Source organism: Lissotriton helveticus, chromosome 12, assembly GCF_964261635.1.
Source record: "Lissotriton helveticus chromosome 12, aLisHel1.1, whole genome shotgun sequence".
Classification (NCBI taxonomy): domain Eukaryota; kingdom Metazoa; phylum Chordata; class Amphibia; order Caudata; family Salamandridae; genus Lissotriton; species Lissotriton helveticus.
This window is the reverse complement of record NC_136073.1, coordinates 143,838,002-144,081,794: the sequence shown is the minus strand read 5'-3', so window position 1 is coordinate 144,081,794 and position 243,793 is coordinate 143,838,002. Positions and strand designations below refer to the sequence as shown.

The window sequence follows — 243,793 nt, the reverse complement described above, 5'->3', positions numbered from 1 at the left end:
GATTGTTTGATTAAATCTGTTGTTCACCACTAATAAGGGTGTAACCTTGAGAAATATCTCCAAAACGTACTGAAACACGGCATGGATCCCCTAATGGTAGGTTTTTATCATTCATTATCACTGTGTAACCTAGATTACAAAATTCTGTGCAATTTTTGGGACCACTGAGTGATCTCTTTAGGTATCGGTAAGGTCTTTGATACCCTCAGCTTGCCTGATTTGCTGGAAGTGCTACAGCGGCTCAGCATAAATGGTCAGTTTCCTTTGATGGGTAAGTTTGCATTACAGGTACCCAAAGGTGTGAGTATGTATGGGGGACTTGTATCATCCCCTGTGCAGATTGGAAGAGAAACGCTGCAGGTGTGTCCAATCTCCCCTCTAATATTTGCTCTGACTATAGAGCCTCTGGCATGAAATCTGAGGGTGCAGGCATGGGACTGTGTGCTCTCGAAGAGCAGAGAATGGCAGATGGTTTCCTTGTATGCCAATGATTCCCTGATATACATACAGGAGTTATTGACCTCTGAACAAAACTTCACCCCAGTGATGGCAATACTTTAAGACTTTTGCAAGGCCTTTAGCAGCATAGTTAATTTGGATTAATCCTGCCTGTTTCCGTTGAGTGCCAGGGGCTCTGGCGGGCAGTGGGCTCAACCAAATACTGTACTGCCTTTGGCCACTGATACATTAAAAAACCTAGAAGGGCACATCTATCACAATGAACAGGATCTGTTTTAGTGGCAAGCTGTTACTTCGATCAGGATCTCTCTTACCTTTTGGAGAGTTTTACCATTATCCACGTTGGGCCACCTAGCAATCTCTGAAATGCTAATACTTCCTAGAATATTACATTTCTTCTCAGCGCTCCCCCTCACTCGGAAACTGCACTTTTTACACAAGTTGCACTCTCTATTATCGATGGGAACTTGGACTAATGGGAGTCGCAGGGTGAGAATGATGGACCTTTATCTCTCTGAGGATGAGAGAGGGCCTTGTTGCACCTGACTACGAGCTATATTATGCAGCAGCACAATTGCCATGGCCAATGAAATGGATAGTAGGGTCTGTCGACCCAGAGACCCGTAATATGTGTGCAAACTTCGATGGCCTGCTGCTGCTACAGGGGCTCTTTGGAGCGGCCGAGAAGTAAACCATCACCGATCTGCTGGGGCATATTATCAAGAAACAGCGTTAACATTATCGCCGCTTTAGCAGCAGAAAACTGCCACTAAAGCGGCGATAATGGGCTTGATAATACGCCGTAGAGAATTCCCTTAGAAGCCCATGTTCACACCAGAACATGGCTTCTATGGGAATTCACAAGGGCGTAAAAGCTAAAGCGGCGATAATGTTAACGCTGTTTCTTGATAATATGCCCCTGCTGTTTTGAGTGGCTCTGTGGTTCTAGAAGAAATACGTCTAGGGTGCCCCCAGAAAGTCAGAGTACACTCCAAAGTTGCCCCTTTAGTTCATTCCAGTGGTTGCCTTACATGATACTCGCATCTGGACCAGAGGCGCAACTAGAGCCACATTTCAGGAGGGCTACTAAGCATTTGGGGGGGTGGGGCTGATTCTTCCAGCAATATGCAGAGTGGAGATGCAGGGGCTCTAAGAAGGGGTGAAAACACAACAAAGCCTCGTTAGCAAGTAAATGGTCTTTTAAAGACCTGTGAAGTACTCAGGTGCGGCCATGTGTGTGCCCGGGAAGCTGTTGCAGCCAGGCTGACAAACACGACAGGGGGGGCTGAAGCCCTTTGAGCCCAATGGGCGCAACGCCTGATCTGGACTGAGGCGAACGTCACAACATGGGGATACCTGTTCCACAAAGGAACTTTGCAACCCTTTGCTGCTCTACAAGTATCCACCAAGTTGTTGCCGACGTCTTTTTATACTGATGAGTAACCTGTTCTGTTAGAGCTGGGAGACGGGAAATTGGGAACCAGCCACCTCAAAACCACTACAAGTGCTTTTGATACACGGTATTGACAGGCACGCTGTCACAGTATGATGCACAACTCTGCTGAACAACACTGTACAGTCATTGGGATGCCTTAGGGAATGGTGGAGTGGGCGCTAGACCCGAGTTTACCGGACCAGCAATGTTTGAAATGCATAGCGATGGGCAAAGGAGGTTCCAGGAATGCCAGACTGAGGTATGTCCAGTGTAACAACCTCCACCACACCTATTTAACCCCTATAGAATTAACTTCATGTGCCCAGGAACGGAAACAGGGTGTATCAGCTGTAGAGAAGCTGCGGCTGATTCCCTGCACACGGGATGGCGCTGCACACTGATAGTGGGATTCCGAGTGAGAGATTACCGGAAATGCACCCACGCTGAGATCGACGTGATGTCTGGTCCTCGTGATGAGGGGGCACTACCAGGAAAAACTGGAAACTGGATCGGGGACACACCCACCCTGATCAGTATCAACCTGGTAATGGCAGATCAGACATGGAAATGCGCATAACACGATGGGGGGTCCCCAGATGGGGTCCTTAGCACGAGGGAGGATGGGACTATGCAGTAGCCCATGACATGGTGTGTGGCTCCATGCTTAAGTGTCACTGGTCTTCTCACACACTCAATCCCTCCTACACCGCAGTGCACTCGAAGTGATATGGTTAGTGTTACAGTTGGGCACTCCAGCGGTTATTATGCAGACATATATAATGCATGCTTTACTATTGGTACTTATATATTTATGCTGTAGACTTTAGATGAAACCTAACCGACCCGGATGTGCATGCACTTGTCACAGAGTGATCCTACCGCATTGTTTGTTGATGTTACACAAACTTCAATAAAGAGATATGCAAAACCAAAGTCCATGTTAAGAAAAAAAAAACATTTTAATAAATATCTTTCAATGCAGTGATATATTTGTATGTACTAAGGGCAAACACTTCTGCGTGTTATAGAAAAAAACACTTTTTTGAACTTTGAAAAGTCAATCATATGTTCATGTTTTTTTCACGATTAACAAACAACACTTTTTTAGGCTCAGCCCCTGCGTCGGGCTCTGAGAGTCATGCCGACCTATGGCTCGGCTCTGCCTTTTAATTTACAGCCGCGCCCACATCTACCTGAGAGATCTTTATTCCACCTCCTTGGGTGGATAGGGGCCGGGTGTGTTTAAAGACGCCAGCGCAGCTGCTTTCTTTACAAAGGCAAGGAATTCAGCCCCTCTCACCCAGTACCGAAGAGCTGCTCCCGAGGACATGGCTGCCTACAAAATACAAGTGGTGACAGGCACGGCCCTCCATGCCAGGACCCTGGACTCCATCTCTATCACCCTGGTGGGGTCCCGCGGCCAGGGTGAAAAGCGCCTTCTCAATCACTTTGGCCATGATTTCCTTCCAGGAGCTGTAAGTAGACCGACGGGTTTGGGCGCGTGCGCAGGGAAGGATGGAGACAGTACAGTGTGCAATTTATAAAATATTGTTTATTGTAATCCTCATTAATTAGGGGGAGTAATGTGCTGCTTCGAAGCGCTAGGAACCAAAGCTGGAAATGGGTGCTATTACAACGGACCCACTCCAGTTTTTCTTAAATGTAAGGGTCTTTGTCATAGTGCACCGTGCCAATCACACAAAGGGGTATATTTACAAGCCCCTATCGCTACCATAACGTGACTGGGGCTTCACCTTATTTACAAGGCCTTAACGTGGCTTAACGCTGCCTTGTAAATAAGGCACCCTTTCACACTATACTTAGCGTGAAAGGGGAGGGCAATGGGTGTCGTGGTGGGCGCTCCACCACAATCGCCATTCATTTTTATGCTACCCCCTATTTACAAGGGTGGCGTAAATAGGAGACAGCGCCAAATTATGAGTAGAAATGCTTTCTTACTCCTCATTTTTTTCTGTTTCTATGTGTGCTGCATTGTGCAGCACACATAGAAGCAAAAACATGTCATTGAGTGTTTATGTGCAGGAAGGTGTCCCTTCCCGCACATGATATGCGAAAAAATCCTAGGACGTCTAGGTATATAGGTGTACAGATAAGACAGGCCAGTTATCAAGAAGGAACAGTAGGGGAGGATGAAAGAAGTTGTATAAAAAGTATATTTTTATTTTGTATATTTAAAAATCATATTAGAAATGACTGGGGGTCAAACCAATATGACGGGTATTAAAATAGCTTTGTCAAAATTCCATACAATAATCATAACGAGTTAACTATGCTTGTTTTATTATTGATGTGATTATCTGTATGCTTTTGTTAATATATTTCTCTATTTTTTGTACTATGAATTTTATGTTAACTCGTTATGATTATTGTATGGAATTTTGACAAAGCTATTTTAATACCCGTCATATTGGTTTGACCCCCAGTCATTTCTAATATGATTTTTAAATATACAAAATAAAAATATACTTTTTATACAACTTCGTTCATCCTCCCCTACTGTTCCTTCTTGATAACTGGCCTGTCTTATCTGTACACCTATATACCTAGACGTCCTAGGATTTTTTCGCATATGTTGTTACCCTGCCCTAGGAGTCTATAGATTGTTACTACCCAGGGGGTCCTTGCTATTTACAGTTCCTTCCCGCACATGAACAATACAAAAAATGACATTTTACAACTTCAATATGTGCTGCATTAAGCAGCACACATAAAAGTTACAAAACTCAATTTAAAGATTATTTATGTACAGGAAGAAACACCTTCCTGCACATAAACAATCTTCCTCTCAACTCAGACACCCTTGGACTATGGTGCAAGGGTGCCTGCGTTGGTGCGAGGCTGCTAAATTTAGCGCCAGAGCATGGGGAAACTCAGGGCTGCACCGTATTGTTGTAAATATGGTGCCGCCTTGCTTTTGTGAAGTGGTGGAGTGCGGCGTTAAGCCAAGGAGGCTAACGCCATGCTCCGCCACTTAATTGCAAATATGCCTGAAGTGCCTGCGATTAGGTGATATCCTCAGAGTCATCCTAAGGGTACTGAGGGCCTTGAGCAAGTAAAGCTCTGGGGCACAATGTTCAGAACAGTTTTAAATGTAATACTCCATTTCAACATGTTCAAGTCTTATTGTGGGGTACATTGGAGAGATGAGGAAGAACGAGCAGGACGGCGGATGGAATGTAGAGGTAGGCACGTTAGTGAGATGAGGTTGTGAGAGACAGGTAGGAAAGAGGTGCATTAAGACACATGAGGTAAACACAAAGAAATAGGGGTAGGTGCTTGGAGATGTAGAGAGAGTCAAAGAATGCTGAGGTCAAGTGTGGAGAAAAACCTGACACAGATAACTGAGGCAAAACAAGTGGGGTTGAAGTAAGAATTTCAGTCTGTGTGGGGGAGGGGGTAGCTATTGAGATGACAAAAGCGTGGATTTAGTGATTGGTAAAGTAGAGAGAGATGAGATACAACATAGACCTTGGGGGTGGGAGGGTGCAAACAGGTCAACCAATGTTGGAGCGGCTAATACTCCAATCAATGGAGCGTTTGCACCAGTCACCTATTATACCCAATATCAGACTTAGGGCCTGATTACGATCTTAGCGGACAGCGCTACTCCGTCACAAATGTAACGGATACCGTCCGCCGTATTACAATATCATTAAATCCTATGGAACTTGTAATATGGCGGGCGGGATATTCGTCAAGATTATGATAGAGTATCCCCTCTGCCAAGATTGTAATCAGGCCCTTATTCTCATGTCCATCCAAGCCTGGATCTGTTAAAAGTAGCATAAGGTTTCACAAGCATTTGCTCCCAAACTATAACTAGGCAAGACACAGCCATGCCTGAGCAAGGGGAGTGCTGGTGCCCAGTCTCGACATAGATACCATCCAGGAAAAAAATGCACAAGGAAGCGTTGAAGCATTTTCTTCATCGTTCTTACAATGCACCCTGAGAAACTGATCATATAGGTGTTTGCTTTAGGCACCAAAAGCATGTCTCTAGTTAGACATATTTCTATGTTCAGACTTCATATACCTGAGATACACCTCAGTGTGCTCATAGGTTATCTGTAAGACAGGCTTTTTCTGGTGAAATCTGTCAGAAGAAAATTATATTGAAGAACAACAGGGACTTCATCACCCACAACACACTGTATTTAACAAAACCTGGGATCAGGAAAGTGTACAGGCTTTGGAGGGCGAAGGCATTGGTCCTTGATCAAACCTGCTGATAGAATATATCATTATTTTGTTTAATTAGTGCCTAATATGAATGGGTTCAAAGCATTAAATAAAAACTAAAGAACATTTCTGTGGTTTGAGCTTCTCGAGGGTTAAGAAAGTGCTTTGCAGATGATAAAACAACACAATATCACTGCCTCTCTATTACATTCTGATGGGATCTAGCAACCTTTATCTTTTGAAATTAATGTGGTGAAGCAGCCCTGCTGTGCATTAGTAAAAGTGGTTATCTGATAACTGAGCCTTCCATCAGTCTTGATCTGTCCTCAGCCACTTTAAGTAGGCCTTTCCCACATTGATTTTACCTACTGAATTTTTCAGCCAGTAAAATTGAATTTGTTGATCTCAACACTGAGAAATTTGCATGTAAGCACACCAAACTTCTTATTATTCGCAATGGAATTCCACTCCGCACATTTCCGACCTGTGGCTCATATCTTTTATGTGCACCTTACAAGTGAGATGAAAAGGTAGGGAGAGCACAGCACCATAAGGCACTAGAAGTAATGAAAAAACCCAAAGCTGCCTTTTTCGGTGACCTCGGTGAGCAAATTCTAATGGGATCCATCTTCCCAATCTTTTACACTTGGCATACATTCTGTTAAAAAAAGAAAAAACCTATTCTAAAATGGATGATGCTGGCCTTCATCTTCCTCTGTCTGTAAAGCAAGGGAGGCGTTCTCTTCTGGTGAGCCAAGGGAGAGACAGCAAAAGAAGACATATGCCTTTCTTGCCAGGGTGCCTGCTACTTGAAAGAACTTTAAATGAGGGCAACTGGTTAATCAGGAAAAGCTGTTTCAGAACCAGTATATGGCTGTAAGGGATGGTTTTGGCTGACGAGACCTGGTTGTTAGTACCTTAATGCCGAACACCACACATATATGTCACGATATCTGGTGTTCATTGCAAAATATTGAGTGTAGCAACACACTGAAAAAGAAAATGTATGATCTTTGAATTTCACCTTTACGACTTAAGCCCTGATGAAGCTTGGGATTTAAGAGTGAAACGCGTTGGCTGTTTTGCTGTGTTTTATGCCATTCATCAGAAGAACAATAAAGAGTAAATCTAAAGATTTCGGGATTTCCTGTGTTTTTGGACTCTAGAGACTTTCATTCTTTGTTGCCTCTCCATATTGTAATCCTTTAGAAGTGTGGGGTTGGGACAGTGAATCCAGGGAGATGGGCAACATACCAATGTGACATGAGGGGAACTAATTGGTAGCTGCAGTGAAACAGCAAAATAGTAGGGTACTCCTTTGACCCCACTTCAGTGGCGACAGCATTTGCATTTTGCCTTGCGTGAGGATACGAACTAGAACAGATCATCAAAAGTAAAATGATTGTGTAACCGAGTATATTGGGATTAAGATTGGATGAAAATAAGAAAAAAAGAAAAGAATGACAAATGTTTTCTCATATGGGAAAAAAAAAAGGAAGCAAATGCACTTTGAAAAATGAGGCTGTCGCCACTGAAGTGGGGTCAAAGGAGTACCCTACTATTTTGCTGTTTATGTTTTACACGTGCAGTGTGGGCTGGGCACGTAAAAAAGTGAGCACGCCACTCAAGGAATCGATTTGGTTTAAAATAACAAGTTAATTATGGTTTAAATAAAAACGGTGTGCAACCCTTCTCTTATGTGGAGCTGCAGTGAAACACCTTAGGCTGTCCATTAGTTCCTTTTTTTAATTTATATTTTTATTTCAAGTATTTTATTAGTTTTATACAAATACAATAGCATTCTGTCACGGGGTTGGCCAAACGGTAGTATGTATGCAATGATTACAGATACTTCAAGGAAAGGTATCTGTTTTAGCTAATCCCCTCTTACATTGACTTGCTGAGAAGATTAGGCAAAGGCTGATAGAAAGAGAGAAAACAGGAAAGAAAGAGGAGAAAGCGAGATATGAGAGAGGTTCTTTGGCACTGAGACTAATAGGAGTTTTAGGCACGTGACCAATCTGACACCCCACCAGTTGGCCTATGATGGGAGTGGTGCAAGCCCCCGATGTCCCTTCGGCCCGTGGTGGTAACCTCCGCTTCGCTCCCCACCCCGCCTGCGGTGAGGGGAGGAGGGAGCCGGACTGGCTTGAAGGGGGTTCATAAGAGTCTAGGTATGTGTCGAGTGACCTCCAAATCCCTCTGGTTGCTTGTCTCTAGGGCTAATTCTGCAACGCAATGATATCCGCGCCTCTGAGGTACGTCACCCAGTTGAGCCAGCCCATTAGTAGTAAGACTAATCAATGGAGTCATTAGAGGTTTCCTGGTGCTAAAGAGTGATTCTGCTTGGGAGGTAATGTACATGTGTTATCAGCTGGCTATTCTGTAGTACATCCTTCTAATGAAAGCATAAATATAAAGGTCTACATTAGGTACAGTGTGATTGCATATTACTAAAAATACATATTTTTTTAAAAAGCTTGTTTGATCTTAAACACGGAGGGCCTCATTTATGAGACAATGGCGTAGCACGGTGCCACCAGCAATTTTGCTGCACCAAGCTATGTCATTGTCTAAGTGCAGGAATGCGCCTTATTTACAAAAATATGGCACATTCCTGTAGTCACCCCTGCAGCGGTGCAAAAATAATAGCCGTGTGCCAACTCAGATACCCTTGCACCTTGTGCAAAGGTGCCTGCATTGCAGAGAGGATTGTTTTTATGCAGGAAGGGACACCTTCCTGCACAACAACAATCATTAATGTTGTTTTATTCCTTCTATGTGTGCTGCAGAATGTAGTAAATATAGAAAGAGCAAAAAATTAGGAGAAATAAAATTAGTTCTCCTGGTTGTACCACCCTTACGCCTCCCCTGGGGAGCCATATGTTTTCTTCGTTGCCTCAGACTCACGATTACTTGTAAATCTGGGGCAGTGTCAAAAAGCCATTGGTGTTGTTGCTCTGAATGCTCCCGGCAACACCCATTGCATGCCCCTTTAATGCAGAAAACAGCATCAAAGGGGAGATATTTACAAGGATGCATTAAGCCACGCATGGAACAGGACACAGCACCACCGGAGCATCGCAAAAAGTGATGCTCTGGTGGCGCAGGACCATTATAAATAAGCCCCTAATAGTCTTATCTAGAGCTTGGTGCACAGGCTACTTTGTCACAAATGTCCGTCCGTCATATTACAGGTGCATTATAGTGATATGGCAGATGGGATATCAGTCTTTCGTTTGACAGGGTATCCCACCCACTAAAGTCTAAATAATGGCCCTAAATCTCTGCAGATTTTGCTGCAGCCTATTTTGTACTGTGTTCTAAAATTTTAAAACAATGATGCATATTCAGTGCGTTCAGTCGCAGGGTGGGAACTCATACATGTCACTGTTCCCCAGTATACCAAGCAGGATTTCGTTCTGTAAATATCGGGCATCACAAACTGATGTCTGCAGTCACCACATTAATCAACTGAACTTTCATAACATAAAATAATACATTTCCCGCAAGGTACTTTAAGTTGCATTTATTTTTCATTTATGGTGTGCGCATTTTATCTTATAATCTTATATGCATTTACCTAAAGGTGTTAGACCATTAGAGTAATGTTCTTTTTAGCCATGTCCCAAACTCTGTCACCTTCTCACTCTAGCACTTAGGATGAGAGCTCCTAGTCGAATTTGTTATGCACTTCAACCTTTGGATGAGGTGCTGAAATACTTTGTAAGAGGCTGTCATTGAGGTCCCATCTGTAGCACAGCCTAGCACAGCCCTCAAGAACACATTCACCCGTAGGTGTCCTGGCGCTGAATAACAGATGTTCATTGTTTCCCAACTCAATGGTACTCACTTTATCGACCTCAGATGGATGAAAGGCTGAGTGTACCCACCCGTATTTGAACCTGTGACCATGAGGTCGAACACAGGCCCCTGTAGTGGAACCATTTGTCCACTGAGCCACCAGACCCGGCATTTTTATTCTATTGCTGTTGTTTCTTTACTTGTATTGCCTTTTCTGTATTTCTTTGCACTGCCTTTTGTTTTTACTGTTCACTTCTGCACTTTACTCTCACTCCGGTTCCCTCCTTACGCCCTTGCCGCTGCTTGCTCCCAGCAGCCCTGCCCCTTCCAAATGCCTTTTTCCTGCCACCCACCTCCCAGCTGACCAGCCATCCCGCCTCCCCAACTCTACTTAATGGCAGCCACTGTGGAGCTGTGCTGACGGTGCGCCAAAGGCAAGCCCATCTGTGCCCGTTCGAGCATGAACCTCAACAGACCATTTTTGCTACGGCCCCCACTGCTACAATGCCAGCACCCTCTATGCACTCAATACCCAGACCTTCTACCGCCTGCCACCTTGCATCACCAAAGAACACCCAAGGCCGTTGACCTGCCGCAACTGTGTCTTTTCATGCCTCCGCACATCGGGTCCACCGACCACACAACCCTCAAGAGCCGGACCCGAACACCTCACCTGCATCCTACTGAGCACCTGCTCATTGAAAATAAATGCTGTGGAGATCTAGGTCCTTCTCAACTCCATTTCCCCAGATGCTACTTTCTTCATGGAAACCTGCATGAACCCCACCTCATGCCCAGACATCTAAAACGCCATCCTGGCGGCTACAAAATCATCCACTCATCCACAAGGACCGCGTCAACCGGCCAGGAGGAGGCATCGCTATCATACACAAAAACACCCTCCGCCTCACAACCAGCTTCAACACCACCCACCCGACATGGAACAAATCCACTTCCAGATCCAGACCAACCTGAAAGCTACCCTCTGTAGCACCCTCATCTACAGACCTCCCAGACCCACCCCCCTTCAGTGAAACCATAGCCAACTTCATCGCTCACCACGCTTTCGCCTCAATGGACTACATCCTCCTCGGTGTCCTCAATTTTCACCTGGACAATCTCGATGACCACAACACATCATCCCTACTAGAGAACCACATCACTATTGGACTCAAACAACTGGTCACCTCTCCAAACCCACTTAGCAGGATAAACTCTAGACTCCTTTTTCTACGCAAGCAACAACATCTTTGTCAGCCACACCTCGGAGTCACATTGGACCGACCACCACTGCATCCATTTCTTCTTCAGCAAACCCTTCGTATGCCACCACGCCCATCGCTATCCTCCCAGAAGCTGGAACAAGGTCACCAAAGACCAGCTCACCACCTCCCTTAGCAAAACCCCATCACTGACATCCACAGGTGCCAAAGCTTCAGCATGCAACCTCCACCGTTTAATCTCCAACTGCGCCAACACACTGGATCCCCTCGGGAAACCCTCAGGCAAGCAGCCCTCCAAGAAAACTAGCAGTGTTTTGATTTTAGCACTTTCTTGCACTCGTCTATCACTGCCTTTAGTGCTTGTTGTACTGCATGAATGACAGCTCTGTTTCACATACAGTACCTCATGTCCTGACATTATTAGCAACTATCTGGTTGATGACGAACAAACCTTCCTTAAGGCCTTCACTTTCTTCACAGGCATTCCACTAGCTGGAGTGGAGCTTTGACTCCACATACGCCAACTGCCTATTTCCACTTTGACTGAGGGACATGTGGCACCCAAGAGCAGGTTACAGGACCACAGCAAACTCTCCAGGAGATCACTCTCGGCTCTTAAGGTCATGGGATTTATGTATTCCCTTATCTCACACCTAAGACATGATGGAGTAGAGGACTCCCCCAGACAGATTTGTTTATTGCTGCATTCCTGTGAGCTGGGTAGGACACACTGGAGGAAGGGAGAGAGAGACTCACCCTAAACACTTTCAAAATGCGTGCTCTTGGATTCAAGTGATAGATCACAAGGAAGGGACTGAGCACATCTTGGGAGTGAGATGAGGCTGATAAGGGAATCACAACCGACTTCCCACTTCAGCTCTTTAAAGTTTTGATGCACATATCACTGTGGCGGACATCCAGGTGTGAACTCACTTTACTCTCATGGGATGTGTTGTGGGAGTATCAGCTTCATATTCTCTCCTGCTGTACCAGGCAGCTTTTCAAGAGGAAGAAAAGAGGGCAGTCAGTTCCACAGACAATTCAAAAGGAAAGACCTGGTCATTGTGCTTAATCCCCCTCAATAGGGAGGTCCTGTGAAGGACCCAAAATAAGCACAAGAAAAATCCCACACCTATTTAGAACAATAGAGTACCATTTAAGAAATTTGTCATAAAAAAACAATCCAATCAGTAGAACCAGGGAGATGCAATTTTAAAGATTTCAGGTAAGTAAAGCACCTAAAAGTACAAAGCGCCACTCGCGGATGTCTTGGCATGTGAGACCTGGTGAAAGTCACAAGCTCAGGTCAACTGTGATATCGCTTGGGCCGGACACAGGCACCAGGTTAGTCCCACTGAAAGAGTTAATTTCAAAAGTGAAGCCTAAAGAGTTATGTTAATGGTGGAAGGGCCTGTGAGGGGCAGGGACTGTCACAGGTGGTCATCAATGCAGCGTGAAGAGTAGCCCAGGTGTCTTTAGCACTTATGTCTGTAGCACAGAGATCCTGCTAGGCACTGCAGACATTCGTTTCTGGAGCATTGCATTGGTGGTCACCATGGGCTGTTGATGATGTAGTGTGAAGTGCAGATCTTGCATTGCAGGGTGTCACAGGTGGTTGTTGTGGCACGAAGTTGGTTCATTGGAACTTCACATTGGTGGGCGGCACAGGCAGAAAGATCTTGGCACAAACAGGTGCATTCACAGTCATAAAGAGCCCAAAACCTTAGCATCTCTCCTTTTCTCTGGCATAGAGCTCACCTGATTGCACACCTAGGGTGAATAACCGGAGGGACACCTCTTGGGGATCACAAACTCTCTACAGCACAAGCTATCAGGGCTTAGGCAGGTCCAGACAGCAGGCCAGCTGAGCAATTACAAATGGGCCTACGAAGTTACGATACAATCAGATGACCCTTTAATTCACTTCAGCCAAGGAATATTCCTGGGTGTAGTTCGCAGAGTTTTGCTATGCGGAATTCAGCAAAGTTACAAAAAACTCTGTGAAGTTCCGCGAGTGCAGTGCGAACTGCAGTTTGTGCTGGTATTCCTGCTGCTCGGGTAGAAATTCTAACCGAGAGGCAGCTCACCAACTTTCCGCTCGTGATCGAAACTTACCATTCGCGATCGCGAGCGGGGAAAAACTCTGCTGCACATCACGAAGCGGAGTTTCCTGCACTCCGCGAGCTCCGCAGTGTGCTAAGTGCAGAAAACTCTGCAAACTCTGCGAACGGAGCAAATTTCACCACCCAGGCCTAACAAGGATTAAGGGGACATGTCCAGTCTTCCTTCTCAGATAGGAAGCAGCTGAGTAGCAGGGCAGAAGGGTAGCAATTCATCTGACAGCTGAGCAGCACAGCAATCCTTCTGCAGTAGCCACAGGTCCAGAGGTGTTTTGAAGAGTGGGTTTGTGGGTCCTATTGAAATACCTGGTGTCATCTTCGAAGTAGGAGACGTTTCTAAATATTTCCTTTGGAAGTCCTTGAAGTGTCCTGACTCCACAGCCATGGCCACAAGTTTGCTACATGAACAATGCAGTGGTGACACGTCCTTTGTGTGAATGCCGGGCACAGCCTATTCAGTTGCCAATGGGGCTGTGCCCAACTCTGCTCCCCCATCATGCCAGTTAATTGGCCCAGCCAATATCTCCTAATCGCTTTATTATGCGGCTCCTTGGGAGGAAAAAACAAAGTCCAGCTTCAGCTACACCTAGTCATGTGACCAAGGAACAGGCTACAGTCACTATATAGGGCAGCAAAATACCAACTTTCTAATAGTGGCCTTTGAAAATTGTACCTTAAAATCCGACTTTACCACTAAAGCGGATTTTTAATCACAATTTCTCAGGCACCAGAAATGCGTACAAGTTCCAAATCAATTGTTACCACTTATTAAATGCAATAAGGAAACCCAGTGTTCTACTATAGAGATGTAGGCCTCACGGTAGTGAAAAACTAATTTAGGAATTTCTCACTACCAGGACATGTAAAACTTGAAAGTACATATCCAACATTTTAAATACACTGCACCCTGCCCTCTGGGTTGTGGAGGCCCTACCTTAGAGGTGAGTTATATGTGTATTAGAAAGGGGGTTTGGCTTGTCAGGTCGAAATTACAGTTATAAACTGCACACACAGGCTGCAATAGCAGTCCTGAGACATGTTTAAAAGCTACTTAAGTGTGTGGCACAATCAGTGCTGCAGACCCACTAGTAACATTTAATTTACAGCTTCTAGCTTCTGGGTATATGTAATAAGTCTCTAGTACAGTTGTACAAGTAAATTAAATGTGCCAATTGGGTGTAGCAGAATGTCACCATGTTTAGAAGAGAGAGCACAACCAAATTAGCACTGGTTAGCAGTGGTAAAGTGCACAGAGTCCTGAAAGGCAACAACAATGGAGTCAGTAAACAGTAGGGTAAAGGGAAAAGGTTGTGGATTACTGGCAGAAAGGGCCAAATCCAATAGAAGTTGGATGACATTTCTGATCATCTTTATCTTTCTTTAGAAATTAATTATCCCACATTTACTTTTTGGGAAGACTTGTCAACAGAATAAATTATTAAAATAATTGAGCTCAATCAATTCACCAGCTTTTTTGATTTATGTAACAAACCATAAAAGCATACTCATCATAAAATACAATAAAATACCATCAAATTAAAAACCTAAAAAGCTAAAGTACATATGATAAAACACACATGCCCGTAAGCCGAATAAAGCGAAGCAGGAGGCCGTGAATATGGAGTACAGGGCATGAATCAAACGAGAATATCAAAGAATGCCTAAGCTGTAATGAGTGTTTAAGAAAGGTGCCAACTCCAAGACATGATGAAATTATTGAGTTGAAAAAATCCAGAACGCCAGGTCCTGATGATACCACGCTGGACTACAATCCTGTCCCAGTTCTTGGGCAATATATCTGAAAAAACCAAATTCATGGAAGTGGAATCTCATCATTCCGCTTTACAAAAAGGGGAGCAGGAGTGATCTTAAGACTTACCTTCATATTGCCATTTTTAGATGTAATCAGAAAAGTTTTTACCAAGAAGTTGTAAACACTTGCAATTTCCTTGGGATGACTATATCCAATAATTTAACCTGGAGGAATCAGGTGGCAAATTATTAAAGCCACCTATGTTTTAATAGAACTTCCCCTTCCCTAATGTATGTATATATATATATATATATATATATATATATATATATATATATATATATATATATATATATATATATATATATATATATACATACATACATACATACATACATACATATATATATAGCCAGTAGGTATATATAGTTAGGACCTAGCTACCATAGGAAATCCGCAACATTCTATTGGGAATAACTTTGGCGCCGGTTGAGGAATTTGCGTGTAATTTTCCAAAATATATATATATACATACATACATATATATATATTCACTGAAAAAACCATAGGTTATAGACCATATATAGTTAGGAATTAGCATTTACAAAACCTTGAAAATTCACTGAAAAAACCATAGGTTATAGACCATATATAGTTAGGAATTAGCATTTAAAAAACCTTATTTTACTCACACAAAACCATTGAAATTCCATATATAGTTAGTTGCACTAACTATATATCGCGCACCCGCAATCCACTGCTGATCATGTCACATATTACATCATTCATGACATGGTCAGTGACATCACTGATGACATCACTGATGACAACATCCAGTGATTATGTGTTTCTGTAAAGTTTAAATATGTTTTACATATTGAAGAATGAGTGGATGTATAAGTGTCTGAATAAAGGTTTTAGTAGGTGCGTGATTGACTGTATGAGTGAGTGATTAAATGCGTCTTACTGAATGCACGGGTTAGTGACTAAACTGTCTAAAAGTGTGTATCACTATGTCTGTTGTTGTGCAAGCTGCTGCACGTGTTAATCAGTAGCTATATAAGTAGCTATATGGGTTATTGATTGGTTGCACAAGTATTTGTATGGGAGACTGAGTGTGTGTATGGCTGGCTGGGAGATGTGTGACTCTGTGCAGATCAATGTGTACTTGTATCAGTGATTCTATAAGAGAGTAACTATGTGTTAGTATATGTTTCAAAAATGTAAGGTGTTCTGTGTTTAACTGTATAGATGAGAAAATGGAAGTGTGATTGATTCTTTTCAGGACTGACTAGGTGTGTGAGTAACTCCATGGATGAGTGGCAGAGTGTGAGTGTCTGTATAGGTGTATGAGTGCATATGATAGTGTTGTAAAGATGAGTGATTGTATGTATGAATGATTGTATGAGTGAATGTGTGTGCAGACATAGGAATCAGTGAGTGCGTATGTAGTAACTAGTATTGGTGTGTCAATGGTTTCAAAAATGATACTCTCTATTTAACACTGGGTGTAACGGAGGTTATATTAGAGTGTGAGGAGATGCATTGTATTATCACATGAATGATATCATCAGTGATGTGATCATTGATGTCAAGTGAGATGTCATCAGTGATGTCATTTGAGATGTCATCAGTGATGTCATCAGTGATGTCACTGACCATGTCATGAATGATGTAATATGTGACATGATCAGCAGTGGATTGCGGGTGCGCGATATATAGTTAGTGCAACTAACTATATATGGAATTTCAATGGTTTTGTGTGAGTAAAATAAGGTTTTTTAAATGCTAATTCCTAACTATATATGGTCTATAACCTATGGTTTTTTCAGTGAATTTTCAAGGTTTTGTAAATGCTAATTCCTAACTATATATGGTCTATAACCTATGGTTTTTTCAGTGAATTTCATTGGTTTTTTAACAGCTAATATCTGTAGCTGTAAAATGTATTCTTCTTTAAATCCAAAAATATATTTTATATGTTTATTAATAACTTTTTTTTTTAATATTTTTTTTTCTTCGTTCCCGCTTCGCGAATCGGGAAGCTTCCCGTTAGCTGACCTTGATGCCGCGAAATAGACCGCGAGCCGGTAAACGTTTCTTTACCGCAACTGCCGCGTTAGAAAACAACATCGTGACGCCTCCCGTCCGCATGACGTTTCGCGTTGTCGCGTGATACGTCATATGACGTGCTACGTTAGCGAACTCGTACGCTTACCGAGTCGCAAAGCACAGGTTTCTGGAAGCAAACCGGGAGGCCCTGCAAAGCGCGTAACATACACACAGCAGGTCATGTGACTTGGTAATAACACTTTTCATTGGTTCATTTCACTTTCGGTTTCCTAATGATGTAAGACTAGGTCATATGATCTAAAATGAACACTTTTCATTGGTTGAGAACTATTTTTTTTCCCAAATGGTGAAAATCCCTCCTTCTTTCCTCACTCTGACTTTCATCATTGTGAGAGAAAGACCCTTTGTTACCAGTGAGCAATGGCTTCTTTACTAGCTTCAGCTGGTGCTTCCCCACCACCTCCACCACATCCAAGGAAGAGTGGACCACCTGCTAAAGTTATAATTCAGCAAGAAGAGGAAGAAGAGGAACAGGACGACCTAGATAATCTCCCTATTATGGCCAGAAGATCTGTTGTACCGGAAGTAACGGGACCAGAGGGCAGGGAGATGGTGCCAAATATACAAACGAGATTTCGTGAAGTAAAACAAGTCTGCGTACATTGCAGTGGATTCATTTGCTACGCAGAAAGTAGCATCACTCTGATCAACAGAGCTATTGACAATCATGCTCATGTTTGTCCGAAACTCCCCAAACAATAAATTCTTTTTTTTTGTTTTCTTGCTCCTGTTGAGCCCTTTACAATGAATCGTTTTCGTTGCCCCCTCCGAAAAAAAAACAAAAAAAATATAAAACTGTTCAGAAAAATTCAAAAAAAGTAAAAAAATGTTCATAAAAAAAATAAAAAAAATATAAAACAACAAAAACAATTTAAAAAAAAGTTCTTTTCAGAACTACCTCCCCGTTATTAAAAAATTGGTACAATATTTGCAACTGTGCCAACCTCTATTTCTCTTAGTTCGCTTCCCAGTTCGCTCCCCGGTACGCGAACCGGAAGCGAACCCAAAAAATTTTTTTTTAAAAAAGAACAGTAAGTATAAGGGAAGGAAACAGACACTTATGTTAAAAGAAAGACAGCTATAAGGGAGTAAACTAGAGATACTATTACCCGTAATCCACTGCTGATGATGTCACATATTACATCATTCATGACATGCTCAGTGACATCATCAGCAGAGGATTGCGGGTAACAGTATCCCTAGTTTATTCCCTATAGCTGTGTTTCTTTTAACATAACTGTCTGTTTCCTTCCCTTATACTTACTGTTCTTTTAAAAAAAAAATTTTTAGATCAGTCAGAAACAGTGAAAGTAATGAAATATAAAAGACTACGTAGAATATGAGCACTGTATGCAACAACTTTGACACTTACAGAAGCCTCACCTTCTCCATGCCTCCTACACAGTTCTACATGTACATCATAAATGCAAACAGAACAGAATTAATTATACATGTTAAATGGTTTATTTTTGCTGTTCTCAGAATGTATCAAATTTCACTAAAACAGTGACTTGAAGGTATTCATCATATAACAGCGGGGGAAAAAAAACACAATCAAAATGATTGTGTTTAAAAAACCCATACAACATTAGAAATCAGAATTCAGAACTCCTTAAAGTTAACTTACTTTCCATGACGGCCAAGGATGTCCTATGAACAGCTTACACTCTGTTGTGCTGTTATTACTTTCAACCCGCCACTTTCTGAAAGAAAACCTCCATCGTTTTCAAAAACATGTTACATACAATAAATGACTTCTTGCTCTCTACCACAAGATTCCACAAGGCCAAATCTTGTCAGAGCCATGTATAACTCTTGGATTTCTTGTTAGCCAATCCCGTCTTTTCGCATTTCCACAACTTTCAGAATTAAAATGTTGAAGATCATTTACACAATCCTGGACTAGTAATATCTTCCCCTTCTTGCTCAATCATGTTCTACATTTCCTATCACACTGATACTGCTTACTATGAAGCAGACTTACACTACCTTTATGACTAGTACAATTATTTAATTCTCTACATCACTTTTAATCACAAAGCAATGTAAAACAGTAGACAGCATTGCAGACTTACATTCCCTCTACTCCATGTTTTGATTCGCTGCTTCAATTAGCTTATAAAAAGAAATAGTTTTTCTGAACTCATTCAAAGTGCACATATTTCTCAATAACGTCCAGTGTTATGGTAAAAAGTTATGTCTCTGTACTACACTTATCTTCAAGGCCAAATAGTGTAGGAGCCATGAGAACTTCTTGAAATTCCTCAGAGCACATCCCGAGATTCTTTCCCTAAAATTTTGGTTTTAAAAACACCAGGTAAGAGTTTTTAAGGTCATATGGCAATTTTTTTGTGAAAATTAAAACAGAATCATTGCAGAATGACCAGCCATTTCTACACTTTAAATAAGCTGTATAATGTCCTGATGTTATTGAAGAACCATCATGATATATAATTGCTACAGTTACAAAAGTCCTTCCTGATATTGACAACTGTGAAGCCACAAAATTTTTAATTAAAGTTGTCAATTTTGTTCCATCAGGCCTACATCGTTGGAACATTAAAATGACATACTGGCCATATGTTCGTATAAATAATGTGGACATCATTTCAGATTTACATTGCCTACACTCCATATTGTGATCAGCTGCTTTTACTAGCTTATTAAAAGAGACTGATTTACTGTCTGGCAAAGTTAAATATATAAATCTTTCTGAGTCTACACTAGTACTACTTGATACCCTACAGTTCTCGCAGTCATGCTGCCATTGATAAGAAAGCCCAAACAGATGATCTACATCTACACCTTCAGCATACAATACATCAAGCATATACATTAAAAACTCCTGACAATCTTGCTGACTATTTTGAGAGAATTGTGTTTGGCCTGAACATCTGTCTAACAGATTTCGAATTTCAGACACACTTTCTATGTTTGTTCTATCAGTGCTACATTTCTCTAACACAGAATTTAACAAACTGCAAAATCTTTGATCAGAATTGACCACAATCTCTTCTTTTACATTTTGTAGAGAAAACAAAACATTAATCACTACATTAGCATAGCAGTTGACACCAGAACTGTTTTCAAATTGAAAACCAACAACATCTTCAACAGAATCCTTTTTGTTTCTGCTTATAATTTCAGGTTCATCGACTTTTCGTCTTTTTGCTACAACCTCCCCAGTATTGGTCACATTTCTTCGTTTCCGGCCTACCACACGTTTCTCAAACAAAGGATACTGAGGCAAATGTGGCGCATACTCTCTTCTCAACCTATTGTATTCCTTAACACAATCTAGATCCGCACAAATGTTTGTGACATCACACTCAATCAAGTACAATCCCGATAAAGTCCTAACTCGTGACAATGCCACATATGCCATACCCTCCTTGAACACAGAACTGCCAATATTCACCAATGCACAGTCTACACTTAAACCTTGCGATTTATGGATTGTCACCGCATATGCCAAGCAAACAGGAAACTGCTTACGACGAACATATAAGTCTTTTACAAGCAAAAATCTAGCAGAACAACGAGCAATTAGCTGTACTTCCTCAATGCCATCAAATTTAATTTTTAAAAATTCAATTCCATCTCTATTTCTGTATTTCACAAAATCAACAACATTACCCATTGATCCATTTACCAGACCTCTTTCAACATGTAAATTCCTTCTTAAAATTATACGGCAGTTCAAGCACACATTCAGAGTCTTTTCAAAACCCGCAGTTTTAGATATACTCTTCTCTAATGAATCCAATTTTGTTTTCAGATTCTCAGACAAAATAATTGTTGATCCCATATGCTCTACTCTGTCAATAGCTTCCAATTTCACAATCTCTTGCTTTTCTAAATGCAACATTTTGTTGTTGAATTTGGCACATTCTGCAAGAGTTGGCATCAAACATATTCCAGATTTTTTCTCAGTAACTTTCTGAAAAATATTCTCAGGCACAACATCTTCGTCTGGATATAAATTTGTCAGTAATCGTGCATGTAAAGCTTCTTTCCCATGCTCGGTCACTTTTCCAATTCTAACATCTTGTAGAATAGTCTTGTAAACTTCATCCTTTGCCTGACGCATATTTTCATGCAGTTCAGCATAATTGAAGTTTAACCATATATTGACGTTGCCAATACTCCCTAAGCACTTCCTGGTATCTTCATGCGTGAGCATTTTGAACACAGGTTGCCCTTTCACTGGTGTCAGCTGCAGAAGATCTCCGAAAACAATGATGTGTTTGCCACCAAATAACACATCATACTCTGTTTTGAGAACTTCTTGCATTCTCAAATGCACAAAGGCAAGCAAGACATTGGAAACCATGCTTACTTCGTCAATGATAAGAAGTTTCATTTTCCTCAAGACTCTTGAAACTTCAAAACAAGCATCTCCAGATAGCTTGTGATATTCTAATTTGTTGTCATGCTCCACTGGCAGCATCAGTAAACGATGTAAAGTAATCCCTTTAATGTTATGTGCTGCCAGTCCAGTTGGAGCGGTGACAACACAAGACAGCGATGACTCTGTCCTTTCCTGCAAATAACATGAAATTGCTTTAATAAGGAAACTTTTTCCAGTTACCGCTTCTCCACTCACGTACAGTCGGACAGGCTTCAACGACGTACATGAGCACTCTTTCTTGTCATGACTTAATCCATGATCAATTTGCATGGTAAGTTCGTCATATATTTTCCTCTGCTCAACGTTGAGTTGTCTTTCCAACTCTTCTAAGTTAACCGCATCCTCCTGAGCATGTGCCATGGCTCTTTCCACTTCATTCATAGCAGTGGCAGCTTCATTTTCGATAAGAGGTCCTCCTAGTGGATCCTGACTCAATGAAGCAGAACTCTGACTGTCCTGAGAACTGTCTCTGGCAATCTCGGCTGCAATCGTTGCTTCCTGCTCAATTTCCACATTCAACATTTCTACATATTTAGGAAAAGCAGGACATTCTATGGTCTCCTTGGCAGCATTGAATGAGTCTTCGTAACAAAGGAAATCTCCAAGCAGTTCCTCTTCTGCACGCCAAGGCTTAAAAAGTTGCAAAAGTGCTAAATAGAAAAACTCCTTTTTTTCAGGAGATTCGCCACTCAATTTTCGATGGTTTATCAAGTGGCATTTTCTTTGCTTGACCAGACATCCCTCACTTCCTATTACAGCATACACTCCTTTCTCAGTATCTTCTTTGATGTTCCTCTTGAATATGTAATTTTGCAGAACCTCATACAGACAAACATTCTCGAGGTGACTGCTTCGATTTGGATAATATGTATCCAACATGTTGCTCTTCAAAATGTCGGTACTGTTTGGCTCCTTTTCCGCCAAATACTCAATTTCCCGCACAGGTTTCAGAACTCGATTACGCGTTGCAGCAAGACCAACACTCGCCCAAACGATACTCCTGGACTTGGCATAGAGACTTGCTGAAGACAACCGGTCAGAACATTCGTAAGCTCCGATTTCTCGATGCGACAACATCTTCAGACTGAAACTGTACAACTTCTTGCTGAGGCTCTTTTCATGGGAAATGTCCTCCCACATATCCTTCAATTCTGTCTTCTCTTTTTTGGTGATGTAAGATGTCACATACCGAGCCACAGCCATACAGTTATCAGCCACAAACTGTATATCCATGTTAGCATTCCACATGGACAAAATCACCGGGTTGTAGTCGTTAATGTACTTAGACTCTTCGTTCCTCTTCAAATTGTATGTGTTTTTAGGTGATTTCTTCATCACATTATGTCGCAGCGAAGACATCAAACTGTTCACTCTTCCTTTAGAAATCACCGATCGTGGAAAGCCGAAACGACATTTGGTGTAGAACTTGTCTTTGTTCCGGAATTTACGACGACAGTACTTTCCACATCGATGGCTTTGGAAACGTAGAACTTTTTCTCTTAGGCTTTTTTTCTCCTTTGCGTTTGGAACAGCACACGTAGAATACTGTTCTATGAAACTCATCACTGAGTCGTCTGCATCCGTTCCAAATTTAGGTGCATCCTTGATCCACAGCAACATATGTATATGAGGGGCACCTCTTGCTTGGTACTCCTTCCTCCAGAAGAAATCCAACACCTCTCCAAGAGGTGGATTCTTCTTATTCATGATGAAAGACATCATACCTTCAAATCTATGATTGAAGTACCTACATACATTGACTGGATCCAAAGAGCACAGTTCTCCGGGTGTCTTGAATTCGATGTTTTCTACGTTAGCATTTGCCTCTCGTAGAAATTCAAGTAAGTCTTCCCAGCCATACTCAGCACAGCTCAAAGTGAGGAACCATGTGGGAGTTCCTAAGTTCCTTAGCATACATTTTAAATCACCATGACGACGGTACCAGTACTCATTAGTACCACGCTGACACGCCATGAGATTAATCAGGTGAGAATCCAAAATACTGTCTTGGACATTGACTTTATCCATAAAGTCACTTGCCGAGATGTTTTGCATGTGTATACCACTTTTCAAGATGTGGTTCACTGCATATGACAGTCCAGACAGATCGCTTTCAAACAGGAGATGAAACAAATAAGGAATGCATTGTCGAAACCTAGGATCTCCTGCATACAATCGCAAAGTCCGGTATTCAGAAGCAGGAATTTGATGAGGTCGCTCATCATATCTTCCTCCCTGACCTGTTGGAAAAAGCTGTGGGAAACACCGAGCTTCCAAACTTTCCTCCCAAACACTAATGGGACTCCCTTTCGCTTGTTTCATTTGAAACAACTCAATAGCATTCCCCATGACTTCCTTGGAATGCAAAGGATGAACACTATAATGTTCATATATTTCTTCACTAGTACAGGGTTCTACTTTCTCAATTTGACCAGCACACAAATCGTTATCCTCTTCCTCACTTACTTCCTCTTCTGCAACATATACATTTTTATAGTACTTATTATATTTTTTCAAATACAATGTTGCCCTTTTGACTTTCCTAACATCTACTAAATCTTGCCATATTTTCTTATTCTTTGTCGGAACCCCATTAACTAAGATAACAAGAGGTTCCTCTTCCACTTTTTCTACTCCAATTGTGTTAATGTTTTTCTTCAAATCTAGAGGCAAATAAACAACTCTTCCCTTTAATCCTCTCTGTAAATCTGATGGAGGCAATTTCCCTGTCTTTGGCTCCATTCTTACAATAGCCTGAAAGGGATGGATACTTTGAATCAAAATAGATTCATAAGTATTTAAATCCTTCAATTCAGAAGGAATCTCAACCAATTCCAGATTATTATGAACTGCTCTAGCAGGCATCTGGTTTTGATTTAATTTGTTACAACAATAAGTACACACACGTTGATCCAATCCCAAATCAAAACAATTTTCTACCATCAAGTATGTTGTAAAATCCTTCCATTCACTATTATTTTCCCTTTCACTTTTTCCATATAAATCCACTAACTTAGTCTGATTCTTATAATAAGTGCGTCGACAACACACACAAGTGAAATTTGGCCTCTCACTTGATTTCACCTCAAACGTCGCAATTTCCCTCTGGAAATTATCTGTACTGGAAACCTGTACACTATCTTCCACATTACTCTCTTCTTCTTGGTCAATTTCAACATTCTCCTCTTTACTTCCAAAGTAACAAAACTCAATTTCTTCACATATATTCTTCACATCTATTTCAGAACCATGCAAAAGAGCAGCGCATAATTGTTTAAGCATAATTGCTGGACTCTTAGCATAATACAACATTCTAACTAATTTCCTCACTTTATTATGATGCACTGCTAGCATCCTGAAATGATGAAAAACACTCTGGCATACTCTCCTGGAAAGACAAGCCAGTGAATGACCATGCAAACCTATCACTTCTCTCACTCTGCAAGGATCTAATTCTTGCAACAACTTCATTTTCTGCTTCAAACTGTTCTTACTAAATGACCGTATAAAATCACAAAGCAAATTGATGGAATCCTGTCGTACACTGCAAATACTACTACACTTCCGGGTGTACACAGGACCCTTAGGACGTCTCCCTAAAACCTCATTACCTAACACCTCTTCTATCTCTGTTCTCACAAGTTTTTCTTGTTCAACTGGACAACCATCTTTCACTTCATAAGCTCGACCACTGGTGTCAACTGCATGCACCAAATCATTATCCTGGAAATAGCTCTCCTCATTAAAAAATGCCTCAGAGCTTGAACTATGCATCCATTCTCCAGAAAAAACTTCACAAAAATTACTACGATTAACTATTCTCTTCCATCTACTATTTCTTTTGAAATCATAAATTACCTTGTTTAGCTTCCTAATTCTATTGATTGTCAAAATAAATAACTTACGTTTAATTTCAAATGCCTGATCAATAACTTTCTCAACTATTTTTTTTCTCTTATAAAAAACCACTTTCTGCTGACCTTTCTTAATATTTTTTAACAAATTCCCAATTATCCTGTTGCGGAACATTCGTTTACGAATATCCCTAAACTCTTGTTTCCTTCTACTTTCATGCATAGAGTTATCTCTTACTCTAGCAGTAACATTTCTCATTGGCCTTTCCTTACCATTTGAATTCTTTCTCCTTCTCTGGACTGAAACATTTTCTGTAGTAATATTTTTTTTACTACACATATTTCTTATGACTGTTTTTCGACTCTTACCCGGTGCTTTCTTGGTGACTTGACAAATCTTTTTGTTAGAGGACTGCTGCATTATTCCATGGTCCTGCTGTCTTTGACGTTTTGCAGCCTTTCTTACTCTTTCTTTGCTAGGCATCCTAAAATCTTGAAATAATCTGCAGTTGAATCTGTGGTAAAATATAATAAAAAATGTTATTAACCACTATTACCCAACAGTAAATTAATAACAGTCATCAAAAACTTAACACACTACTTAAGTATATAATATACTGAAGCCTATCTCCAATTTTTCACTGAACAAGACTCATCTCTTCTTAACCTTGGATAAACCTCACCTACTCTGTGTCCCCTGCACATAATTAAATGTAAAGGGGCAGATTTATATTAACTAGCACATCCCCAGGGATGCACCAGTTAACGTGCACCACTGCTCTGCCACCCACGGTGTGTCGCATTTACAATCAGATAGGACAAAGCTACATCAAAACCCTGCGCCTGCTTGAAGCAGGCATAGATCTTGACGCAGGTAGGCTGAAAGCTAAAGCAACAACTAAGTATCGTGTGCAGAAGTTACAAAAAAGGAAAAATGGCGTTTAAACCAGTAATGAGCCCATGCTAACGTAACACAGAGTAAAAATATCCAGGATCTACATCAGTTTGGGGTTCACGAACCTGGCAGGTACAAGGCACTGAGGCTTTCCACCGTGCATGTCTCATCCCAAATCATATGTTGTTTGTGAATGAAACAATTTCCCAGACCAAATGCTTTGGATTGGCTACTTCTAAAAAATTAAACACCCCTACTATCACGGAGTTAGAGGAATATGATGGTTGGAGTAATTTTACTCGTTGTCCATTAAAGATTTACAGGCCCTACTCCGTAATTCTTCCTTTAACATTTCCAGTATAAATCCAAAAGGTCGACTGCTTTGGCAACGTGCCTTATCCACGGTTTAATAACGCTGCCTTTTGCTTTATATAAGTTTTCAAATTGTATGAAATATATACCAATAGGTCGTTATTAACCTTTAGGTAGTGGTTTTCTTCATGAGGTCTGGTCGCTTCCATACACATACAGATTTTCAAAGATGATCAAGAACTTTATCTGAATGGAGAGGAATGCACTGAGACGCCAGATCATTCACTAATGTGTAGGCACATACAGTTACACGGTTCATGCAACAAACACCGACCAAATATGGCTTGCGTGTTGCAAGGCACACCAGTTCCTGCTATCATCCCCACGTTCAAGTTCTTGGAAAATGGTAGTTATTTGATGCTCAATAATGAAGATTGTTCTGGGTTAATTAAAAGTATTCATTTTATCGTAACAGTAAATGAACGGGTTATTTGCTGCAGAAATGTTCTATTTCCTCCCACACATGAACATAGGGAGTTTTCAATCTGGCCACAAATACCAACCTTGGGAGCACATTTCAACGGCATGGCAAGAATAAGAGCTCTTTTGTCTCAGAGAGAGGTGGCCTTGAGTTCGGCCCGTGAAACTTTCGTGCTTCACATAGCGAACACCCGTACAGAGGTGCAGACCCTTTTAAATACAGATTCGACTTTGCATTTCAGCAAGATTACCCATTCATTTCCATGCAGCAGGAGGCCCATAGGAATGAAGGTGCAATTTGCGATTAGCAATTACCTCATCGCAAATTACAAATTTTTCCGACGGTGCAGGGGTGTCTCAAGAACACCCTGCTGCACCCCTGAAAAAGAAATTTGGGGTCATATGGCGCACATAAATTTTGAAAACATTCCTTTACCTCAAAAACGATTTTCAACTCATAATTTGAAAACACTGCACATGGGGAAATGACTTAAAATGTCCTTAAGACACATAAAAGCATTTTTTGATTGCCTTTGCAGCATATTTCAGTCACCTTTAACATGCCTATGTAACGGAAACTTTCAAAATCTAAATTTGCCATGCACAGGTGGGAGCATATTTACAAGCAATTTGCTCCACAGACAAACCTCTTACATTGAAATGGGAAAAATAACATCAGAGACTCTCAATTACCTTATAAAGAAGCAGACACCATTATGTCCTTCTCATCAATATTAAAACCATTGCTTTTTCTCAAAAACGATTTACAAGTCATAATTTGAAAACACTCCACAACTCCTATGCACATAAAAGCCCTGTCAGTACTAATACTTCACATTTTCTCCAATTACAATTTCTCAAAGAAACAAAATCTATTTGTGAAACACTTGAGACAAAGCAACATTTGAAAAACACAACTTTCTTCATAATTTTCTCCTTAAAGCACACTATTTTCTATCTAAATTAAAGAAATTTTTTCTCACCTTAGCAAATACTTTGAGTTTCAAAACAGTCTCAGAAACACACCAATTTGTCTTCAGCAGAGCAAAAGGTATGCACTCCAGAGTCTGCAGCTATCAAAAGCACAGAAATGCTGTAATTCCTCACACAGATCTCTCATATCACCCAATCAAAACTCTTCCCTCACTTTTTTTCAAAGCAAAACCCTTCCCCCCTCTGCCCCCTCTCTGCTTTTTCTGCATAGCAACCACCTCTTGCAAGACCTCTCACACAACAATGTTGCAATTGAACTCTGAACTCTCAGTGCACCTGCATATCCAGAGCATTCTTTCATTTAATGATTTTTTCTTCGCCACTCAAAATACATCTTTCAACGAACTCATCCATGCACACTAACTTTCTGTTTTCAGCAATCAAAATCCACCAATCACTCTTACTGCTTCATTAACACAGAAACTCCTCAGTTTTTTTCATTTTACACTCTCATTTTTTCAACTGCCATTTCATTGCCACACTTCATCTGACTGCAGGAGAACCTTCTCTCGCCATGTTTTCTGTCTGGATTGTTGGACATAGCTACATCTATTGGGCTCAAAGGTACGCTGAAAACAGGAATTTACCTAACCTCAATTTACAAGATGTGGAAATTAAGTGGTTTGGCCACAGAGGATTAAAATGTCACCAATTGATACCATTGGTGAAAACCTTTATGCATTTGCCAAAACCTGACCTGTTAATTGTGCACTGTGGAGGTAATGATTTGGGCACTTTGACTGGGGTAGGTCTGGAAATGCTTTTAAAGGACACCTTTGAGCAATTGATGGCACTTTTTCCTCAGACTGCCTTGGTATATTCAAATATATGCCAAAGACAGAAATGGAGGTGGTCGAACCAATTTTGTCCACAAATTGAGAAATCGAGGAAGCATGTAAACAAATCTGTTTCAGCTTACATGAGAGACCATGGAATGGGCTCCCTGTACAACAATAACTTGCGTTACTACATGCAAGATATCTACAGAGCAGATGGAGTTCACTTCTCAGATGAGGGCAACAGAGTTTTCACTCTGAATTTAAGACTGTGCATTGGTACCTACTTATAAGTACCTAAATGTACCATAAACCCAAAAGCTCTTCTCAGAGCTACCCTACATCTGATCACTCACAATTATTATTTTACTCTAACTTTTTTCACTAATTTTCAAGAAAGTACGCTCCCCAGACCGCTTCCCGGTTCGCGAACCGGGCGCACTCCACGCAAAAAAACTAAAAACTAAAAAAACGGTATATTTTTTTTTTGCCCTGCGAGACCCTTTCAAAGCCTCCACATCAAACCTAGGGGGTCAGGGAGGATCTACTATGCCCCCTTATGGTCATTTGCCCCTTCGCTTTGGCCTCCTCTTGTCTCTCGATCCTACCGAGAGACAAGATGGCGGCCGCTACGGACTGTTTGGAATGTTGACAGACGCCGGAGAACCAATCAGCTTCGCAAACCTCCGTAACGCGAAAAGTACGCGAAGCGGAGCGCTGTTACAGATATATATCTTTTTTTGAACGTTAATTTCTCAAAATCCACTAGAGCACATATATTGAGACCTAGCAAAGGCACATCGGGCTACCAGTCCCTACAATTTTGCCAAGTTTCGTGCAAATCCATTCAGCCGTTCGATTATTATTATTATTTTTTTTTTTGCCCCGCGGGGCCCTTTTAAAACCTCCACATCAAACGTAGGGGGTCACCGAGGATCTACTATTCCCCCTTATGGTCATTTGCCCCTTCGCTTTGGCCTCCTCTTGTCTCTCGATCCTACCGAGAGACAAGATGGCGGCCGCTACGGACTGTTTGGAATGTTGACAGACGCTGGAGAACCAATCAGCTTCGCTTCACAAAGCTCCGTTGCGCGAAAAGTACGCGTCCTGGGCCGCTGCCAGGTCCGCTGTTACAGATATATATCTTTTTTTAAACGTTAATTTCTCAAAATCCACTGGAGCACATATATTGAGACCTACAAAAGGCACATCGGGCTACCAGTCCCTACAATTTTGCCAAGTTTCGTGCAAATCCATTCAGCCGTTCGGGCTAAAAGTGAGGCCAACCGCCCTATGGAAATTAACATGGGAAAAACGCGTTTTGGGACCCCCCTTTTTTCTCGGCCCCCCCTTGACGAACCCCCCCAAAATTTTCAGGGGCTGCTCAGAAACAAAATGTGCCATTTTCCTGAAAATTTCAGCCAATTCCGTCCACAAACGCCAAAGTTATTAGACATAGAATTTTCAAAAATCCCATAGAGAAAAAATCCTAACTATATATACCTACTGGCGACCGCCAGTAGGTAATATATATATATATATATATATATATATATATATATATATATATATATATATATATATATATATATATATATATATATATATATATATATATGTATTACCTACTGGCGATAGCCAGTAGGTATATATAGTTAGGACCTAGCTACCATAGGAAATCCGCAACATTCTATTGGGAATAACTTTGGCGCCGGTTGAGGAATTTGCGTGTAATTTTCCAAAATTTAGGCCAGCTCCGCTCCGCTTCTTCCCTGGAAGTTTCGGGGGGATTCGTCATGAGGGGGCCGAGAAAAAAGGGGGGTCCCGAAACGTGTTTTCCCCATGTTAATTTACAAAGGACGAATAGACAAGGCTACAGCCCGAACCGCTGAATGGAATTACACCAATCTTTGCAAATTTGTAGGGACTGGTACGCAGAAGTGCCTTTTCTATATTTGGTGAAAATTGCTCCAGTGGTTTTTACGAAAATTAACTTTAAAAAAATAGATATATCTGGGCGGAGCCTAACCACACATCTCATCGTGAGATCTGATTGGCTGTCAGCACTTCACCCAAGAAGTGTTGGCAGCCATCTTGGGAGCAATATACATGATAGCACCTCATTAAAAAGCATTGTAGTTAATAGAGGGTTTTAGGACTTTAGTTACATTATAAATCATTTGTTGATGGTACCATACTCATTTTAGGAATTGTGGTGTGTTCTAAGGTGATTTTACCATGTGAAAAAGCCTTCTGCTGGGATATCATGAATCATGTTTGAAAGAAAACTATTATCTCATGCTTTTCCCACAGTGGTTTGGAAGGGGATCTATAAGCTAAACTGAAAGCATATTTTCTGTAAATTCACATTATATTTCTCAGTCATGTGAGAATGAAGTCTGACATTCTCAGTAAAACATGTACATCTAACAAGGACAGAGACTGTCAGTTGATTCCTTTGTGTTCTACTGCAGCCTCCTAGAGTGTTCTAAAGAACAACTAGAGCGCTAACAGTCCTACTTATTACAAAGGTATAGCACACCTGAAGCCATCTTGATTGGAATAAAGTGGCAACTCTTAAAACATTTAATTTACAAAGGAACAAAATGAGGGGGTATATTTTGCCATAGAAAGTATGATTAGTGCTTCAGAAAGAAAAATTAGGGCACATTTTGAGTGACTTCTCAAATCCTCTTCTATTTCATCAAATAAATCTGACATGCAGTCTCCCAAGATGGCCACCAGAGACAAAAGAGCCCAAATGTAGCACAAATATCACCCAGATGTAGCCCAAGTGTAGCCCAATGACAGAATGTCCTAGAGTGATCTAAAGAACAACTAGAGCGCTAACAGTCTTACTTACGACAAAAGTATGGCACACCAGAAGCCATCTTGATTGGAATGAAGTGGTAAGTCTGAAAACATTTAATTTAAAAAGGAACAAAATGAGGGGGTACATTTTGCCATAGAAAGTATGATTAGTGCTTCAGAAAGAAAAATTAGGGCAAATTTTGAGTGACTTCTCAAATCCTCTTCTATTTCATTAAACAATTCTGACATGCAGTCTCCCAAGATGGCCACCGGAGACAAAAGAGCCCAAATGTAGCCCAAATATCACCCAGATGTAGCCCAAGTATAGCCCAGTGACAGAATGTCCCAGAGTGTTCTAAAGAACAACTAGAGCGCTAACAGTCTTACTTATGACAAAAGTATGGCACACCAGAAGCCATCTTGATTAGAATGAAGTGGTAAGTCTGAAAACATTTAATTTAAAAAGGAACAAAATGAGGGGGTTCATTTTGCCATAGAAAGTATGATTAGTGCTTCAGAAAGAAAAATTAGGGCACATTTTGAGTCACTTCTCAAATCCTCTTCTATTTCATTAAAAAAATTCTGACATGCAGACTGAAACATGCACTTTGAATACCAGCAGCAGACTTCCCTGGTGAGCAGTAGCTTTACTACAGTGATCTAATGAGCAACTAGAGTGCTAACATTCAGAATTTATGGCAAATGTGTGACACATCTGAATGCCTTCTTGATGGAACCAAAGTAAACAAACATTGAAAATGCAATAGATCTCGCCCTCATTTAAGTTAAAGCCATTCTGTTTGTAATGAGGTTGCTTTTTAGCTTTGCTTTTATTAGTGTTTTTAAAACTTTCATGTAACTAACATGCATATGTATGCATATATGTATATGTATGCATGCATTTATATTTGTATTTATATAGATATGCAGATTATATATGTTTATATATGAATGTATATATATATATATATATATATATATATATATATTCACTGAAAAAACCATAGGTTATAGACCATATATAGTTAGGAATTAGCATTTAAAAAACCTTATTTTACTCACACAAAACCATTGAAATTCCATATATAGTTAGTTGCACTAACTATATATTGCGCACCCGCAATCCACTGCTGATGATGTCACATATTACATCATTCATGACATGGTCAGTGACATCACTGATGACATCACTGATGACATCTCAAATGACATCACTGATGACATCACTGATGACAACATCCAGTGACTATGTTTCTGTAAAGTTAAAATATGTCTTACATATTGAAGAATGAGTGGATGTATAAGTGTCTGGACGAAGGATTTAGTAGGTGCATGACTGAATGTATGAGTGAGTGATTAAATGTGTCTCACTGAGTGCATGGCTTAGTGACTAAACTGTCTTAATTTGTGCATCATTATGTCTGTTGTTCTGTAAACTGCTGCATGTATTGATCAGTAGCAATATGAGTAACTATATGGGTTATTGATTGATTGCCCAAGTATTTGCATGGGAGACTGAGTGTGTGTGTGGCTGGATGGGAGGTGTGTGACTCTGTACAGATCAATGTGTACTTGTATCAATGATTGTATAAGAGAGTAAGTATGTGTTAGTATATGGTTGAAAACGTAAGGTGCTCTATGTTTAACTGTATAGAGTAGAAAATGGAAGTGTGATTGATTCTTTACAGGACTGACTAGGTGTGTGAGTAACTCCATGGATGAGTGGCAGAGTGTGAGTGTCTGTATAGGTGTATGAGTGCATATGATTGTGTTGTAAACATGAGTGATTGTATGTATGAATGATTGTATGGGTGAATGAGTGAATGTGTGTGTAGACGTAGGAATCAGTGAGTACGTATGTAGTAACTAGTATTGGTGTGTCAATGGTTTCAAAAATTATACTCTGTTTTTAACACTGGGTGAAACAGAGGTTATATTAAAATGTGAGGAGATGCATTGTATTGTCACATGAATGATATCATCAGTGATGTGATCATTGATGTCAAGTGAGATGTCATCAGTGATGTCATTTGAGATGTCATCAGTGATGTCATCAGTGATGTCACTGACCATGTCATGAATGATGTAATATGTGACATCATCAGCAGTGGATTGCGGGTGCGCAATATATAGTTAGTGCAACTAACTATATATGGAATTTCAATGGTTTTGTGTGAGTAAAATAAGGTTTTTTAAATGCTAATTCCTAACTATATATGGTCTATAACCTATGGTTTTTTCAGTGAATTTTCAAGGTTTTGTAAATGCTAATTCCTAACTATATATGGTCTATAACCTATGGTTTTTTCAGTGAATTTCAATGGTTTTTTAATAGCAAATATCATAAGCTGTCGAATGTCAAGTACGTGGTAAGAATTTTTTTTTTCGTGTTTATGCACACTGATCTGCTTTGATTGCTGCCCCCCACCCCTCATTTCTATTAGGAGTACTCTCTCTTTGCAGATAGTGAAGGGTAGTTAACGCAGCCCTTTCCCCCTTTGTAATCCGTCGTGCCTGCTTCTCTCTCCATTTGATTGATTGTTCTCTTTGGTTCATTCTCTATTTACAAACAAGCACAGAGTCGCAATACTCTGTTTAGTCTTTGCAGATAGCGAAAAATCGTGTAAAAAAACAAAAGGAATCGAGCAAAATCAGTAGGCCACTAATGGGATCTCTTTTGACCTCGCTAAAATAGAAACATTAGGAACAACCTGTTGAAAATAGCAATGCGTATGTATATAAGCGGCGTTCATTTGTGTTCACAGTACCCCTTGTTGATTGTTTCAATCGAGCATTGAATTGTTCGAAGTTAATTCTCTTAACGATCTTCTCTACCTGCAAACGAGGAAGAATAGGAATATTCTATCTCCCTTTGCAGATAGTGAAGGGTAGGTAACGCAAGCCTTTAACACGTCGTACCTATTTCATTCCTCATTGATTGATTGATTGTCCGAACATTGACTGTTTGGGAATTAGTTCTTTTTGGAGGTATTCCCTGTTTGCAAATAAACGTAGGAAAATCTTTGCAAGTAGTGAAAGGGTACGTAATGCGGACCGTTCTCCCCCGTTGTAATCTGTCATGCCTATCTACTCCCCACTGATTGATGCACCTTTTTCACCCGGACCATTTACTAGAGATACGTCATCTGGCCCGACCAGAGAGCACCCCTAGTGAAAAGGACATATGCAATAATAACGAAGTGATCACTGTATCCTGTTAACAGAAACTTTACCATGAAACAACCTGGAAAGAAAAAAATAGGAAAACGAAAATCAGTAGGCCACTGATGAACATGAACTTTTATTAAACAACGAACAAAGAAACGATAACATAACGTAATGATAAAACCTATTAATGTCCTAGAAACAAGAAAACGTTAAAATATGCCAGTGGTGAGAGACCAGAAAAACAGTAAGAGAAACCAAATCACCCCTCGCTGTCCCACCGCCTGCCACGCCAAAAAAATCGATAGACTAGGGAAAATGCAAGTCAGTAGAACATCCACCCCCACTCTGGAAACTTCCAAGGTGGGGCAGGGTTCCGGCTACGCCCAGCCGGGAGCAGCCCATATAAGGCAGGTCCTGCTGCCACGCCTCGGCCAGGAGATCCTAACGTAGGGTGTAGCCGGAGGAGAGGCCGAGACCAGCGGGACCCGGCCAGGGGATTGCCTTTACAACGCTGAACAGTTGCAGGGGGGGGGAATGTCTCCTCGACCCTCCCCTCTCTCTCCCAGTCCGGCCGCGGTGGCCCTTGAGAGTTGCAGGTAGTCCCGCCACATGCTCTTCCGGTCCGACCACCAACGGTCGGGGGGCCGAGGCCGACGGGATCCGGCTGCAGCCGATAAACCAAGAAACCCGTTCATGGGGCCAGAGCCAGGGGCGTCCGGCCGACATCCACCGGAAGCCCGGCCCGAAGACGGACGGGACACTTCTTTCTTTTATAATGGCTGCGACAACACTGGAGGGGGATGTCTTGCACATGCCTCCGACCCCCCCCTCGTCCTCATCGCCTGGTCCGGCCATAACAAATCTCAAGCGAGACGCCGTGGGGTGCACTGGGAGGGAGAGACGGTGCGAACAGGCCTCTCCCGCCTCCCCAGGTGGAGGCTTCCCAGCTGCACCCTCAGCGCTCCAGGCGGTGGCATCCTAACAACTACAGTGCTGCACAGTTTCGGAACGACCTAGATAACGGTTCTTCCACTGTGGCCATGCTGCAACGTCTCGCCCGGCAGGGTGGAGCCCGTCCGCTCATGTGACCCCGCGATCGCCGGTAGCTGCCGAACTCTCAAAATGGCGGTCGACCTGGCAAGAGCGGGCCCAACATAAAGAAATGGCCCGGTCACTGGTTGACTCCACCACCGTAGTCCTCCACGACCTTGAAGATTCTAGAGGAGCCGCGGGAGTCTCCGACCCCCGATGGGGAATGACTGCCATGATCGCCCGTGGAGTGACGAAACTGTATCCGCGGGACGTCGGCGCTCCCATGCTGGCGCCAGCCTCACTTTGAATTACTACAATCCTGCAGACCTTACTTCCGGTGAAAGCACAGTGTGACCCGGTAGGAAAAATTATTGCACCCCCTCCCCTTTTTGACTGATAGTTCAAACCACCGAACCTTTCCTTTGCCCTTTTAACGGAACTTTGGACTGCCTCCCCCTCTTTTACATTTTCTAGAGAAAACAAAACATTAACCACTACATTAGCATAGCAGTTGACACCAGAACTGTTTTCAAATTGAAAACCAACAACATCTTCAACAGAATCCTTTTTGTTTCTGCTGTGACCCTGCTACAGCACAGGCATTGTCCCCAGCAGTAATTCTGCAATGCCGGTAAGAATAGCTGTGGTGCCTACTGGACTCACTCACCCCCGCGGCGCCCCACGCCGTTTTTTGCTGGGCGGCAACTTACTAGACATCACTTTCGTGCCATCTAGATTTCAGCGCGTTCTGCTGCCTTGGAACTATTCGCACAACAGACCGCTACTGACAAGAATATTTCATTATTGGTGCTGTCAATTTCAATAAATCTATTGGATAATTAAAAAGAAATTGCCACGGTCTCTTCGTTGTTTAAATGTTTTTACTGTTTTTGTTTTGTTGTATATATTTATATGTTATTAAAGTTTTATATTCCTACTACTTTGTTGGAGTGCTATATATTTTTAATGTGACACATAATTGTAAAAACTTTGATGTACAAAGAGTCATTCCTGGAATCTTCCGCTTCAGGCTCGGTCCCCTCCCCAATCACAATACAGGATGGTTTTCAGATAGTAGGAACGCGTGTGCTGTGACGGATCACATCGGGTGTGGGCCTTGATCTACTATAACTCCTTTGAAGAGGGGTGATTCTTTACAGCTGGGGCCATAAACTACATCTGCAGGGCTAGCTGATAGCCTAGGACCGGCCTGGACATTCGGACACAGAGGAAGAGGAGTGTCAGAGGGTGCGGTAGTGAATAGGGCGAAAGGGAGGTGTCGGGCGGGCACAGAGTGTGATTCTCAGGGAAGAGCAGCGCAGATGGGGGAAGGTTTATTGCCCATGCATAAGACAGAGAGCGGTGGTGACCAGTGCCTGGGGGAGATGCTTACGAGGGTGAGGAGCCATGCTACGAATCGACAGCGTGCAGAGAGTGGGTCTGGTCAAGACATCTAAAATGGCTGCCGTGCACGACAAAAGTGTGGCATTTCAAAAAAGGCAAGATGGCGCAGACAATGTTTTTCAACACTTCCTCATTTCCTTCGAATCGAACGTTAACAGACGTTGGGGCATATTACCAAAGTTAAGCGATATTTATCGCTAACGATGCTTACCAACCAATTTTTTACCACTAAGCATCGTCAGAAATTATCGAAGATAAACCTTACTATTATCAAGGTTTATCGCAAATGCGATAATAAACGGCCGCAATGCATGAATATCGCTAAAAACTCAGCGATATTCATGCATTACCGAGCTAATACTCTTAGCCATGTTATCCACCTCCCATTGGATAACATGGCTAAGAACTGCTCAGGGCAGGTGTTACTTTTTGGAGATATTCGCGCTTAGCGCGAATATCTCCAAAAGTTGGTAATAGGAGATAGATATCTTGCATGTTGTAATGCAAGTTATTGTGGTATATGGAACTCATACCATAATCTCTCAGGAAAGCAGAAACTGATCCTTTTGGGACCGCCTAAAAAGGCCTAGGGGGTGAGGAGTACTCTACTTTGCCCCCTTTTCACGTTCCGAACTATTTTATTTTACTCTCTTCTGTAATTACACAAAATACCAGCGATAAGATGCATCGGAGACACACAGTGAGAGAAAGGAGGCCGGAGATGAAGAAGACATGTCAAATACACATTGGAGATAATATAGTGGCAGAAGGGAAGTAAATATGAGTAAACTTACCATGTAACATAAAAATGTTGCACTCTATACTATAAGTCTCATTTTATACTACAATCACTTCGCTACAACCTCATAAATTAAAAATAAAAATAAATAATGTCTCAAACAATTTTTGATTTCTAAATATAAATTTATTCTTCAGAATTTTCTAAATTTGAAACAACTAGTAACATGTCCTCATCAGTAATTTCCTCTTCAATCATCTCATCTGGAATCTCCTCATTAAAAGTCTGCAATGATGATTCTTGTAACTCTATGGTCTCCAAACACTCGATAAATTCGCCATCAAGAGATTGATCAAAAAAATCATTCAAGTCATCTCCTCCTTCTGACAATATTTCATTATTGGTGCTGTCCATTTCAATCAATGTAGTGGAATCATTCAAGTCATCTCCTCGTGACAATATTTCATTATTGGTGCTCTCAATTTCAATCAATGTAGTGGAATCATTCAAGTCATCTCCTCCTTGTGACAATATTTCATTATTGGTGCTGTCCATTTCAATCAATCTAATGGAATCATACAAGCCATCTCCTCCTTGTGACAATATTTCATTATTGGTGCTCTCAATTTCAATCAATGTAGTGGAATCATTCAAGTCATCTCCTTGTGACAATATTTCATTCTTGGTGCTGTCCATTTCAATCAATCTAATGGAATCATACAAGTCATGTCCTCCTTGTGACAATATTTCATTATTGGTGCTCTCAATTTCAATCAATGTAGTGGACAATTCAAAAGAAATTGCCACGGTCTCTTCATTGTGAGCCATTTTATTTTGAAATTGCTTGCTGTAAATTGCAGAAAAAAATAATCACTTTCATTTATCGTTTTTAGTAATACATAATATAAAACTAACTTCATCAAGTATTTAGTATAACAGAAGGACTGCAAATAAATAACAGAAAACATTTTTCAAATTATCTTCAAGTGTACAACATAGTTCCCCTTACAAATTAACAACTCACCTTTTTAAAAGTAGCAGAAGTGTTAGTACTGTGTAAATCAAACACCAGAAATTCACCACCAAAAATTCCTCACAAATGTACCTCAGACAGTAGTATCACAAAATGGCTGTGGTTTCCTCTCATTTGACATATATACATAACCAATTAACTTTCATCACACACAAATACAAAACCAAAGTAACATTTTAATTGGTTCTAAATTTCAACACTTTCAAATGTGTTTTCCCCATGCAATTTTCCATAGGACATTTACATACGTCTACAGCCTGAATGGCTGAACGGAATTACACCAAACTTGGCAAAATGGTACATCAAACCTAAGAGGTCAGGAAGGATCTACTATGCCCCCTTATGGTCATTTCCCCCTTCGCTTTGGCCTCCTCTTGTCTCTCAATCCTACCGAGGGACAAGATGGCGGCCGCTACGGACTGTTTGGAATGTTGACAGACGCCGGAGAACCAATCAGCTTCGCAAAGCTCCGTAACGCGAAAAGTACGCGAAGCGGAGCGCTGTTACAGATATATATCTTTTTTTCAACGTTAATTTCTCAAAATCCACTGGAGCACATATATTGAGACCTAGCAAAGGCACATCGGGCTACCAGTCCCTAATATTTTGCCAAGTTTCGTGCAAATCCATTCAGCCGTTCGATTATTATTATTTTTTTTTTTTTTTGCCCCGCGGGGCCCTTTTAAAACCTCCACATCAAACCTAGGGGGTCAGCGAGGATCTACTATGCCCCCTTATAGTTATTTCCCCCTTTGTTTTGACCTCCTCTTGTCTCTCGATCCTACCGAGAGACAAGATGGCGGCCGCTACGGACTGTTTGGAATGTTGACAGACGCCGGAGAACCAATCAGCTTCGCTTCACAAAGCTCCGTTGCGCGAAAAGTCCGCGAACCAGAGCGCTAACCGGTCCGCTGTTACAGATATATATCTTTTTTTAAACGTTAATTTCTCAAAATCCACTGGAGCACATATTTTGAGACCTACAAAAGGCACATCGGGCTACCAGTCCCTACAATTTTGCCAAGTTTCGTGCAAATCCATTCAGCCGTTCGGGCTAAAAGTGAGGCCAACCGCCCTATGGAAAACTCAATGTTAAAAACACGTTTTGGGACCCCCCTTTTTTCTCGGCCCCCACTGGACGAACCCCCCCCAAATTTTCAAGGGCTGCTCAGAAACAAAATGTGCCATTTTCCTGAAAATTTCAGCCGATTCCGTCCACAAACGCCAAAGTTATTAGACATAGAATTTTCAAAAAACCCATAGAGAAAAAATCCTAACTATATATACCTACTGGCGACCGCCAGTAGGTAATACATACATATATATAAATGCATATGCATATATATGCATATATATATGTGTATATGTGTGCGTGTAGAGAGAGGTAGAGAGGTAGAGGTGTAGAGGTAGAGAGGTAGAGGTAGAGAGGTAGAGACTAGTAGAGAGAGAAGTAGAGAGAGGACGAGAGGTAGAGAGTAGAGACAGAGTAATAGAGAGTAGAGAGTGAATAGTAGAGAGTGTTAGAGAGCAGTAGAGAGAGTAGCAGAGAGTGAGTAGTAGAGAGTAGTAGAGTGAATAGTAGAGTGAGTAGTAGAGAGTAGTAGAGAGTGAGTAGTAGAGAGTAGTAGAGAGTAAGCAGTAGAGTGAGTAGTAGAGAGTGAGTAGTAGAGAGTGAGTAGCAGAGAGAGAGAATAGTGGAGAGTAGTAGAGAGTGAGTAGTAGAGTGAGTAGTAGAGTGAGTAGTAGAGAGTAGTAGAGAGAGATTAGTAGAGAGTGAGTAGTAGAGAGTAGTAGAAAGTGAGTAGTAAAGTGAGCAGTGGAGAGTGAGTAGTAGAGAGTAGTAGAGAGAGAGTAGTAGAGAGTGAGTAGTAGAGAGTAGTAGAGAGCGAGAAGTAGAGAGTGAGTAGTAGAGAGTAGTAGAGAGTGAGTAGTAAAGAGTGAGTAGTAGAGAGAGAGTAGTAGAGAGTGAGTAGTAGAGAGTAGTAGAGAGTGAGTAGTAGAGAGTAGTAGATAGTGAGTAGTAGAGAGTAGTAGATAGTGAGTAGTAGGGAGTGAGTAGTAGAGAGAGAGTAGTAGAGAGTAGTAGAGTAGTAGAGAATGAGTAGTAGAGAGTGAGTATTAGAGAGTAGTGGAGTAGTAGAGAGTAAGTAGTAGAGAATAGTGGAGAATATTCCAAAGTTTGGCACAGCACCACTTGCACAATAAGTCCAATCAAATCATATCACTTAGAGTCCTTATTGGAACGCTGAATCTTGGTGTATATTCAAATGCTTTTATTTTCCTGAAGTTTATGTACCACAGCCAGCCAACGCGTTTCGTTCTGTACAACAGAACTTCTTCAGGGCGTTCTTATTTCCTTCAAGTTATGTCGATATCCTGTTGTCAGATAACTAGATATTTCTTCCAAATGTTAGACGAGACGTAAGTACATTCTTATTCAAAGTGACTAGGTATCAATTTTACCCACACAATTTGGGCAGACTTGAGTAATTTATAGCATCCTCGAAGTCAGTCTTTCAAAAATTCCAAAGTATAGGACATGATAATCCAAATCCAAATGTTTCTCAAGAAAAGTCATTTTCAATCGTTCGGAATATCGGTGTTTGGGCAGATATCTCCCAGGGACCCCCATTATGCAAGGGGAATTAGTCCCCCCTCTGCAAACACACCAGTGGCCTGCGTTGCAGAGAGGTGTAAAAAGGGGCATAGCCTCATTACACCTCTGTGCAATGCAGCCCCCTGGCGCATACTGGAGGTTCCAGGTGGGCTAGTTGGCCCCCAGGGACCCCTAGTATGCAAGGGGAATTAGTTCCTCCTCTTCAAACATGCACGGGGGCTGCGTTGCAGAGAGGTGCAAAAAAGGGTGTGGCCACATTACACCTCTCTGCAATGCAGCCCCCTGGCGCCTACTGGAGGCTCCTGGTGGGCTAGTTGGCCCTTAGGGACCCACAGTATGCAAGGGGAATTAGTTCCCCCTCTGCAAACGTGCCAAGGGGCTGTGTTGCAGAGAGGTGTAACAAGGAGCATAGCCTCCTTTCACCTCTGCAATGCAGCCCCCTGGTGCATACTGGAGGTTCCAGGTGGGCTAGTTGGCCCCCAGAGGCCCCCAGTATGCAAGGGGAATTAGTTCCCCCTCTTCAAACATGCACGGGGGCTGCGTTGCAGAGAGGTGTAAAAAGGGGCGTGGCTTCATTACACCTCTCTGCAATGCAGTCCCCTGGCGCATACTGGAGATTCCTGGTGGGCTTTCAGGTCTTATATAGTTAGGAATTAGCATTAACAAAACCTTTGAAATTCACTGAAAAAAACATAGGTTTCAGGCCTTATATAGTTAGTAATTAGCATTTAAAAAACCTCGCAAATTCACTGAAAAAAACATAGGTTTCAGGCCTTATATAGTTAGGAATTAGCATTTAAAAAACCTTTGAAATTCACTGAAAAAACCATAGGTTTCAGGCCTTATATAGTTAGGAATTAGCATTTAAAAAACCTTTAAAATTCACTCAAAAAACTATTAGTTTTAGGGCTGTTATAGTTTGCTGGACATTTCACTCATACAAAACCATTGAAATTGCTCCTATATAGTTAGTTGTACTAACTATATTTCGCGCACCCGCAATACACTGCTGATGATGTCACATATTACATCACTCATGACATGGTCAGTGACATCACTGATGACATCACTGATGACATCATCCACGTGACAATCACATACACCTTTTCATACACTAGTAAAATCTTTCATCACTCTTTGTAAAATACAGAGTATCATATTTGAATCCATTGTTACAGCAATACAAGTATCTAAAAACCCACTCAGTGATTCATAGATGTATACACACATCTAATCACTTACCTGTAGATTCACTCATACATGCTGTCAATGAACAATAGAACACTATCAAAAATACTTATACACCTAAATCGACATTACACACCAGCACACATCCTATTCACAGATGAAGTCATCCTACTCACTTATGCAAACAATGGATCATACTTACATATTTACTTAGCTACACACTTATACAAACACAACTTCATCTATGCATTTAGATAGTAAGTCATACTAAGGGCCCGATGTAGGTAATTTTATTTTACCACTTCTTAAATACCGAATGATACCGAATCGGTATTTAAGAAGTGGTAAAATAGAGGGGGGGGGGGGATGTAGGTAATACAGAATCAGTAAATACCGAATCGTTAAGATTCGGTATTTACCGATGCTGTAAATACCGATTCGGTAATGCCCATTGATTCCAATGGGCATTGAAGGCCATAGGAATCAATGGGCATTACCGAATCGATATTTACAGAATCGGTAAATACCGATTCCAGCAAGGGTGCAGGGGGTGTCACTTTGACACCCTCTAGCACCCCAAATACAGGCATGTGTGCCATGTGGCACACAGACATGCCCTTAGGGCATGTCTGTCTGTCACATGGCATAGGTGTGCATGCACACATGTGCATGCACACCTGGATTTGGTATTTTACCACCCAATTGGATTGGGTGGTAAAATACCGAATCTGAAAGGCCTGTAGCACTGGAAACAGTGCTACCTACATCAGGAATTTTCCGAATCGGAAAAATTACTTATTCGGTATTTTACAGAATCGGTAAATTTACCTAATCGGTAAATTTACCGATTCTGTAAAATATAGCCCCCTACATCTCAATCACCAAATACCGGTCGTTACCGACCAGTATTTGGTGACCTACATCGGGCCCTTATTGAATTATAAAATCATTATTGCAAGTATAAAGTTATCCATACAGTCACTCACACAATCATTGAGTCTTATGTATACTTATTTATATACAACAACTGACACATACACTGCCTTTTATTTTTCTAGTTTGTTGGACATGTACCATTGAGAAATATATTTGCTCATCACCACACCCATAAAGATATTCACTCACCCAAACAACTGTTAGAACATGTAGTTTTAACTTCATATATCTAGTGAATCAACTATTCACACATTTTTGGGCAGTCACACACCCCCCACCGAACCACACACACATTCACTCTCCCATACAAATACTCAGTTAACTAATCAATAACTAATATAGACTTTCACATAGCTAGTAACCAACTGGAGAACCAGTTTACACAACAACTGACAAAGTGATACAGATATTCAAACAGTATGGGGCTAGATGTAGGTAACTCTAATTTACCGACTCATAAATACCGAATTTTACCGATTCGGTATTTATGAATCGGTAGATGTATGAGTGAATCTACAGGTAAGTGATTAGATGTGTGTATACATCTATGAATCACTGAGTGGGTTTTTAGATACTTGTATTGCTGTAACAATGGATTCAAATATGATACTCTGTATTTTACAAAGAGTGATGAAAGATTTTACTAGTGTATGAAAAGGTGTATGGGATTGTCACGTGGATGATGTCATCAGTGATGTCATCAGTGATGTCACTGACCATGTCATGAGTGATGTAATATGTGACATAATCAGCAGTGGATTGCGGGTGCGCGAAATATAGTTAGTACAACTAACTATATAGGAGCAATTTCAATGGTTTTGTATGAGTGAAATGTCCAGCTAACTATAACGCCCCTAAAACTTATAGTTTTTTGAGTGAATTTCAAAGGTTTTTCAAAAGCTAATTCCTAACTATATAAGGCCTGAAACCTATGGTTTTTTCAGTGAATATATATATATATATATGTATATATTATCTACTGGCGGTCACCAGTACGTATATATAGTTAGGATTTTTTCTCTATGGGCTTTTTGAAAATTCTATGTCTAATAACTTTGGCGTTTGTGGACGGAATTGGCTGAGATTTTCAGGAAAATGGAACATTCTGTTTCTGAGCAGCCCCTGAAAATTTGGGGGGGGTTCGTCAAGGAGGGGCCGAGAAAAAAGGGGGGTCCCAAAACACGTTTTTCCCATGTTAATTTCCATAGGGCGGTTGGACTCACTTTTAGCTCGAACGGCTGAATGGATTTGCACGAAACTTGGCAAAATTGTAGGGACTGGTAGCCCGATGTGCCTTTGCTAGGTCTCAATATATGTGCTCCAGTGGATTTTGAGAAATTAACGTTCAAAAAAAGATATATATCTGTGACAGCGCTCCGGGCAGCGCTCCGCTTCGCGTACTTTTCGCGTTACGGAGCTTTGCGAAGCGAAGCTGATTGGTTCTCCGGCGTCTCTAAACATTCCAAACAGTCCGTAGCGGCCGCCATCTTGTCTCTCGGTAGGATCGAGAGACAAGAGGAGGCCAAAGCGAAGGGGCAAATGACCATAAGGGGGCATAGTAGATCCTCCCTGACCCCCTAGGTTTGATGTGGAGGTTTTAAAAGGGCCCCGCGAGGCAAAAAAAAAAAAAAAAAAAAAAATCGAACAGGTGAATGGATTTGCATGAAACTTGGCAAAAATTTAGGGACCGGTAGCCCGATGTGCCTTTGCTGGGTCTCAATATATGTGCTGCAGTGGATTTTGAGAAATTAACGTTCAAAAAAAGATATATATCTGTGACACCGTCCCGGGTAGCGCTCCATTTCGCGTACTTTTCGCGCTACGGAGCTTTGCGAAGCGAAGCTGATTGGCTCTCCGGTGTCTGTAAACATTCCAAACAGTACGGAGCGGCCGCCATCTTGTCTCTCGGTAGGATCGAGAGACAAGAGGAGGCCAAAGCGAAGGGGCAAATGACCATAAGGGGGCATAGTAGATCCTCCCTGACCCCATAGGTTTGATGTGGAGGCTTTAAAAGGGCTCCGCGGGGCAAAAAAAAAAAAAAAATCGTTTTTTTTGGTGGGGTGCGCCCGGTTAGCGTAACGGGAAGCGGACTGGGGAGCGTACTACAAGGAAACAAGAATTATTGACTTTTAACTTATTGTATGTTTATAGACTTTTTTAAACTTTTTTTTCTGCTGAGTGACGTCTCGGCCTATCTCCACGGGATGCAGTCCCTACCATCTCGGCGTTTAAGCCCAGGGGGACCGGTAGTGTGGGAGAGATAACGTCTGTTAACGTTCGATTCGAAGGAATCAGGAAGTGTTGAAAAACATTGTCTGCGCCATCTTGCCTTTTTTCAAATGCCACACTTTTGTCGTGCACGGCAGCCATTTTAGATGCCTTGACCAGACCCACTCTCTGCACGCTGTCGATCCTTAGCATGGCTCTCCACCCTCGCAAGCATCTCCCCCAGGCACTGGTCACCCCCGCTCTCTGTCTTATGCATGGGCAATAAACCTCCCCCCATCTGCGCTGCTCTTCCCTGAGAATCACACTCTGTGCCCGCCCGACACCTCCCTTTCGCCCTATTCACTACCGCACCCTCTGACACTCCTCTTCCTCTGTGTCCGATTGTCCAGGCCGGTCCCAGGCTATCAGGTAGCCCTGCAGATGTACTTTATGGCCCCAGCTGTAAAGAATCACCCCTCTTCAAAGGAGTTACAGTAGATCAAGGCCCCCACCCGATGAGATCCGTCACACCACACGCGTTCCTACTATCTGAAAACCATCCTGTATTGTGATTGGGGAGGGGACCGAGCCTGAAGCGGAAGATTCCAGGGATGCCTCTTTGTACATCAAAGTTTTTACAATTATGTGTCACATTAAAAATATATAGCACTCCAACAAAGTAGAAGGATTATAAAACTTTAATAACTTATAAATATAAACAACGCAACAAAAACAGTAAAAACATTTAAACATTTTTAGGAAAAAAGAAGGAACAATGGTCAGTAGCGGTCGGTTGTGCGAATAGTCCCAAGGCAGCACAACGTCCTGAGTTCTGGACGGCACCCAGGTGATGTTGTCTGGGTGCCGCACTGGTTTTGGGTATCCTACAATGCTGCTCCGAATAACGGTGTGGGGCGTCCCGGGGGGTGGCTCGTCAGTAGCGGTCTGTTGTGCGAATAGTCCCAAGGCAGCAGAACGCGCTGAGATGTGGATGGCACCCAGGTGATGTCAAGTAAGTTGCAGCACTGGTTTTGGTATCCCACAATGCTACTCCGAATAACGGCGTGGGGCGCCCCGGGGGGGTGGGGGGGGTGAGGCGGCGTGAACGGGCCTCCCCAGGTGGAGGCTCGTCTGCTGTAGTGGGGCGCCCCTTTACCGTTTCAGTTGCCATTCCGCCCGCTTTTGGTACACTGTGTCAAAATCCACCATTCAGCTGAGTTGCGCCCACTCTTGCGGTGCAGCGATAGGCGGCTGCCACAGGACTCTCAAAATGGCGGCAGGCTCTTTCCTTTTTGGGCCTGGTCCACTGAAATGGCCCTGGGACACCTTGGAAATCGGACGCTTGTCTGCTAAGTCTTGGACCCCATTCTCGAAAGCGTCCCCTCAGCCTTGAGGATTCTACAAAAGTCTTGGGGGCCCCCAACTCTTGCAGGCTTCCGGTGGGGAGCGGCTGCCATGATTGCTCGCGGAATGACCACGACGGAGCAACTAGATGGTGGTGCTCTCATGCTGACGCCAGCTTCAGTCTGAAACATCCAGAAACAAGGTGGGGCTTTCATCGTTTGGGAAAAAAAAAAAGTTTTCATCCAATGAAAAGTGTTATTTTTAGGTCATATGATCAAGCCTTCCATCATTAGGAAACCAAAAGTAAAATGAACCAATGAAAAGTTTTATAAACAAGTCACATGACCTGTTATGCGGCATAGGGTATAAAAAGCGTAGAAAATCCGTTGGCACGTGAGGCGGCGTCAGTAGCGGACCGATGTGCGAATAGGCCGAAGGCAGCACAACGCGCCAAGATCCGGATGGCACCGAGGTGGTGTCTAGCAAGTTGCCGCACTGGTGTGGCCATCCTACAATGCTGAAAGTCGGCGTGGGGCGCCCCGTTGGCCTGTGAGTTCGCGTCAGTAGCGGACCGATGTGCGAATAGGCCGAAGGCAGCACAACGCGCCAAGATCCGGATGGCACCGAGGTGGTGTCTAGCAAGTTGCCGCACTGGTGTGGCCATCCTACAATGCTGAAAGTCGGCGTGGGGCGCCCCGTTGGCCTGTGAGTTCGCGTCAGTAGCGGACCGATGTGCGAATAGGCCGAAGGCAGCACAACGCGCCAAGATCCGGATGGCACCGAGGTGCTGTCTAGCAAGTTGCCGCACTGGTGTGGCCATCCTACAATGCTGAAAGTCGGCGTGGGGCGCCCCGTTGGCCTGTGAGATGGCGTCAGTAGCGGACCGATGTGCGAATAGGCCGAAGGCAGCACAACGCGCCAAGATCCGGATGGCACCGAGGTGGTGTCTAGTAAGTTGCCGCACTGGTGTGGCCATCCTACAATGCTGAAAGTCGGCGTGGGGCGCCCCGTTGGCCTGTGAGATGGCGTCAGTAGCGGACCGATATGCGAATAGGGCCAAAGGCAGCGCAACGCGCCAAGATCCGGATGGCAACGAGGTGGTGCCTAGCAAGTTGCCGCACTGGTGTGGCCATCCTACAATGCTGCGCCGAAAGTCGGCGTGGGGCGCTCCGTTGGCCTGTGAGTTCGCGTCAGTCAGTGGGGGTTGTTTGAGGATCTGACTGCATTGGAAAGCAATGTGATGCTGTGCGTCGCCCCCAAGATGAAGGTTCCTCGGCTGCAGTGGGGCGCCCCTTGGTGTTTCACTCGCTATGCAGCTGAGTTGCGTGCGCACTTGCGGCGAATAGGCCGAAGGCAGCACAACAATATTTTCTGAATAGAAGACACCACAAGGCGCTGAGATTCGGTTGGCACCGAGGTGGTGTCTAGCAAGTTGCCGCACTGGTGTGGCCATCCTACAATCCTGCTCCGAATAACGGCGTGGGGTGCCCAAAGGGGGGGGGGGAGGCGGCGTGAACGGGCCTTCCCAGGTGGAGGCTCGTCTGCTGTAGTGGGGCGCCCCTTTACCGTTTCAGTTGCCATTCAGCTGAGTTTCGGCCGCTCTTGATGCTACAGCGACAGGCGGCTGCAACAGGACTCTCAAAATGGCGGCCTGTTCTTTGGATTTGGGCCTGGTCCACTAAAATGGCCCTGGGACACCTTAGATCTCGGACGCTCGAATTTTTTTTCCTTTCCTCTACATGCAAAAAAGGTAAATGCCCGGTACGTTACCTGCCTCATCTGCCACGATGTACTCTCCAGAGGAACCGAAAAAAAATATAGTTATGGTAACTATACCATGCATCGTCATATGGAGAGGTGGCACCGATTAATTATAGTGCTGCATAAAAGAGAGATTTGGAGGAGAACCCCCGACCTGCCAGTACATTCACCAAAGAAGTGGCACTGACAGCATCAGAGGCAAGGGAAATGGTCCCAAATATTTAGAAGAATTTTGGAAAGATTAAAATGACATGTTTAGATTGTGGCAAATTAATTTCATGTGGACAGATGAGTGTTACTCTAATAAATACAGCATATGAACATCATCATAGTCGATGGTTGGTAGAGACATTTTGACTATATCCTGGACCTGCCCGTCCTCGCCCAAAATGGCGCCGGAATAAATGGGACTCGTAACTCCTTGTTGTGTACTGGTTGCTGAACCTTGAAATCACGAGATACGTATGCAGTTTTGAAGCACATGGCGGGCGGGGACGAGAATTGATTGAATATTTCGACATCCCTATTGATATTAAGTTCTGATGTGTTATTGATTACTGTACTATTGAAAGTTCGAATTAACATCACCCATGGTATTTGCCCGCAAATGTATATCTAGATAATTTTATTGTAACTGGCTCTGTCGTATTTTAATTATAAAATGTACGTCCACCGATTCCGCAACTGTTAGACACCTTAGTTCTTGCAACCTAATGGCCTGCCCGTTACGTTCCTCTACAGTGTAAATGTCTACTTATCATATATGATTACAGTTTGCTCCGTGGCCGGCCCACGTGGTTATAGGCCCGTATTTGTATACTGACATTTTCACAATAAAGGTTTTTAAAAGAAAACATGGTAGTAGTATTTACATTGGTAAATTTTTTAATAATAGTCACTGTTTTAGAATCAGTAAAAGGCAAGTGAAATAAAGCAGTCCAATTACATGAAGGGTAAAAGGTATAATACGCAGGAACGCAGTAAAGATAAATGGTCAAGGGCTGTTGTGTTTCTACTTCTGCAACATAAAGTGATCGATAAGAATCTGATATTCAGGCGTATCGGCGACTAAGACAGCAGGCCGAGCCTCTTTTGCTCAACGGCTCCGTCATGGGACGAAGAAACGCCCTTTTTCTCGAAAAAGGAATATATTTTACTTGCAGGACAGTTGTAAATTTTCCGGGAAAGTACATTAGCCTGGAACATTATAACATATGTTTAAGAAAAAATAATGTTCGAAAGTAATAAAAAGCGTAATTTTTAGGTCATATGACCAAGCCTTTCATCATTAGAATAAGAAAAGTAAAATGAACCAATGAAAAGTTTTATTAACAAGTCACATGACCTGTTATGCTTACGTTACGCGCTGCGCGCCGCGCCCCAGATCGCTTCCGGGAAGCTGCGCTTCACGCACCGGAGCACTTCCGGATGCGCTAACGCGGCGCGTCATATGACGCATTACGCGACAACGCAGGTCCAGAATATAGTCAAAATGTCTCCACCAACCAGCGGTCGGAACACAACCCCTTTCAGCAGGCTAAATAGTTCTGTTAAATGACAACAGAAGGGACGGGCAACAAGAACCATCAGTCAAAGAGGGTAGGGCAAGTTCTTCTCTACCGGGTCACGTTGGGGCGCTACCGGAACTGATCGAATTGGTAGTCTACAGTGTTTCTGGATGTTTCAGACTGAAGCTGGCGTTAGCATGAGAGCACCACCATTTCGTAGCTCCGTCGTGGCCATTCCACGAGCAATCATGCTAGCCGCTCCCCACCAGAAGCCTGCGGGAGTCGGGGGCCCCCAAGACTTTTGTAGAATCTTGAAGGCTGAGGGGACGCTTTCGAGAATGGAGCCCAAGCTCTAGCAGACAAGCGTCCGAGTTCCAAGGTGTTGCAGGCCCATTTTAGTGGACCACGCCCAAATCTGAAGAGCCGGCCGCCATTTTGAGAGTCCTGTGGCAGCCGCCTATCGCTGCACCGCAAGAGCGGGAGCAACTCAAGTACATGGTGAGCGAGACGCTGTAGTCAAAAGAGCAGGCGGTAAACAGCTGAATAGCGGAAGAGGCACAGTGTAGCAAAAGCGGGCGGAATGGCAACTGAAACGTTAAAGGGGCGCCCCACTACAGCGTGTCTTTAGGTGAAACGGATTGTGGGACAAGGTCAAGAATGGAAGAGTCACCAAAAGGCAAAAAGTTCCGCTTGACCCTGGGAGCCGGCCACCTATGTCGGGGGCGATCTCAGGCCACACCAGGGCAACACGACTTGCGGAGGGGGCCGGAGCCAAGCGCCCCCTCCGAGTCCGCGCCATGACACCGTCCCTCGGGGGCCTCCGTCAAGCGGTTCAGGGTGGCACCGCATCACATTGTTTTCAAATGCAGTCACGTCCTCAAACAGCCCCCACTTACATTGAGAATAGTGAAGCTGTAGCAAGTGCAAATAGGCTTCAGACAGTGTTACAAGCACTCCTCAAAACTTTGAATTATCAGAGTGCATGAGTTTCATGCTCGATCGATTGAGCTAGCCGGATCGGGCAACAAAAAGTATAAAATAGTTATGTAAATAGTTATTTAATAAAATGTTTTACCCTGTTACTTTGCTGGTGTGTTGTATATATTTGTAATATTTGCATAGAGTTTATCGTTATTTTGGGCGGGGTGGGTGGCGGAGCCGAGCTGTCTTGCAGCCATCATGGTGTGGAGCTGAGTTCATCTCACTAGTTTCGTATTTCTCATGAGGGGTTGTTCCTAATGTTTCTATTTTAGCGAGGTCAAAAAGAGATCCCATTAGTGGCCTACTGATTTTGCTCGATTCCTTTTGTTTTTTAACACGATTTTTCACTATCTGCAAAGACTAAACAGAGTATTGCGACTCTGTGCTTGTTTGTAAATAGAGAATGAACCAAAGAGAAACAATTCTAAAACAGTAAATGCTTGGATAACAATCAATCAAATGGAGAGAGAAGCAGGCACGACGGATTACAACGGGGGCAAAGGCCTGCATTAACTACCCTTCACTATCTGCAAAGAGAGAGTACTCCTAATAGAAATGAGGGGGAGGGGGGCAGCATTCAAAGCAGATCAGTGTGCATAAACACGAAAATGTTTTTACTTACCACGTACTTGACATTCGACAGCTTATGATATTTGCTATTAAAAAAACATTGAAATTCACTGAAAAAACCATAGGTTATAGACCATATATAGTTAGGAATTAGCATTTACAAAACCTTGAAAATTCACTGAAAAAACCATAGGTTATAGACCATATATAGTTAGGGATTAGCATTTAAAAAACCTTATTTTACTCACACAAAACCATTGAAATTCCATATATAGTTAGTTGCACTAACTATATATCGCGCACCCGCAATCCACTGCTGATGATGTCACATATTACATCATTCATGACATGGTCAGTGACATCACTGATGACATCACTGATGACATCTCAAATGACATCACTGATGACATCACTGATGACATCTCAAATGACATCACTGATAACATCTCACATGACATCACTGATGACATCTCAAATGACATCACTGATGACATCACTGATGACATCTCATTTGACATCAATGACCACATCACTGATGATATCATTCATGTGACAATACAATGCATCTCCTCACACTTTAATATAACCTCTGTTACACCCAGTGTTAAATACAGAGTATAATTTTTTAAACCATTGACACACCAATACTAGTTACTACATACGCACTCAGTGATTCCTATGTTTACACACACATTCACTCATTTACCCATACAATCATTCATACATACAATCACTCATCTTTACAACACTATCATATGCACTCATACACCTATACAGACTCTCACACTCTGTCACTCATCCATGGAGTTACTCACACACCTAGTCAGTCCTGTAAAGAATCAATCACACTTCCATTTTCTAATCTATACAGTTAAACATAGAGCACCTTACATTTTGAAACATATACTAACACATACTTACTCTCTTATACAATCATTGATACAAGTACACATTGATCTGCACAGAGTCACACACCTCCCAGCCAGCCACACACACACTCAGTCTCCCATACAAATACTTGGGCAATCAATCAATAACCCATATAGTTACTCATATAGCTACTGATCAACACATGCAGCAGTTTACAGAACAACAGACATAATGATGCACAAATTAAGACAGTTTAGTCACTAACCCATGCACTCAGTGAGACACATTTAATCACTCACTCATACAGTCAGTCACGCACCTACTAAATCCTTCATCCAGACACTTCTACATCTACTCATTCTTCAATATGTAAAACATATTTAAACATTACAGAAACACACAGTCACTGGATGATGTCATCAGTGATGTCATTTGAGATGTCATCAGTGATGTCATCAGTGATGTCACTGACCATGTCATGAATGATGCAATATGTGACATCATCAGCAGTGGATTGCGGGTGCGCGATATATAGTTAGTGCAACTAACTATATATGGAATTTCAATGGTTTTGTGTGAGTAAAATAAGGTTTTTTAAATGCTAATCCCTAACTATATATGGTCTATAACCTATGGTTTTTTCAGTGAATTTTCAAGGTTTTGTAAATGCTAATTCCTAACTATATATGGTCTATAACCTATGGTTTTTTCAGTGAATATATATATATATGTACTCGCAACTTGCCTCGTCGCAGGGGGAGCGCGTTGGAGCTGGTGCCAGCAACTAGACCAAGGCAGGATCCCGTAATTATATTCACGCAAAGTTCAACAATTGATGGCACTCTACTCGAGAAATCTTTTAAACAGCATTTATTTTAGGCTGCGAAGACCTAAAATAAATGCTGTTTAAAAGATTTCTTGAGTAGAGTGCCATCAATTGTTGAACTTTGCGTGAATATATATATATATATATATATATATATATATATTTATATATATATATATATTCAAAAGCAAATGTCCCAAGATGAGAAGAGCACTTCAAAAAGCTGGTGCCGGCGGCAAGGTTCGGGACACCCTTGCAAGATACTTTTTCAGCAAAACTGTCTCCATAAAGAAACACGCCGCACACTACTCCGTTTATCAAGTATTTTGGTTTATTTTCTGTGGGTTTCCCACCACCTACGCGTTTCGGACATAGATCTGTCCCTGGTCACGGTACAAACATTAGTCCTTCATTACTTTTTAGGTTTTATACCTGTGGTCACCACCTGGCAATTAAGGTGCATTGTGGGCCCAGTAGTTTTGAGGAATAAAGTGACTCCAAACTGTGCGCTGCACCATGCCGGTTCCAAGCATTTCAACGACAAAAAAAATGTCAGGCAAACGTGGGGATGCGCCATGGGTGTTTCATTCTCTCCAAGCTATGCGAATCTCACCATGGGGTGGTGGGAGAAAAACATAGCTTGGAGAGAAGAAAACGAACCATACACCACGGATGTGGTTATATGGCTTAGATTTATAGATGACTTGTTCCTCCTTTGGAAAGGTTCAAAAAAGAAATTGCAAGAATATATTGCAATCCTCAATGACAACTCAGTAGGATTACAATTCACGTCAAACATTCAAAAGGAAGAAATAGACTTTCTGGACACTAAAGTGTATGTGAAGAACAACAAGCTTGAAACAACTGTATATAGAAAAGCAACGTCAACAAACAGCGTATTGCATGGAACTAGTTTTCATCCTATCTCCCTCAAGAAAAGCATCCCGTACGGGGAATTTTTAAGAATTGTTTATGGGGCAATACAATTGTATCTAAGCTCTTCAGTGTAGAGCTGGATTATTTCATAAGGCTATCACCCACATATCCAAAGGAAGAGCATCCCAATGTAGATGGCAAAACCAATGGAATGAGCTGAAGTGAGTTTAGGCAAAAATTGATCGGTCTGAGAGAGTGCGCAGGGCACTTCAGCAAGGGTTTCGGTATAATATCCAGCACTGTAGAGAAGATAGGCCATGAATGGCCTTGAATAAAGGTTTAATCAGAGGGATGGTGGGCTCAGGGTATTGTAAACGAGTGGAAAATTTGACAACATTGTCAACAGGATAACATCCCAGTTTGGAAATCCTGCTCACAGTCTGTCACACTACTCCAATCTGCCAGAGATCCGGCTAGTATTAATCAGTTGGTGAGGGTTGGTCCTCTTAGCCACTCATGGGTTCACCCCTTTTTCGATGGAGAGAAAGGAACTATTGTTAGGCAGATATGAACAATGTGCACCAGCTTTTTGCAGTCACTGAGAGTGAAGGGAGCCTAATAGGTCAAGTGGGCTAACCATTGCCCCATGTTATATGCTGGGATGCCCTGAAGCACAATGTGAATGACAATTTAACAGACAAATGAATCAAGGCAGCTGCCCTAATCCCCTTTACTAATGTATATGTATTAGTTATTTTGGAAAAACAATAGTCTAGCGAGACAGCTTAGATGTCTCATAAGCAGGCCTAAAAAGATAAGGGAGGGGAGGATCTTTGGTGCTGTCACTTTCTTGACCAGCCTCTATAAGGTAGCACAGCATTTATTTTGCCTGCAGAGTACTTCTGTTGTTTAGACTGTAGGAGGACAGCACAAAGAATAAGTGCACAGCAAAGACCTCAACAGAATATCATAAACTGCTGGTGCAAAAAAGAGGCAATGAGTACAGGAGATACTGTATGAACATAGCAAAGACTAAGGAGCATGGCAGGAGTACAACTGACTTATGCAACACAGACTGCAGGAGCAAGCAAAGCACTTGTCACAGGAGCTTGACATAGCTGCTGGAGCACAGCAAAGCCCAGGAGCATGGGATAAACAGTTGGAGCACAGCAGAGCCCATGAACACGGGAAAAACAACTGGAGCACATCAGAGCCCAGGAGCATGGGATGCACTGCTTGCACACAGCAGAGACCAGGAGCATGGGGATAAACAGCTGAAGCACAGCAGTGCCCAGGAGCATGGAGATAAACTGCAGGAGCATAGCAGAGATCAGGAGCATGGGATACACTTCTGGAGCTCAGCAGGGCACAGGAGCATGGGATAAACAGCCAGAGTACACCAAAGCCCAGGAGCATGGTGATGAACACTGAAGCACAGCGGAGAACAGGAGCATTGGATAAACTGCTGGAGCGCAGCACAGCCCAGGAACTTGGTATCAATGTCTGGAGCACAGCAGAGCCCAAGAGCATGGGATAGATACACTGCTGGAGCACACCAGAGATCAGGAGCATGGGATGTGGGCCACCACATGGATCCTTGAGCGTATTATCAGACTGGGTGGGATACACCACAGACTGATTGGTGGACAAGAGGTACTTTAGGAGTCTAACCTAGAATGCAGGATCACAAAACCGACTGTGGGAGTTAAAGAGAATCTGCAAAAGCACAGAAAAGACACAGAAGATGCTGCAGAATGGCAGCAGGAACAGCAAGGGCATGGCACAGACTGCAGGAGCACCGGACAATCTGACATGAGGAGCACAGCTAATAAAGAGACTTGAAGCAGAGATCAATGCAGAAGATTTCAGAAATCTTCAGGAGCATAGCTCTAGTGAAAGAAGGGGCAGAGGGACCGTCTACTGCAGGAAGTCAGTTCAATTCTTTTTCTTTGTTAAGTTAGATGAAAATAACACAAAACAGTGAATTAAATAGCAGCAAACATTATCAGTGTACAAAAAAGGTAAATATTAGTTACATGATGCAGCAGTGAAAACAACAACCTTTTCTTTACCTTTTCCCAATAAGTCCCTTTTTAATCACCTCTACAAGATTCCCTCTGTCCTCTCTGTGCGTTTTTCATTTATTTGGGTCTCGCTAGACACTCCTTTAGCTGTAGGCAGATCTTGTCTCACATAAAAAAAACATGAGCATTTTCCATACTATATGGTCTGGCCTATTGCATGAACAGAAGAATTCAGTATACTTTGCTGTCATTCATCCATCAGTTCAGACACTCAATCGCTCATCGTCCATGCTCCTTTTTCCTCATCCTGGCACTTATGTATCCCTTCGTTCCCCAATTGGTTAAATCTTGCATTCACCAAATCGCCTATGCAAAATACCGCACATTCTCAAGCCTTACAATCAATTCAGTCACTTACAGAATTTGGCAATACTTCTTTTATTACATGACAAAAAAGACCATACAAGAAACTGCACTTAGTACCTCTTTACCAAATTCTCCTCAATTTGTTTGTCATGCTCCCATTTAATAGCTGAATTTAAAATCTTTATTTACTTTTTATCTTGAAGTCTTCTAAAGAACAAAAAAAATCACTTATGTTGTCCATTGTTGCCCAAAAGACACTCTGTGGCATATTTACAAGGACTTAACACCGCCAGAACATCATGTTTTGAGACGTTCTGGTGATGTTTAGTCCTTTGCCTTATGTACAAGGTGGCGTTAAGCCACTTACATGGCATAATGCCACCTTTAACGTGAAAGGGTTTGGCAATGGGTGTTGCAGTAGGCGTTCCACCGCAACACCCGTTGCTTTTTGTTGCTGTCCCATATTTACATATTTACAAGTTATGGGGCAGTGCCAAAAATAAGACCAGGAAATTCCTGGTCTTAATCAGCCGATGCGAGGAGAAATGCTTTATTTCTCCTCTTATTTTGCTCTTTCCATATGTGCTGCATTCTGCAGCACACATAGAAACAGCAAAGCGTCAGTAAAGATTGTTTATTTGGAGGAAGGTGTCCCTTGCTGCACATAACCAATCACCCCTGCATTGCAGGCACCTTTGCAACATGGCACAAGTGAGCCTTATCTGGTGCTAGGCAGCATCTTTAGCACCAGCGCTAGGGGAATCGCAGGGTGCACCGCATTCTTGTAAAATACGGTGCATCCCTGCGTTTTGAAGCTGTTGGAGCATGGTGTTACCAATTTTGAATTAACACCACGCTCTGACAGCTTCTTGTAAATATGAGCCTATGTTCCCACCCACTAGGTGGATGAGGTTAATGTGTAAGGGGTGTGGCAGGTGGGGTGGTGGAGAGAAAAATAGGGTGAGATAGCATCCAAACCTCGAACTCTGTTCTAAAATAGAATTCCAGGTATCCAGAGTTAACCACATGGCTGACTCTAGGGCCAACCCCCTTGGCTGTTTGGGTGCAAGTCACGTGCAGCAGAGCTCCGTAAATAGGAATGATAAAGCAATGAAATTTGCTGAAAAGAACAGTTAAAACTGCGTTATGGTCCTGGCCCAAACTCATAAAATGACTGATTCTCCAGTTATGGTATTAGCACACATCATACCTCAAGGAATTCACCATTCTCAAAAACCTCACTATGCCAACAGCAAAGACACATAGGGGCATATTATCAAGACAGGCGATAAAATTAAAGCGGCGATGATGGGCTTGATAATATGTCCTTGTGAATTCCCATAACAGCCCAGGTTCTGGTGTTAACCTGGGCTGCTATGGGAATTCACAAGGGCATATAATCAAGCCCATTATTGCCGCTTTAGCGGCAGTTTCCTGCCGATAAAGCAGCGATAATTTTATCGCCTGTTCTTGATAATATGCCCCACAGTTATCAGGAGAGTAACCTGGCAGGCAGCCCGAGTTGTGAATCGTGTTGTGTGCGTTTGGACCACGACCACAGCTTGGCTTTGGACTGTGGTTATTCAGTGAACATCTACACGTCCAACTGATTTACAGAGCTGATTTTCAGCACCGTCAGCAAATAGTCTTATAACATAAGGGCCTCATTTATGCGTCAGTTTTGCGCTTCCGATGCGTCACTTTTTGTGATGCATCGGCGGCGTAAAACATGCCTCCTGTTGCGCACTATTTACAAAGTGACGCATCTAAGCAGATGCGTCACTTTGTAAACCCCTGCGCTACATTATACCTGCATCAGGTATAATGTATGCAGAGGCTGCGTTCCCCCGCAAAAAGCCTCGTAATAGTGACGCAGTGAAATCTATGAGATTTCACTGCGTCACTTTTAGGACGCTGTTGCGTCAAAATCTTGCGCCTGCCTCACAGCAGGCGTAAGACTGAAGCAAGTCCTTTCACATGGGGCTTTCCCCATGTGAAAGGACACATTGCTGGAGTTGTGTCACTTTTGTGACACACTCCAGCAATGCGTCACTTTTGCGCTTACAGATACGTCACTGAGAAGTGACGCATCGCTGCTTTCACGCAGCGATGCGTCATTTCTCATAAATGAGGCCCTAAGTTTCTATCTCAAGCACTTTTCATACATCACGGCTCTTACACCTTGTCGCAAGACTAGATGAAAGCACTTCTCATGTCACTCATGCATGACCCAAAAGCACTTCCCACATCATCTCAAAGAAGAACTTTCTTCCCAACCACACACACTTCAATGCATGTGATTTCCTTCTTGTCTGGGAGAGCACTTCGGCGCAGTGGTGCTGGAACAATTTTCCAAGTGGGGGTGCTGCCATCAACATTACATCAGTGAAGTCATAGGGAATGGAAAAAATGAAACCTACCACGCCCATTCAGCAGGAAAATGGTAAAGGAGGAGTATGTAGCCGGAGGTGCATTTTGGAGCATACTGTTGCAAATATTGTACTTAAGCAGGGTGTGGTAGCTCACTGTCATTTACAGACAGACATTATACATTTAAATAGCCATAAAATTTGCACTGACATGAAGTTTTATTTATCAAACCGTAGCACACAAACAATGTGTAGAATAATCGTTCTTCAGCAAATATTTGTCATTTCCACATTTCCAAGTAAAATGTTTTTATCCTAATAAAATCTTTGCTTCTGCCGCACTTCAGAATTACCAAAAAACTGCTTCATTTTGGCCTTCCCAACTACTGATGCATTTAAAAATATTTTTACTGTTCATTTACAGGTATTTAAACAAAAGAAACTGTCATCCCAAGCATTTCCTTTCATTTCCATGTACAGAGAGCAAGATTTTCAGATCGTTCACTTTACAAAGTGCTCTAACTATGTATGTTGTAAAAGTGCACATCAGCCTCCATATTAAAAGAATAAGCAGCAATTTGTCAAAAGACATAGATTGACATTTGACTTCTGTCTGTGAAGCACCACAAATGTGTCAAGATGAAAGTAACATTTATTGCTCGTTCACCTTCTGAACTCCAGCATGGTTATTTTGGAGATGCTGCAGCACAACCCCTCTACCCCCTCGCACCTCTACGCTTTGGTGCAGCATAAAGGGTTCAAAGGTGCTGCACAAATGAAATCAATCTAACAGTAATAGTAAAAAAAACTCTACAATAATACATTTACTTAAGAAATCTCTAAAATACTTTGCGGCTTGTCTGGTTGCAATTAAAGGGAATTGAATGTTGTAAGGCACAGACAAACTCTGCACAACACAAGGTATATGGTACACATTGTGAGGCTTGGCTAGGGAAACGGCCATTACAACGCGGCCGTTTCCACGAATACATTAACCACGCATGCATTACAACGCATGCGTGGTTAACACGAAAGCCTTTACCACGCTTACCTTTACTACGAGGTGTGTAGTAAAGGCATATGTGGTAAAGGTTCAAAATAAACATGGGGGGCTTGGGGGGGTCTCCCCCCCAAATAAAAACTTCACCTGAAATCGTCGTCGTTTAAGAGGAAATGGAAAGAAAATTCCGTTTCTTCTTAAGGACGTCACCACGCATGAATTAGAGGAAAAAGTTATGCGTTGATAAACCATTCCGTTGTAACGTATGCGTGGTAAAGGCATGCGTTACAACGGAATTAGTTGTAAGAACATACAACCGCTTGGCTAACTTTCAGAGGGAGAAAAATCACGAACTTGGCAAAACTGTGGAGACGCTAAAAAAGGCAAACTGCACACATTCCGGGCCATCCAAAGTGGCAAAAACACCCAACGCAGTGAAGCATATTTAGAAATAAATGTAAACGTGCACATCAAAATATTGATTTTAAATATTGATCACTGCAATAATCTCCAACTGGGCACACATGAATTACTATGTGTGACTGAAAAGTCCGGAAGTGTGACTGAAGCTCAAACCACAGATGGTACAGAAGGTCATTGAGATTAGCAAACTGATCCCAAAAACAATAGGAAATGTACTTCCTCCAAGGGTTACCACAGATTGGTTTATTACAGAAACTGATCTTTAAGTGACCTGTAATAGGAATGATGAGATTGTTAGCAAAGAACTTTAAGACAAGAACATAATTGTAGAAGAAAGACCTCTTACCAGCAATATCCGCTTTTGGTGAACAGATTTCTGAGATGTTCTTCTCCACCTTCCCAATCTACTGCCCAGATGAAGGCCACACCCGAAGCTGAAGGCAGGAGGATGCCTGCCTAGGTGCCTTAAATTTACATTACAGAAATGTTGGTGATAAAATGCATTGTGTACAATTGTTCCTCACCCAATCGGTCTGGATGTCAGTTCTACAAAATATGGCAATCTTTAGGTGAGCGAACTAAATGAGTCTGGATGGGCACTTTAGCCCACAAGAGAAATGGAGTAAAACCTAAATGGTGAAAAAAGTATGAGCGAAGTGCTTTCATTTTGTCATTACACTCACCCCCAAGAAGAGGGCAAAGCCAGGAGACTTGAGGGTATATGTACAAGCCTCTAGTGCCACCACAGTGTCAACTATAATGACGTTGTGGTGGCGATAGGAGTTGCGCCTCATGTACAAGGCAGCATTAAGCCACTTAACGTGGCTTAACGCTGCCTTATACTTAAGGCTCCCTTTCACGCTAAGGTTAGCGTAAAAGGGGTGGGCATTGGGTGTTGTGGTGGGCGTTCCACTGCAACACCCATTGATTTTGACACTGCTCTCTATTTACAAGTGTGGCATACATAGGAGGCAGCGCCAAAATTAAGACCGTGATTTGGCGAAACGAGAAGAAATGCATTGTGCATCACACATGGAAAAAGCAAAATGCCATGGTTTGGTGTTCCTTCCTGTACATAAACAAACTTTCATGTGAGCTGCATGATGCAGCACACATGAGAGTGACAGAATGGCATTTCTAGGAATGTTTATGTACACATAAACAATCCTCCCATGCATTCAGACACCCTTGCACTCTGGTGCAAAGGTGCTATACTTAGCTCCATTGCAGCGGAAAACGCAATCCTGCACCACAATCTTGTAAATATGGTGCAGGCCTGCGTTTCAGAAGTGGAGGAGAGCGGCATTAAGCCAAGGAGGCTGATGTCTCTCTCCCCCACTTCCTTGTACATATCTCCCTTGGTCTTCCGGGTGAACAGTACTGAGCACGAAGATCCAGCCAGTGTCTGTTTCTGTGTAAGTGTTGTCCACTTAGACAAACAGGTAGACATGTTGTGCTGATCATAACTCTTATTGGGACACTGGAGCCTAAAATCGACTCTTGGTAACATTGTGGAGTTGGCTCTGCCTGTTGTGTGCCCATGGGAGATATTAAACCAATTGCTGGGCATGCGTAAATTGTTCATGTGTTGCTGAGCATGTATAAGCTGGTCATTCATATTGCTTCCTCATCCGTCTTCCGGTCCCTTCCTTACACATGAGCAGCTCACCTGTTCCACAGAACCTATCACCTAGCTGAGGTCAAAACGCTTCCTCCAACATGGGGTTGCCTATCCAGCATGCATAAACGGGGAAACATATCATCAAGACAGCTTGTTCTTTTCATTCTGCGCTGCAGAACGATGCCTAATGAGGTCAGGGTAAGTCTTGATCATGCTTTCTTCTTCATATTTGCTTTGTTTTTTCTTACTGGACTTTCTTGAGCAGTCTTGCATTGTAGGGGTACACATTGCCCTGAGCAGCAGGCGTTGGCCCTGGTTTTTGGGCTGCAACGCTAAGTGTTATTTCATCCAAGGTTTCCCCGTGGGCGGCTTCGCTTCGAAGGGGTACTGCTTCCGGTGGATGTAGGCAGCTCCTTTGATGGTTGTAAGGCGATTTGCCTCAGGAGCGTGGCTGCATGTTTGGGGCAGGTTTTGTTGTTCACAGGTGCTTCCTGCTTCTCTGCAGTTCCCGCATGGTCTTGGGAGTTGTGGTAGTTGGTTCTGTTTAATATGGGTACGATGCAGGAGACCCATATTGGATTCTGCACAATGGGGTATGCCTAAAGTAGCAACGCGGGGTTACCTTTTGAATAATGAGGCTGTTAAAGCTGCTTTTCAGGCCAGAGAGATGTCTATAGAGGCGTGTCCTTTTTATTTTTTATTAACTTGTTTTTGCAGACTGCTGTAGCATCTGTGTGTTCCATTTTTTATGGTTCTATCTCTCCTGCAGCTCCTACGCGGGGCGATTCGTAGCGGTGGTTATTGTTTTGGGGCATATTTTCCAGCCAGCTCTAGCGGCTGGGGGTTGTGCTTACCTCTCTGCCACTCCTCCAAGCAAGTAAGAGGGGCAGGTGTTGATTGTTTATTGTATTGTATCTGCCTATTACATAACATGGCATGGGTGGAGTGCACATTCACCAGTGGGCGTCTTGTTGCCGGGTGGTGGATGTTTATAGTCGCCCAACTTGTGGCCTTCAGGCATAGGTGGGGGTAAAGAACAGGCCTCTGCGATGGATGCATCGGTCCACTGAGGCACCAGACCCAGCCTTTACTGCGCTGGGGGTAGGTATTGGTTTCTCTTTGTGCACCAATGCTCCTGTGCTGGAAGTTTAGGGTTATAAACAAACAATGGTCCGAAACCTATAGATTGAGATACACAGATCTAATCGGAGAATTGAGATATTATTCACAAGACAGTAGCACCTTTGATAAGTCTGCTGACTGCACAATAAAGACTAAATCTTTGGGAAAAGAACCTAACACCACAGTTTTGAAAAAATATATTCTTATTTAATTTTTATATATTCCAATTTTGGCATATTTTTGTCAATAAAAACAAACAGGTTGCCCCAAGATAGGAGAGTGCAAGAAAAAGGTGTGATTCAAGGGGGTGAACGAGTGAAATAGAAAGGAATTTACACAATAGTGAAAAAGAAAAAATTCAATACAATTTAAACAGTCAATCCTGCATATACATAGTTCAAAAAACAATTGCAGTGATGAACCTAGCCAGCAAATATAAATTCATTTAAATCATAGTTGACAACATTGCGGTATTCATGTTTCAATGTCCATAATTTTGCACAGCCTACAATGTTGAAGACACACTGGTCTAGGATATATGTAGTAAAATGTCGACGTTTCGACTCGACTTATTCCCAACCGGTGATTTAGACCTGGGGATGGCGAGTCTTCATCAGGACAATAAGCAAACAACGAGGCAACCAGGAATTATTAAATAACCCTAAAACAGAAAAGAGTTGCGAGTTATTGACCGTGGTGTTAAGGTGCAGCCTATCCCAAGGGGATATGGCAATTCCTCTTACCCCTAGTGGTAGAAGAACCGTTGATATTGATGATCGCTGCGTCTCAGACAGGGTTCCTGGAGAGACAACAGAGGGTCGGGGTAGAATCTAGAATATTCCAATACCCATGGTGCTTAGTCCCACCCATCAAGGTTGATATTTATTTGTTTACCTTGGAACGGTGTCAGGGTCCATATGATGAAGTCGTTATTTCTTATATGGACATGATAGGTGATGCCTAGGATTAATTTAAAACAACATCAGTCTATCCAATCTACACTGTCTCAAGTTAAATATTGAAACACAGGCATCTATTTACCTTGTAGATATATCAGGGTCCATGTAATGTAGTTGTGGTTTTCTTATATGGAATTGTAGTCGGTATCTATAATTAAATTGCAACAACATCAGTGTGCACCATATTCTATTGACTCGCAATTACCTATTTTTATGCCCTATGCGGTGTAGGTCAATTACCTTAATAATGTTAGTGCACAACCTCCACGACGAGTAAATAGGGCCGGTCGCTCCAATGAATGTGGGCGCACTATAAGGATGACAAAACATCATGGTAGAATCTGTCCTTAGTTGTTTATGGAAATAATGGGGTCTGATTTTTCTAAAACCAGAAGGGCTTACCTGGTTTCCGATTGAGTTGTTTTTTAAAACCGGTAGAGACGCTAATCCACTTCCATCCAACTGTTAGCTATATTATCAGAGACATAAATTAAGAATAAAGAAACCCAGGCTTACTAAGGTTGAATGACTGGATGTGCAAACACATCCTATTTTAATCGTTATGCACGTAGAATTGAACGAGTGCATACCTGCTGTGTACTGGCTTCAGCGTTTTCATCCGTGCCTCTCAGTGCTTCCGGATGTCTCTAACTTGTGGAGGTCACTTCCACTCGATATGGGGACACTGTGTTAGGAGACACAATATCCGAGGGACATATTTTGGAAACCGAGTATAACGCAATAACATGGTCATATTTCGGAAACTGAATCGTATCACGCATTTACATGGTGAAACGAGATTATTTAAAAGGATCATTCTTTTCATACCCGTCTTTGCGTTTCTGGAACCCTCTATCGCCGAGCCTCACGGTGCTTCGGGATACCAGCGGTGAATCCAGCAGTGTTTCCGCATTGGAAAATACCCAGCCTGCATAGCGCAGTCCGCACAGAAAGAGGACTGCTTTAAACAACGTGTGAAAATTCGGGGGGTCATAAATCATGACGGTTATTTGAAATTATTTCCAATTAAAGACTTATGGTCAAAGGAAGCAAATGTCCCATATATTTCGTAAATGAAACCCATGTTTTGAATTTACCGAGTTTGAATCAAAAAACGCCCAATGTTGGGTAGAAGTCATGGAAGGACTAGGGAACCGAGGTGGTAGAGGTAAAGGAGGGACAAAAATTTCGTGTCTGTTAGTGCCTGCAATGTACACTGAAAGTCTGTTTAACATGGAAAAATTTATATTCCACAGTACATACATGGCAAAACATAATACATAATTGACCATACCCAATAGCAGTAGTCATTACATCATATTTGGTATGTCCCACAATTGTGAATATAGATGACTGGATACAGTTATAAATTCACATTTCCAATAAAGACACTTGTTTATTCAATTCCTCCAATTCATTCAGACCCTTACTGACAGTATTAAGAGTGTGTATCCACTTACACTCTCTTCTGTTCAGAGTATTGTGTAGGTCACCACCTCTGGGGTTGGCCGTTATCTTTTCTATGACCCACCATCGAAGACTGCCCTCATGATGTTCAAATCTATGAAAGTGATCCACCAATGGTGCGCCCAGAGTCTTACATCTTATGCGGCTCATATGCTGTAGGATCCGACATTTGATTTTTTGTGTGGTCTGCCCCACATACATAAAGCCACAAGGGCATACAACCGCATATACCACCCAAGATGTATTACAATTGGTATGTTGGGTGAGTTTGTATGTTCGGTCATTGTGCTCAAATTTATCACATTCTCGTGTAAGAGGGCAGGCTTTACAGTTCCCACATTTTTTGTGGCCCTCTACTGGTGGAGCTCCCCAAATTGTAGGTTGAACTGAGAGTGATGTGTGTGGTAGAAGGGCTTTGACCAAGTGGTCACGGATATTTCTACCCTTGCGAAATGCATGTAGAGGTGGCGGAGTCCCACCCAATTCGCTGCTGATCAAATGCCAATGACGATTTATACACTTTTTTATGTTGTTACTCTTTGTGTTGAATGTTGTAACACATACAAGCCTATCTTCTTTGGGTTTATGGATAGTGCCAAGTAGATGCTCACGATGGTTGTGCCAAGCCCTTTTTCTCGCTTTTTTGAGCAGCCTGATGGGGTAGCCTCGGTCACTCAATCTTGACACCAATGCTGCTGATTCCTCAAGGTAATCATCCTTCCTGAAACAATTCCGTCGCAACCTCAGGAATTGTCCAAAAGGCAAATTGTCCCTGAGGTTGCGCGGGTGGTGGCTCGTGTATCTGAGAAGAGTGTTGCGCTCACTACTCTTTCTATAAAGTGTGGTATATAGTTTTCCCTCATCCGTTTTTATTGTTAAATCTAGAAAATTGATGGACATAGGGTCACATTCCAAGGTAAATTGAATGTTGGGGGAGCAGGTGTTGATCCAACTATGAAAATCCCTAAGTTTTAAGTCGTTGCCCCGCCAAATTAACAGAACGTCATCAATATACCTTACCCACAATAATATATTGTTAAGGTAAGGATTACATTGATTGTGAACGAATCTGTTTTCGTACTCGCTCATGTAAATGATAGCCAAATTTGGGGCAAAGCTTGCACCCATAGCCACACCGCTGGTTTGGATAAAATATTCATTCTGGAAAACAAAAAAGTTTTTAGACATTGCAATTTCCAGTAATTTAACAATGAAGTCCGTTGGTACTCTATGTGGGGCAGATCTCATATTGAGGGCACGTTCCATACATGACAACGCCTCATTTTGAGGGATGTTTGTGTACAAAGATGCGATATCCATCGCAGCCAATATACACGTATTATGATCATAGGCGAGTCCCTCCACCATTTGGATGGTATGTGTGGTGTCTCTCACATATGTTGGAGTGGCTATGGCTATGGGCTTCAAAAAAACATCAATATACTTGCATAGCGGTTCCAAGAGGGACCCACACCCTGATATTATAGGTCTTCCCGGGGGGTCATTTAGCCTCTTATGTACCTTGGGGAGCGTGTATATGGTTGGCATTCTAGGACTCTTGTTGTTTAAGAATTCATGCTCATGTTTATTAATGATGCCTTGTTCCAACGCTCCTTTTGTTAGTTTTTGGATCATGTCACTGATGGTCTTAGTTGGATCCTTCCTCAGGCGCACATAGTTGCCAGGTGTATCCAACTGTGTATATATTTCTGATTTATAACTTTCCAAATTTTGTACAACAATAGCACCGCCTTTATCGGCGGGTTTTATAACGATGTTATTATTGTCCTTAAGGGATTGTAATGCAGATTTTTCCTCCTTGCTTATGTTGTACGGGACATATTGTCTAGTACTTAGAATGGCATTAATGTCCCTTAGTACTACTTGTTCATAAGTTGTTATCTTATTGTCAATCAGATGTGTAGGGGGGTTAAATTTCGATGGCGGTCTTAACCCACTACCTGAGAAGGTTGGATTAAAAGGAATTTTCTGGAAATAATGTCTGAGGCGGATTTTACGAAAGAATTGTTGTAGTTCTACTCTAAGGTTAAAGTCATTGGGCATGTTAGTCGGAACAAAAGACAATCCTTTAGCTAAAATTTGCTGTTCCATTGGGGAAAGTTGGTAATCCGAGATATTAATTATGGGGTTATCTGGTTCATTTCTCACCATTTGTACTGCTGTCTCCTCGTGTTGATTTCCCCGTGGGAGTTCTGTTGGAACTGGGTTTGCTTCTTCCCTCGCCCTGTTCCCCTGTTCCATGGACGGGATCGCGACCCCCTGGGTCTTCCCCAGGGGCGGCCTCTTGTAGATGAACCCCACCATTGGTCCTCCTCTAAAAAAGGCTGTTGGTCTTGGTAGTTTTGATTGTGGGAGGGATTATTGGAGGCTGTGCCAGTGCTCGTACTGGGGCGTTCAGAATCACTGTCAGAGCCACTACCTAATGATGACCCGGAGAAGTTATTATATCTCCTAAAGCCACCTCTGCCCCTACTGGTCCAACCACCACGTTGGTCCCTCTCAAAATATCCCTCCTGGAGGTAGGGGTAAGTGGTTTTTTTGTCGTATGCTTTTATGTCCTTGGCAACCTTTTCTAACTTAACACCTTGAGTGTATATTTCGAAATCCTTGATTGTTTTTTCAAGCCTTTCTAAGGCTTCTTTAGCATTTACTAAAGCCTTATCGTCAATGATCTCCCTGCGGAGGTCTGCAATTTCCTTAGTGAGTCTCTCGACCTCCACCACAGCAGTCTCTATGCCCAACACCATCCAATGTCTGGAACACGTGTTGGACACAAAACTAAAGTTCTCCTTAAATTTGGGATTCTCAAGGAAAATTGCAGGCTCATTTTTTACCTGGAGACCAACAGGAATTACATTTGATCTTAAATATTTTGCCAAAGTGTGGCCATGCAATCTTGTTCTTATTAACTTTTTTTCTAATCTCTCCAACTTCGAGATTTTTTCGTTAAGGGAAAGATCACCAGAGACCGAACTTCCAGCTATAAGAGTACCCCCACCCTCTTCTTCCAATAGTTTGTCGATATAGTCTTCGCTATATGTGAGGGTTTCTTTTTCAGACATAGTCTGATGCAGATGTTATATATGAAGTCAGGTTTCCCTATAACTAGTTGTAACACATTTAACACAAAACTTAGGACAAAACTAATGTACATAAACAAAGACAACCCTCGCAGCCATGCTGCACAAAGGTAACCATTACAAGAATGGGGTAACCCTTAAGGTATGGACCTGGGTAACTAGAGATATAAACAAACAATGGTCCGAAACCTATAGATTGAGATACACAGATCTAATCGGAGAATTGAGATATTATTCACAAGACAGTAGCACCTTTGATAAGTCTGCTGACTGCACAATAAAGACTAAATCTTTGGGAAAAGAACCTAACACCACAGTTTTGAAAAAATATATTCTTATTTAATTTTTATATATTCCAATTTTGGCATATTTTTGTCAATAAAAACAAACAGGTTGCCCCAAGATAGGAGAGTGCAAGAAAAAGGTGTGATTCAAGGGGGTGAACGAGTGAAATAGAAAGGAATTTACACAATAGTGAAAAAGAAAAAATTCAATACAATTTAAACAGTCAATCCTGCATATACATAGTTCAAAAAACAATTGCAGTGATGAACCTAGCCAGCAAATATAAATTCATTTAAATCATAGTTGACAACATTGCGGTATTCATGTTTCAATGTCCATAATTTTGCACAGCCTACAATGTTGAAGACACACTGGTCTAGGATATATGTAGTAAAATGTCGACGTTTCGACTCGACTTATTCCCAACCGGTGATTTAGACCTGGGGATGGCGAGTCTTCATCAGGACAATAAGCAAACAACGAGGCAACCAGGAATTATTAAATAACCCTAAAACAGAAAAGAGTTGCGAGTTATTGACCGTGGTGTAAAGGTGCAGCCTATCCCAAGGGGATATGGCAATTCCTCTTACCCTTAGTGGTAGAAGAACCGTTGATATTGATGATCGCTGCGTCTCAGACAGGGTTCCTGGAGAGACAACAGAGGGTCGGGGTAGAATCTAGAATATTCCAATACCCATGGTGCTTAGTCCCACCCATCAAGGTTGATATTTATTTGTTTACCTTGGAACGGTGTCAGGGTCCATATGATGAAGTCGTTATTTCTTATATGGACATGATAGGTGATGCCTAGGATTAATTTAAAACAACATCAGTCTATCCAATCTACACTGTCTCAATTTAAATATTGAAACACAGGCATCTATTTACCTTGTAGATATATCAGGGTCCATGTAATGTAGTCGTGGTTTTCTTATATGGAATTGTAGTCGGTATCTATAATTAAATTGCAACAACATCAGTGTGCACCATATTCTATTGACTCGCAATTACCTATTTTTATGCCCTATGCGGTGTAGGTCAATTACCTTAATAATGTTAGTGCACAACCTCCACGACGAGTAAATAGGGCCGGTCGCTCCAATGAATGTGGGCGCACTATAAGGATGACAAAACATCATGGTAGAATCTGTCCTTAGTTGTTTATGGAAATAATGGGGTCTGATTTTTCTAAAACCAGAAGGGCTTACCTGGTTTCCGATTGAGTTGTTTTTTAAAACCGGTAGAGACGCTAATCCACTTCCATCCAACTGTTAGCTATATTATCAGAGACATAAATTAAGAATAAAGAAACCCAGGCTTACTAAGGTTGAATGACTGGATGTGCAAACACATCCTATTTTAATCGTTATGCACGTAGAATTGAACGAGTGCATACCTGCTGTGTACTGGCTTCAGCGTTTTCATCCGTGCCTCTCAGTGCTTCCGGATGTCTCTAACTTGTGGAGGTCACTTCCACTCGATATGGGGACACTGTGTTAGGAGGCACAATATCCGAGGGACATATTTTGGAAACCGAGTATAACGCAATAACATGGTCATATTTCGGAAACTGAATCGTATCACGCATTTACATGGTGAAACGAGATTATTTAAAAGGATCATTCTTTTCATACCCGTCTTTGCGTTTCTGGAACCCTCTATCGCCGAGCCTCACGGTGCTTCGGGATACCAGCGGTGAATCCAGCAGTGTTTCCGCATTGGAAAATACCCAGCCTGCATAGCGCAGTCCGCACAGAAAGAGGACTGCTTTAAACAACGTGTGAAAATTCGGGGGGTCATAAATCATGACGGTTATTTGAAATTATTTCCAATTAAAGACTTATGGTCAAAGGAAGCAAATGTCCCATATATTTCGTAAATGAAACCCATGTTTTGAATTTACCGAGTTTGAATCAAAAAACGCCCAATGTTGGGTAGAAGTCATGGAAGGACTAGGGAACCGAGGTGGTAGAGGTAAAGGAGGGACAACAATTTCGTGTCTGTTAGTGCCTGCAATGTACACTGAAAGTCTGTTTAACATGGAAAAATTTATAATCCACAGTACATACATGGCAAAACATAATACATAATTGACCATACCCAATAGCAGTAGTCATTACATCATATTTGGTATGTCCCACAATTGTGAATATAGATGACTGGATACAGTTATAAATTCACATTTCCAATAAAGACACTTGTTTATTCAATTCCTCCAATTCATTCAGACCCTTACTGACAGTATTAAGAGTGTGTATCCACTTACACTCTCTTCTGTTCAGAGTATTGTGTAGGTCACCACCTCTGGGGTTGGCCGTTATCTTTTCTATGACCCACCATCGAAGACTGCCCTCATGATGTTCAAATCTATGAAAGTGATCCACCAATGGTGCGCCCAGAGTCTTACATCTTATGCGGCTCATATGCTGTAGGATCCGACATTTGATTTTTTGTGTGGTCTGCCCCACATACATAAAGCCACAAGGGCATACAACCGCATATACCACCCAAGATGTATTACAATTGGTATGTTGGGTGAGTTTGTATGTTCGGTCATTGTGCTCAAATTTATCACATTCTCGTGTAAGAGGGCAGGCTTTACAGTTCCCACATTTTTTGTGGCCCTCTACTGGTGGAGCTCCCCAAATTGTAGGTTGAACTGAGAGTGATCTGTGTGGTAGAAGGGCTTTGACCAAGTGGTCACGGATATTTCTACCCTTGCGAAATGCATGTAGAGGTGGCGGAGTCCCACCCAATTCGCTGCTGATCAAATGCCAATGACGATTTATACACTTTTTTATGTTGTTACTCTTTGTGTTGAATGTTGTAACACATACAAGCCTATCTTCTTTGGGTTTATGGATAGTGCCAAGTAGATGCTCACGATGGTTGTGCCAAGCCCTTTTTCTCGCTTTTTTGAGCAGCCTGATGGGGTAGCCTCGGTCACTCAATCTTGACACCAATGCTGCTGATTCCTCAAGGTAATCATCCTTCCTGAAACAATTCCGTCGCAACCTCAGGAATTGTCCAAAAGGCAAATTGTCCCTGAGGTTGCGCGGGTGGTGGCTCATGTATCTGAGAAGAGTGTTGCGCTCACTACTCTTTCTATAAAGTGTGGTATATAGTTTTCCCTCATCCGTTTTTATTGTTAAATCTAGAAAATTGATGGACATAGGGTCACATTCCAAGGTAAATTGAATGTTGGGGGAGCAGGTGTTGATCCAACTATGAAAATCCCTAAGTTTTAAGTCGTTGCCCCGCCAAATTAACAGAACGTCATCAATATACCTTACCCACAATAATATATTGTTAAGGTAAGGATTACATTGATTGTGAACGAATCTGTTTTCGTACTCGCTCATGTAAATGATAGCCAAATTTGGGGCAAAGCTTGCACCCATAGCCACACCGCTGGTTTGGATAAAATATTCATTCTGGAAAACAAAAAAGTTTTTAGACATTGCAATTTCCAGTACTTTAACAATGAAGTCCGTTGGTACTCTATGTGGGGCAGATCTCATATTGAGGGCACGTTCCATACATGACAACGCCTCATTTTGAGGGATGTTTGTGTACAAAGATGCGATATCCATCGCAGCCAATATACACGTATTATGATCATAGGCAAGTCCCTCCACCATTTGGATGGTATGTGTGGTGTCTCTCACATATGTTGGAGTGGCTATGGCTATGGGCTTCAAAAAAACATCAATATACTTGCATAGCGGTTCCAAGAGGGACCCACACCCTGATATTATAGGTCTTCCCGGGGGGTCATTTAGCCTCTTATGTACCTTGGGGAGCGTGTATATGGTTGGCATTCTAGGACTCTTGTTGTTTAAGAATTCATGCTCATGTTTATTAATGATGCCTTGTTCCAACGCTCCTTTTGTTAGTTTTTGGATCATGTCACTGATGGTCTTAGTTGGATCCTTCCTCAGGCGCACATAGTTGCCAGGTGTATCCAACTGTGTATATATTTCTGATTTATAACTTTCCAAATTTTGTACAACAATAGCACCGCCTTTATCGGCGGGTTTTATAACGATGTTATTATTGTCCTTAAGGGATTGTAATGCAGATTTTTCCTCCTTGCTTATGTTGTACGGGACATATTGTCTAGTACTTAGAATGGCATTAATGTCCCTTAGTACTACTTGTTCATAAGTTGTTATCTTATTGTTAATCAGATGTGTAGGGGGGTTAAATTTCGATGGCGGTCTTAACCCACTACCTGAGAAGGTTGGATTAAAAGGAATTTTCTGGAAATAATGTCTGAGGCGGATTTTACGAAAGAATTGTTGTAGTTCTACTCTAAGGTTAAAGTCATTGGGCATGTTAGTCGGAACAAAAGACAATCCTTTAGCTAAAATTTGCTGTTCCATTGGGGAAAGTTGGTAATCCGAGATATTAATTATGGGGTTATCTGGTTCATTTCTCACCACTTGTACTGCTGTCTCCTCGTGTTGATTTCCCCGTGGGAGTTCTGTTGGAACTGGGTTTGCTTCTTCCCTCGCCCTGTTCCCCTGTTCCATGGACGGGATCGCGACCCCCTGGGTCTTCCCCAGGGGCGGCCTCTTGTAGATGAACCCCACCATTGGTCCTCCTCTAAAAAAGGCTGTTGGTCTTGGTAGTTTTGATTGTGGGAGGGATTATTGGAGGCTGTGCCAGTGCTCGTACTGGGGCGTTCAGAATCACTGTCAGAGCCACTACCTAATGATGACCCGGAGAAGTTATTATATCTCCTAAAGCCACCTCTGCCCCTACTGGTCCAACCACCACGTTGGTCCCTCTCAAAATATCCCTCCTGGAGGTAGGGGTAAGTGGTTTTTTTGTCGTATGCTTTTATGTCCTTGGCAACCTTTTCTAACTTAACACCTTGAGTGTATATTTCGAAATCCTTGATTGTTTTTTCAAGCCTTTCTAAGGCTTCTTTAGCATTTACTAAAGCCTTATCGTCAATGATCTCCCTGCGGAGGTCTGCAATTTCCTTAGTGAGTCTCTCGACCTCCACCACAGCAGTCTCTATGCCCAACACCATCCAATGTCTGGAACACGTGTTGGACACAAAACTAAAGTTCTCCTTAAATTTGGGATTCTCAAGGAAAATTGCAGGCTCATTTTTTACCTGGAGACCAACAGGAATTACATTTGATCTTAAATATTTTGCCAAAGTGTGGCCATGCAATCTTGTTCTTATTAACTTTTTTTCTAATCTCTCCAACTTCGAGATTTTTTCGTTAAGGGAAAGATCACCAGAGACCGAACTTCCAGCTATAAGAGTACCCCCACCCTCTTCTTCCAATAGTTTGTCGATATAGTCTTCGCTATATGTGAGGGTTTCTTTTTCAGACATAGTCTGATGCAGATGTTATATATGAAGTCAGGTTTCCCTATAACTAGTTGTAACACATTTAACACAAAACTTAGGACAAAACTAATGTACATAAACAAAGACAACCCTCGCAGCCATGCTGCACAAAGGTAACCATTACAAGAATGGGGTAACCCTTAAGGTATGGACCTGGGTAACTAGAGATATAAACAAACAATGGTCCGAAACCTATAGATTGAGATACACAGATCTAATCGGAGAATTGAGATATTATTCACAAGACAGTAGCACCTTTGATAAGTCTGCTGACTGCACAATAAAGACTAAATCTTTGGGAAAAGAACCTAACACCACAGTTTTGAAAAAATATATTCTTATTTAATTTTTATATATTCCAATTTTGGCATATTTTTGTCAATAAAAACAAACAGGTTGCCCCAAGATAGGAGAGTGCAAGAAAAAGGTGTGATTCAAGGGGGTGAACGAGTGAAATAGAAAGGAATTTACACAATAGTGAAAAAGAAAAAATTCAATACAATTTAAACAGTCAATCCTGCATATACATAGTTCAAAAAACAATTGCAGTGATGAACCTAGCCAGCAAATATAAATTCATTTAAATCATAGTTGACAACATTGCGGTATTCATGTTTCAATGTCCATAATTTTGCACAGCCTACAATGTTGAAGACACACTGGTCTAGGATATATGTAGTAAAATGTCGACGTTTCGACTCGACTTATTCCCAACCGGTGATTTAGACCTGGGGATGGCGAGTCTTCATCAGGACAATAAGCAAACAACGAGGCAACCAGGAATTATTAAATAACCCTAAAACAGAAAAGAGTTGCGAGTTATTGACCGTGGTGTAAAGGTGCAGCCTATCCCAAGGGGATATGGCAATTCCTCTTACCCTTAGTGGTAGAAGAACCGTTGATATTGATGATCGCTGCGTCTCAGACAGGGTTCCTGGAGAGACAACAGAGGGTCGGGGTAGAATCTAGAATATTCCAATACCCATGGTGCTTAGTCCCACCCATCAAGGTTGATATTTATTTGTTTACCTTGGAACGGTGTCAGGGTCCATATGATGAAGTCGTTATTTCTTATATGGACATGATAGGTGATGCCTAGGATTAATTTAAAACAACATCAGTCTATCCAATCTACACTGTCTCAAGTTAAATATTGAAACACAGGCATCTATTTACCTTGTAGATATATCAGGGTCCATGTAATGTAGTCGTGGTTTTCTTATATGGAATTGTAGTCGGTATCTATAATTAAATTGCAACAACATCAGTGTGCACCATATTCTATTGACTCGCAATTACCTATTTTTATGCCCTATGCGGTGTAGGTCAATTACCTTAATAATGTTAGTGCACAACCTCCACGACGAGTAAATAGGGCCGGTCGCTCCAATGAATGTGGGCGCACTATAAGGATGACAAAACATCATGGTAGAATCTGTCCTTAGTTGTTTATGGAAATAATGGGGTCTGATTTTTCTAAAACCAGAAGGGCTTACCTGGTTTCCGATTGAGTTGTTTTTTAAAACCGGTAGAGACGCTAATCCACTTCCATCCAACTGTTAGCTATATTATCAGAGACATAAATTAAGAATAAAGAAACCCAGGCTTACTAAGGTTGAATGACTGGATGTGCAAACACATCCTATTTTAATCGTTATGCACGTAGAATTGAACGAGTGCATACCTGCTGTGTACTGGCTTCAGCGTTTTCATCCGTGCCTCTCAGTGCTTCCGGATGTCTCTAACTTGTGGAGGTCACTTCCACTCGATATGGGGACACTGTGTTAGGAGACACAATATCCGAGGGACATATTTTGGAAACCGAGTCCACGGTCAATAACTCGCAACTCTTTTCTGTTTTAGGGTTATTTAATAATTCCTGGTTGCCTCGTTGTTTGCTTATTGTCCTGATGAAGACTCGCCATCCCCAGGTCTAAATCACCGGTTGGGAATAAGTCGAGTCGGAACGTCGACATTTTACTACATATATCCTAGACCAGTGTGTCTTCAACATTGTAGGCTGTGCAAAATTATGGACATTGAAACATGAATACCGCAATGTTGTCAACTATGATTTAAATGAATTTATATTTGCTGGCTAGGTTCATCACTGCAATTGTTTTTTGAACTATGTATATGCAGGATTGACTGTTTAAATTGTATTGAATTTTTTCTTTTTCACTATTGTGTAAATTCCTTTCTATTTCACTCGTTCACCCCCTTGAATCACACCTTTTTCTTGCACTCTCCTATCTTGGGGCAACCTGTTTGTTTTTATTGACAAAAATATGCCAAAATTGGAATATATAAAAATTAAATAAGAATATATTTTTTCAAAACTGTGGTGTTAGGTTCTTTTCCCAAAGATTTAGTCTTTATTGTGCAGTCAGCAGACTTATCAAAGGTGCTACTGTCTTGTGAATAATATCTCAATTCTCCGATTAGATCTGTGTATCTCAATCTATAGGTTTCGGACCATTGTTTGTTTATATCTCTAGTTACCCAGGTCCATACCTTAAGGGTTACCCCATTCTTGTAATGGTTACCTTTGTGCAGCATGGCTGCGAGGGTTGTCTTTGTTTATGTACATTAGTTTTGTCCTAAGTTTTGTGTTAAATGTGTTACAACTAGTTATAGGGAAACCTGACTTCATATATAACATCTGCATCAGACTATGTCTGAAAAAGAAACCCTCACATATAGCGAAGACTATATCGACAAACTATTGGAAGAAGAGGGTGGGGGTACTCTTATAGCTGGAAGTTCGGTCTCTGGTGATCTTTCCCTTAACGAAAAAATCTCGAAGTTGGAGAGATTAGAAAAAAAGTTAATAAGAACAAGATTGCATGGCCACACTTTGGCAAAATATTTAAGATCAAATGTAATTCCTGTTGGTCTCCAGGTAAAAAATGAGCCTGCAATTTTCCTTGAGAATCCCAAATTTAAGGAGAACTTTAGTTTTGTGTCCAACACGTGTTCCAGACATTGGATGGTGTTGGGCATAGAGACTGCTGTGGTGGAGGTCGAGAGACTCACTAAGGAAATTGCAGACCTCCGCAGGGAGATCATTGACGATAAGGCTTTAGTAAATGCTAAAGAAGCCTTAGAAAGGCTTGAAAAAACAATCAAGGATTTCGAAATATACACTCAAGGTGTTAAGTTAGAAAAGGTTGCCAAGGACATAAAAGCATACGACAAAAAAACCACTTACCCCTACCTCCAGGAGGGATATTTTGAGAGGGACCAACGTGGTGGTTGGACCAGTAGGGGCAGAGGTGGCTTTAGGAGATATAATAACTTCTCCGGGTCATCATTAGGTAGTGGCTCTGACAGTGATTCTGAACGCCCCAGTACGAGCACTGGCACAGCCTCCAATAATCCCTCCCACAATCAAAACTACCAAGACCAACAGCCTTTTTTAGAGGAGGACCAATGGTGGGGTTCATCTACAAGAGGCCGCCCCTGGGGAAGACCCAGGGGGTCGCGATCCCGTCCATGGAACAGGGGAACAGGGCGAGGGAAGAAGCAAACCCAGTTCCAACAGAACTCCCACGGGGAAATCAACACGAGGAGACAGCAGTACAAGTGGTGAGAAATGAACCAGATAACCCCATAATTAATATCTCGGATTACCAACTTTCCCCAATGGAACAGCAAATTTTAGCTAAAGGATTGTCTTTTGTTCCGACTAACATGCCTAATGACTTTAACCTTAGAGTAGAACTACAACAATTCTTTCGTAAAATCCGCCTCAGACATTATTTCCAGAAAATTCCTTTTAATCCAACCTTCTCAGGTAGTGGGTTAAGACCGCCATCGAAATTTAACCCCCCTACACATCTGATTAACAATAAGATAACAACTTATGAACAAGTAGTACTAAGGGACATTAATGCCATTCTAAGTACTAGACAATATGTCCCGTACAACATAAGCAAGGAGGAAAAATCTGCATTACAATCCCTTAAGGACAATAATAACATCGTTATAAAACCCGCCGATAAAGGCGGTGCTATTGTTGTACAAAATTTGGAAAGTTATAAATCAGAAATATATACACAGTTGGATACACCTGGCAACTATGTGCGCCTGAGGAAGGATCCAACTAAGACCATCAGTGACATGATCCAAAAACTAACAAAAGGAGCGTTGAAACAAGGCATCATTAATAAACATGAGCATGAATTCTTAAACAACAAGAGTCCTAGAATGCCAACCATATACACGCTCCCCAAGGTACATAAGAGGCTAAATGACCCCCCGGGAAGACCTATAATATCAGGGTGTGGGTCCCTCTTGGAACCGCTATGCAAGTATATTGATGTTTTTTTGAAGACCATAGCCATAGCCACTCCAACATATGTGAGAGACACCACACATACCATCCAAATGGTGGAGGGACTCGCCTATGATCATAATACGTGTATATTGGCTGCGATGGATATCGCATCTTTGTACACAAACATCCCTCAAAATGAGGCGTTGTCATGTATGGAACGTGCCCTCAATATGAGATCTGCCCCACGTAGAGTACCAACGGACTTCATTGTTAAATTACTGGAAATTGCAATGTCTAAAAACTTTTTTGTTTTCCAGAATGAATATTTTATCCAAACCAGCGGTGTGGCTATGGGTGCAAGCTTTGCCCCAAATTTGGCTATCATTTACATGAGCGAGTACGAAAACAGATTCGTTCACAATCAATGTAATCCTTACCTTAACAATATATTATTGTGGGTAAGGTATATTGATGACGTTCTGTTAATTTGGCGGGGCAACGACTTAAAACTTAGGGATTTTCATAGTTGGATCAACACCTGCTCCCCCAACATTCAATTTACCTTGGAATGTGACCCTATGTCCATCAATTTTCTAGATTTAACAATAAAAACGGATGAGGGAAAACTATATAGCACACTTTATAGAAAGAGTAGTGAGCGCAACACTCTTCTCAGATACACGAGCCACCACCCGCGCAACCTCAGGGACAATTTGCCTTTTGGACAATTCCTGAGGTTGCGACGGAATTGTTTCAGGAAGGATGATTACCTTGAGGAATCAGCAGCATTGGTGTCAAGATTGAGTGACCGAGGCTACCCCATCAGGCTGCTCAAAAAAGCGAGAAAAAGGGCTTGGCACAACCATCGTGAGCATCTACTTGGCACTATCCATAAACCCAAAGAAGATAGGCTTGTATGTGTTACAACATTCAACGCAAAGAGTAACAACATAAAAAAGTGTATAAATCGTCATTGGCATTTGATCAGCAGCGAATTGGGTGGGACTCCGCCACCTCTACATGCATTTCGCAAGGGTAGAAATATCCGTGACCACTTGGTCAAAGCCCTTCTACCACACAGATCACTCTCAGTTCAACCTACAATTTGGGGAGCTCCACCAGTAGAGGGCCACAAAAAATGTGGGAACTGTAAAGCCTGCCCTCTTACACGAGAATGTGATAAATTTGAGCACAATGACCGAACATACAAACTCACCCAACATACCAATTGTAATACATCTTGGGTGGTATATGCGGTTGTATGCCCTTGTGGCTTTATGTATGTGGGGCAGACCACACAAAAAATCAAATGTCGGATCCTACAGCATATGAGCCGCATAAGATGTAAGACTCTGGGCGCACCATTGGTGGATCACTTTCATAGATTTGAACATCATGAGGGCAGTCTTCGATGGTGGGTCATAGAAAAGATAACGGCCAACCCCAGAGGTGGTGACCTACACAATACTCTGAACAGAAGAGAGTGTAAGTGGATACACACTCTTAATACTGTCAGTAAGGGTCTGAATGAATTGGAGGAATTGAATAAACAAGTGTCTTTATTGGAAATGTGAATTTATAACTGTATCCAGTCATCTATATTCACAATTGTGGGACATACCAAATATGATGTAATGACTACTGCTATTGGGTATGGTCAATTATGTATTATGTTTTGCCATGTATGTACTGTGGATTATAAATTTTTCCATGTTAAACAGACTTTCAGTGTACATTGCAGGCACTAACAGACACGAAATTTTTGTCCCTCCTTTACCTCTACCACCTCGGTTCCCTAGTCCTTCCATGACTTCTACCCAACATTGGGCGTTTTTTGATTCAAACTCGGTAAATTCAAAACATGGGTTTCATTTACGAAATATATGGGACATTTGCTTCCTTTGACCATAAGTCTTTAATTGGAAATAATTTCAAATAACCGTCATGATTTATGACCCCCCGAATTTTCACACGTTGTTTAAAGCAGTCCTCTTTCTGTGCGGACTGCGCTATGCAGGCTGGGTATTTTCCAATGCGGAAACACTGCTGGATTCACCGCTGGTATCCCGAAGCACCGTGAGGCTCGGCGATAGAGGGTTCCAGAAACGCAAAGACGGGTATGAAAAGAATGATCCTTTTAAATAATCTCGTTTCACCATGTAAATGCGTGATACAATTCAGTTTCCGAAATATGACCATGTTATTGCGTTATACTCGGTTTCCAAAATATGTCCCTCGGATATTGTGTCTCCTAACACAGTGTCCCCATATCGAGTGGAAGTGACCTCCACAAGTTAGAGACATCCGGAAGCACTGAGAGGCACGGATGAAAACGCTGAAGCCAGTACACAGCAGGTATGCACTCGTTCAATTCTACGTGCATAACGATTAAAATAGGATGTGTTTGCACATCCAGTCATTCAACCTTAGTAAGCCTGGGTTTCTTTATTCTTAATTTATGTCTCTGATAATATAGCTAACAGTTGGATGGAAGTGGATTAGCGTCTCTACCGGTTTTAAAAAACAACTCAATCGGAAACCAGGTAAGCCCTTCTGGTTTTAGAAAAATCAGACCCCATTATTTCCATAAACAACTAAGGACAGATTCTACCATGATGTTTTGTCATCCTTATAGTGCGCCCACATTCATTGGAGCGACCGGCCCTATTTACTCGTCGTGGAGGTTGTGCACTAAAATTATTAAGGTAATTGACCTACACCGCATAGGGCATAAAAATAGGTAATTGCGAGTCAATAGAATATGGTGCACACTGATGTTGTTGCAATTTAATTATAGATACCGACTACAATTCCATATAAGAAAACCACGACTACATTACATGGACCCTGATATATCTACAAGGTAAATAGATGCCTGTGTTTCAATATTTAACTTGAGACAGTGTAGATTGGATAGACTGATCTTGTTTTAAATTAATCCTAGGCATCACCTATCATGTCCATATAAGAAATAACGACTTCATCATATGGACCCTGACACCGTTCCAAGGTAAACAAATAAATATCAACCTTGATGGGTGGGACTAAGCACCATGGGTATTGGAATATTCTAGATTCTACCCCGACCCTCTGTTGTCTCTCCAGGAACCCTGTCTGAGACGCAGCGATCATCAATATCAACGGTTCTTCTACCACTAAGGGTAAGAGGAATTGCCATATCCCCTTGGGATAGGCTGCACCTTTACACCACGGTCAATAACTCGCAACTCTTTTCTGTTTTAGGGTTATTTAATAATTCCTGGTTGCCTCGTTGTTTGCTTATTGTCCTGATGAAGACTCGCCATCCCCAGGTCTAAATCACCGGTTGGGAATAAGTCGAGTCGAAACGTCGACATTTTACTACATATATCCTAGACCAGTGTGTCTTCAACATTGTAGGCTGTGCAAAATTATGGACATTGAAACATGAATACCGCAATGTTGTCAACTATGATTTAAATGAATTTATATTTGCTGGCTAGGTTCATCACTGCAATTGTTTTTTGAACTATGTATATGCAGGATTGACTGTTTAAATTGTATTGAATTTTTTCTTTTTCACTATTGTGTAAATTCCTTTCTATTTCACTCGTTCACCCCCTTGAATCACACCTTTTTCTTGCACTCTCCTATCTTGGGGCAACCTGTTTGTTTTTATTGACAAAAATATGCCAAAATTGGAATATATAAAAATTAAATAAGAATATATTTTTTCAAAACTGTGGTGTTAGGTTCTTTTCCCAAAGATTTAGTCTTTATTGTGCAGTCAGCAGACTTATCAAAGGTGCTACTGTCTTGTGAATAATATCTCAATTCTCCGATTAGATCTGTGTATCTCAATCTATAGGTTTCGGACCATTGTTTGTTTATATCTCTAGTTACCCAGGTCCATACCTTAAGGGTTACCCCATTCTTGTAATGGTTACCTTTGTGCAGCATGGCTGCGAGGGTTGTCTTTGTTTATGTACATTAGTTTTGTCCTAAGTTTTGTGTTAAATGTGTTACAACTAGTTATAGGGAAACCTGACTTCATATATAACATCTGCATCAGACTATGTCTGAAAAAGAAACCCTCACATATAGCGAAGACTATATCGACAAACTATTGGAAGAAGAGGGTGGGGGTACTCTTATAGCTGGAAGTTCGGTCTCTGGTGATCTTTCCCTTAACGAAAAAATCTCGAAGTTGGAGAGATTAGAAAAAAAGTTAATAAGAACAAGATTGCATGGCCACACTTTGGCAAAATATTTAAGATCAAATGTAATTCCTGTTGGTCTCCAGGTAAAAAATGAGCCTGCAATTTTCCTTGAGAATCCCAAATTTAAGGAGAACTTTAGTTTTGTGTCCAACACGTGTTCCAGACATTGGATGGTGTTGGGCATAGAGACTGCTGTGGTGGAGGTCGAGAGACTCACTAAGGAAATTGCAGACCTCCGCAGGGAGATCATTGACGATAAGGCTTTAGTAAATGCTAAAGAAGCCTTAGAAAGGCTTGAAAAAACAATCAAGGATTTCGAAATATACACTCAAGGTGTTAAGTTAGAAAAGGTTGCCAAGGACATAAAAGCATACGACAAAAAAACCACTTACCCCTACCTCCAGGAGGGATATTTTGAGAGGGACCAACGTGGTGGTTGGACCAGTAGGGGCAGAGGTGGCTTTAGGAGATATAATAACTTCTCCGGGTCATCATTAGGTAGTGGCTCTGACAGTGATTCTGAACGCCCCAGTACGAGCACTGGCACAGCCTCCAATAATCCCTCCCACAATCAAAACTACCAAGACCAACAGCCTTTTTTAGAGGAGGACCAATGGTGGGGTTCATCTACAAGAGGCCGCCCCTGGGGAAGACCCAGGGGGTCGCGATCCTGTCCATGGAACAGGGGAACAGGGCGAGGGAAGAAGCAAACCCAGTTCCAACAGAACTCCCACGGGGAAATCAACACGAGGAGACAGCAGTACAAGTGGTGAGAAATGAACCAGATAACCCCATAATTAATATCTCGGATTACCAACTTTCCCCAATGGAACAGCAAATTTTAGCTAAAGGATTGTCTTTTGTTCCGACTAACATGCCCAATGACTTTAACCTTAGAGTAGAACTACAACAATTCTTTCGTAAAATCCGCCTCAGACATTATTTCCAGAAAATTCCTTTTAATCCAACCTTCTCAGGTAGTGGGTTAAGACCGCCATCGAAATTTAACCCCCCTACACATCTGATTGACAATAAGATAACAACTTATGAACAAGTAGTACTAAGGGACATTAATGCCATTCTAAGTACTAGACAATATGTCCCGTACAACATAAGCAAGGAGGAAAAATCTGCATTACAATCCCTTAAGGACAATAATAACATCGTTATAAAACCCGCCGATAAAGGCGGTGCTATTGTTGTACAAAATTTGGAAAGTTATAAATCAGAAATATATACACAGTTGGATACACCTGGCAACTATGTGCGCCTGAGGAAGGATCCAACTAAGACCATCAGTGACATGATCCAAAAACTAACAAAAGGAGCGTTGGAACAAGGCATCATTAATAAACATGAGCATGAATTCTTAAACAACAAGAGTCCTAGAATGCCAACCATATACACGCTCCCCAAGGTACATAAGAGGCTAAATGAACCCCCGGGAAGACCTATAATATCAGGGTGTGGGTCCCTCTTGGAACCGCTATGCAAGTATATTGATGTTTTTTTGAAGCCCATAGCCATAGCCACTCCAACATATGTGAGAGACACCACACATACCATCCAAATGGTGGAGGGACTCGCCTATGATCATAATACGTGTATATTGGCTGCGATGGATATCGCATCTTTGTACACAAACATCCCTCAAAATGAGGCGTTGTCATGTATGGAACGTGCCCTCAATATGAGATCTGCCCCACATAGAGTACCAACGGACTTCATTGTTAAATTACTGGAAATTGCAATGTCTAAAAACTTTTTTGTTTTCCAGAATAAATATTTTATCCAAACCAGCGGTGTGGCTATGGGTGCAAGCTTTGCCCCAAATTTGGCTATCATTTACATGAGCGAGTACGAAAACAGATTCGTTCACAATCAATGTAATCCTTACCTTAACAATATATTATTGTGGGTAAGGTATATTGATGACGTTCTGTTAATTTGGCGGGGCAACGACTTAAAACTTAGGGATTTTCATAGTTGGATCAACACCTGCTCCCCCAACATTCAATTTACCTTGGAATGTGACCCTATGTCCATCAATTTTCTAGATTTAACAATAAAAACGGATGAGGGAAAACTATATACCACACTTTATAGAAAGAGTAGTGAGCGCAACACTCTTCTCAGATACACGAGCCACCACCCGCGCAACCTCAGGGACAATTTGCCTTTTGGACAATTCCTGAGGTTGCGACGGAATTGTTTCAGGAAGGATGATTACCTTGAGGAATCAGCAGCATTGGTGTCAAGATTGAGTGACCGAGGCTACCCCATCAGGCTGCTCAAAAAAGCGAGAAAAAGGGCTTGGCACAACCATCGTGAGCATCTACTTGGCACTATCCATAAACCCAAAGAAGATAGGCTTGTATGTGTTACAACATTCAACACAAAGAGTAACAACATAAAAAAGTGTATAAATCGTCATTGGCATTTGATCAGCAGCGAATTGGGTGGGACTCCGCCACCTCTACATGCATTTCGCAAGGGTAGAAATATCCGTGACCACTTGGTCAAAGCCCTTCTACCACACAGATCACTCTCAGTTCAACCTACAATTTGGGGAGCTCCACCAGTAGAGGGCCACAAAAAATGTGGGAACTGTAAAGCCTGCCCTCTTACACGAGAATGTGATAAATTTGAGCACAATGACCGAACATACAAACTCACCCAACATACCAATTGTAATACATCTTGGGTGGTATATGCGGTTGTATGCCCTTGTGGCTTTATGTATGTGGGGCAGACCACACAAAAAATCAAATGTCGGATCCTACAGCATATGAGCCGCATAAGATGTAAGACTCTGGGCGCACCATTGGTGGATCACTTTCATAGATTTGAACATCATGAGGGCAGTCTTCGATGGTGGGTCATAGAAAAGATAACGGCCAACCCCAGAGGTGGTGACCTACACAATACTCTGAACAGAAGAGAGTGTAAGTGGATACACACTCTTAATACTGTCAGTAAGGGTCTGAATGAATTGGAGGAATTGAATAAACAAGTGTCTTTATTGGAAATGTGAATTTATAACTGTATCCAGTCATCTATATTCACAATTGTGGGACATACCAAATATGATGTAATGACTACTGCTATTGGGTATGGTCAATTATGTATTATGTTTTGCCATGTATGTACTGTGGATTATAAATTTTTCCATGTTAAACAGACTTTCAGTGTACATTGCAGGCACTAACAGACACGAAATTTTTGTCCCTCCTTTACCTCTACCACCTCGGTTCCCTAGTCCTTCCATGACTTCTACCCAACATTGGGCGTTTTTTGATTCAAACTCGGTAAATTCAAAACATGGGTTTCATTTACGAAATATATGGGACATTTGCTTCCTTTGACCATAAGTCTTTAATTGGAAATAATTTCAAATAACCGTCATAATTTATGACCCCCCGAATTTTCACACGTTGTTTAAAGCAGTCCTCTTTCTGTGCGGACTGCGCTATGCAGGCTGGGTATTTTCCAATGCGGAAACACTGCTGGATTCACCGCTGGTATCCCGAAGCACCGTGAGGCTCGGCGATAGAGGGTTCCAGAAACGCAAAGACGGGTATGAAAAGAATGATCCTTTTAAATAATCTCGTTTCACCATGTAAATGCGTGATACGATTCAGTTTCCGAAATATGACCATGTTATTGCGTTATACTCGGTTTCCAAAATATGTCCCTCGGATATTGTGTCTCCTAACACAGTGTCCCCATATCGAGTGGAAGTGACCTCCACAAGTTAGAGACATCCGGAAGCACTGAGAGGCACGGATGAAAACGCTGAAGCCAGTACACAGCAGGTATGCACTCGTTCAATTCTACGTGCATAACGATTAAAATAGGATGTGTTTGCACATCCAGTCATTCAACCTTAGTAAGCCTGGGTTTCTTTATTCTTAATTTATGTCTCTGATAATATAGCTAACAGTTGGATGGAAGTGGATTAGCGTCTCTACCGGTTTTAAAAAACAACTCAATCGGAAACCAGGTAAGCCCTTCTGGTTTTAGAAAAATCAGACCCCATTATTTCCATAAACAACTAAGGACAGATTCTACCATGATGTTTTGTCATCCTTATAGTGTGCCCACATTCATTGGAGCGACCTGCCCTATTTACTCGTCGTGGAGGTTGTGCACTAACATTATTAAGGTAATTGACCTACACCGCATAGGGCATAAAAATAGGTAATTGCGAGTCAATAGAATATGGTGCACACTGATGTTGTTGCAATTTAATTATAGATACCGACTACAATTCCATATAAGAAAACCACGACTACATTACATGGACCCTGATATATCTACAAGGTAAATAGATGCCTGTGTTTCAATATTTAACTTGAGACAGTGTAGATTGGATAGACTGATGTTGTTTTAAATTAATCCTAGGCATCACCTATCATGTCCATATAAGAAATAACGACTTCATCATATGGACCCTGACACCGTTCCAAGGTAAACAAATAAATATCAACCTTGATGGGTGGGACTAAGCACCATGGGTATTGGAATATTCTAGATTCTACCCCGACCCTCTGTTGTCTCTCCAGGAACCCTGTCTGAGACGCAGCGATCATCAATATCAACGGTTCTTCTACCACTAAGGGTAAGAGGAATTGCCATATCCCCTTGGGATAGGCTGCACCTTTACACCACGGTCAATAACTCGCAACTCTTTTCTGTTTTAGGGTTATTTAATAATTCCTGGTTGCCTCGTTGTTTGCTTATTGTCCTGATGAAGACTCGCCATCCCCAGGTCTAAATCACCGGTTGGGAATAAGTCGAGTCGAAACGTCGACATTTTACTACATATATCCTAGACCAGTGTGTCTTCAACATTGTAGGCTGTGCAAAATTATGGACATTGAAACATGAATACCGCAATGTTGTCAACTATGATTTAAATGAATTTATATTTGCTGGCTAGGTTCATCACTGCAATTGTTTTTTGAACTATGTATATGCAGGATTGACTGTTTAAATTGTATTGAATTTTTTCTTTTTCACTATTGTGTAAATTCCTTTCTATTTCACTCGTTCACCCCCTTGAATCACACCTTTTTCTTGCACTCTCCTATCTTGGGGCAACCTGTTTGTTTTTATTGACAAAAATATGCCAAAATTGGAATATATAAAAATTAAATAAGAATATATTTTTTCAAAACTGTGGTGTTAGGTTCTTTTCCCAAAGATTTAGTCTTTATTGTGCAGTCAGCAGACTTATCAAAGGTGCTACTGTCTTGTGAATAATATCTCAATTCTCCGATTAGATCTGTGTATCTCAATCTATAGGTTTCGGACCGTTGTTTGTTTATATCTCTAGTTACCCAGGTCCATACCTTAAGGGTTACCCCATTCTTGTAATGGAAGTTTAGGGTGGCGGGTGCTTTTGACAGCATTCTCAAAGGCCTGCTCAAGAGGCCACTGTTGAGGCACACTGCCCCTTCCACACTGAGCCTCTTGGTGCAGCAACCAGGATTCCCTGAATGCGCAGTCCGCTCTGGCAGCCTGGGGTGGAGACTCCCTTTAATTTGCACAGCGGCTGGGCGGTTTAGTTGCTATGTGCTGATGGGAGTTTTTTTCAGTGCTCCAGGTCATTTGTATCTGTTCCTTGGCAAAAGTGAATACAGCATGTCTGCAATGTTTGGAAGATTACAGACATGGTGGGCTGGCATTCTGGCTACCAAAAGCATTCTTCTGAGTCTGGCTCAGTAGTGGTTCATTGTGATAGCACGTTGTCGCACCTGCCTCTTTGATGGGGTGAAACTTTTTGGTTCTTAACTGTTGGAGTTGTTGAAAAATCTGTGGAGGACATCTGCAACCCGTGGCAAGTGGTCAGGGGTGTGCTTCGAGGCAGGCGGTTATGATTCCTCCATGGCTGAGAGGGACAAGCTCTGCCCTTTTTGTGGGAGGGGAAGTGACCGTGTCACTCCCTCCTCTGATTAGTTCCAGCAACGGCCAATAAGCGCTTTCCTAGCCACATCCACTCCGGAAGCATAACTGTTGATGTGTGGGAGGCTGGAGCAGTTCATTCTCCTGGGTTATTCGTGTGGTGAAGATGGCTTGTTCCTTTGGCCTCTCTTCCCTGTCTCCAGATCTTTTTTTGTGATACCTAACTCCTTTTACTGCTCTGAAGTTTCAGGGAAAACTGAGGGGATTCTTGAGATTCTCCTGGAGGATGCATCCTTCCAATCCCTGATTCTGCCAGTCTTGACTGAAAAGTCAATGTCTTCATAGGTATCCTGACGAATATTCCAGATAGTGGGTATGCTGAATGTTAGATCTGGCATCATTGGCGTGTGTCACCCTTCCCCTCTACTCTTCCTGTCTTTTATGTTGGCTGGATTTAGATGTTCTGAGAGCCGTGACACTGCTAATCAGTGCCGCAACGTGAATTAAACCTGTATATAAATGACTGTATGAATAAGGATAACCCTAATGCCTACATCTGTGTAGCCTGTTCATTAAAGACTACTTTCTATCACCCTATCTGTCCCTAGGAACCCAATAGGAACTTTGAGTTTGATATGTTTATGCTCAGGACATTGAAGGACACCTTTTTCTAAGGACCGTTTATATATCAAATGTTTGAAATGCCTTTCCTGAAAATGCTGTAGTTTCTTGCCTAAAGCTTTACTGCAGGCTGTTGCGAGTATGTGTATTGGATGTCTGGTTTTGGAGCAGTGGGGTCAGCTGGGTCAGACCTGGCTGTAGAGAGAGATCGTATTCAGAACGTGGGGAGGGGTGACTCTTTGATCTGAGCAGGGCAGTGCCTGGCAAGGTGAATGGTGGCTCCACCTCCCTCTGGGTGTCTGATAGCAGACCCCCTCATTCTGAAAGGGCAGGATGTCGTCTAGTAAACCAAGTGCTACCTGACCCCACCAAACTGGTTCTGACTGGAACCAGTGATTTGCGACCTTAGAGAATAAAGACTTTGTAGGTATAAAATGCTGCACTGGAACTTTGGCCAAGTGTGTTCCTTCTGGATGTCAAGACGAAACTTTGTCCGAGCGAACAGAGGAAAGGACTTTGAAACTTTCACCAAGCTTGCCGAAGAAACTACCCGAGGGCCTAAATTGAGAGCGCCTCCTGCAGAAGTCTCAGGGACAATAGACTTCACCCCATCAGCCGTTGGAATTCCTGTGCAAGGACTTCTACTTGAAGGTGAGGCCTCCGTCGAGTAATCCGGAGCCTCTAGTTCTACTGTGAGGACCGCGGACTGGGAACCTTTGAATCTGTTGCTAAACCTGTGCGGGCCGCTGCAGCTAAGAGAGAGCTGCCATCGCTGAGAGCTTGCCTGAGTCTGAACCTTTGAATCTTTTGCTAAACCTGTGCGGGCCGCTTCAGCTAAGAGAGAGCTGCCTCCGCTGAGAGCCCGCCTGAATCTGAACCTTTGAATCTTTTGCTAAACCTGAGCAGGCCGCTGCAGCTAAGAGAGAGCTGCCGTCGCTGAGAGCCCGCCTAAATCTGAACCTCTGAACCTTTTGCTAAACCTGTGGGGGCCACTGCAGCTAAGTGAGAGCTGCCGCCACTGAGAGCCCGCATAAATCTGCAACTTCAACTCTTCCACTAGATCCGTGTGGGCCTCTGCCGCTGAGAGAGAGCTGCCACTACTGAGAACCCACCGGAATCTGCACCTTCGAGCCCTCCGCTGAACCTGTGTGTACCGCTGCAACTAAGAGAGAGCTGTAGCCGCTGAGGGGCCACCATTGTTCCAGCCTGGCTGAGACCATCCTCTGTCGTGTGGTCCCCCGCAGCTGAGAGAGCACTGCTACTGCTGAGTGCCCACACCCGTGCCAACTTCTGCATCATTGTGACTTTTCCAGTGGGCAGCCACAGCAAGAGAGAGCTGTAGCTGCTGAGTGCCTGACCCCTTTGCCACTTTTCATCATCGTGATTTATCCCGTGGGCCGCCGCAGCCAAGAGAGAGCTGTAACCTCTGAGTGCCCGCACCCTTTGCTACTTTGCATCATCATGATTTGTCCTGTGAGCCGCCGCAGCTGAGAGAGCTGTGGCTGCTGAGCGCCCGCACCTTTGGCAACTTTGGCAACTTTGTAGGTATAAAATGCTGCACTGGAACTTTGGCCAAGTGTGTTCCTTCTGGATGTCAAGACGAAACTTTGTCCGAGCGAACAGAGGAAAGGACTTTGAAACTTTCACCAAGCTTGCCGAAGAAACTACCCGAGGGCCTAAATTGAGAGCGCCTCCTGCAGAAGTCTCAGGGACAATAGACTTCACCCCATCAGCCGTTGGAATTCCTGTGCAAGGACTTCTACTTGAAGGTGAGGCCTCCGTCGAGTAATCCGGAGCCTCTAGTTCTACTGTGAGGACCGCGGACTGGGAACCTTTGAATCTGTTGCTAAACCTGTGCGGGCCGCTGCAGCTAAGAGAGAGCTGCCATCGCTGAGAGCTTGCCTGAGTCTGAACCTTTGAATCTTTTGCTAAACCTGTGCGGGCCGCTTCAGCTAAGAGAGAGCTGCCTCCGCTGAGAGCCCGCCTGAATCTGAACCTTTGAATCTTTTGCTAAACCTGAGCAGGCCGCTGCAGCTAAGAGAGAGCTGCCGTCGCTGAGAGCCCGTCTAAATCTGAACCTCTGAACCTTTTGCTAAACCTGTGGGGGCCACTGCAGCTAAGTGAGAGCTGCCGCCACTGAGAGCCCGCATAAATCTGCAACTTCAACTCTTCCACTAGATCCGTGTGGGCCTCTGCCGCTGAGAGAGAGCTGCCACTACTGAGAACCCACCGGAATCTGCACCTTCGAGCCCTCCGCTGAACCTGTGTGTACCGCTGCAACTAAGAGAGAGCTGTAGCCGCTGAGGGGCCACCATTGTTCCAGCCTGGCTGAGACCATCCTCTGTCGTGTGGTCCCCCGCAGCTGAGAGAGCACTGCTACTGCTGAGTGCCCACACCCGTGCCAACTTCTGCATCATTGTGACTTTTCCAGTGGGCAGCCACAGCAAGAGAGAGCTGTAGCCGCTGAGTGCCTGACCCCTTTGCCACTTTTCATCATCGTGATTTATCCCGTGGGCCGCCGCAGCCAAGAGAGAGCTGTAACCTCTGAGTGCCCGCACCCTTTGCTACTTTGCATCATCATGATTGTCCTGTGAGCCGCCGCAGCTGAGAGAGCTGTGGCTGCTGAGCGCCCGCACCTTTGGCAACTTTGCATCCTTGGGATTTGTATTGTGGGCCGCCGCAACTGAGAGAGAGCTGCAGCCGCTGAATGCCCGCACCTTGTTCACCCTTGTTGAGGTATTATCGCTAACAACTCGTGGGCTGCCGCAGCTAAGAGAGAGCTGCTGCCGCTGTGAGCCCACCATGGAGCTGCATGACGAGAGTCATCGCCACCACCAGCCCGGGCCGCCGCAGCCGTGTGCTGCTGCAGCTGAGCGCATGCCTGTCCCTGAGTGCCCAAATCATTGTGGGTGCACGCTGCGGACCTCAGCCTCCAAGACTTGTGGTCCCTGGGAGTCCGCCTGACACCATCTCCGCTTTTTCGAGACAATGAGTGAATATGTTATTGTCTTTTTGAGTCCCTACGGGTTGACGCGGATTGTAGTTGTTGGAACGCTTTCAGAGTTTTGAGTTAAACTGTTAGATAAAGATATTATTTTTCTATACCTACCTGAGTTGTGTCCTTTTGTGGTGTCATAGCTGCCTTATTGTACGTGGTCATAAATGCTTCACACACTGCCTCTGAGATAGGCCTTACTGCTTGTGTTATGTTACCACAGAGTTGAGCAGGGGTTGTCAAAGGGGGTAGCCCACTTTCCCTGACTTAGGAAGAAGGGTCCCTATTTGTACAGTGGCGCCAGCTTAAATGTAGTGGGATTCAGGAGGTATTTTGGTTATGAGCTGGCTACTACTGAATTGCCTTTTGCGCAGGTCTGGACATGCCCATGTTTTATTTTGCCTCAAATTCTAAATTGATTTTCTAGCTGAAATTAAACTTTTGGACTTTTTAAATGAACTGTCATCATTTTAATGTTCTATGTGCATCTTAGGAGTTGTAATGTGGAAAATCCTAAGTACTGTATGATCTGGGCTCTTTGACAATATTGTTTATTTCTACTTTCAAGCAATTTAGCTAATCTAAGGCAGGCTTTTGATAATTTTATGATGGTTTGTGGATTGTGCTTGTTATGTGTTTCTCTTTTATTTGTAATAACATGTATACATTTTATGTGGACCTCCTGGGACTTACAAATCTCTAATAGATATATTGAATTGAATTGAATTGAGACCCCCATTTCTAACACTGAAGATCTTACGCCTTTTTCTTTTGAGCCAATTATGGCTTCCTTGGTGCTTTTGAATGCCTATTTCCGAATCCCAATCCTTCCCCTTTCACTGGAGTTTTTTTTAGCCTTGTTGCAGCATTTGCAGTTCTGTGTGTGTCCCTTTGTCCTTGCCTCTACCCCTCATGTTTTCATAATATCCTTTTGTGCCTCTGGTAGGTCTTTTTTCTGTTTGGTCCATAACTAGATGATTGGCGTCTTCTTACACATTTTGTTGTTTCTCGTGTGCTGTGTGCTGTTTGAATGTAACTGGGAGTCCCGCGTGGTGTTGTGATTTGAAAGGGGAGCGGGGAAGTTATATGTTGGGAAATGACCGTTTCACGGCATTCAGTTACTACCCGTGCTTGTGAAGACTTGTGGAATAAAGGACACATATTTATCTTTACCTGGATCTCGTTATCTTTCTTTCCTGGATGCATTTTCTACTTTTATAACACATGGAGTTGGTGCTTGGTTGCCTAGGGAACGCTGGGTTCATTGTGACACTCAACAGGTCCCATCTCACCCCATATCAGGAGCTCCTGTTCATCGGGGCACCTTTTGTTACAAAGTTGGGACGGGTGTTTCTTTCACTGATGCAACTGCTTCATCTCAGGTCTCGTCTTGGCGCTCTTTTGGCTCTACTGGCCCAGGGAAGTTTGCCCCACTCAAGACCTCTATGATCCTTGCACTGGTGGGAGTTAATGGCAGTTTGGCAGGTGCTTCTTTAGTTCGCCCCTCTCCTTCGATTCCAGGCTGCCTGTGTTCAGACAGCCTGGTTGTGTGTACCTCTGACACCCGGCATGGGGGGATGCATTGGGCTCTGTTTCTCCCATCCCAGAGGTTGCGCCTGGGAGTCGACAGGTATCTCGTCTTTCTCTTGGCAGTCTCTTTTCTTGAGAGGAGGATGGGCCTCTGGAGTGCTTGAGCGGGGTGTTTCCCTGGTCCCTGACCATGAATTGGTTGCCCATTCTTTTCCAGCAGACTCTCTCCTGGTTCGGCCTTCTTTGGCTGGATCTTTTTGCCTTCAGTTGTGCAGCCTGATTCCCTCAAGGTTGTCCTGGGCGATAGATGCCTTCTCCATCCCAGGGGCTCCTATTTGCTTTTCCCCCCATTTCCTTTTATTTCCAGGGTCCTCAGGAAACTTGGGATGGATCAAGTGGAGGTTCTTCTGATCATCCTGTGTTGTTCCTGATACCTTTGTTTTCCCCTTCTTTATTGCCACACTGTGTGTGTACCCATTGGGCGTTCCCATTCACCTGCCACCACTGGGGGTCCCTCTTCTCCGCACATCCTCTCCTGTACCTCGGGTTCTCCTGTACCTCGGGTTGGGGGTATGGCTCTTGAAGTGGTTGCCCTTTTGGAGAATGATTGTTCACTTGTGGTAGCTCTCTGCATCCAGTTGTCCTGGTGGCCTTTCCTCCCCTGAAATCTTGCTGTCGTCATTGGTGGTGCTTTTGGATCGTGGTGTATGAGAAGGGTTTGTCCCCATTTCCGGTGCACCTGGCAGGGCGCTGGACTTTTTGAGAGATGATTTGTGTTGGGTCTGGCAGTCTCAATGCTTTGCGCCCTTGGTAAGAAAATCTGGCTTTCAGCATATCGAATTTGTCCTCCGTCCCTCCCTTGGTGGCATGCCTCTTAAGTAGTTTTTTGCTTCTGAGTTAATTTTTTCTTGCTCTCTGGTCACCTCCCCGGAATTTTCTGGTGGTGCATCTGGCATGGACCAGTCCTCCATATAACCCCTTCATTCAGTTGACCTTTGTTTTTTTCTGCTACATTTTCTAATTTGTGGCAGTTTCTTCTAGTCGCTATGTTTTTTTTTCTTTTTGCGTTTCTGTCCCAACAAGTTGATCTTGTGTCCTGGTCAATTTTTCTCCTGCTCACAGTCTCAGATTTTTATTGTCAGGGGAATAGTGTCCTTCTGTTCTGTTGTCTGGACTAGTCTACTCTGGGACAGGGCATTCTCTGTTCTCCTGATGTTTTTGATCCCTTCGCATCTGCCTTGGCCCTGCCAGTGCATTTGGGTGGGTGGATTCATTATTTGTCTTCTATGGTCTCTCTGAGAAGGGTCTTGGACATTCTTTATCCACTTTGCCTCAGTGAGAGATGTGTGCTTTTGTTTTGTCTTACGAGGTTGCTCGCTGTCCTCTTCCCTCTTCTGTCCAAGGGCATCCTACTCAGTGTGTTTCCTTGTCCTGGGTGATGTTTACAGGGGTATCTCCTCATGACATTTGTGGTGCTGCAACATGGGCCTCTCCCCACACCTTTATTTCCAGTTACCGGAAATGGCTGCAACCGCATCCTTTTGTGCTCATGTGTTCTTGGCTGTACATAATCTGCGATTTATGCTGTTTTTGTGCATTGAGGGTTTCAGTTGTGTTGCATCATCGTTGGTTTCTGTGTGGGTCAATTACCATGCGCTTGGGTATGGCTCATGTGTAAGGAATGGGATGGGAAGACCGACTAGAAGGTACTGCCCGGTTACTTACCGGTAATCTTCATTACTCCGAGTCCAGGTCTCCCCGTTCTATTCCTGAGCCTGTCCCTTACCCGACCCCTTTATTTATGGTGAATATTTTCTTTCTTGTAAGTTTCTTTGTTATTCTCAGACTGGCTTGGTGACATGCTTTCCCCTATGCTGGGTAGGCGGCGCCATATTGGGGAAGTATTTTGACATCAGTTAGGTGATCGGTTCTGTGGAGCAGGTGAACTGCTCATGATCAATTAATGGAACGGGAAGACCTGGACTTGAATTAATGAAGACTACCAGTAATTAACCAGGCATTACTGGCTATGTTGAGACTAACACTACCTGTTCCTGGTATATGGAGACTACTGACATAGTGGGAATACTTGTAATCTCAAACATCGGCTATAATCATCAAATATCCCCTACCATTGGTTGTATGGACTTTGTCAAAAATCAGAGGGGATACAGAGCTATCATTTACATTGACCACCATAACAGTGAAAAGCAATTGGGACTTCACAGGAAATGACAAGGAGAATTGAAAATTGCTTTTAAAGGATTTTATTTTACAAATTAATTCAAACCACATCATTACTGTATTGAGTATCCACATTTAGTTATCATTATCAAAGATTCAAATAGTCTGAAATTCAAAATTTCAGGATAAGAATTACACATAAAACGCAAAACATCGGGAAAGTCTGTTCCATACGGGAAACTCCCTAATCTACATTGGAGAAGGTTTGGGTGAGGGTGGCATTTAAATTGAGCACATTAGGTCACCAGGCTGCTTCAGAAAGCCAAATGAAGGATTTTGATGAGAGAAAAAGAATGCATAGGCATGAAGGCTTACCACTCAGGCAATGGAAATTAGCAGAGGCTAGCAGGGTCTTCTAATTTATTATTTATTTATTTTATTTTATTTTTGCAATTTTCTATAGCGCGAACTTTACCCGAAGGTGTCAGAGCGCTTTACATAAGAACCAGTTGAGAACATAGCAAATTTTTGCTTTACATAAGAACCAGTTGAAATTTAAGGACTTAGGATTACATGCGTTACATAGAGGATACAGACAGAAAAAAATTGCAAATGTACAAGAGGTAGAGTCACATAAGGAGGAGATACAAATGGAAATACTCTAGGCATATACTGGTGATATCTCTATCTACATAGGGAGGGGATACACATGGATATACTCTAAGAGTCACATAGGAATGGTAGAGAGCACAACGGACTACTGCATACACTAGTGATTAGAGTTATCTCTACATACATAGGAAAGGGATAAGACTGGATATACTCTAAGAGTCACATAGGAATGGTAGAGAGCATAGCGGACTCCTGCAAATTCTAGTGGTTAGAGTTATCTCTATATACATAGGGAGGGGATATGACTGGATATACTCTAAGAGTCACATAGGAATGGTAGATATTACAAAGGTCTACTACATATACTAGTGATTAGAGTTATCTCTATATACATAGGGAAGGGATACACATGGATATACTCTAAAAGTCACATAGGAGACTAGTCGTTAGAGTTATCTCTATATACATAGGGAAGGGAAACACATGGATATACTCTAACAGTCACGTAGGAGACTAGTCGTTAGAGTTACCTCTATATACAAAGGAAGGGATATGATTCGATATACTCTAAGGGTCAGATAGGAATGGTAGAGAGAACAAAGGTCTACGCATATACTAGTGATTAGAGTTATCTCTATACATACGGAAGGGATATGAATGGATATACTCTAAGAGTCACTTGAGTATAAGAGTAAGCTTGAGGTCAGGAAGCATCTCCAAAGTTTCCCCATCTGCAGTCAAAGGAATACACACTATTATATTTTGACAAATTTGTTGCAACATTATGTTCCAAATTTACAAATACCTTATGTATTGTCTAAGCTGTTCATGGAAATACCTGGAAGGTACCAGCTCAGTAACATCTGGAAATGCCAGCCAGGTCAGTCTAAGGACAGACTAAGTCACTGCCCTTCCTTCAGTCCTCTGTAACTGTCACCTTCCTGGGGTCCCTCCGACACTGAAGGCTGCACAGTTCTGAACATCAAGGACCTTGAAAATGCAAAGTGCATCAAAGCATGCTGCACAAAGCCAGCCTCTAAGCTGGTTTGTCCTTTGGAACACTCCACACTAGTCTAGCACATGTAAGTGACTTGAGCTAAAAGTAGATTCTGACATGCTGGCCTTTGAAGGATTTCCTTTGGTGAGTGGCTGCCTGAAGTGAGTGCTTCAAACCCACCTGTAAAGTGCTGATAAAATTAGAGAAAACTGAGCAATCGTTAAAAGTCCTACGAGTAGAGAACCAGCTTGTTAAGCTATTCAGGTTGGCTCAGCTGGGTTCTTTCATGAATTCCTGGGTTACCATTGGCAGCTTGGCATATGCATCAAATAATTCATCAGAGAAATGCATATGGTTCATATACAGCAATACCAAAATAACATCACAGTGGACCCGCATTAATGCATCTTGTGTTGCGACCAGTAAAGATGCTTTGTTCACCTGGGCCTACATGGGTCCTGTAGCCAGTCGGTATTACGGTCAGTCCAAACTTTGACTTTGTCCTTGTCCAGCACAACCAGATAACCCATTTTTAGAGCTATTTGCTTCTGAGCACTACACTCCATTTATTATTTTAAAATGCAATATCTCAACTTCTATACATTGGATATTTGTTGTTTTGGTCTTGTGTTGTTCAGAATATAATAATCTATTTTTGTAAATATGTGTGGAGTCTTTTTGTGGTGTATTCATTCTGTTACTGTATGTATGTGTGTGTTGCACAAAAACTTTAGACATTGCCTCTTTAGATTAGCCTGACTGCTCTGTGACAAGCTAAGAGAGGGTGAGCTCAGGTAATCTCTAATGTGTATATGACTTACCCTGGCTAGGATTGTGGTTCCTGCTTGTGCACTCTGTCAACCAGAAACCCAATTTTTAAAACTCTGTTTTTCTCAAATGTATTAATTTCTGGCTTGTTTTCTTAAATGTTGGTCTTGATCATGTAAATGTCCTTGATTGTACACATGGGAATACACCTTTTATGGTGATGGGCTTTCATCAGTTTACCACTTTTTAAAGTTGGAGGTCATCAAAAATTATCTGAATGCATAAGATGTTGTTTTGCATATAGTAGAATTTCAGTAAGGCCGCATTCAATTGTTAAGAGCTAATAGGTACAAAGAATTAGTTTTGTCTTATATACAAAAATATAAAAACATTAAATGTGATTTTGTGCATAGCATCTTTTCACACATAATAAAACACACAAGAAAGGGCCTGAGAAGATTTAAAGACCTGCAGAGGATGACTCCCTCTATCACAATACAGACACACCAAATGGACTCCTAAATCTGATATGAGAATGGGTGCTGGGATATCCCTGTTACAGGATGGTTTCCCTCACCCACCCGAAGGTTGCATGCTTCATCAAAGGGCAACCTCCTCACATTACGAACCTAGTCACAATGCATCTCTGGGAAGGAGGAGCTATGGGATGTTTTTTTCTGCGTCAGAAGAGAGGTATCCTAAAACCTATAACAGAGCAAGGTGTGGTGAAGGGAATAAATGAAAAATATATGAGCTAAAACTAACGCTACAAAACGCAAATACAAACTTTAATGGGGCGTTTGGAGGTAAGGATTAAAAACAAAGGACTATGTCCGGGGGTTATTCAACCAGTCATACAACAGTGGGGGTCGACATGTTTCAGCCTTTTACTCTCCGTAGAGGTGTAGCGGCTATCTTCAGGACCAACAAAAACAATACAATGTTGGAGTAAATTCTCCCCTCATACACAGTAAGTAGTGATTATACAGCACCAGTGGATGGAGAGATTTGTCACTTCGAAATGTAGGATCCACCAGTCAATATGTTACCTGAAAAGGGACAATGAGTTTTTTTTGTTTTTATTTTTAGAGTTTTATATACCCAAAGATATAAGATATCAGAGAGCTTTACATGAGCACCAGTTTCATTACAGATGTACACATTCATATTTTTGTTTGGGACTCGGAGATTAAATGATTTCCCCAGAATCACAGGATGTTGCCGAGACTCAAACCCAGTTCCCCATCTTCGAGGTTGACCGCTCTAGCCGTAAGGCTACATCCTCTCCCTCTCTGCTTAAATTAGCATACACAGGGGCGTATTAACAAGGGCCGGCGATAAATATCGTAAAGCGCACTTAGCGCTTGAATATTTATCGCCGGCTATCTCTGGAAATTATCGCCTGTTTAGCGCGTTATCAACAACGCGCATCGCTGAGGCAATACAAATTCCAAAGATAGTGTGGATATCGCTGTTTTCCATGATGGAAAACAGCAATAACCTAGGTGAAAGGGCCTGTGGTCTTAGCCACAGAATCCACCCCCCATGTTAAGTATGCCTTAGTCAGGAATTTAATGGACGTTAAATTCCTGTGTTAAGGCATACTTAACGCGATCTAAATAATCGCTACCCTTCCCTGCCTTGGCGATATTTTCCCTGGTTGGTTTCACAGCCACGCTTACTTTGCATCTCATTAGCGATGCAAAGTTAGGCGTGCTGGATCTGGGCGCTGAGTCAGCAAAACACGTGATAGAGTGTCTTTGCTGATAAGGCGATAAAATTATCGCCGCTTTTCGGCCGAAAACAGCTGCAAAAGCGGTGATAATTTTATAGCGCCGCCTTGTTAATATGCACCACAGTTATTAGAAAGCACTCTATACAGAACATAATCAAGATAATGATTCAATTATATTTCATATCAAAATCTGTAATAAGTCACACATAGCATCATGTTGCTGAAACCAACAGTAAAATGGCTTACCTGTAATTTCAGGTAAACGTGTGGCACGTTGACATCAGCGCAAAACCTGAGGTGGCAACCAGGTCCTATTTTTGAGAACACTTGGGACTTTAATATCTTGATGGTCATATTGCAGCATAGTACAGCACACACACATTATGTAAACAGATGACCTTCAACGTAAAGAAATGAGCATAAAAGTTTAAAAGTGAACCTATACTTCTAATGAAATGTTGGTTTAAAATTCCTAATCAAGAGGGGCAGGACTAATAAAATATTGGTGGTGCAGCCTTATGCCCTTTGATTGGAGACCTGTTCACTTAGCTTTTATAAATAATTGCTATGGGACATTCAAACAACATAAACGTACAGGAAAACATAAAACAAGGCAGAAACGTTGGTATCAGCAGTGATTTAATGCTGGGATGGGCTTTGCAACACTGTTTCATAGGGAGTGCATTAAGAGTAGCTGACAGTAATAGTTATCTACGTTTTACTAAGAAACTGTCCACGTCAAAGACTTAGGTACTCCAAAATCTGCAGACCGGTTGAAATACACAATTATTTCTCTCATAAGAGATCAGGCATACACCATCAGTTCACGATTGGAGTTTTGTAGATTTGGACACTCCAAAACCTGCACACTGGTTGAGAAACACACAAATTTCTCTTCGCAAGAGTTTAGGTATACACCACCAGCAAATTTTTCAAAACTAATGGCCCACTCCTGTCAGCTCCTGACTTAAAAGTTTCGGGGTGATATCATAAGTGGGGGCTGAGAAAAAAGGGGGTCCCAAAACGTGTTTTCCTCATGTATTTTTTCATAGGAAACTTTAGACAAAGCTAAAGCCCAAACTGCTGAACGGATTTACACCAAATTTGTCAAAAATGTAGTCCTAGGTTCAGAAAGAACCCTTTTTTTAAATGGTGTAAATCTGTTCAGTAGTTTTTGAGATATTAAAGGAAAAAAATCGTTCTATATATTTTTTCATATATATTATATACTGCTCAATGGGGTCTGTTCAACTAATTTAGCCGCATTCGAACTTTGCTCAGCTTTTCCCGAAACAAGCCTTTATTTTAGGTATGAGCTGCCACAGTCCAGAAATTAAAAGCATGCTGACCGCTGCTGACGCGTTTTGAGGAGATCAAGGGCGGTGCTCACAGCGTGGGGCTCTGTTCAAGGATTGAGAGCAGCTACGCTCTCTGGGGGCTCATACAAAGCCTAGATTTGCATTCATTTAAGAACGCATCCATCTGTGTGGAAATTCGGCACTTCACCTCCCAGACAGCAAAGAGAACTCCTCGAAACGTGTCGGCAGTGGTCAGCATGCTTTTAATTTCTGGACTGTGTGGCAGATCATATCTAAAATAAAGACTTGTTTGGGGAAAAGCTAAGCAGAGTTCAAGTGCCAATAGTTGGACAGACCCCATCGAGCATATATATGCAACTACTGAATTTATCCAAGGTGTTGGACTAAAGCCGGGACCCGCCTCATGAACTCACCTTGTGCCAAATAGCTGCTGGAATACGGCGGGCCTGGAGATCTAGGTGAGACGCCGAAGACCCTTCGGTGTCCCCTATTTGGTGCGTGAGGTGAATTTTGGGGCAGAGAGAATGTGAGCAGAGGCGGAGAAAGCAAGAATACCACAGCGGCTTCCCCCAACACTGGAGTGCCAACATGCATCATTGTGGGACTGGTAGTCCCCGTTATTGGCGCAAGGGCAGACACGGAAGCAGGTGGGGCCTCTGAAAGCCATTTCTAGCGGAGCCCAATGAGACCTGAGAAGCACGCAATTCAGGGAGCATTGATAAAGGCTAACGCTGAAACCGGTCTGCTGTACCCTGAATGAAAGCAAGCCTCCACGAAATCCCGAAGTGTCCTTTGTTTTCTTTTTACTGCACAGTGAGGAGAAGCTGATTTGCATATATTTTGCTAGGCCCGTGAGCAAACGAAGGACCCTCTCAAAAAAGCGGACATGGACAAAATGGGCAACTACTGAATTTATCGAAGGTGTTGGACTAAAGCCGTGACCCGCCTCATGAGCTCACCTTGTGCCAAATAGCTGCTGGAATACGGCGGGCCTGGAGATCTAGGTGAGACGCCGAAGACCCTTTGGTGTCCCCTATTTGGTGCGTGAGGTGAATTTTGGGGCAGAGAGAATGGGAGCAGAGGCGGAGAAAGCAAGAATACCACAGCGGCTTCCCCCAACACCGGACTGCCAACATGCAGCATTGTGGGACTGGTAGTCCCCGTTATTGGCGCAAGGGCGGAAAAGGAAGCAGGTGGGGCCTCTGATAGCCATTTCTAGCGGAGCCCAATGAGACCTGAGAAGCACGCAATTCAGGGAGCATTGATAAAGGCTAACGCCGAAACTGGTCTGCTGTACCCTGAATAAAAGCAAGCCTCCACGAAATCCCGAAGTGTCCTTTGTTTTCCTTTTTACTGCACAGTGAGGAGAAGCTGATTTGCATATATATATATATATATATATATATATATATATATATATATATATATATATATATATATATATATATATATATATATATATATATTTCTTAGATTCCTCTAGTCTCTTTGCTTCGACAGAAGTCACGGCACCACAACAGCAATTTCAAGTAAGTTATTTATTTTATAACACCATGTGCAAAGTGCAAAAAGGACGGCCTACGCGTTTCGACTACACTTAGTCTTCAACTGGACCATAGAGTCCTGGCTGTCTAGATTGTTTATAAAGTGCTCCTGTGCTTGTACCCTCATTTGTTTCCATTATAAGTTAAAACCACTAGACTACCAACCTTGTTCACATTTTAGGCTACTTATAGTCGCCATTATTTACATCTCTTTATCTTTTCCACATTTTCCTTTTTACATTTTTTATATATACATATATATATTTCTATGTATATACATACTGTTCTATTACTTGTTGAATAACCCCCAGATATAGTCCTTTGTTTTTAATCATAACCTCCGGACGCCCTATTAAAGTGTTTTTTGGCGTTGTGCTACTTTAGTTTTAGCTCACTTATATTTTTATTTCCTTCACCACACATTGCTCTCTTATAGGTTGAAGGATGCCTCTCTTCTGACACAGATAAAACATTCCTGAATTCCTCCCTCTCAGAGAAGGGGTCATAGCCCGCATTACAACTAGGTTCGTAATGCAAGGAGGTTGCCCTATGATGAAGCAGGCCACCTTCTGGTGGGTGAAGGAAACCGTCCTGTAAGAAGGATATCCCAGCACTCTTTCTCACATCAGATCCAGGGGTCTGTTTGGTGCTTTTGCATCTTTTAACACATGCTTGTGAGGCTTAATTTTTCTTTGAATGTACCCATTTATTTGAAAGGTTCCAGCAAAAACCTGGTATATTTAGGCTAAAAACAATGGTGTGGTAAGAAAGGGACCTTGTGACGTGTTTGAAACTGCCTTCTTACTCCCTCCCAAATAAGGGCTATAAAAATGTAGCTAACTACCAGTGGAAGCATCTCTTTAGATCTGCCAGGAAGTATTTGCCTTGATCTGGAGCATACTTAAATTGTCCCTTTCGGAAAGGGTGTTGCCTTTTGCTTTTCTCACCAGCAACGGTTTTCTGTGAAATAAAATCCTTCATATTATTGCTCTGGAATGTTAAATGGTCGGCTACAAACTGCCAGTGTCACAATTTTTAAAAAGAATTCAGAGGTTGACCAGATTTTCTACAAAATTGAACCATTTTAGTGGTAGTTCGGTCAACACTTCAAATAACTTTACTTTCTCTCTTGGGAAAATTGCTGCTATCCAGTTACTGGATGACTTTTACTGGATTCTTTTGCATCATTAGGTTGGACACTGGACCCCTTAGGACTACTGGGGCAAATGGAATTTCGATTCAGTACATAAAATTAGCAACTGAGACTTCAAAACAATGTCTTGGGAATCACGTTCTGAGATATAAGTGGAATTTCTTGCATGGGTGCGTAATCTAACAACATTTGTTAGAGATGATGTACTTGTAATTGTGAAAATGTTTTACAATTGTTTGCTTTTGGGAAGAATTAAATTATTTAGCAAACAAATTACTTATTTTTCTACCTATTGTAACATAAAATTAGTCAGAAAGAGGAAATTGAGCAATGTCATTCTTGCTGACATGTAAATGTCCTGGTGGCAGGTATATCTAAGTAGAAAATTGTACAATAAAACAATGCTCTTGGTTTTCTTGATTTTCAGACCGACGTGTACCACATCCATGAAAAAAAGGACTTGGGAGATATCCAACTCATCCGCCTTCACAAAGAGCCCTTTTCCTTCTTCCCTGAGGACAGCTGGTTCTGTAGTCAAGTTACTGTGGAATCTCCTACAGGAAAGATCTACCACTTCCCGTGCTACCGCTGGATAGAGGGATACCTCACTGTGGAACTCCCTGAAGGCACAGGTAGAGCACTGCTTGAATTAGAACATGGTAAACAATTAACAAACTGGATGTTTTACACACAATTTGTAACTTTTCATTTTTTGAATTTCTAGTTTATCTTGTGTTTTAATCTGTTTTTAGCACAGCCATCACAACATAAATATATGTAATTACATAATATAGGCACACAAATAGTAACTCTGAAAAACAAATCACTCAAGTAGTATCAGGTCTAGAAAGATACCCATATAGTGGATTGAAGCCATCTCCGTTTTTAAAAGGAATTGTCAGAGTACAATAGTGCTATGTTATTGGCTCTAAAAGGATCAATTTTCATCAGTTCTGACTAGATTAATTTAAAAATTCCTAAAGTTCAACCCTGTACAAGCTCTGGCAACAGCTCAAGCAGTGTAAGGGAAACCTTGCAAGCTTTGCAAGGTTGAATTCTCAAAAAGACTTGTTTAAAAATAAAACCCCCTTACGTTCAATGCTCACAATGATTTTGTTTTAATAAGTACAACTTCAACAGACTTTTGTGGCATCAAATTCCTGGATCCTGCTAGTCTCACCCTCTGCTGCCATCACCCAAGGCCTCCTTAAGTCCCACCCTCTATCACCTTCCCAACTCCACACTTCAAGTTTGGTTATGCCTAGAAGGAATTTGGTTACAACTACGTGTCTGTCTAAGTTCATAGTTGATCATCTCAACACATTCCATCCACTAACAAACCACTGTATTCCCAGAAGCTACAAATGGGGGAAATAATGGCTTGCTTTTCCAAGTCTCATAAAGCTCTGTCTCAACTGGGCATTTTGGTCTTATTACTTGTATATAATGCAATCTAGGAATATATTCATATATCTCCAAGAATGACTTTCACTGAATCAGGGAACTTTACACAAGCCATGGAAGTCCTTCAGAAAGCAATTCATGCACTTTGTTATAAGATCAACTATTGTTGGGGAATATGGTTAATACGTCATGGTCAACTCATTGGGCCAAACCTACTGTATGGCAGTAAGGCATTGGGGTATACTTTGATGCAAGATTTTGAATTTTACAGAACCCCAGCAGAAAAAATATTTTACATTGAGAAACCGATTCTGATGGTCCACATAAAGTTACTATTCATACAGACAAGAACATGGCTGATATCTCTTCCCTTCAAGCATAAGAAAGCTGAGTAAAGTTCAGCTCTCATCTAATAAAAATTGGCTACATGTATGTCCTTCTTAAACATAAAATACAACAGAAATTTTAAAACCCATCTAATTTTACGCTTCAAGACTGTCATAAAGAATGGAGGAAAAACAAACTTTGATACTAGTGGGTATGGGCCACATTATTAAAAAGAGGGTACAACCTTGCAGTGTACATACTGAGAATAAAAAAATACTACAAAACACACAAGGTGATGGATGGAATGTTGCACATTGGCAAAACATTCACCCCCAGTCACAGATCTGGGTTTAATCCATCGTTATTTTGCTCACCACGCCACCCCAGTTCAGACATGGCCATATGCAAATCAGTCTTGACCCTGTGTCTCATGGGAACAGTCCAACCCGAAATGCCAAGCCATGTCTTCCCTGGACTGGAATCAAGCATCTTAGGACCGGTTTCTGGCTATCAGCCGTCATCAGCCAGGATAGCTTGACTTCCGTGGCGTAGTGAGCACGGGACCCACGTCTGGGCATACCCATCACAAACTGACTCAATATAGTGTAGGTGTCTCTAGGTTGGAAATGAAGATGCCTAGAGGAGTAGGTGAAAATTAGAAGCAACGCAAAGTGTATATTGTAGAAGACTATTCACTTTTTTCTCTACTCCACCAACTACGTAGAAATTGAAGAGGTACTACTTCATGTGTTTTTAAATTACCAACCAACTTTTGGAGCCAGACGTTTACAACCATAGAGAGCATCATTCTCCCTTCTATCACCCACAGTGCAGTAGCAGAAAACTGCCCCATCTGTCAACTGCCAACAGGACCTAATAACAGTATTTATTTCTCATATTACAGTTTAGTTTTAGAATAATTTGGCGTTAAGCATTTCAATACTTTAAAAGTCTGAGAGGGTAAATTTGGGATGAGTGACTGATTGGGAGCTCACTGTATATCATGTCTGTATATTCCTAGACAGTGAAATCTAGCAGTGCTCAAAGGGAGGAGGTAATCACCCTTAAACCCCCCAAACAAGACCTAATCATAGAGTCCTAATATTATTAAGCCTTTACCCTGAGCACACACTTTCTGTGCAAAATACCATTGATTGGGGTATTTTAATGCAAATTCAATCAATTTGTTTTTTATTTTTGTTATTTTCAATCTTCATTAAGCCATGTCAGGATTAACCTCCGACTTCTTCAGGGATAAAAGACCCAATAAACAACACCATTCTGATTTGCAGTGTGCCTCTATAATCCAGCCCACTGTACCTGTGGCATTGTGCTGTTGTCATTTAACATTATTGAAAGTGAACATGTGGAAACCCATGTTCAAAATCTCTTTACAATTACATCTACTTCACTTTATCATGAGAAGGTCCATATATGCCTAGTACATGAGACCTCATATCACCATTTTATGATTTGTGGGATAGGACGTGGCAATAATTTATAATCCTAATATGGGAGTCAGAAATGTGAGTCTATTGTAAAACCCCTCTATTCCACAGTGTGTATGATGAGGTAGTCCACCACCTACCTTTCTCACTTTATTAACAACAAGTACAATAAACCTGTAATATATATAATGTAAAAAGTGTCATCATTTACCATTTGAAGAGGCATATATTCCCTCCAATCTTAATAATGATCATTAACCTGAAATGCCTTCCTTGCTGCCAGTTCTACTTTTCTCCCAGTAGTGTCTCAGTTCAATTTATGGTTCCTTATATATTCCAAATTATGGCCAGGTGGAGTTTGCGTAGCTGTGCTACGTGAACCTACGCAAAGGGGTAAAAAAAACTCTGCAATGCTACACGGAGGTCCGCGAGCATGCACAGTTGCATTTTCTGCATGCTCGCAAGACGTTTCTGACATTTGGCAATGCAGATTGCGTGTTCCGGGGGAAATATTGTGCGCACTTCACCACGTAGTCACCAATGGGCATGGCCATCTTGTTTTTCTACTCTTTGCATGGTTCTGGGAGCTGTTTTCCATCCATCTTCAATCTTTCCAATTCTTTGTTTCTTACACTGTTTTTCTGATCTTATCATTTATTATCTTTCCCTCTCTCTCCCTAAGTGTATATTTTGCATTTTATTTCTACTTTTACTGCGTTTTTGTACTGTTTTTCTATTACTTGCTTTTTTTTTACTTTCTTCTTCTTTTCCTGACTTTATTTTTTACTTCTACATTTTCTTTTCTGACGGTTTACAACCATGGCTAAGGCTAGCAAGAAGGGGAAGGCCAAGGCTAGTGCAGCCAAGAGCCACCTTCCTTGCGGGAGATGGCACCTGGAAGGGGTGCAGCCCCATGCCCTGTTCTCATAGTTGGAGGTGACAACCCTTGTTTTTTTTGTACAGCGCCACCTCCCATTAACCTTGGCAGCAGGGGAGGGCGCTAGGTGGCGCACTGGTGAATGGCAGCCTCTTTGTAAGGCTCCCACATCCTGGCGACCGATATCCTCTCATTGATCCTCTTATCGGCATGTAATCAGGCTGCAACTGCCCTCGCTTGTTCAAGGAAGTCAGCGGAGGCTCCGGTGCGAGTTTGAAGCGGATTGGACGCTGTGCGCCGCCGGTGGAGACGTCCTGACGGGCAGCGGGGATTGCAGCTGGAGGCACCAGCGGACTCGAACGGCCTGACTGGTGACGCGAGGCCGGGGCTTGGTGGGCGCCAACTAGGCCCTGTAAGGCGCGAAAACGCCGGAGGACCACGAAAACTCGGCGGGGGAGGACGGCGGACCCGATTTTCCCTGCACGGGACGTCACTGCCTGTAGCGCAGGTACTATCCTGTCTTTCCTGCTCCCTGAGGGTGGCTGCGGGCTCTCTGCCTGTCACTGCTGGACCGGCGCGGCATACCTCTGCGGGGAGCGGCTCCCACCTCTGCCGTCTCCCCACCAAGACTACCGGCCAGCTCTGGGTGAGTGTCCTGCTGTCCTCAGACCCTCTGGGGGCCCGACTCGCGTAACCCTCGCTGCAGGGCCGCCCCCGCTGGACGACTGCACCGCGTATGAATGGCCTTTCCCTGAGGTCTCATCGCCGGCGGCCATAACCACCGCTCCGGCCATAGCGCTTCGTTCTGACCCTGCGCCTGAACACTGGGGTGCGTGGACTGCTGGCTGGGGACTAGAGCGGACAAATCCTACTATAATATAATCCTCCCGCCCTGGCATTGTGGGGGACATATGCGCACTACACGGATTGCTCAGAAGAGCCTGGCTTAGATCCTGCCTCTACCATCTCCCCCTCGGGGTTGCCGGCTGCGTCTGGGTGACTGTCCTGATACCGCTAGACCCTCTGGAGCCCCGGCTTCTTGCTACTTGCTGCGCGGCCGCCCCCACTGGACATCTACGCTGCCTGAGACTGGTGACTCCCAGACCCATCACCGCCAACTGACATCACCACCGCTCCGGCCACTGCGCCACCTCCTTGTCCTGCGACGGGACGGTGGGGTGTGAGGACTGCTGGCTGGGGTCTGTGGCTGGAACTTCCTAATACGCCATATCCCCCCTGCCCTGGCATTGTAAGGACCTTACGCACACCTCACGGACTACTTTGGGAGTGCTAATCTATTGCCCTCTACAACGTGTTTGCTTGGGACCTCCTTGATCGCAGCATACAGTGGCGGTGACACTCCCACGCTCCCTGACACTCTGGACCTGCGCCTCCATACATCTACTTCTTCCTCCTGCCTGGCAGATACTCCTGCACGACGTCCACCTGTCCTGTGACGGCACACTTCTTTAACTGTTATGTCTGGCCCCTGAGGGTCGCACGGAGGGGCGGCTGCACCATTGTGCTTCCGGGACACTGCTGCCTTTTGCGCCTGGGGAGCGTGTTGTATCCTACGGCACCGACCATTGCCAACACATATTTGCTGCCTGTGATTCCCCCTTCCTTACCAAGTGCGGAGGTGTTGCTACATATCGGAAGGCGGCTGGTGGGTAGGGGCTTCACGACTTGATCTGCCGACCCACGGGACTGTCGAGACGGTGGGACCTCTGCTGCCATCCGACTCGCGGCTTCCCCCGCCACTGCTGAACAGCTAGGATGGGACGACCTGATACGAGGCAACCGAAGCTTACTTTTGATGCAGCCAAAAAACTGACTCGCAACAGCCCGGACTCTCAGAAACGGATGGAGACCAACAATCCCTCTGCTAGTCAGGTGTCCACCTCCACAGATACCCAAGAACTTCTTCGTGAAATGCGCCAGGGCTTCGCAACCATCGCGGATAAGGTGGACAGGATGTCATCTCGTATGGATGCTGTAGTCCACAAATTAGAGGTCCATGAGGGGAGGCTGACTGAGGTGGAACAGCGAGTGTCAGACGTCGAGGACACCTCTGGGCAACATACGACACGTCTAGCTCGAATGGATAACCTGTTACGCACCATAGCGGCCAAGAATGAGGACTTAGAAGCGAGAAGCCGACGTAATAACATACGCGTCGTTGGAATTCCGGAATCCACCAATGTGGGTAGAATGGAGGAATACGTGGAACACCTGTTGCGGACAGCAGTGGGACCGGAAGCCTTCTCTCCCCAGTTCATAGTGGAGAGGGCACATAGGTCCCTGGGGCCGGTGCCCAAGCCGGGCATGAAGCCCAGACCCATCATAGCTCGGCTGCTAAACTACAGGGACCGGGATGCAGCTCTCCGAGCGGCTCGCTCTTCCAAAAAACTGGTGTGTGATGGTAACGAATTCACGCTTTATCCTGACTTCACGCCCATGGTCCAGGAAGAGCGACGCAAGTTTCTGGACGTTAAGGCGAAGCTTCGGGCCCTACAAATTGACTACGCGTTACTCTACCCAGCTAGACTACGGGTCACCCACCAGGCGCGCCAAAAGTTCTTCACGAATCCGCAACAGGTTGAGGACTTTATTAAACAGGTAAAACGCTCGGCTCGCCAGCGCCAGGGGGAGGCGGAGGATTCTGCTCGGGAAGATGACCAGCTTGAAGATGATGAACACTGACCCCGCTGCATCTACACCATTGGGTGTTGTGAGGTATCCTATTTGTGAGTACTGTCATAGAATACTCAATGGGATGGGGTCTGTGATTGGGACCTGTCCGTCTCCCCTACATGACGACTTGGGCGAGGGCTGAGGCCTAGGACATGCTGAAAATGTACTGTGTCGTCAGGAACCCCCCCTCTCTTCTGGCGGCTGGGATTAGTCTGCCATGGGCAGCTGCTAGAGAGAAGGGGTTGTTGTGTTGCCACCTAGAATGGTCCCTAACGGGTATCACCCATGCTGTTACTGTTGTTGTAATGGGGATTGTTCTTATCCCTGGTTGGTGAGGGGAATGGGGAGGGAAGGGGTGGGAACTAGCACTGGCGGGTTGGGGTTGCCTCTGTGGGAGGAGGGGGGGAGAGCTTGGGGGAATGTTTGGTTGATTCATGTCTTGTATGAAGTTCTGATACACGAGCAAAATGCCACAGTCCACTTTCAGAGGGCAACGAATTGGATTATGCCTCTTTTCGATTTGCGATTGGGGGGCTCACACTACACATTATTGCAGCTTAGCTTGCTACACCAGTATGGGCGCAAGACCAGATACTCGTTGTAATTTCCTATCCTGGAATGTGCGGGGGCTGAAAGATGCGCGTAAATGTAGACAATTGTTGGCCTATTGGGACAGGCACGATGTACAAGTGATTATGTTACAGGAGACTCATATTCCCCCAACTACAGCCCCTACATTTGGTGCGAAATGGGTGGGGGTGAGGGCTTTCTCAAGTTTCTCCTCCTATGCTAGAGGTACTGCCATTCTTATTCACCGAAATCTCCCATTCACGTTACAGGGGCAACAAATTGATAAAGACGGTAGATTTGTCATTGTCTGGGGGAGGTTGGGAGGGGAAACGGTCACTATTGCCAACTGCTATGCACCCAATGTTGACGACCCTCATTTTTTCCACCGCCTCTGGGGGGGTATACTGGATATAGGCTCCAAATACATGGTGTGGGGCGGGGACTTCAACGTGGCCTTACACCCGAGAGTGGACAGAGCAGATGGCTGTTCCACATACCATACTAAAGCGAGGGAGGCCCTTGAAGGGATAGTTGATGAGGGGGGGCTGGTCGATAGTTGGAGGCACTTACACCCTGATTTGATGGAGGGCACACACTTTACCTCCTACACGGGCACGTGGGCACGGCTAGACTACATCTTTGTGTCCCGGGGTTTGGCCCCGAACATTCTTGCCACTCGGCATTTACCTAGAACACACTCTGATCACTGCCCCGTTTTCCTGTCTTTGGATATACCTGGCTTTCACAAACCCCGACCACCCTGGCGGCTCCATCCCAGCATCCTGATTGACACTGTCTTCTGCGAAGAACTTAGAACTGACATAGCAGATTTCTTCCCCCGTAACAAAGACACGGTGGATAGTGTGGAAATAGTGTGGGAAGCTTTTAAGGTCACGGTGCGAGGGTGGTGTATAGCCAAGAGCTCAGGGGTGCTCAAAGATATACAACGAACGCTGCATAGATTGGAAGAAGAGCTTCGAACTTTAGAAACTCGTATGGTACAGGGGTTAGATGGGGAGACGCACAGTGCGTTCAGAGCGAAACTATCAGAGTACGAAGCGGAAGCACAGAGGGAAGTACACTTTAAGGGAAAACACTGGCGAGCCCGTGCTTATAATGAGGGAGGGAGACCGGGTAAGGCGTTAGCTATGGCTGTGAGGCTGGAGCGAGGTTCGAACACTATTTTGGAGTTAACTGCAGCGGATGGGACGGTACACAGAGACAACGATGGCATACTCAACACACTCCAGGCACACTATGAACAGTTGTACACCTCGCGGGCAGCTGGGGAATTTGACCTGGACGGATATCTGGGGGATATAGCACTTTGCTGGATTAGCGATGTCCACCGACGGTTTCTGGGGGCGCCACTCGAGTTGGAAGAGATACGAGATGCCATCATGTCCCTGAGCAACGGGAAGGCGCCGGGTCATGATGGTCTCCCCGCGGAGTTTTATAAATGCTACGTGGAGATTATGGCTCCGGTGCTACGTGAAGTCTTCAATGATGCCATGGAAGTAGGGGTACTCCCGAGATCGATGCGAGAAGTCATTATTACTTCTTTGCTTAAACCTGGGAAGATTGCCACCCAATGCGACTCATATCGCCCTTTATCTTTATTGAACTGCGATGCCAAAATTCTTGCGAAGGTCCTTGCGACCAGGCTTTCCTTACTTATGACCACGATTATCTTACCAGATCAGTCCGGCTTTGTCCCCACGAGATCCACGTCACATAACCTCCGCACGGTATTCTCCCTCATTCAAACTGTTCATCCGGAGATTCCCCTTGCTGGGGTTTTTTTGGATGCCTCAAAGGCATTCGACTCTGTGGAATGGGGATTTCTATTCGCAATCCTGCGGAAGATGGGATTCCCCCCTGTTTTTGTGGCCTGGGTACGGTTGCTCTATACCTCTCCAATGGCGAGAGTATTTGCGAATGGACAACTTACTGCCGCCTTCGCGATCACGAGAGGGACTCGACAGGGATGCCCCCTTTCCCCGTTACTTTTCGCGATGGCCATTGAACCACTGGCCTGTCGCATCCGACAGCTCCACAAGCCCAGCGCCTTCAATTGTTTTCAGCGCCAACTCTCAATATCATTGTATGCCGATGATGTCACACTTTACGTTAAGGACCCCCAGGCTAATCTCAACTCGCTGTTGCGGGAATTTGTTACCTTTGGATGCCTTTCAGGTGTCTCTATCAACTGGAGCAAATCCCAGCTCTTCCCGCTGACACCGGCGGTTACCGAATTCCCACTAGATTACCCGCTCGAGTGGTGCACTTCGGAACTCCGCTACCTGGGGATCCAGATCTCCAGAGACAAAGAGGAGACATTGCGAATGAATTACGGAGTAGCCATCTCCAAATTGACGGACTCGGTGACACGGTGGATTAAACTGCCCTTGTCTATGGCGGCGAGAATCTCCCTAGTCAAGATGGTGGTACTACCGCGATTCTTGTATATGTTCCTCAATATTCCCTATCACCCTGGCGCATTTTTTTTTAAAACCTTACGCTCGGAGCTTATCCGACTGGTGTGGGGGGGGAGGCAGGCTAGGCTCCGCTGGGCAATCTTGACACAACCCTATGGAGCAGGGGGCTTCGATGTCCCAGACTTCGAAACATACTACTTAAGTGCACAGGCCCACTACCTCTATCATTGGCTACGCCCAACTGCTTTCATGCCACAGGTGGCAGCGGAGGACTGGATTGCGCACCCGCTGCCACTGGAGGGAGTGGTGCATGCCCCCACAGCCACGCTGGAGATGCATTCCAACACTGTGTCCTGTACAATAGAGGCGTGGCGCAAGATAGGGGCGAGATTACGAACCCCATTGCTGTATTTGACTCGTATGCCACTATCCTACCACCCACAGGTGACTCCCTTGCGGGAGGTAGGATTCCGCCGAATGTGCAAGAGGTTGGGGGTTGGGGTGTGGGGGGACCTGTTCCGGGATGGGAAGTTCCGATCTCGAGATGACTTCTTTGGAGATGGCGAACATACCCCACTGGAACTCTTCTACTACTTACGACTCAGAGAAGGCCTGAAAGCCTTATTACCTGATTATCCTCATGAACCCCCCAGCTTAGCCCCTCTCACTGTGGTGTTGAGCAGCCCTGATGGCGCACACCTGGTTTCTAAATTGTACAAATGCATTCGGGAGGAATTACCAGTAGTAACTAGTGCGGCTAGAGGGCACTGGGCAGGTGATTTCGGGAGGGAAATCACTGATGCCCAATGGCGGTACTGCTGCGAATTGTCAGGAGAGGTGATGTCTAGCTGCCGCTTTAAAATCATCCATTATAAATTCCTCCATAGGATGTACTACACACCGGCTCGGAAATTCCGGTTCGGGCTTGCCGATTCAGACAGATGTGAGAGATGTGGTCGGGAAGGAGCGGACTTCTTCCATCTATCATGGACCTGCCCGCAAGTACAGGACTACTGGGCACTGGTCTGTGAGGGCCTGTCCCACATGATAGGTACTGCATTAACCCCAGACCCGATGTTATTCCTTCTGGGCCATACAGCGCAGATAGCAAGGACGGTTCGGAAGTTCACTAATGTAGCGCTACTGTTGGCTCGGAGACACTTGGCATGTAGATGGGGCCGAGGTCGTGCTCCTAAGTTTAAGGCTTGGCTGCATGATATGATATACTGTCAGGAACAGTACCATGTGTTTTCAGAACTGGTACCATTGCGCTCGAGACCAGCGGACATTTGGGGTCCCCTGCAGGCCTACCTTATCGCTGACACATCACAGGGGGCGGAAGACGCTGAAAATATTGACACAACACATGCACAGACTATTTGAATTACCTATTTTCATTTCACACCGTTTGGCCTGGGCAGGGTAAAATCTATTGGAGGCCTGTTACAGTGTTTGGGATGTACCCGATATAGAATCCTCTCTCCAAAAAAAGCTATATATTTCTTGTTTGCTGCATTGCCTTTGAAATGTTGGTAGCATGTCTTGCATCAATGTTCTCCCTCCACAGGTACTGTTTGGCGCCACTGCATGGACTTGGCCTCCCTGACTACTCTGCTTTTTCTACCTACCTGCATCCCAGCCTCTGATGGAACTGCATTGTTCTTTCACTAATATGAAATGCCTCTATCCCCCTACATTCCAGACTACGGCTGTATTCTCCTGACTCTGTTCTGTCCTATTACGCATGCGTGATTGTATATTATCCTCATTTACCCCCCTCAGGTACTGGTTTGAGATTAATGTCTTTTATCTTGTGTGTACTAGCTATTGATTGAACTTCGCTACACTCCCTGGATATGGGAGTTCACTGCCTCGTAATGCCCTGCTACAGGTGTATCGCTGCCGGCCTTGTATGGTTGTAGGCGCACTGCCGTGTATGAATGCTTGGATGTTAATAAAAGTTTATAATCCAAAAAAAAAAAAAAAAACCTTGGCAGCAGGTGACAGACCTGACTATGGTTACGCTACCTAGGATCATCACCGCCAGTGAGCGAGGGTGCACTGAACATTGATTTGCTGCTCTGAGGTCTGGCGCACCCACAACCAGCTGACTCACCGGTGGTCCGACATCTTGGACCAGGGGCAGGACCTGCTAGGTGTTTAGGTCATGGGGCTTGGTGAGTAGCTAATTATAGTAGTATTGTGTGTTCTGTTCTGTGTTATTGGAAATATTATGTTTTTCACACATAGCAATAATGCTGCTGCTTACATGCAGGTAAGTTTCATTTAAAAATCTTCTATTATGTGATTGTTATTCTAGACACTAAACAGGTGCTCGGCGCTACTAATCTTACTTGTTTATAACTTTGCACTCGTAATTTAGGTAATGCTAGAGAAACTCATTTAATTTATCCTGTCACTAAGATAGTAGTGGTAGTTAGGTAGTTTAGTTACTTAGTATTAGTTCATAATTTTTTAGTGGTCCGTGGCATCATGCGTCCTCCGTCATGTGCTGCAGACTCCAGTAGAACCTTTTGTTCTTTGTTTGGTGTATGCAATATGCATGCATCCATCTATGGATTTTTGAGGACTAAAATAAATGGAAATGCAGACTTAGTGAACAATTGGCTCATTAAAGGGGGTTGATTCATTGATGTTTCGAAGACGATTAAAACTTAGAAGAAGCAAAAATATTTTCTGCCAATTCATTTCCAATGTCTCTGGAATAGGAAGGCTAGGCTAGGTGGTACTTACAGGTTTAGGATCCTGGAATCGGAATAGAACATTGGATTAATTAATAATAAGTATACCGTCCAAGATACTACTACTAGTCGATCCAATTAGATAGGTCAATTTTATTGCAAATATTTTCAGAGTTTTTAATTTGTTTCCCACCAATCAATTTTTGTCTCTTTATTATACCTTACATGATCAGCATCCAGGGACAAGAAGATGACGGGGTCATCTGAGGCGGGAGCTGGAGATGCCTCCCAGGGCCAAGATTGCTCCTCTACCAAGGGCTCTGTGGGCGGCCCCAGTAAATTCTTCTGTTGTTAATATTAGTCATTATATTTCCCTAACATTTACTGCTCCTTATTTTTTTCTGAACTATTATTTCTTTTTTAAAATCTTTTTCGATCTATCTTTTTCTAAATTCTTGTTATCCCTGCATTACCTACCTACTTAGTTATATTTTTTTCTAGTATCTGCTTTTTTTTTACATCAATCTAACTGCCGCTGACTCTGTACTACAATTAGTCTGTCTGTAGCTTGCCCAGTTGGCCACTCTTTATTTTAAAAAGTTTTAAAACTCAAATACAGCTATAGCTGTAGCCAGTGATGCCCAACCAGATATTTTACTATTTTTGATATGATATCACATACTACTGTCTACTCTACTCTACTCTAGTACCCAGTTTGTACTAGTCATGTATGTGGTATATATATCTATGTATTGTAATTTGTATATTTTTTTAATCTTGCTAGTAAAAAAAACTAAATAGGGGGAGGCATATATGGCATCTAAAAAATGTTTAATGTTTTTTCTAGGCGTACCGACCACCAGTGTTGGGCAGGCGACTCCAGCCAGGATGGAGCAAATGCGGCAGCTGCTGCAGTTGTGGGTGAGCCAGCAGCAGTGGTGGGAGGTGGTAAGTTGTACTTATATTCCTTACTTGTTGACAATAGTTACACAGTTGCTGCAAGAGTGCACACACTGTACTGTTGGGAGAGCCTACGTTGTTGTGAACAACGGTTGAAGAAGACACCCTTTACATAGCATTAGCAATAGCATTAGCGGCAGGAGTTAAATAACTAACGGCCTCTTCTTTCTGACTGCAACTCAGCTGGGAATGTTTTATGAAGAAGATTAAGAGTCATACGACCTTGATGGATGAAATGAAAAGGGAAAGAAGGATGGAAGGAGGTAGGGCGGGCAATATGTAATATATGACTGGCAGGAAGGATGCATGGGATGCATAGGTGGCTGATAGGAATCGGATGCATGTGTGGCTGAAGGATGGGTAGAAGGTGATAGAAAGGATGCCTGCCTTGGTGGATGAAACTGTACGGGTGATAGGAACAAACCGCTGGGGGGTTTCACAGGTCAAACTCAAAGGCAAGCAAGGAAGGACGCATGGGTGGTGGTTTAAAATAAGACTACAAATGTATGTTGTTGGTGAAAGGTTTGTTGAGAGATTAAAAAGAATGATAGCCATGTTTACTTTGAATGGATGGGTGCCTGGATGGTATTCAATCATCATAGCATAGGTGGAGACTGTCACTGGATAAAGACAATGCAAAAGAAAAATAAACTGTGCCAGAGACAGTAGCAACGTGAAGGAGAATAGAATAATAACATTAGAATTAAAAATATATAATGCAGGAAGAGCAATGCAAAGATATATGGAAAAATTGCTGGGAAGAGAAACAAGGACATTTTGTTTTCAAGGTTTTTGATTCAAGGTTGTATTTCCAAATACTCTCTTGACTCACAGTAGTTTGCAAGCACAGCATACATATTGTGTATGTATGTACCCATACCCTAACATTATCAAGCACCTCCCTCCAATTCCGAGGCCCTCTCCCTACCTATTTCTTTTTCGACTGTGGCAGCTTACAATAGGTGGCTTATCGGCTGCATGTTTACACATTTCACGTCGTCCCATATATAATCAATGATCATTTGGATCAGATATCATCTTCCTTGTTGTAGTAGTCAGGGTGAAATTGAAATTGAGCAATTGCCATTGATATGGCCATAATAGAAAAATAAGGTAATTGTGTAGTTGTAGACTACAGCTGCCCCACCTGCAGACAGTATTAAATAAAAAATAAAGTGACTCTGTGACACAAGTATGTCTTTCTAGGGCACAAGCTGACTGAGCTGGCATGCCTATAAAGTTAATTTAGCTAAACAAGTGAGAGAAAAGAGAAATACTTGTCTACTTCATAGTCCCTAGTAGTAGTAATGCCTGAAATTCCCACAAATGTTAAAGGCTGAGGAAGTGAGAGGATGCCACAAATGCTTATGTACTGTGCTTGCTAGTGCTACTGTGCCACTATGTGTACAATTCATTATGTGTAGCTGTTTTGCTAAGAGTAATGTTACAATTATCTTTTTTATTTCTTGATATAGCTACTCCTTGACAACCAAACAGGAAGGAGTTAGCGGCCATGGTCTGGTGCCGGAAGCAGGAGGCCATCTACACAGAATATCGGCTGCTGATGTCTCTAAAAAAGGAGGAGGAGCAGGCAGAAGCAGCTGCAGCCTCCTACAATGCCCGGGCCCCAGCCAGGCCCCCCCAGTGGTAGGGTGCCAAGGTCTGGCAACTGCCTGCCCCACTTCATTGAAAACTGCTGCCCCCTCCGTGGATGGAATTGTAGAGCATTCAAGCACCACATGCTCCTCCGGGTGGCGCACCTAGAGGAGCGGATAAATGTCCTTCCTGGAGAGTAACCGGCTAACCTGCCACTAGAGGCCTGTTGCCTTGCACCTTTTAAACATGTTTTTGGGTGGGTGGGAATTGGGAATTGGAGTGGACATTGGATTGGACTCTTATCTTTGTACTTTGGTTGGAGTTAGCAAGAGGGGTGGGTGAGGTGTTGTGGGTTTTTCCATTATTCATACGTACTTTACATACTATGTAAATGTTTTGAGGGGGGTTACTCTTTTACTTTACACGGTTTCCTTTGCTGCTTCAGGGCCGCAGCCAGTTTTTGATTGAGATAATAAACTGCTGATAGTGTAACAGACCAACAGATAGATGCAGTACCCTCACTTGTGACTTGTCCTACTAGTGTTTTCAGTCTCTGCTCCTAGTCTATACAGTCTACAACTGGACTCTGAAGGGTGTGGGTGTGTGAAATAATGAATTAATTTATATATTATTAATTATGCCTCGCCAAACTTCTTCACTTACCTGTGATTGATGTTTATTAATACTTAGGCAAAGCGATTGCTGCATTGTGACGATGGTTTAGTTTCTCAAGATGCCATGGTGGTGGTGGTAGTAGTAGTAGACACTGACAGTAGCATTTGCAAAAAAAGAAAATGAGATTCAGTCAACTGAAGGAGACTCTTGAATGAGTAGTAGAAGTACAGTACAAAAGAAGACTGGCAAACAAGAAACCATGAGGATGATAAGCAATGCTAAAGTAAAATAAAACATAATGGTGGCAGGGATAGCCTAGTACAAGTTATAAACTGAAGTTGACTTGACCCATGAAGAGGACAAGCATAACCTTTAGTAGTGGAAGGATGATGAATCGATGCCGGCAGTTAATTATGAGGGATTATTTTCCTTTGGAAAAAGAAAAAATACTTGTGAATACTAAGCATCGGTGGGCAAGAAGAAGAAGATCTTCGCTCTGCCTTGAGTTAGCGTTGCTTGCACCACATTCCCCCCAGAAAATGTGTGATCAATAATTGGTGTAAATTGAATTTAGTCACACCTCAAAATAAATCACACAGCCCGGGGAAAGAGGGTTGGGGTTTGAAGAATAGTTGGGAAGGGGGGTTTGAGGAATAGATTTGACAAAGACAAACATCACACATGGACAAAACATTAATCTTGGCAGGCGACCATCATAAATCTGTTAAGGGAGACAAAGGAAATGCATGCATGATGATGACTTGATGATGAGTATTACTAGACTAGTATTACAGGGCAGATGTATATTATTAATTATTCTTATTTTTAAGTGATTGCCTTGCCTGCCTGCTCCCAGAGAGCTCCATGTTATATTCATTTTATGTTCTGCTGTTGTACTGGCTTCCTTTTAATGCTAGCAAAGAAAATAAAAAAATATCTGTAGGAGTCAAATATAAGCAAACATAATAAACAACAACACACACAGTTGTAATGATTGAAGAGAAAAATGAATCAAATTAATTAATTATACTATAACTATGTTATGGTCAAATTGGGAGTTGCATCTCGGCATTCCTCTTTGGTCCTTCCTTCCATGGATGCTCCGTCCATCAATCTTGGGTGCCTGCCTGGCAGATGCGGATTGGTAAGGTAAGTGTGAGTTGTTTTTCCCAGTATAGCACAGAGTAAAGTCCGGCCTGTAACTGTAGATGTTAAAACAAAAGGGATATTGAAAATACAAGGAGAAAAGTAAAGTTAAACTGCGTAAATTAAGGAGGAGTACAACAAAAAAACTTTCAGAGGTGGCATGGCTAAATCATGTCTACTCTGTTTACAGCATTAACCTACAACAACAAAACAGGAGCAGGCCCGCGGCACCCACACAACCTTCACTTAGCTTTGAATTTTTTGAGCCAGACAGCACTTCTGCACATATTCACAGCAACATAGCATTTTTCAAATTAAGTAATTAAATCAATGCACCGCTGTCAGTCATACCACTACACTCACCTGTACCACTATACAGACATGTAGGTCTGGTGGTGTTGTTGACCTTTTAGGCCACTTCATGGAATGCCCCGAGTTATTTGTTCCATCATCATCTAAATCCTACTGACTTACTGCGAGTATGGTATGGTCATCATGGTGTCCAACTCTGTAGTGTACTAAGAAAAGGAAACATTGACATGAGTCACTTTTTTGTCTGAAAATTAAATGCTAGTAGACACCATGCACAACAACAACACAAACACCAATCAGTCAGAGTCATCGTCCAATGCATGCCAAATTGTTCTTATTATGGTGCAGTCCCTCTAGGCTCGGAATGGATGATAAATATAGTCTGGTTTATTGGAGGGACTCGACGAGGCAGGCACACATTTCACATTTCCTTTACTGTTCTCCATCCAATGTCTGGCTTGAGGAAAATGGATTTAGGGTGAGTCAGGACTGCATCAGGACTCGGAGGAGTGGACTAACCTCCTAACTGGCTGCACACAGTTGCAACTCCCATCCAGCAATAAAATAATAAAACTGTGGTGATTGATTTGTTGTGATTCGAACCAGACAGACAGTGACACACCCAAATAATGAAAGTAAATAATATTCTTTCGCTGTATCTTTTTGGGGGGCTTCTTTGGGGGAGTCAAAGCAAGAAAGGAAATAACAAGGCAAAAGCCTAGTTGTTGTCAGGGAAGTAGAGCTCATCCTCAAACTCTGGTGGTTCACCCAAAAGTATGTCATCTAACACACTACTTCCATGACCCAAGTTGCCGTCATCATCATCTACCTGCTGTGCTACTTCAGGTATGGTATAATCCAATGGTATACAGTGCTGATTCATTTTGATCATGGTTAACTTCTCCACCTTTTGGGGCAAGAGACTGGTCCTTCTCACTGTCATAACGGCACCAGCAGCACTGAAGACACGCTCAGAAGAGACACTTGCTACAGGGCAAGCCAGATAGTTTATCGCCAGCCTGCTGAGCACTGGCAGTTGGTGCCTTTTCCCATACCAATACAGCAATGGGTTTTGATCAATGTAGACCTCTGTTAGGTCTTCCAGATAGGCCTGGACCATCCGCTAAATGCTCATGGGTGTTCCACTTTGCTCAGCCTCTCTTGCTTTAGCCTCAGCATTGGACCTAACAAGCCCTTGCTGTAGAAACCATTCCTCTGCCGATATTGGTGGGGCTAATGCTCTTGTTCTTGTGGATGTTGTTCTTTGTGTTGATGGTGGTTTTGGCTGCTGTGAGCCAACCACGCTGCCCTCAGGCTCTGCAGTTGAACTTGATGCTGGCTTTCCTGAAGAACTTGTTGTGACCTGGCATAGTGGGCCTCTAATTCCCGGCCGTTCTTTTTCTAAGCTATTGGCTGGCACAGCTATCCAAGTTTTGTAGTTGGCAACATCCCTGTCTGGAAAAGGAAACAATGTGTTCAGTACTGCTTTGTACCATGGATCCAGAAGTGTGGCACAAATGTAATTGTTGCATGACACAATGCCGCTTTGTACCCTTGGATTTTCAGATAAGTGAAGTGTTAGGCTCTCCACCAACTCATATGCTTCTTTTTTTCCCTCTACACCTGCATACATTGCAGAAACCCCCTTCAGCTGTTCCTGAAGCAGGTGCAACAATGGGATAGCTTGGCCCATAGCACAGTCCTCCTTGGTACCTTCACGTGTGAAATGCTCAAAATCTCATTGATTCTGACTTTCACAGTAGCCTCCCCTCTTTGCACAACATATTCATTGATTGGTCTGTACTGCTCAAACAGACATTCAAGCATGTAATAAGTTGAGCCTCAACATGTTGGCACCTCCTGGATGAGCGCTTTAACTGGCATTCTATGCTCACATTGAATGATCCTCAGCTGCTTCTGGGCTTTAAAAGAATGGCTGCAATATGTGCAGATTCTTCTGCAGGTGGTCAGTAAGTTGCTGGCTCGGTCTTATTTTTTTGAAAAGTCTTGAACAATGATGTTAATGCAGTACACAAAACACAGGACCCTGAAATAGCCACCATCGGCCATGGCCTTAACTGTATTACTGCCATTTTCCGTGGCAAAAAAATCAATGTTAAGCCCTCTTGGTCGCAGGCATTCAAAGACCTTGCTGTTAAAGTCTTCCAAAATGTTTGCAGGAATATGAGATCTCTCCATGGCGAACATGGCTACAGGTGCATGTTTCTGAGTGGCATTAAAAATCTCAGCAGTGTCAACAATACCTGCTGCAGATTTCTTTTCTCTAAACCCCACAAAAGAGATCCATTGTGCAGTGATGCACATGTAATCAGTGGCTTGGCTACTGGTCCTAATGTCTGTTGTCAGGTGGATAGTGTGAACTGCATTCTGCTGCAAAGCTTGTCCAAGCAATTCGAGCACGTCGTGATGTAGTGCTGAAAGAGCAACTCTGGGGTAATAGGACTGGCTGGAAACCTTCCATTTTGGGCAGATTTCTTTCACAAATTTAAGAAACCCCATCCCTTCCACAAAAGAAAAATGGAGGAGGTCCAGCACTAATATTTTAGCCAGCTTCGCGTTGTACAAACGTGCCGTTGGGTGGTTACGTTTGTACTGCCCCTCCGACCTAAACATGCTGAAAATGGTAGCCTGAATTAATTTTTTTCTGGTGCCACTGATGCAGGCTCAACACACGTTTTTCTTGGTGGTACTCTCTTGCCTGGGACCCCTTAGTGTACCAGCCTGACTCTGGTGCCACTGCAATGTTGCTGATTAGGATGTGGGCAGTACCACTGCACTGATTGGGAGAGGGCTACTTTGTGTACCAGAGAAAATGCCTCCTCTTGTTTACCTTTCACCGTGATCAGATCTTCTACTTCTTCAACCCCACCAACAAGAATGGGTGCAGATTTCTGGCCGCTAAGGTGCGCCTCCCACTGGATCAAGTGGTGTTTTTTCAGATGGGTTGTTTGGCCCCCGGTACCATAGTTTGTACCTAGCTCACCCCGACTAACACCTTGTCAACAAATGGAGCATATTTCAATGTTCACCTCCTTCTCGCTAACCGAAAAGAAGTCCCAAACTGAGGAGGTGAACTTTCTGGTGCTGCTGGTTCCACTTGCAATGCTGGATGAACTGGTAGGTGGGAATGGAGTTTAACTCTCTGCAGTACCCCAACCAACTTTTACTGAGGCGGTTGTGTTAGATGTAGGTCGCTGACGGGCCTTTGCAAATATGGAAGTTGGAGCTGGTGTTGATGGTATCTGTGTTGGCGGTATACATGCCACATCACTCGAAGAAATTTGGGATGGGGTAATGTCGGTCTCCTCTGGGATGGGACTAAGGTCCATGATGATGACTGGCTCGTCTTTATAATCCTCCTCTTCTACATCTACCTTCAAAACTTTAAGGCTTTCGGGAAACTTCCTTTTCCCTAGCCTTGTCTTGTGGTGCGTCCTACTCTCAGACTGAGCTGGTATCTTCCAAGTGGCATCTAGATCATCAGAAGGGGCGTTTCAGAAGAACTCGATGGACTAACCCTCGTTTTCCTTGCTGGGGTTCTGGAAGACAGTGGATCTTCTGAAACAGTGGCTTGCTCTTCTTTCTCTGCAGGAAGCTCGATTTCCTGAACTGCCCCTACTTCTGGAGGAACAACTAATATTGGGGGCAATGGTTGTGGCTTTTGTTGTGACTGTTGTTGCCCACGTATCTAAGTCGCCTTAGTGTGGATTGGGTACTACTTTGCGATAAGTCAATTTCAAAATCATTGCTCATCTGCATTGGACTCATGATTAGACTGGATGCCTCTGTGACAGACGTAGGCTTGGGTCTAGGTTGGTGGGGTGGGTCTATTTATGTGGGGTGCTGCTCCCAGCTTGCTCTACAGACGCTGCTGCTGAAGGTGCAATTTTTCCCCCCAAAAAAAGGTCTTGGGTGACAAATCGGTCTTCTTGGTAATAAGTGGCAGTGCATTCTTCTCGCTGTCACTGGCACTGGAACTGGTACCTTTCTTTGGGGTCATCTTCAAGATCTCAGCAGCACGCAGTTGCACAAGTTGAAGAGATATCTGTGGTCACACGCCACGTGACATCGTGTGCAGCAGGACTTCTGTCTGGCAGTAAAATGGGTAATGTTGTCTCCTCCTCTTTTGTGCACCTAAAAGCAAAGAAGCAAGAAGAACATCAGTGAAACACGGCATTCATTGTTGTGGTTCAATTACTACTAGCACAAACAAACAAATATAAATATATTACTTAGTGTGTGTGGTCAAACTTGTTAGTGTTATTAGAAAATGTTATCGCCTCAGTTATTAAAAAATCATAACAACAGTGTAGCCATTTGTGTGACTTTAACAAAAAGGCCTTTCATGGTGTACTGTGTATACTCCGGACGGATAGGAAAGAAGAAGAACAACAACAAAAATAAAAATGTAATCGAACCAGTTTGGCATTATGCATCACATGTGATGCAGCATTCATGGAGCTGCAGCTGACAAGGGATGGAAGCAATAATCCAAGAGGAACAAAGGAAAGACATGCAGGCCAATGGCAAAAGCATAAAGCACAATGATTACCACCACAAAATGGCCACCAGCTGCATGGTCACTCATAACAAGCAGGAGGCCTGGAAAACAATGAACTCAAGCCGGCCTATAGTGACTCAGACTTTACAAAATGGCCCATAGCCACAGAGGCTTGGCCAAGGCAAATGCTGGCCCACTATTACAAACACATTCACACACTGGCCGGACAAAGGAGGCATGCTAAACAACACAGCTTTAATGCAACAATGCCAAAAAACAAACATCCAGAGGGCTAAAAAAAGATTTACGAGTTACACAATAACAACACAAATCCAACAAAGGCATTTACTCAACACATACAAAAAAAGTGAAATACCAAAAAAAACGAATTTTGCAATTGGATCCAATATCATTCATGCCCTAAATAATGTTTATACTCAATAGACACCACAGAAACAGTTGTTTCATGCACCCATGAGTAGCTCTGGACCTACTGACTGAAAGGCCTATTGGCAGACTACTGGGCTAGTGAATTAAATAAGTATTGGAAACTAATTATCAAAGTTGGAGAACATTTTGTGAACTGTGCAAGATGTTTCCTTTACAAAAGATGAAAAATGACTTACAAAGAAACAATTAAGCCCCTACTGAAACTACTGGCCGCCCTCCACAATAAATTTAAAAAAAGGATGAAAAGTACAAACAAATGTAGGCGCAATGCCCTAATCAAATAAACAATATTATTTTCCAACTTACTTGGGAAATCTCAAATTCAAAAGTCCTCAAATCCAATGATATATTATGCAGCAGCCACAAAGAGTAATCGTTTGAGCTCCAAATATAAATGAGAAGTGAACAGGAGATAAACAAAGCACTGGGAGTAGAATACAAGCACAGGTGCACCATAAATTACAAAGTGCTAAAATAACACAATTATTACAAACGCACAGATAGTAATGTCCAGAATCTGGTTGGTTTGGATGATTTATTTGTCAAAAATAGAATGAAAATGAACAGCCGACGCGTTTCGTCCCGACAGAGGTTATTTCCCCAAATTCTAAACAAAGCACTTAAAAGAATCAATGAGGTCCCTTGGGAATCAACTCTATTGCAAACCAAGAAGAGGAAGACCAAGTTCCCATCGATTGCACTTGTTACACCTTACACTGACGAGAGTGCGAGAGTCTATAATACTCTACGTAAGCACTGGCATTTGCTTACCTCTATACCCAGCTTACAAGGAATCATACCAGCGAAACCCAGGATCACATATAAACGTGGACCCAACTTGAGAAATATCCTCTGCCCTAGTTACATTACGAGAGAGAAAGGGGTGGATTGGCTTAAGAACAAGCTAACAGGTTTTTATACCTGTAGGGGGTGCAATATGTGTGGCCTTGGTAAAGACAAAACAAAAGACTTCTGTTTCAACACCACACACTGGTATAAAATTGATCACTATATAAATTGCAATACCCCTTATGTGGTGTACATACTTGGATGCCCATGTGATCAAATTTATGTGGGTAGCACTAAGAGGGCACTCAAAATCAGAATACAGGAACACGTTAGGGCACACAGGAATGGGGACTTTAAATATGCGATGTCGCATCATATGCAAGAAAAACATCTACCCAGTGATACCATTTGGTTTTTGGGTATAGATCATATCCCAGTAAACCCCAGGGGGTAAAATAGGCTATTAGCCCTACGCAAGAAGGAAGCGATGTGGATTTGCAGATTGAGAACGTTGGAATTTGGCCATAATTTCGATGATGAATTACACCATTTCTTGACGTGAATTGCTCATTATGAATCTAGGAGGTTTAATTCACATTCTTCAGATTGTTGCTCTAGGATGATGTCTATACTGTTTTGCATACTGCTTATGTACACCATCTATTGTAACTGTTCAAATGTACACAGGTTTCTTCTATGTGATACATCCAACCGTTTAATTCACTGATTCTTATAACTATATAGGGCGGTGGGTCATTCTTTTCATTCAGTTACCAATGTATGTGATATAGACCATTTAAATACATTATATCAATGAAATGATTGATACGTAGCTAAGAAATTTAGTTTCTGCAAATCATACAGACTTGCTAAAATACATCGTATTGATGAAGAAATTGGTTATAAATGAAAGAAACTCTGTCTTCTTTAAATACAATATATACAACACCAAATGTAAATTAGATACATATATGGATATAGTCCACTCTCCTTCATGTTATATAGTCCATTCTTCCTCATGATATTCACATGATATCTCAGTTTCCTTTCTTCTTTCGCCTCCTCTTTCCCTCTTGACAAGTGAAGTATGGACATAGTCTACCACTGTCGACAATTACACATCACTATTTACATGATTATTATTTACGGCACTGCCTCTCTTGAGATTTTATAAATCATGGATATTTTATCCAGAATCGAGTGTGTTTGATTCGGTACGCCACTATATGGTAGTCTTTCTACCATTTTCATCCATTTATCGTAGGCTTATTTCTCGATTTCATCTTATTTCCGTTTTTTTAAATTCAAAATTAATTTGGATTTATCATTACCAGTCGGGGGGTTGTTCTATTTTTGATAGTTGATTTTTTCTTTTAAAAATACATGATCTAATTGACAAATCTTGCCGCGTGCTCCATTTGAACATGGCCGTGGACAATCACGGATTTTCGAATTAGCGTTCGGTTACTGCTCCAACATGGCCGCTGTGGTCTTTAGCCCTAAGGGATACTAAGATCACGTTTTTTACATATGACATTATGCCACATTAGTATATATTTAATAGACGCCTTCTGTGATTAGCCTGTATATATGTACACATTAGTGTCTATAATTGTTAGGACGTCTGAAAGTTACCGTCCAGTATTCTACTACCTAGGGATAGCCTATTGACACCACTCCAATATGGCTGCCGTAGTACGTTACTTTTCCCATTGGAAGCGCAACTCTGTATCTCACAGGTGAACACATTTAAACAATTATATGGGGTATATATGGGAGCCCGGACATGGGTCCTTTCCATCAGGCGCTATACGGACTGAGAGGACACCACGTCTGGGCTTCTTTCTCCAACGTTTATTCTTCGTACGGTGAGTAAACCTGCAAAACTCGGTTTTCCCTTTGCTATCGACATAGGACTGTTAGTTATAAGATCTTTCCTTAGGTCCATTTCAATCTATTCGTTTTTTTTTCTTCTCTTTCCATTGATTTCATCCTTGTGAAAATTCTTTTTAGTTATTCCCCCACATTACCCTTGAATGTTTAGGAGGCAGGAATAATCATTCCAGAATATATTTATAACAAAGACATAGCATGTCAACTATGTTTTGTAGTTGGTTTCAGGCGCTTTTCCAATTCTGCTTTGTCTCAACATTCTTCCCAATGGGAGTTCAATATATCGTCTAAAATACCAATCGGTTTTCTTCTTTGGGAACAATATTGCTCAAAATCTTTATTTGTTGTTTTTTATGTTGAATCATGTATTTTTATTCATTCTCTTTTATTTTTATTTTTTCAGTAATTTGGTGGAGAAATATAGAGAAATGGTTTGTACACCACACTATCACAGATAGAAAGGTTCAATTGGACCCTCACAGGTGATTCTGTTTCTACATCATTATTTCCCTCTGTGCTATCTATCTCATTCGCTTCAGGTTTTCAGTTTTTTAATACAAATTATTGTTTCTCTCTTATTCAGATTGAGGTGCACATCTCATGATTGGTGCACCCTATTTACATTCATTCATATTTGGACTGAGATTAAACTTTATCTCATTATTGATAGCTTGTGTTTAGGTAAGCCATAGTCTCATAATAACATTCACAATCCCTATGCAACGAGCACCTTGTATTAACCGTATTATTAACTTACTCATTATTAGCTCTTAGAGTAGCCCCTTAAATAAGAGAATTTGTCTCAGTTGTCCATATCCAATATGAACTATCTAGATCTTTCACAGATTTTTTGTATCTCCTAATTTTTAGAGTACAAATTTTAGCCCAGCTGAACATATGACTTCATAGGATCTAAATTACCAGAAGACTCCTATACTTTACATACTTTAACAGTAAGTCCTGTTAATGCTTGTTATACTCGTTTGAGAACATTAGGAAAGATATTTACTGATGCCTCACCATCCCACATTTTTACTTCCCCCCCCTGCCCCAAATTGGCCCTTCACCTTGTCCTCTTGACATTTTTCTCTTTATTTCTGGCAAAACATTGTTGCTTGTCAGTTGTTTTCCAAACAGAACTTCTTCCCTTTAAATCTTATTTTTCAATTTTCCCGTTTTTCTCAGTTTGGAACAGTAATTACGATACGGATTGTTACCCTCTGGCCTTCTCGTACCACCAAGGAGTTGATATACGTTTCTCGGTAGGTGTATTGTTTGACTATTCATGTTAGTGGTGACCACATGCTATCTCACTTGTCAATTTTTCTCATCTCACTTGTTAATTTTTCTTTTCCCTACAGTTCAGCAATGTACAGTTATTTCTGCTTTACTCACTACCCAATCCGTGAGACTATTTCTAAAAATGCAATTCTAAACAAGTATCCGTCCATATTGTATGTTCGTTCTATGAATTATTTTCACTTTCTAAAATACTGTACCTTAAACTTATGGTTACATGTGTATAATTGGGGTTTCACTGTATGGACAAATTCAGAAACGTAAGAAACTAAAATTGCTTTCTGCATGACATTTTTGTAAAATGTCTTTTACAATTGTGACTATTTTTTTGCTCGGCTGAGTTACTTAATGGTCCAAGGTTTTAATGGAATGTATATGTCTTTTTCTTTTTGTAAATACAGCCCTGAAGAAGTCCCATCCGGGACGAAACGCGTCGGCTGTTCATTTTCATTCTATTTTTGACAAATAAATCATCCAAACCAACCAGACTTCTGGACATTACTATCTGTGCTTTTGTAATAATTGTGTTATTTTAGCACTTTGTAATTTATGGTGCACCTGTGCTTGTATTCAATTCATGTGTAAAGTTCTGGTTAGAACTGTCACTGTGTTGGCAGGTGACGTATCGGTGTGCACATAATCTCCGCCCAAGGGTTTAGATAGGAGAAAAATTATGACATTGACAATTTATGTATCAGGTGCATTTCTATGAAGGTTCCGCCATCTACTATGTACTAGTAAAGCACTGGGAGTAGCCCACAGGACGGGAAGAGGAAGTTAGAGACTCTGGGGCACTTCCTTCCTCTTAAACAAAATGTAAAAAAAGAAAAAGGACACCATCCACAAAAAAGTACAGCCAAATGTCAATCTGAGGATTATTTTTTAATCCAAATCATTTCAATAATGTTTTGATAATGCTTGAGAGATAGAGATTCTGTTTCAGATTGTGTGTTCGGGATCACGATCTTCACAAACATCCGCTGGAAGCCCAATGGCGCACCTGTATGACATGCTCGCTATCGCACACTCTCATAAGACCGTTAGGCCGGCTACCAAATCTCGTGGCACTCGCAAATGGATGGGAAATCTCGTCGATAAGCGCAGGCATACCGGTAAGTTGCTCCTGCATGCACAAAGATGCATTTTGAGGACACAAACTAAAAAAAAAACTCAGCTCCAGTGCGGTGCGCAGAGTTTTTGGTAACAACACGTTCTACGCGGAACGTGGAGTTGGCAAAAATCAGCAAACTCCACAAGCGGAGTGGAGTTTTATACCCAGGGTTATTTTAAATGTATCTTTAAATAACTTAATTCAATTCAAATCCCCCATTATATGTATCAATGTCTATACAGGATGGAATCGGAGTCATATGTTACCCATTTCCGCCGTGTAGGTTGTTTAGCTGTCAATATCAAGTTGTGTCTCCTATTTATATCTCTTTGTAATCTTGAAGGTTCCCTAAGGTGATGTCTAAAGTTAACAAATATTCCAATTAGTCTCCTGTTCGGTAATATAACAGTGTATTACGTATCCTTAATTGTTCGCGTTTGTAGTAAATAGTTATCTGCAGGCGAGTATGCTTGCTAGGTCAACATTCCATGCAATCCGACTGTAAGTTGGAGCGGAAGTGAAACTTTTGACCTTTGCTTATTCATCTCCTCGTGTGCTGAGGACTGGTGCTTTAACCCACATTGTCAACCTTTATTCCTCATTTAAACTCAATAATGTTTTATTGGTAAAGCTTGCACTTACTTGTATTTCATAGAATGAGCCAAGTGTATTTATTTGTAATCCCTAACTCCCAAACAAATTGTTTATTGTACTGCCATTTAAAGAGTATCATTTTATTGTCACGGCCCTTTCACAAGCACAAATTTGATTTATAAGATTATTCTTCACGTCCCATAAAGTAGGATACAACTTTTTCTTATTTTCCTTATGAAATCCTTCCAGCCATTGCATGGCGCCATAGTATTCGCTCCTCATGGTCAATTTTGAGTTTGGGTGCGAAAGGTAATTTAGAAGTAATGCCTAACACTTTAACCCCTTTGGTGCTCATGACTGAATGGTTCCGTCATGAGCACCAGTGCTCCTTTGCTCATGACGCAACCAATCCGTCCTGAGGACGGGGGCACAAAATCCCTCTGCTGCAAACAGCAGAGATTTTTCCATTTTTTGGAGGGGCCTCAGGAGGTGGGGAAGAGCTTCCCCAATCTCCAGAGGCCCTTCACACGTTTTCAGTCTAATGACGATTGCGCGCATGGTGCGCTGTCGTCATTAGACTGAAAACAAAACTGAAACTTAGTTTCACTTTGAATGTTTCAGTGCTTGTGAGGCAATCTTAGCCCTGAGCACCGAAACACTTGGGAGAGGTATTGTTAGAAAGGGGAGTATCTCCCCTTTCCAACTGTATCCTTCCCTAATGAAACCATGCTTGGGGATCACCCCAGGAGGGCGATCCACAAGCAGGGATCCAACCACTAGCCACCAGGGAGGGGGGAGCGGTCCCTTGGGCAAGGGCCTTTGGTCCCCCCCATTTACTTTCCCCAGACAGTCTTTCTGCCCCCCTTGGGGCAGATGGGGCAGTAGCCCCCAATCTGCCCCCAGAGGGGGCAGAAAGCATCTTAGACTCCAGGGATTTTTTTCATGTGCCAGGGGTGGGGGCTGACCAGAATGCTCATGCCATAGCCCCCACCGTAGCCCCCAAAGAAAGAATACGATTTTCAGCCCTCCCCCAGGAGGCAGATGGGGCAATACCCCTTGATCTGCCCCCAGGGGGGCAGAAAGCCCACTAGGCCCCAGGGATTCTTTTTTATATATATATGTAGTAGTGGGGGATACCCAGAATGGGCATTCAAATACCCCCACCCAGAAGAAGAATTGCTTCAGTGTTTCTGCCCCTCCTGAGAGGCAGATGGGGCAATATCTCCCAACCTGCCCCCGTGGGGGGCAGAAAGCACCCGAGATGTCAGGGATTTTTTCATACACCTGGGGTGGGGGCCTGGCCAGAATGGGCATGCCTAAGCCCCCACCCAACCCCCCCAAAGAAGGAATATGGCTTTCTGCCCCCCTCAAGAGGAAGATGGGGCAATAGACCCTGATCTGCCACACTGGGGGGCTGAAATCCCACTAGACCCCAGGGATTTTTATTTTATATATATGTTCGGGTGACTTCTGCCCAGAATGGGCATTCAAATGCCCCCACCCGCTGGGAGGCAGATGGGGGCAATAGCCCCTTATCTGCCCCATTAGGGGGCAGAAAGTCTACTAGGCGCCAAGGGTAAATGTTTTTCAAAATTCAGGAGTGGGTGCTGCCCACAATGGAAATGTCAAAAAAAGATGCCACTGTCTTTATGTCCCCCCCAGGAGGCACATTGGGGCGGTAGCCCCTGATCAGCCCACGAGGTGGCAGTGATTATGCTTGCTTTTTTTATACATAGGGGTTGGGGCTGCCCAGAATGGCCATCCCAATTTCCCCACCCACCCAAACAAAAGAGGTGGTCATTCTGTCCCCCTTGGGGGCATATCAGGGCAATAGCCCCCGATTTCTCCCCTCCCCAGGGTGGCAGAAAGCCCACAAGAGACAGACATTTTTGCAGAATGTGCCTACCTCTGGATTTTGGCTCCTAGCGCAGCTGGCACCCAAGGAAACCTAGCAAACCTATATTTCTGAAAACAAGACACCCAGGGAAATCCAGGATTCGGTGACTTGCGTGGCTCTCACTTGGTTCTGTTACCCAGAATCCCTTGCAAACCTCAAACTTTGTAAAAAAAACACATGTTCATCACATTTCTGTGATGGAAAGTTCTGAAATCTGCGCATATCCACAAAATCATCCCATCCCACATTCCCCAAAGTCTTCCGAGAACTATGGTGCCTCACTTGTATGGGTAAGCCTAGTGCCCGCACCAGGAAAGGGCCCAAAACGCAACGTGCACACACCACATTTTCACAGTGAAAACAGACCTTTGTTTTACAATGTGCCTAGCTGTAGATTTTGAACCCTGCTAAACCGGTACCTTGGGAAAACTAGCAAACCTATAAATTTTTTTAAACGAGACACCCAGGGAATCCAGGATGTGGTGACTTGACTGGCTTTGACCAGATTCTGTTAACCTTGTAAACCTCAAAATATGTTTTTTAAAAAAACACATCTTCCTCACATTTCTGTGGTTGAAAGTTCTCCAATCTGCGTGGATCCACAAAATTCCACCCACCCCGCATTTCCCAAAGTCTTTCAAGTACAATGGTACCTCACTTGTGTGGGTAGGCCTAGTGCCCACGACAGGAAACGGCCCAAAATGCAATGTGGACACACCACATTTTCACAGTGAAAACTGACCCTTTTTTGCAAGTGCCTAGCTGTAGGTTTTGAACCCTAGCTCTGCCGACACCTAGGGAAACCTAGAAAACCTATACATTTTTGAAAACTAGACACCCAGGGAAATCCAGGGTGGGGTGATTTTTCTGGCTCTTGTCGGGTTCTGTTACCCAGAATCCCTTGCTAACCTCAAAATTTGTAAAAAAAACAAAACACATTTTCCTCACATTTCTGTGGTGGAAATTTCTTGAATGTGTGTGCATCCTAAAAATTCCACCCCCCCGAATTCCCCAAAGTCTTCCAAGAAACATGGTATCTACGCTAATTACCCCTTGCTGAATTCAGAATTGTGTCTACTTTTCTAAAATATATAGCTTTCCAGGAGCCATTATTGTTTTCATACTATTTCTACCATTAACTGGAAGGAGGTTGAAAGCACAAAAAATAGCAAACATTGGCTACGTCCCAAAAAAATGCCAAAACTGTGTAAAATATGTTGGTTTTCTGACAAAAGTCTGCTTGTGTTTGAAAGCTGGGAATATGGTGATTTCAGCACCGCAACCTCTTTTTTGATAACATTTGCAGGGAAACCATACGCTTTCATCTGTAGACCTTTTTTTCCCATATTCCCACCCAATAATAACTTAGCTGTATTTTGGATTATTTCTGGGTCCCCTCAAGGGTAATGCACCAACCCTGGGTACCTTTAGAATCCCCATCATGTTGGAAGAAAAGGATACAAATTTGGCATGGATACCTTATGTGGTCAAAATGTTACAGGGCCTAAGCACGAACTACCCCAAATAGCAAAAAAAAGTCTTGGAGCGAAGGAGTTAATACATTTGTAAATAAGCATTGAGTGAATGTTTACCCCATGGTTGATAATTTATTCGCACACACCAATCTTTTCTGATATCCCCTGTAGACCTTCACTTGAATATGAATTCTGGTGTATAGATTTTAAAATCTTTGTTACAACTCCCCCATGAATTGATAGTGGGGTCCAGTTACTCCATAAATTATACTATATGTTTTGTTATACTGCAACCAGTGTCCAAGGAAGAACGTATTGGACATTGCTTATAAACGAATTGTTTTATTCTTTTTGTTTGTTTTATACGGCATGTCAAGCCCATCATATTGCATTCGTTTGTCTCTATTTAATAAATATCTCTGGAGATTTTTTGCATGGTTTCCATATTTAAGTAACTTATCGAAGCCTCTATACCCTGAAGGAAAAGGCTGAATTTGATGCGTGTAAAACATGTACAGTATATTTTATATTTTTTGGCTTGATTGTTGGAGCAGTGAAAATCTACCAGCACCTAAAAAGTTATTAAGATCGGCTGCAGTGGTCAAACTTCTTTAATACCACAAATTCTTGTCTTTCTGTGGTTGCTTGTGACTGACTTTCCCGTGAAGAACACGTGAACTCGATAGTCAATCAAATACACTTAAAAATGAATCCTGTCATTTCAGACCAAAAATTACATTGGAAGCGTCTTTTCAAACCTATCTGTGAAAGAAAGTAAATGAGTGCCTCATCAAAAGTGACTGCAATAGGCAAAGAGTTTGGGAGAAGAACCACTAAAGTTGAAAATAGGTCTTGTTCCTCAAAACGATGACAACAAACTGTGTCTTGGGAAACCCTGAAAGTTGTTGAATGAAGGCCGGTTTGTTCTCTTGGTTCACCTAGGAACATTGAATGCCTGGCTGAGTAAATAACCCTTCCATTAGATCCAATATCGGAAAGTCATTAAATGTTCTACTTTGGAATTAGTAAAAGCAAATATCCTGGTCACTGGGTTGATGGTCCTCCACAATCGGGGTTACTGCACTGCCCTAGATTTGTTGACATGTTTCATGCTCTTAAATAGTCATTAATACATCCGTAGGGTGGATGATGATCAGATTTGTGGTTGAAGAGCAGTGTAGGGCTAGTTTCTGCAAGTGTTCCAGGTTTTTGCTCCACTTGGATTCATGGACTCTATATCACCTTGGATTTGGTAGAGAATTCATCTGGTAGCCTATGCAGAACATTCAGGGAGAGTTTGATGTCTCAACATTTGTTGGAATTCAATAATAATCTAAACTACCTGGGTCTATAGATTGGCAATAGGGGTTTCAGAATCTAGCAAAGCTGATGTTGCAGTAGTCCTATGTGGTAGGACCAGAGCTCTTGTCAACTCCATATTAGGGTCCATTTGAAGCACTGGAATAGGTTTTTGTTGTAGGGGGATCTGTAAATTGATACCACTGAAGAATTTGTTATCCTTGTATGAAGAGGATAGAGTCTGTGTAGAGTGGGTTGTATGGAGGTTCGGAGGATCAAGGAGAAATATATTTTCAGAGTCAAAAGGTATCCTTTGTGGTTTTTATTCCCAAGGAGGTTGTCAGAAAGCTAGTAACCAAACTAAGCATGAACACCTTATAGAAGGGAAATGTACCACAACTAGTCCTTGGGCAACTTCAAATGTGTTGCCTGTTAGTCCTATTTGTCTCTACCTGGAGCAAGTTAACATCACCTGAATCAGGTCTTCTTTCTTACATTTGCTAGGCATTGCATTCTAACTCTTGGCATTTCGTTGTTTTCCTGTGATAATTTTCATTTCTTCAATGAGAGACTTCTCTGAACATCCCTCTTCATTTTACCTTTTGGAACAGCTACCCTGGCCTCTGCAGAAGTTCACAACTCCCTTCTCCTGAAGCAGAGGGAGAATGAGCTGAAAGTGAGACGAGATACATACAGGTGAGTTACTCTATGTTATGTGAACTTATATAGCGCTAAAACATTTACAACTGAGATACAAAAATATGCCTCCCTGTAGTTTATAGGACATACTGCCAGCACTTTAATAATGACCATTTATACAGACAAACTAACATAAGTAATTTATAATTTAGCCAGTAGTATTTAAGGGAAGGTTTGTTTTCTGAACATTGATAATCTGTGGTATTGAACTGTTTACTCTGTGGGTGATATGATTAACTATACAACACGAACTCAGGTTGTTTTCATTGTATGAGTCGCCCCCCCTTACATTTTCATGTTTCCCACTGATCAATGTGTATAGAGTTTCAGAAGCGCTATCCATAGTAGAAACATTTAAGGGGCACTGCAATCCTACAAATAAAATACAAGGGTGATGGTGGAGATCTCACCCCATAATATCACACCTTACGTACCAAATTTCCCTTTTCCTCTTTGGGAACATTTTCCAAAACATACCCTTTGGCACTTGCCTCAGTGATCAGCACTCTCTCCAGTAAGCTTTGTGCTATAATAAGCACCTCAACCTCAACATTGATATAACAATACATACATAATGGATAGGTCCGTCTGAGGCAAATGCCCCTGTCAGGGTCACACTTACCTTTAGGGCAATCTGGACTGAGAGGTCATGTGTGGGCTATTTTTTGGAGGGATGTTTGTGGGTCTGTTTTTATGTTTTTTTGTTTATCTCTGATTTTCAAACATATTGCATGCAGAAAATGCAAATGAATACAGTTTCCCATAATTTGCAAAACATCTGTAGGGCCTGTCTTTGCAAGTTTAAAACTGCCAAGAATTGTAAATGTGGGCCACTTTTAGCTATCTGATTCGCGAAAGGGTGCCAATTTCAATTTGGACCTATGTTCTGCCCCAGTCTGACCCTGGTCCCTGTTGAGGCCTGTGTAATAGAACATTTTAAAAGACAGCTGTTTCAGTACTGGTGCAATATTTGAAAACTATGTGGCTATTCATACCTTGCAAGTACCAAACATCTGGTGTTACATTAATGTGTTTTAGCGCTAGTGTCTGCATCAGCACACTAACAACATTAATTATGCATTTTACAGCTCCTCCAACCACTTTAATGTGTGGAAATGAGATGCAGATATAATTAAACAACAGCTCCTCCAACCACTTTAATGTGTGGAAATGAGATGCAGATATAATTAAACAACAGCATCCAGTGCTCTTCAGCGTACTCTATGCGCTGCCTCACGTAATTACCTGGTGGGTACCATTGACCCTACACAGGCACATCCGTCTTCAACCAGCAACCACCCAAAGTCATTTTAAGGCATGGGCAAAGTGGGCGCTCACCTAGGGCCCCAGCTTTTCAGGTGGCCACCTGATACAGCCAGCTATGGTATGCAGAGAGTATTGCTCTGATGATGTTGAATGAGTGATGTCACTGACCATGATGTAATATGTGAGGTCATTAGAAGTGCATTGCGGAGGAATAAGTTATAGTTACCTCAGGTAATTATAACTAAGTATGGGCAAATTTTGCGCATTTGTGGTGCGCAAATTTATGCAAATTGGCACAAAAATCCACGAGTTCGCAAAAAATCCGCGAACTCACGGATTTGCACAAATTACTGTTTCTACTGGCTAACAGTAAGTGGTAGCTTGTTGGGTAAATCTATAGTTCTTTTCCAACACTGCAGCTGCAAAAGGGCCAGAAGAGTTGTCTCCAGTGACCATGTGTGTGTTACTATGCCATCGCGCCGAAGGGTGCATGGTTCCCTTGGGTGAGCTGTCCATCATAGTGGGTAAAAAGCGGGAAGACGGTGCACACCTCTAGTGGGTGGGTGGGGCCAAATAATGGGGCTTCTATGCGAGTTCACATGCCTTTTGTCTGAATAAAAGTTCAGAGACCGATCAGAGCAGCAGATGAGGAGAAAAAAGCTCATGGACACAGGAACTGCACGGGGATTGCGCTCGTGAAAGTGAAGGATGCAAAGGCCTTTATCCAGCATCACAGCTAATTTTCGACTGTAGATATGGGGAGAAAGCACACCTGCCCAGCGCCGGGGTCCCTTGAGTGAGCTGTCCATCATAGTGGGTCAGGGCAGGAAAACACTGCACACCACTAGTGTGTGGGCGGGGCCAAAGAGCGGGGCTTCTATGCAAGTTCACATGCCTCTTGTGAGTATAAATGGTCAGAGATCGATCAGAGCAGATGAGGAGAAAGAATCCCCTGCTCACAGGAACTGCACGAGGATTGCCCTCGTGAAAGTAAAGGATGCAGAGGCCTCCATCAGGCAGCACAGCTACTTTTCGATGGTAGATACGGGGAGAAAGCACACCTGCCCAGTGCCGGGTTCCCTTGAGTGAGCTATCCATCATAGTGGGTCAGGGTGGGAAAACGGTGCACACCACTAGTGTCTGGGCGGGGCCAAAAAGCGGGGCTTCTATGCGAGTTCACATGCCTCTTGTGTGTATAAAAGGTCAGAGACCAATCAGAGCAGCAGATGAGGAGAAAGAAGCCCCTGGTCACAGGAACTGCACAGGGATTGCACTTGTGAAAGTCAAGGATGCAGAGGCCTCCATCAGGCATCACAGTTTCTGTTCGACGGTAGATGCGGGGAGAAAGCACACCTGCCCAGCGATGTGTCCATCATAGTAGGTCAGGGTGGGAAAACGATGGACACCACTAGTGTGTGGGTGGGGCCAAAGAGCGGGGCTTCTATGCAAGTTCACATGCCTCTTGTGTGTATAAAAGGTCAGAGACCGATAAGAACAGCACATGAGGAGAAAGAAGTCCCTGGTCACAGGAACTGCACGGAGATTGCACTGAAAGTGAAGGTTGCAAAGGCCTCTATCCAGCATCACAGCTCATGTTCGACGGTAGATATGGGGAGAAAGCACACCTGCCCTGCCTGGACAAAGCTCACAATTGTTTTTGGGCTAATGAATGCGTTACTGAATTTGAGCTTCAACTCGGGAACCTTCTTTATTTATATCTGTAAGTGCTTCCTGTTGAGGTTTAATTTTTGTGACAGGAGCATCGTGCCAGAATGAACCCTGCCCTTCATATTTATCCAAGAAGACGCCACCGGTTTGTGCGATACCTCTACTCAACTGCCCAAAATCCGCCCGTGAGAGGATTTGCACATTTTTCGGCAATTTCGCAAGATTCGCGGATCGCGAAATTGCCGAAAATCTGCAAAATCCGCGGGCGGAACGGATTTTGCGCCCACCCTTAATTATAACTGCTGAATTTCACTGGTGTTGTATGAGTGAAATGTGAACCTAGCTATAACTTCTCTGTAACCTTTGTTTTTTTTCGGTGAATTTCTAAGGTTTTTTTTAATTCTATTTCCTAATTATGACATCCCTGACAACTTTGCTTTTTAAGTGAATTTCTAAGTATTTTAAAATGTTATTTGTGACATCTCAAAGGACATCACTGATGACATCATCCAGTGATTGTGGGTTTCTGTAAACTTTAAATATGTTATATATATATATATATATGTGCATAGATGTGTGAGTGGGTGTTTCACTGGGTGTATGTGTTCAAGAGTGCATCTGTGAAGGGTTGTATGGGTGGGTCAGTGTGGGTATGGGTGTGTTTGTAAATAAATGGATGTCTCAGTGGTACATGTGTAAGTAACTGCATATGTGAAATGCAGTATATGAGAGTGTTGGAGTATATAAATAACTATATGTGAGAGTGATTTATTGTGAGAGTGGCTGTATGGATGAGTGTGTGCTTGTATTAGTTATCGTATAAGCGTGTAAGTATGTGTTAGCATATGTTTGAATAAGTGAGGTGGTGTGTGCATAACAGTAACTCTATGGATGAGTGGTGGTGTGTGAGTGTCTGTATAGATATGTGAGTGCATATGATAGTGCTGTATTGATGGTTGACTGCATGTATGAGTGACTGTATGGGTGAATGAGTGGCTGTGTGTGTAGACCTAAGAATTAGTGAGTGGGTATGTACTAACTGGTATTTGTGTGTCCAGGTTTTCACTGACCATGTCATGAATTATGTAATATGTGAAGTCATCAGCAGTGCATTGCGGGGGCATGAGTTATAGTTAGCTGAACTAACTATAAAGGCTGAATTTCTCTGTTTTTTATGTGTGGAATGTCCAACTAACTATAATGTCCCTAAAACCTGTGTTTTTTTCAGTGAATTTCAAAGGTTTTTAAATGCTAATTTCTAACTATAATATCCCTGAAACCTATGTTTTTTTCAGTGAATGTCAAAGGTTTTTTTAAATGCTAATTTCTAACTATAACGTCCCTGAAACCTGTGTTTTTTTCAGTGAATTTCAAAGGTTTTTTAAATTCTAATTTCTAACTATGCCTACAAAGGTAGGACATGTGCAGGAAGAGGAAAACAGGCGCAGACAGAAGCTAGACAAATGCAGAAAGAGGCAACAGAAGTCCAGAAAGACGAACAAAGGTACAGAAAGAAGCAAGAGATGTGCACAAAGAACCAACAGAGGAGAAAAAAAGGCCTTGTTGCAAAGTCATCCTGTGCCCCCAAATTTTTGCTGATGGGTACTGGTGGTAAATGACTCTGACTAACCAGGCCTGGAGCCAGTGATATGCTGAAAGATACTTAGAATACAGTGAAAACACCTACATACACTAGGGTACACTATGGGTTGGGGGTACACCCGTGATTGGCATGACCTCCCCTGTATGGCCCTAGTACATAACAGGGCAGTGGGATTCAAACTACCTCTAACTAAGAGGTGCAGAAGGATGCAAGAGAAGTGCAGAAAGAAGCAAGACAGGTGCTGAAAGAGGCAAGAGAGGTGGAGAAAAACACAAGTGAAGTGTAGAAAGAGGCAAGTGAGGTGCAGAAAGAAGTAAGAGCAGTACAGAAAGAGCCAACAGAGGTGTAAAAAGAGGCAAAAGGGGTGCACAAAGGGGTAGGAGAGGTGCACAAAGAGGCAAGAGAATTGCTGAAACAAGCAACAGAGGTATAGAAAGAAGGAAGAAAATTACAGAAAGAGGCAAGTGAGATGCAAAAATAGGCAGGAAAGGTACAGAAAGAGGGGAAACGGGTGCAGAAAGAGACAACAGGGGTTCAGAAAGAAGCAAATGAGGTACAGAAAGAAGCAAATGAGGTGCAGAAAGAGGCAATAGACATGCCGAGAGAGGCAAGAGAGGTGCAGAAAAAGGCAAGAAAAGTGTAGAAAGAAGCAGAAGAGGTACATAAAGAGACATCAGGGGTGCAGAAAGAAGCAAGACAGGTGCATAAAGAAGCATGGAAAGTGCAGAATGAAGCAAGATAAGTGTAGAAAGGAGCAAGTGAGGTACAGAAAAGGCTAACAGAGGTGCAAAAAGAGGCAAGAGAGGCACAGAAACAGGCAATAGAAGTGCACAAAGAGGCAAGAGAAGTGCTGAAAGAAGCAAAAGAGGTGTAGAAAGAAGCAAGAAAAGTTCAGAAAGAGGCACATGGGATACAAAAACAGGCAGGAAAGGTACAGAAAGAGGGAAGACAAGTGCAGAAAGAGACAAAAGGGGTTTAGAAAGGAGCAAATGAGGTGCAGAAAGAGGCAATAGATGTGCAGAAAGAGGGAAGAGAGGGGCAGAAAAGGCAAGAAAAGTACTGAAAGAGGCAAAAGAGGTACATAAAGAGACAACAGGGGTGCAGAAAGAAACATGGAAAGTGCAGAATGAAGCAACAGGGGTGTAGAAAGAGACAAGAGAAGTGCAGCAACAGGTAGGAGAAGTGCACAAAGAGGCAAGAGAATTGCTGAAAGAAGCAACAGAGGTGTAGAAAGAAGCAAGAAAAGTGCAGAAAGAGGCAAGTGAGCTGCAGAAACAGGCAGGAAAGGTACAGAAAAAGGGAAGACAAGTGCAGAAAGAAACAAAAGGGGTGCAGAAAGAAGCAAATGAGAAGCAAATGAGTCAGTGGTCAGTGCTTATAGTTATTTGTAACAGAGGAATTCTTATCCTTACTGAAATCTGGGGTGTGTTTGGGGATGTTGACATCATGGGAGCACGTTTTGCTGCTGGTTGGGTAACACATAGAACTACAAGTATATGAGGAGCACTGACGTCTACATATATAAGGGGTGCACTTGCATCTGTATGGAGACCTGTCACTGCGCTGCCCTCTGGGGACATCTGTTTGAGTTGCACTGCACGCTGTGCTAAATTTTCATTGGTTGGTCTTTACCTCAGCTCATCATCCAAATACTCAACATCCTCGTCACTTTCTGTTCCTGTACATTCTCCTGCTATTTCTTGTTAGATGATTTTCCAAAAGCACCCTTCATATTTTCACACCGGATCCTTTTCCTCTCATTACATGTTGCTACATGGTTCCAGATGTTTAACGACTTAAATTGTGTGGGTTTGTGTTTCATCTGTACATTCTTTTCCTTGTATTCTCGAGTCTCTTTATGTGAAAGGTGCAGTGCAACTGGAAGTGATTATCCCAGTCTCTGTGTATTTATGTCATTGTTTGAGCCGCATGCACATATATAACCCTTTCTGTTTCTGTGTGCTCATCTATCTAGAGAGTGAACCTTTGGGAGGCAACATCTTTCTTGCAATTAACCATCACATGCTTTATAGAAAGATTCTCCATATATTTTCACTCATATCGTAAACACTAGGTTCCACCAATCCACACACAAACTTCTTTTCAACAATTAATTAATTACATGGACTTAATGTTTCAATTAATCCCAGTGCAAAGGTTGACTATTCGCAGTGCAGTTCAACACTAATGGACGTATACTAGCACAACATCTGAAGGCGTAACAGTACAGCGTATCTTCAATAGAAAAGCTTAAATGATCCGGCATTGTCTGCTTCACCTAAATGAAAAAGAAAATTAGTTTAAAGATGCAGATTATGCTTTTTATGGCACCCGCAATCACACAGGAGACAATTCTCAAACTGGAGGAACTTACCTCGAACCTGTGCACCAGAGAATAAACTAACACAGATCCAGGTTAGTGCACGTGCACACACAGGTTTTTATGCTCCTATCCTGTCTGTAGTACTTCACAGCACACACCCCAACTTTTAGAAGACAATTAAGCTAGATCTCAAGATCAGACTTCAACAAATTTAACAATTTAAACCACAGCTTTATATTACAATTGCATTAACCTCAGCAAGCATAAGCAAAATCATACAGGGCTAGCCGTCTTTGTCGCATCTCGAATGGTGTTGAATGGAAAAAAACTCACAATGACCAAACACTGTACAAGTGCACAAAACAAAGCTGTGTATGTGTACTCAAATTCAGACCAATTCATGACACCACGCTCCCAGAACTACAAGTCCCAACTTGAATCACATTGATTTATGTTCACTCAGACTCTAGCGCACGTGCTGTGCCTTTTCCTAGTGATACATAGTGCTTCTGGAACCCTCAGACAACTGCTATCACTCCACACTGCCTTCCATAATTGAGAATGCAGATAGGTTCAAGGGTCAATTTTAGTCTAGGTGTGTGACTGATGGACCAGGAGCAGTGTGAATTCCATGATGGATTTTGGGGCTTCTACTTTTAAGCGTTCTAAATGACAATTTCACTAGGGACATGTAGAACTCATTTGATTCTACAAGAATGACAGCCAGGGATGGCTTAAACCTTAAAAGTTTATTTTTGGATTATAGTCTTACAGAATTCAATTTATATAGTTGATAGGATTTTAAAAGCACAGTTAAAAAACAGAATCAAGGAACTCAGCAAATTTCAGGTCAGTAAAATACATGTGTAGAATGAGAGCAATTTGACATGGATTCGACTCCTAAGGTCCATATAAAAAAGCGGCCTAAGACATCCAAAAAGACCTCACTTTTATAGGGTTCTGAACAATGGATGTCACACATTCAATGCAGTTGTATGCTGTTGCCACAAAATAGACCAATCAGAGCTAAACAGAGTGAAACAGTTGCAAGTCAATACATTTAAAAAATCTCTGATTCTACAACAACGATCCGCTCACGGATGCCACCTACACTAAAACAAATATTGCTACAGTTTATATGATTCGACTAAGGCCGCTAGGTGGGACCTTCAACATGCGCAACTTTGTTGAAATTGCATTTTAATATTCTTGTGGAGGCCATTATCTTGCTTGTGAAAACACATTCAAACATTCTACTGGGACATAAAAATACACATTTGAATATGTGATACAGAACTTTTGCAGCAACCATTCAAAAAATGGTGGAGTATGAGGCCTACAGTTGCTATGTAAGTGAGACCTTCTTTTAACCAACATGCCTAGCAGTCAAATTATACAACCTGTTTTCTTTTATGTTTGGATAACTCATCAATCCTTTTTAAACTCTTAGACAACTGTCCCTCATCCAGGTCCTGCTGTTATAAATTGTCTAGAACTAGGTCTAAGATTACAGCTTAGAATTAAGTCAAAGCTTTCACTTAATTTCCACTTTAATAGACAGTCCTATTAGCTTTAACTCTTTGATATTATCGGTGTTAAATAACATTTCAGTGCTCAAACAGAGCAAATCACCCATACAGCCACTCAGTGCTATTCTAACATTATAAGAGCATCTAATGACCTATGTAAAAAGCTAGAACACAATTAGAGAATAAATTATGACTCTGACTCCAAACATAAATGCATATAGGGCTGTTCTCCGTTTCAGATTGATACGTTCCTACATTTCTTATTGTTCTCATTCTTTGGGAATGGGACAGTGGCATCACAGCAGAAGTAGACTGATCTTCTGTCTCCTGTGACCCAGATTCATGACCAGCTTCTCAATATAAACACCTTCTTCAAGGCAGGCTATCCAGATTTTCATACCCTCTGTAAAAAGTGGAACAGTAAGATAAGAAAACTCTAGTGTCTGTTTTGGCTCCTGATCACACTGCCCTAGCTCCTAACCCTGACCCATCTGTGGTCGCAAAGGGAGAGGAATGCAATATAGAATTGCCCTTTAGGAGATCGCTTGTATGGTAAGGGTCTTGTGGGCAGGGGGTCAACATACGTGTCCCACTCACTGAGTTACTTTAGACTTCACTTGTACCATACTATACCATACCTCACCATACAGGATGTCAACATGCCATCTCATATTGCACAGAACTGCATGCCCCTATAACACCCTAAACAGAACATGGCGCCCTACTTCACTGCAACATTTAACTCTATACCACACTACACCCAACTTGACATCCCTCCACAGCACATACATAGCACACCATCCTACTTAACTGCACACTGCATCACAATATATACTGTATCACCATACCATACACATAACACCATCATTTAACTAATTATGAATTGTCGAGAATGCCAGCCCAGTACATTGCACCTTAAAAGACCTCTTGACAAACTGTTTCAGATCAAAATGATAGGTCATGTATTCCATAAAATACTATAAAAGGCCACTCCACAATACGCCTGGATGGGCCATCACTGGCAGGATGGGAGAGAGGAGCTGGGCACAGCCCTACTTACATTTGAATAGGTGTGTCCTTCTGCCAAACAACGGACTGCATACCCCCTGTAGTCAATCTGAAACCAAGACAGGAAAGGCAAGATGCCTGGGGACTTCAAAGGGAGGTTCTAGAAGTTTTACCCCATCCAGTTCCAAAGTAAGGGCACTAGGTATAAATATTGGACCTCAGCCTTCGCCTCTTCAGTACACCTTTGAACCCGTGGACACTCTGCCAGGAAGGACAGTCACTCTGCTGGACCACTCCTCTGGAGGACTGGTGACCTGCTGCTCTCTTGCCTGGGTAAGGTCATGACGTACATCTCTTGAGCCCAGAGTGACTCCAAGGGCTAGTTACCTGGCTTCCTGATCAGAAGCCTCCGTGACACATCTGGCTTCCAACAACATTAAACCCAGCACCTGTGCTTTGCTATCTGAGTCTTGCCCTCACAAGTGGCGCCACCCCAGCCGTGGACCCTTGTAAATGGGCCTGCAGGTTCTCCTGTAAAGTCCAGCTGTGGTTCCCACTGGGATAGACGTAAAGCCCCTCGAAGCCTCGCCACACAGCTGCCAGCTCCATTGGAACAGATGCAAAGCTCTGTCGGCGCAACCAGGTATCCACAGTTGGCTGCTTTATCCTTTTTCATGCTATTTTCACTAAACAAATTTAAATTGCATATCTCCAGTTATACTCCTTGGATTTTTGTTCTTTCTGGTCTTGTTTATTTATTAGACTCTTTTTACACTTGGTGTGGGATCATGTTTGTGTGGTATTTTTCACTTTATTACTGTATGAAGTGTTGCACAAATACTTTACATATTGCTTCTGAGTGAAGCCTGACTGCTGGGCGCCAAGCTACTCAGGGGTTTAGCACAGGTTAATTTAGGGTTAGCTGGTGCCTCACCATGACAAGGATTATTTTTGCTGTTTGACCAAGGCTCACACCCCAGTCAACCAACAGCCCAATTTCCTATGCCACACAACATCCCTACATCTGACTATACCCTTCGCTCTCACACAGATACTTTCTTTTAATGTCTTGGTTACTTATGATTGTTCATTGAATAAATAATTGTGACACAAATGGCAGCTATTTTGCTATGCCTATAAGGCAGGGTTCTAGAACACTTTTCCCGACTGAAGTATTCATTGACACTTTTCTCCTATCTTTTCTCTATCCTTCTACCTCTACTAGGTGGAAAGTGTACCACAAAGCCTTTCCAAGATGCATTGATGTGGATACCGTCAAGGAACTAGACTTGAATGTTAAATACTCCGTTACCAAATCATTGAATTTTGCCCTCACACAGAAAACGTCGTAAGTATTGAGTGACATGGCATTCTGAACAAATATACGTTGTTGCTTCAAAGGGAGCTATACTCTCTATAGCAATATGACTCTTAATAAGACAGTAAGAGTGGCCTCTTGCAATTAAAATCATGAATGACTCAAGTAAGGTTTTTCTTTAGAATTTCAAGATCTTTTACTGTAGCTGGTACTGTGGACTGTACATTGTTCACAAAGCATGTTTCCTGCTTAAGAACCATAGTACGAATGGGCAGCCATTTTTGTTAAACACAATTTCGTTTCGTTTTGTTTCATAAACTTTTATTCGATTGCCATTTGTTTTTGCAACCATAAAAAGTACAAACATCTAAAAAACATTTTTAGCATTTTTTTAAAACGATGTTTACAAAATAGAGACTGTCGTAATTGATATAAAATTATAACTACTCATAATTGCGTCGATACATAATACATGATTTCAAAAAATTTACAATGTACTTTGCAATAAAGCTTGACTCCAGAGATTGCAGGGACAGATATGCAGGTTTACACGATCTAAGACCTGCTAGTTTGAGAACAGGCAAAATCCAGACCTTTCTGGGAAAGGAATAGAATTTACAAAAAAATAAAACGTGCCTTGTTGATTGGGTTGAAAGATCGTCACAGGGACAGGGGGTAAGTGTATGAGACCAGTCTTGAGTATTAGGGAAAGTAACTAACCTGAAAAAAAGATTAAAACGGAACCTAGTAAGGAGATACTTTTCATAGTTATTTAAATAAAAAGACAAATATGGTTGGATACCCAGGTGGGCCTGGACAGCGGTAATCTGAGAATTGGATGGTTTCATCAGTTCGGTGGTGCTGCGTAGAGCTCTAAGATGACTCAGGCCCAGTTTTTTTAGCTCTTTTCTTGAAATGTCACCCATTGAGGGAGGGTCTTGAAAGTAATTGCAGCGATCCATATCTCGACTAAAATTTCTTATGTATACTAGCCAGGATATTTTTTCCCAGTTATCCAGAGGAACGCAATCCATGATCAGGGATCGTGTTAGATGGCATTCTTCGTTGGTCCAGATGCGGTGCCATAGAAGCATGGGATAACATCGTATTGTGTCCGCAATATAATCCATGCCTAGTTCAGCCAATGAGGCATAGATTGGGGCACTGGATGGTAAGGACAACAGGTATTTGGCGAACCCATTTTCTACTAATTGTAGAGGGTTGATTGAACCATAACCCCAAACACCTGCACCATACGTAGCCACACTGTGGCATTTGGCATAGTATATTTTAAGAAGTTCCGGAGGAGCTGGTTTTCCCAGTTTCCTAGAAAAGGAGACTAGGGCTGATGTAGTTCTCTGGAAAAGCAATTTTTTACTTGCGACCAGCTGTCGCCAACTCAGGGTTTCATCCACCAAAATTCCAAGGTAAGGATAAGCGCTAGTTCGATCCAGCTTAGTTTTGTTCACAAAGATGGTTTTAGGATTTTTTAGTCTCTGGCCAAAATGCATTACAAAAGTCTTTTTGATGTTAACTTTAAGGCCCAAGGAATCCATATAGGAACAATATTTGTTAAGTTGTACTTGCAACTGGGTCAGAGTCCTGGCAAAAATAACAGAGTCATCAGCATATAGAAGGGTTGGTATGGGACGATGGTTGATTTGTGGGAGGTCCTGGCTCCCCTCTAGTAGCGCTGCCTCCAACCCATTAGTATACAGGTTGAACAAGAAGGGAGCCAGTACACAGCCCTGTCTTACCCCCTGACGGATTTGGATGTGGGGGGTAAGTTCGCCATTAATCCCGTACCGTACTCTCGCCGTTGCATTCGAGTACAATTCGCGCAGGAATATAATAAGTTCAGAGTCAACGCCCATTTCCTCAAGCAGGGACCAGAGTTTGCAATGCTGTACACAGTCGAACGCTGCACTTAGGTCAACATAGACTACGAATAGGTGACCCTTTTTGGCATTTACATATTTTCCAGTCAGAAGAACAAGGTTCAAAGTCTGTTCCACGGTCCCAAGACCAGCTTGGAACCCATATTGGAGGTCAGTTATAATTTTCTTAGATACTGCCCATTCTTGGAGACGCACCAATAGTAATCTACCTACTACCTTTCCAATTGAGTCCAGAAGGGAGATGGGTTTGTAGCAGACCGGATCGTTTCGGTCTCCCTTTTTAAAGGTAGGTAGGAGAATTGATGATGACCATGAATCAATAAGGCCAACTGTTGTTACTGCTGTCAGGACTTGGGTGAGGAGTGGAGACCAAAGCTCGATGTTATGGGTAAAGATGTCTACCGGCACCCCGTCCGGTCCGGGGGCCTTACCTGATTTGGAGGCCTTCAGAGCTCTAACTACTTCGCCTAGCTCGAAGCAGATATTTATTGGGTGCGTCTTGGATACTGACATTATTACAGAAAGAGGGTCCTCCTCTGTTGGATTTGGTTGGGGACCCCCAAAAATTCCCGTGAAATGGGCAACCCATTCTTCTGCAGTCACTGCAACGTCAAGATGTTGGGCAGATGAGGGGTCTGACAAAAAAGGAGATTTTACCACTCGCCAAAAATGACCGCTATCCCGCGATCGACAGCTTTCATGAAGTTGGAGCCATAAATTCTCCTTAATTTCCTTTATGCGTTTTGCCCTTTCATCCTTATAAAGTTTTCTCAACCTAGCAATCTCAGGGAGATTCCTAGGAGTTGTCCGTAGGGCTATCTTGAGATTTGAGAGTGCTTTGCGGCATCCAGGGTTGAACCACCTCTCCGTCGGTGGTTTGCGTGGATTTGTGCGCGTTAGTTCCTCTTTTATTGTTCTCAGGATCTTATCAAAGCTACTAAGAATTAACTCAGGCGAGGAGCTAGGATCTAGGCAGTTGTTAACGGAGAAATTAGCTTTTTTGAGGACCTGCGCTGTCAATGCATTGGGATCGATTTTTTCCCACTTTACTGAGAAACCGTTCACCTTATCCATTTTCAGGGTTTCTTGCGTTAAGAGGCTTCTTGTATTTGTATTTAAAGAGACAGTTTTTGGCGGTATTAAAATTTGGTTTGAAAAAGGGTCGCTGCTAATGTCTGTCCCAATAGAAACTTTTTTCAGTTGGCCCCTTAGATTCTGTGAGCATAGAATAAAGTCGATAGTGCTTGATAGACCCCGACCGTGAAATGTTGGAGCAAAATCCAGTTGTGGTTGTACTAGCCGGTTTGCGTAGTCCAACTCTAGGGAAAAAATGCTCTCATTAAAAAGGGAGCCATTTGTAGAGTGAGTGAAATGGGCCAAGGGGCTATCAAATTCGTCGATCAATCCACAGTTCTCATTTCCATTTTTAAAATTGGGGCAGATTGGAATGTTGAAATCACCTCCCCAAAAGATGTACACATTATGAGATGTTGACTTGTTCAGTTGGAGCTTTAGGTGAGTGCTGATTTCGTTAACCATCCGTGGACAGTCTAATTGCGAAGGATTGTTATACAAGTTAATCAAAAAATAAACAAAACTGTTGTTAAGAGAGATTCGTAAAATTTGATAGAAGGCGTCCTCTTTTAGAGTTGTGATTGTTGTCAGAGGAAGAGTATTTGTTACATAGATCGCTAATCCTCCCTTAGGTCTGCCGAACATACCCTGGGTAGCTAAGATGGTAAAGGTTTTGTAGCCCGCCAAATGGACAGGGGCAGTTGACCAGGTCTCTTGGAAGCAGATTACATGGTTCTCTGTGATTTTGTCCACCCATGATTGAGAGTTTATTTTGGAACGGAGTCCTGCGATATTCCAGAATAGAAAGGATAGTTGTAGGTTCTTTGCTGTAGAATTGTTACATGTTAGAAGATGGTCTGGAACAACTAAATTTGTTTTACCCGTGTCATTTGTTTGCAAAATACTAGGTAGCGGATCAGAGAGAATTATGGGTTCGTCTTCTGCTATTTGTGTTAAGATATAGGGGGAACAGTGGGAAGGAAGGGTTTGACTGCTAGTGCAAGAGGTGATAGTGGGGTTAGGATTTATTGATGGGCTATCAAAAGAGCTCTCACAAGGTATCTCTAGACCTTCAGATGGTGATATGATCCTCTCTACCTGGTTGATGGTATATGGACTGGCTAGCGGTCAATCAACCATTTCCAGACAATCAAATCTGTTTCTTGTAGGTATACCTTGCCATCCTGGCATGGGGACTTGTTCTCTGATTGGAGGCCAATTCCGCGTTTCCCACTCTCTGTTGGTATTTCTGTGGGAACGCCATGGTTCCTCAAAGGTCCAAGCCCTCTCTAAAGGTTGTTTCCAGTTTTGGGTCATCATGTACTGGTTATTATATGTTGGGGGATAGAAAAAGGAGAGACGATAAGCGTCTATCCCTCCACTCTTAGCTAGTGTTGGCCAGGAACAAATATGGTCTACTGTGGCTGGATCTTCGCAGTTGACTATTATACAATCTCCCTGGATGGTTTTTAGTTCTGGCCCTACCCACGGGACTCTGCGAGCAGTGGAAATTCTGCTGGTGTAAGCAGATTGTGTTGGTCTGTTAATATTAAGCCACTGTAAAACCTTGTTTTGTAGGGACCAAGATGGTTCTTTGGCAGAATCCGGAAGCTCAGGGACACCCGTAAGAATAACAGTATAGGGGGATGCTTCGCGCGGAAGGTGGAACGGGCGTCTTTGCCTACGCCCCTTTTTCCCATCACCAAATATGTTTGGCAAAGGATGCTGTGGAACTAATGGTGGGATCGGCGTCTGTGTTGCAGGAAGAGCATCCTTTATGGGAGGTAGGTGAGTAGGGCAGGGTTGGGGGGGAGTAGGCTGAGTGGGAGTAGAAATACACTCAGTCTTATCCTTGTTCACAGCCACCTCTCTCAGAGTTAAGGGAGCAGAGGTTTGTTGTTTCTTAGGGGTTGTTTGAATAACGTGAGATGTTAGTGGTTTTGGCACGTTAGTTCCATAGGTTTTATGAACCCCTTGGTTACCGGTAGCTAAAGGTGTAATATTAGTAGTAGTAATCCCTGGAATTTGTTGCCCCTCTCTTGGTGGAATTAAAGGTTTTTGTGTTAATTTAGCTAACTGCTTTTCAATGATCATTATACTACGTTTGAGGGGTTGGAGATGGTGCTTAAGTATTTCCCTAAAACTAGCCAACAGTTGGTTATTTTCGCTACTTAGGCTGCGAGCTTTCCCTCCTGTAGTCGGGATGGGTAAATTTACAGATGGGTCTGTGAGGATAATGGATTGAGTATTAGTATCATTTGGGGGTTCAGATGGTTTTGGAAGAAGTGCTCTGTCAGTGCAGGTTATTACAGCTTTGGATGGTATAAGATTTACTATAATCTTATCTTTACCTTGCTTTGGGACAGCGCCCTCTATTTCTCCGATTTGCTGGATTTGGGTGGCCAGATCCTGAGAATGCAATAATTGTAAGTCAGGGGTGTTTTCCAGATCACAAACGGATTCGATATCAGAGGTGAGATTAGAAACAGAAAGGTCGATAGATTTCGGTATTGAGTGGATATCTACCTGGACATTTGGCTGAGGTTGTGATAATAATGTGGTCTTAGGAGGTGCTAGGGGGGGTTTTAATGGAGTTTGGGCGGAGGCTAAAGAGCCCAAAGATGACCTTCTTGCTGCTGCAAGTTCGTGCGATACCCTTCGTTCAAGTAAGGATATACTTAGGTTGATAGTATCGTTTGTTCTGGAAATAAATTGATCGATTGGCCCAGTAACCAGGGCATTTGCCATAGCAGTCTTGCTTCTACTCCCCCTGGTCATAGTGATTAAAGGGTTAAATGATAGTTTTTGTTCGAGTTGATAATCTTGTGAATGAAGGTCAGTTCTCAGAGTAGGAATAATGCGCTAGTGTGTGTTGGAGATCGCCTTACCGAATACACAGGCCAAGGGGGGTGGCCCAGCCCAGCCTTTCACAGTCTAGAACGGGCTAAAACAGGCCCGCCCTTGGCCCGGGCTTTGCCCGGGCTGCGCCCCGCGCGCGTCCCGCGATGCGCGTTGCTGGACCTGTTTATATTTAGGAGGGGGTGTGGCACTGGGAGGGGGCGTGGCTCGGCCGGGAAGAGGAACCAGCTGTTGGTGATTTCAGGAATGCTGGTCCTCGCAGTCCCGGTCGCCGCGCCTCTCGCCTCCTCTGCGGCCAGAAAGATGATATTCTCTCCTCAAGGGTCCAGAAGAAAGCAGGGGGCTTGAAGCGCTACTCCTGTAGCGAAGGGCAGAGACAAATGTTCAGAAACCTCTAGCGAGCGGCTCCCGCGGAGCGGGGGCCGCGAGAGGTAAATAGCACTCAGGGAGGAGGCGTGGCACTGGGAGGGGGCGCGGCTCGGCCGGGAAGAGGAACCAGCTGTTGGTGATTTCAGGAATGCTGGTCCTCGCAGTCCCGGTCGCCGCGCCTCTCGCCTCCTCTGCGGCCAGAAAGATGATATTTTCTCCTCAAGGGTCCAGAAGAAAGCAGGGGGCTTGAAGCGCTACTCCTGTAGCGAAGGGCAGAGACAAATGTTCAGAAACCTCTAGCGAGCACAATTTAAGATGAACCATGTCTTGCATCCACTCCATATGGAATGAAGTGTGAGCAAAAGAACATTCGGTCTTACTTCTGATCTCATTTGGTCATTATAAGTCTAAGATGCCCTTTAGTGTTCGTCATCTAAGCGTTCATAGTAATTGCGTGTGCATGTTACGCACAAGCATTGTATCTACATGCTCACTGTCTCCTTGAATTGACAGAAATACCTAAGAGATGATGGTGTTAAATCAAGTAATTTAACTTTATATACTCCAAATGAATCTTGAAATCTTCCTCTGCTATTCTTAAAGTCACACCTGAGCGTACTGCCCAACCACCAAAAAGTGGGTGGTACACAGCAATGCTCACAGACACACAGCTAGTGAGTTATGAGAGGATGGCAAGCACTCATTTTCAAAGGTGGTCATATTCAGGCAACAGAACTTGGCAAACACTACAAGTTGACCTACTTTGCTTGCCAACAGTTTGGCATAACAACCAACGTAAAAACACCACCATGGCCATCTCCTATTCATATATTAGTTTTGACTCTTAAGGACAAAGGCCTGATTGATTAGGCAGACTTTGCCTTTCTTTCTTAGCACTAACACAGTTGTTTGTGGCTCATGATTTCACTGAACTGAACTGTATTTATGTCCACCTGTTCCATGCAATCAGTAATTGTTTCAGTGAAAACATTGTTTGCTACTTCTGAGTCGTCTTCTAACCCACTGCCCCAACCCAATAGTTTTTGTGATGACACTTTGTCTTAGAAATAGTCTCACATTAGAAAATGTTTCACATTAGAACAGACATATTTCATATATTATTATTTCTCCTGTATGGTAGCATAAAAGAGGATGTAGACTAACAACTAGAGCGGTCAATCTCGAAACTTCGGAGCTGTCACAATCCCCAAATGTTCAAAATAGCGACAGCATTCATGGTTGACAAAAACTATCTTTTGAAACATGACAAAAACCATGTTCAAATAAACTTTCCATTATGCATTATACTTATTATGATCTGATGGTTCTTAGTAAAGCCATCTTCTCTCATTCTCCTAGAACACTGGAAACCAAACTGAAAGGATTTTATGAACGTCAGGAATCCTGGAAATCACTTGAAGACCTCAAGAGGGTTTTTTGGACTCATAAAACGTCTACTTCAGGTAGGAAATTTCCTTTCAATAGGCAGTGTGTACATTGTGTGTCTAGCACGCTTTAAGCAATCTGATTTCTGAGGCTTGCAGGCATTCCAGCACTTTACAATTCAATTAGAATTTAAGGATTGCCAAGGATCTAACACCAGGATGTGGTTTTCATTATAAACAAGAGGATTTATTAATATTTATCTGGCTGGTGGGCTTGTTATCTATTCAGAATCTGCCTTTGTTGCCTCCATCTCCTGCTCGTAGGATACTTGAGTGTTTGATTGTAGATAGCAGAGTAAAGAGTGACCTTGGCCTTTGAAACCCTTAGGCACATCACTGTTTAATCTGGTTAACCACAGTGATTTATACAGCATAGGAACCCATTACATATGCAGATTTTAACACACAGAGCTTCATCTCACTGGAACTGAAAAAAAACATGATTAAAATTTGAGTACCTTAGTCGGGATGAACAGCAGGCCTACAGTATCTCTTAACCTCAGAAATAGCCTTAGAGGTTGTGCGAGTACAGGGCAGCAAGAAGCATCAGTGTTTGTGTGTGCTTGTGTGAATTATAATCTTTTATTTGCAGTTTATATAGCACTAAGTGGCACAGGAGCATTGGACTGCTTTAGATGAACACCAGCTACATCAGATTCAGTTTATTAGGCTTAGGGAGTTTAAATGATTTTCCTAGAATCACAGTATATTGAGCAGACACGGGGACTTGAACCTGCTTCCCAGTTCCAAACAAGGGTGGTTCCTCCATAAAGGTGGAGGAGCGTCACCCCACTGGTCAGCCAGACCGCTGACTTGACTGAGCCGATGCCAACAGTGTGGGGCGGGATCTGGCACAGCAGGGTGGAGTGGAAGGGGCAGTGGAAGTGGATCACTGAAACAATATCGATGACACAAACATAGTACTACCTAAGTATCAGTATCTACAAACAGGTAAGTACAAAAATATTGAATCAAAAATATTGTTGTAAAAAATATAGATAGTCAAAATATCAAATTTTTTAAAATACTTTAAAGTAATTGAAAATTAATGAAATAATAAATATAATTACTTAAATACTTAAATAACCGTAAATTTATTAAATAATTAATGTAAGTTAAAAAAAATACAAATTGATTTATTAATATTAATACATATATATATATATGAACGTAATATTAATAAAAAATATAAAATATTTTTACCGTAGGATAGCGGAAAGGGTAAAATGTACTATTTCCACTTCAGAGAGTGCAACAGTAGGGAAGTCGTTGGATAGTGTAGGGGAAAAAATTACAATTCCCACTCCAGAGAGTGCAACAGTAGGGAAAGCGTTGGATAGCATGGGGGTAAAAATTACTATTCCGACTCCAGAGAGTGCAACAGTAGGGAAGGCGTTGGATAGTGGGAGGGTAAACATTACTATTCCCACTCCAGTGAATGCAACAGTAGGGAAAGCGTTGGATAGCGTGAGGGGAAAACATTACTATTCTCACTCCATAGAGTGCAACAGTAGGGAAGGCGTTGGATAGTGGGAGGGTAAAAATTACTATTCCCACTCCAGTGAGTGCAACAGTAGGGAAAGCGTTGGATAGCGTAGGGGAAAAAATTACTATTCCCACTCCAGAGAGTGCAACAGTAGAGAAAGCGTAGGATAGCGTAGGGGTAGAAATTACTATTCCCAATCCAGTGAGTTCAACAGTAGGGAAAGTAAATACTTCAGAATTAATATTTATACCAATTAAAAATTAATTAAAAAGAATTACAAATTTACTATAATATAATAAATAATCAAATAAAAATATAAATAACAATTATTTAATAATAATCATTACCTATTAATACAAATTAATTACTAATTTACAATTAATAAATTAGCAAATGAAAAATATTTAAAAATTAATTAAAAATAAATACCAATAAATAAATTAAAAAATTTAATTAATAACAATTAAATTATTTCCCACCCTATTCCCCTATAAACCCACAACCCGCTACAGAAAATAAATTAATAGAATTAACATAATTATCAATTAATCGATTAATACAAATTAATTACCAATTAGAATTTAATTAATTACCAATTAAAAATTAATTAACAATTAATTCAAGATAAATGCCAATAAATACATTAAAACATTTAATCAATTATAATTAAATTACTTCCCACCCTATTCCCCTATAAACCCACAACCCGCTACAGAATTAAATTACGCAAAAATTAAATACCATAAAATTCATTACTTAAAATAAATTATAAAATAAATGTACACTTTTCACGCATATACTAACATAAAAAACACTTTAAAAAATTAGATATTATGAAAAAATCGATATATTTAACATCTATATTATATACTTCGATATTTTGACTTTCTATATTTATGTAAATCGATATTAACTTACTTACCTCAAATTCGATATTTTTGTTGTCTATATTCTGTCCATTCAATATTTTGTCCATTACATTCGATATTTTTGTTGTCTATATTCTGTCCATTCGATATTCTGTCCATTCTATATTTTTAACTTAATATTAATGTAATTCTATATTTTTCACTTGATATTTTTACTGTATACCAGTGGAAGTTTGTACGTCTTCGGCCGGCCAAACAGACATGTACACTTGAGTTTCACCAATCCTGCTGGGTTACACAGCCGGGTTGGAGAAATGTCACAGGCGCCTAGGCACTGTCTGAGTGGTAAACCACGCTGCTCAGACCAATCCTGGTGCTGCTCCCAAAGCATGAGTGCAGCACCAGGATTGGGTGCAGAGCCTGTTCCTCAGTGCATGCTGGGATTAGAGCAGAGCAAGAGAAGAGGACCGAGGCAGCTGAAGAGTACTCAGACAAGGTTTTTTATTTAATTATTATTCCCCCGTCCCACCCCCTGCTACAGTAGTGTGGCAGCCACCACTGGTTCCAAAGTCAGTAGCTCTGGTGGTAACGCCACCCCCTCTCTTCTTGGAAACGCAGTTGGGTGGTATCATCCATTGCTTCGCTCTGAAGCACACCATTGATATGCAGGACTCTATTCCTATGTCCACATTATTACTCACCAAAAGTTCTTTCCACAGATGCAGCTCACTGTACCATATTTTACAAGCTAGCCTCTCCCTCCTGTTGGAGGAAATCATGTAATCTGCACAGCTACGTATTCAGTGTACCAGGCTTGTGATTTACTCTTGTGAGTTTAAGCAAAAATATAGTGGCCATATTGGTTTGGGTTTAAGCCCATTTAATATTGTAGGGCTCAAGGTATGAATATGTATCTGCTGCAATCACTCATACTGTAAAACGATCAATTGATGTACAGATTGTTGAACAATGGCAAACAAACACCCCAGTACAGAGACCTGGGCCTAATCCATCAATTGTGTGCTCCCCATGCCATTCCCGTTTGAACCCAGCCATATGCAAATCAGTCTTTACCCTGCTCCCTGTGAGAACAGTCCAGCCCGAACTGCCAGGCCCTCCCTGGACTGGAAACCAAGCATCTTGAGACCGGTTTTTGTGTTTCACCCATCATCAGTCAAGCTGGCTTGACCCGAGTGACATGAAGAGCACAGGACCCAAGTCTGGGCTTACCCATCCCACCCCGCTGACAAATGCAAAAAGAACAGTTGATGGACAGAATGTTAAACAATGTCAAACATTTGCCCCAGTACAGAGATCTTGGCCTAAATCCATTGTTTTGTTTGCTCCCCAATCTTTGTGACTGGAGGTGAATGTTTGCATGGTTCAGAATTCCGTCCATCAATTGTTCCTTTTGCTTTCTTGAGGGCTGTGCTGCTTTCTCCAGCCACACCACTTATTCTACACACAACACCAAGGTGTGGTGAGCTTATGTGGTGGTCACAGAAGAGAACTCTGTTGTTTTATGTTCTCCACTCACCACTGCAAGCCTACGTAAAGCAAAAAAATGTAACTCACCCCACATAGTACCTAAAACACTAAGGGGTCGATTCCGATCCCGTAAAAAGCGCTCCGAATCGTCGTACGGAGCATTTTTTTCCGTACGAATCGTACCCGTAACCGCCCTCGTACGAACGACGTAGTACGATCCACACCCGATGCAGCTATCCGTACGAATCGTACCAGGGACCGTACGAATGAAATTCCCGTACAAATAGCCCTCGGAAGCCGCTGTACACGACGCTTATACGGTTCAAGGCTGCTTTTTACGACCCGGCAAGTACGATCCGTGTTGTGTACGCTCCGTACGACCCTTTTTCTACGGGAGCTGGAAACTGTCGTACAGTCAGAGTTTGCCCCGAAACAGGTACGGAAGGGCCCCCCCGGGTACGGCGCGTACACCCCATGATCGCAGGGGTACGCCGCGTACCCCTGCGATCATGGGGATACATGCCGTACACCCAGCGTACATGGGATACATGCCGTACCCCATGTACGCTGGGTGTACGGCACATACCCCCCATGATCGGAGGGGTACGGCGCGTACACACCATGATCGCAGGGGTATGGTGCGTATCCCTGCGATCATGGGGTGTACGCGCCATACGGTGTGTAGGTGATCATGCGCTTTTCCGTACGAATCGCCCTTACCTGACGTGGACCGTATGAATCGCGTCCGGGTAGCCCGGTCGGGATCGTAATCGTCCGGTCGTACGGCATCCGTAGGAGTCATACGGAAACGGCTCCGGATGCGAGTCGTACGGACGATGATTTTAACGGATCGGAATCGACCCCTAGGTGTCTGTGCTATTGGCTGATCCAGAATGTGAATGATATTGACAACAAAGTTAGTGACTGAACTGTGGTGACACTCTGCCGATGCCATGTATGCTGTCCTGTAATTGGATCCCAAATGTGAAAGAAAAGCTAGCAATGCACGATAGGAAACCTCATTACATTATTGTATTATGCTTTGTTTTTTCTATATTACAGGGTTCTGGAGAGAGAGGTACAGTGGTCTCTAAAGAATACTACAAATAACGTTTACATATTATTTTGTAAACAACCACAGCTCAATACATTTTAATAAAACAATACTTAGGTGAAGTACCACAGCCATTTTGCAGCATCGTGCTCCACATAGTATAAAATAGCTTGAATCTCAACATCAGGGAGGAGTTTTAAGCATCATCTAAAGATAGTTTGTTAGTCTTGGCAGTTGTCGTTTTAATCTATGGATTAACAAAGACTAAAAAGCACACAGCAGCAGACCACGGTCAAACACATTAAATCCCACAAGTTTCATGTATTTTCATGGGAGTGCAACTACTCCCGTCATCCGCGGCTGAGGGATGTCAATTAAAGAGAAAGTCAACACAAGAAGGAAGGTGCACTAGGGAACGAAACGCGTTGGCTGTGTGCAGATTTTAACCAAAACTACATTAATAAAGAGAAGACATTTGGATAACGCATGTCTCCTGACTGACTTCAATCAGAGTGCACCTTCCTTCTTGTGTGGTCGTTTTAATCTATTCCTGTCGTAAAACGTGTATGATGAAGCCGCAGTTTCAAAAGCAACCACATTGAAATGCAAAAAGGTGACAATTTTCAGTTGAGACTATGTTACAATTCAAAGAGGAAAGACAAAATGAATGTTTAGATGTCTACATTCCATGAACTATGTTCAATATCATAAGAAGTGTAAATATCTGCTCGTCTACTTGGTTTTGCATGACCTTAATTTGAGAAATCCTTTTACAAGACCCATCCATCTAGATTGTCAAGTGGAGAATACGTAGAGTGACTCAACTTGAGTTTTCAAATTAATTTTCTTCCTGAAAATGTAACACCACGCCCCCCAAAATATCTAGCGGTGGGACTAGCATTTTATTTCGAGAAATGTTTACAAACCTCTGGAAAATTGTTTTCCAGGGTTTTGGCCCATAGAAATATATGGATATGTTAAACATGAAGTGTTTTCAAACGACATTTTTCAAAATATTTATTTATAGAAATGTACAGTCATATAATGGATGCTGGAATTAAACCTTAACCATAGTACAACATCATGCATATGTAGTGGACTCTAGGCAGATGTTTCTGTGGATGGATTTATATATTGAAAGTTTTCAAAGAGACTAAAATGACTCCTTGATAATGCTGGTGAAAGTTGAATGCGATAGTGACAAGCACACTATGGAAATATTTAAGAGCACTGAGCTGGGAAGTGACATTCTTCTGTCTTGAAACCCTGGAACCTGTCGTGGATTCTGACTGTGCTAAATAATGGAATGTGTGCACTATATTAAACATCAAAGTAAGGGAAAATGCCCTGAAAGAATGTTTCATGTCCATCAATGTTTGCGTGGCGGTCCATAAAGTAAAAGAAGATGGTTTAGAAAGGTTTGGCTTTATTAACATTTCAAAAGTTAGGAATATCTGTCTCTTGGGGGGATGAAATTAAAATTTTATTTATAAAGCGCAGCAATCACCCGGGGGTATTTAGGCACTGAGCAGAAACTGAGAAGCTGACAAAATCCAGAAAAAGGCAGAATTATTTTGTAAAAAGCCTAGTTTTTAGATCTTGCCTAAACTCCAGTAAGTTTGTTTTGAATTTTAGTTCCGTTGGAAGAGAATTCCATAGTCTTGATGTGCATAAGAGGAAGCCTCTCCCACCCCAGTTGGCTTTTTTAAATCTGGGGAATACCCAGCTGGGATGTATCGATGAAAATGCTGTATACAGTAGTCTGGGCCAGCAGCATGTTGTGCCTTGACGGTAATACAGAGTGCATTGAACTGTATACGTTTATCAATGGGAAGCCAGTGTAGTTCAATGAGTGCTTGAGAAACAGATGTATGTTTTGGAATGCCCAGCAGAAGTCTAGCTGTGGCATTCTGTAGTGTTTGTAGCTTATGTAGAAAACATTTTGGAATGTTGATAAAAAGTGCACTGCCATAGTCTATTTTGGACGATATCAGTGTTGTGACCACCCCCTTCTGCAGGCTAGGTGGCATGAAAGATAATACTGTCCTTAAGGTTTTCAAATGAGGTTACACGAAAAAGTGATATGATTTATTTGTCCTTCAAAAGGAAACTTAGTATCAATAATCATGACAGGTAATGATCAATGAGAGGTACAGAGGAGGAGAGGAGAGGTACAGAGGAGGTGGGTTGCATGAAAATAAATGTCAGTGTATCAATGCTACTTTGTCGTGATTAGCTTAGAGTAATTGTATTTTAACCTGCTGAGCGTCCTGCTCTATGCTACCTAGTTTAAAGTTGTTTTTCATTCTTTCTTAGCACACTCTTGAGACTTTAATGGATAGCCTTATCTTTTACCTCATCTCACAGCATATGATATTCCACATGCTGTCTCGCAGAGAACCCCTCACCTCTCCCATTCTTCTCACTGCATGTGCATGTCTGAAGGACAGCTGCAATTCCGCTCTCAGCCCCTGACAACTGGTCTTCTCTGTCCCCATCTGTTCAGCTTTGGCACTTCTGATCTCTATCAATCTGTATTGCCCCTGGGTAGTCCCAATGTTTGGAGATGTATCCCCAAAGCAACCACTCTTGTATTCTCTCTGTTCAAGGCATTGTGCTTGTTTCTTTGGCCCTTCCATTACCTGCCTTCACTGACTCCTCACCACAGTGATAACACTCCCAGTCCTCTTTCCCAGACCATTCAAGTGATCCCCCATGGGAAGAGCCCTAGCTCCAAGAGCTGCTTGATCTGGGACTGAATGGCTGCTCTGACAATTCATCTCCTATCCCATGTGGTGCTCTCTCATCCTCTGTCCTAAGGCCAAGTCCTGTGGTCATTCCTTCCTTCCCACTCTTTGCCAGCTATGAACAAATGCTTCATCTGCTGGCATTCTTGCAACACGTTTTACAAGAGTCTTCAACTCTGTATCAATTAATCAATCACCCATGATTATATTCTGAATAAATATGAAATATGTTCTATAAAGTGCAAAAATGAAAAAGGAGAATGTGAATTGACTATCTAGGCACAACAGAACAAGGTTTAAACCTACATATCATACTAGAAAAGTACACAAAAGCAAAAAGGAAAGGCTATATGTTACCTGTGTTGGTTTAACAGCGGCGTACGCTTGTGTCATCCATGAGAAGCTCTGGTCAGTTTTAGAGGAGATGGGTGTTAGTGTTTTAATAGTTACTTTTTTGAGTACTCAGGGGCAAGGGCAAGAGTCCGATTTGGGAGAGGTGGTGAATGCACTAAGCACTTTAGCATCAGAAGAGGAGTAAGGCAAGGGTGCATTCTTGCCCCGTTCCTTTTTTCACTATATATAAACAAACAAGAATCTGTATTGATACAGGAGTGCAAGGATTTACCTGTAGTTGCAAATCGCCCTATTCCGGCACTCCTGTATGCGGACGATGCAGTCCTAATGGCCCGCACACCGCTGAGTCTCCAAAGGGTGGTAAATGTTTTTGTTAATTTTATGGCGAGCCTCGGCCTCATGGTAAATTGCTCCAAAATATTTACAATGAAATGTGGGATGGGACTAAAAAAGAAGACTAAGACCATTTTTATTAATTCAAAGGTCATAGAGTGTACTAAGACTTTTTATTACCTGGGGACTTTATTCGATCAATTAGGGATGTGGACACTGGCGATTAAAGCTAGAAGGTTGCAATTGGTCAAACCGATTATGGCCTTGTTAAATTGCTGTAAAAAAACTAGGAAGACGCGCACCTGCAGAAATGTTACCAACATATAGGGCAAAATGTGTATCCATTGCTACGTACGGAGCCGGAATTTGGGGTTTTGTAGAGATTAACGGCCTACAGCTTGCAGAAAATAAGTTTCTAAGGTCCCTCCTGGCAGTCCCAGACAGCAATTCAACCTACATATGCCACAAAGTACTTGGGGTACCATATTTAGAGGACATTATCAAGAAACAGCCTGTCCTCTTGAGGCACATAGTGTGAACTGCAGATGACACAGATTTGAATAAGCAAATATTAAAGGACACTTTGGTAGTGGATGGGGTCAGAAACATAAGATGACTAGACTATGTTAAAAAGTTTATGATTAAATTAGGCCGTCCTGAATATTATGAAGATCCATACTCTATGCAAAATGTGTCTAGGAAAGACCTAAAAGTAAGTTGCATGCATTACTTGGGCGAAGCGAGAACTACAACTGAATTAAAGAAATAAATGGGCAAGCATATTTTCAAGCATTAGTAACCTCTACGATACAGCCATATATTGCTTTGATCTCTGATGATTATGAAAGGTTTCTCTTGACACGCTTCTGGTTGAACATGTTTTCCTGTACAAAATGATTGGTCGAAAGTTTAATGCGACTTCCCATGTGATGATGTTTCGGTTCAATCGACGTTACATATATTGTTTTTCTGCAAATTTTACTCCATACCGAGTAGGAGATGGATCATTCCTGTGCTTAACAAATTTGGTATTAGACAATGATACCCTGCATTTCTTTAACAGCTAGATGATAATTTTATTATTGTATCTGTCATTGCTTGTTTAAAAAATGTTTTTAGGTCTCGAAAATCAGTTCTGATATGACCCACTTAATTTTATGTCTATTAAATTCTGAAAGCTGCTTTACTAGTTCTGACAAATGCATTGAGATTTTATGGATAACGGTAACAGTTACTGAATAAAGAATTTTTGGTTTGATTTGACTCCATCTTGGTATCAACATTTAATATGAAAAACCTTTCCTAATGCATAGAAATCACCATGTAGACACATTTTCAATTCAGATCATTTAGCACGCTTGCTAAATATACACCGAAAAATTGTATTTCATCTTAATAAATTGATAGTAATACCTCTATCTCACAACACAAAGTCAAAATTGTTTGAATTAATTACAGATGTGTGCTTTTTAAAAAGACTGATTCTTCACTTCACACGGTGGTATTTAAACAAAGTCATTAGTAGAGAACTGACAATATTCCAGCCACTCTACCATAATGAGTTATTATAAATCAACAGATACAAAAGGAGATCCAAAACTGCTTCATTGCATTCCGTCTGCTTTGTGACTAAATATTCAGCTGGAATTCTTAACAAGCATTGGCACCTTTTGAAACTGGACCGGCATTGAAACAAAACATCAACTGACAGAGAGAACAAAAAAAAAACCTTCAGGAACATTATCAATTCAAAGGATAGCGTTGCATATCAAAGCAAAAATACATTCATGAATTTCAATGAATTCGTAGTGTTGAAACTGTAATTGTTGTAATCACGCAACCCAAAAACCAACTCTCTTGTATATTGCAGACCTCACAAAATGAATGACATCAAGTGCTTTAATAATTTCATAACAGCCTTTTTACGTAAATACAGATACTAGCATCTGCAGTAAAATATGTTGTTTCAACAAAGAGAATGTTCAAAAACAGATAGGAAGAATAATTTTGAGCAATTTCTTAATCGAGACAAAATATCAGATATCTCTATCTAGACAAAGAACATAGCAGAAAAAAATGGGATACAAATACATTTTGACTAAGAGAATAGAGTTTCACAAATGTGAGATGAAGATTTTACGAATTTAGGAATAATAATTTGGAGTTAATTATGCCCCCTTGGATTTAGTGACTAAAGAGGGAGCATTAGACAGACTTGTTCTGAATAGGAACTAGAACTTACATACTATTATATTATGTCTTTGGTCCATAAAATATGGAAATGTCTTATGTTGTGAATCTACCTATAAAGAAAATCACATAAAAATGTTTAACACGGTATATCATGCACTTAAATATGTATACTAAACCAATTGATCATAAGAGTAGCATGTTATAATAATAACCAAACAAATTGGGCTCAAAAGATTGGCTTTATCGAATTGCAGTTCACTAGTTAAGTTCCATGCAACTGACCAGACTGGACTTTATCAACATACACATAATGGGTCTATCACCAAAAATAGTCCCTCTTTGGTGAGCACTTATATTAGGCTTCTGCCCACCTTATATGAAAAAATGCACTTTAAATTATGAACTGACGAACAAGTTGACAGATCTATTATTTTAACCCATTAAAAAATACGATCATATTGGAAATCAGCCTACACCCTTTTATTCTTATCCATTGCATCGTACTCAGATAGCGTGAAAGTGATATAAAATATATTCATTCTATTAAATTGCCTGGTAATTGGTATCAGCTGTAGTCATGGTAGCTAAGCAACTAAATCGTAAAGAAGGTACCATAGAGTAGACACAGGACACCATAAATGTGAAATAGAACACAGTGCCTTTTTGTGGCCAAGGTTATGAGACAAACAGATGCAACTTGCCTTTGTAACACCATGCACATTAGTTATCTGACAGTAATAATCCAGACAGGAAGCCCTGATAATCATACAGGTAAATATTATGAAACCATTTGATCAGCACTTGTATTGTAGTCTCATTTCGATTTATAACGTAGAGGAATACATTTTTCATTTTCAGGTCAAAACACCATTATCTGGGTGCCTAATTTATTCAGACATTAACGATTTCGAGTACAAGTCTTCTTCTGTTTTACCGAAGTATTGTGGCAGTCCTTTCGATCTGAGGTATTGCCCTACCAAACACCACATGACCTATGTAGAAAAACAAATAACTCTAACTCTCCAGAGCATTCCCTTAGAGCTCTCCCCTAAAAAGATTGACAACGAATTTCCTTCCATTAATCTTAGTTTTATTGTGTTGGTGTGCCACAAACACTACTCTGGACCATAGAGCGGTCAGGTCTATAGCAGGCTTTCTTTTTTGTTCTTTGTTACTTTCTTCAAGGTAATTGATTAGTCGTACAAGGGAGTTCATCTCATATTTTTGAGGACTTTTCTTACATTACATTACCACTGACAAGTGTACCGCAGAGCAGGCTGTCTCAGTAATTTTCGGATGCAGCACAACCACTGCTCAGGTGCTGAGCCAGCCTGATTGTGTTTTCCTCCTCTTTCATCCTCCATGGTTCTTCCATTTTAAACCTGCAGAGAATTGGGGTGTGACCTCATCAGCCTGCTATCACCTATGTATGAAGCTTTCTACCAGTGTGTGCATTAGCACTGTTTTAGATGTTGGGATTGTTCATGTCTAGTGCTGCAGCCCACCTGTAGAATGATGCTGTTTGGTGCCAGTGTAACAAGCATACTATTCTACTAGGCCTAGACACCTACAAAAGACTGCACAAAGGATGGGGTCATTGGCATTGACATAATTTGAGGTCATAGCAGACCATATATCCATGAAAGTAGCATCTTAGCCCACTGTAAACCTCAGAAACTCCAGAGGATGAGATAGCCACATCGAAGCATATGTCCTGCTATGGGTTTGGTAGTATTGGGCTTCTTTAAAAATGACAATACTTATTAACTTCCAGAGATATTTATTTAAGCACCTTATTCAACACCCTCACAGCTTCAACTAATGCTCTTGGAATCCTTTGACAAGGACATCTCACAACATTCCATAAGTAGCGTCACTGGTCAAAGGAATACCCAGACAATGCAAGTTACCACACATCTTCCCTTTAAACTCATAACACAAATAATTTTTATACAAATGTCTAAAATCTAAAATAATGCTTTTTTAAAGAAATACATATATACTGTACATTAAAAGGTCTAGAACAAAACATAGGGAAAAAAGCAAAATCAAAATCATCAATTGGATATCATTTTCTTACTTTCTCATCTTATCTGACTAGATACAGATGGTATTACAAAACCTTTACACAAAATCTTTCAAATATTTAGGTGCATTGTGAACCCAACATGACCTTCTTAATTGATTGTCCTCCACTTCATTCCTCTTCTTTTTCTGATAGGATATATTCTCATCATTTTCCACCTTACATAGCATCTCTCTTTTACCAGGTAAAGGAACAACGCTATTCAAATTCCAAATTCGTTTATCCTGAGTTTAAACTATATATTTTAACAGTTTGATCACTTTTAGAGAACTTTGAAAATTGCATTCCTCCTGTTGGTGTTAGAATTTTGACCCAATCACCAATCTCCACCTTATTTTCACATACTCGTTTTCTTTAATCATAACTCCTTTTCCTTTCATCACCATTTTCCTGGCACACTGCCTTCCACGTTTCATCACACACATCCTGTCCTCCAACTCATCTAAGAAGGCACCAATTAACTAATAATAATCCTACTTCTGAAAAGCTCAAACTGTATCTTTCTTGTAAACTGATGTGGTGATAAGCAATATGCCAGTACCCTTTCATGCAGTTCTGTTTTCCAACACAAACAAGCCCACCTGGACAACTGCAAAGATTCTTTAATTGTACGATTGAACCTTTCTATGACACTGTTTGTCTCAGGATGATATAACGAGCACCTCTTGTGAATGATCCCCAAACTTCTTAATAATTCCTGCATCTAACGTGAACATGACTGCACACCAATATTGGTCAGAATTGATTCTGGCAAAACCTTCACTCACAAGCACATTATTAAGAAATTTGATTACACTTTTTGTGTTATTGGCATTACTTTGTTATTAAAGATCTCCACAAACGGCTTGTGATCCTTTTTTACAGTGAACTGATTTCCAAAGAGATAACATCTAAATTTCTCTATTGCCCTCTGGACAGCTAAAGCTTCTTCTTCAATCACACTTTAATTTACTTCTGCTCCTTTCAATCATCTGGATGCAAAGTGATCGTTCTTTCCTCTCCATCGACTTCTTGACTCGACACTCCTCCTAAACCCTTTTGGCTTGCAACAGTGGTTATACTACATGTTTTACCTGGTACAAATGCTCTCCAACTGGGGCCTCTCTCAATTTTTCTTTAGTCATTAAAAACTCTCGCTCGCACTCTTCAGCCCAAATACACTCACATTTATTTTTGTTAACTTATTTATGCATTGAGTTTTTTCACCCAACTTCTTAATGAATTGCTCATAATACTCAATCATTCCAAGAAATGACAAAACCTCTTCTTTTTCCTCTGGCCTTTCAAGGCCTGCAACTGGATCCACTAGCTCTATCCTAGGAAATACCCCTTGCTTATTTACAGAATGACCCTAAAATAAATCTCTTCTTTATTGAAACAAAATGTATTTTCTTAGAGGTACCCCATTGTCCTTTAAAATGTTCAATACTGTTTTCACTCTTTCATCATGCTCAGTTTGGTTCAAACCATAAATGAATAGATCATCCTGATGAAAAAGTGTTCCCTGAACATGCATAAGAAGCTTAAACATGACCCTTTGAAACACCAGTGCTGCTGTTACCAAACTTAACGACATTCTCAAAATGTGAATGCTTCCTTTGGAGTGATGAATGCAGTATATTCTTGAGAGTCTTCATGTTATTTGACCTGGTGGTAAGTGGAGGCTAAGTCTAATGTCATGAACAAATTTGCCCATTTTAATGATGATAACATCTCTATGATATTTAGTAAGGGGAACTTGTCTGCCACAACCTCCTTGTTTAGGGATCAGTACGTAATCTGATATCTCAATTACTCTTCTTAGCCACTACAATTGGATGGTTGTATGACATTACAACGCATGCTTTTACCACGCATGCCATTACAACGCAATTTTTACAACGCAAGTCGTTACAACGACTTGCGTTGTGGGGCGCTGGATAGTGGAATAGTTTAATTTTCTATTCCAACTCCAGGCCCCGTGGATAGTAGGGAAGGTGTTGGATAGAAAATTAAACTATTCCATATCCTACAGCGCCCCCCAGCGCAAGTCGTTGTAATGACTCGCGTTGTAATGGTTGCGTTGTAATGGTAGCGGGTGGTAAAAGTTGCGTTGTAAAGGATGTTCCCCAATTGGATATAACCTCTATGTAGATTCCACTGGAGTAATTACACCAGGCCCACACAGCTTGTCCAATTCTTTCTGCACCTCTTGTTTGACACATAGTGCTGTTCTACGGACCTTCACAGTTACTGGCTTATCTTCTTTTTTCAATGTAATACTATGTACATAAGACATCCTAAATTTTCATTAAACACTTCAGGAAAATTTTCTACAAAATCCATTTGTGACGTCTCCACCTGCCTTATCTGTCCCTGTGGAACTGCATTAGGATCTAAGAATACTCCCACCTCTGGTGTGGCCATCTTAAATTTTCATCTACTTGTTCTGCCACATAAATGTTTCCCATTATACTTTTAGTAGGCACAGATATAGTGCTAGAAAATAACCCAACATCTCAATTAACTTCCCTCGATAACCACCTGGTTTTTCATGCATTTTTTCCAACACTTACTTTTTGAGAAAGAGAGCCTGATAAACCTTCTTGGAAATAATAATCAACTTAGAACATGACTCAAATATCCTTCGAAAATATGTTTTCCTCTAATGTTGACCCACCATTTAGGATTACTTCCTGATTTCCCATTAATTTGCAATATAAACACTTCAGACTGCACATGTTGTACTTCCTGAACCATTTTTTCTACACTTTCACTTCTACAACATTTAGTAAAGTTTCCTTTCCTGTTACACTAGTTTAAACTGGCCATTTAACGTTGGACAATATTTACTATTGGCCATGTAACCATGCTGGCCACATCTATAACATTGTCCTATGAACACCCCTTAGTTTCCTTCTGTTCTATCTTGTTTTTCATTTTTTCTTTACTAACATTATGGCTTCTTTCTCCATTGTTTTCATGTTATACTTCTTCAGTTCAGAGACACCCTTCACCATATGTTCTACCCTTTTAGCAACTATTATCACCTCTTGTAGAACTGGCTCATCTTTAAGCCATAACTTTTAACAGATTTCGTCATAATTGTAACACAGTAAAAACTGATCCCTAATCCTTTTTTCAGATTAAGTCCCCAATTTGCAGGTAGAAGCCAATTTTTGTAATTCAGTCATATATTCTTCGACAGTTTAACTTTCTGCTTGCCTCTGTTTGCCAAAATGATACCACTCTAGAATAGTAGATACCCTTGGCCGAAAACGTAGCTCACATTTTTCATGCACACCTCTATGAATTAAGACCCCTTTGTGCATCTCTACAAATCAGGTAAGTTTTCTAATTTTCCTGACCTTCTGTCCCAAGACAATGTAATAACAAAGCCACTATCTTTTCTATTCCTATATTCGAACCACATACTTTAGAATAATTTTCGCCAACCTAAGAGTGGCTTCCCCTGGATTATTCATAAAAAAATGGAGCGGAAGGTGTTATGTTTTCCATCACTGCCTCCAAGATACTTTGGGCCTCATTTATGAGAAGTGATGCATTGCTGCATGAAAGCAGCAATGCGTCACTTCTCAGTGCGCCCTCCTTGCGACATGATTGATGCGTCATATTTACAGTATGACGCATCATGTCGCAAGGAGTTACAGATACGTCAGTATTTCTGACGTATCTGTATGGCGCTAAAGTGATGCATTGCTGGAGTGTGTCACAAAAGTGGCGCAACAGCAAAACACACAAGATGATGGACGGAATGTTGCACAATGGCAAAACATTCACCCCTAGTCACAGATCTGGGTTAAATCCATCGTTATTTTGCTCACCAAGCCACCCCAGTTCAGACATGGCCATACGCAAATCAGTCTTGACCCATCAATAGCCAGAAACAGGTCCTAGGATGCTTGATTCCGGTCCAGGGAAGACATGGCTTGGCAGTTCGGGCTGGACTGTTCCCATGAGGCACAGGGTCAAGGCTGATTTGCATAGGGCCATGTCTGAACTGGGGTGGTGTGGAGTGCAAAAAAACGATGAATTTAGGCCCATATCTCTGTACTGGGGTGAATGTATGACATTTTTCTACATTCTGTCCATCAATTGTTGTTTTTACAAAAGTGACGCAACTCCACCAGTGTGTCCTTTCACATGTGGCAAGCCCCATGTGAAAGGGCTTGTGTCAGTATTACGCCTGCTGTGAGGCAGGCGTAAGATTTTTACGTATTTGAGTCCTAGAAGTGGTGCAGTGAAATCTGGTAGATTTCACTGCATCACTTATATTACCCTTTCTTGCGTGGGAACACCCCCCTGCATACATTATACCTGGTGCAGGTATAATGTAGCGCAGGGGTTTACAAAGTGACGCATCTACCTAGATGCGTCACTTTGTAAATATGGCGCAACAAGGCGCATTTTTTACACTGCTGGTGCGTCACAAAAAGTGATGCACCAGTGGTGCAAAAGTGATGCAAGGAAACCCAAAAACAACCTGCAATCAGTATTAGTGCCTCTAAATGTCTGTTTTACTCAGAAATTCTCTAATGTTCAATTAAAATACCACTAATGTACAATTTGTATCATGTAATAAGCTTAGCTTGTCATAAATATTATCAACTATCACTATCTTTTTACACAAAAAGCATGCTAAGGGGGGACCCAGGGAGAGCCAGGCGCGAGCCGGTCTCTCCCTGGGCAGGTTCGCGCGAGGAACATTCTACAGGTGGGGGGCTGATTAGCAGAGAGGGAAAAGGGGAAGTCAGGCGGGGATTAGTAACTGCGTGGCGGGAGGCGTGAAGGGAGGTTGTTTTGCGCGGTACCTGGGTCATGGAAGAAGCGGCGGAGGTCAGGCGGGCGGTCCAACTCCTCTGTGCAGCAGGGCGGGAGGATTTGTTGATGCCCGGCGTCCCGGAGGAGGCGTGGGTCGGCTTGTCCCGCCCCCCTCGCAAAGCTGCGGAGGGCGTCGCCAGGGCGGTGGAGGCGTGTCTGTCGCCGGGCCCTGAGGACGACGACGACGGCGAGGCGGCCATGTCGGTCGATGGGCCTGGGCTTGTTCTGCATGCCGAGGAGGCAGGACCCCCGCCGTGTGACCCGGGCGCCCTCCAGCAGGTATGTGAAGCCCCTTTTTTACCTGCTTGTTCACGAGGGGCGCCCGGGGGGAGGCGGGGGCGTTCTGCGGGCCGCTTGACACCGCGTCCAGGCGGTCTCGCTGCTGGGTCGTCGGGGAAGCAGCAGGCGGGGCCCAGGCCCAAGCGAGGGCGCAGCGCAGAGCCGCATGGGCGCGCGCACGCCCCCCCCACTGCTGTGGTGTCTCTTGCCCCCCTGTCCTCTTTGCCGCCTTTGCCGGCTGGGGGCCCTCCATGTTTATGGATCAATGGGCAGTGTTACCTGCTCTCACCGGCCGTGTCGGGGCCTGTCTCTGCCCCCCCCCACGTTGTTGGCCCCCCTCACTCGGTTCTCATTGATGCTGGGCACTCCCGGGTTGCGATGCCTTTGCGCCCCCCCCCTGAGGCCCCGCCCCCGGCTCCTGCTGTGGTCCAGGTGGGTGCTACACATGCCACGCCGCATCCCACGGCCCCCGAGGCTGTTGTAACTGGTGCTCCTTGCCCCCGGCCCCCCCCCCCCACCCCTAAGTCCATGACCTTGGGGGGTAAGGGCATGCTGCGCAAAGGGGCGCCCCCGGCCACTGGTCAGTCTCTGTTCCCGGTCCCCAGGGGCTGCCCGGGTGGGCTTCTGGGTGGTCCTGAGGCTGGGTCGGTGGGTGGATTTGGGCTGGCGTCGGGGGGTGAGTGCGGTTCTCATGTTGGGGGTGATGTTTTAGGGGCTGTTTCCTCGTCTGGCTTGAGCGGCCGCAGTTTTCACTCTGCGCCTTCGGCTGGGCGGCTGTTGGCTGTTTCTACGGGCCCGGGAACTGTCCACACGGCTGTTTCCAGTGGTGGGCTTACAGGGGGGCTGTCTGGAGCGGACGGCTCTTCTACAGCTTTCAGTGCACATAGCTTTCAAAACATCGACTGGCAATTTTATGATGGGGGTATTGGTGATGGGGCTATGCCCAGTGGGAGTGAACAGGTTGCATTTTCTGATGAAGCTTTCTGTGGGAGTTTTCGTGATGATGATTTGGAAGAAGGGGAATTGAGAGAGACAGATGTTGGGTTTTTGGCAGCACGGGCCCAGGGGGGTGGGTTAGGGCAACCCGCTGTTTCTCGTGTTTTGCAGGAGTCTCGAGCGGACCTTGCGGGTGTACGAGGGGCAGTGTGGTCTGGACCTTCTCAGCGGGATCGTGGGGCCGTCGCCCAGCAGTCGGAGCAGTTACCGAGAGGTAAGAATGGGTGGTGGTCAGTGTGGCAACCTAGGGAGAGTCTCCCGGTTAAGAGTACAAGATCTGTTGGTACGGGTGATGGGGTTGTGGTTGAGCGAGTCGCTCTGGCACCGAGGCTTGAGCGGCCCGTAATTTCAAATGTGCAACCTAGGGAGAGTCTCCCTGTTAAGAGTACGAGATCTTGTGGTACGGGTGATGGGGTTGTGGTTGAGCGAGTCGCTCTGGCACAGAGGCTTGAGCGGCCCGTATTTTCGAATGTTTCTACTGTACAAGTGGCAAAAGAAGTTTCTATATCGGGGGATGGCGGGGTGGCTGCCACTCGGGTAGCGGAGGATAGTATCCTACCGAAAAAGTTGCCTTATTCTGGGGTGGGGATGCCCTTGGGGTCCCATTTGTCCGAAAAAACGAAGACTCTGATCTGGTCTGGGGCTTTTGTGGATGTTTTTCGACTTCTCCACAGGGATGTCCAGGCAAAAGAAGGGTCGAAAGAGGAGGAATTAGAATTGGCTCGGAGGCCTCGTGTTCCGAGGTCTATAGAGAACTGGACTTCGGCCTTTCTCATTTATGCCAGCGTTTACTGTCAACGTCATCCTGAGAAAGCAATAGACATGTTTAAATATGCAGATGTCATCCGCAAGGCTCACAGTTATTTTGGCGGCTTTGCTTGGTTGTCCTACGATGACGAATTTAGGGCGCGCATGGCCGCTTTCCCTGAGCGTTCGTGGGGTGCGGTTGACTCTGAGTTATGGTTGCAATGGATGGCATCGGCAAACCCTCCTGCTACGACCCACACAGCTAGCGGGCAGCCTGTGTTTTATCGGCCCTTTTCAGCTCGCCCCGCTCAATCTGGGGCGGGGGTTTGGGGCAGAGGTCAATCGGCCGCTTCCGGCACTTGCTGGCATTTTAACAGGGGTTCCTGTAACAGACCCGCTTGCAGGTATAAACATGAGTGTTCGCAGTGTGGAGGGAAGCATGCCCTCACCCAGTGTTTTCCCGGCCAGAGATGGGGTGATCAGGGACGGGGTTCTGGGGGCAGGGGGCAGCAACATCAGTCTGTTTACAAGGGCCCCTACTCCTATTAGGCAGGAGGTTCTCGATCTCTGGCTGGTGGATTATCCGGATTTTGAGGCCGCTAAGATTTTGTCTTGGGGTTTCAAAATTGGGTTTCGGATTGGGTATCAGGGACCCAGGGTGGGCAGGTGGTCGGACAATTTGAAGTCTGCGAAGGAGAGTCCACATGTGGTGCGGAAGAAACTGGATGCAGAGCTTGCGGCTGGTAGGATTGCTGGTCCTTTTGTGGATTGTCCCCTGCCTGACTTGATTGTATCACCCCTGGGTGTGGTGCCCAAGAAGGCGGAAGGGGAGTTTCGTCTTATCCATCACCTGTCCTGGCCCGAGGGTTCATCAATCAATGACTTTATTGATCCAGCTGACTCAACTGTCAATTATGCTTCGGTGGACGATGCCTTGCGGCTCGTGCGCACGGCTGGTGTTGGGGCTTTGCTGGCGAAGAGCGACATTCAGTCGGCTTTCCGGCTATTGCCCATTCATCCTTGGGATTTCAGTCTGTTAGGAATGCATTTTGATGGTAGTTTCTACGTGGATCGGGTGTTGCCCATGGGCTGTTCAGTGTCATGCTCCCTGTTTGAAACTTTCAGTACCTTCCTACAGTGGCGATTCACTTTTGTTAGTGGCCACGCGTTGGTCTGTCATTACCTTGATGATTTTCTTTTCATTGGGGAGGGTTGCTCTGGGCAGTGTCAGTCGGCCTTGCACATCTTTCAGGCTCTAGCGGAGGAATTGGGTGTCCCCTTGGCGCCGGACAAGACAGAGGGTCCCTGTACGTCCCTGACTTTTTTGGGGATCGAAATTGATACTCTGTCTATGATGGCGAGACTGCCTGTGGCTAAAGTGAAGGAAATGTCTGCTTTCATACATCTGGTGTTGGGGGAGCGGAAAGTGGTTTTGAAAACTGTTCAGAAGTTGTTGGGTTATCTCAATTTTGCTTGCCGGGTTGTTCGGGCGGGCAGGACGTTCTGCAGACGTCTGGGTCTGTCCATGTCCGGAGCAAGCCTTCCCCATCATAGGGTGCGCATTACCACCGCTGTGCGTGCCGATTTGACTGTCTGGCTTCGTTTTCTGCAAGACTTTAATGGCGTGTCCTTGTTTTTTGCGGATGAGGACATGGTGTGGCAAGTACAGTTGTTCACTGATGCGTCAGGGGCTCACGGATTCGGAATATTTTGGGAAGGTCGATGGTGCGCGGCCGGCTGGCCGGCGCACTGGAAGGATCAGGGTCGCAGCATTGCGTTTCTGGAGCTCTTCCCGCTGCTGGTTGCTTTGCACCTATGGGGGGATGAGTTTCAGAATCGTTCCGTCTTGTTTCACGTGGACAATTTGGCTGTAGTACACCTTGTCAATCACCAAAAGGCTCGCGATTTGCGGGTTTTGCGGCTCCTGCGCGCATTCATGCTGCGGTGTCTGCAACTGAATATTGTCTTTAAAGCGCGGCATGTTCCTGGTACTTCTAATTGCATCGCTGACTCTTTGTCTCGCTTTCAGTGGTCCGAGTTCCGCAAGTTAGCTCCTGGGGCGGACCTGGCACCAACAGCGATCCCACAGTACGTATGGGACCTGGGGGATTGAGGGTTCACCACTTGGTGGAAAATTCTGTGGCTGAATCCACCAGGCGGGGTTATGTGAAAGCCTGGTCTGAGTTTCTGCAGTTTTGTAATGTTTCGATGGGGCCGTTCAGGGCTGGTTGGTCTGATGAACAATGCATCTTGCAGTTTGTTTTACATCTGGCGGACAAAGGCCTGTCGCCCACTACCATTTCGGGTAAATTGGCTGGGGTTTCTTTTTATGGACAGCTTTGGTGGGGGAGGGATCCGGTTGGGGGGGTGTTGGTTCGTAAATTGTTGAAAGGTTTGGCCAGGCTCCGGGCTGGGGGTCAGCAGCTCCGGCAGCCTGTGACGTTTGAATTGCTCCAGTTGATGTTGCTGGAACTGGAGGTGTGTTGTCATGATGCTTTTGAGTGTGCCAAATTTCGTTTGTGTTTTGTGTGGTTGTTCTTTGGGGCATTTCGGGCATCAGAGTTGCTGGGGTTGCGGGGCAGGGTAGGTATGACCAGCGGTGAGGTGGTGTTGGAAAGTGACAGAGTGCGACTTTGGCTGCGGGCATCCAAAACCGACCAGATGGGGAGGGGTAAGTGGGTGTTCCTTGGTAGGAGTGGGGTCTCTGCATGTTGCCCGGTTGGGGAATGGGAAGTGTTTGTGTCCTCTCCGCATTTTCTCCAGGGGTCCATATTTTGTCATGCAGATGGTAGTCCCATAGTTGCATCTCAATTGTTGGCTGTATTACGCAAGGTCTTGCTGCGTTTGAGGAAGGACCCTGTTCAGTTTGGTACCCATTCCTTCAGAATTGGTGCGGCGACGGAGGCCGCCCGCCTGGGGTGGGACTGGTCCCAGATCAGACGCATTGGTCGTTGGCGTTCCAAGTGTTGTGAAAAGTATGTGAGGAAATAGTGCATTTTTGGCTGGTCTAACATTTCTTTCTCTCCTAGGTCCCTGGCTCTCAGTCGCCGGATGCAAAAGGAGGGTGTGGATACTGGGGCACTCTTTCATTAAAAGAGCAGCTTTAGCCGCTGCCAGCCAGCTTTGTGGGAGATCGCTTGGTCTGAACAGTATGACACATGAAGTCTCATGGCATGGAACAGGGGGAATGCGCTGGGGTGGGCTTTTTCCCGCCTTGGCTGCTTTGGTTTCGCAGTGTTTGGGGGGCCCTCCGGATCTCCTGGTGCTACATTTGGGAGAGAATGACTTGGTTTCTCTCTCTGGGCTGACCTTGTTAAAATTAATGAAGCAGGACCTGGAAATCATCCGAACCACATGGGAGAGCACCATGCTCATATGGACTGAGTTTGTGCCCCGTTTGCACTGGCGTGGGGCACGGACCCATTCTGCCCTGGAAAAGGCTAGACGGAAAGTGAACAGGACAATGCGCCTTTTTTGTCAACATTGGGGGATATACAGTTTGAACCATTATCATTTACAAGTATCTGAACATCATTTATTTTGTGAGGACGGTGTGCATCTCTCAGCTTTGGGCCTCTCTTTTTACCTCCTTGAACTCAGGGACTTGATTAGCAAGGTTCTTCAAGTACAGTTGTGGTGTGCTCCTTCCTTTCCTTTAGGTGGGGCAGGAAAACGCTAAAGGTTTTCCTGGGTGGCGGGTTTTTGTTAGTGGGGGTGGGCAGCCTGGAGCGGGTTGGCCATCCTGAAGGGTAGCGTTGGGTAGGCTAGGGTTAGTAGGCAGGAGTTTGTTCGGGGTTTTGGGATTTAGGTTTCGTAGGCTCACTGTAGAGTTGAATTATGTAAATAATAAATAAATAATGAATATGTTTATGATATTGATGATGCACCTGTCCTAAAATAAAAGTGGCCTTTCTTGCTCCTAAAAGAAGGTGTGGACAATGTTTTCTTGCGCGAGGGGGGACCCAGGGAGAGCCAGGCGCGAGCCGGTCTCTCCCTGGGCAGGTTCGCGCGAGGAACATTCTACAGGTGGGGGGCTGATTAGCAGAGAGGGAAAAGGGGAAGTCAGGCGGGGATTAGTAACTGCGTGGCGGGAGGCGTGAAGGGAGGTTGTTTTGCCCCACCCACCCTCCCTCTTTTTTCTTTTTCTTTATTTATTTCTGGGCTTGTTATTTTGCGGTGCTCTAGGCACTGTTTAGTTTAGGTAGGTTTGCCACTGTTAGGATGGGTGCCTTTGTTCTTTTGTAGGCGGGTTTTTGTTAGTGGGGGTGGGCAGCCTGGAGCGGGTTGGCCATCCTGAAGGGTAGCGTTGGGTAGGCTAGGGTTAGTAGGCAGGAGTTTGTTCGGGGTTTTGGGATTTAGGTTTCGTAGGCTCACTGTAGAGTTGAATTATGTAAATAATAAATAAATAATGAATATGTTTATGATATTGATGATGCACCTGTCCTAAAATAAAAGTGGCCTTTCTTGCTCCTAAAAGAAGGTGTGGACAATGTTTTCTTGCGCGATCGCTGTTGAAAAATTGACATAGTAGGAAGCGTGGCAAACACTGAAAAATAATCCAGGGAAAAATAACTCAAAACTGTTTTACAGGAAACAACATTCAGTAGATGGCGGTATGCCCCATCATAGCAGCACAATGGTCGGTCCTTGCCACAAATATCTGCTCTCGACAGAGAAGTGACAGGAAAAGAAGCTTGAAGCAATTATCCAGTCATCACTGGCTCGACGTAGTGAGACGAGAGCAGACACACTCTTCTTTCAATACACACGCCACATTCTAGATTGTGATAACGCTCCAGAATCGAAAACACTGCACCCAAACAACGAAATGTAAACCTGAAGGGAGCTTCGAATTTAGATATAAACTTCCTCGCTCACAGTACCACAGTCAGCCAGCATAAACTCCCTTCACATGAACTCCGCAGGCAGCAAAATTCTCCAACCGTCGATAGCTTCAACTGTCACTCTTGGAATCCTTTGACGTGGACCTCTCACAACATTCCATAAGTAGCGTCACTGGTCAAAGGAATACTTATTTATTTATTAATGCGTTTTATATAGCGCGGACTTTACCCGAAGGCGTCAGAGCGCTTCACAATAGGAACAGAAAATTACAAGTGAACAAATTACAAAAGCAGACGATAAGTTACATGTGGTAAAAGTGACAATTGTGAGCAAAAACAAAATACACGAGGTAGTAAACAGTGCATTACAGTAGGAAAGAGTGACAAGTGTGCAGGTTACAAGAGAAAACAAAGTACAATTAGAGGTAATATAGTGCAATATATGCTAGACACAGAGGCACAAGAACAAACCCAGAGCATGCAAGATACCACAGGGTTGTTCCCTCCTTTAATATCTATAAGGCTGAATGAATCTTACTTAATTAGTCCCTGGTCCATTTCTGTAAAGTTTAAGAAATCCCTTCACATAAAGGAGCTTTCCCCCTTTTCCTAAAGTCCTTAGCAAATCAGCGCAAGTGTTTCTTCTACATTTCATGAGTCAGTGCATCAAAATCCAAAACTGTATTGTACCAGAGAAAACGATGCCAACATTCCATCTACAGTTTGTAGTTCAAATAGAGTTTTTCAAAATCTAACTGCAAAGAGAGGAAATGCACCAGAAAATTAAGCTTTAACTTTTTAACATAGCATTTAAAAGAAACTGTCCACTGTGTCTATTGTGACCTTACATTTTGTGATGCAGAAACAACACTGTGATAAACATGATATATTTGTACATATAAAATGTTATTATTTGTCATTACTTAAAAGCCCCAATAGGCCAATGTATTTATATCATGGTAGTGCGCACATACTGCTTCTAGCATCTGATTTGACCTACCAGTCCTTCCTTCCTGCTTCAGGGTGAAGCCCTCCTCCTTTGTGAGATGTCACAGCCCCCACACATTTGTAATCAGCAATTGACCGCTGACCATCAGTCTCGGGGCCTTATTTATGAGGCCATGGTTCACTTTTACGCCGCCGGTGCGTCACTTTGTGTGAGGCACCAGTGGCGTAAAAAATGTGCCTTGTTGCACCATATTTACAAAGTGACGCATCTAGGTAGATGCATCACTTTGTAAACCCCTGCGCCACATTATACCTGCACCAGGTATAATGTATGCAGGGGGGGGGGGCGTTCCGGGGCAAGAAAGGGTCATAGAAGTGACGCAGTGAAATCTATAAGATTTCACTGCGCCACTTCTAGGATGCAAATGTGTCAATATCTTACGCCTGCCTCACAGCAGGCGTAAGACTGACGCAGGCCCTTTCACAAGGGGCTTGCCTTATGTGAAAGGACACATTGCTGGAGTTGCGTCACTTTTGTGACACACTCCAGCAATGCGTCACTTTTGCGCCATACAGATACTTCAGAAATACTGACGTATCTGTAGCTCCTTGTGACAGGATGCGTCATATTATAAATATGACGCATCAATCATGTCGCAAGGAGTGTGCACTGAGAAGTGACGCATCGCTGCTTTCACACAGCGATGCGTCACTTCTCATAAATGAGTCCCTCGGTCTTTCAGGATTCCGGGGAGGAGGGAGATCACTTCCTCCTCCTGGTATGTAAAAAGACGCCAGGCCAATCCAGAGCACGGGTTTTGCTGCATCCAGCTAGGACTTGGGGGAGGGGTGCGTATTTGTTCCACTTTCGCCCCAATATTCTTATTCCGATAGCTCTTACGACCCTTTCCCTTTATTCCTTGTGTTGACGTGCACATGCAGACCCATCACGTGGCAACCCAGCGAATGCTTCACAACATGTGCTTCTGCAGCATGTGCTGTTAGCTGAACATTGTGGCAGGAAGGTTCTAAGTCATCTGCTAAAATCCAGATAAAGCCAGAACATCTTAAAAATTCACAGTTATATTTACACCACGTCAATGCTCCATTATAGCTCCTTGTTAAAAATTACCTGAAAACAAAACTAATATGTTTACCCATGCAGGGCCTTTTTAACTGCGGTAATAAACTTTACTATAGAAATTGCAATATCCATATAACGCATGTCAGTAAGAAGTTCTATGGCTTGCGCTCGTTTCCTACTCCCATATTTAAAAAATAATGGACTTAAAATTAATTTCTGCAAGGTTAACACTGTTAAGCAGTCCACTAAGATGTGCAAAATATCACATTTTGTACTCAACTCACATTTACAATTCCCTCCGAATTGAAACATTTCCATTTTTATTTTGTCATTTGTATAACAGGGATTAACTCCAATCCTTATTCTTAGCATATCACACCGAAGCCCACGATTTGGTAATATATCCAGATACAGAAACCAGGCTTTATTTTGACAGGAATTTAACATAAATGACCCTGACATTTCCCCCTCAAATACTGCCAGTCATATTCCTGAGACAGAGCCTTACCTAAAGCCCTCAGCTCGCACTTTTAGGCCTATACTTGTAAATCCTGTGGGCATACCCTCACCTTCATATCCCCATATATAGTCTTCTAGTTGTTTCTAACACCTTTGGCCCATTTCTGTTCACTTTGCTGAATCTCATTTTTACACCATTGGGAGATTTTCTGTTCCTCCCCTGAGCCCAAATGTTGCCAGAATCTTATCAGTGCCACCTGGGCCAGTATATTCCACAATGTCATTCCTGTCTCCATTCTTACAGCCTGAATCATGGAGCAAGCTGGTAGGGACATTAAGGTCTTTAGACATTTCTCTCCCCCAGCATCCAACCTGCTTTAGCCACTGATACAAAGCAATTCAGTTCTGTATTGTATTTGTGGGGGTATCATGGCCACAAAAGCTGTTAAAACAGGTCTGTGCGAAATCTCACCCTATACTCAATTCATTTTTCAAGCCACTCACCCAGGCAAGGGCCCTTGCCTTCAGGGCCTCCATATGGGTATGCTAATTCAGGGACCTCTCAAACCAGACCCCTAGATACTTATGTTCATTAACTATTTCCAATTCTGTGGGGCCCAAATACCAACTAAACTTTACTACATTTTTAATAAAGCACAACACCTTGGTTTTATCCATATTTCCAGTTATTTTTTAATAGCTACATTATTCCCTTAACGCATTCAGTTTTCTATGCAGCCCGTCTCAGCCTGATCTATAATTACAAGATCGTCTGCATAAAAAGGTATGATATATGTTTGCGATTCATTCTGGGATTAGTACCTCTAGCAACTACCAAGGCAGATGGCCACTCAGCTACAAATATGGATAAGAGTAGTGGTGCCAAAGTGCATTCCTGTATTAATCCATTATTAATTGCTATTTTCTGTGTCAACGTCCCCTCCGTATCCATAATGACCTCGGCCCCATTATGCCTATGTAACTCCGGGATTAAGACAAATTTTTCCTTTGGGATATCACATTTTATCAAGGTTTCCCATAAGCAGTTCATTTCTACCAGATTGAATGCAGCACGGAAATCTACGAAACAGCAGAACAAACTGCCTCTCTGCTCAACTGATTTCCATGCAATGGACCAGAGAGCAAAACAGTGATCAATTGTTGAGTGATACTCCTGAAACACCCCGTGTTCTGAGGGCAAAATTAGTTTCGAGCCAACCCATTCCCTCAATATTCTCAAAATAGTTTTTGCGAATACTTTTTCTACCACATCTAAAAGGTTAATCAACCTATAAGTTTTATGGGACCGTTATGTCTCCTCTCTTATGGATGAGTCTGATCATAGCGCCTCCCCAGCTATCAGAAATCTGACCTGTGTCTAATATGACAGAGAACATCCAAAATATAAACTCTACCCACTACTCCGATCAAGTCATTATTATGATGGCAGGTAGGTTATCAGGTTCAGTTGCTCGAGTCAAGGCTAGATTCAATATAATACATTTTTATATTACCTACTATGAAATGGGATCTGTTGTCATCATCCACCCATTTCCAGGTAATTATACTTCTTTTCACTGACTCTACCTTCTTACCATATATTTCCTCCAAATACTCCTCCCATGCAACTTCATCCACCTCACAATTCATTGATCACTGTGTTTTACCTGAACCTTCCTGTACTAATTTCCAAAACATTCTTGTATTTATTGTTTCTATTGCTTTTAGTAAGTTTCCCCAACATTTCTCTTTATTTTCTGATATCTAATAGGTGTGTTAAACACTTTCCTTATCTTGACAAGGGTATTATAATGTTCAATATCATATCACAACGTTCTTTAAGGCTTTTTTCACTTTTCCGTATCAGCACCTTTAATTTTCTTTAATACTCACTGAACCAATCCTTTCTTTTTCCACAGTGACTCTAGTTCTTCTTATCTCTGATCTCTTTTCCTTTTAAATCAAGCCTAAAACAGTGAACTAGTTGGCTGATTGTATATTCATACCACTCTAGATTCATTGCACAGTTATTTTCCAGTTTTAGGCTCTATTGGAAATTAGTTTTTTTCACCATGCATTGATCTGTCATTCCAGTGCTAAGGCGCTATGGTTATTCCATTTGAAAGGTGATTACTGTATCTCGCAGAGTTCTTTAACCTCAAATTATTTCTAACTTTAGTGAATCATGATCACTTCCTTCTTCTCGAGTTACCCGAAACCCCTTTATTTTATATAAATTCCAGGCGTCTAAGTCTGTTAGCACCAGTTCATGCTCTGGTTCCCAGCCTTAAGAATACATTAATTTAGCTCTGTTAATTGTACCATGTCATTACTACAAAAATATTATATATATATATATATATATATATATATATATATATATATATATATATATATATATATATATATATATATATATATATATATATTTATATATATATATATATATATATTCTCATTTCTCACAGTTCTTTGTTCCAATTCCAACAAAGACAGAAAACACCCATTGGAAAATAAAAAGCTCAAAGTAGCGCAGCAGATTCTGGAGAAATAAGTGAGAAGAATCAACCCTCCTAATGATAACAGTTCTCACTAATGGGAAATATTTTCTAGACAGTGTAATCTTATTCACATTCCTGTACTCTGTCACATAGAGTATGTGTCCCATCACTGGAAAGAAGATGCTTTCTTTGGGTACCAGTTCCTCAATGGCGTTGATCCAATGATGATAAAGAAGTGCAACAAAATCCCGGACAACTTCCCAGTGACGGGCAGCATGGTGGCATACATCCTGGGGCCAAAGACAAACCTTGCAGCTCAGTTACAGGTATGTATAAGACCTGCAAACTGATGTATGAATAACATGCATTCAGCTGGAGGCTCCACCAGCTCTTTTGTTTCTAGGTCTGGCTTGATAGTGCAACTGTCTGCAAGAGCTATTGTCACTAGGTCTTAAACCTGCACATAGAGTAGAGTTGATCTCTTCCCAGATGAATGTTTCTTTCTCTCCTCGTGTTTTTGGCTGTTTAGTGTAATGCATGGCGCGTTTGCATTGTGATCCATGACCTACTACATCACATCTCACAGGTACATATAAGGATAGCAAATGACATTTTTTTCTCACTGCAGAGAACTGTTCAAGTGTAGCACATGCAGCAGTAGAGCACGCTTTTTTCACACACATAGCTCAATACAGCACAGGCAATAGCAGTAAAGTTATACATACACACAGACAAGCGCAGTGGATGCAGAAATTATGAAATTTAATATAGCTAGAAATATAAAAAAATATTGTTACTTTCTGGACTATCAGAATGTCAAGAGGCAGACCTACTAACTTTGCCAATGTTTGTTTTAGATTTTCATAAGATAAATGTTAGTTACTGAACCACCCTTTCTCGGGGTGTTGCAGCCTATGTGAATCATTATTGAATTTCAGATCTCTAGGTGTGTATTGGTAGATTGAGTGTGTTGCATACGTTTCACTTTAGACCTGACCAACATTTTGTAGCTCTTAATGTAAACTAGTATTTGTTTAGGGTGCAGATATCATTTGTTTAGTATTTTGGCCAGGAGGGGTTGCAGGCCGGAACCAATCTGAGTGGTTTGAGAGGTCTAGGTGAGTGTTGTCCTCTTGTGGGTAGAGGTGGGTTATGCATGAGTGCTGGAGATGTGCCCAGCTTAGGTTGCATTGGCTCAGCATTCTAGAGTGGTTGAGGTGTTAAATCTGTATGCAGCACAGGTGTCTGAGAAATTATATAGGAGACTAGAGAGGTGTGTGGGTAGGATGCCCTCTGCAAGGAGTTTGGCCTGATAAGTGAGGAATATAGTTGTTTTCCAACCATACATTTGTTGGGTTTGTTGATGCTGCTAATCATGATAAGATTGGAAAGAACTGTAACTAAAATAGAGCTTGCTGCCCATACCTGTCCTTGCCTTGAGCAGCAATCTGAGCATAAATTGGCCAGATTAATTTGTATAATCTTTCTAAAGTTGGATATAAGTAGCTCACAATTTGGGAACAGTGCTAAAATGCCCTGTTGGATAGCCCAAGGCTCAAAATTCAATCACAAAATTGTTAACAGAGTACTGCAAAATCTGGGTGCCAGACAAACCAAACAGGTGTGTCACAAAGAGCTTCCTTTCCAGATTTAGGCTCCCACATTCAGTTGTCATGGAGTGGGTCTTTTGGACAGCACATCCTTTTATTGCCATATTTTACTAGAGTTCAAAGATGGCCACCACAGTCTAGGTAATGCTTGTTTATATTTGCAATGTGACTCTCATGTGGATGGTTCCATGGATTGGGAATTATATACCAAACATTCACGATTTTGGCTTCCATCTTTGAAATATTGAACATTGCTTAAAAATTCTATTCAATATGAATGGCATGAATTCAGTATTTTAAGATATAAATGTTTTGAGTGACTAAATGTAATGAACCATATAGATACCGCATGCCTATGTCTATCGACCTTACTTGGCCAGTTTTAAAATTTGCCCTAGTCTGACCACAAGTAATGCATGCTAGGTTTTTGTCCCTGACACTGGAGTCTGTTTCAGAACAATTAAACACTACTAGGTTGCCTGATGACATGCCTATGAGGAGGCAGCTATAGCACTTATTACTTGACTTGTCTCAGAGGTACCTATTAAAGCTCTTTAGTGACTGATACCAAGTTTCTGATGCTGGTCGGCCCTTTTTCCCTATCAAAGCACTGAAGGTGAGATGCTCTGCATCCTCTTGTGTCTACTGCCTGTGACTGATTATGTAGCACTAGAGTTATACGGCCTTTTAGTCCTGTAACATGCTTCTATTCAGCCTTCAAAATTACAATCTTTAACCATAGTCTTTTTCATGCCTTTTTTGGTATTCGTCCAGGGACATAACATGCTCTATGTTTCTGTGCCAGTCATCTGAACGATCTAGCTCTGTCAAGTCCCTGTGTTAGCATGAGAGGACAGGTTCCATTTCCCCATGTACACTCCAGACCTCATGGATGCATGTGGTATTTCTATAGTGCATACCTAGCCAAAAGGCAGCAGAGCGCTGCACATGATTAAAAGGCAATCTTGGAGTCAACGAGTAATGGGAGAGGAAGTTCTGATGTGGACGGTTAATGCATTGTGATGTAGTGTTCTTTAAAGATGGGAATGTTTGTTGCCTTCCTAAATTGGAACAGCATTGGGGCAGTCCAACCAAAAATGCAGTGATGATATTCCAAACCTTGGCTGCATAGATAACAAATCTTTGTATTGTTTTTTCGTTTTTATACTGGGTCTGCAGTTTGATGGTGTCCTAACTGCAGGTGTGTCATGAACCACCATATATGGTGAGCTTATCTGCATGATAAGCAGGGGTGCCAGTCATAATGGCTTTGTAAATGATGTGGTTAGTTTTGAAAATGGCGTGGGCTGGCAAGTGGAGCCAATGAAGTGCTTTCATGATGGGGGTGGTGTAGTCCTTTTTATTCAGTGCCTTGGATCAGATGTACTGTGACATGTAGGATGCCTCTAAGGGGTGTTACTGTGGGGGCTTGGAGGCCATGGAGTAGGCTACTACCACCATCCAGATGTGAGAGTAGAAGGGCTTGAATATCCACTCTGAAGTTGCTTTCTGGAAGAAACAGTTTCTCTTATGCTAGAGAGAGGTGCTACCAGACTGTCTGGTTTTTTTTCGGTGAGGGTAAGCTTGGTGTCTAGAGTGCATACAAGTGAATTGCCATTCAACAAGCTGGCAAGGTTCATGTCATTGAGTCTGGTATGTACTGCATCTTGTTTATTATTCTTGGCAAATAACAGAAATTCTGTCTTGGTTGGATTGAGCTTCAGGTAGGATCTGGACAACCATATCAATGTGATGTATAGGCAGTGTTTGAGGTTATGGGTGTATGAAGCAGAGGAATCTTTAAAGTAGACCTGTGTTTTATCGGTATATTGGTGAATCATGGCGCTGTTTGAGTAGAGCACCAAATGGTTCCATGTAAATGTTAAAGATGATAGATTATAGTATGAAACCTTGGGCCTCCTCGGGTGATGGGGAGCTTTTGTGACCTGAGGTGTCCATGTGAACAAACTGATGTTGGCTTGAAAGGTAGATAGAGAACCAGTGCCGGACTTTGCCGGTGATTCCCATTTACGACCCAAGGGTGTGCAATAGGGTGGAATGGTCAGCTGTGTCTAGGGCAGCTGAGATCTCCAGCAACAGCTGGAGACAGGGTTAATCTTCATCTTTGATCAAGAGGGCAAGATCTACGATGTGTGGGTGTACCTTGTAGTATCCATTCAGCAGCATGATCTGAAGCTGGATGGGGGGGATAGTTATAATTAATATGATTGTAGAGATGAACATAGACTGCTTTTTTAATGATATTGCTGATTATTGGTAGGTGAGTGATGGGCCGTTAGTTGGCAAGGGCACCTGTGTCTAGTGTAGGTTTCTTTAAATGTGGGAGAATCTGGCCTGTCTTGAGAACTTCCGAGTTAAGGGAGCATTGACAATTGTAAGTAGGGGTAAGAGCATCCCCAGAGAGCTTTGAAAGATGATCATACATCATCATAAGAAGTGCCTTTGAAGGAGTCAAGAATGTCAGTCGGATCTCAGAGAGCTATGGATGTAAAGGCTGACCATTGTGAAATTCTCCAGGAAGAGTGGGTGTACACGATGAAGCAGGCTTTGTATCATTGATGGGCTGATTAATTTTTTTGTATTTATTCACTGTGTCGACGTTGATGGCATTGAACTTTTCTATGTTGAATAACTCAGTCCAGCAGGCAGTTGATGCGATGCATGTCTTCATCAGCATTCTTGTTCTGTTTGGGGCTTCATTGATGGTGATGGTATATTATTTTGTCTTGGCTGATATGATGAGCTCTCTGTATGTTGCATGAAGGGACTTCAGTATCAAGAGGTCCTTGGACGTTCTAGTTTTTTTTGTATTTTCTTTCCTGTCTGCAGATGGGTTGTTTCTCAACAGCATCTTTAGAATACCAGGTGCTGAATACTTTGATGTAATTGGGGTGTGGATGTTCTCATAGATTTCCAAAACAATGTTGCTGTTGTTTAGAACAGTGTTTACATCAGACATGGCATTGATGGGGTGAAAAATGTGTTCAAGCATGTCTTTGGACAAAGTGCTCAAAGGATCTGAAAGTTTGGTCTTCTCTTTTGTGTTTGATCTTGAATTATAAGTAGTACATTGAGCAGGAAGAGGGGGGTGGCAAAGTGGCCGGTCCATTCCAAGGGCATACATGGTTTGCTTTGGACTGTTGGTGATGTTGAGAAGTTAAGGTTGAGAATGTGGTCTGTTTATTGTATTGGTTGTGTGACACACATAACCATGTTGTGTCTTGATGAGGGTGTTTTTTTAGCTTATATTTTCTGAGAGGTTGAGGTCGCTCAATAGGGTGGTGTGGGTGTGTCAGAAGGACGAGATAGTGAGGTGATCAGCATTCATCAATTTAGTCTTTGTTCTACCCAGTATTTTCATATACTGTAAGAATTAGTTGTGTACACAAGTCTTGCCGTCAGTTAAATCAGGCAAACCTTGTGCTTATAATCTTCTTTCTTGGCTTGAGATTTCTGGAAAGCCACGGTGATAAATTTGTGAATAGGCCACATACTTCACTCTCTCTCAGGACAATAGACATCCTGAGCATTAGTACCTTGATATTTACCCTGCCTCCAGTTTGAAAGGCATCTGTCATGAGATTTTCCTGCTCAATGACCTGCTGTGATAAACGATAGGCTGCTTGCTTCTGGTTTCTCTCTCAACAGCCTCTTTAAAGGGAGAGTAGGGTATTTTGCCTCCTGCTTCTCTTTTGAGTACTTGAATTCACAAGGTAATTACACCATTGGTTACATCCATTTGCAAATGCAGAACTCGGAGGGCTGGGAGCAACTGGAAGGGGTGTCTTTATCTTTACCTTTTAATCCTAACTTAGTTGGAAGGGATAGACATTTGGGAGGAGTTATGTGGTAGGAAGAGAGACTCTTTGCCAAGGCTCTCACCTGCTATTTTTCTAAGCTGTAGAACAAGGCCTTGTAGGATGACATTTATATGTATTCACAGCAATTGTGTTATACTTTTGAGAAAGGAAGTGGATTTTGCTAGGATGTAAATCATTGAGCAAATCACTAGTGGGTAGACTCTATACAACAGTGATCCCACCACTCTCACATTAAAGTGCTGCTGGAATAGAAAAAGTACCTAAATGGTTATCTAGAATGACAAATTCACCTATGGTACAATAATACACTTGAGTATCACTGGACATCGTATTTTATGTATATGGGTTGTACTTAAGCAAATCAATACATCCCTCCTAATCTTATACTGGTTGAGTAGACAAAAGAAATATAACCAAATGTCAACTTATTAGAAAGTTCTCTATTCAACTTTTATTTTACATCTTGTACAGTTCATGCATTTAAATTCCTCAAATTCTGCACTGTCCTTGTTAATATAATAATTTGGCCAATGAGACATCCTGTCCTATAACTTGAAAATGGCCCGCCTGTAGATAGTTCAGAAAATAATAAAATCACCAGTTTGTGTAGTAGCGATAAGTTCTTCCAATATTTATTGGGGATTTCAGTTACTTTCCTCTTTAGTCTTCCATGGTGGACTTCGTATTACATATGTTTGATGAGTTTCCATCTGCTCATTTTCTGTCACCTCAGGACTCAACAACATAGTGTGTGAACATTATATCTACTACAGTAATGCATGCAGCAAGTGCCTCAGATGGCCTCAGGGGCCCACTGCCACAATGGTAAATCAGGTAGATCTGTTGTGTGCTCTCAATGGTGAACATTAGTGCTCTTTTAAAACAAGAAAAGATGTGATGGAAGGTTGTGATTAGATTCTTGTATGTGTGTCAAACCCACATCTCAGTAGTAAAATCCATCTGTGTTCTGGACAAGAGGCTAGCGTGCTGCTATTTTATGTGTGCCTAACCGTTACTTCTAAGTGTCCCCCCATGTGTGAGATACACTGAGCGAACAGGACATCTTGGGTAACATGTCAGGTTGTGAGATGTTTGCCCAGACCTGAGATTACTTTTACTATTGAGACGCAGGCTTGACACAAATACAACTCTGTAAACGTCTGTCAAATTTCAATCATGAATGCCTGAGGAAAGTGTGAGTCCTCTCAGTAGCCAATGTGCCACCCTGCACTCACTAGTACATGCAAAAGGTCTCAAGTGGTGCTCTTGCCTGAAGATGTAAGTTTGTTTAGAAGTAGGTAAGCAAGGTACCAAACTCTCACTTGAAGTAAGGCCATCCAGGTTATTTACAACCACCTGCTATGCCTTCCCAAGTAATGAAGAGTCGGTCAGACAGTAGAGAATACAAAAGGTTAACTTATTAGCAATACTCTGCAGAGGAGTCCAAGTCTGACCTGCACCAAAAGATGTCTGCCGAGGGACTGGCCCAAAAACAGCCAGTAACACAATATGATTCTTCCCAAGAGCTTCCAGCCACGCCCACAGTGGAAAGCTACCGGCCCTGAGCCGAACATGAACAAGGAAGGCACAGAGGGATGAGCTACCACCTGCCAGATGGGTACATACTATCTACAATACAAGGTTACTATGCTGAGCCTCAGCGTCTACTAACAAGGGAGCAAAGTTACACACGAAGATAGGAATGCAAGGGCAGAATGGCCTATTCATTAGTAAGTCAGAAATCAAACTTGAGCAAGGGAGGAAATAATAGCTGAATACAGTGTTCTGCTGAGGCAAGCAATACAAATAATGAGGCCTAGTTCAGACACAGCCTAATGGGGAAATACAAAATGGAGTCACACTTGCTCACTGAGGTTTGTGCTTTACAAGGATAACTCAGTGGGTTTCATAACGTGAATGCAAATGAAATGTCATTTAGCCGCACACTGCTAACCTATGGCACGGAATAAGTATATAATAAGAATGGGGCTTTCAAACCTAACAATCTGGACAGTGAAAAAGTGCCAAGCAAAGACTTTCAATAGAAACTCCAATAGAAAATCTGATTGTAAAAGAGCAAAAATCAGAGGCAACAATAGTAGCAAGTGGGTCGAGAAACACAATCTAAAAGAAGGGAATTAATGCATTACAATGGCTCCATTACTTGTCAATGCGTCCTTTATATCAGATTTAAACAGAAACTGACATCACAGAAAAAGACAACGTCATCTTGAATTGGAAACCTCTCGTAATAATCTCTGGACAGACCACAGTCTTGGAGACGGGTTTGTATACTGCCGTTTCATTCCTGTTCTCAACTAGACACATGAAGAACCCACAACATTGAGATGTTTCCTCTGATGCAGGCCAGGGCTTTATATTCCAACCACTGCCCTTCACTTTTGGTTCTCTATGCAATTAGAAGAGCAGAACTTTGGGTGTCCACAACTGCTTAAATGCTAGCGCAGTCTAGCACAAGAGGATGCCCAGCCCTTTGCAGAGTCCTGAGATGTACTACCCGGCTGTACAATAAGTGCACCATCTCCTTCCGAACACATTTCACCCTATGGAAGCTCTTAGAATGCATGCTGCACCAAGTGAACTTCAGATCTTGTCTGAGACTTAAGGTAACTTTAGCAATTATAACACTAAATAGGGGAAATGTAATGCCAGAAATGAAGATGAGAAAGCTGCGTGTTCTTTGCAGATTTCTATGCAGTCGTCTTCTTAAATCAGGTTATTTTAGTGGAGTACGTTGCTGGAAAAGTCAGAAGGAATATTTTTACTTGATGTGTTTGTATACAGAGTCCATTTATAAAGTGCACCGAGTTAGAAAAAAATATGTACTTATTAAATACAGACACTATTGAATGTTTTTCAGTGATGTCTTATACTTTCATATTTAATTCTATATTGACAAGAATGTTGTCATGAGTGTGAAAGTGATCAGATATGATCTCTTCTGCATCTGCACCAATATACTACCTTTCAATTCTGTATGCACTTGTTGATGGTATGTTTTCTTCCGATGCCAAGCTCACCTGTACTGTTCCCTCTGTTTGCAGAGAGGAAAGATCTTCATTGCAGATTTTAAGATATTGGAAGGCGTTCCTGCAAATATATTGAAAGGTCGTCAGCAGTACATGGTTGCTCCCTTGTGTCTTCTCTACCTCTCACCCCAGGATGAGATGATACCCCTAGCAATCCAGGTAATGTGTTGTCTTTGAGCCATCCGGCCTGTCTAAAACGTTGAAATTTCAAGACATTAGTTAATTTATTCAGAATGTGAATAAATATAAGTGAACAGCATACTGCGAGAATATGGCAGCTGTTACTTGAACGATATTGACTAATAATGTTCATATTAGCAACACACCTCTTTACTGTCACAAAGGTTTGCATTTTATGACAACGGGGGATGTTTTGTACTATGGAGCCTGACTTTATCTGTTTTGAATTTTAACTATGCACAGTTCTATAAAAGCATTTCCTCAGGAAAAAGACATGGATTTGAACTGATTGAATAAACAAAGAAATGAAGACAACTCAGTAACATCACTCTATATCAAACACTCTTCCAGGCACTTGCATTTTTAACCACTAATAGTTTGTTTGCATGTCCCTCACCAAAATGGAAGATCTTCACTTAGTGTGATTCCAGTGGTTTAAGCGGTATTCATTTACTATTAAAATATAGCATTTATTTAGAAGTCATGAAGACTAAGTAGTATGCCCACAAGCCGAAATATGCAAATGAGGGAATACTAGTTCTACTCAACTAACCTTCAAATACATAATGAACACTTCAATTGAATGCTAAAAGAAGACTAGTAGTATTCTAGAAGAATAGTATTTGAAGCTTAGTAGTATTCTGTTAGGGTTTATTTGCAGCTCTTGTGCTATTTCAAGAGCAAAATAATGGCTAGTCTCATTGATTGTGACCATTGTTTGAATACTAGTGGTATTCTTTGTGAGCAATATCTGAATACTAACGGCAATGATTGTGAAGGGGGGGTTCGCAGAAGGGTGGGTCGCCTGGGGGGGTCGCGCTGGGGGGTCTTGGTGGGGAGGGTCGCAAAGGGGGGGTCGCGCAGGGGGGTCATGCGGGGGGGTCGCATGGGGGGTTTGTGCAGGGGTCACGCAAGAGGGTCGCACGGGGGGTCGTGCAGGGGAACTCGCAGGGGGGTCATGCAGGGGGGCACGCAGGGGGGGTTGTGCAGGGGGGTTGCTCAGGGGGGTTGCTCGGGGGGTCGCGCAGGGGGATTGCACAGGGGTGGTTGCGCAGGGGGGGTCGCGCAGGGGGGTGGTCACGTGGGGGGCCGCACAGGGGGACACGCAGGGGTCTCACGCATGGGGGTGGTCACGCGGGGGGTGTGCAGGGGGTCACGCAGGGAGGGTCGCATGGGGGTCACGCAGAGGGGGTCACGCGGGGGGGTCACGTGGGGTGTTTGCGCAGGGGGGGTCATATAGGGGGGGTTGGCGCAGGGGGAGTTGGCACAGCGGGGGTTGGTGCAGGTGGGGGTTGGTGCAAGGGGGGGTTGGTGCAAGGGAAAGTTTGCACAGGGGGATTCACATGGCAGCCGGCACTCCTCCTGACCTGTGTCTGTGGTGTTGGTGCTGGCTTCGTCTCTCCCGGATGTGGCCTGCCTGTGCTGCGCTGTACCCCGGGCTGCAGACAGTCCAGACACAAGAGCGGTTCGGTTATGGTGACTGCCCCAGCCCTGGACACTGTCAGCCCAGCCTTTGATGGCACTGGTTCAGTGCATGGACGCCGGTGCTGCACCTCCGAGTATGGTGCGTGCCAAAAGATACAAATAAAAACTTTAAAAAAAAATAATAAATGATTACATTCACTAAGCCTACTTGTCACTGAATATATACTTTTATGTTGCGCTGCCACAGTATTCGTTGTAATTAGCAAGTATCACTGACTTCCAAATAAAATATTTTATGATATTTGGAGCCTTCTACTACCCTCTAAAGCCATGTAGTGCCGTTTAGAGCTAACCTTTTCCTAAAACCAGCAGGATAGACTTAAGCAAAATGCAGACTTATAGTATTTAGAGTAACAGAGCTTTTTCTATATTTAAATAAAAAAAAATGCAGCCCTTGATTTTCTCAATCTGCAAGTTTTACAAATTGGTTATGACTGGGGGTTATGTTTTGCTCTGCATCAAATTAAAATATATTCCAGCCAACATCATAACCAAATCAATTCTTTTTAGGGGTGTTCAGCATTACATAGTTTCCCTCTGAAATATTGTGACGTTTTTTCAAATTTTCCCAAATTTCATGCACTCCACAAAAGTTCAGAAGATTTCAAAGATCGGGAGTTACTTTATAGGTTTATATTGGCAGAAGTGCTCCACATGAAATGTGTTAAATGTGGGCTTTTAATGTTGGACAGCAGTGGCCATCCAAGCACACTCTATCAGTGGCTCACTCTGTGCCACTGCACATGGGGCAGGCAGAAAAAGAGGGGTAGTCATGCAAAGCAAGGTTTTAGTAGGCAACTAAGACCAAACAGCTCATCCTATCATCGCAACTTTTCTGCATCAGTATCTGAATTATAACCTGACATCCAGTTATTAAGTGATGAGCCTAGAATCAGAGGATGGGGATCTGACCCTGGGACTCTAACCCGGGCACCCAGCTTCAAAGTCAGCATATGTGACTGTAAGGCTGTACCATTGATGGTACGGCGATACAATTTCCCACGTTCAACCGCTACCACACATGCTTTTTATGTAATTCATTTGAGCCTGAAGCGCCAATGTTGAGAGGGGATCTCAGACACCCTGCATCAATTGGAAGTCCCAGATTGAATGGCCTGCAGCGTCCTAAAAGCCCACAAATAATGGGATCCAACATAGCTGCCAAAGTTTTGGATTGCTTATGTGTGGTATTTTCTGAATTTCAGTGCAATTATGAGTGACATTTCAATGACTATGAGTGACACTTTTTCGCGAGCAAAATCAAGCAATGAAGAAGAGGGAAACATAGAAATTTCAGAAATTACAGCCATTTAAGCAACAAGAAATTCTAAGATCATCTTAAAACAGCTGCAAAGCACCAGGAATGGAAGAGCTTGACATCAGGGTTTTAAGTGGGATGAAAAACAAGCATTTGCAATGCAATAGGTCTCACTTTTGCTAGATTTTAAATTATATGGCATTGTAAATGACAATGCCTTTTATTTATCTGTTTTGCTAATTAACACAAACAAAGTACAATGCCAATAGCTCAAACTCTTGGCAATGCGAGACCTTTTAAAAAAAGCGGCCGCAATTGTCCCAGGGCCCTCGGAAAGGGAAAGCATGCATGGCGCGCTGAATGTTGCAGGAAAGCATGTTGTGACTGCAGTAGGAGAAACTCTTTGAAGAAAATAGTGCTTACATCTCCCACAAATTACTTCACCCTTTCTTTAAACTAAGTATCAGACTGATTTATTGTTTGAGTGGAGGACATTATGTCAATCACTGGGGAGAATGTTCCAACCAGGTTACAATTATGAAAATTGGGTGGCAGATTGTGCTCTGCCATTGTTAGAGTGTGAATGAACCACTCTGGAGAAGAAGGGGTAATCCTCTAGTGAAAATTCTGCCAATGCCCATCACTGATGAGTCTCCGTTATCCGATGTGGGGAACTAAAAAGCACCCACAAGTTGGGGTACATAGTAGTGATCACATAATTGCCCTCCCTAACATCCTGACTTTGTTAAAGCATTTAGGGACACTACTGACCCTTCCCTGAAAGTCTCAAAAAGTTTGCCTATGTAAGGTTTTCAAAGTATTAACTGAGCTATCATGTTGAAGGAATTAACTCTGAAACGACTAAACTGTTGGGGAAGTTGGAGGATTTTCCAACAGCACTACGTAAATAGTAAATAGATCTAGTGCACCACCGGATGTGAGATCTATGCTTGTTTGTGCGGATTCTCCTTGACTGCCCACCACTAAATTAGGCCAGAAGTCTTTTTCATTCATCTGTAATAGGCATTATTACGCCAAGCAACACACATAAAAACAATATTTGTATCTACTTCGGGGAAAAGATCCATGGGGTGGAATTCTATGAGCTTACTCCAAATGAAAACATTTCCACGAAGATTCGAAGAACAAGCTGGGAGAGTTTCTTGACTGGTCGCAGTGACGGAAAGAGGATTAACCCTTCCACGTAGCCGTGTTCATGACAAGAGTGGTACAAACTACAGAGACATAGCAATGTTAAACACTTAAAATGTACAGCAATGAAGACGAGCAGTACTGAAAGAAAAAGACTAGAATCTAGCACTTGGGCAAGAGTGCAGCATCTGCTGTATTGCACTTGTTGCATAAACTGAACCCGTCACCAACTCTTCCCTCAAAGCCCCCACGCTCAGACAATCTTTTCTAATCCAGGAGACGCGAAAACATAATTCAAACCAGTAATGAACCGAAACATCGGATAGAGTACTATGGGAAGGGAGCCGAAATGACCGGGCATAGTTTCACATGATAAATACCCATCCACGCTCTACTCATTTTTACAGACTTACTAAGTCAATGTTTCCTACCTCATATCTACATATCAGACCTCCGTTGACCTCGCATGATGTTGCCACCTAACTACTCAAGACAGACAGGATGTATGTAATCATGCTTGCAATGCTGACTGATATCTATGGCACTGCAGGTACTAAAAGAAAATTATTAGGCGACAACTTTTGTAGGCATAGGTGGCATGTTTAGCATTGAAAGATACAGGAGATTCCATTTGTTATGTTCAACTGATTAGATTTTCACTCAGGGGCTGCATTCCAATTTCTTACCAAAAAAAACGTAGAGCACTTATCTTCAAAAATACATTCTGGAGTGCGACCAATTTGTTTCCTGTGGCGGACGAGAAACACACAGTTTAAAAGTGTATGGGTTTTCTTCGCTCATTGTTCGGCACCTTCCCCATGGGTGGATTTGACTGGGTGGAGAAGAGGCACAGAGTTTTCTTTTCTTCTGTTATTTATATCTGTGTGTGTGTGTGGGGGTGTGGAGGTGTGTGTGGGGGGTGCATGTGTGTACATAATTATGTGAGCTAGTGCTCTTTATGGCTTTGAGTTACTAGAGACACAGGTACTTCGAGGCAAGGAGAGACAAAGAGGATATGGATGGAACGAAATGAATTGAAATAAACAATTGGAGAGACAATGACAGAGAGGGAACTAGCCCAGAGAGGGAAGAAAAAAGAAAGCAGAAAGAGTCTGTGGTCTGGCTACAGGAGAAGCGGACCCCCAGGCATGCTGGAAGTTAGATGGATGCTTAAAATATTCTGAAATTGGGGTGGCTTTCCGGGATTTAGGACTTCCCCAAGTAAAAGACAATGGGTGGGAATCGTAGGCTGAGCTTCGCAGTCGAGTCCTGACAAAAACATTAATAAAACCCTCATACATTGGAAAAAAAGTAGGAGGAAGGGTGGATTTGAGTATATGGTGCCTGTCGGGGCATAGATAACTGAATGTGTGACAATTCATTGTGTATTTTAGAAGAAAAATAAACTCTCATACATGGCAATGCAAGGAGTCCATGGGACTGTAATGATCCATCAAAGAGCAAATGGAAAGAGGCAACAGAGTGACACTCCTCTGGGCGGGGCCTGCCCCCTCCCCCCCAGTGCATCTTGAAGTATGGGCAACTATACGGCAGCTGAAAGATGCGTGTTTAAACAATTCTAAAATATGCAACCTGTGTTTATGTTTTACGTAAGTCAGTTTCATATTGTAAATACGATGTTCCACGCTGTTTAAAAGTGTCGCCTGCCTCCGCTCCTCCCCACCAACCACACGGTTAGACAGCGTGACAAAGCGCACAGCATGTTGTTTAGTGGGGAAAAGTCAACAACTTCAAACGGCGGCCGCGCTGCACTGGCCCGTTGCGGCAGTCTTTATAATTTATTTGGGTACACTGAAACGAGTGAGAAATGGACGAAAGAGATATGAGTGAGGGATGGACGAAGGTGACCAGTGAGACATGGACGAAGGAGATACAAGTGAGAGATGGACGAAGGTGAAACTAGTGACAGTGAGATGAAGTAGATACCAGTGAGAGATGGAGAAAGGAGCTATGAGTGAGAGATGTATCAAGGAGATACTAAGCTGAGTAAATAAGAAAAGCTGGGACCGCGAGAATAAAGGACCAACAACTGAAGCAGGGGCATAATATTGAAAATGATGGGATGGGAGATGAATAGAAAAAAAGATATAAATAATGAAAAGCTGGAGGCAGGAGAGAGGGAGGAAGGAGGGTAATCGATCATAGCATGAGAAATGGAGAACAATTGTATAGGGCTGACAGAGAAAAAAAATGCGAGACATGGAGGTGAGAGAAAGGAGGAAGGAAGGAATAAGGGAAAAATAGAGAACAGGGTAATAAGTGAGGGTAAAAGGGGTAGGGTGAGGGGTGGAAATGGGAGGAAATGGAGAGAGAGGAAGGGATAAGAAACAGGAGAAGGGACTAGAGAGGCAACATGAACAGAGGTAGAAATAAGGATGACGGAGGAGGAAGAACACAAAGACTAGACATATGTACAAAAAGGAAATGCAGGGAGGGGATTACATGGAAGCAGAATGTGGTAGGGAAGAAAGAGTGAAGGGGTAAAGAGAGGCGAGACACCATCGCTATGGTTAGGGCAATAGGTGCTGTGCCACCGGTCCCAGGGTGTCCAGAGCCCACTGTACCCTAGTCATGGCTGGCTTTTAATCCTGACCAGCGGGAGGTCAGAGGGCCCGATTTTTTTTGTTGATTCGGTCCCATGCTATTCTTGCTACGTAATTGATGATGGGCATTGGGGGTCTACAAGGGGCTGTCAGCTCACTGAGTGCCCGCGGCCCTGAAGGAGCCCGCCTTTCATATTATACTTGGCTGGGGTGGGGGCGCCCCATGGCATCTCATTGCCCCCCTTTCCAGCCGTTTCGTCTTACCTTGGTAGCCCCCTGAACAGCGATCTTTCAGCGTCGCCCTAATGGCGCATTGCGGTCACTTGTTTTCTTACTTACGCCAATAAGATCCGCCCCTGCTTCCACTTAGCCACCATGAATCTGAGACTGCGCGGCGCTGGTCGTCTGACCTCGGCTGGCTGAGGAGGGCAGGCCAGTCGCTGCTGTGTGAGGGCTGCTGACCCTCTTACGGGCCCCCTCTCCTCATGAGGAGGCCTGTGTCCTTAAGTTAACTGCTTGTTCATTGTACGGTACAGCGGCCTGGGGCGGACCGCCCCCCCCTAGCTATGTCGATGTTTGTGTACCTGTCAGGATCTCCGTGCTGCTCCCACAAGCTCGGGTGTTTCTCCTGAAACCGTAGGTGGCTGGGGAATGTTCACTCTGTCGCTCTGTCCTTCATCTTGCTCTTTTTTTTAGAGACAAACTTGCGTACAGCGAAATTTGGATCGCCCGCTGAAATGGGAGGCCGCTGATTGGCTGTGAAGCCTAAAGGGAAAAGTCGGCAGCCCCCGCCCAGGGGCAAAGGGAAACAAAACAGCTACAGATGGTTTGTTTGCCCTTAGAGGCGTGGTACACATTAAAAGGGATAGGATGGTGTTGGGGGAGGGCTGAAGTGTGATCTAAGGAAACTGGGGTAGGTTATAAATTAATGCACAGGGGATGAATAACAAGCATTTGCAATGCAATAGCTCTCACATTATTAAAGTTTGAGCTATTGACATTGCTAAATAATGCAACACCAATAGCTCAAACTTTAATAATGCAAGACCTATTGCATTGTAAATGCTTGTTATCTGAAGTGAGGGTATGCGCAGAATTAAAAAGTTTGAAGACCACTGTGATTAGAAGGTTGATGATGGGGGAAGTTATAAGAGCAGGATGGGGGTCAGGAGCGGCTCTGAATTTGGAGAGGGGGCATGTTGTGGGGCGCTCCGTGTTAAGAGGTTGAGTAACATTAAAATTATGTAAAGTGCTCCAATACCTTCGGGGATCGAGTTAGCGCTATATAAAATTCCCCCTAAAAATTCTCCTCTAGTAGGATCTTGTGGGAGGTGAGCCCTGCTGGTGGGGGTAGGGCCTTGTTGGGAGGTGGGGTGCCCCTGAGGCTGCATCACTGGGGGGCCTGTGGCTGGCAGGTCCTGCATTGTAAGTCATTCCCCTTCCCTCCCCCTCCCTGTCACAGACCCCCTACCCTCTGTTCTCACACCCGGCTTCTCCTGGCCCCCATCCCACGTCTGACGATTAGCGCGGGTGGGGGGGACGTGTGTGGGAATCTGGCCACATTTTAAAGGATTCTACACTGAGAAAGTGTGTTGTAATATTCAAATGTTCTGTCAGATAAGGTGGGGACTGTCTATCAATGTGTTTGATTCTTTCCAATCTACTTCTAGATTCGACGCCGTGGAGGTTGGGGGCTGAAGGGGAGGGGGTGTAAAGGGGCGAGCCACATGTAGTTACTACTCACTCACCAGTCGGAATGAGGTACCACTCTTGCCAAGGCCCCTAAATAATATATGTACTTTGCAACAGACCTCTAAGAGTTAAACACTCTCTACCAGGCCTCCAAGGGCTGAAACACTCTGCAACAGACCGCTAATGGGTGCTCATTTTTTGCACAGGACTTCCAAGGGTCTAACACTTTTTGCACAAAGCCTGCGGTGGGGTGGGAGGTGGGGGGGTTAAACACTCTTTGCACAAGGCCTGCAAAGGTTAAACACTCTGTACCAGGCATGCAAGGGTTAAACACTCCATGCACCAGGCATACAAGGGTTAAACACTCTTTGCAGAAGGTCGGTAAAAGCTCCCACACACCCTCAGCCAGTGTGCCACAAGCTCACACACACCCTCAGCCAGTGTGCCCCAAGCTCCCCAACACCCTCAGCCAGTGTGCCTCAAACTCCCCTACACCCTCAGCCAGTGTGCCACAAGCTCCCCTATGCCCTCAGACAGTGTGCCACAAGCTCTAAGACCCTCAGCCAGTGTGTCTCAAGCTCCCACACCCTGCGCCAGTGTGTTGCAAGCACATCTCTGCCAGTGTGCCATGAGCACTCGAGGCACAGTGCCCATACGTCCTAAAGACACCGAGCTGCATGTCCACCTACTCGAGGCATGCCCACATGAGTGACAGGTATTTCCATTAATGCTCACTCTCAAGTCCTCTGCACCTGGAAACAGTACTGCGGGGGTGCTCCTTGCTGCTCTTCCTGATGCCACCCTAGCCCCGCCTTACCTTATCCTAGATCCGCGGAAGGGCCACCACTCATTTCATGCCCAGAATGCACCAAGCCGGCACGGTGCAAGGAGTCTCAAGTGGGTATCCTGCCACAGTCTGAGTGCTGAAATGCGGCACATGACTCCTTCTGGGAGGTGAACTTGCAGCCCCAGCTTGTCCCAGCTTGATGCCGCCGGCCGGGCCGCATGCTCCGCATTTCTGCCTTACCTGTCTCAGGAGAGACAGGAAACATTGGGGGTGTAGGGAGGCGTGATCTGGGACATTGTGATATCTCTGTTCGCCCTTCTTTTGCTCCCAAGTCATCATCCACCCACTAATAATGAATTCTGCACACAGTGCCTACTGCCTCTGACCTAGTTTCAAAGCGCTTCAAACGACAATTGCAATGGCCTCCCAAAAGCAAAGAAATCGATTTTCTAGGAAGGGTGATGAAATGTGGTCAGTATCAGTAACCAATCAGCTCCCTTGGAGGCCTGCATACCGGAGTCCCAGAAATAAATACGCGATTGGTGCGTGCGTGCCCATATGCTTTCTATTATCACGCCTGTGTCTGGGCACGATAATTGAAAGCATATGGCAGGAAATGCGCGTAATAGACACCAATTGGCCAGGGGCGGAGCTATGCACCCGCCTCTGGCCTATTGGTGTCCATTTCACCAAACAACAAGCAGGGAAAGGCCAATAGCAGGCCGCAAATGGAAAATCACTCGCACGGGTGTGTGCATTTTCCAGGTCCATTTGCAAAACCCGGCCAAAAGGACTCTTGCTGCGCGAATACTGCTGCACAGTGTATCGCTAGGTGCGAGACCTAAACATCGGTGGGAGAATTAAAGGGCTAGTGGATGGTAGTCCATTTTATAATGTGGACGTTTGTTATATTTTTAGACAACACTAATGTCAGAACATTTTATTTAGTTGATAGTCTCCGCGATGTTTAATTTGATTCAAACTTGAAATGGAGGTAATTCAAAAAATGTGCACGAATGGCAAATACATGTGACACATTTCTATAACTTAAATGTGCTTCGATGGTTAAGGATCTGTTGAGGGAAACACAAATTTAATGAGAAACGCATTCTGGTTTGAGAACAGGGGCAGTTGGTACCCTTTGAAAGTGGTAGGGTGAGTGAAGTGCTCCAACACTTCCCCAAAAAACTAAATAAAAATCCCCTCCATCCAAAACTCCAAAGTGAACCACACATCCCACCAAAAGCCCAAAATAAAATACCCCTTCCCTCCAAAAGCCCAAATGGAAACATAACACTAACTACAAAATAAACAAGCACTGTCATAGCCAATAGGTCTCGCCTTTGGGGCATTATAAGTGTTTAGCCATGCAACAGTTGATGTTGCACCAAGGATATTGTGCTGCATGATGAAATACTTATAAGGTCCCAAAGGCGAGACCTATTGGCTATGCCAAAGCTTGTTTATTCGGGTTCCAGTACCCCCTGGAACCTCCGCTCTGCCTATACCTTACAATTGTATTTTAAACTAGCTTACCCGTTGCGCATTGCTGCAATCTCCGAAGAAAGGAAATTCAAGGAAACTCATTATGATAACATTCAATTTACATTGTGTCATTTTTATTGAAACTTATTCATTTTAATATGGAAAATATTTCAAAGTGTTGTTTTAATTCTATTTATTTATTTGAGTGCTTGTGGATACACGATGGTTTGTTTTTCCGTCTGGTGCGTACATCAGTACTCGAAAGATTATGAGAGCCCTGGGGGGCCGATATTTAAAAAAAAATATTTATGCCAGAAACCTTCGCGGGAGTGTACTCAACAACTTTCCAAATTTCCTGGCGATCGGATGAATGCTGTTTTAATTCTATTTATTTATTCGAGTGCTTGTGGATACACGATTTTTTGTTTTTCCGTCTTGTGCATACACCAGTATTCGAAAGAATATGAGGGCCCTGGGGGGCCGATATTTAAAAATAAATTATGCCAGAAACCTTTGCAGGAGTGTACTCAAAAACTTCCCAAAGTTTTCTGGCCATCGGATGAATGCTGTTTTAATTCTATTTATTTATTCAAGTGCTTGTGGATTCACGATTTTTAGTTTTTCCGTCTTGTGCGTACATCAGTATTCGAAAGATTATGAGGGCCCTGGAGGGGGGCGATATTTTAAAACAATTTATGCCAGAAACCTTCGCAGGAGTGTACTCAACAACTTCCCAAAGTTTCATGGCGATCGGATGAATGGTGTTTTAATTCTATTTATTTATTCGAGTGCTTGTGGATACCCGATTTGTTGCTTTTCCATCTGGAGCGTACATCAGTATTAGAAAGATTATGAGGGCCCTGGGGGCTGATATTTAAAAAAAATGTATGCCAGAAACCTTCGCTGGAGTGTACTGAACAACTTCCCAAAGTTTCATGCCGATCAGATGAATGGTGTAGTAATGCACAAAGGACATTCAGACAGACAGACAGACAGACATACTTTGGTTTTTAATATATATATAGATGTACTGCCATAGAGTGAGACATTTCATCAAAATGAATATAAAGTAGGGTTGCCAGAAGGACCCTCCCCGACCCCCAGACTGGTCCCCACACTCAAACACACTCAATCACTACCCTGCATGACCCCCAGCACTACCCTAAACACTAAAACACTACCCTAAACTACGCAAACACCACTACACTACCCTAAACCCGAAAACACTACCCCTAGCACGACCCTCCACTGACCCCCAGTCCAGTCCCCACACTCAAACACTACCCTGCAGGACCCCTCAGCACTATCCTAAACCCTAAAACGCTAGCCTACACTACACAAACACCACAACATTACCCGAAAACCCAAAGACACTACCCCCAGCACAACTTTCCCCTGACCCCCAGTCCGGTCCCCACACACAAACACTACCCTGCACGACCCCCCAGCACTACCCTAAACCCTAAAACACTACCCTACACTACAGAAACACCACAACACTACCCTAAACCCTAAAACACTAACCCTAGCATGACCCTCCCCGACCTCCAGTCTGGTCCCCACGCTCAACCACTACCCTGCACGACCCCCGACCACTACCCTAAAACCTAAAAAACTACACATACACTACACATACACCACAACACTACCCTAAACCCTAAAACACTAACGACCAGCACGACCCTCCCCGGACCCCCAGTCCGGTCCGCACGCTCAACCACTACCCTGCACGACCCCGAGCACTACCCTATAACCTAACACACTACCCAAACACCACAACCCTACCCTAAATCCTAAAACACTAACCCCAGCATGACCCTCCTCCAACCCCCAGTCCGCTCCCCATGCTCAATCACTCCCCTGCACGACCCCCGAGCACTACCCGAAGACCTAAAACACTACCCTACAGTACACAAACACCACAACACTAGTCTAAACCCTAAAACACTAACCCCAGCACGACCTTCCCCCGACCCCCAGTCCGGTCTGCACGCTCAACCACTACCCTGCACGACCCCACGAGCACTACCCTAAAATCTAACACACTACCCTACACTACACAAACACCACAACCCTACCCTAAACCCTAAAACACTAACCCCAGCATGACCCTCCTCCAACCCCCAGTCCGGTCTGCACGCTCAACCACTACCCTGCACGACCCCACGAGCACTACCCTAAAATCTAACACACTACCCTACACTACACAAACACCACAACCCTACCCTAAACCTTAAAACACTAACCCCAGCATGACCCTCCTGCAACCCCCAGTCCGGTTCCCACGCTCAATCACTACCCTGCACGACCCCCGAGCACTACCCTAAAACCTAAAACACTACCCTACACTACACAAACACCACAACACTACCCTAAACCCTAAAACACTAACCCCAGCATGACCCTCCCCTGACCCCCAGTCTGGTTTACACGCTCAACCACTACCCTGCACGACTCCCAAGCACTACCCTGAAACCTATAACACTACCCTACACGACACAAACCCCACAACACTATCCTAAAACACTACCCCCAGCACGACCCTCCCCAGACCTCCAGTCCGGTCCCCACACTTAAGCACTACCCTGCACGGCCCCCCAGCACTACTCTAAACCCTAAGCACTACCCTACACTACACAAACACCACAATACTACTCTAAACCCTAAAACATTACCCCCAGCACGACCCTCCCCAGATCTCCAGTCTGGTCCCCACGCTCAACCACTACCCTGCACGATCCCCCGAGCACTACCCTAAAACCTAAAACACTACACAAACATCACAACACTACCCTAAATCCTATGACACTACCCCCAGCACGACCCTCGCCCGACCCCCAGTCTGGTCCCCACACTCAATCACTACCCTGCACGATCCCCCAGCACTATCCTAAAACAATACCCTACACTACACAAACACCACAATAGTATAATAAATAAGGCATAAAAATAGTATAATAAATAAGGCACCGATCTACCATTCAGCATGCAGCTTGAATAGAATGTTAATAGTAGTCTGGGTAAAGTCCAGTAGTATTCAAATTGTTTGTATTCACTAAATATTCTGCATTGTAAATGAAGACTATGCGATTGCAAATAAGTATGTGCTTAGCATTCTGTAAGTATTCAAGAAATACCACTCACATATCAATAGTCTTCATGCACTAGCCTTCCCAAAAAGAACACTATTGAATACTAAAATTGGCATAAGATAGTCTTCGAATGCTATAAAAATACAGGTTAACCACTAAATGTAGTATTCAACTTCGGTAAGGGGTGTGCACAATGATCTGTGTAACCGACTATTACAGAATACTATTATGTAGTGTAAATATCGTTTTCTCAGAGCCCATTTCAGCACTCATACCTTTCTCACCTGTGCTCTGCCTCGTAGTATTGCCCAGTATCTATGGCCGATGTACTTTCTTTGTAAGCTGAACGTTGCTTTCCTGACGAGAGGCCAATTTCTTGTCCTCTTCTTCTTTCCCATTTTGTAGGTTGCCTTTGTCCTTTGCACCTCTCAGGCTCTTTGTTCCTCTTTCTTTCCTCTAGACAAAAACTTGGGATTCATACACACTTCTATACACCACTAACCACAAATGGAAAACATGTTTGCAAAATTAAATCAGTGGTGACTGCCTTCAAGTAGAAAAATATATTTTGCTAGAGAGCCGTCTTGCTTATCTTGTACTTGATTCAAAGACCTTATCCTGTGAGTATGCTGACTTACTCGTCATTTAAAAGAGCAGTTCAATCTACTCATTGTCCAAAAAAACCTCATGAAATGGTTCCTATGAGATCGCAGCTAGACACTTCTTGATTGTTCTAATAGTTTTTGCTTGTCATCTTTAGTGTACAAGATTCCCATAGTGGACTCAGCCAATATGAGTGGATATTCTCTTAATTTTAGCAACTCTTTTTCTGAGAACTCACACGCTTCCAGTATCTGTACCCCACTTTGTGGTTGGTTTAACATTTTGTGCCTCACAATGGGTGTTGTCAGCTGCCACTTCCTCACTGTGGGATATCTGAGAATTAAAGATTGTGCAATGTTAGAAAGTTTGCAATGTTCTTGTCATTCTGTTTCAGTAAACATCATGTAAACAGTCACTAAGTCTGATGTGTCATGTCTCACTCTTGAATTAACTTACGACAGCAGCGGCTTGGTCAGTATACATGAAAGACCAGTAACTGGCTCTTTGTGCATCTTCCTCTGCAGCTAAATCAAACTCCAGGTCCAGAGAATCCCATCTTCCTGCCAAGTGACAATGAGTGGGACTGGTTGCTTGCCAAGATGTGGGTGAGGAGCTCTATTTTTTCCACCCACCAGGCTCTTTCCCACTTCCTGCGTACACACATCTTTGCGGAGGTGTTCTGCATTTCTACGTTGAGGCAGCTCCCCATGTCTCATCCTCTGTACAAGGTAAGAAAGACAAAGCAGACAGTGCAAAGAGGCTATTAGTTCCAAGCTCAATAAATGGACACTTATTGGTCATGCTGCTCATGCATCGTTGGGTACAAAACATCAAGAATGATTGAGATTCTTGGAAACTGGAATTTAACAGAATACATAGCTAAATGTTATAGAAGAGCTAAGGCAGTTAGAATATAAGATATGTTTGAAGCAACCACTGTAAGTTTGTCTTTAATAACTCTCCGGTCTCTCTAGCTCCTGATCCCCCACCATCGATATACTTTGCAAATTAATGCTCTTGCCAGAGAAGTCCTTATTGGACCAGGAGGATACTTCGATAAGGTAAGATTGTAACTCATATCTGTACACCACCTCTGTTGTTGGCATTCAAGAGAGGCCATGATAAAGACAGATAAAACATTAAACATAGCATAGGACTTTTTAAAGCACATGTTCACCCTTCGGCCTCTTGGCGCTGAAATAACAGATGTCAATTGCTAATTAACTCAGTGGTACTCATGTTATTGACCTCAAAAGTATGAAATGCTAAGTGGAACAACCAGTATTCAAACCATGAGGCCAAGCACAGATCAATGGAGTGGATGCATTAGTCCACTGAGTCACCAGACCCGCTAGATGTGGTGGATGGAATGAAATCTATGATCCCATGGTAGAGGAGCACAGAATTCAGACAAAAATAGATGGAGCCTGCTTGAAATGTGGTTAGATTTTTCACTACCTTATGACATATTTTTACCTGACCTTGTTAAACATAATTACACAGTGCATCCACCTTCAGCCTTTCCACACAAGCTACTAATTATTTTTTTTACGAAAAGTTTGTTGAAACATTTTTATGTGAGTGATATTCTAAAAAGGAATCTTACCAGTCCCCACCAGACATAAAAAAATCATAGATAAATGATACAGGATTAGGGATTCTTGTTATGGGCTTTTACAAGTCTCATGACCCCTGAGTGTAGACAGGTGATTGTACTTGAATAAAATAAGTTCAAAAGATATCACCTGTCAGCGGAAGCAGCCAAAGCAGGTAAGAGTTGGGCGCATTCGACAGACAACCATGAGTGAAAATTAAATAAACAAATAATTTTTCATTGTCGTCGTCTGTCAAAATACCCCCCACCCGGCCCCACTGCCCCACTGCTCTTACATGCACGGGACGCAGCTGCCGGTCAGTATTTCTATCTCTCCACTCACCTTGCCTCAACTAGTTGGGGAAGCCCATACAGTGGATTGGAATGTAATCATCATTGTACTGGGCATGTCTACTTGAAGTGAAGTAGGCTGTATCTGAGTAGAGCTGCTAAACCTGAATCAAGAAAAGACTTTCAGTAGTCATGACTTGGAGGCTGGATGCTTGGCTAGTTGGGATGTTTTGCCTATAGAAGTAAACCACATAAACCTGGAAAATAATCTATTCCAGTCCATAGATACCTTGCACATTCTGGTAAAAAGCTATTTGTCCCCTGTCCCTTAGGTGGATGCAGGAACCAGCTAGCTGTGGGATACTCCTGCCCACATACAAGCCCTCATTGTGAAGATAAGAGCCAATCTTGTCCTTACTCTTAGATTGTCACCGGCAAGCTCTCTGTAGTCCGGCTCATGGCCTCTTAGAATAGCCTTGATCATTCATAGTCTCGAGGCACTGGAGCTGTTTCCTTCTGCGTGGAGGTTTGATCATACAAACATTCAGGACTTTAATTTTCTTCCGAAATACCTGGAGTGATGGTGCGGTCCTGATGCATGGGGAGGTTTTTCCAAGCTTTGGCTGCCAGGTGCAAAAAGGAGCGTCCTCTGTTGTTGACTCAACAGATCCATGGGGTGTCTGCAAGGGAGAGGGAAGCTGATTGAAGGTGACTGGTCAGTTGGTGGAGAGTCAGGCATTTGTTAATGTATGCTGGTCTTTCATTGTTCAGGGCCTTGTAGGCATGGATCAGAATCTTGAACCGGCATCTCTACTGAATCGGAAGCCAGTGTAATTTCTTGAGAAGTGGTGGGATTTGGGTCTTTCTGGGCAGGTAGAGTATGAGTCTTGTCGCTGAGTTCTGTATTGCCTGGCATGTCTTCAGGTGTGCAGTGATTCCTACATAGAGCGTGTATCTATAGTCCAGTCTGCTGGTAAAATACCATGTTGGTCACTTAAAACTATGGTACGCTGAAGGACAATATGTAATATTTATCTAGTGCTAACATTAAACTTCAGACACAAAATCTCATATACGCAGCGTAATGTAGAAAAGCTTCAACACAAGTTATGTACGGAATCCACCATTGGCATACAACACAGAAACACATTTGAAACCACTCCAAACACTAGTTACTAAAGAACCTAGACACATCCTCAGGACCATTGCTTCACAAGGAACACATTGGCAGAGCCGCAGTCACGCCCAAAACAGTTAAATAGCTACATGATCTGTAACCCAAACTCAGTCTATCTGTAAACAAAGGCAACTGGATTTTCTGTCCTGTGAAATTTATTAACAATTGGGTATATCCTCCAGTAGCACCTCTGTTGCGTATTATACACCCAAAGCTACTTGAATTAATAATTGGCACTCACCCTAGATACAGAGTAGAAGACAGTATCCAAAATGTATAAATTGATGACCTAGGTCTAGGACTAAAACAATCAGGAGCAGCCTAGAAAAGGGACCTAACCAGAAACTGACTTTTTTATCCCCAGAGCACAGCGATTGGTGTAGCAGGTCTTGCTGAGCTTATATCAAGAGACATGCAATCCATGACCTACACATCCATTTGCATCGCGGACAATCTCAAATCCCGTGAGGTTGAGTCCTTGCCCAACTTTTACTACAGAGATGATGGGTTGAAGATCTGGTCAGCCATCAAGAGGTGAGACATGATTTCTTTGTCCCTGGTAGTTTTTTGTTAGTTTCCAGTGATAAGTAATAATCTTCTTTGAATTTTTACAGAATGCCACGATCCAAAGCATTGTATGTAAAATGTGAATAGCTCAATGTCCAGTTGCAAATGAAAAAGAATATTTTTGATTGACAGATTGATACCAAAATACACAACCAAATAGCTAAAAGGAGGAAAAGTCATGTAAAAGAAAAATCAACCTCTGTTAGCATGGAGGAACGTAGAAGAAACATTGATAACACCTACCACACCTTGGGGCTGATGCTGAGAACTGCCAAGATTTAGAGATGGAACTCTTTGGCAGAGTTGACCCCTCACTCCATTTTATTGTGATGTTTGATCCTCTGATGTTATTTTCAGTTCATTGACATAGCTGTTCGTGCCCAGTTGACAGTGAATTAAAACTATTACACCCAAAATGCAATAGGTTGGCAAATAAAAAGTAAGGGTAGTAATGTAGTGTTCAAATATCTTGTAGAGGTTGACCTACAAAAATACAGATAAGGAGCCTTTCAAAAAGGGGTAATCGTTGATAAATCAAAGATCAAGGATGTCCTAGGGATGTGCTAAGGATTTGATAAGCAATGAAATTGAAGCCCACAAGAGGTAAGAAGTCATTGTAAAATTGACTGTAGGGAAACATATGAAGTGTAAATTCCCTACATAGAATGCAGTCTGCAGGGAATGACAGATCAAAAGGGTAGTAGACATGGCATCCTACATGCAGATCATAAATAGCTGAGGTATGGGAGTACCAATGCTTGAAATTGGGAGTTAGAGAAAATCAAGACTGAGTAATAGTTTATGAAATGTTAATTTTGATTTAATTGCATTGAGGGGTGTGATCCACAGACGCAAAATGTCAATGTAAATGTAAATGTGTTGGACTTGTAAAGCGCACAGCTGCCCGTAAGCGTCCCGGCGCTTGCTTAGGGAACCCGTCCTGGTATTCCCCTGTGAGAAACCCCGGCAGGGTGTCCACAAGGTGAAAGCCAGGCATCCCGCCGCGAGGGGCCGTAGTGGATGACCACAGAGGAATCAACTTGTCATCAAAAAGCCTTTAGACAGACAGGTAGATGAATTGAGGCTGGGTAAGGGACTGAAAGGAAATGTAGAACAATGAGCGCCCACCATATAAAAGTGAAGCAGGACCCCAAACGAGAGAATGAGCAAAGCAGGTTAAACATGGAGAAGGGAAACAGTGGGTAAGGTATTCAATTATGGGCTTTTAGGACTCCTAGGATGATGAAACTCAAAATAGCAGGTGGGAGGGTAAAACCTAAGATTATGTGGTCTGCTGGTTTTAAATGACCGCAGGGGAGGGTCTGTTCATTTCCCTGGTCACTCTCCTAGGGTGGGCACAGGTGCTATGAACATGGGAGGAGAGGTTATGGCATGCTGGATTCAGGATTTAGGTAGAGGGGGACACTGTGGGATTATATGCAGTAGAGCGCACAAGCACTGCTGCAAATGTGGGTAGGGTTTCCCATGGGAAGTTTATCCCTGTTGGTGATGGAGGATCCAGGATTGTGCCAGGTTGAAATTTGGCACCCCAGGGCACACTCTTCAGAACACTACTATACCTTTGGGAGACAGGACTGCATCTGCTGCTGTGAGGGGAAACCAAAGGACTTGACCTGTTCCCACTTGTACCCAGGGCAAAGAAGTGGAATCCAAGGGTTATTTGGCTGACCTCCTTAAGCTACAGAGTCACAAAAGCTGCAAGAAGACCATCTCCCTGACTCCAGTTTCAACTGGACATTGCTGGTGGCTTCAATTGAAGAGAGTCCTGACTCTCGAGTGCTGTTCTTGAGGCACTGGTACCCTTGGCTGGCATTGGTGTGTACGCCTCCTGTCTAACCAAATAAGCTAGAGCTCAGAAATGTTTTCAGGACTTTTTTACTTGGTGAACTGACGTAAGGCTGGGACCAACACGCCAGACCGATCTGCTGAATGTGCAGCGCAGGTGGACCTGATTTCTCCATAGCTCCCACAAAGTTCTCCTCTCTACATTAGTATTGGTTGAGGGCCTTTTGACTCCATTCTCCGACTTCCCCAATGCAGCTGTCGATGAGGGTCTTTTGACACTGAAGATCTCAATGGCATGGAAACCCAAACTTCTCCCACTGTTGTTGACCACCACATCGGCAACCCATTTTGATGCAACCTGGTGCCGTTGAGCCTTACTGCAGCTTCCGCATGCTGCCTTAGCACTAATAAACCCATTGATGTCCAGAGCTGGTTCTAAGCAAAGAAGGTAACTGTTGACCAGGTCATACCCAGTCTCTGTATTCACCCGGCAACTCTATCTCAATCTAGAATGACCCTACCTGTAGTTGGCACTTTGAGCTTTTTTGTACTATTTTTGTTATCTAAAACTTTGGAAATTGATCCCTTTGCTTCTCCTCATTGAAAATTCATCTCTATGCTTCTCCTCATTGCATTTTCATTGTTTTGGTGTTATTTATTGTTCATTAAAAGATTCTTTAGGTTTATAAATTGAAATGGTATTTCTATTGGGACCAAGGAAGAATAGTGACATTATTACTTGTCAGGAGACTACCATCCACCCCAACTAATGATCCACTATCTCACAACTACAATGAAAGAGATGCTGGATACTGAACTCCACAAGTGACTTTGCGATAATGTATAGGCATCATTATCTTATGCTTAGGTATCCTAATTGTCTGGCTATTTCTTTAATTGTGCGAATTTCAACTTTGAGCACAACAGCATGAATGCTGCACATTCTACACTTACTTCCATGAGGTCTTCAATTTCCAGAACTGATGCTTAGTTTGTGTTATTTTATCCTAGATGGAAATAATGAGGGTGCTTTGGTTTTTCTTCCTTGGCTGGCAAGCTAGAGTGTTTTTAGCATATTCACTTTAGAGCCCTTATCAGGTTTCTTTTCGATTTCTCTTTACTGCTAGAATTAAAATGAAATAGATTTTGGTTTTGTTATTAGAACACTGGAGTGTTGAGTGCTCCATTGAAGACAATGGAGTAGCTCATAGCTAATAATGGCTTCCGCTCCAGCATTCCAATGTGTTTCTGTTACTACCTGTTTATTATTAGAACATTCCACCCATTGAGGGTAGATTACGCCAAGAGTCTTATAGCCCTTACGCAACACCCATTGTTAAAGGCCCTGTACTTCATAGTACCTCACCTGTGTCTCAGGCCTGCACTGGGGTTCAGAGCCATGAATAACTGGTATAATCCTTGTCAATTGACTATCAAACTATAAAATAGGTCTTCTATACACTAATAGAGTTGCTAGGGAACTCTAATAGTAAAGTAAGTAGTATTATACTTTAACACTACACATGAAATACAACATACAAAGGAAGGAACATAAGGTTAAATCAGGTTAAGAGGATTCTCAAGAAGTCAATCTCTTAAAGCAACTATCCGAGCTCTCCACTCAAGATAATCTCAGTGGCAGAACACTCTTAACAAAAATGTACCAGATTCCTTGGGATGCTCTCACAGCCCTCATCAGAGCGCAGTCCTACTGGATGTAAGGGTGGTTTACTGGTAAAAAAGCGGTGCCTGTTCACCATAGTTTTCACAACAAATTCTTGATGCGCTTTATCCCTTATTCTTAACCTGTATAACACTCCCTCAACACTTGCCTCTCACCCAAACAATGTCAAGTTCACCGTGCCAAATCAGTTGCTGGCCATGAAAAGAGGAAATGAGAGGTAGTGTTAATGAGGAAGTATAACAAGGGGTGGCTACAGATAGTTAGCTGTGCCCAAGCACCAAGCTTCCTAGGCCCGGTGATCAAATGCGGCTGCGGTTATACAATACATAGTGCCTCTAAACTGCTGCAGGTGGTGGGGGCCAAGGTGAACCTGAAGTCTGGCTTCATTCTTAAATCTTTATTACTACAGGAATGTGGTTAGGGAGCGACACTTCATGGCCTGTAAGACACATATATGGATAATGTGTTATTGGAATTCAATGTTTCTCGGTCTCACAAAAAATTATCTGGATAGTCTCTAAAGATTGCAAAAGGCTGTAGTAAGGCTAATCTTTAATCTGAGAAAAATGTGATAACATCACCCCAGATGGACCATTTGCATTGGTTGGTAGTGGACAAACGCACACAGTTTAAGGTTGCCTGTCAGATGCGTAGAAAAGATTTTGAGCTCTGTGCTATTGTTCATTTCTGTCAGATTAAAGAAGTACTCACCTACTAGTTTATTGTAATCTTATATTTAGCCCAATTTTCTTGTTCTAAGTTTTGAATTGTTCAAATGGAGAGGCAGATCACTCCATATTCGAGGACCAGCACTCTGGAATTCACTAATTCTTCATATCTGTATTCAATAAAATTATTTTAAAATCAGTAAAATGTTAAGAACTTGGCCCTTTACTACTTTAGGGTGATACTGGAACTTTGCTGAACTGGAAGAAGTAGTTAATTAGTGCCAAAAGACTCTGTAAATGAGCGTATATGAGCTTTATAAATAAACGTAAGTACCTAAAAATGTTTCTTGATTAGTAAAACTCTCCATGACTTGCTATTGGGAGTCAGCTGTCATACGACCTCAAAAGATACCCATTTAGACAGATGTAAACCTTCATTGTGGTTAAAGGTAACCTGAGACAAAGACCTTGAGTTTGTACTTATTTTTGATACCTGACCGGCAAACACAAATATAGATTCCAATTTGCTGTTCTGTTTTGCGTTGCGTCTGCTTTTGGTGGTGTGGCAGGACAAGGGAGTAGCCAGAAACCTAAAAATACTCCACCCTGCGAAAAAAATCCCGGTATTCAGACGAATATTGAGTTGGAAATGTAGACTTACACAAATATTGAGTTGGAAATATCGTGGCACAGAAACCTCGACAGCAAGAATATCGTGGTCAAGAATATCTAATTGAAGGTAAAAAATAACGTTTTCAAAAATAGGGGTCAAGTGTGGGAAGTAATTTATGTTTAATGAATCAATAATTAGTTCATCACTAATATTAATTAATTGATATTTATTAGGGTAATTGCTTATTTTTTGTGTGGGGTTTTACTTTTATAGGGGTAAAGGATGGGGAGTAAATTAGTTTTGCTTAGTTTATAATTAGTTTGTAAATACTATTAGTTTTTTTATTGAAAATAAGTTTTAACTGCAATTAATTTCTTACAGCTTAATTTTAGCTGTGAGTTGTGGCGATTATAGGGCTAAAATGTGGGACATTAGTTTTAATTTGTTATTTAATTAATAATATATGTTAATTATGTAAGTACATTTTTTAAAATGTTAATGTGGGTTGTTCATTGTGTGGTGTTATAGGGTAGGAAAAAATGAAAATGTGTGTAATAATTAATGTTTTTGTTTCTACATAATTTCTAATTAAAAATAATTACTAGTTTAAAAATTATTTTTTATTTTATTTTATTTAATATATTTGTGAATATTTGTAGGTATTTATCATATGTATTTAACATTATGATATGTTTTCTTTTTTAATTTTTAATATCAAATATATTTGCATTTTAATTTTTAACATACTTATTTATTTATTTTGTTTTTTAAATATTTATATTGTCAATAATATGTTGTTTGTTTTTAATTTTGAACTGACAGGAGTGATAATATTAATTGTTACCCCTCCGCAATCCAACACTTCCCCAACTCTTGCACTGATTGGAGTGGGAATAGTTAATTGTATCCCTCCACTATCCAACACTTTCCCTACTGTTGCCCTAATTGCAGTGGGAATAGTAATGTGTACCCCTTCGCTATCTAACACTTCCCCTTTCTGTTGCACTGACTGGAATGGGAATAGTAATTTTTACTCCATCGCAATCCAACACTTTCCCTACTGTTGCACTCGCTGGAGTGTGAATAATTATTTTTACCTCTCTGCTAGCCAACACTTTCCCTACTGCTGCACTCATTGGAGTGGGAATAGTAATGTTTACCTCTCCATTATCCAACACTTTCCCTACTGCTGTATTCATTGGAGTGGGAATAGTAATATATTTTTTCTCAATATTTTTGTACTTACCTGTCTAGGTATAGGGAGTCGATATTTTTTCACTGGCAGAAAAGTGGCAGACAGTCTTTCCATCCGCCGCGGTACCCCCACCATGCTAACGTGGCAGGGGTAAAAGGCCGTCTGGTGGGGTGTTTTGGTGGGCGGATCTACACCACTGGTAGGGCGGTGGTGCTCCACCTGCCATCCTAATAGACCCCTTAGTGAGTACAACAAATGAGCCCAACACTCATTTATGTCTTCTATAGGTTAAATCCTGAACAGCATATTGCCAAATGGAGCCTTTTGCACTTTAAGTCTCAATGAATTTGACCACACATCCATCTTTTTTCACATCTTCCTTTGATTACTTCACCCTTCCTTTCTCCGTGATCTCAATTCTGCACTCCAGCCCTCCCACTCTTCTTTGCCATTTTATCTTTTGAGCTGTCTTGTTGCATTTTCCCCATCCCACAGCTCCATCATACTATTGTTTGGACACAAATGTCTCCAATCAAAGTCAAAGGAGCATTAAATCTCATTTTAAAGATTTGTTTACACCCCCCAGCACACTGACATCCAAGTCGCTACACAATTCTTTCTGCAATTCCACTTTCTGGAACGGGAAAGCAGGAAGATGCTGTGGGGCTGTCTTCAAACTAGCATGGACAGTCACTACACCCTCAAGCCCTGGGCGTAACACAGGCCCTTTCAGCAGCCCCTTAGCACATGGGAGGGCGACACCCAATCCCTCAGGGACCCCCAAGCTCATCGAAGGAGTCCCATTCCGGCAAATGTCAATAATATAGGTGTGAGATATAGGAGATGCAGGGGCCCCTTTCCACATTCAGCAGGCGACCTCCATCATTTTAGCTTACACCAGTGCCCCAGAAACAGGGGCTTTGCTCAGTTCAAAGATTGGCTATGAGATTTCCAGATGCACACTCAAAATAGAACCTCAGCAGGCTCACTTGCAGTCGCCATTTTGTGAGTTATCTATATACATGCATTTAAAAATGGACTCCTGTCTCCATATAATCAAGCAGCATACATGCAGTTGAAGCTCATACTAATACAGCCACACAGAGCAAACAAGTACTCACCATGTATGCCTTACGTCACATGAAAAAACTAAAAGACTAGGTTGTGGGAGTCTAGGTAGATCTTTTACCAGCAGCAGCCAGTAAGCATTCACGTTTACCACTGAAAGGCAAAAAGGGCTTGTCCCTTTATTAAACCTTTTTGCTGCCAGTCTCAGTCCTGTGAAAGGTCAGTTTCTTTTCAGAAGTGGGAGACTTTAGGGATGTATCTTCACCTTAGAGCAATGTTCAGGGGACTCCAGGTTATCACCATGGAAGAGTTCAGTGAACATACGTGGTTGTCACGTTTGCTGAGGCAAAAAAAAAAGCACACACTATTGTTTAGAGCAAAGCTCCGAGCAAGGTGCGTGCTCTCCACACCCGAAAACAAAAGGGGTCTCACAGTGAGATTACTACCATCAGCACTATGGAGTGGAGCAGTGAGGAGGACCAAGACAGGTGCCAAATTTGAGTTCATCCAAGGCACTACCCTCGCAGGTCTGCCTTCCTCATCTGACATATTTCCATGAAGCACTCCAAGTCCTGTAAGTGCCATGTGAAGTGAGTGCCACCTCAAATGCTGGATGCAGGTCGTGAACAGTCTTACATGAGGAAAAAACATAAGGATTTCCATTGAAGCTTAAAAGTGACATAAATTTTTGTTTATGTCATGTCCTCTCTTCAAAAGACCATTTCCTCTTGCACATCAAACCATCTTTGTTTTCAACATTCTCCATCACTCTCTGGGGAGAAGTGGGAGTGGCCAATGGTATTCGCAAAAACTCCCTCTTATAGCTCCTACTCTGTCCTGTCGATGCCTTAATTTGGGGAACTTGAAAAAACAAGCATTAACATGCTTCCAGTTTGAACATATTGGGGTTTATTACGATAGGCCAGAGGGGTGCGACGGTACCACACCTGCAATTAGGATGCCACTGCCACCGTGGCATCCCCCATTCCCAGCACTGTGGTGGGCGGTGCTCACAGCACCGCCCCCACAATGCTGGGAATGCATGTTGTGCATTGGCATGCACTAGGTGACAGGCACCGTGATGTGCCTTCCACCTTGTCCATGCCAATGCAGGGGGGTACCATAGGTACCCCCCCATGTGCACCTCCCCAACATCCTTGGGACCCCTACAGGCATCCAACAGCAAAAACCGCATGCCTCGCCACCATGGAAAGGCTGCTCTCTGCCTGCATGTTAATATGGATGGCGGTGTCTTGCAGATACCGCCACCATATTAAGCCCCTTTTCCACCCGGTCGACTCGTCGACGGGCAGAAAAGCGGCGGACGGTGTTCCCATCTGCCGCTGACCCCCAGCCATCCTAATATGGCAGGGGGTCATTCAGGCGTGGATGGTGGGTGGACCCCCCCCCCCCCGCCGGGCCAGAGGTGGCTACCGCCGGCCAGGCGGGTTGATCCACCCTCCATCCGAATAACCCCCTTTGTCTGCTGGCTGCAGACTGGGGACCTGATAAGTAGCTCTTACTGTAATACAGACTTGAAGTTGATATCTTCTGTTATTTGCGACTGGTAAATGAGGGGAAAGTTGCGAGCATATTTCTTCAACAGAATATGGTGTTGATGGTGTTTCCTCTTCCCTACTGCAAAAGGTACATGTTGGGTGAAATCCAAGGTCTTTGGAAAGATACAAAGTTTCAGTTGAGATCTTTCTTCAAATGGTACACAGAACCCCATCAGTCCCTCCTATTCTTGGAAGGCCGGAATGGTCTTTTAACCCATTGTTCATTTCGTCATGGGTTGGAGCCTTTAGAGGCAGGTTTTTGAGAACCAAACCCTCCTGGTGGGCCTTCAGAAAGATGCTCCAGTTTCTCAGGTTTTATTGCAGCAGGCAGAGCCGGGTCAGAGAGGAATGAGAAAACAATGAGAGAGGCTATTTGATCGTTTTCGCTTTCTGTCAGAAAAGGCAGACTATCAGAAAGGACATGTGAGCTTTGTTGATTGGGCGTCATTGTGGTGAGATCATTTTTGCTTGATTTCCGAACCAACTAGTGGCTTTGTGCCCAGTGAACTTGAACAACTTGTGCTCGTACCATGGCAATAATCCTGGGTCACCTCCAGAGTAGCACCTAGAGATTGGCATCAAACTGGAGTAATGAATGGAATGTCAGTAGGTTCTTATTGTGGTGTGAGGATGACAGATTCATTCTGGGCCTCCACTAAATTCCTCATAAGCCCCCTATATTAAAGTTGAATGGGAGAGTAATTTGGGGAATGCAGCAAGACCAGATATTCCAAGTGGTTTGAGCAAGTTGATTCAGTCCATCTAATTTAGAGACCAAGGGCCATATTTATGAAAGATACCATTTGCGATTTCCAAATAGCATTTTCATAGAAATCACTATTCAGAAAATGCAAACTGAGATGTACAGAAGAGAATATTCCACTATAAGCAATTCTGTCAAGTTCTCAATTGCAATTAGGAATGTTCCTTTTTTTGGAAATTGCAGTGAAGTTGCATTTTTGACGCAGAATGATGATGTAAGAACTAGGAAGTTTAGAAATGCAGGATGTGGCCACAGCTCCGACGCATAGGAAAATGCAGGAAGTAAGGTGTGTTCCTATGTGATTACTGGCAGTGACATTCACATTTCCCTATAACTCTGTGACTAAAGATGATGGGGAAAAGGACCTTGGCGGCAGGAAACGTAAAGTTGCATTTTCTGATAAGATGCTGGAGCTATTAGCTGGTCCATGTTTCCCACACATTACCCAGTCACGTGGCAAAGCATAATTTTCTGTTTTAATTTGGAACACCATCCTGGAAAAAGTGAACTCTCTTGGTGTCACCCAGAGGACTATACCTGAAATAAGGAAACGCTAGAATGCACCTCCGAATATCCTCCTCCCAAACCAATGGAATCACTTTTTGAGGGGACACTTAAACCTGAAAGTGATGTGGCAGTGTCAGACATTGACACCTCCAATCCAGCAAGCTTCAGTCAAGGAAAATCATTTTCTTGTATATATTTTTCCATAACATATTGTTTCTTGGTATTCAACGGTAACATCTTAGCTAACAAGCCTCCATGTAGATGTTTTCTGCAATTTAGCAATGCATTATGGGAGTTGGAGTACAACTAAGTTATATAGTCTACTGTGTGTCGATGAATAAACTGCATATATCTATATATCATATTAATTTCAAAAACACATAAATCACATTTTCAACAAGATTTTGCAAACTTAGTAACCATTTATTTATTAAATTTCTGTACATACATTAGCACAGATGACACCCAGGACGTGTCAGAAACCACTAAAGCTGATGAAGCAATTGACACATAAGTCGATTGAAGACATCAATATTGCTAGTCCCACGCCCATAACTGCAAGTACTACAAGAGCAAATGTGGCACCACTACCAGACTTTGAGAAAGGTGTGAGAAGGAAATACAAGGAAGGAACACAACAATTTCTGTGCGCAGGACACACAGACAACATAAAGTCCAACTGTAAACAGTTCACAATGATAATGTCTCTGATGTGTCAGACAGTTCTCAACTGTTTGGTGGCCTTGATAAATCAATCATCACAGTACAGCGCCTGCAGGACAAACAGATAAAAACATTGAAAAGATATCTGCAAAGCATGTCACGTTCAATACTGCAATTGCAGAATTGTCAAGGGATTCCTGCCATGGAAAAGGAGTAATGTATGCAAAAAAGCGAAAACAGCTGTAGCCTTAGTGGAATATCTTTGCCAGATGGATGCTATACAAGGCAAACAAGCAGACACACATCTGGAACAGATATATCCCACAACTCCACAGCCAAGTCCTGCTGAGAAGGTGACCAACACCACAGGTCCTAAAATGTGGCTTTTGTATATACTCAGATTATTATACTAGTTTGTTATGTTTGTGTTTACAAACTTTGTTGCTTTGTTTAAACAATGATATTCTATAAAGATACAGTTGATGATAACAATAATAATACATTGTTGCAACCTGAATAAAGGGTACTTTTTCAGTAATTGAAAAACATTACCATTATGTGTGTTGGCTATTTCTTAGATGTTGCCTTCATTCTTTCCTTAAAAATAGTTGTTTGTGTTGTGTGCATTGTGCTTGACCCTCTGCTGATTGTGTCACGTCAACTGAGTCAGATTTTGGCTCTATGTTGATGTTGTGAAGACCTCATGGCTACGTTGTAAAGAATGGCACATGTGGTAATGTTCTTGCATCAGGTAACTGGTCTACAGAGTATTGCTTCACCAGTCATGTGTAGGCATCTAAAACATGATTTGAGAATTCCAAAAGTCTGTTCAATTATTGATCACTTGGTGTTATGTGCCCTGCTGTACTGTCTTTCACTTTTGGTTCTTGGATGCAAGTATGTTGTCAGAATCCAAGAGCACAAGGCATATGCACAGTCTCCCCAAATATTATGAGAAGGATAAATAATTAGATTATTTCCCAAACATACTTTTGAACACTGTATAAATTGAATTTGTAATCATCTTATTAACTAAAAAAAATCGCCAAATTCACCCTACGAGACAGGTATTTATTCCACTGTGGCATAACATAAAGGAGTCATGCTTGCTCCGTAGGAATCTGGCTACAAGGTCAGTTATGATGCATGAGACATCTGTACATTGAGTGAATGGGTAATTTTCCTGTTTCTATAAATACATTAATTTGATGAGAGGTGGACATATGGCAATATGGGTGCCACCAACACACCAATTATGTTTGGAAACAGTGCTACCTGATAAAACATTAGTTTTGTAAGTTGTATATCTTGGAGTGTTTGGTATAATTAGGCTGTGGGGTTTTAGGTTTAAACCTATAATAACTGATAAAACCCCACTGAAAGAAAAATAGCCCTCACCGGTGAAAACATATAAACACTGAAAAAACACCTGCACAACCACAAACTAAATGCCATTCAAAGAAAGGAAAAAGAAAGTGAACGTCATTTTGGTATTACTGAAGGGGTCAATAAAATTTAACTTTATTATACAAGCTAGAAGTAAGAAAGACCGGCTAACATTATTCTGCTTGTGTTTTGTTCTTTAGGGATGCCACTAAAATATTGTTTCTTCTTCCTTTTACTTTTTTCAGTTCTATGGCCTTTGGTCTAAAGATGCAGGGTTTAGTTTCATGTTTTAGGTCTAGTTTAATTATTTTATAAACTGTAGAGAATCAGGACATATCAAACTCATATTTGATATTTTGGCTGCATTTGATTCTTTCATTGATAGGTAACATGGCTAGTTTCATAAAAATATTTCCTAATATGTGTCATCACATTTACCCACAGAGAATGGGTAAAAACCTTTAATACATCAGACCATAGTTTCTAGTGGGTCAGTATTGATAGGTGAATTGCCAACACCTCAGGCTTTAAACATTAAATGCAAGGTATAGTGACAAGTATATATATCACCAAGCATCTGGGATAGTGGGGAAAACGTGACACCAGACTTTTGGAAAACGTGGACCGCAGTGTCACTTGTTATGCTCTGCAATAAAGGTTCTTTCCAAGTTCAACAAAGATTGGAGTGATATTGTTTGTATTTGCAGTGATTCAGCTACGTATATAAAATTGTATGATGACCTGTCAAAATTGATACCCGAGCTAAGGTGATTCCCTGTAGGAGATCCTTGCCACTTGTTAGATGGTATGCTGAAAGCATCTTTACAATCTTCAGAGTTAATGAGGGATGCTATTGACTTTTTAGTCCATTCTGGTGTACTGTTTTCTTATGCCCAGGAACTAAAACGAAAATATTTATAATTTCGTGCTTTATATAGCATCAAAGAAAGAGTCATCCCAACTGTGTCCCTTAGCTGACGGTTCTCAGCCCAAGGGGCTATGAATGCTGAGAGGGCCTTTTCACAGGGGAAGGAAAGCGCAAGCGCACATGACCAAAGACTCACTGAAGAAGTATTGTATGGTGTACTACATTAAGATTAATTTGCAAGAATCTCTTTGGACCTCATATACACTATACATCTTCTTTCAGTGCAGAAAGCAAGCAATGATAAAAGCAAAATGTTCCATAAACACCGGAAAAACAATTTTTCTGTTGTTTTTAGTGGCGTTATAATGTGTAACCACTGATAGCAACTGTTTTTTAAGATATTGAAAACACTGAAAAAAAACCTTCAGAATTTACCAAAAAAAGAAACTGAAAACAGGACAGCCTAGGTATTATACATATTGGTTCACTTTGTCAATCATGATCTTCATAAACCTATTAACCCCTTCAACGCTCATGACGAGCACAGCTCGTCATGAGGTACACCTCTCGTACGCTCATGACGAGCTGAGCTCGTCATTAACCGCGGGTTTTTAAAATCTTCAGCGCACCGCGGAAATCTGTACCGCGTTGATGCGGTTAAAGATCCTAGAAAATGCAATTTGTGATACTCGCCTTGCCCCTGCCTCGCTGGTAACTGCCAGAAGCTAAAAGGTGTAAACAACACATTACGTGTACATGTGGTGGGATTGCATTGCTTCTAACTGTTGGGGTTTGTAGATGAGGATGTAACTAAGAAACTAAATCCAAAATGACCTCTCTACCCAGTCTATACTTTTCATAAATCTCTTCAGTCTTCTCAAACAGGGTGCTCCTGTCCCTAAATACCCTCTCCTTTCTCCTCCTCCTTCTCTGCCTACCATCCAAAATCTTCTTCCTCCTTGCCATGACTTACAGACCTGCCATTCTGGAAGAGCGAGATGCATTTTTGGTGACTTTTTATCCTTTGCACCTCATTACTACCTGTTACATATTGATGGTATTTGCATTTCCTAAATGGCCATTTTGTGACTAATCACAATTAGGAAATCCTTTCTATATAGTGTTAGCGATTCACTATTTGGTAATACCAAGTTGTGATTTCCAATTTGAAAATGCAAATGTGATTTCTACATGATGGAATTCTCACATTGGACCATTGAAAATGACTTTCATACATACAGTAAAACCATTTGTATTTCCTAACGGGCTGAAATAGTGATTCACACCATTTGGAAATGTAAAATGGCTTTGTACATATTGCCCTAAGTGTCTGCTCATGAGAGAGTATACATGTAGAGTACCCATATAAACACTGCTCTGTTGAATGGAGGTGTGATGAGGTGTGATGAGGGGTGCGCCCACCAATGGGGAGATTGGGGCAAGATGTACAAACCTATTTACAATCGCAAATACTCTGAACCTGAGTTCAGTCAAATTTTAGGATTTGGAAACTTTAATTGACTCCTAAAATAGGATTACGATCCCATACTGATTCACTGCTCGGAAGGTGTGTGATGTAGGTGTCCCTTTTAAATACTCAGTCTGTATGAGATGACTGAAATCCAGTTGCAAAACAATAAAACATTACAGCCTCCTGACTTGAGGTGGTTAGTCATTCACAAAGGGAAGGCGGCCCGCAGAGTCCAACTCCCCTTTGGGAATTGAAAAGAAGGCTTTTTTCGAGAATAAGCAGTCGTCCATGGGAACCACTGTCTACTTTTAAACTATTCAACAACAAAAAAACGTCATTTTATATGTATTTTAAAAAAATTACTTTATGTAAAGGCAATCAGATATGGTTGTCTGCTGAACCTAACAGTTGGAGACATAGGCCAAACTATTGTTGTACAGTTGACTTATAAACACATGCTAAATAAATGTTAGATGAACAACACTTATTTTCTCTGTAGTAGGAGGTTGATCTTGATCTTTCTTGATTTGGAAGTGCTCCATGTTGTCTTTTACCCATTGACTCTACTCCATTCTTTCTTGCTATTAGCTATGTGTCTGGTATTGTGGACTGCTACTATAAGGGTGATGAGAGCATCCAGAAGGACCAAGAACTTCAAGCATGGGTGAGGGAGATCTTCAAAGAAGGCTTCCTGGAGAGAAAATCCTCAGGTATGATTGCTTGAACTTGTTGTCAAGTGTTTTTATTCATCTTCCCCATTCACATTCTTCTCACTGATTATGGAAGATATGGGAACCACAAAACATTGAGTTGGACTGTGAAATTAAATGTTTTAAGAACTTTTCACACTTGAAGTGTCTTCCAAAGTTAAGAAATTACACATTTCCAACACGGTTTAGAATTCATTTTCTGTGTATCCTTCAATTAAATCCTACTAGAATGTACAATTTGGTTTCATAACTCAATCTTATCTATAATTCTAAACCATTTTTAAATGTACTAGAACTCAGAAAGCATTTTCAACAATGCTGTCAATGCCATTGGATTATAACACATTATTTTAAAGATGTAGATAATTTTCCAAGATTAAATATCTTGCAGACATATCATTTCAACCAAACAACTGTAGTCCTACCTACCGCTGGTCCACGAGGCACAGGATTTGAGACAGTTAAATGTTTTGTCTGCCTTCATAACATTTTTTCTGGTATTCTTTCAGGAGTGCCATCTTCTATACAGACCCGTGCTGACTTGATCAAGTATCTGACTATGGTGATTTTCACAGGTTCCGCGCAGCATGCTGCTGTCAACAGTGGGCAGGTAATTGTAAATATGCTTCTAGTACTGTCTGTGGTGGGAAAAGTAACCAAGAGAATGTAAGTGCTTAGAAAACGCATCTGTACCATATACATCTTAAAAAGGTGTTTGTGAGAGCAAGCAAAGGCAGGGTATTGGTACTTTACTGTCTCAAGACTAGGTCAGAGATATATTAATATCACATACATACATACATCAGTACAAGAAGATCACAAGCTTTAGATTGACCCAAGCACTCTATTAAGGCCTTTGACCGAAATACATTGTTTTTTAAAATTTGATTTGACTCAAGCACTCCATTAGACGGGCAGGCCCTTCAAGTGTCTGGCCTTCCAGCGCAATGAGCATCACATAGAGTCACTCTATCTCATTAACGTCCATCATAAAGGCATATCTTGCCTCTCCCATTATCTCCTACAGTTGACCCCTCTTTGCAAGCATGCCTATGTACAGTAATGAAAGAGGGAGTGTCACTTGGGGGGGCATTTGGGAAAGTGCGGCAAAATCTTCAATTTGTGTCCGCTATAAAGAGAACGCCTAAAAGATATTGACACACTAGTATCTTACACCTGTTATACTGGATATACTGGATAAGATGTTTAGGAGTTCGGATTTGTGTAGGAAGGGGTGTGGAGAGAGGAGGACTTTTCCACACATATTCTGGATTAAGATTCAAGGTACATTGCAATCCATGACCAATATTAAATTTTCACCAAACCACTGACGCTTTTCTTAGGTGAACCAGGGGGTCAATAGGATTATTCCCTTTGTGCCACTTGCACTCTCACCTCATGGTGGCATGGTTGTGTGTGGTGCAGATATGAAAGCAACCTCTTCCTCCTTATTTAAATAAGGACAGGTGTGTTCCATTTACATAATTGAGAAGTTGACTGCTATTATCCGAGACTGGGTGGCCAAATTTGATATTATATGGTAGACCTTTACTACCCACATCAAGAGTCCTAGGTAATACTCATCTCTACATTACATCCTCTGCTGACCCTGTGGAGGGATCTGGTGAAATGTAATGTCTGTGCTCATGGCGGGGCAGCAAGGTACTGTTTCGATTATTCACAAAATGCCTGGGTGTGGATGTTATGCTATTCCGTCCACTTTTCTTCTCTTTTTTTTTTTTATTGAGGAAGCATAATTATTCCTGGCAGATTTCTGCAATGTGTCTTGTTTACTTGTTTTTTGGGGAAAATGCTAAATAAAATATTTTTAATATAAAAAGAGATCAGTAGAGCACATTGTGAGTTTCTGACCTTAGAAGTTGACCTGAGGAGGTCCAGAGGTCTACCATAGGGCATTTCTCTGGAAGGGGAAGTTCAGGTTTTCCTAGAACTAAAAGTCTTCACCAATGTGGTTAGTGCACTTTTGGACAGGAACATAAATCTGAATTTAAACAATTGGGACAGCCTTTACTCATGGTGGGTCATTGTGCAGGTGTTTTCCCTCAATAAACCCTTGTAACCATGAAATATTTTGAAAGATGGTACACTAGCAACTGGGAAAGGATGCCTCACGCTGGACACTCAAGGTTTATATCCTTTTGGAATTACCCATTGGTCTGTGATACATCCTTGTATATAAAGCTCTAGCTGACATTCTGACTCCTCACTTAAACTTAAACTTTTACAACCTTCTCTTTAATGGTGTTTGATACCTAGCAATTACCCTTTTACTGCACTGAACTCTTGTTTCTGTCTAACAATGATATTTTGTGATAATGGCATTTGTTGGCTTTTTCAAAATAAATAGTTTTTACATAGCACTCTGACAACCCTGGGTCTGGTGGTGCTACATATATCTATTTATTTAAAATAATTGCAGCTTTCAACCGTTGCTTTTTCTTTCTTTTGTGCCACTGTAGTTTGATTTCCTCTCCTGGATGCCAAACTGTCCCGGCACAATGCGCCAACCTCCCCCCAAGACCAAAGGCACAGCAACCCTGGAAAGTGTCCTCGAGATCTTGCCCGAGGTGGGCATGACCACCAGCTTAATGGTGACTGTCAGGATCCTGAGTGATGAGCCCGGTGACAAGGTAAGCATCCATTCTCTCCATGCATATGTTAGGAGTACCAAGTTGTTGGTAAACAGTACCTTCTTGTGGCTTATTTACTTAGGAATAATTGGCATGACATTTTTCCAACACTGTTTTGTTACATATATAATATAGTTTGATGGAATAAATTAACAGGAGAGGTGATTCACGCTTTGAATAAAACAGCTGCTTTTGTAATAGGAATGCAACACACCAACAATAATACAATTATGCTTGGCATAGTAACTAGGTAGAGTCATTTACATTGTTGGCACAGTGTGCTTCTTTAATAGACTCATGAGGTGGCATTTCAGAGTGATTTTGAAAACAGTGAGTGTGGAGAATTCCTTGGAAGCAGAGAGTACCAGTGAGGCGGACTAGAATGGTGCAATCAGAATCTGGACTCTGTACACTGTGGTCTGGTTGTAACCAGCGAGTTCTGATAGTAAATCCCTGGAGGGAGTATAGCCGGGCACCACAGAGGTACTGTGGACACTTTATATGTGACTGTCAAAGGTTTGTAGAGGGGCGAATTTTCGACACTAGCCTCCCAGCTTTGTGCAAAAGAAAGTGATGAGGTTGTGTTTTGGCAGGTTGAGTAAGGTTTTGCAGGCACAGTTCCGAACCCTGTCTAGTGAGGAGAAGAAACTGTTACTCAGTTAATTGGTCTTGGTGGTGGTGTGAAAAAGAAGACATGGCTGTTTCTCTGATATTTAATATGTGGTTGTGTGCTGCTGTGATAATAGAAGAATTAAAGTGAACCCCAAGTTTTCTGGCTGAGTATGAGAAAGTCCTGATATCTCAATGACAATCTATAGATCTGGACTCTGCGATGCCGCTGTGGAGGTGGAGAGAAAGTAAAGGCCCTCAGCTTTGGGGGGAAGTTAAAGGAGAAACATAAGAGCTTTCCAACATCTGACCGTAGAGAAGCAGTCAGATTCATGGGTATAGGGTGTGAATGGATAATATTTGTCTAATCAGTATAAAAGCAACAAGAGCAGCCACAGGGGAGGTTATAAAGAGAGCTGGTGTATAGGGAGGATAATAAGTGGGCCTAGGATAGGCCCTTGAGACCCAGAGTTGCCAACAGATCAGTGGTGACCTCTTATAGAGTGAGTTAAAACATAAGAGAACCACTAAAAATCACATGGCGGGAGGGAGGCAAGTAAATCTGATTCCATGTTTAGGCTGTTGTAAACCATCATGATCACTAAGAAAACATCCAGCAGCATTGCTTGTTTTTTGTGTTGCTTCCCTTATATATTCTCATGATTTATGATAATAAATGTTTCTTTTTTAAAGAGGCCTTTAGGCACATATCCTGATGAACTTTTTACTGAGGAGGAACCCAAGCGGTGCATCAAGGCCTTCCAGGAACGCCTGTCCCAGATATCTGCAGAGATTGAAAGCAGAAACTCATCCCTGCCTGTCAAGTACAACTACATGAACCCCAAAGTGATTGAGAACAGCGTCTCCATATAACTAACTAAACAACCAGCAAGAACATCCCATGCTCCTCCCTAGTCAGTAAATTGTATATCTTAGCCCGTATCCCACTCTGTTCTAGATTCAGACCAATCAAATATTAGCATCACTGGACCATGGTCAGGGGTCCCTTCAAGAGTTCCAGTGTTACAGGTGCTAAAAACAGAAACAGACTGTTTTTGGAATAGGTCAAGTGCAGTAAGAGAGAAGCATCCACAGAAAGCAAGGCATTTTATTTACAATATTGATCGAATTGACTTCTGGCATCTTCCAAACATCTCTCCTAGAAGTACTTAAACGATGAAGACACCACAGATTTCCATGTTGTCCCTTAGTAAGTTTTAGATAACATTGATTCGCGGAAGGAAAGTGATGTAGTTGATGCAGACCTGTCATCATTAGAGAAATAACTGAACAAACAATATTGTGAATACAAATGTGGGCATGCTGATTGTCTGTTCTTGCTTGTAAGAGACTTTAATAAACAATATTTGCAAATTAAAGATGTGATCATAAAATGTGTCCTTTTCTTTGAACTATTTAGAAATGTGTACTTACTTGTACCCCCTTTTTACTGGTGCAGACCATTGATGGAGTAAATGTTGTTTTGGGTCCTTAATGATTGAAGAAGTGAGAGGCCTAAGAACAGAGACTAGATTCAGATGGATGTAAGAAACTCAACAGCAAGAATAATACTATGCACATTTCACCCTATTTACAAGTATTTTGCCCGAGGGAGAATGCATAAAAAGAAGCCTTGACAAAGATGAGGATAAATGCACATACCCAGAGTAACATACTGGCAGACATCTATTCACAGAGGCAAAAATAATTCAATCTCTTCCCATTCATAAATCGCCATTGTTACAAGAAAGACTTGCGGCAGAAAATTCAGTATTCTGTGTACCAATCTGACTTTAGCCTCTTTGCCATAATGATACGCATTTATCAATGAAATAAAGTACCTTAATATCTTTAATATTAACATATGATATATCTTGATTTACCTGAACGCTTCATCAAATTGTTTCATGAAAGTCTGTTACATAAGCTTTTTATTAATAATAATAATAATAATACAGACACTTGTATAGCGCAACAGCTACCTCAAACAGAGGTATCCCGGCGCTAAGCTTTTGACAGTATGCGAATGGAGAACCAAGAAGCAAGGCCTCCGACTCATTAATCTGACCTAAAGAGCCAGGTCTTGACTTTCTTCCTGAAAAGAGGCTCTGCCGCTATGTTGCGAAGATCACCTGGCAATGAGTTCCACAATTTAGCTGCCACAACCGTGAAGGATCTACCTCCTAGGCGAGCCTTGTTGAAGTGGGGTGTGCAGAGCAGTCTTTGTCAATTCGACCTTAGGGATGTTGTCTGCTTATAGCTACGTAATCTTCATTTCAAACAGCTGGGGCATTTGCCATGGGTGGCTCGGAATGCCACAGTCAGTGCCTTCAACTCAATCCTTCTAGCCATGGGTACCAGTGGAGTTCTTTTAAGTGTGGAGAGACATGATGGCGGAAAGGGACCCGCCTAATTAGTCTTGCAGCCGCATTATGGACCATCTGAAGGCGTCTAATTAAGTACTTTGGAAGGCCTAAATATAGGGTGTTGGCATAGTCCAGCCTGGATGTCACCATGGCATGGAATGTGATTTTCCGGCACGCTTCTGGTAGTAGATACAGAAATTAACGCAGATTTCTGAGTTTGCTGAAGCAGGTGGCAGTCACCTGCCTTATCAGAGCTGAGAATGACAAATCAGACTCCCACTTTACACCAAGATTTGTTATACTGTCTTCAGGAGATAGGAAATGGGGAGGGGGGCATTTCCCCAGGCCAACAGAGATCTGGTGTTGTAGGCGACTCCTTCCTGAAAAACATCACCTTTTTCCTGCATTGAATTTCAGTTTATTGTTCTTCATCCACAACGCAATGTCTCTTAGGCATCCTTTGAAGCTCCAGAAAGAGTCCTCTGATTGCTCTTTCAAAGAGAAGACTAGCTGGGTGTCATCCGCATATGAAATTGCCTTAACCCCCCAGCTGGCTATCAGAGAAAAGAACGGAGCCGGGTATAGATTAAGCCAGGGTATGTGGAGACAGAAGATGCTTCTTTAAACAGCTCAAATGACTCTTTGCATGTTTTACCAAAATGTATTTTTTATATCACTGCATTGAGACAGATTACGTTTTTGATACTTGGCAAAAGGGGCCAAATATCTCCCTAGTTTCTCACCACCTTCCCGGTGTCTTTACTGTCTCAGGGTTACCTCATCTTTCCAGTTCCTTTGTTTCCCTATTTCCAGTTTTGCTGTTTGGCTCGTGCATCCTCTCACTCTGTTTTTATTTTAGTCAGAGGTGTCCTTCCCGTCTGTTTGATTTTGTGTACCAGTCCTGTCTTCCTGACTATGAACCAGGAAAGACCAAGTAATGAGTTTGATACACTTGTTAAATATGATTATACCTTGTATAGTGTCACCCCTTGCCCCATTCCATGTTCTGGATCAATCCTGCCTTCTCTCCACTCTTCCCTTGTCCAGTGGCAAGTCATGTGTCTCTCTCTGGAGCTGTTTTTTTCCTCATGCAGAACCTCATACTTGAGCTGATGTTGACCCTGGCTCACTCTAGTTCTCCAGCCATGCTTCTGATGAGAATCAGTCTTCACTGCTAGGTACTTTGTGTTATCTTGTGTGCTCATTAAACTTTACCTTTGCTTCACTCAATTCCCTAGCTACTACATCACCAAGCCTGTGCCTCTTGCCACCTCGGAGGGCTCACACACGCCATATTCATCACTTCCTAGTTCCTGCCAATTCTTTCTAAGCCCTTCATCTCATGCTTGCTGCTGCTCTCCTCCCCCTGCTCTTGGTCTGGTGGTTTGCATTCCCTTCCCCAAAGATGCTGTTAGAAAAAGATCCTGCAAGCCAACTAGCCCTTGTAGTCTACTCTTCAGTACTGGCTACAATTAGGAGCAAGTCCAGGTCTTAGGGTTTTTCTCCACAGGTTAAAAAAGCAAGTATATTTCTTATGTCTTCCACAGATTTAGAGGTGGTATGAAGAAGATAGAATCAATCTTTTTGTGTGATTATTTAAAACCATAACAATAAGAGCCACCGATGCCTATTTACATAACATATGCATAGCAAGTACTAATCGAGGCCTAAAACCTGCATAAATTGGTGGTTGCTAAAATTTAAAAAGATGATTAAACATCCCTGCAGATATTAAAATACATTGTTTTTGTGAAAAATCTAATTATTGAACCTGATTGAGCTACAAGACTGGTTTCATAACCGGCATGTAATCTCATCAGAGGCACATATCTGTGCTCCGTGCATCTAGACTAGCCACAAAACTGAACATTTAGGGGCCCATTAGGATGGCGGGCGGACTTTGCCCGCCTGCCATCCTGTCGGTGAAAGGGACCACACGCCATAAGGGCGGTGAGCCCATGGGCAGCATTATGATGCGCCAGCCACTGTGGCGGGCACATCCTACATTCCTACCATTGTGGCGGGCGGTGCACTCAGCACCGCCCACCACAATAGCAGGAAGGCATGCTGTGCACTTCCATGCACAGCATGGTAGGCACCGTGCGGTGCCTGCCATGCTGTGCATGGAACTGTTGGGTGGTACTATAGGTACCCCCCATGTGCACCCCCACCCCCTCGGAGTCCCTGGGGGCCCGCAACGGACCCCTGCAGGGAGTCTCTGCATGCCTTTCCGTGGCGGCATTGCCACCACGGAAAGGCATTGTTTAAAGCCCATGCTAATATGTCTGGCGGTGTCTGATAGACACCGCCACCATATAAACCATTTTCCGTCCCGGTCGCCTTGCGACCGGGGCGGAAAAGCGGCGGATGGTCTTTCCGTCCGCCGCGGACCCCCCAGCCATACTAATATGGCGGGGGCATTCCGGAGCGGATGGCGGGTGGATTGGCCCACCAGGCCGGCGGGACTACCGCTGGCCTGGTGGGGGCAATCCGCCCGCCATCCTAATGGGCCCCTTAGTGTGGTCAAGAAGGTACTTATCCATGCACAGTACATCTTAACAAAGCTCAAATTAAAGTGGAATTATTAAACTGTTTCTCAAAGAAAGGGTGGACTGAGTTTAACTCAGCTAGTCCTTCTGTGGGGCAAAAACATGTTAGACCCACTAAAGGAGATGATCATTTAAAGATTATGATGCCATTGACAGTCTATTGGGGCACAGCATCTGGTGCACATGTGGGTGATACCCAGATCACTCCAAGGAACTTGAGGGATTGTGATGCCAGCTGTGAGGACTCACTTTTTAGGTATGCTACAACGGCTGCATGACAAGTTCGAATGTTTAACCGCATGCGCGCTAGCGGTTTTCCCGCTGCGCGCTGCATTTTTTAAAAAGCTGCGTTACATGACGAGCTGAGCTCGTCATGAGCGTACAAGCATCGTCGCTCATGACGAGCTGAGCTCGTCATGAGCGCGGAAGTGGTTAAGGCATGCCATATTGGGCAATGCCAAAATATTCTTAGGAGGAGCAGCTTTTCATATATGCAAAGTATGTGAATTAGTGAGTGATCCTGCCTTGTGCAAATTAAACACTGTCTCTTATGCTCATCGAAGTTTCTCTTGCCATACCTGTACAATTTAAATGGGATTAACCCCAATCACAGCCTCATTAGCTCCTGCTTTATGACTAGGCTGAAGGGCAGAGAGAGATAGATCTGCAGGGTCCCTGGCTCGTACAGTGTAGGCGCCCAGCTGCTGTGGGCCAATTTCTTATTGGTCAAAGCGTTCTGTTTTCTTGAGATTGCTTTTGCTAGCTTGGTTATCAGTCTAGAGACTATTGGCACTGGGAGATCACTGGTCTAGATTAACCTTGGGCGAAGCACTACGCTACGCTCGCGGAGTTTGCGAAGTTTTCGCAACTTCGCACTACGCGAGCTGCACGTAGCACAGTGCGAACATGCGTAGTGCAACGTAGCGTAGTGCAGCGGTCATTTTTTGCTTGTTCGCGGCCCTGAATGTCATGTTCGCGACCGCAAGCAAGCAAAATGACTACGCCCACCTTTAGTCTAGATCTCTTATGCCTCTCGTGTGCCTAATGCAAAGTTGAAATACTTGTGCCAGATAGTCATTAATTAATTCCCAAATTATGATATTCAATGTGCTATCATTCACTTGTTTGGCTTTCACACAATATGTTAAAAACTTGGCTTTGATTGCCCAGTGCAAACCAAGCAGAACTGTCGAATTCGGGCATGTGCTGTGCAGTTGGGAATTATTTTTTTTTTATAGCAGATGGATTGCACCCTGTCTAGCCAGGTTGTCATTCTTTCTCTAAAGTTGATTGCACCTTGCATTAATGCTGAGCAAATTTGGCACCCATCACCTTTAGCAATGGCTTTAAATCAGGATTCACCCATGACTTTTGTAATTTGTGAAAGGCCCATTCCAGTGAATTTGCGGCTGCCTGTTGTGCATTGATGTGGGTTGAAATGCGGCCCCTGTGGTCCAGCCATACCACCAGGTATTTGTATGCTTCCACAACTTCAACGGTGCTCCCCTCAACTGGTGAGCAGTTGTTCAGGTCATGCAGCATCAAGTTGGTGCTAAAATCACCCATAATTATCCAGATATCATCCAGATTTGATGCAATGAAATCCCGCAAAGTTGAGAGCAATTAAGTGAAGGTTGATTCTCTTCTTAACCTGATATGGTATAGATAGATGCAAGGAAGAGGTGTGGCGCCGCGGCCAGGGCGACTGACGCTGGAATCTGGGGATCAGGGTTCGATCCCCGGCGCCGGTGGCAGGTTAGCCCAGCACCATGTGACTCTGGGCAATAGCTTGCTTAATCTTCCCGACGGCCCCCAGCGCCTAGAGACCCTTGCGGGTGATTGTGCGCTTTACAAATGTGGATTTATTTATTTATAACCTACAATGAGCGATAGTGTTGACTAACCCTGGGCAAAGCACTACGCTACGCTTGCGTAGTTTGCTAAGTTTCCGCTACTTCGCACTATGTGAATAGCGCGTAGCACAATGCAAACACGTGTAGCGTAGGGTAGCGTAGTGCAGCTGTCATTTTTTGCTTGCTCGCGGTCCTCAACGTCTAGTTGGCAACCGCAAGCAAGCAAAATGACATCCCGGCGAGACTTTTTCCTCATTCGCGATCAGCAACATCATGTTGCCGATCGCGAGTGTTGAAAATAAAGCTTCTGGCGAGATTCTCAACACGGGGAGGTCAGGTTTCTTATTGCAAGTGGTCACGTATGCTCACGACCGCTCGCAATGAGAAACTACCAGTCCACGTTGAGAAAGCTGCTGCTCGACTAAATCTCTACTCGAGCGGCAGAAAGCTACAGCTCGCACTGTGCAAGATGCCGTTTTCAATGATTGCACAGTGCTGGATGCTTGTCCACACTGTGCAGTCATTGAAAATGGCATCTTGCACAGTGAGAATAGGGTACTACGCAGTTCACGTAGTGCAGCGCATAGTGCGAAGTGCACTTCGGGTAGCTACGCGTAGCGCTACTGCGCAAACTATACCCAGGGTTAGTGTTGACTTTCTTCTGTCACTGTTGGTTAGAGTTATTTTCAAGATGATATAGTCCCCTTTTCCTACATTGAACACCATAGTTGTTGCCATTAAATCATTCTTCACGTAGATTGACAGCCTGTCAAAGGCATGCCCCTCCCCTGGCCTGTGAGGCCTTTGCAGGGGATTCATATACTCTACAATTCGACACAGGGGAATAGTTTAATGCCCATGTTTCTTGAAGTGCGATTATGTCTTGTCTCCGGAACTCATTGATAGATTAGTTTTTAACTGGTAAGACGGTTCGATCTATTATATATTACATGACCTGAATTTCATACAGGGCCTCCTTTTCTTTTCTGGTTTGTGGTGTTTTGGGGTCCTGAGCTAGGAGCGGGAATTTAGGGCACTTGGTAGCCATGCCCAATCCTTTAATGCAGTAAATTGGGCTATACATTGATGGCCTTCAACAGATCTGTTTTCTGTAAATGTTAATGTCCCTTCCATGATTTCCAGGGTCGGTTTCCCCTTGTGGTGCTCTTTAGAACTGAACCAGTGGAGGACATGTTCATATTTTTAGGTCATTCTCCTGGCCTGTCCCTTTATTTATGTATGCATATAACTCCAGGAAGCAGGCGGGATATTTGCTTACCACTAGATCAATGAGTTTTATACCCCATTTCCCAAACTGCCACTTGGTTTCCCTCAGTGCATTAACTAGATTTGTGTTATTAAAGATGATTTCAGTGCATTCATGATCTAGCCGTGCCCTGGTGGCAGGAATGCTACTGCATCTGTATCAGCAGAGCGGATTTTTTCTGGGACATTTATACATAGTTTAAAGAAATTTTCTCTATGAGGATATTCCATGTTCCTTTTGATGCATATTCTGGTTTAAGGATTATTATTTGATCTATTCTACGTTTATTTTTCTTGGTTTCAGGGATGTGGGCCTTCCTGATGGGGTTTCTCTTACCAGTTGCCTGAAATATTTGTTGTCGAGGCCAGCAGGAGTTTGCAGTCCCTCCACTTCTCTGTCAAGCCTGTCTGGACTACCTGTTTTTCTGATGGACCTCTTTGCAACAAATTACTCTCCTAGTTCTCTAGAACGTCCTAGGTCTCCCACACCTATGGGCCTTGACATTGTTTGCATTGTTTGTGAGAAACTGTGGGACTGGTTTCCTTTGGCTGGGGTGGCCTACTAGGTGGGGTGGATCGAGTAGGGGGTCTTTTTCCAGAGACCACATTGAATCAATGGATTCTTCTGAGGTCACAGCCTTGTTTGTTATAGCTATGGCTTCCTTAGTGGTCTTTTTTTACTTTCGATCAGGGACCGAGTCACTGGCGTCATCCTCTTGTCCAGGTTTGTAGCCCCCTTTTTCTTTTGAAAGGGTAGTTCAGTTTTCCCGTTACTCATCATTTCTAACCAGAGCCATTTGAGTAAGGTCAATCTTCTATTATTTTTAATTTTGTGTAATTTTTTTCAATCTTTTCTCATTTTTCCTTAACAAGGATGGTCTTGGGTCATCCTGTGGCTTTGGGCCATTAATTGTGACTCTATTTTGTGATAGAAAGCTCCTCTGAGTTGGGCAGGGCTGATTCTGAGCATTACTTATCATGGACTTTTTTAGTTTGTTTACCGCAGGGTGGACATCTGGGGGAGAATCTGTGTGTGTTTTTACTGCTTCCCAAATGTTCTGGGGCGCATCCTCATCCACCTGGTTTGACTCGACTACTGGTGAGGTGGCCTCCTTGGTAAGGTTTTGTACTTTTGGCGAGTTGACCCATTAATGATATCCTGGGAGGTGGCTGACTTTTTCAAGTCATCAATCAAGGTAGTCATCACTACCAACAATGTTGATAATTTTTCTATTATTGGAAAACAGGCACACAGAGCTTGCTTTTGTTCTGCTTGGACTGAGTCTTGGGCTTTGATGTTTACATTGTTTAGGAGACCCAATTTAACAGCAATCATAATTAAAAAGCCAATTTTTTGCAGAATAGAGATTTGTACTTCCAGCTTTTTTGCATGAACTAGTGTGGCATTGGCCATGGCATCAAGTGTTTTATTGATGTTTATGATTGCCCCCATCAGCTGCATAGTTACTGTCTGCTGTTCCGCCATACCGGATGGTTGCTCGAGCTCCTGCGGATGAAGGAAACATGATCTGGAGTAGTCAGAATACCAGCTGAAAAAGGAGTACCTTTCTAGGCCAGTATCTTCTGCTGATGCCTCATGAGCATCTGGTGATACCTGCTCTACTGCCGATGCGCCATCTTAAGGTGCAAGTTTTGGTCTTTCTCTGGCGTTTTCTAGCCCACTGCTTAGAGTATGATTATTTCCCGGTGATCCACCATTTACCCCACCCTCTTCTCTTTTGTCTTTTACTTTTATGACTTCTCCTGTGCCCACTGTACCTTTTTGGTGGACTAAGTATGTGGAGGTCAGTTCTGTCAGTGAGAGTTTGGTCGGCCAGCACGAGACTCCGTTGGTGGAGGGGTTTCCTAATCCCCCATGGAGCTTCCATTTTCCTTCTCAGTGTTAAAAACTGCCTTTTATCACTTATATCTCGGGGCTAGTGGTATAACTCTGCCAAGTGGCTGGCCTGGAGTATCCCTGATACATTCCTTCTTCCTGGGGGTCGAGATTGTAGTTACAGAAAGAGGGGATCCACAATACTCTACCACCCCACTGTACTGAGATGGAATCTGGATTATGGGGTGTTGAGGTTACAATTAGTTGTAAATCTGGGAGTATGGTCGGGTTGAGTGTAGCTCGTTCATCCCTGGTGTATCTGATGGGCCCAACGTCTGGCCCAAAATATTCTGTTTCCTGCTCCAGGTTTGGGTTTATCTGTGTAAGAATTGATAATTCTGGCTTAGTGTCCGGCACAAAATACCCTCAAATGCCCTTCTTGGGATTTTCTTGTACAAAAACAGCCTCTGTCATAGCATCTTTGATAGATTGAGGGATAGCCTCCTTGCATGTATCAAGATTCTGGTTTATTTTTTCCTTGGCCCCTCCTTGGGAATTTCTGGGCACTCACTTTCTGAAGTATAAGAGTCTCACTTTTTGGTGCTTTGCAGTTTTATGGGGTCTTTGGTGGGCCTGAAAGGGGCCAAGGCAACACTGCAAGTCTGCTTTTGTTGGTGTAGCTTAGAGTTTCACCTTGGGTCTTCCTCAGGTCTTCCTAGCGAAACTGCACCACTTCATCCCTCCATGAAGACTTGATTTGCTATAGTGGAGAGGGGGCACAAGTACAAAGAAACAAAGATGCACAGACCACCAGTTGCCGAGTTTTTAATATATTTTTTAGTCTTGCTGTTGTCCTTGTCTTGTCTTCTTAACAAGGCCTCAGAGGAAGCCTCAGGAGGTGGAAGAGCAGGCAAAGAGGAAGAGGAAGAGGCAGTGACGAGGGGGCCAACCAACGTAGGGGGGCACAGAGGGACACAGGGCTGCAAGATGCTCTGAGTCCTGGTTCAGCCGCCCGCTGCACGTGTACTCACCCACTGACCCAGGCACCAGACAGGGCCCCCTGCTACAGGGGGACTTGTGCTGTGTGCCAAGGAGCGAGAGACCCCTTCCACTCTCACATTTTCTGGATTCTCCCTTTGCCCCCTTTACTGCCCCTTTATTCTTTCCTGCCTCAGGATCAGTCTGGGTGGCTTGACCTGGACCAAGAAACAGTGAGTGGTGGAGTTAAGCGGAGGATAATGCGCTATTGTGCGTCCAGGCAAGTTTTGGAGCTGTATCTGACTTTGGAAGTGGACTTGCGCTGATTGTGGGAGTGGGCTCGCCTGCTGATGGTGGTGGTTGGGACAGAAGGGCCAGGAGACAGAGAACAGACAGAGAATAAGGAGTGGCATATCCCCCACCCAGCTGCTGCACTCTGCCCTCTCACTGCACGCTCACTGCACTGAATCTCAGGATTTCGGCTGAGGGGCAGGGAAACCAAACTCCAACACCACTATACTCCAAACCGGCTGCTTATGTTCTGCTTTGCCACAACACGCCCTCAACACCAGAAACACTTGTTCCACCCAGTGGTCTGAAGAAGGTAGACAAGGGTGCCAGCGTTATGCCTGGCACTATCTTGTGGAGAGTGCCAAACTTCATGGCCAATTAAGGAAAAGTTCTCAGGCACAACTCTAGCCACTTTGGCATTGGTTCTCAGGGGCGTGACCCTTAATATTTTCTCTGTCAAAATCCAATAAGGTTGAACTTTCCTTCCCCTAGTCAGAACTCTGGGCACCCCCTGAGGTGTGTCTAGCGAACTGAGGAACTCCCCCAACCCCCACCTGCAAACCAGTTCTGAAACAGGTTTTAACTTCACAGGGACTGGTGCCACTCTGGCTACTGGGAAAATGGCAGAGACAGGCCGAGATGTGAGTTACATGAGGCAGGGGTGCCCCTATGAAGCTGGTGCAGTTGGTAGGTCATGCTTTCAGGCATAGACCAAACTTTCTTCCAGCCAAGACACTTTTGTTCCCTTTCCCGGTGAGCCATTCACACCTCCTTGCAGGGGCTAGAATTCTGCAGGTGACAATTGGGGAGGAACTCTGAAAAGGCTAATAGAAGCGTAGGCAGGAAAAGGCAGGAAAGTGACAATTTCAAAACAGTAATTAAACATCTAACTTAGCCATTTTATTGAGTTTTAATTTACTATTGAGTCCTTGAATCATGGTTCTAGCTGTTCCCAATCCGAAGTTGTGCATTATAAGGTGTGATAATGTAACTAATTAATTTTCTATGGGGCAGCAAACCTCTCCACAGTGAAAAACGACTTTGGAGAATTTTCACTGCTATGACATGTAAAACTTAAGTAAGTATATACTACTTTTTAAAAGCATGCCCCATGCCCTGTGAGCATTTAGCAAAACCAAAGGGGATGATGGACGTAGTGTTGAACAATGCAAGCACTCACCCCCAGACAACTCATCTGGGTTTAATCCATCATCATTCTTTAGCTCACTCCACCACCCCAGTTCAGACATGGCCATATGCAAATCAGTTTGACCCTGTGCCTCATGGTAACAGTCCAGATCGAACTGCCAAGCCATGTCTTCCCTGGGCCGGAAACAAGCATCCTGGGACCGGTTCTGGCTAATCAGCCATCATCAGCCAGGCTAGCTTGAATCCAGTGGCAAAGTGAGCAAGGGACCCACGTCTGGGCATACTCTGCCAACTTAAGGCAAACAAAGCAAAACCAAAGGGGATGATGGACGGAGTGTTGAACAATGCAAGCACTCACCCCCAGTCAACTGATCTGGCAATTTGGGCTGGACTGTTCCCATGAAGCACAGGATTAAGACTGATTTGCATATGGCCAGGTCTAAACTCGGGTGGCATGGTAAGCAAAAGAATGATGGATTTAACCCAGATCTCTTGACTGGGGGTGAATGTTTTGATGTGTTCTGCATTCCGTCCATCAATTGTGTGTCTTTTGTTTTCTCGCCCCAAGTGCACCAGGTATGCCCAGACGTGGGTCCTGGACTCACTGTGCCACTGGAATCAAGCTATCCTGGCTGAAGAGGAGTGAAACCCCGAAACCGGTCCTAGGATGCTTGTTTCCAGTCCAGGGAGGACCTGGCTTGGCAGTTTGGGCTGGACTGTTCCCATGAGGCACAAGGTCAAGACTGATTTGCATATGGCCAGGTCTAAACTGGGGTGGCATGGTGAGCAAAAGAATGATGGATTTAATCCAGATCTCTTGATTGGGGGTGAGCGTTTTGATTTGTTCTGCATTCCGTCCATCAATTGTGTGTCTTTTGTTTTCTCGCTCTAAGTGCGCCAGGTATGCCCAGACGTGGGTCCTGGCTCACTGTGCCACTGGAATCAACCTATCCTGGCTGAAGAGGAGTGAAACCCTGAAACCGGTTCTAGGATGCTTGTTTCCGGTCCAGGGAGGACCTGGCTTGGCAGTTAGGACTGGACTGTTCCCATGAGGCACAGGGTCAAGACTGATTTGCATAAGCCCAGGTCTAAACTGGGGTGGCATGGTGAGCAAAAGAATGATGAATTTAACCCAGATCTCTTGACTGGGGGTGAATGTTTTGATTTGTTCTGCATTCCGTCCATGAATTGTGTGCCTTTTGTTTTCTCGCCCTAAGTGCGCCAGGTATTCCCATACGTGGGTCCTGGGCTCACTGTGCCACTGGAATCAAGCTATCCTGGCTGAAGAGGAGTGAAACCACGAAACCGGTCCTAGGATGCTTGTTTCTGGTCCATGGAGGACCTGGCTTGGCAGTTCGGGATGGACTATTCCCATGAGGAACAGGGTCAAGACTGATTTGCATAAGCCCAGGTCTAA

The 243,793-nt window shown here is 42.9% G+C and overlaps 1 protein-coding gene across 2 annotated transcripts; it reads left to right on the top strand.

The window, feature by feature from the left end:
* Positions 1 to 3,181: 3,181 nt before the first annotated feature.
* LOC144798489 (hydroperoxide isomerase ALOXE3-like) lies at positions 3,182 to 231,571 on the top strand. 2 transcript variants are annotated; one of them, XM_078669390.1, is made up of 14 exons: positions 3,182 to 3,369; positions 105,099 to 105,330; positions 137,701 to 137,785; positions 148,411 to 148,533; positions 156,063 to 156,166; positions 185,591 to 185,763; positions 193,955 to 194,098; positions 208,762 to 208,965; positions 209,212 to 209,298; positions 211,664 to 211,833; positions 226,706 to 226,827; positions 227,337 to 227,437; positions 229,308 to 229,478; positions 230,781 to 231,571. In XM_078669390.1, exons 1-14 carry the CDS (start codon positions 3,223 to 3,225, stop codon positions 230,958 to 230,960), a joined length of 2,043 nt encoding a protein of 680 aa, XP_078525516.1. In that variant the 5' UTR covers positions 3,182 to 3,222; the 3' UTR covers positions 230,961 to 231,571. The 2 variants fall into 2 exon arrangements, with proteins under 2 accessions (XP_078525516.1, XP_078525517.1); XM_078669391.1 differs by having other exon boundaries at positions 105,099 to 105,303; positions 230,781 to 231,500.
* The last annotated feature ends 12,222 nt before the right edge of the window (positions 231,572 to 243,793 follow it).

Excerpts from the sequence above, each read along its gene's own strand:
- LOC144798489 (XM_078669390.1), top strand. The coding sequence starts at position 3,223 with ATGGCTGCCTACAAAATACAAGTGGTGACAGGCACGGCCCTCCATGCC. Across the intron at positions 148,534-156,062 it reads GCCCTCACACAGAAAACGTC|AACACTGGAAACCAAACTGA; the intron begins GTAAGTATTGAG and ends TCATTCTCCTAG. Across the intron at positions 209,299-211,663 it reads CAGGAGGATACTTCGATAAG|AGCACAGCGATTGGTGTAGC; the intron begins GTAAGATTGTAA and ends TTTTATCCCCAG.